General features: G+C 30.9%; 1 protein-coding gene across 1 annotated transcript; it reads left to right on the top strand.

The window, feature by feature from the left end:
* The first annotated feature begins 29,056 nt into the window (after positions 1 to 29,056).
* Positions 29,057 to 258,379, top strand: LOC142318296 (uncharacterized). The gene is made up of 5 exons (XM_075354867.1): positions 29,057 to 29,196; positions 166,276 to 166,423; positions 177,833 to 177,975; positions 199,252 to 199,390; positions 257,953 to 258,379. The coding sequence occupies exons 1-5, from the start codon at positions 29,163 to 29,165 to the stop codon at positions 258,200 to 258,202; spliced, it is 714 nt and encodes a 237-aa protein (XP_075210982.1). The 5' UTR covers positions 29,057 to 29,162; the 3' UTR covers positions 258,203 to 258,379.
* The last annotated feature ends 10,096 nt before the right edge of the window (positions 258,380 to 268,475 follow it).

Below are 268,475 nucleotides of genomic sequence, written 5' to 3'. Positions count from 1 at the left end.
CATTCTGTTCAATGCATAGTTCTGCTTGGGCGAATACATGCTAGCCGCGCACGTCTAATAGCATCTTTATTATTCCTAATAGTAGCTATAGCGTCTGTTACACGATGTCTCAATTCTTTCTTTGTGCCACCAATACGTGCGGACTAACGACTTCATCCAATCCCAAAGGAAAACGTCTGCTGGCGTGAAATCGGGAGATCGAGGTGGCGATTTTACTGATTCATTTCGACCAATCCATTGCTTACTAATGTGTTATTTAAATGATTCATCACATCGCGATAGTAGTGAGCAGGTGCGCCATCCTTAGAAAATCACATCTGCACTCTATCTGCAAGTTGAGTATCTTCCAAGAGTTCCATCAGATTTGTTTGTAAGAAATGCAAGAACCACTCTGCATTGAGTCTTGGCGGTAAGAAAAAAGGAATTATAGGATTATAACCAAGAAGACGAAACCACATATTAAATGCAGAGGTACGATGGAAATGACTTTTAGCAGTTTCATCGGGATTTTCTTCTGCCCAAGTGTGAGTGTTTCGATAATTTACAACGCCATTTTTTGTAAAACAGAATTCATCAGTAATTAGAACATTACTTAGGAAATCGGGATGATGTTCACATTTTCTAATTTACCATCGACAGAATCTCATCCGTTTATCAAAATCAGGTGGTAATAAATCCTGTACACGAGTTGTATGGAATGGGTATAATTGTTGCTCCTGTACGTTCGCCACAAAGTTAACTGTGATACATGAATATGATGTGATAATCTTCCGGTGCTTAAGGTACAAATTGTATCGCAATTGAGGAGATAATTATAGTAATACTAGGAGACATTTATATTGTTCAGAGTTGGCATTTTTCACAAAACGTTCACGACCAGAATCGAATCGTTGGTGGTTTAAGCATACCTGTTTCTCGAATGTCTCTCAAATGTTTTACGATTACGTACTCTTCGATCTGAATATATTTCCCGGTATTCACGCAGTAGCCAATACATTTTATCTACTTTAACGTAAGTAACATGTCCGTCAACTATCCAAATGAAAGCAAATTTTGGTATTACCTATTGTGAATGATTGACTGAACAATAACAGCACAAACAACGCTCAAATGAATATTCAATTGCTAGACACTAAACTTAATCGTTGATCAGCTCATATTGCCAACCTATGAAAAAAAAAATTAGTTTGTTTTAGAAGAATGTCCAATTTTTAGCATTTGTATGTTTTGTTTAAAATCTCATCACTTTTCTGATCCAGTTTGTGTTTTGTTTCTAATTAAAATTGAACTTCCCAAATTTGTATTTAATTTCAATAAACATTTACATCAATTTTCTCAAAATTGAAATCTCTACAAAGCTAACTGTAAGTTTTTATATGTTTATTGGTAAATTAACAAAGTTATTATATTCCAAGCCTAAAAAAGTGTAATTTCCGACAAAACTTTTTCGTATTTTATCCCATTTCTGTTAAAACCTAAATGAAATAGAGATCTGGGACCAATTTATTCAATTTCTTAGACCAAACGACATAGGGAAACAACAAATTTACCCTCCAATTTGTAACCCAAGAATTTTGTTTCGGTTTAATTTCAGAGAGGGAGCAGTAAGGAGGGATAAACGTTTCGCGAGCCGAAACTCGATAGTGTGTTTTCTTATTTTTGTCTATAAAATCATCTCCCGAAAGAATGCCGTGCAATTTGGAATCACTCGGTATATTCTTGTGTGTAAGTGGTTAATTATTGTGATGGTTGGTGGTGAAAATTGCGAATTATCTTTTAAAACAAGCGAATCAAATTTAAAGTGTAATGGTATTAGCTATTTGTTACATTTTTGAAAAATTTTAATTTATTTTATAACTAGACAATGTGTTTTCTTTTTATCTATTTTTTATTATTCCTAGAGTTTTGTTGTTTTAATTTTAAAATGATTTTCAACTATTTTAGTGTTTTTTTTTATTTCTTAATTTCATTTTTTCTTTATTGTTATCAAATTTTATTGATTGTTTCCAGTATAAAGTTTAAAACACTGTTGATGGTCCACAGACATCTCCTCTTGGAGAACTTAACAGCAAAATATGAAGGTTGGCTAACGTTTGATGGTAACATTATGCCTGAGTGTTCCTACATCCCCTATCTTGGCTGATATGTTATGATATCAGTATTGTTTAGCTCCGTACTTCCTCGTGTTTTTTTGTATCATTATTCTTGCGTAGAATTTTACCTAAGTGGCTGTGTTTTTTCATGTGTTTGTTTTTATAATTTTCTAATTAGCCATATTTCTTATATTACGTATTTTATAATATATTTTATTGCTTACTAAGCTTTAATAACTTATTAATCATTAATGTAAGCTATTAATAAGCTTTAATATAAGTTACTATTACTATGTTTTTTTTTTTATATTACCTGTTTAAAATTTTGCAATCCACTATTGCAATTAATAATTAACCAAATTAGTAAATGAGCACATCAAATTAACAATTTATATAAAATTTCTGAGTTCAGTTATTAGATGTTATCATGAATTGCATTAACATTGTTAAATTAACAAATTTAATACGATCGACGCATTAATTACGACAACTTCAAATTTTTGCATGTACTGATGATAATGTAATCGGAAAATTTTTTTTTATAACTGATAATGAATCCATGGATTCAAAAAAAGAACATTCTTATTAATTTATAAGGTATGTTAAATTTGCTGTTTTGGTGTGTTCATAGATCATTTTTGTAAATAATTATATGGTTTAGTATGCATATTAACTGATTTACAGTAGAATTGTGCACAAAGTATTCTCATAACACTGCTAGCGCAGTCTATTACTTTTTTAAGGATCTCGATAAAAATGTAGGAACCAAATGCAAGTGGAAACAAATATTGTCAGTCAAAACATCTGAATTTATGCATTCACTATGGCAGAGAAAAAGCTTATGAAGAAAAAAATCCCTTTCGGCACGCCGGAAGACGGAGGTAGATTTCACCGGTGCTAAGTAGGGGATAAAAAAGATTCCCAACTTAAAGTTAAGAAAAACTTCAAATTTTCTGAATACGACAATGGTTGCATGCGAAAATAGTTTCACATGTTTAGCATATGACAAGCTCCATCTTACAGCAACATTTTGGTCAACCCTTGTCGTAACGATTGGTCATATCAAAAATAGTTTCAGACAAAGGTTTAAGGTAATGTTTAGAGGACTAACGAACACTTCAAACCGATTCGATACTGTGCCTAGTAAGGGAAATATGATTTTTTTTTGTCTTCAAAACCCCATTTTTCCACCCCCTGGGCCAATGGTTGGTGATATAAAAAAACTTTACTTATATTAGTTTCAGGCCCTTATCCAAAAAATAGTAGAAAGTTTAAACGAATTCAATATTTACTTAATAAAAAAGTTATAATGATATTTTGTTTTTTCGAAAAAGCCCCCCTATTTCCACCCCCATGGTCCAATTTTGGCCATTAACGAACTCGACCAAAATTTTGGAACGAGTTAATTATAAGGAATAATTTGAAAGTGATTGACGAAAAATGACGGCTGTTATCGTATCCACAAAAAAGTGAAAAAAAAAAAAAAAAAAAAAAAAAAAATATATATATATATATATATATATATATAGTGCCAAAAGGGTTTTTTTTTAAAATAAATAGAATAGAAATAAGATAGACAACTGAGCAGTTTCCAGAAATACTTTTAAGTAACTCCAGGGTCAGAAAATCGTTAATTTCTTAAATCTGATAATGATTATGAATATACATCAGCTGGAGATTCAATGTGTTTTTTACTAAAAGTAAAAGCAAAGCTTGTTAAAATATTTAAAAAAAGTACACTGTTAAATTAAACTATTTTATATTAACTACTAAATTAAATATCCTGGAATACTAAATTAAATATTTAACTACAAAATTATTTATTTTTTTACTAAATTAAATATTTTGTAACAATAACATTATTAAATTATGTTTGTTTCTTTAAAATATTTTTCGAGAAATACTGAAAATGCATGCAGGAAAATTATCTGCCCACTACCGATTCAAAATGGAAGTACAAAGCAGACTAACATTGGCATAATATTCAATAGTGTATATAAGCGTTGAAAGTTTTTATTATTAATCAACAAATTGTCTAAAGCTTAAGCATAAAATGTTCCTTAAAAAACTCTCATAACCAAGCCATACATACTAGGGTCGTTTGGAAAGTTCTCGGCCTGACACAAAGATGGCTTAAGTATGAGTAACTGATTGTAATATTTGTCAGTTATGGTCATTTAGATGGCGTGCTGCGAAGCTTCGAACGCGTGCGTTTTGTTGCTTGTTTGTGACGATAGAGTAAATCAAACAAGTTTTAATATTTCCTGAAAAATAAATAATGTTTAAGTTCGAGTTACTAGAAAGTACTTAATATTGAAAGTTTCAATCCCGACGGACTTCAATCCCGACTAACAAAAAGTGTTAAATTCACATTTTAAAGGATTCTTTCCGTTATCAACAATAAAAAAGTAAGCTGCTGGATTTAAACGTGGTCGTACACCCATTCAAAGTGATGAATGCTCGGGATGTCCGAAAACCGCTATATCCGAAAAAATCAATTTTTTTGAGTTGCTCAAAAAGGTTTCAGCAAGACTTCGCCTGTAGAATGTCTTGTCGATTGTCTCTGTTGAAGGAGTTTGCCTTGAAGTAAAAGAACGTGTCAATGAACCAAAAATAAATTCAGTTGCTAAGCACAATACTATTTTTCAATATTAAATTTGAGGTGAAATAAAGTACTTACTACAAAAAAATTCCACGATCTCTTATATTTGGGGATTTAAAACACAAAACTTTCAGTCAAATCGAGAATCCCAGTTTTTTAGTGTACACCATTAATGCTGCTATTTAACTTTTTAATAAACTTATTTTTGGGATAATTTTGTAGTAATTGCAATTAATTCATACAATCAAGTTAAATTTTATAGTCCATTTATGATGAAAATATCCCTACGGTAGTTTTACGGTAGAAAACTCTGTTTCTCTCAAAGGAGAGGATTGAATTTCATGTAGTCTCACATCAGTTAAAGTCAAAAGGAATTTTCATAGCACGGGAGTTATATTCTGACCAGACTCGTCTTGAATCTTCTATTCAAGACCGATTACCAATACTTCTTTCTTTTTTCCTGTTTAGCCTCCGGGAATTACCGTTCAGGTATTACTTCAGAGGATGAATGAAGATGATATGTATGAGTGCAAATGAAGTGTAGTCTTGACATGTGTCGTTAATTGGAACCCAACCACGAAAGAACATCATTATCCATGATCTATGATTCAAATCCGTATAAAAGTAACTGCCTTTACTAGGACTTGAACGCTGGAATTCTCGACTTCAAATCAGGTGATTTGGGAAGACGCGTTCATCACTAGACCAATCCGGTGAGTTAGGTTACAAATACTAGATTTTTAAAAGTTTACTCTTTTCGGTTAGTCTTCGTGATATCTGTAGCACGAGAAGGGTTTTTTAATATTGTGAATACAGAAAATATTGACCGCTAGCTTTCTCAGGTAAAGAATATCCTATGCCTGTATTTAAAAAAAATAACGTAAGAAAAAATACGTTTTTATTCCGTCAGACAACTTGTGGCTGACCAAAATCAAAAATGGTCCTTAAAATAATTTCAATAACTTATATAAGTTATTTTTACAAACGGAGATTTTTAGTAAATAGAATATTAATTATTTTAAACATTATATAATATAATAATATTTTGAATTTGCTTTAAAGCACTTAATATCGTTTTAACAATACATCTATTTTTAAGAAGAAAAGAATTTAGGGGCGTGACTACCGAAAGCACGCGCCCACAACCAGGATTAATCTGGTCTCTTATAAGGGGAATTACCTACCATAGCGTGCTCTAATGCTGGATGAATTATATTTTTACACATTAAAACCTTTAAATGTAAACTTGTATTACTTGCACACAAGCTTATAGCGTAAATAAAGAATTAATTTATATTTTAAGTCAAGATTTTAAAAATATTTTTTACAAAAATTTAGCCGAACTACAGATAATTATTCTCATAAACAAACTGAAAAATCGAGAGAAAATTCAAATAAGTAATGGAACTGAGGATGAACAGCATATAATTCTAGGCAGTCGTCTATTAATCGTACAATTCTGGGATTATAATAGGGTCAAAAGGTTATTTTAATGAATTTTCAATAAAAATTGTAAACTTCTTTTGACTATGCTATATTCTCTTATATAATAATAATTACATATTTGAATACATTTATACTGAATTATATAGTTATCACATTTTTTTTTTTTTTAATGATCATGTTGCGAGATTATCCTACTGTGGACGGCTCAGCCATTTCATATCGAAAGTATAATTAGTTGAGTATCAAACAAGCTTTTTTCTGAATCATTCCATACAGTTTAAATTAAAAGTAATATATGCAAACTTTTATGAATAGCTGCTTTTAAAACTATACGTTTACCGCTTTACGCGGGTTCAACATTTTGTAATTTCGGCGGGTTGAAATGAAACACCGGAGAATCGAACAAGAAAAATATAAATGAATGTGATAGTTGTGATCAAACAGGAAGGAAAAACTACAAAATAGTAGTAGCCAGTGTTTACCGGTCGATAAGCAAAGTTTATATGAACCATTTAACCGGCAAAATAAACCAAAGTTTATATTTAACCAGCAAAGTTTTTTATAAGCATCATTTGTATTTAAAAGTTACTTTCTAATATAAATGGTGGTTTCTCGCTTATTACTTAATGAAAACCAAATAGTTTTGGTTTTAATTAAATTTCTATTATTGCTTATGTTAAAAAAAATTGTGTGTTAAATTCTAAAACGATCTCCGTACATTATAAACATTAACTCACAGATATTTCGGAGGGTTAAGGAGAAGAAATAGAAATGTGAAATACCTAAAAGCCACACTAATTAAACGAAACCGCCTTTACTTTTCCGACTAGTAAACCATGTTATGAATATGACGTATATGTTGTATTATGATGAGTTTATAATTGTTGATTGGTTTATACATATTAGTTTTGTTTGAATAATCAGTATTGATCCTAATGAGATTGGATGTTTTAATATTGGTGATCATAAACAAATATCTTGTATTTCTCTCCTGAAATACCTATGCTGGCCCTATTTATGAAAAATATATTTTAATGAATTGCTCTCGCCCATGGGGGATTTGAAGAAAAAAAAGGAATTTTGTTTATAGGCAAAGGGATTAACCGATATTTTCGCTTGAAATAAAACTTCAAAGGTAAATAAACTGTTCACTATTATCGGCTAAATGTTTCTTATGGCAAAATCAATTTAATCATTTGCTCTGTATATTTTTTTTTCAGTTTTTTTGTTTAAACTTAAAAACATTTTTCAAAGAAGAATTTTGATAACTTATTTTCAATGTAAACAGATGTATTCTAGGAAAAAAAGTGATTTTAGTTTCCAACTTTTATAACAGTAGCTTTGCTTTTTTTTCTAAATACTAATTAAAGACAACTCGACAGGCGAAATAAAAACACAAATGACAATTAACAGAGTACTGAATTTGAAAACCATACAAATAAAAATTAAAAAATACAATTTTGTAAACAAATAAATAATAAACATCAACCAATTTGTTAAAATTTCAACAAAAACCAACGATATTATTCTCTTCTGTTATTCACTGATAAAAAAGTAAGCATCACTGTAATGTGCTTACTTTTGCTAAGCAACTAAGTGCATGTTGTACTGTCAATAAAAATAATTCGTAGATTCGAATTTAATAATTATAGATTCTGTGATTCTGCAATTATTTATATTTATATTCTGCAATTATTTATTCTAAATAATTATACGTATAAGTATAGTAATTTATACGACTACTATAATTCAAATAATGTTTTAACGAAACAGTTACAAATAAAAATTAGAAAAAAAAATGTCTAAATTTATCAACTTGTAAGACTGTACATTTTAATTCTTTCGGTACCGAATGAGAAGTGTAACGAGACTAATAATGACCACTCAGTCGGGCTATGTTTGCACCAGGGATGCAATTTTTACACGTTCTAATTCCTACCTCACTTTATTCTTTATTTTGAATAAAAAGGAATCGAAATAGAAAAGAATAAATTAGTTATGCTGTATTATAAAAAAAAAAAAAAACATTTTTATAATAATGTGCAATGATATTTATACAATTGATGCTAATGTGAATTAGAAAATATTAAAATTACAATTATAGAACTCATTTTTTCCATTTAAAAAATTAATAAATCCTTAAAAGAAATTAATTAAAACTTAAAATATAAATAAATTTTCAAAGTTCACAGGAAAAGCTAACACCTTATTTTCTTAATAATATATTAGTTTTTTGTAGGGTTTTTTTTGTAGAGGAAATAAATTTAGGACGTTTTACAGTCTTCAATTTAAAAACCTGCTTACATTTTTTAAAAACTAAAAAAAGGGTCTTTCATACTTTTCTTTTGCATATGCTAGTGTGCACAGAAATCCCTACCACCACCACCAACTATCTACGTAAGAACTGCGCAAATTTAATTCAAAACTCTGTACCTGTAATTAGGAAAATCCTCATATTTTTATTTACTATCGCTACCATAATCTAATGCGACTCAGTAGTTTTCATTATTGAAAATTTACGAAAAAGAAGTTCCAGTAAATAAATTCTCTTAATAGCAGATGCAGTAGAGAATTTGTGTTTTTTATCATAATATCGCTCGGCCTTGCTATTAAATTTTTTATTGAGCAGATATATTTTAAATTCATGTCAGAATTCCTTACAATATTTTTTTCAAAATAGGCTGAAATCAATAACAGATAAAAGCAGTCATATTAAATTTATTTGACATAATGTTGTTTTCACAATATTATGTTTAGTTGTGGAACAAGTAGTGTATTAATGAAAATGGGATTTCCATAATGAAAACAAAATAAGAACGAAAGCAGTCAAAACGATGCAGTCAACTTTTTAATAAAATTCCGATTTTATCATCTGATATGAAAGGAGAAAAGCCGACTACTCGAGGGTAGCATTACAACTGGAACCCATTTGTCATAAAATAATCGTCTCCAGTTCTTTGAATTTGCTTGTGTGTATACTTAGCCGGTTATCCAGGGAAAGAAGTTAAGTTGTTATTGATAAGAAGTTTTCCTCGTATTTTATTCTCTATAACGAAAATAATTAGTATGAGCTAAAACTCACTATTGATAAATTAAATGATTGATCAATAAGTAGTTCCTAGATTTACCTTCTATATTCGTAGCTAAAACCGTGATCTGGTTTCGCATAGTTGATTCGGTTTATACCGAAGTAAATAAGCTGTCCATTATTCATTATTTTTGTGTTTTTAACTCATTAGAGTTTTAAAGACGTATTAAAATTTGACAAGTACTAACATCGGTAGTACCTTTAATTCAGTTTTTAATAAAGAGCCACTCGTGCTATTCTAAAAAATAAAAAAATCAATTTTCTGGGTTCTCTTGAAAACAGTAATATCTCTGGAGTACTTTATATCTTACAATATTAAAGGCTGTGTTTTGATATTGTAAGATATAAGATACAGATATAGAAATAATGTTTTCAAGAAAACCGAGAAAATTAATTGATTATTTTATCAATTATTTTTTAAAAAATAATTCACTATTTATGGATAGTGAATTTTAGTCCATATTTTCATTATAAGCAATAAAATGCGATGAAAACTTCAATAACAACGTAACTTCTTTCCCTGGATAACCGACTAAGTATACGCACAACCAAACTCCAAGAACTGGAAACAATTATTTTACAACAAATGGGTTCCAGTCTTAATGCCCCTTTCCACCTTCACTTCATTCTAGATCCGAGCTCGACGAAAAAAATATGAATTTTGAATTACTGCACATCATTAGGACTAACGTGGATAAATACTTCAGCTTCGTATGTCTAGTTTTATTGCTTTTTGTTCTTTAAGTAGTCTATAAAACTATTTATATGCACTATAAAAATACTTACAGAATTCTCTCAGTTGCGATCCGAAGGAGACAGGCAAGTATACAAATATGTTTGTACCTCGGTATACTAATGTGCCAGTGTTATTCATGTTAGAGAGGAACGATAAACTTATGAATCGTAATACAGCAACAGTGGTATTTCATTCCATTACATACTACTGCTTTCACAAATATTTGTTACATGATAAATTTTAACTGCCTTTTTGATCCTGTGTTTTGTGATTATGAAAAAATAATTATTTTCATCGAAATTTTATTATGTGTGCAATTTTGTTTAGGTGGGCGAGCGAGTGTTTTGTAATCGATTGTTTTAATTCAAAGGCAAATAAACCTTAAATAATTTATAACAGACCAAAAAGATAACTCAGAATAGACGGAAGAAAGGGTTTCTCGTTTAACTTTAATTGGAAAAGTATGCAATAATTGAGAAGTATGATGAGGAAGCTAAGAAAATTCATTGAATTTCTACATAAAACGGGTTACAAAAAGAGCTGTGGATTGCTGCGAAACGTCTGAAAACGATTTTTTTTTTTATGTAAGAAAAGAAGCTAAAAGAACTAATAAACAGATTCGGAACCGGTTCTGGCCCTTTCTTAACGGTCAATGTTTCGCTAACAGCAGACCACAATTCACACCACTCCATCCACTCGCTTAACCCAATTTTCGTTAACCCCTTAAGAAGGTTAACGAAAACCTTATTTATACGTCATCATCAAGTTCTTCTGAGTTTAGCGTATGTGATAAAATTATCAATTAAGAACCTAACATCGACATGTTTGATATCCTGTAGCCGGTAATTAAAACTAAAAAAAAAAACCAAAGGCACCTTAATTGTTCTAAATGGCACCCTTCGTTCAATATCGAACCACTATAATCGCTCTTGTGGTTGATTAAGAGACCATTGGAGTAAGTAAACATTACTAATCATTTTCTAATCATTATTAACTATTAATATATACGTTTAGAAAATAATCGTTTAATTCGTCATTAACTTTTATCCGCAGAATATAAAAATTAATAATAATTAGTATAATTAAATATAAAAGTAGTATTTATACTTTTAATATAGGCACATGTTCAATTTGAATCAAAATTTTGTAAGATAAATGGTGTGGTCCTTATATTATATAAAGTATAATTAATACGAGTATTATAATTTTTTCCATAGATTACAGTAACTTATTGCATAACAATGGTTTAATTCTATTTCAGTAGAAAATAAAACAAACGTTAAAATATAATAGTGTTTAAATCGCTTTTCCAAGCACGATGTATATATTTAAAACTTTATTTCTTTAAATAAACAAAAAAAAATATATAATAAAATAAAATAATGTAATTTGTTTATGTACAATTAAAATTTTGGTTTTATTTTGTTTGGTTATTAGTAAAAAGTAATTCTTTGAGCATAACGTACACCTTAAGAATTTTTTATGATCATTTGGCCAATGTTTTCGTAGAGGTAACTGAAACTAACTCATACGTAACTTATAAAATTATTCATTTTATCTAAAATGGATTTCAGTTACGAGACCGCATTTGCCAATTTTCATCATTCTATAATCTTTTTCCTTTTTATTAAAGATTTTAATATTAATTTTACTATACTATATATCTAGTATCGAGTTAAGTAAGCGCAAAGAAATACGAAATACAGATGAAAAACAATAATCCTATACACGTAACTGTAAAAAGTTGATTAAGAAATTTGATTTCACACGTTTTCTGAGAAGGATCATTTAAATTTCCTCTCAAACTACAAGCAGTAGTGCTTTGATATATTTGCAAAATTTAGCTTAACCGAAATGTAGTTTATTCATGACTTAAATGAAATTAAAAATATTTACGCCATTCTCTGGAAATCACAAAATTACAGTGGATAAAGAAAGAGGGAGCGAGGGATAGAGAGAGAAGCGCGCGCGCGTTTTCCAGAACGTCAGTTTAGTTTCGAATGTGAAGCTTGCATCTGGTGCCTTCATTTAAGTTTTTAAAAGTTTCATTGAAAATAGTAATAATCAATAGCATTGATTATTTTTATATTTTATATTTTTTTTTTTTATTATGTTAACTGAGATTTCAGTTTTGTAGTGTGTGATCATACAGTGTAAGTGTTTTTTTTCAATTAGATTCTTATGCATAATGGATAAATTTGTGAAAAACGAAGTGAGCTATCTACATCCAGTAAATCTAGGGGTAAAAATACAAAATTGTACCATGATAGTTATTTAAATTATGGTTTTACATCATTGGATGGAAAGCATCAGTGCGTTGTTTGCTTTCATTGGATGAGAGTAACAAGCTATCAAAATTAATTCGACCCTTGGAAATTAAACAACCGGATCTTAAAAGCAATTCTTTGAAAAATATAGAAAGAAAATTACATACTTTGAGAAATCTATTTGTAAATCAAGCCTTAATGATAAAAGTAAACTTGAAGCATGTCCAAACCCCTTATAATCGCAGAAAACCTCATATTGACTGTTATAATTGATATGATCAGCATTTTAATAGGGAGGAAGGAAACAAAAAAAATTTGTAGTTGCGCTTTCTAACGACACAGGAACAAGGCGAATCGATGACATGGCTGCCGATGTTAGCAGTCAGATAATTCAGCGAGTGAGTTTAAGTGGTTTTCTTTTTTTCAATTTGATGAATCAACACATGTGGCAAACATTTCTCAGTTCTTATGTTTTGTGAGATATGAATGCGATAGGGGAAGATCAATTAAAAAAAAAAACGATGTTGTTTTGAAATCAATACCTAAACCCTGATCATGCAGCAGGAAAATGTCTTTTTGATGTTTTTTATGAAGCTACTGTAAATCATAATATAGACTGAACAAATGTATAGCAGTATGTAGTGATGGGGCAAAGGCGATAACAGGAAGAACAGTGGATTTCTGAAAAAATAAAATACCATCTTATACCAAGGGCGGAATGGACACACTGTTTCCTTCACAGACGTGATCTTGCCACAAAATTTGCCGGAATATCTCAAACAAATTCTTTGTAAAGTTGTAAAATTGGTTAATTTTATTAAAATTCGCCATTAAAGAATAGGCTGTTTGCTAAATCCGATGAAATGGAGGGAGAAAAAAAAATCTATTTTTTTCCATACAGAAGTCAGATGGTTATCGGGGGAAAAGTGTTAACTCGGTTATTGAAATTGTGAGATGAATTAATATTATTTTTCCAGGATAAACAAATGCCATTCTCAATATTTTTTTTTTCAGAATAATGAATATATGTTGCTATTGGCTTACTTAGCTGACGTATTTAGGATTTAAACGACTTTAATGTGAATTTACAAGGACGTAATAAACAAATTTTGTTAATGACAGAAAAAGTTCATGCTTTCATTAAGAAGCTATATATCTGGATTATTCGGCTATAAAGCCAAAAAATTGATATTTTTCCACTCGTTTCCGATTATATTGGGAAAAATTTTGATAAAGAAGACACGATTATTTCCCACAGTTTGGAAAGCTTGAAGATAAATTTGCGCGAATTAAAAATTCAGTTGGCGGAGTATTTCTCGGAAGATAAAAATAATTTCTCGAAGAAATGGGTACTGAATCCATTTAGTGAAAATCTTCTTGCAGCTACTAAGTTATCAGTTGAGATTCACGACCCGCTCATCGAAATATCGGCCAATAAAACGTTACGACTACAATTCACCATCTGAAGATATAGATACGTTTTGGCTTGCTCATCAAAGTAAATATGGAAATTTATCTCTTACTGTCTTGCCTCTGTGAAAACGGTTTTTCGTTTATCGTTGCGTCAAAAACTCAATATAGGAATCTTCTTTTATTACTTGAAAACAATTTGCTTTTGTGCGTTTCTAACATAGATCCACGTACAGAGAAACTTTTATATGAGAAATCCCCCTTCATATCACGTAACCTCTGTTGAAAAACGCTGCTCTAGAGATTAACGGAGAAAAAACTAAAAATCTGTGACAGAAAAATAAATGAGTGTTTTCGTAAGCTCGAAAAAATTTAAATAACCTATTTGGAAAAATAGGCTAGAGTAAATATCTATGAATGAAGAATAAATATCATCGTATCCTTATGAGAGTACGGCGAAAACGATAGTGATTCAAATGAAAGTGAAAAGACAATCACTGATTACAGCTGAGAAAACAATGATCTAGTCCAACAAGTGATAATTAATTTAACTATACTTTTAATAAAAAATTATTTTCGCTACCGGAGCACATTTGAAAATAATTGAAACACTGTCACGAATATATTAACGAAAGAATAAAGAAAATTTGAAAGACATTTAAGTGCACATAAGAAACAATACAAAACTGTGCAGAATACTGATAAAAATAATACAGTTCTGTAATTACTTCTGGTTAAAAAGAATGATGCACAAGAACTGTCCGCTGTACATCACAATGCGCTTATTTGTAGTCCAGTTAAACTACTATTTGCGCTCGTGTGTTTCAACAATAATTTATTTTTATTCTTTAATTAGTGCAGTACAGTTTATTATATTATATAATGTAATTATACAGTTGCATTATATTTAAATGCAACTGATGTGAGGAAGATCGTATTATAATCTTCGTAATCTTGTATGTATATACATCCAACAAAAAAGCATGGTGCGTTGGTTTGTTTGCTGCACGTGCTCACATGCAGCTGATGCCTTGGTTTAGTTGCAGTATGTGCTCACATTTTTATTTTGAATGAAATGCTACCATCTAGCCGAAAAAGTTTAACTAACAACTGTATAATAAATAAACAACGTACTATAAACAGTACGTTGTTTACATTAACATTTATTGTACTTATTATTTTTTTACATTTTGTTAAAAACAGAAAAATTATTGTAGACATAAGTTTTTTGAAATTTTATAAAAATAAATTAATATAGAAATACCATGCTTCTAGATACGAACGATGTATTATATAATTTGCAAATGTCCTGTTACTTCCTTTTATTTCTGTCACCATGGCAACAAAAATATAAATAAGTAAAATTACTAATCTTTTTTTTCTTTAATGAATATACCTGTAAAATATTTAATATTCTCACAAATATGTCGGAGCCCCCAGGCTAGACAATCGGGCCTGGCCGACTAGTAAATATATATAGTATTTATCACTTTTTTTTATGAAGAATGAAGTTTATTAATTGCTGACCTAAAGTGGATTCTAAAGTATCAATAAAAAAAAGCAAATTAAATTGAAATTTGTAATAATCAATCATGATTATGCTACAATCTCAGAGAAATTTTTAATTTATTTAAATAAAGAAAAGAAAATTAAGCAAATTGTGTTAGTTATGTTAATATATGTTGATTATGAATAATATGCGATAATGAAACGAAGCAATAACAATATCGATGCAAAATATAAAATGATTGAGATATAAACAACACGGTCATTAGGATTTTCAAATAAAACATCAATACTTAAATCAGCAATTTTAATACAACCCATTACATACAGTAAGTTATATTAAAAATAAATTTGTCGAAATTATCTTTGCAGCTATAAATATAACAATATATGACACACACAATATATACGAATATATGCAATGCATGTACATTGCATATATATATATATATAAGAATATATTACATTTATAAAATGTTATTTAATATAAATGATTACTAATATAATTACATAAAATATATTATGCAGTACATACAATATATATCCACGATATATGACCAAGCAGAAAATCACAAAAAAATATCTTATTTATAAGAATTCCAATAAATTGGTAACAGCAGTTAATCAAGCCATTAAAATTAGATCTATTACAAAATACCGTCTCATCCCGTTTTACCTCATATCGTTCTTTATTTTCTTCTCTATTAATATTTTTATAGGTAAAAAAGGTAAAAGTCTAACTTTGTCACTTAAAAAACTTCTAAGTCTCTGAAAACTAGTGACCTTGATAACAAAAAATGAAAAATAATTTGTAAAAGGAATGCTGCTAAATAGTACACATTTTTTTACTATTTCAATAAACAATCATTGGAGTTTTAGAAGAATAAGTAACATCCATTACGCCATTTGAGTAGAATAGCGGCTCGTTAAACTTTTTATAGTAGAGAATTATATCTTTATTCTTTCTGCAATAGTTTTAAATTAAATAATTTTAAATATATAACTAAAAATTGAGAAAGAGTAATAAACGCGTTTCGCCGTTTTCTTATTTGGAAAAAATTAAGGTAATAAATACACGTCCTGTGAAGTTGTTTTCTTCTCGAATCAAGTAACCATCCTGGAAAATTTAATTAAATACTGTATAGTATTTAAAAAATATTGTGTGGGAAGACAGCATACTCAAAATCAAACGGAAGACAAACAAATATACCCTGAACGCTGAAAAAAACGTATTATCTTTATTTCCAGTTTCATTTAGCTGTTGAAAGTGTTAACAAATTTATGAGTTAATTTTTTTCTTACCGAGGTCTGTAAGTAAATCTCGTGAAGCCAAATCCGTTTTAGTCTTTTAATGTTAAAACGATGTAGTTAGAGTATAGTATACTCATACACACACCTTTTCAATTACCGCTGCTAATGAAAGTTAAAATTACTTTCTTGTATTTAATAATATCGCTTTTAAAAAGAGGCGAGTTAACAATATACTTTTACTTAAAACGTCTCATCTCTTCTACATTAATTTTCCGTTTCAATCTTTTATATAAAACTCGTATTTCAATATCACGGAAGCTGAACCACGAGGAAGAAACACCTTCCTTTCGTCTAACAGCAAATTCCCTAGCTCCAGTTATAAAATAATCATTTAAAAATCCTCCTTCTATTTTTAAATATAAAAATAGCGTACCTGCACTGTCTCCTCATATACAAAGAGAAAATGTTGAGTTAATTACTGATATCTCAATGGAGGTATTATAATGAACTAATTTAATAATGTTCAATTTTATTATCGTTATTTTGGTTATATTTATAATTACATTTTTTTTCATCCATTTATTTAATATTTTATTATTAATTTAAAAGAAAATATCAAACATTTTTATGAGTTTTAAGTATAATATTCCGTAACGGTTAGATAACATAGATGATATATCAGGCTGTTTTAAAACACGATATTTTAGTATTTATTAATACGGAAATGATTTTTAATGATAAAAATAGTAATAAATAAATGTTATTTCTGTACTGATAGTAATAGCATTTACTATCAGTGTATATATAATATAACATTTTATTATATATTTAAGTATGTGTTGTTTACAGTCTAATAAAATGCATTCATTGTAAAACTGTTATATTATTTACATGCAATAAATAAGCTATTACTGATATAGTTGTCTTTAATCAATTATAAGAGTTTTTCAATTCACCCGGCTGTTTTTTTATTATATTTACTTTCTTGGCTCATAGCTCTACAGCTATGCTGCAGGAAGGAAAGTATGGTAATAAATAAAAAAATGGGGTATGGTTTTTTTTTTTGTATTTCTCTATGTTTCATGACCCAGAAAATCTAAAGAATCCTAAAAAGGGGAGTAATGTTCATACTTACGTAGGTATGAACGTGTATGTACGTGTGTTGGCGTGTTTGAAACCTAATAACTTTCGACTGGATAGACTGAATTTGATGAAACTTGATATAGAGAATCTGTAAACTACATGAGGTAATTTGTTGATAAAAGTTTGGGACCAATATCTACAGAGGCGCATGTTTTAATACCATTAAAAGTTTTGATAATAAACTTTTAGTAATAATATTACAGTACAATTTCATCAAATTCACCACCAACCCCGAAAAATCTTAGTTAACTTTTTATTGGTTGTACATTTTTAGAAATTTTTTTTTTTAGTTTCTTCCATTTAACATAGTAAACGTAAAAAAATCAAAAAAGAATTCTTGTTATGTGATTATGGAGGTGGCGAAGTAAAAAAAATAAAAAATAACGAGTTTTTGGCATTTAAAATTTTTTTTGTTTATTTAAACATATAATGGTAATTTTACCACAATACATTACCAGAAAATTACCCCCAACCCCAAAAAATAAATCTTAGGTATTTTTTTCATGTATTTTTTTATTATATATATATATATTTTTTTTTTCTATATTTTCCACTACGTAAGAATCAATAACCGACGCCAAGAAAGTATTACAACTGTGCTGTCAATTTTTTTAGATGAATTCAAATCTTTCTCAAATCATTAATCCTCCGGTTTCTATGGTTATTTTTTATTTTGTTGTGAAGTAAAAGAAAAAGAAAAGAAGAAAGGATGTTGAAGTTACAGTATTGTTGAAGGATATCGGAAATTAAATGGGCCGTTACACTTAAAAACGAAGAAGTCTTAAGTTTGTGACAGAACCTTATAAACATTAAAAATAAATTATTGAATTATCCTGGTTTAATAACTTTGGTAGTAGGAAGATGAAGAGGTAATAGAAGATAAAAGAAAATAGTGCTTAGAAAATACCAAACATAACTGAGGATGTAGCAAATATGATAGAAATTACAAGATTAGCACATAACAAAATTTAAAAAAAATTAGCAAAACCAGTCGAATCTATGAAAACTAGATCTTGAGGTACTGACGAAGTGTTTTCGAGTTTTTATCTAATAATTTGCCAAATTAATGAAAGATATTAAACGGTTCAATGACCGAGTACCTTATATACATCCATATATTTTTTTTTATATAAAAAAATCAAACCTTTATTAAATTTACCCTACAAAGTTCAAATACTATCTTATTTAATTATATGTTTTACTATAAATTATTTTTAATAAATCAATTTCTAACAGTAAAAATGAAAATAAAATAAAAATAAAAAGTAAAATAAAAGTCTATCTGGGATGTATAATATGGCGTTTCCTTACGTCGTTTGACGTGAGCAAAGTTTTATAATTATGATTCAGGAATATACTATATATTCCTGATATTTTTATATATATAAAAATTTTACTTTATAATGGTTCGAAAAATGGCATGAAAATTTAAGATAACATATTAAATGATATTAACGAAGCTTTACTTAATTAATTATATATATACGGGTTCTTTACTTTTATTATAAGAATATTTTATAAAGTTACAAAACACTTAAAAAACTAATAAATTTTGTAAGACGCATACGTTTAAGTGAAGTAAAAAGTGTCTTGAATATTTATTCTTAGTTTCTACTGATCAAAGTTAACAAAATATGATCCGTGAAATAATGATGTTTTCAATTTATTTCTGTCCGCCTTTTACAAATTCTAAATTGAAATTCATGTCAAAACTTAAGGGCTTAATTAATTTTTGCTATTTATATTTACAACAAAATTCATCAGTTTACTGAATAAACAAGTGATTTTACGTTTATAAATTATAGGAACTTACGTTTTCAAAAGAGGGCCTAGTTAATTTTTAAGTAATTCATACCGTAATAATTCTCAGCCCGTCTTATTTCTAGCTTAGTTAAACTAAATTTGTTAGCTAACGTGTTAAGAATCCTATAATGAACAAAATTAAATTTATTCTAATACGATATCTACCGAATCATATCGAAAAATTTGTCGAAGTCTTGACGATTACCAAAAAAATAGTATAAAGAAACGTTGCAACGAGTCTATTAAGTACTCTAGAGTGCCTGAATATATACTATTTTTTATTTAAGTTTTCCAACTAATTTGTAAGTAAAGTAGGTTGATATCAAAGGGAAATCCGACTTCATATCATTTCGCTATAAAAATGTAGTACAAAGTTATGAAAAAAGTAAACTACCTTCAAGTCGTCTGTGTAGATAATATAATTTTTCATTTAGAACATCTTTCGCTGAAAATATTTGGGAGAACTTACATAGGGACAACTAGAAGAATTTTCTCGACAAAATAAAAAAGATCATATAAATTTGACCGTTTGATGAAGAGTAAGGGATGAATATGCATACGAGTCCGCTTAAGAAACTTTACTTAAGTGGTTAAAATCCAATTTTAAATCTTCTAAAAAATCGTACTAGTGTCACTTTTACGTCATGTACATCGTAGGGACATTATTGGTCTAGTAATTTATTAAATAGCCCTTTATTAACTCTTTATGAGTCCTTTAAGCTAGAAAAAAACATTTACCTTTTCATACAAAACAAAGCCTATAAAAATCTAGAAAGTCTAGAAAAATATTTACCTTATGCTAAACACACTACATAAAAAGTTACTTAAAATAACTAAATTATTGTTTAATAAAATACTATTACTGTTTATCCAGTTCTTTGAGTTTGTCTACTCGTACAATATAGTATGAGGATAAAAGGAGATGCAAAAAAAAATGGTTAAGGCATTTGATTTTTATGTACAAGTCTTTTTAATATAAAAGTTTAACAATAAAAATTGTTATTTTAGTAATATTATATTTAGTTAAGACATTAATCCCGGAAGAAGAATCTTTTATTATAGATGAAAAAATTCGTATCTAGATTTATATTTTATAGAAATTGAAATGATAATTTCATTGACTGTTGATTTATTAAAAAATAATATAAAACTTTGATAGTTCAGAGATTTAAAAAAAAATAAAAAAAGATAACTTTACTTCTGTTACCTAATAGCTGACCGTTTCTCATATATTTCAGCTGCATTAGTATTTTTACGAAGACAGTTGTATTGAAAGAGAAAAAAGACTTTCTAGATATCAGAATAAGCGAAAACTTGAAAACATAAACAAAATTGCTTTATTCAGTTAGAAATGACTGTCCATGACAGACGAAATTATTAAAAGTTTCACAAACTGTTTGATGATATTTCCATATTGTTATACAAGATATTATAAATATATTTATTACACAATGTAAGATATTTATATTCATATTCTTTTTCAAACATTATAAGAAATTTTATGAATACAAAATTTTCCCAGAAAACAATTAATATTTAATAAAAACTTACTCGAACTATGAGCAATGATCGATGTTAAATACTAAGAAAATTCATATTTATGAGCACTTTAAAATATTTCTCTAATATTTTAATATAAATTCCCGATTTCACAATTTGATAATCTCTTATTGTCGAGATTCAGATAAAGGATAGCTACAACAAGTAGGCTGACAAAAATCAGAGTTACATTTCTATATTTAAAAATACTAGATTTAAAAAAATAACCCAAATTCCCTGTGTAATCAATTATATGTAAAACCAAGTTTTCTTAAAAATCTCTGTTTTACTGTTATATTTATAACCATTTTCTCAAATAACGAAACTATAAGTAAATCGTATAATGCAATAATGACAGAAAGAAAGCAATAATGACTAGAAAGAGAGGTACCCAGTGATACCTCCCAAGACAACGCAGTAAGATTCTGAACAAAGCATAATACAATTAATTAAAAGTACAACGAATAAAACATAACTAATAATGCACACAAAGTCCATAAAAAAATACACTTACAACAACAAGTAATGGATAAAGCAAAGAAAGGGTAAATGGTCAACACAACAGTTAAATTGTCATTAAAACAAACAAAAGGATAATATATTTACCGCACAACATCTCAAGATCCAATATATGCAATTCAGTCGTCTCACATCCTCACTGTTATTCAATAAGTTATCAGCCAAATGGTGTTCATGTATATTAAGCTTCAGTAAGTACTTTGAGCTTAATCGGTGAATTTCTTCACGAATAGATGGCATCCCAGGTAATCGTGGATTTCCTTGGTCTTCGCAAACCATGACGCCTCCGATATGTTCCTCAGCACTTTGTTCTCGAACTTTTGGATGATGTCGATATTGATTTTGATATTTCTTCGTACCCAAAATTTGTATCCCGTAGGCCCATATTGGCTTTAAAAAGCCTTATAAAACAACTGTTTGCTAGTTAACGACAATACGGACGTCCTTCCTAGTAACCAGTTCAACCCCTAAGCTTAATATTTAATTGCTTTTTCTTTTCTTTTCTCTCACGTGATTTTCCATGTCAGACGGTGGTCCAAATGAAGTCCTAGGTATCGTACCGTTGTAAGAATTTGTGATGTGAACTCCATCTAAGCAGACTCCCCTCTTCACTGCAAACGTCATATAGCTAGATTTTACAGTATTAACATTTACCTTCCATTTAGCAATCCATTCACTGGGAAGGTCTAATTCTGGTAGTAATTTCTCTGACGCTTCTCTTGAGTTAACGTCAACAACCATAATCACCGTCATCAGCAAAGAAGAAGAGTGATATAGTTCGTGTTAGGAAGATTAGTAATGTAAATTGATTACAAAAATGGATCCAAGGCTGAACATTATGGAACCCCCAATGGTATCAAAAGAGCCGGATAATTCTTGGCCATATTAAAGTTATGAGAATCATCCACCTTGGTAATTACGTAATATAAGATATTATGGTTGAGCAAGCTCATCTTAAGTATGTATAGCAGATCAGGCAATCATACCTTATCGAAAGCCTGTTGGATATCCAAAAAAACCACCGAGAAATATCCCTCCCTTTCCAAACAACTGCTGATGACATCAACAATTCTATGAGTTGGTTCAATGCTGGAGTGGCCACTACGGAAACCAAATTGGTGGTCAGGAATAATGTCCCCTTCTACTAAAGTAGGCCTAATTTGTCCGAGGAAGAACCTCTCAGAGATCTTAGAGATTCGGGAAAAGGACGAAGATATATCTTCTACAGATTTTTCCCGGTTTTGAGACCATTGTTATTTGTGTCACCTTCCATTCCGATGGGAAATGCGTAGTCCAAAGAATGCCAATGAAGAGATGTGTTATGAATTTAATGGCTCTAAATGGCAACATAAACAGAATTTTATGAATTATTAAGTCAGACCCCCGAGCCTTGAGACCTTGAGCCTTGAGTCCTGATCGCTTGAGACACTTCTGCACATGTAAAACGTACAGATAATCATAAAGGAATCGGGCTAGCCATGAAGTCATAAACCTCTCTACATCTACTCCACCCATTTCATTCGGTCGAAAGACCTTTTTTAGGTGTTCAGCAAACAGTTCTGCCTTATGACCGACGAAATCCTGGTGACCTTTCACAAATCTCTACTCAAAGGGAAAATGATTCCACCTCGTCCTTAAACGTCTCATTCTTGATAGTCTCTAATTAGCTGTTTTAACATACGAGTACAACTGTTGATAGCTGACCCACAGGAGGCCTATCTTCAGGCCTCCTGTATAGTTGCAATCTTCTCCGAAATCTACTTTTAGTGATAATAAGATTCGTTACTTCTCTTGGATATTCTGTGCCTTCTCGACCCCCATGCTTCCCCTCGGGAGTCGAACGCCAAGCTTCCTCTTGCAAAATCAAGGTCAGTCGCTGGATCGCATTATCGATGGGATATGGACATTTCAAAGAAACTGCTCTAGGCAGTTTGTCTTCCAACCGGCTTCGATATAATCCCAGTTATTATGCAGTACTGTGGACCCTTCTTCTTAGTAATCATAGTGCTAACGGTCAACAGAACTAGCTAATGACAGGCTAGGAATCATAATTATTCTAAACATTAGTGTTATAAAGAGAAACTCCTGAGACAACATAAAAAACTAGTAAATCATGCACATTCGTTACATCCGTAGGCCAGTATGTAGGCTGCAGTCCAAAAATTACATTCAGCCACAAGTTGTCAATACTTCAAGGCCCTCCCTGGAGTCATTATGAGCCGAGATACCCAGAGTACGTGCTTCGCGTTCCAGTCTTTCCCACAACAAAGCGGGGGCCCAGAGTGCCGAAGAATTCCGAAAACAAGTATATGCGACCGCATCACGAGGAGGACAATAAAGTGTAGATATTACTATTTGTCCAAGCCAGTCCAATATTTCAATCAAGGTCGCTTGAATATAGTCTATGCTAAAACCTGGAAGCAGGTGATGCCTTAAATAGAACTGCTGAATCTCCAAGTACTCCATTATCCAGCTGATTAGTGGCGGAGACCATGTAATCTCCAACCCAGAAATAGTTCAGTGAAGTGCGTTTCGGAAATAAGAATGATGTCTAAGAATTCCGTAACTATCATCGCCCCCAATTTCTCCTTTCGACTCACTTGGCCACTGACGTTCCAGGTAATAATTCTTAAAGACCTCGGCTTTAACAAATCTTGGGAATGACTTTCGTCAGTAGGCTTATCAGACTACCAAATTTGTTGCGTTGCACCAGTTTCCTTAAAAATATAAATTTTATATCGTCGTTAAAAAAATTTATTATAATGATATGGCCTCTACTGTTATGGATTTATCCTACATAAAACTCTTTCGAAAATTAATTCTTCCTTTAGACAAATTTAAGGTGGAAAAATACACGTTATCTTTTACTTCGATAAATTGAAAGGTCTTGAAAAATAAAATTCAAGTACCTAATTAAACAGCTTAAATCCCAGATTAAAGAAAATAAATAAAAAAATCTCTAATTATTTAATAATATTTTATGATCTGGAAAAAGTTAATGAGATTGCATTGTGAAATTTAAATAAAGCTGAAATAGAAATGTCCCATGACAAATAAAAACCAACTTCATTTTGTAACAAAATAACTAAAAATTCCTGTACTTTCCTTTAAAAAATAAGTAAATATATAAAGAAAAACTTAATAAAAAAAAAGTAGGTCGCCTACACAAAATTAATACTTCACCAAACTGCCAACCTGCTTAGTAACCATTGTATTATAATCGTCCTATTGTTCAAATTGATACACGTTAATATTTCTGTTTGAAACGAGGGTTGTATTATGTATGATAGCTTCTCCACCTGAAGTGCCGATTATACCAACTTTTCGGGCTGTTTTTGAAATTAACTCACTCTACTGTAACTCACTCTACCAGCACCTGGGTCCAAATCCCGGCCAATTATAATTTTTTTTAAACACTACAGAATTTGAATATCACATTTCTACACCCTAGTTGGGATCTTTTTCATTAATAAAAAAACAAAATTCTAAGCTATTGAAAAGCAGCTTTATTGTCTACCATGTTAGTTTCTTATTCTACATATTAAAAAAATAAAGCAAAAATTAATTAAGAAAAAATATTTAATTTGATTTATTAAAAATTTAATTTTGTAATTAAACTAATCTTTTTTTCAAAGAATTAATTTATGTTGTGTAAAATATTTATCAATCAGCATATTTAAAATTTATGGCTACCAAGTATTATTTAGACAAGAAATAATTTTATTTCAGTTATTTTTATTAAGTGCTTTAATAATTATTTCAGTTATTTTGTTTTTAAATTGAAAATTAACATATGATTACTCAAATCAAGTGATAGTAATAAATACGAGGTTAAACCTTGCTTCTACCGATTGTTCTTCTGAAACTGCACGAAGTATTTTTCGACAGAGTAACCTAGAGTGAGCGAAAAGGGAATACGATAAAATATCGAAAGCTGCAGATGTGATGAATAAAAAGCATTTCCGCAATCACGAAGAATAAATAGTCGGTTTAACATTCATTATGTTTACATTTCATAATGAATACAGAATACACGGTTAAAAACAAACTAATACAATTTAAATCATGCATTCTATATCTTACGTGCTTTATAGTTTCTTTGCTCTCCATTGATTTTTTAATTCTTTATTTCGATACGAGAAGCGTTTCCTACTATTACATATTGCGGATTTAGCACGTTTATGCCTTTTTATTAATGTTATAAAAATATAGGTAACAAAATATCGATCTCTACATTATCTATAATACTTGACACAAATCCAGTTATCGGGGACTGCGATTTTAATAATAATTTGGTATTCGTTTTACTCATTTCCATGTTAATTTAACACACTGTAAATAAGCTATTAAATATTTGAGTAAGTGTGTATTAGTTAAGTTAACTATCAGTTAATGAGAGGGAAGTGCGGAAGATAAAAGTCTGCAGGGAGCAACTAGATTAATAATAAATAGAGTAACTGAAGGTATATAATGCTACAAATGCGCTGAAATTAAAAAATTATTGCAGAATAGAAAGTTCATTACGGTTAAAATAAATATTTAATATAACAAACATTTCTAAATAAAATTTTAAATTTTTCTTCCAAAAACGTGATAGATTTATACAACGAATTTTATACCTATTTTCGTACTTATAAAATACATTTAAATATAAAGCGATATTTCATTATTTTTTATTAAATATGCTTGTAAATTAAATAAAATATAGCCTCAGAAGGCGTAACAATATTACCAGTTTTATTGTTAGTTTCTGTTGTAGTCAGCTTGCAGATCGTCTCTATGAATGCACCAACAGCAGTCTGCAATCTTCACATACCACCTTCCCCGATTTCTGTATTTCATTTATATCTTGGTGAAATCTTTCACCCTGTTCTTCAATTACAGCACCAAAATTTTTAGGAAGTAATCAATATGAGGATGCAAAACAAGGACCTTCAAGCTCATCGAATAACCCAAGTCTTGGAATTTCATTAGCGTGTTTTCCATTATACTCTTAAAATTTGGGTCCTTATTACTTTCAAGGAATGTTTTACGTTGTTTGGTTCTAGTAATACCCTACGTAGCCATTCTTTTCTTTCTTGTTCTTTCAATGTTCTTTCTTGTCCCGGCTGTCCCATTCACAAAAGAAGCAGGGATATTTGGTGTATCCCCCCTGCTGCCCAAGAAGTGAAGAAATTACTACATATCATATTATCCATTCATGATCGTAATATTTCAGTTTAGACAGATTAATTCTAAATTCTCGTAGCATTCTTTCAAATACGGAGTGTCCTACCGGCACTGAAGCATATTTTTTGCCATTATGTAGAACAACAGCTTTGGGGCTTCTTTTGTATGAGTCAATAAACAGCCTCCATTCATTCACATCATAATTTTTGTTCAACTGCTCCATTACACCAGGAACATTGTTACAATATTGTTAAATTAATCCTCCGTCTTCAGAAAAGTAGCACTATGTCAAAGAAGTGCCAGGGGCCAGTAAGTTTTTTCTTTTAATCTAGATCCTAAAAGTTCTGCTAAATTTTCCAACACAATGTTCTAATTACGACTGATTTATTTTTATTTCAGTAGTGTGAAGTGGAGTAGAAATGTGTAGGAACGAACGAACCTTAGCTTGACAAAAATTACTCATGAAGTTACTCTAATTAATCATATTACATCATCTTGTTAGTCACTCATCTTACTGTATCAAACCACAATTATGAACACTACTTGTATTCATTTCATATAACAAAACATTCATTTCATATAACCAATAAAGTATCAAACAAATTAACACAGGTTTAGTTTTTTATTCAACGTTTTATAGATAAACTATATTGATTATAAATTGATTTAGTGAAAAATTTTATGAAATCTTTTGACTATTTTTTCTGAAACCAGCACAGAAAAATTTATAAGAATCAGTTATTAATTTTCAAACAACTTTTCCATTGTTGACCCGTGTATTTATCATTAAATATTACAAGTTAACTTATTTTTTCAAATATTTTGAGTCGCGTTAGTGTAAATATATACTTAATCTTGTTCAGTTACGTTTGAAAGGTCTGAAAATCAGTTTGTCATATTTAATGAAAAGTAATTCTTACTAAAATAGATAGTCTTAGATGTGACCGAATGAATACATAAAGATGTAAGTACAAGTACAAATGAGTCGTGAGCGAAACAAATATATCTACAGAGACCGTTCCGTTTACTAAATCATATAATGGTCTCACCGGATAACATTCTCAGCTCGAATACAGTAGAATCCTGCCCCAAACTCACAGCCTACAGTGTGGAAGACGGCACAAGAAAAACAACCCGCTCAGTGAATAGCCTACAGGCATCAACCAAGCAGCAAGCGCTCATCGCGAACGAAACCTTTCCGGAAGTCGGGTATTTTCACTCAGGATGGAAGAAACGTGTTGTTGATCAATGGTTTTGCGTCGAGAAACTTAATTATGTAATACAAAAAAAATGTGTTTCCATTTTTCCGGCTGGGAGAAGTTAAAAAATATTATGGGTTCCTAAAGCGACCCCCTCGTTCATCGTCGGAATAATTTGGCGTGTGGAGTACTCAGCTAATACTTACACAGATAAATTACAAATCGTTCAGAAGAAGCCAGTTGTAAAGTAAATACTAGAAGACTATAGCCGAGATTTTTCTCTTTTTTTTTAGAGAATGAATGACTGCAATTTTTAATCCAAGGGGATTTTTAGAAAACAAATATTCTACATCAATATCTGTCGCAACAATAACACCTGCAACACAAAATAGTTGAGGAACTTGATGAGAATAAGGAAAATTACTTCACCGAGTTTCACACATGTTATCTACAGAAGAGGACGTTGGAGGCTGCCCTTCATTATCCTTCTCTTCCTTTTCTTCAAAAGGAAGGTAAAATAGGAAGAGGAAAATTTAGAATGGTACATATATTCAAGAAGAATCAATAAGAAAAATTATTTTCAGTATGCATTTAAAAAAATGTGTAGTTTTGTAAAATTTCATTTAATATTAACAGTAAACAAGTCTTGTTTAAGTAACCGTATTAAAGGAAATAAAATTATTATTCTAACACTGAGAAATTGTTAAATTTATATTATTTATTAAATAATTAATATGTAGAAATGCAGCGGCCTGTGCGGAAAACCTCCTAGTACCTTCTTAATTCCTAAGCCGAGAAAAACACAGAGTAATTGTTTGTAATTTATTGCCTGCTTTTTGTGTTTTCAAAATAATTTTACTATCTATAATATAGTGTAAATATATTTTTCTGAAAAAATAAAATATATATATTAAAAAGTAATTTATTAATTTAATGAAATGAGAGAGAATTTTACAGTAACCTCGCAAGCTTTAACCAACACTGATTTTGTACTAGATAAATTTTGTAATTAATTATTCTCTTGGTTTTAATGTTACATCACTTTTGTGTTTAGTTATACAACGGGATTAATTTTAAACAGTAGCTAAATCATATTAAAATTCATTCTAGGGTTTAGAATAAATTATTTAAATTTTTTAGTGCGTAGAATATTCTGATAAATTAAAACCTAATGACAATTAAGATGTGTAACGTGAAAATTGATGCGGCAAGTAAACAGCAAAATCGGTAAGCCACAGCCGTAAGCATGCGCCGGTTTCCTTCGTGGTGCCGAGGCGTAGTGAGCCGTGATCAACGCACGAGTTACCATCCGTAGAGAATTTCGTGTTCATCAGAGGACGGTGTACTCTTCTTCTATTAGATTTTCGATTCAACAAGTGTCATCATAAGATATGACATTCATCTTCATAATTGCAAGCCTGATAGGTCAGAAATCTAATATGTGTATAACATCCGTTAAAAAATATTCCATTGAACATTATTAATGGTATATACTATTATTTAATGGTATATAACTATTTAACTATTTACATTTAACTATTACATTTAACTATACATTTAACATTTGTATATAACTATTACATTTAACTATTATTAATGGTATATTAATGGTATATACATTATTAATGGTTATTGTTGTTTTAATTTGTACATCCGATTTTTGGACTCCATATATTTACACATGTATAGGTTTAAACGTTTAAGAAACTTTAAAAATATCAACAAAAAAAAACTAATGTTAATGTTAAAAAAATTTACTATATTAATGTTTTAGACAAACTGTAAACGTGAATTACTGTGTTGGCCAATAGCCTAATAACGATTAAGATAAAATATTAAATACCTTTTAACTACTCATAAAAATTATATTCCTTCTTTTTTTTTCGATAGCCTCTTTTATTCTTACAAGATATTCATTTACAAAGAGAAAATGTCAACTATATTTTAGTAGTAGTATATACACGCGTGCTTATAATAAAATTTATTTATTTTTTTCATTAAAAATGATCATTATGTAATAATTAAGATAACATCGGTATACTTATCAACTTAATATAATTCCACACTATACTTTATTAGCCCACCGGGCTGTTCTAGTGGTAAACTCGTTGTCGCAAATCAGTTTAACAAATGATTTTCGAAGTCGACGGTTTTCAGGTTCAAATCCTAGTAAAAGTTGGTTGTTTTTGTACGGATTTGAATAACAGACAGTGGATTCGGGAACTCTGGAGGTTGGAGTTTAACTAACCACACGTTTCAGGAATGGTCGGCCTTAGTCTGTACAAGACTACACCTCATTTCCATGTCATACATATCCTTATCTCACTGGACCGGATGGGGTTGTCTATTGTTCATAGCTGAAGAGTTTGCAACGTATACATGAGGAAATAAAATAAATATATTTTATAAAAAATAAAAAACGCGAAGTAAATTTCACCTCCTCTTTTATTTTATAATTATAAACCCTCTTTCTGCGATTATAGATTTCTTTTAAAAAATAATAAAAATACTTTTATTATTTTACTTTTATTGCTAACCCAGACGGTAGTTAACCTTTGCTAAATATTAAAAAAGATTTTTAGTCATACAGTATGGTTTATAATTTTACGACCGCGGATTTAATTCTATGCTAATATATATATATGTTATGTTTTTTTTTTTTTAGTTTATGGCAAATTTCTCCGTGTAAAAATTGGTATTTATTTGTGGTGGGTAGTTGAATGACATGCTAAAACGTTTGAACAAGATAGAAAGCCTAAAAACGTGCATAGAATAGTTGAATATCACTCTAAAATGTACTTTCCCAATAATACAACACCTAATGTTTAAATTTCAGCACGTTAAAATACAGATTATAAATAATATCACATCTTTTGGATGTAGATAAAACCTGAGATACTGGTGTTGAAATGAAGTTTGTTTTCCTTGATCTTTTATCTTGCAACATTTTTGACATTATTAATTAAGCTGCTTTCTTTTTTTTATAATTATCTTTGTTCTTAATCAGGCTTGGTCAACATACGGCTCGCGAAAAATTTTTCAATATTAGCTTTATATGTAAGCAATTGAATAATGGAAAATTCGGAAATTTAAAAAAACTTAACACGTCACATTAATTTTTTTTGTTAATTTGTTTTACTAAATTACTTACATTTATTCATAAACAAATTCCATAATAAAATTTTGCTTACTTAAATGAGTCCTTTTTGTATTTAAAATGTTTAAATTTTAATAGTTCGTTCGGCCCGTGATAAAAGTTTTGTTTCCAATTCGGACCGGAGGCAAAAACTGTTGACCTCGCCTGTTCTTAGCTGTGATTTTGAAATATGTATTTGATTTTTATAGTCGCATAAAAATTTCAAGATGTATGTAGAGCGTGTTCAATATTTATTTGTAAACAATTCTAAGAGGATTTTTCATGTTTTTTTTAACTGACAAGTTCATTATGTTGATGACATTTTAGTTCATTTTAAAATAGATGGAAACACTTATTTGTATTGCTTATTGTATAAGCATTCTAACCTTATTTCCATTAATTTATTATATTTTTAATTTAAATTTGTAAACCCTGAACATTTGATCCCTTAGCTAATTTGTTTTTATTCTTGGAAAGCGTTACATATTTTGGACAGGCTTATTTTTCGTCGTTAGCCGTTATGCGCAAAGTAATATTTTAATCACGGTCGGTTACGTACGACTGCAGCACATTTAAAACTGAAAGTTTTTCCAATCTGTATGGGCATCAATCCTGAGTAGCTTACCCCATTTTAATGAAACTGTAAGCTTGAGTTGGTCTTGGATATGATTAATCCGTGCACCGGCACAAATATTAATCCATCTATTAAAGTTTATATGAAATGCTTCTTATGAAATAAGAGGAAGAAGAATCCCATAAATTTCTGAAAGCGGAATCCTTAGACCGATAATAGTCGTAGAGGTTTCTCAAATAGTAAATACTATGAAAGCTCTTTCACAAGAAGAGTGATACCTAATTACTTGTTCTACAACCAGTATATTTACAATCCGCTCCTTAAGTGGAACCATAGGTAAATAGTTTGAGTAAGCACGTGATTTTTACTGTATGATTAGTTGTAAAAAGATTATCAAGGTAGGCCTGTTTAAACTTGTCAACGATAGGGGTTCTTGCAGGATTTGACTTTTTTTACCTATCATTATATAAATTTCACCTTTCTTATAAAAATCAGTGTGCAGTAAATCCTAGTCATTTATTCATTTTAAGAACTGAAATTTTTTGTAATAATAGTTTAGGTATACTTTTATATTTTATAATTTATTTTATATTATAATTTTGAACGAATATGTCTTTAGAGTATTTTTAACTTATGAACACTACAATTTTTTTCTGAACTTTTTAAAGGAAGATTAATCGGTATATATCGGTAAAAGTTTGCCAACTATGATTCTTTGATCATCTTGACTGTGAAGTTCTGAATTCATTCACTTTTGTAAAATAATGTAGAAAAGCTATCTGTTATAAGCCATTTAATATCAATTTAAATTGATTTTTATATCCATTTTACGATATTCTTATTCAATGGAAGTTTCCCAGAACTTGTCAGCATGAACAAAAAAAATGCAACGAACAGCTAACCTATGATAAAACAAGATCTTGACAACGATTTGACAAGAGTAGTAAATTCTGGAAAGAAAAGTAAAAAATTACCATAAATAGGATTTTAAATATAGACTAATTTAGTAACAATGGTGTAATGAAAAAAATAAATAAAGATCGCTATTTTAAACTGATATAATCGTACTTTTTTTTATTATATCAAATGATCTGTGTATTAAAAAATGCCACAATGTTTTTTTTCTCAATTGCTTAGTCGGTGAAAAGAGTCATAGCAATCTTTCAAGTAAATCAAAATTAGATCGCATATAATCGTTGTTTTTTCTGTTATATTTATGTTAACGTGTTTTGTAAATTTAATATATTATGGTTACCAAAAATATTCTACAGCGCAGTTTTCATTGAATTTACCTACCATTTTTATGTACTATGAAAAAATATCTTAACTTGTCACATGTATAACATCTTAACTTTTTATCTTTAAGATCTAGAGTAAAGATGTGTAAAATATATATCTTGCTCTAAAAAAATTCTTTAATTTAAAACTGCAAAGTTTTACTATTGTTTTTGGACTAGAACATTCGGTGAAAACTAAATTCAATACTTAGTCGGAATCCAGGTTTTAAGTTTACCATCTTAATTTGAGATTTGGTTTACGGTTGGTTTTAAATTAAAACAATGCGTTTAAATAATAATAGTTCATCATTAGATCATATACGATTTTAATATGACTATATAATTTTTTTATTACTATTCTTTTTAACTTACGGCCTATAACGTATATATAATTGCTTAAATTATTTACTTATTTAAAACTTTTTCTGTACAGTAAACACGTATAATTTCTAAAATAGAATTGTTTCATTATAAAATAGTATGTAAGTATAATGTGGGATACCTAATAATATCAATAATAGAGCATACTTAATAAGATCATTTAATAGAAATAAACCGTAAACCCAACTACCCACCTTTGTATAATTTTTCTGTTTAATTTACTGTTAAATCTAATAAACTACCAAATTTTGCTTAATATCAGAGGTATTTTTGTTTCCACAGTTTATTTTTGGATAAAACCTTTTCATTCATTAATGTAAAAGAAGAAGATTTTAGAAATCAACACCGTTTTTCTCACTGTCCTTTCAGAAACATTTTTAAGAAAATAAGCTTTCATTAATAACAAATTCTTCATAAATTAAAATTTTGAGAGATTAGTTGAAAAAATATCTAACTGAGATGAATACTAACATATATTTTTTTCAAAATATCTTATTTCTTAACAAAAAATGTAGATCAGAGTAATTTTACTCCATTTCTATGACCGTGTGCATGCTTACCAACCCCTTTGTACTTTGTATTTTAAAAGAAATTAGGGGAACTGGCTTCAATTGATAGGATATCCATTATGCTTATTGCTTTCCAACGGAAAGAAAAGAGAGTCTCCTATTACTTCATTCCAAAATAAACATTTCCACAAATATATCACACGGTAGAAGAACAGGATAATTCTGGCACGAACATAGACTTACCATTTGCAGAACTAAAGAATAGAAAAACGGGATCAAAGATACGAATAGAGGATGGATGTTGAAAAAGGGCAATATATTCAAGGAGGAATCACAGCTCGAGGCAAACTTCTCGTACCCAGAGGATACCTCAAGACCCAGTGTAGGGAACGGATCCTCCTGAGATCGAGGGACTTTATCCTCCGGGAGTAGCAAATTATTATATTAATGATTAACGATTATGGGTTGACACGTTTAAATATAAAATGAGATAACGGTTAATCTATAATGACTGTAAGAGGTTAGTTTCCTTCAGAAATTAAATACTTTTTCGAGAAAAAATAGTTTTTTTACAGGAACAACTCCTTCAATCTGGAATTGTATGGCATGAGAAAGTAGTATCTAACTAAACTATAAACTCTTCGACCAGACCCTACTTCCTATTACTACACTTATTGATATTCATGTATCAGATTTCCCAAGGGAAAAATTCACCTTCGATAAAAATTGAATTTCCGTTGCAGATTTTATTTAATTTTAAAATTTTAAAAAATCTTCTCTTAGAGAATTACGTTAAAACAGCTTTTGTAATTCAACTTTGTGTAAAAACAAAATAATTTTTTCTCCCTTTAAATAATTATTGTCTAGTTACAGCTAATAATTGTTTACATATAGAAAATAATTATATAGAAAGCAAATAATTTTCTAGTAGAGTTAAGGAAAAATATAATTAGACTGACGCTCGCTAATAGTGAGTATGTATATTAAATTTGAGCAAAAATAATTATTTTTCTGTTTTCTAAGTGAAAGATTAATTTTTTTTCTAATTGCTTCTGCAAATTTGGCTCATGGAAACACATTTTACAATGCTAAGGTAAAATAACTATGTGTGGGGCGCGGGGTAGTTACATACACACACACACGCACGTGCTCTTTATAAATATAATGTTTGTTTTTTTTTTTACATTCCGATTTAGTGAGATGGAAGTCACTTATAAAATGCTGTGAAAACAAAGCTACCAAGAAAAACAGCTTGGTGTTAAAAGTGGAAAAGATTAAGTTACCTGTACCATAAAAAACTCTTACAAAAAAAGGAAAAATAATAGGCAAGAAAAAGACAAACAAATGTCTTTTTTACATAGTGTTAAGGTTAATGTAATGAAATTTCTTTCCTGAATTCAGCAGAATACCACCAACACAAAAAAATCTTATTATAAATACATATCCATGTGTATGCACACACCTTAACACATTTCTGTATATATATTTATGCATAAATTAGCGTAAAAATATCAAACGATATACTAATTAAGTGAAATTTATCTCAACTAAAAATGTTTTATTCATTCGTATACAGAGTTACAATAAAGAATAAAATGAAACGGTTAATTATACTAAATAATAAAACTTGGAACCTTTTATTGTTAGCTTTTACCATTATAAAATTATTCTCTATGATAGTTTAGTTGCCACGAATTAGATCGCCGTATAGAAATAACTAACTAAAATAAAATTAAATTAATTACTGGCTAATAGAAAAAGTAAGGCAATCTTGAAATTCGTTTATGCTATTGATTTGAAAAAAGAAATTATTTACCACTTAACTTTCTTCAGATCCGATTTTTAGAAATGCGGTAGATAGGATGTTAGAATCTCATACTATAAATTATTTTTTTTACGCTGGTTAACTTTAATTTGTTAAACCCAAGTCCAACCGATAAAGGACAAATTTTTTGCAGCGAATGCTTTGCAACGATTATTCCCACAAGATATTTTATCGTTAATATGTCGCAGTTAGTTGTTGAAAAACGATCAACCATTCTGCCTGTCCACTGTTTACAACACTATCCTCAACCAAAGTTTCATAAAGCATTAAAGTATGCTAATTAGAAAAATCTCTGAGAAGTTCAGTTATAAGGAATGTAAGCTTCCTTAATGGCAACATCGTCTTAGTTTATTGCCTGGTATTCCTATGTGGCTAAACTAACTTAAATATTACGATTATTGAAAAAAATAAATAAACGCATTTATATTTGAATTACTGGATCTGTTATATTTATTACTACTTCAAGTGCCATCACTAAATGGCACACTCCTGAATATGACGATATCTTTCCGCAAATTTATATACGGTCATCGCGGGTAATGTATCTGAAGTTAAGGCCATACAGTTTAGCACATCATGGTCGGTGAGGTAGATGAAAGATTTAAATTCCCCGATCAAACACGAAGCTCGACAACCAAATTATTTAGAATGACTGATGTTAATTATTACACTAGAGTTATGTAGCAAAGAAGTGAGAGATCCTCTTACTGGAATAAAATTTGACTAGTATGATTTTTTATCTATTTTATGAATATAAGTGACAGAGGTTACAAAGGAGGAAAATTACGTTGATGAACGTTATAGAGTAACAGTAATTGGTGACCAAACGTAAAAAGTATGCATCCGGCTCGGACACTCATAAGTGCCGTAAAGCTGCCTGCTCAGTAAAATGTTCATAAAGTTATTTTTCTATAAACAAGATCATAAACAGAATAACGACTTTGTTTCTTTACAAGGCAACTTAAAGTCGTTATTGCCAGATCCCATCGTTTCTGAAAAGGCCTTCATTCTTCCGATAAGATTCTTAAATCAGAAATTGCTAAAAAAAAATTATAAAAAATCCAAGAAAGTTATAATGAACATTTCGCACCAGTAAAAAATAATAATAAACCGCTACAAAGCAGAAGTCAAACACCAAAATATTAAACAAAAAATTTATACGAAGCACGTTTTTTTTAAATAAAGGTTGTGGCCAAATATATAAACAAGAGGACTCCTATGGTGGTTTTATCACGCATATTTTCTATATCCTCTCGTGAGATTCAGGAAAATTTTCTGAGGAAACTTAGTTAAATAGCTATCCCATATTTGAACTAACAAAGTTATCAAAGTTTTGTTTCGGGTTGATTTGAGTTCTCTAATAAATCCTTACTTTTGAGGATCACCTCATGATTGTTCCTTCATGATTGTTCTTATATTTAAAAAGGATTTTTTTTCAAGGGAATTATTTCAATTAAATGGCTTGAATACGGGATATAATACTTGTGATACCCAATCTAATACCAAAGTACACATTATTGTTGGTAATAAACCTTACTACGTGGCAATTAAAACATTAAAACCCTGTCCAACAAAATTAAGTTTCTTAAATCGATTGTTAAATTTCGCAACAGTCAGAAAACGAAGATATTACCGTCTATTCCAGTTATCCTTAAAACAGATCATACAATATTTCTGCGTAGATCAATGTCTTGTTTGCATATTTTTTTGGCTTGGGAAGGTTATAAGTAACGAACATCTTTGCACAGTCTATTTACCATTTGTGAATGATTATTCAATATAATTAATCTGTCCTTACACTCTTTGAATACTACAAATTTCAAATAAATCAATTTAGCTTGTCAGAATAGTCATTGTTACGGAGCAATAAGAGAGTTTTTTCAAAGTACATCTTCCGTCTGTATGATTCAGCAGTCCATCAGCTTGGATAAAATTAGCGGATTGTATAGTTGACAACTATTTTATCTGCTTGAATAAAATGTTTGGAGATAGAGGATAGTAACTTATTTTAACTTTTCAGGAATCCCAACCCTCTTCAATCATTTTTAATATAAGTATATTAAAATGTAGTTACACAGGAAATGCGTACTATTTGTCTCAGGTATGTGTTCTAAGAAATAGAAACTGCCGATTTAACCGTGGATCATAACATATAATTTTGGGGGAATTATATGTCTTAATTTTTAGATTAAAAATCCAAAACCTCGAAATTCTCAGAGATGACTAAAATGTTCAAATAAAATAGTTGTAAGAAGTTCTCTTGTTTAATCTTCTTCTAAGAATATACTCCACCAAAGAATATGAGGATGCGAAAATCTCCCGAATGATATTGAGAAAGATCTAGACAGGTCATTTAATAGACAGGTTATTGAAGACAGATTATTTAATAGATTCTGATAATCTAGTTGTCTGTTTATTCGATCAAGTTATCTGAATCACCATCCTTGCCATCGCCTCCTGGCCTGAACTTTTATATTATATTTTAGTTTGCTTATCCATAAAGAGAAAGTTAAAAAGATAACATGTAGGTCAATCTATAAGCATGCCTTTAAGAATGTACGGAGATCTTTATGACTACCACTAAGGTCAGAGCGTAGGCCAAAAAAGATGTAGGTGGACAAAACAACTACAAAAAGAAACAATTTTTTTTTCAAACCCTACCAATAAACAAGAGTAACCTACAAAAAACGTTGTTAAGATATGCATCTAAATCTTATCTTACTTTCTCAACAGTACGTCCACGCACAAAAAAAGAATTTGAGCTCATAAGACGCGATAGTTATATCTTCTATTATTATTTATGCAGATCGAACTTGAAATAATAAATCATGCCGTGCTAATATAGAAATATCGTTATTTAGAGGAAATAAAAGGTATATTCGTATAACAAAAGAACAAAAATAGGTAAAGAATTGGAAGGAATATGAATAGATATTTGTAGTAACACAGCTGGAACAGGTGTCTTTGGATAGGGTGATGACACTCCTTCGATGAAGCACTACGTATAACATCGAAAATTTTGATAGAAATTTAAACAAACACAAACATCGTTATTATAATAGTGATTTTATTTATTTCTGCTGTTCCATTCTATTGTATTCATTCCTCCATAATAATACATTGTTTATCCTTCTTCTTGTCCAGACACTTTGAGAGAAGTTTTTCATAACTTTTCTTAATTCAAAAGTGGATAATTTAAGGGTGATTTGGAAAATATTTCCTGAATTGGGTCGTGTGTACCAAAAGCAGCTACCACTAATAGTTTTACTTAGAGTGGCTACTTCCTTGGTCAGTTTTCATAACGAGATTTCAAATCTGTGACCAAGAAGCAATCCGTTTCTGAGGTATCTCTTTTGACTGTACTTCAAAGTACACATCAGTTTAAAAGAGGTTAACTTTAAATCTTTCTCTGATGGGCAGTCAGAAATAACAGTTTCTGTTCCATTTGGATCATAAGTGTCACCTTTTCAGCGGATTTCCAAAGGATTTGGAATTTGGGCTAATTTTCCCGGCCATGTTTATATACATATGTATGTAAAAGATATTTTCGTTCCCTCTACCGGATGCAAATCTTAACCGATTTTTTAATGAAACTTGGTGGGTGGTGTAAATTTATTGGAAATAAAAACCTATTGATTTTTAAGAAAATCGATTCGCAGGAACCGGAATTAGAGCCAAAAAGGTCGTACTTTTCGTTATTTTATTTTGATTTTTCCCGCGGTATCTGTCATTATTGAATTAAATCATGCAGTTAAACTAATGCTTTCATCAAAACTGCAGCTTCATTAGTACACATCAAATATTAAGCTAATTATTTTAAAATGTATTGAATAATAAACATTATTTTTTTTAAATTATAACAATACAGAAAAAAGCTAAATAATTAGCTTAATATTTAAAAAAAACTCTTTTATTGTTTTTTTTTTTTTTAATGCTAAAAAAGAACTCGCAGTACCATTTAGGTACCTTAATAAACGCAGTAAGTCAGAAAGGCGGATTTCCGGTTTTAGTTAAGAAAGAAAAGATTTGCCCTCTTGTAATGGTTTTTGAAAATAATATTGCTTTCGGTGTTTTTTTATTTCATGTTATGTTAGTATCAGGTGTTCTTTTATAACGCTAGGATGTTCTGTGTATTGTTCCAATAAATACGTTATACACTTATGTAGGATCCGACTGATTTTTGAGTTAGAGGCAAAAATAAACTGGGTTTTTGTGTTATAACTTGAACGTTGATTTGTTAGAAAGCCAAAATTACATTTTTTCGAGCTCCATCAGATGCTAGCTGGTTTCCCAATGATCCTAAAACTTTAAGTTTATAGCTCAAGTCAGATTTTTGCGAGCACTGCCAGATGCGAAATGGATTTGCAAAGATTCAAATTCAAAATATCATGTTTGAAGCCAAAATCAAATCTTTGCAAGCACTGCCAGGTATGAGCTTGTTTCGTTATAGTACTTTAGTTTCGTATTAATCCAAAATGTGATCTGATATGAAGGAAAGGGCTGGTGGCCAAGAAAATCAATTTTTTTAAGTTTTTAGCGTTTTAAACAGATGATACTAACATAAAATGAAATACAAAAGAAACACCGAAAGCGATATTATTTTGAAAAATCATTACGGCAACATCCTTTCTTTCATAGCTAAAACCGGAAATCAGCCCTTCTGTCATATATGGGACTTCTACCAAATATCTTGGTAGAAGTCTCACGTATTCTTTGCCTGGAAAAAGAGAGCACAGTATTTTATAAAACCAAGTCCATAGAAACAAGCGTGGTATATAATTAATCGGAATCCTTTCCCAACCGGAATCTTAAGGCTGCCGCTGTTTGTTGAATTCTGCCAGATATATTTTTTTTATAAGATCATTCTTTTAAAGTTATCCACAGAAAAAATTGTTTTATTTGCCTACACTTGGGGCAATAATAAATCTCTGTTTATCTACTATCTTCAGCAGTTGGTTTAACGCACTTAAAGAATTATTACAGCTTTTGACATTCTGTTTTCATATGTTCTAAAGGGGTTTAGAATATAATATCCTTACTATAAATGAACATGGTTAAGTTAATACTTGACCTTTACTATTAAAGATTTAAGATTATCTTACGGGTGAGGGACACACGATCTTTCCCCTTCCACTGCCTAAGGTTTCTCCTCATTCTCTCTACACCACGGTAATAATACAATACTGAATTGTTTCTTTTCTCTTTACAGACCAAAGTTTCGTTATCTCATCTTACGTATTCATTAGCAAAATATTTATTGCATTACTCTAGTGCGCATAAGTTACTATCTCACATCTGAAACTTTTTATTTTACACAAAATATTTCCATAATTTTCCCACATGCTCAAAAATGTGGAATTGTTATCGCTACGTTTGAATACGAAGTTTAAAACTGAAAAATTCGTAAAATTTTACACAAAATCAAAATAAATTATGATCTGAAAGGCAATATCGCCTGAAATAAATTATAAGTCTTCATCACCTGATAAACTTGTCGTATTTTTGTCCTTGTCATCTTCTTGTAAGTTCACTAAAATGCGTTGTAAGCGGTCGTCCCACAATCCTTCTTTATGAAAATCTTCTACTTGATGGTTTTCTACATGTCTAACGTATTTTTTCCAGTCATTTATTGTTACGCGGTTTATGGCATCTTCCAATAATGTTTTTACGTCATTAATTTTAAATTTACTGTTTTTGGCTGCCAACTGACCTTTTATCTGCGCACAAATTAACTGGATTGGATTATTCTCGTAGTGATACGGTGGTAGTCGAACGACTTCACGCACCATTTCTGCTATATCTGTTGCAATGTCGTCAATCTCATACCATCTGTATTTTTCTCTGTGTTTATTAACAATATAAGTAATTTGGAGATTGTGTTTTTGTTTTATTTTCTAACCGTGAAATAATTTCCGTCTTTTTTGTGTTGTCACTGGCACTTTCTCTTTAACTGCAGAATGATACCTGGCGTTATCCATCACGATAACACAGCCTTCTTCCAATGATCCCAACAAATTTAAGAACCACTCTCGGAATGCATCACCGTTTATCTCTTGGTAGACTTCCCACATATGCTTCGACTGAAAAACGAGAGCACAGTATTTTATAAAACTAAGATCATATCAACAAGCGTGGCACATAATTAAATGGGATCCTTTCGCAACCGGAATCTTAAGGCTACCCCTGTTTATTGAATTCTGCCAGATGTATTTCCTGGAATGATTCTGGTTTATCTATTTATCCACATTTTATCTAGGTAAATAATTCGCCGAGAATTATTTTATCTAATCTCGTGCATTTTACTTTAATGTTTATCCGAGCAAGAACAATGTCAGACCTCTCCATCAAACGTTTTCTGCTGTCATTACACTTACAAAAGGGGGACCGTAATTGTCTTACAATTTTCCACGTGGAATAGCACTTACGGTAATTTATTTTAAATGTCTCTAATTTTACTGCACGTCGGATACTCTCCTCCATCGTAAAATTCTTGAATGGAACGACAAACTATATCTTTATTCAAATCGTCCGGATCCGTTATCCAGTTTGTATGAGGATATTTTTTTGAGGCTATTCAAAAGAATATTCGCATAATTCGACTTGAGCTGATGTATTTTCATTACCTTCGTGACAAAAATTCTATACAGTACGCACTGATACAGCACACTTGATGGCGGTCATTTCTAATATTGCATTAATATTGCATTTATAATATTGCACCTCCTTAATGGTAGCATTAGGTTTGCTACGCACAAATTTTTTTAAATAATTATATACCCTATAAATAATTTTTTAGATTGTTTCCAAGATGAGAACTACTTGCTGCCATTTTAACTTGCTACCTTACAAACGCTTACACAATTAAAATAACGTAACTTTCACAATTAAAGATCAGCCGAAGAAACTGCATGTACGATAAACATGAAATCGTAATCTGAACTGGTTGAAATTGTGTTACAAAATAAAAATTGGGTATGCGGTGACAAACATGATGTAAAACGTCTTGAAATATTAAACATAGACTATTTAGAGTAACTATTAAATGAATAATACAAATGATAATTTTTCCAGCTTTTTATTTTAAAAAAATTTGCCTCTGTACGTGACTGATACCCAATAGTAATAAAAAAAGGAATGACTCTTGTCACCAAACCTTCGTTGAAACAGGTTCTGTTAAATATACAAAATCACCAGGACGTCCACGCGTCCCTGAACCTTTATAACTAGTTAAATAAAATATGTTTTCTATTTTTACGAAAGTTGTGTTTTCCCATATATTTCGATCGCGAAATGTATGGGAAACACTTACAATTTTTTTAGAATGAAATAATCTTATTGCGTTTGTAAAATACCTTAAGCGGGGTTATTGAAAAATTTAATTTCAATTTTTGTGATTTAGTTATCTACTGAAAATACTATATTTTTGGGTGCGGGCTTGTTAAATTTCTGATAAATTGTTAATGATGGATGCGGTGATGTCCTGGCTGTACGCGCTTCGCGCTGCTGCAGAATACTGTTGGCGGTGGGGGTGCAAGATGAGGAAGTCGCGTGACCTTCATCCCCAAGATGTTTCAGATCATTATAGTTGTGGAGAGAATATAGTAGCAGAGCGCAGAATAAGTAATGGCGTTGGCTTTCCTACAACTGTAATCCGAGTCAGAGGGCTTCGCCCCCTGGATCCTCGTAGTGTTCGGTACCCTCACCGTTGTGAGAATAATACTGATAAATAACAATTAAAGTATTCGGGCTTTATAGAAATCTGAAAAAGGAACTAAATTGCAAAACACAGAATAGAAGTGACTACGGTAACTAAAATAACACACTTTTTCTCTCATGAGTAGTTATAATCTGTTCAACTAGCGAACAATAAGCAGTCCCCCGCGGCCCAGTGAGATGAGAATATATATGGAATGTAAATGAGATGTAGTCTTGGAGAGATTCAGGCCGACCATTCCTGAAATTTGTTTTAATTGAACCCCAACCACCACGTACACCGGTATGCACTGCCTCGTATTCAAATTCGTATAAAACCAACTAACCTTTACTAGGAATAAAACTTCAGAAATTTCGACTTTGAAAATCAGTTGTTAAACAACTGATAAGCACGTAAACCTTGAGTAAAAATCCCAAAGTACACAAACCTTTGACGATGAAAAATTCTTAACTTATTTCTGTTGCAATGGTGATAGAAATACAATAACGAAATGAAAGGAGTAATCTTTTTTTCTTTAATTAATATCTTCAATTCACAGCTTCACCTTCAAAGGGGGCTAGGGCTCGGTCAGTGGCTTAAAACCTTCCCTGGGATAATAAGAATATATCCTACAAATTTAAAATCAAATGGTAGGTTGATTTTTGCGTAATGCGAGAACAAACAAATAGACAGACAGAACAGGCAGGCAGACAGACTAACTAACAAATAGACAGAAAAATTTTCGGCTTTATATTCGTCTATGGTGACAGAATATATAAAAACCTAATTTGACGAAAACGAAAAATGTTAATAAATTCTATATAAAGAGGTTAACGGTAACACTATATACAACACTTATTGTAGCCAGATGTAAGCTACTATTGTAACGTCTAAGTACCAACAACAACTACCACATACGTCATCGATTTTCTGCTACACTGTAAACAGTATTATTAATACGATCACTGTATTAACTTGCCTGAATAATACATATTATTCAAACGAATATTAGCTCGAAGAAAGTAAGAGTAAAAATCATGGTGATGGATAAACGAGGTTTATAAAAACAATATTTGTAATCTAGTAGCTATGAAAAACTAGATAAATAAATTTGTATTCTGATCTGTACATAAAAATACTTTACAAGGATCATGTCGTGTGAGATTTGTAAATAAAAAATAAATTATGAGATAAACAATAGATTATATTCAAAGTCCAAATTATTTAAATGCAAACTCTTGAAATATTATTAGGTAAATACTCGTATATTAAATATAAAAAAATTACTAAAAAAAAACCTCACAATTCTGATGTCGCTATTGAAACTCATTTCGAGCAGATACGTATTGAGGTATCACGTTGAACGGGATACAGATGAATTATCTTTTTGTTTTTAATTAGTAATTATTTTAAAATTCATCAATAGAACAACTTAGTTTGGATAAAAGAAAATCGTTTAATTATATTTTAAATAAGTTGGTGGTATGTTTTTCAAATGATTCGGCAATTTATTAAAAATGGTAACGGTAGCAAAATAGCAAAATTAATAATAATCGTTTCTCATAAGCTGAAGTATTGTGTTCAGTTATACGAAAACAGTTTCATCTAGTTTGGTAAAGGTGGATATTGTTATTTTTTAAGAATAAGTGACCATTTTTTTTTTTTTAGCAAAGATTGCAGATTCATGAATGAAAGATATACAAAATAACTTATTGAAACTATAACATTTAAATAAACCATTAAAAAAATTAAGGAACTTTATTAAAAAAAAAAGCTGTACAAATACGTATGATTAATTAATTATACTATATACATGTGATTCAGCTATTATTTATATCTTAGTTTTCATTGTATGTGTTAGAATATGATTACATAATAAATTACTAAGTCAAGTGAAGGTAGTCATTGTTTTTAGTTTTCATTTGTTCTCGGGTGTTATTTCGACAATAATGAGTAACATGAATAGAGATAATAGTTACCTCCACTCTGGAATTGGCAATGTCGGCTTAGTCAGTAAAGAGGAACGAGCGTCATGCTTACCTCATTTTTGTATAAAAAAGATGCTTACACTGTTATGTGAATGGTTAAAAAACTATGAGATTCTCTTTGGTATTTATTCAAGACGATTTGGTTCGTAAAAATCAATTATTATTAATTTATAAAAATTAATTTTCTAGTAAAAAACTTTCTATAATGAAAGAAATTTTGAATCGGAGATTAAGAATATGAATTAGCCCCCAAAAAGACATGAATTCCCGTATGATTGTTGGGGTCATGTTTAGAACATGTGTTTAAGCAAATACACAGATTTTAAAAACAACGAGGAATAGCTGAGCAAAATGGTAGAACTTTTCTTCTTCTTTTTTAAGTTTTCATTTTGATGGCCAGCTGCAACTTTAGTTTGAGTGAGCACCGGATATTTGCACGATCCTTCAATATTCTATAGTTAATATGACAAATGTTTTTGAGTTCTGTGTTGTAAATTCTTGAAACTTATAAAATATGTTAGGCCAATCCTGATCCAATCCAAATGTTCTTTCTAATTCGTAGATCTACATTTCTTACTGCAAAATCTTTGAACATTAAGTTTCTCTTGGCTTTTGACAATAGGCTTTGATATTTTTCTAAAAAAAAAAAATTAATGTAGTTTTCAAAGAGAAACATTCCGAATGGCGTAAAATGTTAAAATGTGTATAAAATAATATTACAGTTTATTTAATTGATTTGAAGTACAAACTTTCTTTTACCACTATAAAATAGAAATTTTATCAACTGTTTAGCAATTTGCCGTTTTATTACATCCATAATCAGACATGAGTTATTACTGCAGAACGTAATATACTGTACAATGTTTAAATTTTTTTATTTACTTGTTGATATCGCTACATAACCTAGAAGAGATATGTGCACGGGATATGATTGTCCGTGGGTATTTTGTAGCGTATGAATAATGCCATTTCTGACGGCATTCGGAGGTGGAAACGCACATGAAAGGCGGAGACGCTCCCATTCCGCCATGTAATTTCAATGGTAATGTTATTTTAATAACACAAAGAAAATATTGTTAATTTAAATCACATAAGTAATTGAAATAACCACAATTGTTATTTCAATATCTTTTTTTAAAATTATTTCAAAACAAACTTTTGTAGAAGACCTGTATTATGTTTAAAGAATGCCTTGGTTTGTCAACGTGTCATTATGTTGACAAGAGTACTCCACATACTCTGTACTACATCTTAAGGCAATCTACTCACAATCGCATGATAATCATTTTCCTAGTTTTCTAAACTCTACAAAAGTTTTCAAACACAAACTTTAAACTTATGCCCAAAAAAACAGACACTATGAATTCAAAGAGAAATAATATTAAAAGATGGCCATTGCTGATTGAGTTTTCGATTTCTGTCCTACGATTAAAGTGATTTAAAATTGATTGATATAAACGTACCGTCAGAATGTTCAGAAGTAGAAAATATTTCTTAAACTGAATGATTAATTTATATATTTTGTAATTCTCACTATATAAATTTCACACTATCGAAAGTTTTATTGCAAAATATTTATATCAAAAATATCTTTTATTAATGTCAAAATAATATTTTATTTCATTGTCGTCTCCGTTTGTTATATAATTATTCTAAAGGTTTGATACAGTTTTTCAAGTGATACTTTGCCGGCCTCCGTGGCACGAGTGGTAGCGTCTTGGCCTTTCATCCGCAGGTCCCGGGTTCGAATCCCGGTCAGGTATGGCATTTTCACACACACTACAAATCGTTCATCATCCTCTGAAACAATATATAACTATAGTTCCGGAGGTTAAACAAGAAAAAAAAGTGATACTTCATTTGAAGTAAAGTGCGTCTAGTAGAATTAATGGTATAAAACTTATGTGTGTGTGCGTTTGTGTATGCCCGCGCGGCGACTGCGAATGAAATTATATACAGAGCAACTGAAGTACCAAGTAAGAGATAATATAAAAATAGATATAATGTGACGGTTTGTAATTTGATAATGAACATCTTTTTTAGAAGATGAAAGGGTGATTAGATTTCGACTGATTGATTAAACAGCTTGTAAATCCTTAAACTTATATCCTTTTTACACGACGTATAACAAAAACACAAGTTTTCTAGGTCATACGTTTTAATGAAACACAGGAAAGAAATTTATTTTCAAGTAAAAGTCTTTTTTTGGGAAAATTGTGAGGTTATCACATCAAAATTGTTTTAATATAGTATTAATAGTAAATATAGTTGCAATGAAATGATGAATAAAAATTTAACATCTGCTGATGATTTTCATTATTTTTTTGGATTAAACAGCTTTTCGTGAAATCACTGATATATACGTTCTTCTGACGGAATAAGGAAACTAAGTACATTCTTGACAAAGTAAAACTTTACGTTTTTTTTATAATCCTTCAACACGATATAAATTGTAAAGGTGTTGTAGGACACAATTTTTTCATGTAAAAGTGCATTCAAACTCGTCAAAATAAGGCACCAGTATATGTTAAAAAAAGTATGGTGCGTGTTAATAAAATTATATATTTTAAAGCTGTTTTTATTCTAGGCCAAAATGTTGTTAAATATATCTTCACACAAACTCGTCACAAAATAAGCCATCACTGTGTATTTAAAAACATAAGATTACAAATTATTGTGTATATATACATGTATTTTTTACAGTAACGAATCGTTTTTCATATTTACAAATTAACTAATGAAGTGTGAAATAATAAAAAAAATTCATAAAAAACTGAAAACCAATTTATTTTTCTTCAGACAAACAAACGGTGTCCGATGAGCATGAACACTTGAACAGACTATTTAAGTAACAAGCACAAATTTTTTTCTGTTTAATTTATAATTGCCTCTTTTAGGCAAGAAATTTAGCTCATAATTTAAGAGACTTAACACTATTGTTCTACTTATTCAGGTAGCAGTACAATTTTTTTTTTGTTTATTCTTCTCTCGTCCTGATAACTTCTTCAAACCTTCTAGACGTATACTAGAAACTTATAGTTTTTTCCTGTTTTCTGTAGTAGTATTCTTCAGGTTCCTATTTATCAAAATTGTCCTATATCTGATCTCAATAATTTAGAGGCCTTTTTTGAGTGTTGCATATACAATTATCAAAGGATTTAATAGTAAATTAGGGACTTTGGTTACAAAGGACGACTTTGTATACCTATCGACTGACATTCGAAGCGTAATTCAACAGAACAATACGCTGAATGTAGAAGTTCAGGAAGTAACACAGAGCATGTGGAAGACTCGTACCAGCGTTATGACAAGACTGACTAACCAAACTATTTTTAACCGTAATACAGGTTTTCTACAAAGGTTTTAAAAATAATTTTAACAAAAAATACTGAAATAACAATTATTGTTATTTGATACTGTGTGTACTTTATCGTTACTTGTGTGTGTTTTTTTTAATAATAATGTCCTCTTAAAATAACATTACTATTGAAATTCTACGGCAGAGCGCTAGCTTCTCCGTCTTTCATGCGGAGGTCCCCCGGGTTGGAATTCCTGTCAGACAAGGCATTATTCAACGCTACAAAATTCAATGTACTTATCCCAGGCACAGGCTTTAAAGCTTACACGGCGATATCACAAAGAAGGAAAAAAACTATTTTAAACATTTCATAATATATAATCACGTTTTGCAATAATATTCATGTCTGATTATGGATGAAATAAAACAGCAAATTGTTAAACAATAGTCGAAATCATTATTTTATAATGATAAAAGAAAATATGTTCTTATAACCATTTAAATTAAATAAATTCTAACATTTGATATAAATTTAAATATTTTACACCGTCTGGTGTATTTCTCTTTGAAAAACTATGCTGATTTAATTTTATTTCATTATTTATTGTTTTTTTTTTAGAAAGATATCAAAGCTTGCTGGTAAAGGCAACCAGTGTGAAATGTAGGCAGAAGAAAATACAGTATTCCAGTCCTGTTGCGTAACAGATTCATGAAGACTAGAAGTGTTACCTAGATTAAAATCAAAAGTAAGCCTCACAGACATTCCTGAAACTACTTCCTCAGCGGCTGTGTAAATACCAAGGAGATCATGTAATATATCAGGAAACAAAACATGGTCAGTCTTTGGAGTATTAACCTCAATTTAAGAAAACTAATCGATAACGTTTTTACCGCCTACGGGTATATGATGATTAGACTGTCTCATACCAAGGTCATCCATGAAAAATTAAGAGAAATTTCGTTTTCTTTTTCGCATAAAAATGAGCATTACGCTTAATAGAACAGTTCATTCAATAAATGTCGGATGCATTAAAATCACCAATGATCAGTATACCATAAAAACTTATACCGATACATTTAGTTATCTCAATTATATATTTCTCAAGTAAAATTGGGAGGGGGGTATCAGAGCTAAAATAATGGCTACCTTACCGCAATTACTTACATCTCTCATTTTCTCTTCAATCTAGACACAAACAAAAACTAATGCTAAACCACTTCTTCGATAGCTCTGAATTGAAGACTGAACTGCAAACAGAGAACCGCACCAAATTTCTTTCTTACCGACTTGATGATCAGCTCTGTACACCACAAAGTTATTCGAAATATGATCGGAAAACACAAAACCGTTGTTTAAGAAAAATTAAGTGACAGCAATGTTATCAAAAGGTATTCGCTATAAACACAAAAAATTCATCAGACTTAGTAATGCTCTTAGGTTTTGATATATCACTCTGGATTTGCAAGTAATTAATGAGGCTAGAAATGCCCATGTTCACAGGTCTTTTAGAGTTACTTTCAGAATAAAACACTTGATTAGGTTTTAATAAACCAAAGAATAGAATAAAATAAAATAGCTGACAACAAAATTGTAGGACTTTCTCATCACGCGGCTTATTTCTGATGCACGGCTTACACACACAACTTAATTAAAAATATTATCATTTTATTTAAATATAATATTTTTTGTTTGTATAATTCAATGATTCTAACTAAAGTGAGCGTGCATACCGTATTTCATTCGCGCGGGTGTGGCGGTACTAGCGGCCATTTTAAATAAATTTTTACACTTATAATATTATTCATTTATTTAATTCTATCGCTCACTCGTAACGTCACAACATAGCAGACGACTGCAGCAGTATTCGTGATGTGAGATGTTTAGATAATTGAGTTTTAAATATTTTTTTTTTTTATGTTGACTATGTACATCATTTAAATTATTAAGTCTGACTTAGAAAAAACAAAATAATGTTGTATATATGTAAACCACATTTAACATTTTATTCATGTAACTGATTGAGAAGTTTAGACAATTTAATATTTTTATTTTTATTTATACTTTGTTTTTTTTTTTTTTTTTAGTTGATTGTATGGATATTTTTTATTATATTATTTTTAGTGTATTATTTTATTAAATTACTTTTTTAAATATAAAGAACTTATGTTTTAGTTGTTAAATATATTTTTTAATCACTTAAAGCTACCGTAGTATTTTATTAATGTATTCATTAAGGTTTTTACTCGTTTAAATTTTATGCTTTTAAATTGTATTTCCATGCTTATAATATTATCCTTTTTAAGTTTTTTTTTTGATGACTTTTTTTATTAAAAAATAACCATTTCCTAATATATCATAAAAATACGAAATTTCGAAGCACGCATCATCGCTTATCAGTATGACCATTATTAAAAAAGTTTAATTAAAATAACTTTTAAAAAAAAATTATAAAATTAAATAAATATATTTAGAATATTAAAACATGAATTAATTACCCACATAAATGTTGAACTTTCAGTTGAATTTAAAAATAAACACAATCATACTCATTACTAACATTAATTAAAAGAACTGATAAAACAATAATGATAATAATATAAACATTATCAAAAAATAAATAAATTTGATTTTAAGTACTGTAAAACTAATTTTTTTTTTAATACGGACCAGATTGATTGTTTAGCCACGAATAATAATTTTTATCTTTCAAGAATATTAGCCGAAGTATCATCTAACAATGATTTTAATTACGAATTGCATAAAACCGTTCATAAAAAAATAAGGTTATTTTTAACCAAAAGTATTTCAATAATCTCTTACAATTATCGATATTATAAACGAATTATATCGATATAATAAACGAAGAAAACTTTTATATTGAGAATATAAAAATATTTCAATCTACATATTAGTGAAAATGACAAAGAACACGTAGTTGTCAATCTTGACTTAAAAGTGGTTAAAAGAAATAAAATAAAAGTTGGTATTGCAATAAAAATGCAATGATTATTGAGGATATAGATAATATTATTCTTTTACTTTTAATCTCGGTCAACCTAGGCATTTTTTCATTCGTTTCTTTATCTTTCATTTGAACTTAAGTACGGCAGTTATAATCTGGTGCTAGTCATTATGAGCGTAAATAAATAGTATTGCTCTATTTATTTATTTATTTACAAACTAACACAAATCGAGATAATCAGCACAGTTCAGGTTTCATGCAATAAAAGGAACAGCACTAAAACAGCCGACGGCGGAGTGGTAAAAGTAAGTGCCATTTACTCGGAAAATTTTGGGTTCTAATCCCGGTTAACTATTGGCAACGAAATTCAGATATCATCAAATAACTGTAATTAGATGTCAGCCTATTGTTATTGAAGAAATAAATAAATATATGATATGTAATGTAAATAATCAAAGTATTAATGCAACTAAAATCCTCGAAATACAATTTTATAAAATAAATAAAGCATCCATAAAGACAGGAAGAATCTAAACAGAGAATCAATGTACACAAAAATACTGTTACTTTTGCGTAATAGCCGTTATCTCTGTTGTCAGATCATCTTAATATTAGATATCCCGAGATAGGTCTCCCTTGCACCACTTCCGTCTCCATTTTCATCTATTTCCGTCTAAACTTCTAGGTACTTGATAGCTCCCATTTCCTTTTCCTTTTAGATCGGCTATCGGCTATAAATTTTTATCTTTTCCGGCCTCTCTTCTTTGTACTCTTTTCTTTGTACAGTTTTAATCAATTCTTCTCCTTTCATGTTATCCATCGGTCAATTAATTTTCTATTAAAATGTATGATTAATCTATTAATTTGTATGTTTAAGCTTCTATTCCGGTTCAATCTCCTCGTTACTTCTTCTGTCTATTCATTGAATCTTTTCCAATCCCTATGCCGACATTTACCTCAAATCTTTTTTCCTTTTTCATGGTGTAAATATTTCACATCAATACAGTCCAAATCTAATAGTTTGCAAGACACTTCCTAAGTCTAACTTCTTATTAGTACATAATGGCTATGTCTTTCTATTAAATGTTCCAAAAACCATAAAATAACCATCTCAACTGTAGTTTTATTCCATTTTCATTTTTATTATTTCAACTGTTAACTTTGCACTGTAACTACACTGTTTTATTAATTCTTTCTTGTTTTGGATTGTTATTCATTGACTTGTTTCTTGTACTCATTATTTTTGTTTTTATTCTGTATTGTTTCATAACGACTTCTAGTTTTGAAATTATTACTATCCTGTAATAACTCTTAAAATCCTATGTTATCTGTGAATCCATATTCCTTCAAACTATACCAAACCTTTCACCCTTTTTTTAGAGCATTTTTATCACACCATGTACATATTATATAAGCTTGGGAAAATAGCATTCTTGCTTTACTGCTCATCCTAGGTCAAACCACTCATTTTGTGCATCCCTCATTTTCATAAATGTATTCAAATGCAGGGAGAATTCTTTATTTTTTTACCTTCCTATCAATACTGCTAATACTTTATTCCATTTGATGAGATCGAATGTTTTTTCCGCATCCATAAAACATACTTTTACATATTCCTTTACTTCTTTCTATATATTTCTCACCAGTAGTACTTGTCAGCCTAATAACATCCTTTGCACCACTTTCCTTTTTGAATCCAAATTTTTTTCTCTATCTCCTGCATATTTTACTTAGTCTTTTGCTTAGAATTTTCAGAATAAGCTTTACTGAATTAAAAATTAAATTGACTGTCCTGTAATCTTTACACTACCATATCATGCTTTTTAGGATTTTTAATCATGATTTTTTTAAAGAGAATCATCTGGTCACATCTCTGTATTACAGGATATATTACACAAATTCCCTATCTCCTATAATCCTTCATTAAATCACTTTATCACCTGATTTTGAGAGCTTATCTATCCTCACTGCTTTTTTATTTTTCTTACATTTTATTGTTCATAAAACTTTTAATTTTATGTTGTTGTTCTTATTTCATTAATTTCATCACAATTTTCTAATAGAATCACCTTCTGCCTTTTTTTCCTTCTGCCTTTTAAGTTTCTCTTTAAACAGTATTATGTCTTCTCTTTTTGTAATTTATTCAATGGCCTGTACTCTTTTTCTATTACACTGTACTTTTCCTCCATTGTCAACATATGGCTTTAAAAACTCTTTATATCTTTAGAAAAAATGAACTGATATTTTATCAATTCCTTTACTTAATAACCTAATAGACCTACATGCATACGTATATATTCTGTTTTTTCTGTATAGTGTCTGGAAGCAACATAAGGTATTATTTCAGAGGATGAATGTGTACAATATGTATGAATGTAAATGAAGTGTAGTCTTGTACAGTCTCAGGTCAACCATTCCTGAGATGGACCCAATCACCAAAGAACACAGTTATCCATGATCTAGTATTCAAAAGTAACTTCCTTTACTAGGATTTGAACATCAGAGTTTTCGACTTTGAAATCAGCTGATTTGCGATGACAAGTTCACCACCAGGCCAACCCAGTGGAGTAAACTGGGTTCCACAGGCACCAATGATTTACATATGTCTTATACTAATTCTATAGTCAGATCAAACAGATTGATGGCTTTATGTTTTCAATTCAGCCAGCACGTGATGCTTGTTTTTCTCAGTTGACTTCCCAACCCAAAGCCTGCGATAAGAAGCATTGCTTCAAAAAAATGGATTGAAGATCTGTAAAAACCAATCAATTTGTCAACAAGTAAAAATTAACTATCAGATATATCAACAATTAACATAATATCGGTGATCATCATTTGGCTGTCCAAATAACAAGACAACAGTTTTTCAAATGATCAGTGTTGAATTCTATGCCCTTAGCAATTATTTCAGGTGTGAAAATAAGATGTGCTGAATAACTGCCTTCTTTTCTGTCTGTGAGTTCAATGTCAAATGATTAACTGCTTCAAGAAAATTGATTCAAAATGTTCTGCTACTTTATTTTTTGGTTAAACTCCAAGTCATTCAATATTTCTAAATAACCAATACAACTTTGAAGCAACTACTTGTAAATTGAGTAATCTTTGAAATAAAAAACCTTGTTATGGAAGAAGCACAGTTGCCTTGGGTTAAGCATGACTGCTGGGTTTCACAAGAATAAAAGGAAAAGTTTTATGAAACAAGGAAAATTTCCTTGCAGGATACTTTTCTAAGCTATTTTCCAGTTAAACATTCTCTGTTCTACCATTATCTCGATATTACATGATTCCATCAATTATTACCGTGAATGACATTCATTTTTACAACTATTCTGCGATATTTTAGTTTTTCTAAAAGCAATAATTATTTTTATTATTATTATTATTAAATATTTAGATACTGTTATTTGCGACAGCATTCACTGTGTGGGATTCATTAAAAAAATTGTAGACTGATGGGTTATGCAGATATATATAACATTAAGGGCAATAATCGGGATGGTTGCTGGTGAACAGAGATTAGTCACAGGATATTCCTGAAAATGATACACATTTTTGGTAATAATAAGCCTAGCTTTCCACGGCAGACTTAGTAATAAAAGTGAGAAGTGAAGTGGTTTTTACAACCAAACCTCTGCCTTTTACAAGCCAAATGTATAATTGCAGGTAATAAATAATCAGCAGGTCAAGCCCATCATAATACAAATGTTATTCATCCCTATAAGTGACTGATAATTATTAAAAACATGTGAGTATTATACATTTTATGAATAAGAAGTTGTTTTTTTTTTGAGATGTCTTAAGTTTCTTACCAAAATGGTGAATTAAAAGAAGGAAACATAAAATAATTTAGTTAAAATTTTAGAATGTTGGTTGTTCTGATAAAATGTAGGTACTCGATGGAATAAATAAATATGTAATAAAACAAAATTTAAACCATAAAATTCCAAATTTTTTTAGGTTAATTTTTTTTTAGAAATTTTTAACTATGACTTCATTTGTCATTTATACTAAAGTTTTTTCTAATCTAATTGAGGTTTATTTGGAGGAGAAATCAATAGTAAAAATTCTACCAAATAAGTTTTTTGAGATTCACTTTTTTTTAATTTTGACTATGGAGCACATTAATACAGATTACTATAGTAAGTAATAAGTGAATAAATTTTAAACGGATGAGGATTTTTTTGGTAATATATTAATTTTGTTTAAATCCAATAAATTTTCCTTTAAAAAGAATTATTTTGTAGTTTCTTTGACTATTCATTTTTTACCTAAAATATAGCTGAGCATTTTTGATTTTTAAAGAAGTATGATTGCAGGATAGGTATGCTAAGTTTTTCTGTTTATTTATTGTATATTTTATAATACATAAATGTACATACATATATTCTAAACATATACACTTGCGTGTACTTAATTATTTCGACAACTAGCTGTTAAAGATATTACAAAATTTATAATATACGTCAGAGTAATATGGTTTCTAACTAAAATTATTTTAATATAAATTAAAGTTGAAATGCTTGCATAAACTAAATTAATTATCTTAAAACTGCATATAAAATACTGTTTTATTACTTTCATGAAGATTTTGATAATCTAAAACATAAAACAAAATATAGCAACAAATAAAATGAGAGAACTTTTAATTAATGACATATCTGTTAATTTTTCTTAATAAAAAACATTTCAAAAACATTACATGTATAATCATGAGTATAAAATACACATGAATTCGTAAGCTGATGGTTTCTATATTGAGATTTCTGGTTACAACTAAATGCTATTTAAGCATCTAACATCTTAAAACATCTTTTGAAAGTTTAAGTAGCAAATAATTACTATAGGTAGCACCTTGACAGTGTGCAGTCCTATTCTAGCAGAACCCCTTTTATCACTAAATAATGAATTCCTCTAAGAACAATCCTCAATCTCCATCCATCTTTCCCCCTTCCGCTACAAAAATCTTTTGATCAAAATCATTTACTGCAACAATTTTTTAAACTATAATTTATTAATGTGATTATGTAATATAACTTCTTAATAAAATTATAGTTATGAATAAATTGCGTTAATCAAACGAGTTAACTTCATTCAAACTGTGGTTTTTGATGAATAATTATACTACATCGACATATAAATTGGGTTTAAATTATTGTAACAATTCTACTGATAAATATAGTACTTATTGTTTATTTGAGAGCTATGGCAATAGCAGCAGGAGCTCAACTCAACATTGTGAACATGACATTAAAGTGTGATTATTTTTAGCATCTATTTCCGCAACTGATACTACTATTATTAGGTTTTAATTTTATCCATTTAATAAACAATTTTATTGTAGCTAGTGAATGTAATTTTCTAAGAATAAGTTAGTTGCGTGAAGAGGATTTTTTGTTTAAAGTAAAAGTCATAAATTTGTAAAAAATTTAAACAGTAGTGAAGTTGAATCTAAGGTCAGTGTTAATAGAGAAAAGCTACTCTGTTAAAGTGTGAAAAATTGGTTCATAGTTGGCAGAAAAATGAAAATATTCTAATTTTATTTGTTTGTTTATTTAAGGTAACGAATATTAGGTACATTTAATAAAATAAACTGCCAGACTTTTTCAAATATTAACTGAAACAGAGAGCATCAGAAGATTAAAAGTTAATTGAAAAACAAGATATAAAATATTTATATTATGTTTTACATTAAAAAAGTAATTTTGTATAACTGACATTAAACAGTGTAATGTAAAACCTAGTTTTTACTTGTAATTTATTAGTTTTTATTTATATTTTTGTTTTTATTTGACGATAGTGTCATGAATACAAAATCAAATGACTTTGTTTCACAGTCTTGGAGTACACTTCTGAACTACACATGTGATGGTCTGATTAGTGTCCTATAATCAAGCCATAGTGATGGAAGCTTGCCCTATTTATGGAGGGAAGATCGACATCTGATTTCTTTAATTTTCATTCTATTGAGGATGATTCATGTTTTAAGCAGGAGGAACTTTGATGATCCAAGGAGGAAGCTGAAGGGGAGCTAATGAGGCAGAAAAAATACATTCCATTTGTTTGTCTAACCATTTATGATGTCAAAATCCTCTAATGTTCTTTTGGTAATTTTAATAGTCTTCTAAATTGTAGTCAATCCTGAATCGAATCACCAATATTGTTGTAATTTTTGAGGCATCCATTTTCTAAAATCTTCAGGTACTTTCTAACCAGAGCAAATTTATATTTTTATTATACCACTGGTTAAACTGCATTAAGACAAATTAAAATAACTGATTTAACTGCATTAACAGTCTTCGTCTGCAGAAATATTGACTGATTATAAATAGATTCATTTTTAACATTTCTTGGGTATTAATTTCTTAAACATGGTACCACTGATATGTTAAATGAATAAATTAACAATTGTTATAATCCACCTTACGTGCTGTGTACACTTTTATAGGAAGAGAATTCCTCATCAAAGTCCTGCGTTGACAATTGATGATAATCCAATACAATATAAAGACAATGTAACATATTTATGACTAGTATTGGATAAATCCTCTACATGGGGATTAAATATACAGGACTTGAGTGATAGATGCAAAAGAGCCCCAAACATTATAAAATATTTATCGAATTTAAATTGGAGCTCAAACAAAGAGACATTATTGAGATTGTATAAAGCATTGGTTCAATCTAAACTAGACTACGGATGTATCGTATATTCATCCGCTAGAAAGTAGCATTTAAAAAAGTTAGACGTAGTTCATAATAGCGGAATAAGATATGCAACAGGCGCTTTCCGCACAAGTCCGGCGGCTAGTCTGATGTCTGAAGCCGGAATAATGCCACTACATTATAGAAGAGAGATCCTTTTACTAAGATACGCAGCAAATATATGGGCTTATCCTGCCCATATAAATAATAAACTTTTCAACAACCATCCTATGGCTGCATTATACGGACGTCGTGCTACCTATTCCAGACTAGCCGGAATTAGGTACCACGAATTAAGAAGTAAATACGAAATTGCCATTCCAGATACATTGGAAATTTCTAATAGAGAAATACCGCCATGGCTTTTGCCAGCGGTAAATACAAGTTTGGATCTCTCTCAAGGAGAAATAAAAAAGAAACCAGCAGTGATCATCCAACGGGAATTTTTAGCAACCGTCAGTAGTTACGAAGAACATATTAGAATTTATACTGACGGTTCTAAAACCGAACATGGTGTTGGATGTTCAATATATGTAAATGGAGAAGCCCACTTTTGGAAACTGCCAGATGTGGCCAGTGTCTACACGGCAGAACTCACTGCAATTCAGCAAGCTCTTCGCTACACTGAACACTATTGCGAAGAGAGAGTGCTAATATGTTCCGATTCTTTAAGTGCACTTGTCGCAATTCGGAACAAGAACATTAAGGATGTCCTAATTGCAAACATCCTGTCCATTTTATACGTTCTACAACAACGAGGACAGCGATGCGTATTTGTATGGACTCCGGGGCATGCTGGTATTACAGGTAATGAAATCGCAGACGAAGCTGCCAGAAAGGCAACAGTCTGTAATGATTTGGATGCATTTCCTGTAAGAGTGGCAGATGTTAAAAACCGTCTAACAAACATAGTAAAAAACAAGTGGAATGCTGAATGGAGGAGTTTAAATACAAAATTAAACTCAGTAAAAACTTCTCCTTATAAATGGAAAAGCGACTTTAGGTTGACTCGCCGTGAACAAGTAGCGGTGACCAGACTTAGAATCGGTCACACGCGATTAACAAATTTATATTTGTTAACCGGCGAAGTGAGACCAATGTGCGGTGTTTGTAATAAAACACTGACAATCAAGCATCTAATAGAAGAGTGTACCATATATGAGGACCTCAGAAAGAGGTTCCGTCTTAGAAAGAAATAATATTAGTGCTGATCTGGATAATGGAAATGAAGAAAATATAGTTGCATTTTTACACGCCAGCGGACTTCTTAAAAGTATATAAAATGAAAGTTTAAAGCTGTGATAAAAGAATCTCTAAGCGGTAGTTTGTGGTATTGATAGGTTGAATTTTTTAATTTCATGGTCTTTTGAGAACCTTATCTCAAAATTTAATATCGGGGCCCTTTACACCACGTAAGTGTTGTGTGTTGTGTCTTTTGTGTCTTAATGTTTTGTGTAGTTTGTGTTTTTAAATAAAATGTAAGGGCCCTTTACACCCTTACATATGACGATCCAGATGGTGATAGTAATTTCTTTTAAAGAATGTGACGAGGGCTAATGACCTTAGAAGTCGATGCCCGTAAAAATTCAGATAAAAAATAAAAAATAAATAAATATATATTCATAGATATAATTGGAATAATCGAAGGGTTAAAAGCACACCAAAACTTCCTTAGGTGATAAATCGTGTGATTCATTTAGTAATATATAACTAATTAACTACTAATTTTGAAAAAATAATACTTTCACTAACAACAAACTTTTGGTTTCTGTAATAGTTTTTATTATTATTATTTTGATTACTTTGTGCCAAATAATTTGTACAATGTGAAAGAAAATTTAAAATTTTGTGTAGTTTTTTAATTATCATATTAACAATATAATAATAAAATAGTAATTTAGCATCGATTTGAACGGACCAAATTATTTTTCATCAAATAAATAAATGAATGTGTGTATTTGATTAAACATGCAAGAATTTATTGTTGTTTTTTATGTACAAAGATACACGATTTTCTTCTATGGTTTTCTATGGTTACGTGAGCTCGACAGCTTGTCACTAAATACTTTACAAGAGTATGAAAAATGGCTTTTTCGACAGCTGAAAATCTAAACAAAATTGCAGAACCATTTACGTTCCGGATAAAATACATCAAGTTTCATAAAGCTCTGTATTAAGATAACAAAAGTTACTGGAACAAACTTCTTTGGAAAATTTAATCTTTTTACATTACACAGATTCTGATGATTAAATCCGATCATTGAGACAAGATTAAATCTCGTATATTGTTCAACCTGTTATACTAAATGATACAAATAATAACTCAGCCCTTAATAAAACGAAAATCATTAATAGAAATGTAACAAACACTACACTGATAATTCCTCTAAGTCATTGTGCTTCAGTTTCCCTGGATTAGAAATGGGCCTCTATACATTTTCTATTTTCTCATATAGAGCGACTAGGAAAATATGACAAGAAGAAAAGCAGTACACCTTTTATAATAATAGGATAACGAAATAAAAAATAGATTCTGAGTTAACGTGGAACACTAATTAGATAGCAGTTACCGCAACTATTTTTTAGAATGCGAGTGTTAAAGTATAGATTTTATTAAAATGGCGAGTAATTATAAATTTGTAAACAAGAAGTGTTTTGTTTTTGAAAGAATATTTAGTTTCAAAATTTTATTCTCTTTCGGTAATTTCTATTATTTATACATAAATAAAAAGTTATTTTTGACTTTTTGTGTTCAAGAGAATTTTTTTACTGCTTCAAAGAATAATGAAGACATTTAAGCGCTGAAGAATTGCTTGTAACGTAACTACGAGTATCTTTATGGATGCTTTAATACTATATATTTGTATATTTTAATACGGCAAATGTGATCAGTAATAAACTGTCAAATTGAAGTAAATACTTCATGAAAGCAAGTATACGAATACAATCTTTTAATAAATCTTTATTTGCATCTATAGACCACTATATTAAAATAAATTTAAAACCTCTATAGCTATTCCTACCATTTCTTTTCAAACAATCCGCCACTTATTCCAAAAATCCAACTTTTTTCCTTCCTAAAACTTCTAACCTACTTTGCCTCACTAAATCCACTCAAATAAACCCACAATAATACAAAAAATTTTACAGCTGTAATTTTACAACATCTCGGTCTTTCATCCGGAGATCCCGGGTCAGACATGGCATTTTCCCACACGCTACAAATCATTCATCTCATCCTCTGAAGCAATACCTAACGGTGGTCTCGGAGGTTAAACAAAAAGATAAAAAATAATAAAATTGTATGTGAATTATTTATATATTACGTTGGTAACAAATTATTAAAATAAATAAAAATTGCACTAGAGATACCGAGAGAAGAAAATATCGCTGTAGTTTCTTTGTAACTAAATCCTCGTTCATTTAGTTTATTTAAATGTATATAAATTCAGGGGAAAAACAGTTAGAGAAGTTAAAACTCTTTTTTTAATTTGAATAGACAGCGATTAAAGGACTTAAGTCAGAGTTAATTTTCTTTTTGCTTTAGTCCATTAGACTATACACTACCACCATGAGCACACATACAATTACGCGCACACGAGATTAACCGTGACGTTCATCTTATAAATATTTATTAAAGTATGTATATTACCTGAACCAGTATGATATTATTTTACTAAAATTCAACAAGTTTAATTTTAAGATTCTCCTTAATAAGTAAGCCGTTCTCCCATTCCATAATATAAATTATTTATTAAAAACAACTCATAAAACGAACACTAAATTACAAAAATTGACATACAATTTAAAAGTCGTACCTTTAATGAAAAAAATATGCAAAAATTTAAAAAAAAATTGAAATATACTGTTTTTGTAATAAATTATAACGGTTTTTCATTACTGTTATTTCTAAAGAGATGGGTTTCTTTCAACTAATCTAACCTACTGGCAACCGAGTAAGGAAAACTCGACGGAGGATTAATCTAAGAAAATGGAGTTATCGAATCCCTCAAGACATGAAGGTGAGTTGGTTCGAGATGATGAGATTGTATCCGTATGAACTTTCATACTTTCTAAAACAGTACGTTCAGCACTAAAATATTATTACAAATAACAATTATTTATTTTTAATCATCAGTGTTTACAAAGAAATAACAAAAAAATCAGGTTTTCAGTGATAACAATATGATCATTTCTCTATTTGTAATGTAACTTAATTTATTAAATTACGAAAATTGAAAACTTTTATAAAATAATTTTATTTGTCATAAATGTTAAACAAAATTTACTGTCACATTTTTTTCTTGCTCTCAATTAATTCAGTTATTTTCTTTCATGCAAGTAAAAACCGGTTCCCTTTGTTTTCTTTTAATAACTTGTTAGATCAAACAAAAAATATAAAAAAAATCTGCTAAATTTAAAGTTAATTGTCAACGAAAATTAACACTTTGGAAAAATCACGATTTTAATCATTATTAATTCCCGACTTGTGTTATGTAGTTTTATTTTTTAAGAACACTTCCCGTCAGCCTTCTATCATGGCAGTCATATGCTTCTTTAATTTATTATTTTTACTATATTTTATTTTTTCATAAAAATATGTGTTTGATATAATATATGCTACATGCGGTTACATATATAAACCTATTTTATATCATAAAGTTTACACTTTATTTTATATTTTTATATCTCAAGAGACGAAATAAATAACTTAAATAATTACAATAACTGGCATACTAAATAGAGTTTACATAATACATGCTGTAAAATGCTATCCTAAAGATGCATTTCAAAATTTTGTTTCTGAAATAATTTTTTTGTAATTTTCTTTAGATCTTGTAATTTATTATTCATGAAATAAGCCAACGATAAACACAGCTGTAATTTAAAAAAAAAATACCGGTTTAATTTTGTAAACAGATCCTTTATGCTAATTTTAAGGAGATCTAATAAGATAATTGTCGGTAACTTAATGTTAGTGGTGATCAACTAACACTAAAATTGCATAAATGATCTCAGATTTTTCAATTATTTTATAACTTCTTTCTTCCGTTACGCACCTCCCGGTTAAACTTTTATTATTCGTACGTTAATTTATTGTTTTACACTAATAATCCGAGTTTTTTTTAATGACTTTCATTGTAGAAGAAAGCCAAAGGTATTTAGAGACAACAATCAAAACTGACTATTTTATGATGATATTCTTTCAACAGTCTGTTATGAACAAACCACGAGTGTCACTTATGAGGCTGAACGTTGACCCCGTTTTTCTTTATCTAAAATCTGATGTACAACGATATATTCGGTTCAGCATCGAAAGAATCTGAAACTACTTCATTCCTCCCTTAAGAATGCTTAAAATATGCATGAAAAGTGTCAAAATATGCAACTTTAAATAATAAAAAAATAATAATTTTTAGTTTTTTTATTTCAAAATCAGCATACAATTAGTACTTACTAATTGAAGTTGAATAACATATCGATAAAGTCGATAATTAACAATTATTTAACATTTTGTTACATTTGTAAACATAAAAAATCACGTACTGTTCCAAATGTTCGGTAGTAAGATTGTGTCTTGGATCACTCAAAATATTTTTGTAAGTGGAAAAGGATCGTTCCACATCCACTGAGGTAACTGGGCCCTGAGTTTCAAGTTTTTTAATACTCGCAGGTATGTGAGAAAAATGAGTGCTAACCACAGCTACGTTTTCTTTTTATATTAAAATCATTAAATGCTTCCTTGGACTGATAACTGTCTTAGCCTCTGCACTATCGAAGTCGTTTACTACACCTTTGATGACCTCGAATTGTTCACTGTAAAACAATACAGCTTCAATGCAGGTTCCCCATCGAGTTACCACTGGTTCGGGAGGTAAAGGCACGTTTGGCAGTTTTTCTTTATAGGCATTTATTGCGAGCAGCTACCTTAAAAACACTTTCTCTGTTGATGAAATCAGTTTATTTACATTCCCAAACGTGGATCGTACTTCTTCAGCGAATCGATGTACTCCGTGAGCAAAGCAGGTCACATGAATCTAATTGGGTTAAAATACTTGGAGGGCTTTGCCTGCCTTGATCATGTAGGGAGTAGCATCTAAGAGAAATATAAACATTCTTTCATCTGCAGAAAATTCAGGAAATATTTTTTTAATACGCTCAATCACAAATCTGACGATCGTAGAATGATTTGTCTTTTCAAGGTCTTTTTAGGGCACCAGATAGGAAGAAGAAGGTTTTAATGCACAGACAATTAAATTCTCAATGTAACGGCCACAACTGTCGGTAGTTTCGTCAGCTGAAATCCAAATAATGCTATCCTTGAGTTCATTGCGTATTTTTTCCAGAACATGTTGGTAAATTGTTGGTATGTAATCTTTACGAATTGTTGATTCATCTGGTATATTTCGATTCAAGCAATATTTTCGCAGAAAATCTTTGAAGGTAGGATTTTTAAGTTAGTGAAGAGGAATATTACTTGTAAGCAATGCTTCACATAAATCCATGCTAAAGTAGTTTTTTGTTTACCTTTGGAAGTGAAGTCACAGGATGAATAAATGAGGAGTTTAGATGTACATTATCATTTTAATTTACATAAAGATACATATTTTTTATGATGTAAAAGTATTATTAAATAACCTCAGCGTTGTGACACTGTATTATCTTTATTTTGTGCAAATTTTTTATGACAATTCAACGTGTGTGATTTTTTCCTAATGAATTAAATATTCAGAAAATATGACTTTAAATTGTATACAGCTGTAAAAATAAACATTCATCTACTATATTTTATCTCAAAGGGCTATATTTATACGTAATTAACTTTACATCATTGCATTAATGTAATTGGGGTAGTATGTGGTAGGACAAATATGAATTGTGAAATGAATAACGAAATTAAATAGCTTCATATGATATAAAATGAAATAATACAAGTAATTAAATTTTTTTTATTTCTTTTTAAAACATAAATTACACTACTGACAAAACATTAATTAAAAATAAAGAGTGCATCGCAAAGTTCTCCGGGGACTTTTTTACACTGATATGGTATTTATTTTGGGTGTGTGTAATGGTAATACTACAGCTGCTGCTATAGAATATGAAATATGTTTTCCCGAATCGCAGGATTTTCAGATCACAAAACAATTAGATCGACTTTTCGCTATCTTCGGGAAGAAAGTTCTCTATCTAATATTCTACCAGCTACAAACGATCTCTCCAACACGACGCTGTTGATGAAATTGTTATCGATGCAGTTCAGCGCAGCCCAGGCATCAGTATACGACGTGTATGTCCATTTACTTAAATCATCATTTCCCTGAGAAATGGATCGTTAGTGAAGGTCCAAATTCCTGGCCACCAACATCGCCTAATGTAATACCTTTAGATTTTTGGATGGATAAAAATTCTTTACTTTATTCAACATATCTTCCACCATTTTGTTCAGAATTAAATTCTCTACAAGTTTTCTTTAAAATTTTTACGTATTTATTACTCATTTAACAAGGTTATTTATTGTTCATCAAACATAAAATCAGGGGGTTTTACCCTAATTTATTGGTTTTTGCCCCAGATTTTTCAAAATCCACAAGAAATCAGTAATTTTGCCCTCAATTAACATCCTAAAAATTTCAGTGCGACCTTATTTCAACGGAGTATCTGAGATCCGAGTGTAATCTTTCACTAGCTTTAACTCGCAAACAAAGCATTTTAGGACATATGTTTATTTGAATTTTTTCCATTATTTTCACGAGTAGAATAGGTTATGAGAGTCCCGTGAGAACTTTGTGATACACTATGTATAAACTATAAAAAAAAATTTATTGTCTAGAATTTATAGATGAAATTTTGAAAATAGATAAGAAAGAAAAATTAATGGGGAAAACAAATCGATAAGAATATTTATCAAGGTGATATTGATAACTCGACTAAAATTGTTAAAATCCGAATGAAACCTGGAAGAAATCATTACTAACCGAACGAAATAATCCAGATAATTTAAAAACTTGCAGATGGTATTGAAAAAGACCAAAAGCAGTAAAATTATCATAGAAAAGTTTCATTTTCAACTAAGACAACTTAGGAAAATATTAATATAATATACGCTTTAAAAAAATGAGTCTGATTTCAGTTGTTCGTTTATTGATTACTTATTTCCTCATTAATAAAGCTAAAAAAGCTCAATAATACTTCCAAAAAATAAAGCTAAGTGAAATTTCTTATTTTAAAATAATAATCTTACATCAGAATTTTTTGGGTATTTAGTTATTATCGGTCAGGTATTTGAAATTTGTAGTTTGATCTGAGAAAATTCATTGGTTATTTCGTGAGAGAACCTATAACATTATGTTGGTTATTTCCTGCTTTTAATTCTACTCGCTGAAGAGTCAAAAAATAAACCTAATAAATGCATAACAATTTTTATTAAATTCAGAACGTTAAAGAGAAAACGAAAGGAAAGGAAATAAATGTTAAAATAAGTTTAGAATATAACAATTGTAAACCGTAACTGTGCAAACGTCAGTTATTTTACACATAATCCGATTTAGAGATTACGAAAAACCCAGAAATTATATTTCTAACTAATTCTCTTGGTTTTTTTTTAAAATCAGTAGTACAGTTTAGAAGATAAATATGCAAAATCATTGTGCGGAAAATCCAGAATTTTAAATAACTTGTTTTGGATTTTAATATTTAATATGTTAATAGCGTGTTTTTAATGAATAATTTTTTAATTAACATTCCTTTAAAGAAAAACTACATTTTCTAGATATGTTTCCATAAAAGTAAATCTGCTGTGTTTACTAAATTAAAAAAAATATATTTGGAGATACCTTTGTCAAACAAAAAACTTGAAACTATCAACCAATTTGAAAGCGCCTATTTCATAGGAAAAAATAAAAAATGTGTATTTATTTTCATCAAAAGTTAGGAATTTGTTTGAAAAAAATTAGTCTAATAGGTCAGCTTGTTCAAAAATTACAACTATAATTTTCACAAAATATGATAAAAAAAAATAAAAATATACAACATAGGCCTTTAATCTATTTTTTATTGTCATTACTGTACTGCTAAAAACAAAATAGACATCAATTTTTGAACCATAAGATAAACGAATCAGAGATAAATTAAATATTCAAATAAATGATAAACAATTTATTACTTATTTAAAACGGTATTACTTGTTCTAAGATGAATGAATAAATGAAAAAGGGGTTGGTGTTTAAGTACTGAATAGCAATCGATCATCTGGGTTCAAGTCAAGAAAATATTTTACCTAGTTGTGGGAAATGGAATATGTTAAAAAAATATTATGATTGTTACCTATGTTATTAACAGTTCATTAAATTTCATCTTTGACTTCACCTAATATATTGATTAGAACAAACTAGTAAAAACTTTTACCAAAATCGGACCTACCTTCAGGAACTGTCGTGTAAATAACCACAGACGAATACACATGTTTGATAATGTTAAGTATTATAAAAAGCAGAACTGAGTATAAACAGTAAGCAAAAATCAACACAAGAACGAGCTTTGTTTACAGTAAACCTAGCTGATTCTTTGAATTTAAAATTACTTTTGGATTTTGAAGATCCCTTACTTTTTCAGTTACAGATTTTCACTCATTCTTATAATACAACTCATTAGGAAATAGAAATATTTTTTATAATTCCTTCAGATGCGTTTTATAATTTTTATTTAGTGTAAAAGATGAAAAAATAATTTTTTTAAGTTAATGCAATACTTCTCGTTAACACTCTGAATAACAAATGGGTGAACATAATTACTTTAGCCTTTGTACCAGAATATTCTTATTTACTGCCTGACAGGAGGGGTTTCATATCAGATTATTACGCGCGCGCGCGTGTGTATTTTAAAACTATTGCATTTAAATAGTTTTTTATTTTTACGTGAATGCTTCTACAGTTTTGTGTTAAATAAGACATGCAATGTTATTTTTACTTCCTTGTACGAAGTAAAGGAAGTATTGTGATACAATGCAAAAAATGTCGGTTTTCAGATTTCAACGGAAATATCCATTTTGACAATCCCTGAATCCATTTTGACTGGTTTCAGCGTGACGTCTTTACTTACGTATGTATCTCGCTCAAAACGTATGTATGTAACTCAAAAACGATTAGCCGTAGGATGTTGAAATTTTGGATTTAGGACTGTAGTAATATCTAGTTGTGCACCTCCCTTTTTGATTGCAATCGACTGGACCAAAAGTATCCAAAAAAGCCCAAAATCTAAACAAATTTGGATTTTGGACTTTTTATTAACTGCAGCAATAATTCCTCATTGAGAGCTTTTCAGCAATTTATCATAAGTGGTAGTTATTTTCATTGGTTTCAGAGTTACAGCCAAATAAAATTTTTATTGATGAATCATTTGGATCTTGGGGAAGACACATCGTTTCGAATCAGACATCTCTTTTTTATTTTTTTATTTAATTATATTGATTTATTAATAATTATTAACCTCTAATTTAAAAAAATGTTTTACAATATATAATAATTCAATAATAACAATGTGAAGTCTTTACTAAACAGGAAGGAAAGCATAGAAAGACTGTTGTGGTTTTTCTCTGATAGTGGGATGAAGAACGTAATTATCAGTTTTGCTTAGTTTGTGTTTTATTGTTTCTTCTTTTTTTTGTTTATTGTTTATTATTTATGATCATGTAGTTACATTTAAGTCTCTAATGACTATAATTGTTGATCTGACAATAAAGAAAATTATAAAAAAGATAATAAAAAAAATATATGAAAAAATATCAGAAATTATTAATGAAATAATGTTTTATGTACTTTTCATTAAAAAAAAAAATATGTGTATATGTAATTTAATAGGCGTACAAGAAAGTTATGTAATGTCCACATCAGATTTTTTTTAAAAATAACTTTTCACAAACGGACATCATTAGGACCTTACTCATGTAGTCTTAATCGAAAATTTTTCATCGTTTGTTGTAATATGGCTGACTTAATGCGTGCTACTTGTTGAATTTTTAATTTTCGTTCCGCTAACCCCTGGCTCGACATACACCTTGCTGTTGCGCAAACCCCCAAAGTTAAAAGTAGCATGTGAACAAATCAGAAGATCAAGCCGACCAAAAAATGTTCACATTTTTTGATATGATATAGTTTGGAAACGGTTCTTAAAGCAGTGTAGACACATGAGCAGTATTATTAGTTTCTTGCTGAAACCACAAGATTAGTGGAAATGGAACTAATTCTTGCCTGAAAAATATATACATTTTTGGGTTAAAAGTGCACAGCTCACTGTGATTTCACATGTAACTGCGCCACGCTTTTATTTAACTAAATATTTTCATTACTTTTAATTTTAAAATTTAATAATTTTTACATTTACTTATTGGTTATTTATTAGATATTTATATAATTTATTTTTTACTTTTCAGTGCATTTTTATATTTGTTAATATATTATACTTTTTTATTATATCTTATTTCTTACTTTTCTAAGAGGGGTTTTCTAATTTGTTTCCTTTTTTTATTTAATGTTAATATTAATTAAATAAATATCAAATTTCGTCGAAATCGGTCACGAAATCATATCAAATTTCGTCACCGTAGTGCTGTATTGTCATCGAAGGTACATACGTGTACGAAATTTCATTGATTTTCATACAATAGATTAAAAAATATAGCAGTTGTAAGATTTTATTATTCCTAAAGTAAGTTAGATAAAAGCTTTTAATAAAATATTTTTATTGATTTATGATTAATTTTCTGTATCATTTTATGTATTAAGTTTCTGTATTATTCTCGAGAAGAAAAAACGTAATTCACTGTCTGCGAATTGCGCCCACCTGGCTGGGAAAAAGTTATCTTCCTCTTACATAAAATAAATTTCTAGCCACTAAAATTCTACGGTAAAATTTTATCAATCATTTCTACTTTATAAACATTTTAATAAAGCTGAAAAGGATCTCAGAGTTGTGGATACTAGACTAGTCCACCTCCCTGCACCAGATGGTTAAGGCGAGGAAAGTAATTTTAATAGTTTGACTAGCATCGTATAATTTTAAAGGATCTGTTGGATTTTCCGAAGTGGTGAATTAACGTGAACCTGTGTAATGATCTAAGTAATTATTTTCTCAAACCTTTACTTAGCTCATTTATTCGCAGTATTGCAATTACAAGCTGCATTTATTTTATTAAATTCAATCTAAATAATTTTAGTTAAAGACTTCTTTAATATTAATTAATTTAATATTTTTTCAGATTAAAACTACTGCTAAATGTTGGGTAATGATTAAGAGTTTTCACGTAATCGCTAAAAAAATTTTGTGAAATGTTTTCTCGCGTATTTTAACAAAAACTGCCTCACTTATCGAAAGCCGGCCTAAACACTTTCTTTGTCATCATTAATATCTTCTGAAATCAATCACCGTTTACTTCTGGCCAAAGTGTTTTTATTTTTATTTCATTTTTGTTCATTTTTTTATTATTATTTTTGTACATTTTCACATTTAAAAAAATTTAATTTCTTATATTTTTTATATTTCTTGAATTTTTTGCTGTATTTAAGACGTACAAATGACATCACATCTTGATGTCTTACATCGCTTTGCTATTTCACATACTGTTATCTTGCCATTTATATCTTGCTGTGTTTACATAATAAAACAATCTTTTTCAAGAGTGGGAAATAATGAATGGCACGCCAAAATTTTAAAGTATCCTTCCGAAAAGAATATATGTTTTATCTAGATATACAAAATTAGACAAGAAATTTATACTTAAATATCTAAACTAGTTTTGTTTTACAAAGTTGTAGTCCATCACATATCGGTAATTCCTTGTTAATGTTTTCTAAAATTAAACGACACATTGTATTCACGTTTATCCAGCACTTCAAAAAATCTTTTTTTATTTCACCCACGAAGTTTTCACCAGTTTTATTCCATATTTACTTGCACTTCGTTTTCACCTGTTGTATTTTCTTCTCCTGAATACCCTCTTATCGATTTCAACCGTTGTACAACTCAGTCAATTTTCATATTATTTTTCACAACTTAATTGTAAGAATATCTTCTCTGTACGAATTCATTGATTAATTTTCGTGTTGTCTTTCTATTCATAGTTATTTATTTCGTTATATGAAGAATGAGATATTTCAAATTTCATTCTACCAGTACGCGTAATATAGTTTTGGAAGGAATACGAGCTGTATAAAAAAAAAAAATATTGTTTCGGATATTGGTTCTGGATCCGCTCTTTCTTGCTTCGCATCTAAAATTCAAATTTATCTCTTACATTAACTGACCTTTTGCCACCGTATTTTGCACACGGTATCGATTTTGGAAAGAGGAACCACTCATCGATGCACTTCCCCAGCCCTTTCTTTAATAAAACACTGAAAATTATTAATGCTTTTAAATTTCATGAAATTCAAACTTCGATATTAGAAAATGAATATTACAGTAAGTTCAACACAACTTGTTTAAGAAAGGTCGTCTTTCTTTTTTTTCTTTGTCAAATAAACACTAAATATCACGCAGACCACTAGTAGAGCTTAGCGTAACCAAGTTATCCTATAAAAAACAGAAAATATCAAAAAACTGTATTAAAGTGACCTTTCTTACCTTAAAGATGATGGTGAAGATAGGTGGGCCCGTCTAGTAGCCACAAAACTCCAATTAAAACGGTTGCCGCTTTATTAAGCGCCAAGTACAATATGAAGCGGATATCCTGATTTAAAATTTTACCTTTTTGGGAGGTTGCTATAGAAATACTGTGCATTGTGAAATAAGAAAATAAACAGTATCGTGTGAATATTGATAACAAAGTCATGCGGATGATGAGCGTTTGTAGGTTAAAGGATATTCGAGGAATGAGATCGAATTCAGGACAGCCCAGGCTTGCAAGATACTCCAGTTGTGGAGTTTGCAACTTAAAATGGTGTTTGGCTCAGAGAAAAGAATAATGATGTTGCTCAAGGGCAGACAGGCTATGACATGATGACCTACCGATGCCAGGTCATTGAATTAGGTATGTTCCGCTGCAGAAATATATAGATTTTATCGTTAATAAGAATCTTCGATTCAAGGAGCACCTTCAATATACTGGCAAAAAGGCTTGTAATGCCTTCTTCGATGTTCGGATAGTAGTTCATTCATATTGCGGGCTTAATTTTAAAACCTAAGTATTCTACTTAAGGGTGTATGCGAAGTTATAATGTTGAATGCTGCACCTCTCTGGGCTCATTGAATGAGGTACAAATATTATAGGAGTATTTTGTTGAGAGCCCAGCCTCTCCTATTGTTATCTGTGATTGTGCCTATAGGACTGTTTCTCGAGAGGCGGTCCTTGTTATTTCTGGTATTAAACTAATGGTATCTTCGCGACTGAGTGCCAATTACGTTATGATGCCAAGAAGGTCCTTTGGCATACTTGCTAGACTTACCTCTGCTCGCATAAAAGAAACAGACGACCAAGATTTCGGTTTGTGGCAGGTCAGATGGACTGAATCGTCCGATTGACTTTACATGCATGGTATTTTTCCCGGTGTGAGAAATATGTTGATTGTTAGATGGATTTCCTCCAAGCGGCATATTACACAGTTTCTTTCTAGACAAGGTGCATTTCGAGGTATGTGGCCAGATTTAGTTTGACTAATTCAGAATTGTACCCGGAGTTTACCCTCCGGAGAGGGCCAATGATGAAGTGTACCATGTCTTATATGTCTACGCCAGGTACGAAGCTGAATGTACCAAAGTTGTTAGAGAGCTTGATTGAGTTAATTGGAAAACCGAAAGGGAATGGAACGTAGTTGCTGGCATTCTAAGATTCTTAGCCCTGCGGAGGATGACTGAGGGGGTCTTATGCTGTTATGGATGTATAGACAGAATAACAACACGAATGGCTAGGTATTCGCCTGGTGCTTAGTTCGTCAAAATAGTCGTTCTGGCTTTGAGTCCCGGTTAACTGAGATATTTGCTGTTAGGTTGAGAAATGTGTGATGCGGTGTGGGCGGGTATAGCATTGACCTCGTTCCTGAAAGCGAACGATTACAGAGATAGGTGGGGTACGTTTTCATTAGAAGATTATTAAATTTGTAAATTTGTTACTTGATTTTTTTAGTAAATCAGAAGAATTTGAGTAAGTTGAATCGTAGGACAAAATTGTTGTTGTTGCGATCAACTCTTATTTCGTTGGTACGAGAATATTAATTTTGATGTTTAAAAGACTCAGTAAAATAGTAATCCGAATGCATAGTCTAATTGAAGTTAGATAAGGGATAATTTTTTGTGTAGGAAGAAGGCGCGGGGATCGCGATTCCATGAATCGGTTAATTTGTTAGTTAAGTGTTGTAAGTTAAGGTAGGTGGTCGTAATTGGAGGAAGTCATACGAAGGCGATAGTAAGTTATGTAAATACATTGATGGAAGTGTTTGCCGAGATATTTGATCAGCGGTATCCTGACAGAGGCTAAACTGATGACGGTGATTTGTTATCAGGTTTAGAATCTGAAAAAAGACCTCCGGTAAAGCTCATCAGAGCTACGAAAGAAGGGGGGTTCTGTGGCTACCGGGATCGTCACAAGGCGGGTGTCTTCCCCTACAGGGTTCAGGATGATAACTTAGTCCCTAGGCCGTAAAAGACTGCAAGGATTTGATTAATAGTAAATGTTTTAATTTTTTTTCGGATTTAAGATGACGTTTTACGGGAATTAAGCCAACCTTATTCACGGTAATGCTTGAAGTTATTTTGGCGTTGCAATACCTCATACATAGCCTCCGTTATCGATATTCCACTTTATTTACTAAGTGTTTTGGTATTTACAGCGATCAAGTTGTTTAATCTATTTAATAAACAACATATATTTTTATAAGGCTCTTTAATCTTTCAAAACTGTGATTTATTCATATTTTTCTGATCTTACAAAAACAAAAATAATTTATTTAAATGTTTAGTAATATTGATTACTTATTGCACGTTTTTTTCCAAAAAAGGAACTTGTTCTGTTATGTAAATATATACAAAAAGAGCAAGTTTAGGGTTGGATTTATAAAGCACCCTTAAGTAACTCATATTTCCATCTGTATCTGTAAATTCGCAGATCTATTCTGTATTTATAATGTAGATGTAAATATTAGATACTGCTTATTTTTGCTTATAGTATGTAATTTTTCAAGCTTAGTAGAAGAGATAAAATATAATCCATGAATCATGGAAAGTAGTATACATTAATCACAGTTTATCAATTATCAAGAAAATTGTGTGTACCCCTTAAGCAGTCTACAGTATATTCCATGTGAAGATATTTATCGTAGAAATCTTAATAATTTTAATTTTATTTAGAATTGTTTTATAAAATTACTAGCTCTAATTAAGTAATTTCTATGTCAGGAAAATTATGTATTTAATTAGTCCCAGATTATACTTTAAAATATTTTCAGAAAGCTGTATCTAGATATTTAATACCTTAATCGAGAAAATATTTGTTAATTGCGTCGTTTGAGATTCGTTTGGAATTAACAAAATTTCAAAGAGCTAAACTGCATACGGAAAAGAAATCAATGTTGGTCGTTGTGAGGGTTTATATAATCAGTGCGATATTTTGATTCAAAAACCCAAACATTCTGTTTGTTCTGTCTAAAATTAATACGGGTTGTAACTTAAAATTACTTCAAGCTTTTTATCACGTTCCAATTCGTCACTCAATAAGAAAGAAAAAGTTTGATTAAACATACATTCATCCCAACCCCGTAGGGGAAGACACCCACCTTGTGACGTTACCGATCGCTACATCATCCCCTCCGTTCCAATATACACATTCACCAAAATTCTCAAAATAAATCTTCCGTATTTAAACCTGTATGATATCGAGGTTTGTTTAGATACCGCAGTGGCACATTCAATTTAACCTCAAGAAATATTCCCCTGCTTTTGGCCGTATCCGTTAAAATTTGTTTTTATAATTTCATGAACTACTGACATCATTTCATACACATTATGGACTTTATCTGTAAGAAGTAAATTAAAAAATAAGCTAAAAAAGTAACTGAAATTGTCCTTATTCATATTAATTGCTTTTTATTTTATCTTATGGATAATAACTCTTTGTTTGATTTATTTTTATGAAAAAGAAAATATTAAAATAATGGCTACACAACCTACTTAGGAAAGGAGTATATTGTAGAACCACGTAATAATATAAATTACAAAACTACTTTGAGTTAAACACAAAATAATAGTGTTTTTTTTTCATAGCTATTGTATTAATCGGTTTATCTAACCGCAGGGTACCAGGTTTATTTATTTTTGATTAAGGTTCTCCTGATCATGAAGAGAAGCATCTTCCTCAAACAACTAGGGCCCACAAGAAGCGCAATTCTACTAGGTTGGAAGGCGCTAGCATCGTCGAGCCTTCAGCGGTTGAACTAAAGGGGAATCACGTCGGGAGAACGAATCACATACGCGGCTATTCTCTCAAGATCAACCCGAGTAAAGCGTACAGTATGTTCTAAAGGATCGGAACGCAATCCACAACTACGTCCATATATAAACTAACGCATAACCGCCAAATAAACAAATACCCGCCCGATAAGAAGAATAACACAGCAGCAAGGGACTTTTTCCAGATTCTGCAATTAGTAGGGAGACGTATAAATCTCCCTCTCTTCTTGCGTTCCGTTCCAGAAGTATCAACTTCAATAAATAAAACATTCATACAAGAAGAATTAAGTAATCAACCAGATTTCATCACACAAACAGAACTCGGTGATTTAGTTCTTGACTGTTATTTGTCTATACAAGCGGAACTTCTAGGTTCACCTTGAAGAGTGAGATTTATTAGATTAATAGGCTAAAATAACATTATATAGAAATGTAAACCAAATATAATGAAATATACTTCTTTGGCTTATTTAATGACAGGCCAAATGAGATAATTTCACTAGAGGGTAGAAAATTGTTAAGAATAGTTCATTTGTTGAACTTCTCAAAGTTATTTTACCATATCTACATATAAAATTAAATGATTAATTAAGGTTACTGGAAATTTTGTTGAAAGCATTAAATAAAGATGAGGATGGTTTTAAATATTTAAGTCGAGTTTGCAAGGATTAAATGACGCTAAATTACAAAAAGATTATATTCATTGAACTTGAAATCAGAAAATAAATATATGACCATATGTTTGTTACGAAATTGATCCTACGGAACTAGCAGTACGGAAATCCTTTGTAGAGGACGTTCGAGGTTTTCTTTGAAACGGAAAAGGAGAAAATACCTACCTCTTAATAGAGATACTTTTTGTCAGCTACAAAAATTTAGGTGAAGAATGTCATTGAAAACTCATTTTTTACCCTCTCATCCTGAGTTCTTTTGATGTCTCTGTGAACGTTGAAAAAGGAACACAGTTCCCTCAAGAAAACGTTTTTCTATAGAAAAGCGTTTTCTATATTAAAGCAGATTGGATAAATCTATGATGAGTTATTACTGTTGATTTTTGCAGAGAAAAGACTTAAAAAGATAAAAAATCAATATTTCAGTTAGACTAAAGCCGTAATAAGTTTTCAGGAATTCATTCATGTTATATTCAAAGTACTTTTATCACTTCCGCGGTAATAATTATTAAAAAGAAATACCTAAAAGCGATTAAAATGTTCCTAATTATATAACATTGAGATTATAAAGTTATATTTTTCTGTTATTTTTTAAGAGTAGTAGCTAAAAATTTGAGAATGACAGAGAAAAACTGATTTGTTTTTACAATTCAGCATAAAAAAAAAATGTACGTTTATCTACCTGTGTATCAGTAATGAATTTTTATTTGTAATCTGTAGGTCAGTTTAAATTATTGTTTAAACACAGCATTTTTGCTTGTGTATAAATAAAATTTCATTTATATTTACAATAAATTATATATATATATATATGTCTATGTATCTGTATTCTAGAAATAGACTTCACATACACTTAAGGCAAAAGTGAAAAATTGTGCTGTAATTTTTTTTTTTCAGCTACAAAGATGAAACTTTCTCATGATTTTTTCGGCATTTAGATTTCAAACAAATAATCATGTTAAAACTGTGCCGTTTTTGCCCTTCCCTAAGAAAGATACAGTCTCTAAAGGACTCTGTCTCTAAATCTAAAGGATACTGTCTCTAATTTATCAGTTTTTTCTCAAGGAAAAAACTGATAAATTTCATAAAAGAAGAAATTCTGTTAACTAAAAAATGTACCGTATAAACTTCAAATTCTAATAACGACTACAGATTTCTTGATTATGTTTAAGTCAAGAAGCAATTTTTTTTATCAATTTTGAAATACATTTAATTGCAGCTTTGTATATTTATTATGTTTCACCTCTGTTTTAATTGAACAATCTTCTTCGTTTTTCTAATTATCAGTGAAATTGTAAGGTAATATACATTTTGAGAGTAGTATTTCAATAGAAATTTAGTATAAGGAGCTACACGATTAACAAATCTAATATCATATTCATCTATGTAATCAATATACAAAGTACAAAAATAATTAGTTGTTATACTTTTAGTATTAAAACATTAATATTGTATATTTGTAATAAAATGTTCGTTAACTGAAAAAAGTAGCCAATATTAACAAGCAAACAAAATTATTATTTCGAAACCACAAAAGCGGCATCATTTTTTTATTTTTACGCGCTAATTATATAAGAATGTCAAATATTTTAACACACTGAAAAAATAAATTGGAAAACAGAAATTATTATAATAAAAATTTATTTCACTGTTATTTCATATGTGAAAAACAGTAGTATTAATGTCACTTCAACCTACAAAAATAATAAATAATTAATAAAAAAAAGGAAGAGAAAATGGCATTAAATCACAGTGGTATTACTTTAAAAGATCCGCAATAATTTAAAAAAAAAATGTTAGTTAAAGTAAAATTAACAAGAAGTAGAAAAAATATCGTTGGTCATTACAAAATTAATATTTGCAAAAAAACAACAGTAAAAGGTGGTTGTATAAAACTGACTAATTAATAAAAAATTAATTCAAAGTATAGTAAATGAACCGTAAAGAATGGTAACATGCAATTATTGAGCGATTTATTCTTCTATTAACTCTGCGATTTCTTTCCCAGGAAGAGATTCATAAAAATAGTGACAATTACAGGGAAAAATTTAATATATTATTGTCAGTTTTTTCAATTGCCTAGGTGGCTTAATGAGTGTTATAACCGGCTGCAAAACTGATGGTCTTAGATTTTGTATGCGACAAGAGGGTCTAGATTTTCAATGCATGATTAAAACGTTTTAGTTATCCGATTTTTTGAGCAACAGCCGTAATAAGCATTTCAGCCAATTCTTTTTCATACTAGGTCAATCGGTTGTTTATTTTGATTGGAATATTTATTGCTAGCATTACATTTACTACGATATAATATATTTATCTATAATATACTTATCTGTGTTAGAAAAGTACAGGTTAGTTGAGAAAAAAAAGGATCTTTACTTCCTTGTACGAAGTAAAGGAAGTATTGTAATGGCAAAAAATGTCGGTTTTCAGATTTCAACAGAAATATCCATTTTGACCATCCCTGAATCCATTTTAATTAGTTTCAGCGTGACGTCTGTACACATGTACGTATGTATCTCGCATAACTCAAAAACGACTAGCCGTAGAATGTTGAAATTTCGGATTTAGGACAGTTGTAACATCTAATTGTTCACCCCCTCATTGAGAGGGGTGCACAACTCTATTAATAAGCCCTCACTGAGAGCTTTTCAACGATTTATCATACATGGTACTTATTTTCATTGGTTCCAGGATTATAGCCAAATAAAATCTTAATTAATGAAATAGTTGGATCTTAAAAGGGGAAGGCACATCGGTTCGAATCCGACTTCATTTTCTTTTTTAAATTTTATTTTTAAAATTAAATATAATGATTTATTAATAATTATTAACCTGATTGAAAAAAAAATATCAGACGTTATTAGTTTTTATTTCATTTTAATTCAAAATTTTTTATAGAGGTTAATAATTATAAATAAATCATTATATTTAAAAAAAAAAAAAATAATAAATGAAAAAATTGTAAGCATATGATGTCGGATTCGAGCCGATGTGTGCATGGTTACGGATCCGATACGTCCTCACTTACACAACATAACTATTTATGGTAACTATTACGTGGTGTTCACCACAATGCAATTGTATAACTGTCCACATTACTAAAGAATTGGAGAATCGTATCTCACTTTCAAACGAAATAAGTTTAAATGAAGTGCAGCAAAAAATGTGTATATGTAATTTAATAAGCGTACAAGGAAGTTATGTGATGTCCATTTCAGATTTTTTCAGATATCTGGGGACTAAAGATTTTCTTGTTTTTCCTCTTCTGGATAATGACTTTCATAGGTAGGGATGAAGAAATAGGTCTCTTAGTGGTAAAAATTGCTACTTTTTTTTATTAAGTTTTATTTCCCATACTCTCCGGCCATTATCAGTTGAATAATATTTAAACAAAATTACAATTCTATAGCAATATCGAATGAGATCCTTATTATTGTTACACAAATGGTTTTACTCTTAATAACTTTAAAAATTAACCTTCCTGTAGTCCAATCATCCATCACAAAAAATAATACCACCTTTCAAAGAATATTAAAAAAAAGATTAAATTTCTCTAGTTTACAATAGTGTATACTGAAGAGTACAAATGAGTAAAACATTAATTTTTCATATATCGTCTTTATTTTATTTATCATATAGATCTTTACCATATGACCTTCATATTTTAGAAGTTTATGATAATTTAATCTTGGTTAAGCTTTTATTTCATTTCTATTTGAGGTATTCAAATGATTTGATATACCTAACAAATAAATTTTTGTTAGATAAATATTCTTAATAAAACACAAATATTTTTTATATAATTAATTTTATCTCAGATATAACTGTAACGAAGTCAACATTAAAGGTTGAGCTTATTTATCGACCTCTCTCTTGACTGCAAAACACGAGGCAAAAACAAACTTAATTTAAAAAAACATCTGGCGTAATTAGTTTGTTAGCATTTGCAGAAAGAACAGAAAACACTTCTAATAACTACAGAAATTTACTGTAGCAAAAAGCTTCGTAGGAAGTATTTTTCGTAGGTAAATCATGATAATACTCAAAATACATATAATTGAATTTATCTAACTTAGTTCTCAACATTATAATGCTTATATTATTCCCAAAGGCATATACGATCTTAGTATTTCTGTAGAGTACAAAAAACAAAAATCATTATTTCAACCGACAGCTGGGATTATGTTTATAATAATAGTTAGGAAGATTATGCAGTCAGTATTTGACTCGCTTCCTCACTGAAATATCGTAGAAATCTAATAGAAATTTTATAGTTTACAGTCTCTCGATAAATATGACTTTATCTTTACGCTCAGAAAAACTGTTTTTTTTTTATTGTTTACAATTAACTGTTGGTAAAAATATTATTCTGATATTATTGCTAGAAATGAAAATAACTTTTTTTACAGTTATAGTCACCGACATGATTACGAAACGATCTGAAATTTAATAATGGTAAAGAGGAATAGACCGTATTTTTACATCTGTTAATTACGTGCTTAGCAGAAATATTTTGTCGAAATACAGAACTCGAAATTTGTATGTATCAAAAAATGAGTGAAACATTCTGTTTTTCAGGAGTTACCTGCAACGTAAATTAAGTTTTTTTGTTGTTTGAATGTGCTCTTAAAAAAAAAATTAATTTAAAACAGAATGAACTTTAATTTGATTTACATCATAATTTTTTTTCCTAACTTTAGTTACAAAATTATATAACAGCTCAAACTCATGTTACATTTTTCGTTGTATGAGCTATATTGACATTAAAATATTGTCAACAAGATTAGTTTTCTTTATTGAAAATGAATAATATGTAATTGCATAATGTTACTTGAATCTATCTATATAAATAAAAATGTAAATGTTCGTTTGTTCATGATGTTGGAATCTTAAGTTTCCGAAAGTTCTTCGCCGATTGCTTTGAAATTTTGACATAACGTTGCATTCGAATACGCGCTTATTTTTATATACCTACTATTTATGTACTAAGATGTCACACCTGTGACAGGTAAAAACATGCTTTTTTTTAAAAACAGCGCTATCTGTTGAACGTAAAAGCAACACACGCTATACTAAATAATTTACCATTCCTTTTCAGTGTTTCCGATATGTGTGTCCGCTATAGACTAAAAAATTACTGGGTCGATTTACGCACGGAGTAAAAGGGAAAAAGGGAAAAATCGGAAAAGGGAAGAAGGAGAAATGGTAAAAAGAAAAAAAGGGAAAAACGGGAAAGGAAACGGAAAGGTGAAAAGGGGAAAGGGAAGGAGAGAAGAAAAAAAAGGAATAATGAAAAGGGAATAGGAAACGAGGGAATGAGAAATGATGAAGGAGAGAGATGAGGGGATGAAATGGCGGAAAAGGGGAAGGGAAATGGGGAAAGGGAATATGGTAAAAATTAAAATGGGAAAAAGGAAAAGGAAAAGGGAAAAAAAGGTAAATGTTACATTTTGAGAAGTTCCGTAATGTTAATTTTTTAAATATTTTATCAGACTTTCAATTGTGTTCATTTAAAGGGTGTCCCATATAAAACGCAACCCAACCTTATATTGGTAGGTATTGAAATAATAAAAAGGCATGTGTAAATGTAAATGTAATTTTTATTATTACCATCCATTACCTTACATTTAGAGTAAATGTTGGAAGTGGGCGCCATCTTCTTGAATACAAGCTTCAATTCTTTTTACAGCGTTTCTTGCAACTTTTTTCAAAGTTTGTGGCTGGATATTTAATACAGCTTGTTCAATATTGACTTTCAATTGTTCAAGTGTTCGTGGTTTGTTGCTGTAGGCTTTTTCTTTGAGGTAACCCCATTGAAAAAAATCCGCCGCAGTCAAATCTGGAGATCTTGGTGGCCACAAGCCTCGACCGATAACACGATTACCAAAGAATTCCTCAACGACATCAGAAGTTGAACCTGCGTAGTGCGATGTCGCACCGTCATGTTGTAGCCAGCAGTGTCTGTCTTCCTCTTCCTAGAGTGCAATGAACTGAGATAAAATATCCTGATATCGTTCTGCATTAATGGTGTACTCAAAAAAAATAGGACCGATTATTTTCTTCCGTGATATCGCGCACTTCTGCGGGTGAAATTGCTTTTCGTGATAAACGTGGGGATTTTCAACACTCCAAATTCTACTGTTTTGGCTGTTTACGTAGCCATCCAAATGAAACCGTGCTTCATCTGTGAAAAATAACGAATCCATAACATTAATTCCCTCACGCAGAAATCGACGAAACCATCGACAATATTGTAGCCGCTTTTCTTTGTCGGGCTCAAGAAGTTGATGAACCGTTTGAATGCGATAAGGTCGTAATTGTAATTGTTTGGTCGCCCGATGAACAGTTGATTTAGACAAATTAATTTCAGCAGACAAACGTCTGATAGATTTATTTGGCGAGACGAGTAATCGGTCTTTGATTTCAGTCACTGTATCTGTATTCAACACTGACGCAGATCTTTTGTGTTCCTTATTATTAACAGAACCAGCCTCTCTAAATTTTGCAACTAACCTTAATACTGATGTTTGATTAGGAGCTGGTTTATCTGGGTACTTATGGCGAAACAAATCTTGCACTGCAACCACTGATTTCGTACTGAAGTACGACTCAACAATGAAAACACGTTCATCTAGCGAAAACACCATCTTGTCTCTAGCAATCATTGAACGTTATGATTGCATTGTTGTTACTATGGTAGTGTTCTACTGCGTCGCCGCGATGTTCAGATGTTGGACGAGTTCATTTCAGTAACGAGTAGGGAGTAAGCTTGACTTTTGAAATTTCATGGATGAGTGATTGATGGGTTGCGTTTTATATGGGACACTCTATATATACTCAAATATAGCAATAGCCAGGCATTGCCGGGTCTACTAGTATTACTATAAATTTAAAATAATAATAATAATAATAAAGATATAGAAATATATCTTTCAATAAAAATAATTTAGCCTTTTTTAATTTTTAGCTTTTAAATATATTATAATTCAACAACACAGAGGAACAAAATTAAAATTTTGGTTCGCACGAAAAAAATTCCTTAAACAATTTAAATAAAGTAAATAGATTTTCCCTATAACTCACTATTTTTTTTTTTTTTTTTTTTTTTTTTTATAAAAGGTAAACTTTGAAAGAAATGAATAGGTTCCGCAATGAATCTTGAAGCTTGGACTACGACCGCTAGCACCTTGCCTTTTATCCAAATTAAAACATTCAGTTTAGTTTTCACCCTCCGAAGTAAATTGCTTTCATGAAAATTCAATTTATTATCTTACGGATTAATTTAATAATTATTTTTATGAATTTATTTATTTTTTTAAATTTTATAGATGCTATTAAGGATTATTTTAAAATATTTTCTAATTCTGCTATTTATACTTTATAAATGATTAAGTATTTTGCCATAAAAAGAAACGTTATGGTATATTTTTAGATTTTATATAAATGTAGGCTTATTCTCAACAATTATTATAATTACGTCGCAGACAAACGCTGAACGATAAATTAACTAACATAATAATAGTCTGACATATATAAACGTAGTTATAATCTATTGTGATTTTATTTATCGTAAAAATAAACACGGACAAGGCAAGTATTATAACTTAGGAAATAAGTCATCTTTCTTAGAATCATATCAAAAAACAATATTCCTACATTTTTTGCTATTGCTCATAGTTTTCAAGTACTGCCAGACCAATGTGAAAATAAATAATTACCCATAAGCTTACGTTATTGAATGCTTGAGTAAAATCCAATTGAATTGATTTCTTGTATTTGTTGATCCTGTAAGAGCATTTGTGTAAAATTTCTTTTTATTCGAGTTTTGATTGAGTGTCACGTTTTATAATCGGTTGTGTATTTTTAGTGTATCATAATTATTAGTGAACATAAGTCTATCGTAAAAAACAAAAAAAAAAAAAAAAAAAAAAAACAAAACTAAAACGGCAGGCCCGAAAAATAATAAATATTGTGTAAGAGTGTATGAAACAAGAAGGTGATCGATTTACGAAGTCTGAAAAGGAAGATAAACACCTAATTCACATTAAAAGATGTGAAGAAAGAACAGCAGATACGTGTGAGGTGTCGCGGTCACAAGTCTAAAGCGTAAGAAAAAAGAAAAAGATGTGCTAAATAAATTAGCCGAAAATCCGACGGAGACTTTTTTCTCTACTCCAATTAAATAAAAACTCCGTGAAAAAACAGCAGTTTATAAATACGAAATAAAAAAAAAAAATACTGATCATTTAACGCTATCGTTTAGGTCAGAGTGAGGTAGGTTTTTTATTTATCTAAAAAGTTTTTAAGTTGGTAAAAAACCTCATAATTTTAAAAATACTGAATAGTCAAAATTGATTACGGTGCTTGAATGTAAAAAAAAAAAATAATTTTTTTGGGGAAATAACAGTGAATGCAGCGGATTAGTCTGTCTTTGTTAACTTATTAATTTTTATGAACTGTGGAACAAATATAATTATTTATCCTGCGACTTTTAAACGCCCAAAAATTGTGTCCATTCAAGTAACATTTTATAAACGTTTACCGTATCTTTTTTAAGATGTTTATAAACGATTACCTGATAATATGTTTCACGTCAATGTTTGAAACGATTGCGTGAAATGAAAAATGCAAAAACATAGGAATATTCAGGTTGATCGAAACTATCCGATGATAAAATCATTCACACCTGTGAGTACATTAATAATATATACACAGTGAAGATATTCGTGATTTAATGCACTTATAGCAAAAAATTGCTGTCATATTACAATAATTACATATGATATTACTGAGAGGACGTTGCAGTAAATTAAATTAAATTTTAACATTTGAATAATTACAAAACGGTATTTGTATCTAAACAAGTAAAACCTTTCAAACCTTCTGTTTGTACTTTTCATCCTTTGAACCATTTCTGGATATACAAATTATGAAATCTTGCAATTCTTTTTTGACGATTTTTATTACACAATGTAGTAAATCTGTATTAATATTTAACGAATACGGAAATATTTTATTCGGTAAAGAAAAAAATTGTTCTTTTTATTAGTTGAGTGCTAAAACAAAATCTAACAAAAGCGTGCTCTTTAAATAGTTAGATTTGAAGTATATATATTCTCTGAAATTATCGTTTTTAGCCTTCTAAAAGTAGCCTTCGTTTAGCCTTCTAAGTATTGGCTAATAAAAGGCTAGGAAAGAAATTAAAAATGATAACTAATTCCTAATTCCCCTTTCCGCGTAAAGCATTCTCTTTTATAAGAACGAAAGAGATTTACATGAAAAAGGAAAAACCTTTAACAGAATCGCATCGGATAATTTCTAATGTGGTTCGATGAAATTTAGTTATTGTATTACTAAGACAATATAGTATTTTACAGTGAGACTAACGCTGACCACTCCTATCGTTTCATCCCCTTCTGCAGAATTAACTAGAAATAAAATTATTTCATTTGAAAAAAATGAGAAGTCAAAATTAATAATTTTAAAACAGGTCTTATTTATTAAATATAATTCTGAAAGAGTAAAATAGAAAGTTAACAGAAATTTCAGAAACCCTAGTATATATGTTTTTGATTCGTAACTCATAATAATATTAAAATTCCTTTCCTGATTTGAATTCGAAACCGCCACCTTCTGAATGTAATGCAGAAACGCTACCGCTTCAATAGAACTATTAAAGATCCTCTCCGTGAACTGTGTTTTTTATTAGAATTCATGCTAGATATTTAAATACAATTATCAAAATTTTCTAAGTACAGAAATTTAATCGTTTATTATATCCAGTTCGCATTTCGGGTTCTAAATTTCACTATCGTTTCTTAAGTGAAGTTGTTTTCTTTGTAAGTCTATGAATGATATAAAAGCTGACATTAATTATTTTCATATTTCCTCTTTTATTTTTATGAGTATTAAGCAAGATACATATACTATGTGATATCTGTATGAATACCTAAAGGTAGTAATGTGATTCATCTGTATTACACATACATTAAGATATTAATATTTTTATTTTTATTTTAAGGCTACAGTAACTTCACTGAAGTCATTGACACAAAAATGAAGCTAATGACTACTTTATTTATTGTACTTATGATTGCTGCATTAAATAATACAGTAAACAAATCGACAACGGCTTGAGACCGAATAATTTGATTTTGGTACATCAAAAACCATAATAAAATAAGTATTGTTACTAAATTTAAAAAGCAGTAATAAAGCCTTTCGCCTAGCAGAAATTGATTTTAATTGAAATTAAAAATATTATTGTATCAACAACTAATTTGATTTTTATCCAATTTTTGAATTAAAACAAAATAAAATAAAATTTTTATTATTTATTTATAATCCTAACTACATAATTTCAATTATAAATGACTGAGAAACGACTCTTTAAGTTTAAAAGGAATTAAAAAGAGTATTTTCCCTCTACATTAATCAAGAGCACAAAAAGTTTTTATGTTGATTTATCGGCCAGCAACGAATGGTTTGAAGGCTTATCCTGCTTTCGAGATCGTTCATCCTTGATTGTTTTCAATACGTCCACAATGATTTATTTCGTCTATTAGTACAAGACTTTTGTAGTTTGTGCTTGTTCGACTCGAAAACACATCCATGAAGATAAAGATGATACTGATCGTTTATGTTCGTTCGTGTTTGATAATTTAGCAACACAAGTTAAGCAAATTCATCTGTATGAACGTTAAAGTTTGATAGATCATCATTTACTAATCAGGATTGCTTATTAATTCTAACATTTGAAATGCAATTGTTTAGGATGGATAGATAATCATAATGTTGCTAAAACATAAAGCGTTAACGTTCAAAACGGTTATTGGAGCCTTTTTTTCAATTTGGTAATAGAGGGCGACTTAAATGTACATGGGCGACTTGCTGAGTTTTACTCGACGTTGTTGTGGGATGCAAGTCTTATACCAGGATTTTTCAACCAGAGAGTGACCTACCTGATTCCAAAGACTGTTCCAGTTGCGGCAGACCCTGCAAAATACCAACTATTACTTGCCTCTCAACAATTTATACGATTTTTACATCTATCTTGTGTGCCAAAATATCCGACCATCTAGACCGGCACCAGATTATTGCGAAAGACAGCAGAGGTTGCAAGGAGCAGTTAGTGGTGGCCAGTGTTCTCTCTGCCTTGGCTAAAAAGAGTCGGTGTGATCTACATACAGCTTATATAGACTATTAATGCCATGAGAAAAGGCGTTTGGTCCCTTAATGGATGATTGTAGTGTGCCGTTCATGCATCCCCCTTCGGTGATGACAGCTACGCAGCGTGGGGAAATCTACCGGTATCTTGGCTTCATTCAGGATGTGGGAATCTGCCACGGCCAAGCAAAGGAGGCTCTTACATCTTCTCTCAAGGCTCGTGTGCGTGCTGTCATGAAGTTTCAATTGAGCGGGGACAATAAAGTGAAGAGCATCAATACCTACACTGTACCGCTGGTTGCCTAAAGTTTTGGAGTACTAAGATGGATGAGAACAGAGCTTGAGGAGCTTAATCGGCTTCTTTGAAGTGAGTTCAGCGGGCACCGAGCGCATCACCCGCGCAGTTCTACAGCTCGCTCCCATCTGTCCAGAAGCAGGGGTGGAAGAGGTTTCGCAGATTTCCTTGAGGTTCATGCGAAACAACTGCAGAACCTCAGAAACTATTTTCAAGGGCAAAGCGAATCCAGTGTGTTTTATCGGCAGATGGTGAAAAGAGATGAAAATCTGATCCCATTCCGTCTTATCGACAATGACTATGCCCTCCTGAATGAGGTTCCTGATGAGAGACAGAAAATGGATGCATGGCGTGCGGGTAAGCTTCATGGGAGATTTGCCGCCTCCGTGCTGGATGAGGGGATTGACTTTGCTGCCTCCTTTGCGTGGCTGAAGAGCGCCAAATTGTTTGCTGAGACTGAGGGATTTGCGATTGCAATTCAGGATTCTGTAGTCATCACGCTCAATTATCGGAAGCACATAGTCAAGGACACTGCGGTGGTCGTGGATAATTGCCGTTTGTGTGGGACTATAAGCGAGTCTGCGGAGCACATGATTAGTGGCTGCCAGATTCTGGCCCCAAAAGAATACACGTCTCGACACAATATCGTGGCTCGTATTCTTCATCAGAGGCTAGCCCTGGACCTGGGACTTCTTGATGTGTCCGTTTCTTACTACAAGTATGCTACTCTGTCTGTGCTGGAAAATGAATGTTGTAGGATTTATTACGATCACGCGGTCCTCACGGATAAGCCAGTGGCCCACAATCGTCCAGATATTGTTGTGATTAAAAACAGGAAAACATCGAACTGGATCATCGATATGACGATACCACTGACCGCTAGCATCCAGAAGAAATATCCCGAGAAGCTGTCGAAGTACAGGGATTTGGCGGATCGGGTCAGGGAGGTCTGGACCCAGTGAGAGGTTATAATAGTGCCCATCGTCATCGGCGCACTTGGAGAAATTCCGCACTCGCTTCACAAGTCACTCAGGGCCATTGGCGTTCAACCTCGCCTCTTCCTGCCGATGCAGAAAGCAGTCATTCTAGACACGTGCGGATTGATGAGGAAGTATATAACCTCCGGACTTGGTGGATGATGAACCTGAAGCTCTGACGTATGTCAAGATGTGGTTGCCACAGAACATGTATGATATGGTTTTACATAGTTTTAACCCCTTGCCTTGCCTGCTTGAGGCCGGTGGGTCTATTAACCGGTAACTATTACCGTGATGAATAATAATAATAATTGTTGTATCACAGCATAAAAATATGATTTATATATTTTTTATGATACATTAGAATATTATTTATCAAAGTGTGTAGTTGAAACTAGACAACTACATTACAAAATTAAAATAATATAAAATTAAACGAACATATTTATATGCTATGCAAAATTTATATCTTCGACGATTTTCGATAGAGCAAGTCTTTCATGATATGAAAAAGTTTCGACTTAAGGAAAACAACGATTTTATGTCCACCATCCCGCCTTGGAAACTGAATTGATGCAGAATACGCTTAACGAATTAGACTATCTCACAACGGTCGCGTAAGTTTTAAAATTCCTCATACTATTTAAATATTAATATTGCTGAATATACACGCGTATTAATATAGCCAAATCACAATATGCATTCAGAAATGTCTTATCACTTATTTTTATGTTACAACAGTTTGTATATTTATTATGTTATACGCTTTAAACATCAGAAATATTTGACATACATCAGAAGACATGTGTACTCTCTATTTTTTATTTAATCTTTTGCTGCAAGCCATTTGACATTATATGCACAATATTTAGGAGGCATAAATTAAAATAACAAATGAAAGAATAACATCACCATTTTTACTCATAGAACTACTTTATATAGTATTATTAACAAACCAGTTGAAAAGTGAAAGAAATTGAATTAATGTTAACAATCTTAACAATAAATTAGACATTCGTATTAAAATTATTGTTTTAAGTACTGCAGGACAATACGACGTATTGTTCTTCAATAATACAAGTTGCATTATTCATTATCACACAATTAAATCATGATGAATTATTTAACAACAATCAGTCAGCAATGTTAATTTTTAAAAAACTTTTCTCCATTATAGAAAAGCTATTGATTGAATTTCTACACTTAAGTTTTTGGGATTGTGTTTTTTAAATAAATTACTTATTCGTAGATATTTTCAATAAGTACTTATTTAATGAAATATTTTCTAAATTTCAAGTAATTTCTGGTTAATAAAATTTTTTTATGGAGAAGCAAACTTGTACATGTTCAAACTCTCCATATCTATTATGTTATGATTGTAAAGAATGTACTTCTAAAAGCCAACGAAACTTGTAAAAACTTCAAAATCCATGAAAATTTCTTACAGTTTAACTCGGTTGTTCACGTGGTAACCGAGATAAAAAAAAGGTTCCGCATATTATTCCTGGATTTGCTCTTAAAAGAATGGAATTTATTGATGACAATAATAATAATAATAGGGAAAAATTTGTTACTATTGTGATATACATGGATTGGTGAGTGCCCTGGGTGTTGGCTTATAATGCCGATGACTACTTGTTATTCATAAATTTGTCAAAAGAAACTTACCTAAGAGAATATTATTTCACATAAATAAACATTTTTCTATATCAGTATTTTAATCTTTGTGGTTATGAAATTAACTTGTGAGGGTATATTGTTTACTTTAAAAGGCATCAGTTATGAAAAATCTTATTGGGGCATCTGGGGCGACCCTTAAATTACTGACCATCTGCTTGGTGTACGAGATGGCTTTACTAAATTTACGGCTTCTTGCGTATGAGGGTAGTCTATCTGCAGTCATCATTGTTTCGGCTTGACGACCGAAACCGTCACATGGAGGGTATCTTCCCCTTTGGGGTCAGGATATAGTCATCATTGATTAATTACTTTTCAGTTGGTGAGTGAGTTACGAGATGCTTATAGATGCATTGTTCCTGTTCAGCAGGGGCGCTTCCTGCACAGGAAGGCGGACTGGCCTAAGCTTGTTAATATTCTTTTTGCTAGACTCCGTTTATTAGACCAAAGTCTAAATGATATTCAACTGGAAGACCTAACAGAAAGAGTTTCTGAGCTTTTCATCGACGCCGCTGAGAATTCAATTCCCGTAGTTCGGGTCGAGAGAGAATTGGACCTTGTTAGACTTGAGAGTTATCTGTGCTGTAACAGTCCGTAAACCGTCTCGGTTGCTCAGCGAGAGAGTTTTCGTGAACGGCGAGCGTTTTTTCGTAGACGAATATCGAAGGCAGAGATCTGAATATTTTTATTTAGTCGAAATAGCTAAAAGAGATTCTTAACGTTCTTTTGTTAAAGAGCAAGGAAATAAGGACTCTTGGAATGTTTTGGGTAAATTACTAACCAAAGCGTAAGAAAAATGTTCTTTTGTTGGCTCTTCAATCCAATAGGGTATTATTTGTTTTAAAGTTGAGATTTTAAATTAAATATTTAATGATTCATTGCCGAATGATGTGACTAACAAAAACCTCTATCTCTTTGAGTCCGAGAGAAAGTTGCTGCTTTTCGCTCTGATGTTTTATCTACGCAAATTACAGAGGCAAAAATACCTCAGGTAATTTGCAGTTCTTGTAGGAATAAAGCCTCTAGTTTCAATGGAATCACGGTGAAGCTCCTTGTTCGTTCTGTCGGAATTTGTGTTGGTATTTTGATTATAATTTTTAATAGTATGCTCTTTGCTGGCTACTTCCCTTTTTGTTCGAAAAAAATTGTTGTTTAAAGGTGGTGATAACGAACCCTCCGTGAGCTAATCTTATAGGTCTTTAACGCTTCTGCCAGTTGTTGGAAAGATTTTGAATATTCGTATTAATGATAGGCTGAATTGTAGAAAGTTGTTGACGGATGATTAGTATGTTTTTTGCCCAGGCAGGAACACGTAAGATTCTATTCTTAAGATTATGAATGTTATTTCTTGTAGCGTGTCTGAGTATATCTTAGGTATTTTTTTGGATATATCAGGAGATTTTAATAATTTGCAGTGACCCGCTGCCTTTTTTCAGCTGCAGAAGTGTGATTATACGCAGAATGAGCTGAATGTGTTGTACAGTTATTTCAGAAATTCAGATGTCGTTCTTAGAGACAGTTTCTCAGAACTAGAAAAGACAAAAAAATAATAAAAAGAAACCTGCGATTAATAGTGGTTTAGGACTCTTGTTCTTGGTTGTTGAACACGATTCTTTGATGCGGTTGAGGTTACTAGTGGATGCCGCATCGTCGCATAAAGTATCTAGGTGTTATCAATGATGAAAATCTTTGATTCAAGGAGCACTTTCAATATGCTCCCAAAAGACCTGGACGCTTTCTTTGCAGTTTGAAGAGCAGTTCACCCAGGTTGGGACTTAATTTTATAACCATATGTGTTCAATATTAGGGTATTTGCGAAGCCATAACGCTGTATACTGCACTTTTCTGGGCTCAGAGAATGAGGTACAAATGTTATAGGAACATTTTGTAGAGAGCCCACGTTATGATACCAAGAAGTTGTGTAAATACACTGATGGAAATGTCTAACGAGGCATTTGCATAGGTGGCATCCTGACAGAGGCCAAACTAGTGACTGTGATGTACAGGTTTAGAGAGTTTAAATGAAGACCTCTGGTAAAGCCCATCAGGGCTATGAATGGAGGATGCGGGTGGCGACCGGGACAGTCTCAAGGCGAGTGTCTTGTGACTGTCGGTGTGGCGAGTGTCTTGTGACGGTGTGGCGAGTGTCTCCCTATCAAGATGTCTATTTATAATTAATTTTATAAGTATGCAAATGAGATAATTTCCCTCCAGGATTGACAATTTTAAGTATATTCTACTACTTAATTCCCAAATATAAAATTAATTCTCATATATAAAATTATGCTTATGACGAATTTTTATAAACTTTAGATCAAGAAGGAGAAAATTTTAAATATTTAACATATATTTTCGAGGAAGAATATCCATCCTATGATCATATAGCTATTAAGAGCTTGGCATATTAATTTAACTCAAATGCATTAGTTGAATTGCGAGGAGCTTCTAACACAGAAATTGATTAAATGTGATTTTTTTTAAAGAAAACTCTTTAAAAATCCCACGAAACTCTACGCAATCGAATTCCATTAAATATTAATTTTTATACTTCCTTCAAAACGTTTTCCACTAAATTTTGGAGCTGTGAGTGATAAGCAAAAAGAAAAGTTTCAATATTAATTATATTATCATAAGTGGAAAAATTGTATCAAAGTAGTTAGGACGAAACTGTGATGAGAGACTATTCATGATTTTTACTAAGAGACACTTTAGGGGTCGAAAAAATTAAAAAGTAATATTAAAGATATGATGGACTCCATTTTATAAAAAAGATAAAGGTGTATTTTTAAATGTCAGTCTCGATTACTATTTCATTCTTATTTTTTTAATTATTGTAAATTCCTGTAAGCTTAGTGTAGGGAGTTTGTGAATTACAAACTTCATTTTTTTTACTGACTCACCAAAAATGTATTTTGCAATTAATTTTTTTTTTTATAGAATTATTACAAGAAATCTGAGAGTGATGGAGGAAATTGATTAATTTTGAAATTCAGTTAACAAAAGCCACGATAATCCATTTATTTCTGTTTCTTTCCCATTATTAGTATTATTATTATTATAAGGTTAATAAATCGATATCAATTAAAAGGAATAATTTAACTAAAATGAAGAATTTAATTAAACAATATTAATTAAACCAAATTATATAGAGTTATATAATTAAACTAACTGAATAATTCTAAAATTGCTACGCGACAAAGTATAATGTTCAATTTGTTTGATTTTATTGCAATAATATTAAATTACTTTGAAAAATAGTCCTCTTCATTAAATAACAATTTATCTACAACGCAGTGAGAGGAGACGCCCACTGAAGGGCGATTTAATCCGACCACCCTAATGGTATCTAGCTTACGGGTCGCAATAACTGTATTATTTCATCTTGCGAATTCTGGTTTCATTGCGTTGTATGTCATACAGTCTGGTTATAGAAACAACTTTTTGTCTGTAACCAGATACACTAATAAATCCTTCGCCATGAGGTAGGAAGAACAGAAGTGGATCAACATCGACGGAATTTCCAATCGGAAACAATTATCTGCAACAATAGAAAGTAGTTAAAACACTTGGATCATACATACATACGTGCGTACATACACACACACACACACACACACACACATATATATATATATATATATATATATATATATATATATATATATATATACATACATACATACATAATTCCTCAATTTCAACATCCTACGGCTAATCGTTTTTGAGTTATGCGAGATACGTACGTACATACATACATACTTACGTGCGTATAGACGTCACGCCGAACTAGTCAAAATGGATTCAGGAATGGTCAAATTGGATATTTCCATTAAAATCTGGAAACCGAAATATTTCGCAATCACAATACTTCCTTTACTTCGTACAAGCGTACAAGGAAGTAGAAATACACATAAACATACTCTAAACGAAATATTAAATTTTACAGGAGTAAATTATTTTAAAAATGAATCCTATTCTGTTTAAATAATTTTTAAAAGTGAAAAAATTTCTTTCAAGTTGAGATGATTTGCTAATATCTGTTTGTACTGTTAGATAACTACTTAACGTAATTTATTCTTAAATTATTATTTTTTGACAACTTATTTTATGATAATGATACTTTATTATTTTATGTGTCAGTATATTAAATTAATCCTTTGGTTTTCGTACAAAAAAAAGTAATGAAAAAACGAAGAATAAACTATTCTTAAAAATATGTAAACAATAATTTTTATCAAAATTGAAGAACCGTGATATTTTAATACTGAGAAAACAGGAAAAAGAGATCTATTTTAAACATAATTTGCCTTAATTCTTGCAGGTTTTCTCAATTAGATTACAATGGGCAATAGTATCGTGGAAAAAATATATTTTAATACTCAGTAAAACTCAGTTTTTTCCATATACGATAAATTTTCAAAGAAAAGTTTTGTCTTTCGCGGCGAAATTTATATTTATTTATTATAGTGGAATAATAAAAAGTTATTTTAATTGTAAAATAGTGTAAAATAACATTTTTTTGTAAGAACTATTATAAAGCGTCTACGAAATAATTTGCGATGATGCGCATCACTTTTCTGACAAATATGGTCATTTATAAATAATGATCGCTTTTTTCCTTTTTTCTGCTTACTGTAAAAAAATGATCTGTAAGTTAAGAGAAAAATAATTTGAAAAATATTCTACACAAATTTTCAAGTAAGAACAAATTGGACTAATGAACATAGTGAAAAACCACATGTATATATTTTTAAAAAACATGCTTCAGAGACAAACATTTGATCTTTTTCTAACGATGGTTAAGTATCTCACCAAAGAGGTATAATTGTTTTAAATTATACCACGCCGATCTCCGTGGAGGAGTGGTAGCGTCTCGGCCTTTCATCCGGAGGTCCCGGCTTCGAATTCTAGTCAGCATAGAATTTTTCATACGCTACAAAATTCTATTTCATTATCCCACTTACAAGCTTCAAGCTTATGAGGTGATATCATCAAGTCAAAAAAAATTATTTAAAACAATACGCAAAGTTAACAAAAGGAAAAAATATATATATAAGATTTCAATGGATAAAAAGTTATTTTTGTTTAATATCGCATCGGGAAATGGAATCCGTTTTTCAAATAAATCCACTAATTATTTAAAATAATCTTCTTGAATGATAAATAATTTAAAGTACACTTGATTTGTTTGCAAACTTTTATTAAGATATTTCTGGTAACTTTACTTGAATGAGTTCTGCAGAATTTAAAGAAGAGTGGAGTTAACTAATTACTAATAACCGATTAAAATAACCTTGCTGTTATAAAATAAATTAAATAGTTTATTATTTAAAAAAAAAAAAAATGTGATGTGGATACTACATGACTTCCTTGTACACCTTTTAAATTACATATACACATTTTTAAAAGTACATAAAACGTTTATTTCACTAATAACTTCTGAATTTGTTCATTTTTTTCTATTGTAATTATTGAATTATTATTTATTGTAATTTTTAATTTATTGTCAAAATCATAGGTTTCTGCATTATATATAACGGTTTCTTCTTCAACAGTTTATTTAATGAATTTTCCAAATGGCACGATAAATTTATATATTTTATTTAAATAGCTAATATTATATGCCAGAATTTTGCGTTTTTCAAATTGACTTAAGTTAAATTGTATGTGAATCGATATAATAGAACCCTTTTTTGTTCAATTTTCTGTGGAAAGATTTTGCAAATTAAATAAAATGTCCAACGTTTGTTAAGGGTGAGTGGCTTTTTTCTCGCATGGTAAAGTGGACAAAGAAAGACCAGAGCTTATTACTAACTTTGAGATATAAATATAATCAAAATTACGTAGCGAATCCGTTTTAAATGTTTTAAACCTTCTGCAGTTATTCCTTTAATTTATTTCCAATATCACTGAGAATATTATATACATTATATTTTATTTTTTAATACTATCACTTTTTAATATAATAGAAATTAATTTGATTTTAATTACTAATATAAAATTAAAATATTTAAAACTGGATTAAAGATCTAAAAGAACTGAATAATTGATTATCATAATGTAACTTACTTTTTTTTGAATCTCAGGTATGCGGTTATCTCACATGAGTTACTCCTTATATTCCGTTCTCTATAGAACCTGGAAAGGATGGTCCTATTTAGAAATATTCTAACTCAAGAGATCAAATGTGGGGAGTTACATATTGATCTGGACAATAGCTTCACTAGGATAATACCACTTCTTGATGTTTTCCCGCTTCTCTGTTTAGAGTTAAAAAATAAAAATTGTAAATTCAAGTAAAAAACCGTCTTCATGTGGAATTGAGATTAGTGTAATAAGTAATAGGATATAAGGTATACACGCACATGAAGCCATAGCCCACGGTTTGCGAAAATAAACCAAAATTTTCATTTATTTTCTAATGTTTTAATTTTTTATTTCCACTAAATTACCTCATAAATTACTAATTCTTCATATATTTTTGTCTAGTATGACTTCTGTTTAACCGGTTTGTTTAACAGAAAATGATGCAAAATGTGCGGCAAAGTTTTTTACAAAAAGTAAAAAAACTACACTTGCTTAATTAGTTTGGTTAAACGAATATCTCACTTGCAATTTTTTTCAAAAATATTTGAAAAATTTGCAGTATTTTTATAAAGAGATGATAATAGTCTGTCAAAAAATCTGGCAACCATTTGACATTTTAAGCAACTGAAATACGTTGACCAAAATACAGGACGAATTTTTTTTGTCAAATATTACGTACGTGTCAGCATGTCCAACAAAGTAAATTTTTCCTTATAATCTGCTTTTAAGTTTAATTAATAATTGTCCAGATAAAAGATTTCATTCATAGAACAAAAAAATAAAATTCTTATACAAATTGGCTGTTATAAGAAAACGAATTAAGAAAATGGTTAATAACTGCTCAATTAAATTTATCTTAGAAAGCTTATATATTTGGAATTGCATCGCATAAACAGTATTTTATTTTTAGAAGATACAAATTCACATATAAGAACTAAAACAAATTTTTTCCTTATATTATTAAACTTGTTTCTATCTTGGGCGTAAAAAAGCAATTATTTCATGTTAATTTTGTTTTTTTTTTATTAACAATTACAGTAAGAAACAATTCTTTGAAGTTTTAATTATTCTAAATAAACAAACAAGAAAACCTTCCTTACCTGGATTCTTTATGAATTTTATTTTAGAAAAATATCTGTATTAATTTACAATAACTTAATTTAAAAAAATGTGTAGTTAAAAACACGGCAAAAAGAAAAAATCCGTATTATATCTCAGTTGCACATAAACAAACCTGGATCAGAATATTTTTAAATTAAATAAACAAGCTAAAAAACAAAATCTATTAATGGCTTTCAAGAAAAAAGAAACACATTTTGTTAATCTAAACCACGTTTGTCTAAAAGAAAGTTCATTTAAAATGTTGTTACAAGAAACTTCTTCTTAGTGTTTGAGTCAAGTTAGACATTTCTATAGGATAGGTTATGAGGGTTAAAGAATAATAATAATAATAATAATAATGTACTTCAAGAATTGTACTAACTACCGTTCAGATAATACTTCAAAGGATGAATGTCGATGATATGTATGAGTGTAAATGAAGTGTAGTCTTGTACATTCTCAGTTCGACCATTCCTGAGATGTGTGGTTAATTGAACCCCAACCACCAAAGAACATCGGTATCTACGATCTAGTAATCAAATCCGTGTAAAAATAACTGGCTTTACTAGGACTTGAACTTCTTTGGTGGTTGGGTTTCAATTAACCACACATCTCAGGAACGGTCAACCTGAGAGTGTACAAGACTACACTTCATTCACATTCATTTGTATCATCCTGTAAAGTAATAGTTTACGGTGGTTCCGGAGGCTAAACAGAAAAAGAGAGTATAGATGAAATTGTACATACCTAAAAGAAGTTTTTTGAACTTCTGATACGGCATAAGAGTGGAAGTATTGAAAGATCGATGCACATAACCATTACTGTCTTCTTTGATATCGATAGAAAAAGAAATATACGTCAGTATATTTTTATTTAATGGCTGCCGGTTGATAAGTAGCATTAAATTCACTTTTTCCCCGTGTAATTAAATACCTTAAACGTCTCTCATCCGGTAAAGATGTTAGTAAATTTTTTCCTTCATTCATTACCGAGTAGTTACAATGTTTAAATATTGGATTTCGAATCTGTAATTAAAAACTGAGTTTTTAATGATTTATTGATACCAACTGCAGTTTAATTTTCAAAACAAGTGGCTACTGCGTTTGCTCATTTGAAAACGAAAATTTCCACTTCATTTGAAGTGAACGATAGGTGGATTGCTAAAACTATAGCTTATATACTTTATAACTAATATACTTTAAAAAATTGTCAAGGCGAATCACTGAAAATGAGGTGTTGAAGTGTAAACGATCAACTGTTAACAAGTATCTACAGTTAATTCTCTCACTAATTTTTGAAAAAAAATTAGAATTATATTATCTGATGAACCGTTTAAATGAAGGAAATTGTATTTAAAATAAGGCAGTTTTGCAAATATGCGTGGAAATATCGAACTAAATTGTGTGAAGACTTTAATTATAATTGAAGAAGACTATATTTCGGTTTTGTAAAAAAGATTGTTATGTTGTTTTCAAAGCAGTGATCTATTTTAAAAAAAAATACTGTAATTATATTTTTGCTATTTTATTTTTATTTTCTGGTTTAATTACATTTTTGAATCAAGATGAATCCCTCAAAGGCACATGTGCCATGAGTATTATACACAATATATTTATTTATGTAATTTTGTTCGGTATGATTAGTTTTTAATAAAAGCTTATTAATATCTAATGTTAAACTATCTTTATACCGCACGTTCAGTACACGATTTAAATTTTATTTTAAATAAAATTTTAAAATTGTTCTATAAAATTTGTAATTAAATAGAACACTTATTATTTATTCTACGATTGCAATTCAATATAAAACACATTTAGAAACACAAAACATTGAAATTGATGAAATATAATTCGATACAGAGCAATAGAATCGATGAAATATAATTTAATACGATCGAGTAAATAAAGTTAAACAATTTCTTTCATTTTTATTGCCGAGTAGTAAATAGGCAAATAAAATAAAATAAATTGTTTAACTTTATTTATCTACTGTAATTATCCAGTTTGTTGATTTACCTGTTGATGCTGTACGTGTTTACGTAAGAGAATGGTGGTCAATAAGAAAGCAGAGTAGCTGCGAAAATGCTCGTTGAAACTTAGTAAACTCCCTCCATCATAGGCTCCGCTAACCATTTGCAGAACCACTCTTCTACTAAACAAAAAGCTCTCGACCAATAAGTTAACACAATTACTCAGAATAGAAGAGTCTGATCGATTGATATTGCTGAGCAGAGATTATATGATACAGTAGGTTTTTTTTTTTTATTATTTCTCGACTAAATATTGTTCATGATTTAACGAGTAAATAAATTGAAAAAGTAAGTAAATATTACGAATAAAACTTATAATTAAAATTTAATATATAATGTATGAATATATATATTTAATTTATATCAACTGAAATTTAATTTATGAAGTTTTACGTTGAAATATATAAAATTTCTGGGAAACAAAAAAGTTTCTATTTTATAGGGGAAAAAGTTATATTATTGTTACCATATGCGAAAGAGAACTGAAAAAGAGTTAAAAAAATATTGTGGTTGAATGTTTTATAACCCTTGGAAGAGACAAAAAATAATCTGCGCAAAAAAATATTGTTCACAAAATATTCGGTTGAATTATTATAATCAAACTGAAAACAATAAAAAACAACATACTTCGATATTAAAAATTATCTCTTTACCTAAATTACATAATAAAGATTTCTACTTAACTTAGAACAAATTTATTGATAGACAGTTTGATGACACGGAAACTCTCAAAAGACGGTAAAACGAGTTTTTGTATCGACTAAAACATGAAATTTACAGATTCTATCCATTACAATGCGATTCACGTCAAATAATAGAATAAGGGCAACCTCAACTAATATCGGTATTTAACAAACAGATAACGATTAATAATGTTAATAATGAAAACTACAATGTCACTGTAGCAGGAAACGGTTACCAAAATAACTGAGGTTCAAGTATGAGAGTAGTAGACATAATATCTCTCTATTTTAAATAAATTTATTTTTGTTTATTTTTAGAAGTAATTTTATTATCTTAGTGTACTTACCATAATTATTTTCTAGACGGATAATCGAGTATGTGATTTAGTAGTATGTTACCATGTATTACAGTACCTATGGACCTAGCAGGAAAATTAAACAGACTTGTGCATCAGAGAAGAAATTTCATCTTAAAAATACTAATATTGCGTTAATTCATATTCCATAGTAAGATAGTAGTAGGCTGCATTAGTTCAATAATAAATCTAAAATAATGTAGTATATTAGATTAGATATATAATAATAATAGCAATATATGTGGATTATCCGGATTGTCCTTTACAAGGCCGAATCCGGATAATCAGAAATCCGAGTAATTGGAAAATTATAAAATGTTTATTTTTCCCTATTGGACGTATCATTCTAATTTTTAATGGGTAACACACTTAATAAAAAGACGAAAATACAAAAAATATAGTTTAAAAAAATTAAAAAGATTGTCAAAACATAGTACAATAAAAAATATACAGTATTGTTACAAAAAATCCAATGAATATAAATTTGGTAATAAAAGAATTTCAATTTACCAAAATACCGTTAAGATATTAGAATACTATTATTGTTTTATAAAAAATGTCATTTAAAAACCTTGTAAGAAAAACTTAAAAAATTATTGAAGAGAACTTGAGTTAAGATACTGTGTTACGTGAAATATCAGTTTTTTTAAAAATTACAAAAAAAATCGAAAAATTGCAGTACGAAAAACTTGTGAAAAAATTGTCAAAACTTAGTGACAATCAATAACCAAAACATACGTGAAAAACACTATTCTAAGAAAAATTTATTATTTATACTTGCTTTAATATTGATCTTCGTTCATGAGCTGCAAAATCAGGTAATCTTATAAACATCTTGTGGAATCACATTTTTTTTGTTGCTCCAATTTTTCCATAGCGACGAAAAACATTCATGAGCTTTTCTTGTGACGGCCCTGGATGAAGGTCGGTCGCTTTCTGCTTCAGATGTTAACTCATCATCTCGTACGGCCTAAAAGTTTCGTTCTCGATTAAAATTTGGACACTGAATCTTCGTCATCGCTAATGATCCATTCATCGATACTCTCTAAGTCGCAGTCTGTAAAACCTCCTGTCTCTTCTGCGAGCTTGCTTATATTTTTGACATCATCGCGTTGCGTTTCACCTGTCTATCTGGGTATTGTTTTATTTAAAATGTTATTCCACGCTCTTACAAATGTCATGCTTTTGGTAAAAAGGACGGAAAGGAAACAACCTCTCCGTCAAAAGTAACGCAACCCTCCCCTCCATGAAAAGGTCAAGGTCACCCCTGACCTCACCCAACACATCATGAACCAATAGGATTAAAGTATTTTGGTCACGTGATGCTGGCCTCGCCCCTCAACCATCTTGTCCCAACCACTCGATCAATAATAAATGCCAAAAATTCAAAACACATTATCTCAGTAACAGTTGGCGGTCGCGACGGGGCAAAGTCGGTTATGATCAAGATAACGAACTCTATCTTCTTTAAGGGAGAGAGGTACGAGATCTGTTGTATCGATCATGGTGCGTTGAGATTTTTTATTAACGAGTGAAATCTCTATCCCTGGAGGCCTACTATAAAATAGCATTGTTTATTTATTTTTTATTATTTTTGTTCTTTTTTAACACTTTATAAATAGTTACAGTCTCAAATAAATATTGTGCGTCTTTCCATCATTTTTCAATCCGAAATAAACTAGTTTCATCGAATAAAGTTTCTCATGTCTTAAATTGATAAACCGATTTACATAATTGTAAGGTAATTAAAATTAAAACACCCCTTTATTTTTTTGTGTCATTTAAAAAATACCAACAAAGCTCAATATCTGGTAAACACCCTTTTCATATTCTTACAGAGTACTCATGGGTTTCGGATAAATGATTGTAGACGAGGCATCGTTAAAGACATTGATGAACGTGACTGGTACATGTTAATTGCTTAATGCTACTCAACAGAATTCTAAAATTTATTAGATTTGTAGTAGTTGAAAATTATTCCCTCCACTATCCACATCAGTATGCGATAAGCTCTTGGAATTAGTCTTGCATTTGCGCAACTTGAAACAAGCTTTTCAAGTTGTCAGCGTCAATGACTAAATAATTTTATGGTCCCACAGCAGTTCAACAATTCCGTTTTGTCGTACACACACATACAACACATACACACACACACATATATACATATATATATATATATATATATATATATATAAACACACAAACTTGTTAAATAATTAATTAAGATTCCATTCTGTCTTAATATCTTCAGATTACTTCTAATTAATTCGCACAAAGAGTTGTATACGTGAATGTTATTAATGCCCTCATCAAACGGACGACATTATGAAACGTGAGAGGTGAATTCCTAATACAGCAATCGTAACTGAGATGCGAAGCCACACCTTTTATGCTGACCACGATATTAGTGATATTCTGCTTCATGCTTAGTAATTGAATAATTCTTATATTCTGTATACTGACGGTATACAAAATTTAAGTACAACTTCACTTTTATGATGTAATTACCAAAATTCGAACTCGCTTTATTCGCTTGGTTTTTTCTGTTTGTTTGTAATTCTACTACGGCATAACGCGGCTTTTCCGCAGATTTTACTGTCCACTCATTTTTCTGTGTTCTAGGAACAGACGGGTACTCGTATATATTCCACCTTCGGAAAGCCATCGTTTTCGGTTATGGATCAGATAAATTCAATCATTTTATTTTTAAAAAAATAATCTGTTTTAACGAATGATAAAACGGTTCTTATTACTCTACTTAATGTTGAAGTTATGAACACTCTACTTAGATATTGATTTATTAACCTTTCTAATATCCAGCGCAATAGGTATTTTAACTCTATTATAATGGCTCCGGTCTCAGTTTTCTGAGACCTAGTAAAGACTTTTATACGAATTTGATATTAAATAGCGGATACCGATGTTCTTTGGTGGGGACGTTTTAATTAACCACACATCTCAGGAACGGTCGACGTGAAACTGAACAAGACTACACTTTAATTACATTCATACATAGCATCCTCATTCATTCTCTGAAGTAATCCCTTACTGTGGTTCCGGAGGCTAAACAGAAAAGGAGAGAAAAGTCTCAGTTTCAACCGTCACCATTTAGTTTCAGATCCTAAAAGCTCTTATCATATATTTTTATACGAGTAGTGTATAAAATTAAATCGATATAACTATTTAAATGCTTTGTCAACGTAAAGCGGAAATTTATAATATTAAAGTAGGCAAGCTTAATAAAACTTTAAATTTTACCTGACAATGTAATATTTAAAACAATATACACACACACACACACACACACACACTCGACACGCGCAAAAACACACACACATATATATATATATATATATATATATATATATATTCTCTTATACTCGTATATAAATGGAAAAGCTTGATTGTTTGTTTGCAACAGCATCACGCGAGAAGCAACCGATCGATTGCTTTAAAATTTTTAGGATACATCTATGTTATACTACGGAGGGTTTTAAGCCATATATGGAGATCCTAGCCCCCTTTGTTGATGAAGATATTAAAAGTATTCAATAAAGAAACAAAAATTAATCTTTTTACACAATTATAAGCAGAGCCCTGATTGGATATTTTGTATGTATTGATTTTTCATCTGACTAAGCAAAATTGAATTGTTTAATTCCAATAAGATATTTTATTTTGATCAAAGGAGACACGTATACTAATAAAACAGTAAGATATTTTTACTTTAATAACTAGATGCAGTAGTTTTACAACACCACTACCAAGCCACTACTTAAGCTGTAATTCTGAAATATAAAAAAATTATAAATCTGCATGCACCAATTTAATTGAATCTAATCTTCTGTAGTAATCCAACTACTTTAGATTTTAAATTATTAAGCTGGATTATAGACAACAATAATTTTCTAATTGGCCCGTTTACGACGTCTTTGTCTGTGAGGAAAATCCCATCATAAACTAGTTTTCCCATGCGCTTGACAACATCGTATTTCGTAGACTTTTATCACCTCTATCTTTCTTCCTAAGTATAGAACCAAAAATTGTAACTTCTAAGTAATACAATCTTTCAAATATCTTTGAAGCAAAAATGATATTAGAATATTTAACCGATAATAGGGTGACAAATAGCCTCCATATAGAAAATATATGAATACAGACAAATCTGTTTCATGTATTCGTTGCAAAATGACCAGAGACTAGTGCCTCTTCATTTATGTCCATATAAAAACATCAAGTAATAAATGAAGAATCAATGTTACATTATTACTTACATGTCTGCCTAATTTTTGAGACTGTATTTCAACGCCAAGTGGTTTTTTTATAACAGGATAAGCTCTGAATTGAGTATACTACGTTATACGTAAAGTACGGGTATACGTTTGAGTACATAAAAGAAACCGAATTAAATTCCATTTTATTCAATCGTGCCGGGTATTTTTAAATATAACTATTCTTGGGATGAGTTGAACGGTAGAAAATCCATTTATTAATTAATTAATCATTAGCATTAACTACATAAAATATGTGAAATGTAATCGTTTACGTTATTTTACGCGAAATTTTGAAAATTATTATCGCTTTATGAGTTAAAATAAGCAGAGTTAACGTTTTAATTGTAACAAAGTTTTTTTTTTATTGTAAATTTCTAATTAATGTAGTCAATAGTCCTTACTTATGAAACCGAATGGTTAATTTATTTTACAACTTAAAAATAGACATTCACTCCGATCTCCTCTTTTGTATAAATCACTTTCCCCCCCCCCCCAAAAAAAAAACTAATCAAGCTTTTTCTTGATTATCATTCTCTAATTTGCGTGGTGAAGCGGTCTCAATCATTTAACAGGAAGGTGCACGGTTCGAATTCCAGTCAGGCTAGGTATTTTTCATACGCTACAAATTTCATATCTCACAATCTTACACACAAGACTTAAGACTTCCAGATCAAAGAAAAAACTAATAAAGATATTTTCATAAAGTTGAAAAAGTTATTAAAAATTTTATTAAAAGCTTCTTGCAAATTTTTCATTATCGCTCATTTCTTAACTTCTATAGGTAAAGTATGAAAACATTTAATCAGTTCACCTTTAACTTTTTGAATCATTCATATTGAGTTTAGTTTTCACACCTGAAAGAAGTTTTTTTTTGATAAAATCTTTATTAATAATATAAAAGACAAATTCCTATTTCAGACGAATTTTCTGGCTTTTTTCAATAGATTAATCCCTGTTTCTCTTATTTCACAAAGAATGTAATTATGTCAAATAGAATACTTAAGCGTATTCAATAAATAAATGAAAATAAAGAATTGAAATATAAATAAATAACTTCTCTCTTTCAATATATATAGAAATCCCAAGTCTCTTTCAAAAAAAAAAAACAAAGTCTGAATTTAACCTATATTATTTGTACTTTAAACTATTTTTAAAACTAATTAAGTAGTATCTAAAATCTGAGAGTATATAAGTAAGGCACATCTTTTGCAGTTATTGGTCCTGTATATGTTGCCCACATTTTTTTTATTGTCCCTTAGTCAAATTTTGTTCTTATATTATTTGTATGTACAATGAGGGCGAATAATTGAACCGATAATTATCAGTTATACTAATAATATTATTAATGAGGCTTCTATTTATCCCCTTTTATAAAATTCAAACACAGAACATTCTATCAGTACATGTTTCTTTAGGCTTCAAATAGCAAACCGGTAATTCTTTTTTGGTTCTATTAGGGGACACCCTCAACAGAGTAAGGAAAGAAGCTGTCTCACATAGACTTTCAATTAAACTAATAAATTTTTCACTTGCTCCTATAGTTTCACCTTTCCAATAGTTTATTATGCGGGACTTATTATGCAAGTCAACAAACTTGCATCTATAACTGGTATTTTGAATATGAATAATTCAATAACGCAAAAATATTATCAACACAATTTATCCTTTCCGAAAGATTACCTGATTTACTGATAAAAGATTATGTTTCTTTAAATGTTCTAAGAGGGCTATTCGTTAAAACACTGGAATAATTTTAGTGATATAATTAATTAAAGCAATATATAAATTTTCGATACGAATCATGTTAATCGCTTTTATCACTGACTTGTGATACATTTAGTATTAGCTCAAACCAAATCTGTCGTGCTATGTTATAAAGAAGAAATCGACCTTGAAGTCACATATGTATCTTAAGAAAGATGTCTATACATACAAGTATAATAGAAAAATAACTAGGGGCGCATCGTACAAAAACTACCGGAGAGATTTTAATAAAACTTTTCAGATATATATCGAAGAGGATTGGTCATTCTCTCCAGTTCAAGATTATCCAGAATTATCAAGATATTCCTAATGGGGGGTATGATATTAAACATATTCATTAAAAAAAAATAAATTCTTTTACTTCATTACATTTTTGTTACTATGGTAAGAGAAAAAGATTTCTGAATTGAGATCTATACACTAATCGTTTTACTTTATCTATAAAATATTTAATATTTCAATAGCGTATTATTAATTATGACTATTATTTTTATGATTATTACTGTAATTAGCTTAAATTAGCACATATAGCAAACTTTTATAGGTTTTGATTGTTTACTTTTGCTGTTGATATTGGATTGTCAAAATTTAAAAAAAATGTGTTATTCAAAGTCTGTTGAAAGAATGAGAGAGTATCTCGGTCTTATGAACAGCTGAAGTGCATGATTCTCGATTAGCTGTTAACTGAAAGTGCAACACCCAGACTCGAGCTGTACCTTCATCGGCAGCAGAGGCGTATCAGAGCTTCTACGTCAAGAACGAGAGAAACGTTGGAGGAGAGATTTTCAGAATTTAATTGTTATTTATCAGTACTATTCTCACAACTATGAGAATAATGAAAACAGCTTGAATCGGGTGGCGGAGCCTCTTGCCTAGGCGGCTGGCCGGTTAATGTTTCAAAAAAAAATTATCGTCGATTAATTCTCCAGTTCTTGAACTCCACGGACTCCAGTCCTTAACCATTGCGATAATAATGCGCAACCTCCCTTTTTGGAATCAGTCAACTAAATCGACTAAGGTCCCCTATCTTTTTATTGAAAACACTCCGTATTTTTACAGCACTATTACTAAATATATCCTGAAATGTTTGTTATACAAATCTCAACTCCCTTATACATTTAGTCTTCTATTCAACGTAAAATATGTACTACTAGAATGAATCTGAAAAAATATTGTTAACGTTAATAAAATCATTATTAGCTATATAAATATTACATAAAAAGCTTTGTTTAACGTAACAACATATGCCACTATTGCCTCTACCGTATATTTTATTCTTTATTTCCAGAACATAAAACGATTTTCATTCGCTTTAAAATGACCCCTTAAAAACTGATTTAAAACTTCATGTTTATATTAATTAGATAATTGAAACAATTATCAATGTATTGATTGTTATTAGTTATGTATGTTATATAAAATAATTTTGCCGTGACAGTCCAAAAAAGAAATTAATCTAATGAAGGGTCCGCGTCGGTACTTCTTTCATTGCTGCAGTCGTTCCATAGAAATTTCCCATCGACTATTTTACACCACACTTCTCGTTCACTATTGAGTGAGAGTTCATTTCCCAAATTCCACATTTTCTTTCGTCTTAATTCTAGCGACCTTATCTCGCTGAAGTCAATTTATAACACCACTATCTCTCTTCCCTTTTTTTATCTTATTAAAATTTTCCCAGTTTTTTGATACATCAACCCTTCAACAACGCGATCAAGTCGGTTAGCAATGTTAGCAAGTCGGTTTTCTTCTTCCATTCGTTCGTTGTTTTTTCATGTTCGTAGGTTTCCTTGTCGAAATTACCAAATCTGTAAATGCTCTGTCATGTTCCTCCTGATAATTCTGTATTCCATCCTCCGAATTTTCTGTACTTGTTTTTGTCTTTCTTCTTTGCTCTATTCGTTTACGGTAAAATACTTGTGGCCAATCACTTATATTAAAAAAAAAGTTATGAAGTTGCCTATTTGTTATTCGTTGCCTTGAAACTGCACACCGTACGCCTGTTTTTTTGCTGGTGTAGAAGAAAATGTGCGACACAGACTACCAATACTCAAATGTGCAGGAAATAAACAGTCCTCCTCACTGCAGCTTCAGTTGAACCGACATCTTCCACGTTATTTTACCCATATCACACCAATATATGCATTTTAACAAAAAATATGTATTTAGTATAAACTACTGAGTGATGGGGCCTCTTTTAATCTGAACAATCTGTACTTGCACTTCAACTTTCTGACAGCTCATTACAAATACTGTAAAATGTTTTCCTACTGCTGAGAGTTCGTCAGTAACATTTTTTTGACCGCTAACATTTACTTTATTAAATTTCAAGTTGTACATAAGAAATAAAAACCGTTCCGTTGTCATGTAAAGTGAAAAATATCATTATTGTATTAAATCAAACAATTATACTTCTCCACGGAAAGGAATAGACCAAAATAAGAACAATAGCTGCCTGAATTAAACTACATCAATATCTTTATCGAGTTTTGTTTAAATATTCATCCTGAATTTTCAAAATGTAGATGTTCGTATGTTCGGTAGTTAATTTGATCGACTAATAATTAAGGAATAATTAAAAACATTATAAGGCGTTTTTCTTTTCTTAGTATAAAATGCAGGCCGAGTAAATTCGTCACAGTATTTTGATTTCTTGTTCAAACATTTTTAAGTCAGGAATTTTCCGCTATTTTTTCTATCTTAAAAATTGTAAAATTTTTGTTTGATTCACGGTCTTCATCTACGGAACTGTCAGACTATCAATCGTCAGGAACACTTTTCTTATCTTTATCTGATCATTCATCTATTTTTTGGTGTCACCTAATTTTACCTTTTCCTTAAGTTTCAAAAACAACCTCCGTAATCTTTCTCGTTGAACTTTAAACGCCATTTTGATTATAGAATTTCAATAAAATGAAACGATGTTGTATCTAATTTAAAATGATGTATCTAAGTCTTTTTGACATAATCACTATTTGGACTGTCAATAGCAACTCAACTTAAAAATTATAAAATCAGTTGACAGTCAGAATACAGATTCATTCTACTTGCCAAAAAACAACTGTAGAAGAATGGACAGGAAGGCTGCAGGTTAGCTGTACAGCCAACCGAAAGTACCGAATTTCTTATCTTGATATGAAACATTCACGTCAACATCCAACTTATTCAATCAAAGTTACTTTTCACAAAATTTAGAACAAGTTTTGTCTTAAATACCATTCTATAAATTTGACACTTCTTATTTTGTTTATTTGTATTTTGTTTACGGCATAATACACAAACCTCCCGTATGGCAGATGTATTTATGTCAACAAAATTAGAGAGAGCAAAAAGTAAATGCATTTTTATGAATTAAAAGGAAACATAAAACCGTATATATATGGTGATGCGGTATCAAGAATACTAATTAAAAGTTTTCGTTTCCTTCGAATTCAGATGAACACAACCTCGCTTACAGGACTATAAAAAAATATTTATATATAATTGATGAAAATCTAAAACAAAATTTCGATTTTGTAAAATTAGTATTTACTCAAATCATTTTTTTTTAGGCACTTATTTGAATTTGGATACCTGAGCAAAGCTATTCAGTTAGTTAAAAATAATACAAGGAACAAAATAAAAACAAAATTAACTAATTGTACAAAAATTTCATCTGAAAAAGAAAGATGGTGCGGATCTTGAACAGGTGAAAAACCTCGTGGCTTTTCACGTACTTTCTTGATAACGCACAAAATTCTAGGTCAAGATCGTAAATAAATTTTTCATAAAAGCGACAATTTTTACTGGTTGAGTAAAAATCGGTTTAACAAATTGTTAAAAGCATTACTTTCGGATAAGAAGAATAAACGACCATAGACTATCTTAGACAAACACGCGCGCGCGCGAGTTTAAACATACACGTACACATAAAAATTAGCCAAAAATAAAATAAAACTGCAACATATAATTACGATCTAAATGTATCGTAATTGACTAAATTTTAGTCAATTTGTATAATTTAAAATGTGAGACTATGTTGAACATGTCTGTTTACACTTTCGAAAAAATATACAAAATAATTTTTTTTTCACCTTCAATTACCCCGCCCAAGCATCTAAGCATAACTCAGCTACGGGGGATGCCTTCGCCTCAAACTACCTCGACAGAACACAAGGTCCCGGCCAGGTAGCCGGGACTCGGTCTTGCAGTACATGCCACGCCTCTAACGAGAAGACCCTGAAGGAGATCCCCCACAGGGACTACGGTCTTACATTCCCTCCCACAAAGGTGCTGCGAAGAAGTCCCCATCCAATCATTGATGGTGTGATGCCGGAGCCTCCCACCCCTCCTGGATGGGGTGTCCTCCACAGAAACCCATCAGCACTGAGCAGGCGCCACATCTTCATGTCACAGGTGAAGCCTTGCATCCCCTACCCCCGGGTGCATGTCCGTGCAACCGACAGAAAGGACACCGAGACTCTCGCTGGCAGTCCTTCCGTAGATGACCGGCCTCATCACAGGTGAAACAGTGGCCGCTACGATCTGGTCCGGTACACGAATTGGCCCTGTGGCCTGGCTTCCAGCAGCGAAAACAAAGGTCGTCAAATTAACATCTCATAATTTTACATGCCACCCATACGTCCATCAGCCAGTAATTTATCCGCAAGGTTGGGTGACCACCTGCATCGCACTATAGACCGATCGCATGGACATAACTTCGATGGACACTGACTCCCCCGTGACTTTCTGAAACTCCGTAATGAACTCATTCACAGCTGAGATTCCGTAGCGTACGGTTTTCTCCTCTTCCTCCGAATTGTACTGCCGTGTTTGTTGCTTTTCTTTACTTGTTTTGTTTTGTTAGTGTTTGTTTGTTGTTATTTTATTTGTTGTGATTCGTTTCGTTTTATTTAGTTTGGTTTGCATTTTTTACCTACAGTTGCTACGGGATGTTTACCTGTTGCTAAGGTCTTGTTTACGTTTAATCAGTTCGTTTACATCGTTTGTTAGTTTTATTTCATTTCAGATAACTTTTATTTAATCTATTTTTTGTTGTTGTTGGACTATGACCGAGCCAGATCGGTCCGGTGGCGCGTCCTCACTAGTTGGAGGAGATTTTGGTGTTTCTCGGATTTTGGTCAGCGAGGTCCCCTCGGACAGCAGCGGAACCTATATTGCGGCAGAAATGGATATTAAGGAATTTTGACGTGAGGAACTACTGATAGAAAGACGCAAAGAAACCGAGAAGAAATGCACGTCGGCTCGGCGGCGGGGACAGGCTGTCACTTCGCCGGTTTTAGTCGCTGCGGGTTTCGCGGGCGGTAGCGGCCTTGAGTAGGACTTCCCGCCTCTTCCAGTACTGTTTGACGATGATGTGGAAATGGATCAAGGGATTCGGAAGACATCTGGGAAACGGAGATTGCGCTTTACTCCACCGGTTGCAGAGGAAACAGAAGTCAACGGCTGGTGGTAGGGGTTCTTTGTACTCCTCAGGAGAAGCCTTTGGATTGGAGAAGTGTGGGTCATTCCAGGATGTCTCCTGCATGGCGGAAGAAGAGCCGGAGGGGAAGAGGAGTGCAGGTGATGCAAAGAACCTCAATCTCCGGAAGAGATTTTTATTAAAATAAAAATCTGGTGCAATTTTTAATAACTGTTGTTGTGTTTACAACATTTTATTCATAATTAAACAAGGTACATCATCGTTTAGTTTAACAACTAGGTATACCAACAGACTTGATGTAAACAATTTTGGATATTCTGAAGTAAATAAATTTTATTCAAGATTCATAATAGTTTTTTCTGCCAATAGTTATTTACTACTATTAATATAATAATTTTTGCTATCCCTTCTAGTGAAATAATTTTTTTTATCTCAAGTAGACTTACGTAAATCCATCATTATATAATTTTATACTGAACGGAAAAACAATTAATTAACGATTACAAAATTAAATTTTACGATCGCTGTACGAAATAGTGGAACCAAAAATATATTATGAAGTTACATTTATTTTTATTACACAGATTTAAGGACGATCAGTTTTTTAACGACTGCTGAGAATAAATATGTGATCGCAGGAAAAAAGAAAAAAAATATTACTGGAAAACGGAAGGGAATTCGTTGTTTACCAGTAACCGAGTTTCGAAAAGAGATTAAAGAAGTTTCTCGTACGAGAAACACGCCATAAAATCACAACAGAAATATCATCTAAGATATTGTTCAAAATTTAATTTCTTCTTTACAGTTTCATTCGTATTTATTATAGCCTACTAAGGAATTTTGTTTTTATCATGGATACTAAAAAAAGAAATAAATTCAGTATAGGCCGGATAAAATACGAGAATCTATATCGTAACAAAATTTCATAAAAGAAATGAAATATTAAAATTAATTTTCAAATGTAGAAGAGGAAAGTAAATATCTTCTAAAGAAATATGAATAAAACATAACCTTCAAAATGAAATTTCATTTCTTAGCAATCTCCAGTTCTAAAATTTGGTTGTCAAATGTTTCTACATTTTCCTGCAGTCTATCATAATTATTGAGTTTATGTATAAACACTATTGAATGAGTTCTTTTCCTACAATGAAATAAAATTAATTATTAAAAACCCTTTGATCTATTGAGAATCATGCGATTTTTTAACTTGCCTTCTTGTAACATTTAAATGTTCTTAGAAAGGTTTTGATAAAAATAAACCAAATTTCTGCAATATTTTTCTGGCTAGTCATACTTTTTTCTTGGTTTTTGTAAATATTACATTATAATTAAAATTATATTGTAATTTTAATTATATTTTTCTATTTTATTAAATATACTATTATTTTAGATAGAAAAATTTGGTCAATATTTATATTTCTCTTAGCTGCAGAAATCACTGTTAAATTTAGTTTTCATCAATTTATTTATTTTCCTATTATTTTTGCTTATTATTCTTTTAATAGTCTCAATACAGATTCTCCAATTCGTCGAGTACACTATTCACAGTCCGGGGAGAAAAGCAATAATTATAATTATTACAAAGTAATCCAAGCTAAATTACTCCCCAGGCTAAATGCATCAATGCTTAATTAAATACACAGCGTCCGGACTTATTGTCTGGCCAATATGAACAGCAGTCCTTTATCACATAGATGATCTCCACCTTTGATTTTCATAATATTTTGGCTGTGATTTAGAGGTTACACTATCTTCAAACGCCAGCGCTAGTGCATACAAAGTATCAGTAGGATTTCAGATAGATGTATGAATTACTAATCCTTTATAAGTATATTCAAACTACGGTTCTAAATAATTAAATTCTAATTTTATAGTTTTGTTAAAATATGAATTTATTTCTTATAATCATATGATTTTATTCACTTTATTACGGTTATTATGCTTTTGCAAGTAAAAGGATATTTCTAACTGTAATCGTTTTTTCTGTTTTTAAATACTTTATTGGTGACGATACGTAGAGTAGAAGCAAGGAGTAAGAAATTAAACGAACATTTTTTTCAAATAATAAATAATTTTGATGATTTGAATGAAACAATGGAAAAATTTTATGATAACCTTTAGATAAACCGTACGGAATGCACCTTGTTTCTTTTGGTACCAGAAAGTGCTAAGTCACTGGGAGCGGATGAAGCTCGACAGAACCGCTTAGTGGAACCAGCTAATCTGAAAAAATTATGCAATTTTTTGTTGCCTAAGATATTGTTCTACTTCTTGGAATGAGATAATTTATTTAAAATCGATCTGAAAACCTAAGAGAATAATCTACTGACGGTTTCTCAACCGAAAGGAAAAGAGTTTCTCAGTCTTTTTAGTAGAATTGGCTTCTCTTTTATTAATAGGTTAATCAAATTCAGAGAAAGGTATAGAATACGTTAGCCGGATAAATAAATTTTTCACGACTTTAGATGATAATCAGACAATCTAATCGTAAAGGAACGAATCATACGGATTGGGCTAATGTAGTACTGAAACAGTTATACTCAGCTGAATCTATAGAAGACATATACTAGAGGGTAGGATGAGGAATGGACAAATGTATATAACAAGCCGAAGGAATGGTGTAGAAAAAACAAGAACAATAATCTGAAATAAAAATTCGGTTTCGTGTGTAGTCTTGGCCATTCATTACACCATGTGTTTCTGATAATGTTAACTAGACGATTTTTAACGACTGCCCTTCGAATAGAAATCATGTCTATGTATTCACAAGAAGTTGCCGTTTTGGCAGTTTCGTCTGTGCTTTCATTTCCTGTAATATCACCATACTCTGGATTTCATGCAAATCACATCGCTGTCCCAATCGGTTTAGTATATATAGGATGGACAGGATGTTTGCGATAAGAACTTTCTCATTGTTCTTGTTCCGATTAGCAGTAAGTGAGCTTAAAGAGTCGCAACATATAAGAACGCAAAATTTTTCTGTGTTGCGAAGAGCTTCCTGTATAGTAATGAGTTCAGCCGTGTATAGACTTGCCATACCTGGCAGCTTCCTTGAAAGAGGTTCTCCATTTATGAACATAGAGCATCCAACACTACGTCCAGATTTAGAACCGTCAGTGTAAATTTTCATACACCTTTCGTAATTACTGAAGAAAATTCCGGTTGGATGATCACTGCTGGTTTCTCTTTTATTTCTTCATGAGAGATATCTAATCTTGTACTTGTATATAGCAAAACCCATGGTAGTATTTCTCTCGCAGAAATTATAAATGTATTCAGGAAAGGAATTTCACGTTTTGTTGTTAATTCACAATAGCGTATTCCCGCTTGTCTAGAATAGGTAGCGCGGTGTTCATATAAAGCAGCCAAACGTTTATTTTTAAATATTTTATAGTTTATATAGGAAAAGTCAATATATTTGCAGCATATCTTAATAGTAAGATCTCTCTTTTGTAATGAATTGGCATTATACCGGCTTCAGACATTAAACTAGTCACCGGTCTTGTACAGAAAGCGCCTGTGTCATATCTGATTCCGTTTTTATCTATTTCGTCTAACTTTCTTAGATACGAGTTTCTAGCAGATGAATTTGTTATACATCCGTAATAGAACTTCGATTGAACCAGTGGTTTATATTCCGGCAGTAATGTCTCTTTATGTGAACCCCAACTGATTTTTGATGTACATTTAATAATGTTGAGAGCTTTCTTGCATTTAAGACTAAAAATTCAGTATATGTAGTCGCCAAATAAGGAATTTATTTAATAGTAAAGCTAAAAACCGTAAATCATCTAGTGAACAGGATGGCAATGTATGGTCAAAACAAGACTACGATTAGGAATTATCTTCCTACAGAAGTGTATGTAACAGCACGTTTTCTCTCGTGAAAATTTGAATGAGTTATACTATGCAACTTCACTGAGATCGTTTTCGCTCGTTACAATTTATACTTCCCTATAATCTCCCACATCCTTCTCCGTTGCTCAACCACCAGGTCGATAGGAAGAAGTCGCGCTAGAACCTCTGCAGCCGCTCCTGAGAAAGTCTGGTATCCGGATATGACCCGCAGACAGCACCGACTGTGATATGTCGTCAGTATTTCCCTGTATTTGGCGTATACCATGGCTCCCGCCCACACTTCTGCACCGTACAGTAGTGTGGAGTGAGCCAAACTTACCAGGATTTTTCTTCGGTGTTGCTTTGGTCCGTTGCAGTTAGGCAGCAGGGCGGCAACTAGCCCCATGACCCTGTCCGCATGACCCTGTTTTTGCTTGCCTCTACCGCATGCGTCCCAAATCGCAGCCTGGTATCAATCCAGTTGCCTAAATATTTTACGGCCAGCCTGGATGTGATGCGCTGTTCTTCGATGGTGATTGTCAGCCTGGGTCGCCTTTTAGCTGTTGATATCATAACCGCCTCTGTTTTCTCGGGTGCCATTTGCAATCCGACTCTTTACATCCATAGCTTTGATGCTTTCATAACCGCTGTGTATCTTCCCCATCGCCTCTCTTTTGGTAACTGCATCGACCACCGTGACGAGCTCATCCGCATATCCCGTTAGTGCAACTCCTGGGGGCAGCTGCAGGCAGAAGACCCCGTCATACGCAAGGTTCCAGAGAGTTGGTCCCAGGACCGACCCGTGCGGTACTCCCCTATCCAGTGCACGTTTCACTACGCCATCCTCCACTTCGCAGATTAATTTACGCCCAGTCAAATATGAAATTATTATCCTGGTAATGTATCCAGGTATCCCACAGGATATTAAGGAATGCCTAATATCTGCATGAGTGATGCTATTAAAAGCATTCCGGACATCTACGGTGACCAGTACACACATCCTGCCGGTGGGCCGGCCTCCGTCATCGCGTGTAATTCTGCGAGCCATCTCGCATACTGTAGTTACCGCGTCTAGAGCGGACCTACCTCTCCGGAAACCATATTGTTTCGAAGAGAGTCCGCCTATCCATTCAACAGCCTCAACAAGCCTGTGCTGTAGCATTCGCTCCAAGAGTTTGTCAACTGCATCTATCATTGCGAGTGGCCTGTACGAAGTGGAGACTCTGGATCTTTTCCTGGTTTGTGAAGTAGTACGATCCTTTGTCTCTTCTATACTTCTGGGAACACTTCTTCTGTGAAGGGTGGTGGGGGATCATCGTCGCCTTGTTCTTCCGTAGCGATCATATCCCCACGAGGAAGTAGACCATCGATGATACGTGTGATCTCGTTACGTTCCCTTGTATGGGTACCCTGGGTCTCAGAGCACATTTTACTATTAGTTTATAAGGTCTCCTCCATGGGTCTGTGTCTATTATCGCCAATAGTCGCCGCCAGCAGGATTTCTTGGAATCCCTAATCATCGCTCGGAGTTGCCTCCTGTGTTCTTTAAGTTGGGCCTTGTATAACTCTCTCAGCGAATCCAGGTGCGCACGTGTTATCAGCCTCTAAACTCTACCGTTACCACTGCGCCACAACGACGCATTTTCTGAGTTCCTTAGGTGTCAAAACGTCAAGATCCAGTGAAAACCGCATTTACCCAAATTGGACCGATTACAATACTTTCTCTTCTAGAAGTATAGCGCTGTCTAGGCGGGAAAGTAAAAAATAATACTTGTAATTATAATATTAAAAATTAAAAAAATATTACTTTACTTAATAATTTCCTTTAATATTATTAATTCGATTTTAAAATACTCGCTTAATGTTAGTATCTGAGCTCGAGGATTGTAAGTTACAACAAGCACACGCACGCCGCACGTATGCTTGGTTACGTAAGTGCGTCTCACTGTCGCTAAACCAGATTCCAGTAGCCTATTGCCGACTTCTTCTTTTATCAAGGATCTGATTTTACCTGAAAAAACCTTTTACCGTGAAGATATATTTTTTTTCAAGTGTTCAGAACGAACTTATTAGATTTTTGTGAGTTTGGGCGGAAACATGAAACAAACAAGCGGTCAGAGTGTACACAAACCGTCGGCCGGCCACTTCTGGTTTCTCAGTTTTGTACTTTTGTTTTCGTTAAACGTTTCTTTTTTTTATCTGTGGTCTTCATAAACAAAGTTAATGTGTTTAAGTACTAATTTTGTTTTAATATAGACAGCATTTTCTCATATTCGATAGATTCTTTTGATTTTTAATATATATCCTTTTTATGCGTCTAAGTTTAGTTTGCGTATAAGATAGAAACAATAAAAAAGATGTTGTTTGCAACGGTTTGTATTTCATATTTGACCGTTTGTGTATTATACTGTGCATTTTATTGAAAGTGAATGTAAAAAAGTGACGATAAAATAGCAAAACATCCTATCCCAGCATTTTGATATACATCGTTTAGAAAAAACTAAACTTAAGTTCTGAATATATAAGCTGATTTAGAGGCCAACGCCGAACACACGCGCTCGCGCACGAACATTAACATCCGGAAAATTTCCATCCGGCATTTTGGTTTTTTGAGTTTCTTAGGTGTCAAAATGTCAAGATCCGGTGAAAACTGCATACGCCCAAATTACAGTACTTTCCCTTCTGGAACTATAGCTCTGATACAGCGCTATCTAAATAGGAAAGCGAAAATTAATTGAAATTTAATGGGAATTGGAAGCGAATGGATGTTACAAACCTTAAAACTGTATACAATTCGATTTATAATCTATTTATTAAGTATTTTTTAAAAGCTCTGGAGTAATATAATCACTCAATCACTTTCTTGATGGGATTTTACTGATACGTGAATTTCCTAATTGGAACCTCATATGCATTCAGATATTTATTTGTTTTATGGCCTGCAATATTTTGCGTTTTCTTCCTTGCACACTTTACTTTTTTCTTTTAAGTAATTTATTTGGTCACAATTATGTACGCAATGTAATTATTAATTTAAAAACCATAAGTAAATAAGTCAGAAACTAATGGTTTAAAGAAAAGTTTTCCAGTCACATTTTAAAATCTTTTCATCGGTACCACTTTGATTTCACGCACTTAAATTTTTTTTTCGATAACGGCGTATTCAATAAATTTCATTGTTTTATTCAATGAATCTGCGTTTTATGTGTTTCCGTTATTTTAAAATAATCTCAAAAGAAACTCATTTAAAATATTCTTATATATCTTATCTCTAATCTCTTTTTTGTTGTTAGATTTATTTTTTGTAGCGCAGCTCTACTTAGAAGTTCTTATTATATTTTCTTTGCTTTGTCCATTTTCTGAGAATCTAGTGAAGGTGGCCAATAATCTCTCTTATCGTCTGTTATTTGTTGCAACTGGACCACCATTTAATATTGTCAATCACATCTATTCCCCGTTTATTTCCTTCTGTTTATTCCAGTTTTTAAGTTGAATTTCTACATCATTTCATTCTTCAGTATTATTTTTTTTACTACATTGTTTCCATCTATTCAATTATAGCAATATTATTATTTTTCAATTCCATTGTAATTATTTTCTTTTGTGAATATTTACTCGGCTTCTAATAGCGCAACTAAAGGTTTTTAAAAGTATGATGTAGTTTCTGTAGTCTTCCTTCCAAACCTTTTTAGATGTACTTCATTAAATTTAAATCAATAGTTTAATAGACTGAATCAAATTTACTACTTAAGGGCGACATTTTAAGACATGCACGTATCAATTTTAAGGTACTTGATTTAAATTTTATTTAGTACGAGATTTATAAATTGTTTTATCACGTTAGATTCCAGTTTAAATATAAATTAAATTGTATTTTGAACTTTTTCATTCTATTTCTTGTGGAAATTTTAATTTGTTTATGGTAATGTAATTTTTATTTTATAAATGTAATAATCATTTCTACAATTGATGCCGTTTATGTGGGTTGGCAATTTGCATAACATCACCACAAATATTTTCAAGTTGTTTATAACGAAAAGGTACTGTTCATCGTATATATATATATATATATATATATATATATATATTTCTTGAATGATGTTTTCCAATTTAAATTTTTTTATTGAAAATATTATTAGTAAAACAAATCTTTTAACAAACAATTTCATTTCATTAAGCTGGGAGAAACGAATAGCTAAACAGAGAAAAACGTCTACACAGCAGTAATATAAACATGGAAGTATTTATTAATTTTGCCTATGTAACGTATTTTGAAACTTCTCATTTATTAATTTTTCTTACAGAAAATAAAAGACAATCAGAGCTTGGTCTAACAATATAAAAATGAAAGATCCTTCATTCCACATATAGTTGACATTCTGTTAGATTTTAAATAAGTAATTTAATTTAAATAAATAATTTTTAGTGGATGGGCGGGCAGGGAAGGGATGGTGGCAACTCGCTGAGGTGGACCGCACCCGATGAGTGATTGGGTACCCCGGGGTCTCGGGAGTGGAGCCTGTAGCTTAGGCTGGCTGTCTAGAGGATGGAGTTAAGACCGTGTCCCGGTGGTGGGTCCTTTTGGGGATTCACCATTTGGGCAAGGCGTAAAGATCATAGTCCCGATGAGGATCTCCTGGAGGTCCCCGTTAGAGGTACGGCAATGGCAGACCATAATCCCGATGAGGAGGCCTCTTTTGGGGTTCCCTCACTTGAGGCGAAGCGTAGAAGACCAAGTCTTGCTGCTTCGGGTTGCTCTGTTGTGGACGGCATAGCCGGGCGCGCCGAGGGGTCGAAAGTGATTAGTGGTGAGGCACCTTCCAGGACCGCGTGATGATTGTTTGTGGGTCCAGTCCTGGGAGGCTGGAAAAAAAAATTTAATGTTATAAAACATTTTTTTATTTTCTACTCCTAACATGTACGTTCAGCTTTCAAACAATAAACAATCCATGATCCAATGAGATGAGGATGATATATCACGAGAAAATGAGACTGACTAGTCTTGTACAGACTCAGGCCGGCCATTCCTAATATGTGTGATTAATTAAACCCCCACTCACCAAAGTAGGCAGATATCCGCTGGATAGTATTCAAATCCGTATACTTAGCTTTATTAGGATTTGAAACCTCCTACTTCAAAAATCAGCTGTTTAACATCTAACTTGCTCGATGATTTTACCATTAGAACAATCCGATGGGTCCAAATAAAATTTAAATATCTATATTTTGTTGTGTTTTCTGTAATTAAATTATATAACAAAACACGAATGCCTAATTAGCATATCTTGTATCGCTATTTACAAACAAATAAAATACTTTTATATTTAAACATACAACCGTCACTTTATTTTTTCTGGAGGTTATTTTTACTTATCGATTTTTCCCGTTTTACGTGGAGTTGTTTCAATAACTTTTATTAGAATAGATTTAATTGTATTCAGTATGTCACGAACAATATTTAATTTTTAATTATTGTATTTTTCTTGCAACTGACATGAAGTTTAATAATTTAGTCAGTCTACTAACTGACAGTGATGTATGTATGTTAATGAAATCATTAATTTATTTTTAATAATAAGAATAATTATTATGTCGAATATTAACTGAAACGGCACCTTCTAAATCAGAAAATAAGTTATTATGGTGATAATATTTCTATTAAATGATTTCAATATATTTCATTTCTGTGATTAATACTTAATTAAGCTATTCACTTTGCTACTCTACTGAAAAAAAAAAATTAATGAATTAATTTTAATTTCATGGGACTTTCAACACCTATTCCACTCGTGAAAATAACGAAAAACGTTCCCATAAAAATACTCCTACGACCTAAACTGCTTCGTTTGCGAGTTACAGCTAGTGAAAAATTTCGCTCGGATTTCAGCTACACCGGTGAAATGAGGTCGTACAGACCTCATTAACGTTTTTAAAACGTTAATTAAGAAGTAAAATTAGTGGTTTGTTATGGTTTTTGACCTGAAAAATCTAAAAAAATAGGTCCTAGAACCGTACCTGCAGTACTTTTTGAGAAATATGGATGAAAATCTATAAACTGGAGTAAAAAACCCTGTTCTTTTATGTTTGACGTACAATAACTTAGTTAAGTGGGTAATAAACACTTGAAACTATTAAATAAAATTGTACAGAACTTAATTCTGAACAGAACGGTTACAGTAAGAGGAACCTAAAACATAGAAATGTTTACAAAATTTGAATTCTATTCAGAAACAGTGCACTAAATCAATGTGAATTATACGTAAAAATATACAATAAATGGTCAAAATGAGTCCGCCATTTTCAAAATATTTCTTTGCACGCTTCTGTACTGTTTTACTGTTTTAAGTAGATTTCATAAAAAACTACCTATTGTAATGAGTACCATGGTTCAACTTCCAGAAAATTTCGATATATGGTCGCTTTTCATATCCCCCAAACGCCAAAACCACCGTCAGCTCAAACGTGTATATATATATATATATATATATATATTTCAAACTTTCTTGTGGACACGATAACTAATTTTACGCCAATCACTTCCAAATTGTTTCCTAAAAATAACTCGATCTAAAATCTCGGTCGAATGTGTTAACGGCCAAAATCGGACCATGATAGTGGAAATCGGGTGCTTTTCCAAAAAACCAAAATATCGCTATAACCTTCTTATTAAGTAAAATATCGAATTCGTTTAAAGTTACTACTATTCTTTGAATAAGGGCCTAAAACTTATATGAGTAAAGGGTTTTGATATCACCAACCATTGACCTAGGGGGTGAAAAAAAGTAGGATTTTGAAGACAAAAAAAATTTTACCTCCCTTAATAGATACAGTACCGAATCGGTTTAAAATGGTCGTTAGGCCTCTAAACATTACGTAAAACGTTTGTCTGAAACAATTTTTGATACTACCAACCCTTACGGCAAGGGATGACCAAAAGTTTGCTGGAGCTTGTCGTATGCTAAACATGTGAAACTTTTTTCACATGCAACCATTGTCGTATTGAATAAATTTGAAGTTTTTCTTAACTTTAAAGTGGAAATTTTGTTTATTCCCTACTTTGCTCCAAGTTAATTTCCTCCAAACCATCGAATGGAAACTCTGATCCGCTTAGAAAGACGTCGTTTACTGACGCCTGGACTGTACTGAACTGCATCGATAATAATTTCATCAATAACCATGTCTTGTTGGATAGATAGTTCGCAGCTGGTTCAAACTGCTAATATTGATTGAACAGGTAGAGAACCTTATTCCTGAAGATTTCCAAAAGTCGCGCTAATTGTTTTGGGATCTGAAATCCTGCCATTCGGAAATGCAGTTCATATTCTATTGCAGCAGCTATAGCATTACCACGTACTCAAAATGAATACCATATCAGCGTATTCCTCTGTTGTAAATAAGTACGGCATTACTTCAATGGCAAACCGATCACGTTCAAACTGAAATTCAGTGAAAACCTTCGCTAACGACAGCACTTTTCTTAGTACACGATATACTACATATACCTTACAGAATTATTTAAACACTAACACAGTATTGCGCATTGTTGATCAGCTGTTGTTATTTTATTGTCAACATTAAAATAATAATTTTTAAAATAATTTATTGTATTTCTATCATTAATAAAAAAATTATTATCTATGTAAATTTTATACATTTATTTTAATTGTATAATTGTTGCGTAATTTCCAGTTGTTTATAAATCTTTTAACAGTAATTTTTGTTTTTACAGATTTCAATATCACCAAAAAGGAATTTGGTTTTCGTTTACATTAAATAAGTACTTTTCTTTCTGGCAAATATAGCAATGTACTGTTTCTAAATAAAATTCAATTTTTTCTAACTTTTCTTTGTTTTCTTTTACTTATTTTACTCCATTTGTTCTGAAATAAATTCTGTACAATTTTATTTAAAGGTTTTATATTTTTATTACCATCTAACAAATTACTGTACCTCAAACATTAAAGAACAGAGTTGTTTACTCCTGTTTATTGGTTTTCATCCAGATTCCTCAAAAACTACTGCAGATACGGTTGTGGAACCTTTTTGTTTTCAGGTCAACCATAAAAAATCACTAATTTTGCATCTTAATTAACGCTTTAAAAATTTCAAATCCGAGAGAAATCTTTCACTAGCCTTAACTCGCAAACGAACCAGTTTAGCTTCGTTTGGTGTGATTCCATTCTTATGTGTTTATATGATTCCATTATTTTCACAAGTAGAATAGATTATGAAAGTCCCGGGAGAACTTCGTGATACATTCTGTATATTTTAATGTATTTCTTAAAGATGTTTCTAATCATGTTTTATTGAAATTAATTTTTGTAATTTGTTTATATTAACTTTTGAATACCTGGTTAAAACAATTATCTGATGGATGAAGTTTAATTACGGTTTTTGTTCCTCTTTTGTTTGGAAAATCTTTATTTTTATTAATACCATTATTTTATTTATGAAATGAAGGAAACAATATTTTTTTCTAGTTTCAACATCTGTTTTATTATATTTTTAATTGTATTTAATTGTTTTTGTTATTATTTTTCATGTAGGTTTTCAAACAGCTAACTATTCTAGTAGTTGAAAAAATAAAATGACAATAATAAAATTACCACCTAATATATTGAATAATATATTGTAATTAAAATTCCAACTGGTAAATAAAATAAACTAATTGTTTTCTTATTATTATTATTATTATTATTATTATTACCGTTTTAGCAAATATATAATATGATTAGTCCACCTTTTACGGGTAAGAGGACCTTCCTTTCATATAATCTAAAGCTTAGATATATTATGTAATGCTGACCAATTGGTAAGTTGGATTTAATTACATGTAGTTATATAAAAATTCACTTAAATTATATCAGACTGTAAAAGACTCACAGCTACCTATTATATCCTCAACAAAATTTTACGTGTTTCTAGAAACATTTTTTCTGCATTCGGATGCACAAGCTAGAAGATAAGCTTAGAGTTATTTCAAATTCATCCAGAGAATACGGTATTTTCCTTGTAGCGCTCACGACTTTCGACATCCCTAAAACTATCCTCAAGTTCTCTTTTATCATTTAGATGTAAGTAAGTTAATTTTTAGCAACATTATTCCTGTATTTCAAAATAGTAGAATGGATTTAATAGAGGACTCTAATTGTTATTACGCGTAAATGTACCGCACAGACGACAAGAATGTGAGCTTGTATGAGTACAGGAGGTGCTGACGTAAAAGGACACTTCCTCGGGCTGCGTATACTTAATTGGATAACCGGCCCGAGGGAGTAGGGGAAAAAAAGGAGGTGCTGACGACCTAGTCTTCGACAGAAAATATCTTCCCCTCAGCCTCATTAAACAACCTGGTATATTGCATCTTGTCAAAGAAAGCATCACGGTCAACAACATAGTTCAAGAGAAATCTATAACCTGTCAAGAAGCACCTTTGCGCCCACTAACCAGTCCATCGCTCTCAGAAAAGATCTCGTTGTGAGTCATCACAAACTAGCATTACCAATAGTATGTACAGCCGGGATTAATTCTTATCAATTTATTGACCGAGGTTGGGTTACTCCGCTCGGTAAACTATTTTCTGAGATACTCCGACTGTTTAATCTAAACCTTAGGAAAATCTACAACCTCTCGCTTCTAGACTTCTTTCGGTATAGAAAGAAATTTTTAACACTACTCTTCAGATAGTAAGCGTGGTGACGGTAAACATCTATTTAGCTCTTCCGGATTCAACGTTATCCACTTTACGATCATAATCGTAGCTCATCAGCTCACAAGTGGCACAGCACATGCGTTAAAACTTCGAATATTCAAAAGACCGCAGTAATAATTAAAGCGATTTTCCTTACAAGAACCTACAGATAGAATTGTGGAGCTGCTTTGCAGGTAGTACCTACAGCCGCTTGGAAAACTCATTCTAATTGATACTAGAGAAGAAACTTTGTTCACATTCCAACCTGCAGCATAGTACCGGCGGTTGTTGCTTCAAGTTCAGGCCTACAGTACATACGGTGTTAGTTGAGTTTTATAGACACGAATTATATATTCCAATCCAGCTCTGATATTCGGACTAGGGTTAAAAAAATTCGGACGTAGTTAAAAAACCACTCTCCTTTCTCAGTTTTTTTCAATTTTCTCTTCATTACCATCTCAAGATAGGTATTAGTATTTTCTTCTGAACGCAGATCGAACTGATACTCTGAATATTTTTATCGTATCCATTCCATGATCATCCCAACATAGATCAGGTCATGCATTTCTTAAATTCAGATAAAGTTATTTGTCCTTATACATGGTACTTAATTCACAAGCTTCACGATGGATCTGTCCATCGTGAAGCTTGTGAACTATCATACTACTATGGTTTGATAGGTGACTATGATACTACTGTTTGTATTATGATAGTCATCGTCTTTGTAATTCCAGGATTTGGAATATGGAAATCAATCCAACTTCCCTAGCCGAATACAGTTCTTATTTCCGGTATAAAATTACCTAGAACCCTATGAAATGTAAACCTGCAATAATCCAGGATGTCTTTGATCCTTATTTTCGGAAAGCTTTATTCAAGGCAATCATGCATTTGGACAGAATACGGCAATATTATGTGTTTTTCTTTTTCTATTATGAGAAGGATAGGAAAAATAAACTAAATGATAGTTTTTTGAATTCCATTATTTCTTGCCTCGTTTCGCAGTGATTTCCAAGGCTACTTTTATCATAGGTGTGGAAGTCCGGGCTGTTGCTCTCCAATTGGTTACGGTTATCTACATCTACCTGGTGACATCTTTTCACTAGCTCCGTGGAAAAGGAAACAGCTACCCGTTCCATCCCCAAAAGTAGTCTGAAATCATATTACATCGGTTGCAGACTACTTAACTGATGAGACTTCGGTATTTTCTCTAGAGCAATGGATTAGACAGCAAGAAAGCTATTAACTCGCCTGCTTTAGCTTACTAGCTCTGATAAGGATTTACTGCACAATCTGGATAAGAAACGTTCATGCATGGAAAGAAAGATAATCCTATTAACTACAAACATTTCAACCCAGGCTCTAGAACCTATTTGCTCGGGAAATCCCGGATTGATCACACCCCGAATGATCGACTAACAAACCCATCCATGGGGAAAGCTGTTCATAATTTTTTTTTTAATAAGTCCAATTTCTATACTGTTTTGTTTCTAATCAGTATTTCTGTAAAAATATTCCTGATGCAATTTAACGAAACCTAGTATTATTTTGCTAATAAGTTAAATAAATCATATAATCTCATAATAGTAATTTGTTAGTTAGATTTAAAAACCTTAAAACCTAATATTTTATGAATGTTAAAACGATTTATGAAGAACCCACGGTTGAAAATTGTGTTTCCAATTCCAGGAATGTCTATTTGAAATTCATTTATACAGTTTAAACCCTTTTTATTGGATGGGATTTGTAGATGCAGTACCTCTTTGCAGCCTGATTTTCACTTATTCTTATTCCGAAGTAACTTTCATGTAATTACGCAGATTTTTACCACGATGCATTTTTTGTTATTTTTTATCATTGTTTTATCGTATAAAGTCAATAATATTCAAATCATTGCTGAGTAATGAAATGATGCAAGTATAAAAAGTTGCTCTCATAGAAGGTTATTTTTATTCTCAAATGTAAATACGTAAAGTACAGTAAGCTTATATAAGTTATGTAAAACACGTGTATGGCAGTTGAAAGTCTACTTTATGACAACGTAGGGTGGCGTAATATAAGTAGTTCGCTTGGTAGATAATTTTTGAGGTTGATTTATGCGTATTTGCGATCATACTCGGAGAAGTTGCCATGGAGTATCGGTTCACTGGAGCATGTTGTAAATAAAAAAAGAAAGTTACATATAACGTATACGAATCCCAAGAGGCAAATTCGAATATTCTTTCTTATGTTTTAAACATTCTGTTTACTTTATAATTTTAAATGATCTTATTTATATTCAACGGTTTCTAAACCCTATCTGTGAACTCTCTTCTCTGATAATAATGGATGAAAAGTTACTTACTTAACTACTTAATAATAAAGTAAAATAGTAATAGACGAAGAAATAAAGAATTAATTGTCAAGAATGACACGACAGCAATAGAATAATATTGACTATAATTGATGAATATCTTACAGAAACTTTTTTATTTATCTGATTTACACACAAAAAAATAACGGGTTAAGGTGTCACTCCAAAACGAGTAATTGCGGTTTTTAATGAGACTTACAATACATATTTCAAAATTATTCCGACACCCCTCCAATCAGAAACTGTGAATGTTCTTTGGATTTTTTCATACAAATAAATTTATTAAAAATTAATAAGAACAAAATTTAATTATCAAAGAATTTTTTTTTTTTCAGTACCTTGATTTATTCCAGTCATTATTATTTGCTTACGATAGAGAAGTACTTGACTCACTTTCTTTATCATAACACCTGTCATTCCATTAAGTTTTCCGTAGTAAATTTTAGTGGAGGCATAACCGGTGCAAGCTGACGTAGGAGTACCTTCAATGTAAAAAATATTTAATTCTATTTAAAATTTATTCATCTTTAATAGTTTTTATCCTACACGTGAAGGTGTTTATTTATAGATATGAATATGTTTTGGAAGTCGAGAGTTCCAGCCCTAGTAAAGTCAGTTATTTTTACACGGATTTGAGTACTAGTTCGTGGATACAGGTGTTCTTTGGTGTTGGGTTTCCATTAACCACACATCTCAGGAATGGTCGAACTGAGACTGTACAAGACTACTCTTCATTTACACTCATACATATCATCCTCATTCATCCTCTGAAGTATTATCTGAACGGTAATTACCGGAGGCTAAATAGGAAAAAGAAAGAAAAATATGAATATGTTAACCCACCGTGTTGGTCTAGTGGTGAACGCGACTTCGCAAATCATTTGATTTCGAAGTCGAGAATACCAACCTTCAAATCCTAGTAAAGGCAGTTATTTTTATACGGATTTGAATACTAGATCGTGGACACCGGTGTTCTTTGGTGGTTTTTTTTTTATTATTTATTATCGGTGTTGCGGAAAAATACCATTTACGTACCCCCCGCTAGTGGGGGAGGGTCACACTCGCACGAGTCGACTAGATGTTATTAAGAGCCTATATGTGCCCGCCGAATAAAACACCTACTTCACCGTTCCTCTTCACCCGGGACGGGGTTTGTAATTAAGTATAGCACACCCGGGGGTGCCAAAGCAGGGAGGCCCAGGAGTCCAACAGCTTCACCACCCGCGCAACACGGACTGACGACGGCTCAACTGAGGGCTGCCCTCCCGCCAAACAGACTATTGATTACACTTCTGACTACTGCATTACAATCTAGAACTACTACTGTACATACCTTGAAATTGACACTCGCATACTTCTATATCACTCTACACCTCAGTTGCTCAGGAGTTACCGGAATGCCCCCGCTTCAACACTACCGCCCATCTGTGTAAACACAGACAAACGACAGCTCCACGAAAGACTGTCTTTCACCCCCTTGTAACCTGCACTTTCCTGTACAGCACACTGTATACAAAGCTGGAAACAGGGGAGAATTTATCATTGTCTCTTAGTATTACTCCAATGACATTGCCTACGTCTATCTGACCAGTAATCACTATACATCTTCTTCTTTTTCTTTCCCATCTAACGCACTGGAATTAGACATGTTCAGCTGTGTCCCTCTGACTACAATATTGGCATTCCAGATTATCTACCCTGTGTCTTCTGAACAGGTAGGCTCGGAATGGGCCGTGGCCGTCAGCAATTGGGTGAGCCAAAAATTCAGCTCACGAAATCCCATCCAATCCACGGCTAGATCTCACCTATTAAACGCCGGGTCCATTCGTCTTTTTGTGAGGTGACCCACCTTGTCTGCCACTCTTCCATTAACTCACGTTGCGCGTCTTCCTTATTCATCCCTTCAACAAATTTTACCCGAGCTCGAGCAATCTGCCATAGATAACACGCCAGTAATTGCAAACAATGCTTCAATCACACCGACGAATAGACACAAGCTATTCGTAACGCTATTTTTCGTTATACACCCTCTAAGTACCTGTCACTTCTTAAAGCCCTGTGCCACACTATCACGCCGTATAACAATGTAGAGTTCACCACATGTGAGTACAATTTCCTAATTGAGGCCCGCAGTCCAGTAGTTGTTCTTAATAGTCTATTTAGACTTTGTACCACTTGTTTAATTTTAGTATGAACCTCCTGTACATGAAAAGTAAAGGACCTTCTATGGTCTAGCCACATTCCCAAATATTTTTTATTTCTGACGAACTGTACTAGGCCTTCCTCAGTCACCATCGGAATATACATTATGATTCGTCTCCCCGTCATAGAGATCGCGACCGTTTTATCGTGCGAGAGCCGAAGTCCTTTAGCTCTCACCCATCTATTCCCCATAATTAGTGCCTCATTTGCTATTTTTGCTACGTCTTCCTCCTTCTTTGCAGTGACCACCAGCTCAAGGTCATCAGCAAAAGCTATTTCTTGTACTCCTTCTGGGTATTCTAAGCGCTAAATACCATCGAACATAAGATTCCATAAAATTGGTCCCAAAACTGAGCCCTGAGGCACCTCACTTGACACTTTAAATTCAATCTCACTACTGCCTATTTGGCATACCAAAAATCTTTCTTGTAAGAATCTCTGTATCATTCGTCTGAGATATGGCGGTATATTGATCTTCTTCATCACTTCAAATATTGCTTCCCATCTCAGGAAATTAAAAGAATTGTATACATCCACAAAGATGAGTACAGGAATTCGGCGCGTACGCCACGTGCCCTTTAGCGCGTTATCAACCAATTTCATCACCTCCTTCACAGCATCCGTCGCTGATTTTCCTTAGCATAATCGAAATTGCCACAAATTGCTAATACTACCCCTTTCTCCAATATAGGCTCGCAACCTTGCCTCTAACATACTTTCTAATAATTTACAAAAATTATTTGTAACACAAATTGGTCTATATGGAATTGTAGCTCCCGACCTACCTGGGTTGTTTATTAAAACCTGGAAAAAGATCCAGACTGGTTTTAATGGCCGGATGAAATCCGTATAAAATCGCCTTTCAGCATATTGTTCGTTACTTCCAATATTGTAACAGGCGCTTCTTTCACCAGTATCCGGACGACTTCTACCGGAATGCCGTCTGGACCCGGACTCTTATGCAGCTTCATTTTCCTGCCTGCCGTCTTTAATTCCTGCATAGTGAACACCGGTATTTCATCAGCCACTATTTCCTCTCTACATGGATCTACTTGCTTCGGAAAAAGTACATCTACGTATTCACGCACCTTGTCTTCTTGTATCCCTGGCAATCGTCTATCTAGTCTTCCGTAAAACAACTGGTACCCTCTTCCCCAAGGGATAGATATCTTCGTAAAGGTCCTTCCAACACTTGCTTTTGGCTTTTTTCATAGCTGCTGTATATTTTGATCTAGCTTCCACGTATTCCTATTTGGCCTTATCCTTGCGAAGTTGACACCCACGTCTATTAAATCTTTGTAATTTCCTTCTAGCTGCCCAAGATCTATTACGTAAGACCTCTAGCTCAGGTCTCCACCAATACGTATATTTCTTTTCGGGCACTTGTACTCCCTAAGTACTTTCCTAATGAGGTTCTCAAGTCTGTCTCCTGGTAGCATAAAAGTCGCTTCTTTAGTGGTTTCTAATATTTTCTTCGTGGATTTTAATATTATCATTAGTGCGTTTTCCTCTCCTTTAATTGTTTCATAATAAATTTTGTATCTACTGGCTGGATTTATCGCTTGCTCACGTCTTATGATAACTGTATCATTTTTGGCAATGTCTCCAGAGACCACTCCCGCAACACCACAAACAGGGTAATCTCTTCGCCCGGATTGGCCCGTTAGGTCATAAAAACTAATTATGTCTCCCTCATCGGGTATTTCCTCGACTTGAAAAACTCTTGAAACTATTTCCGCCGGCCATCGTCTAACGGATAACGCTACCAAGTCCTCATTAGATAAGTCTGCGTTCAACTGTTCCCTTATCCCGAGTTCGCGAGACCCTCAAATTGTGTCACCTGCGTAATCGTTGTCAGGGGTGGTGACAACTCCATCAGTCCTTTAAACCCTTTGTATATTCTACAAAGCCCCTTTTCATGTGTTGTTATGTAGTTTGACGGGCCTGCTCCTGAATTTTGTTTCAAATTAAACACTAGAAGTCCTAACTGAGTAATCAGTTCTTTGGTGGTTGGGATTAAATTAACCACATATCTCAGAAATGGTCGACCTGAGACTGTACAGGACAACACTTCACTTACACTCATACATATCATCCTCATTCATCCTCTGAAGTAATACCTAACAGTAATTACCAGAGACTAAACAAGGAAAAAAAGATATGAATATGTTATCTTACTTACACGGAGCAGAACAAGCTAAGTAATTAATTTCAAAACGTGTCCCGCGGTGGATTGAGTCTGTACAGTTCTAGCGGCAGAAATTATCTCCATTGGAACAAAAACAACATAATGTTAATTATTCAGTAACTCAAAGGGTTTATTTATTGAATTGTGGTAGCCAGTGGTATAACATATATATATATATATTTTACTTCATCTGATTACTCCTACTTTTGTATTCAAAATAAGTACTTTCATTTACTTAATATTATTTTGACGTATTAATTTGTTTCCAATTCTGCAAAGTTTTGTAATGTACTCTTTATTTTTTAAATAACAATATGTAGTTACTAGTATTTACCTTTTTTTTTATAATAATAATTTATTATTCCGCTAGTATGGTACATAATATTGATGTCAACAGTATATATTTTGATATAATAAACTGTTAAAATGAAAAAAAAAAATAATAAGCTCAATAAAGGTTTAGATAAGGATAAAAAGTTATTTTTGAGAAAGCTACAAAGGGCAACAAAAGCGGAGATCGTTTTTAGTCCGACTAAAATCAACATTTTCACTGAGAAACATAACATCTCAATGAGCTGTTTAGAAAGATTCTATGAAAGAAGCTCTTCGGAGGTTTGATAGAGGATCATTATCTAAAACGTGATGACCAAAGAAATACTGAAAGGGAAGGTCAACTTCAACCAGACCAGACTTCATCGCGATCCTGCTTTTTCAGGATCGCGATGTCGAGAGTGAAATTCTGAGTTAGCTTATTCGAGATCGCCATCCTTGGTAACATGCTGACCAAAGCTTACCTGCGATTAAAGCGTTCCTTTCTAGTAAGAAATCTTCTAAGGGAAGAATCTTGTAAGGTTTCTATGGAAAGCCATGTGACCAGTCCCCACCTAAATACGTAAAGACTTAATATAGTATTGAATATTCGTCCCACTTGTCTGCTCTTATATTACCTCGAATTCACTTTTTATATGTACAACTGTACAACCACCTATTATTAAGGAACTTGTTAAAAGAGGTTAATGATTAATTGTAAGATAATTAGAATAATTAGTGGAATCTTCTGCTATGAAGGACGAGAATACTCCGATAATACCGGAGTTATGGCAGGTAATACAGAAATTTTAACCGCCATTTAAATATACATTGCAGTATTTCCCTAAATCTTAGTACTAGGAAGCTGAAATTAGTAAATTTCACTATTGTTCTCGGCACCCACTAAATACCCAAAAACGAGTTTCTTGGAAGCTTAAACTTCCAAAGGGCAAAAATATAAGAGTTTCAATACAAGATAATGAAAATCATTTTCATTTTAAAACTTTTAAAGCAGTCAGAATGTAGAAATTGGATTATCTAAAGTTATATGTTTTAAGCATTACAAAATTATCTTAACATAATAAATCCTGGAAGGCTTAAAAGATCTTCGATTCGACAAAAAAATTCTCACACATTAAATTTTGAAAACTTTATATGTTAGACTGTGAAAACTGAATGATAAAAATTTGGCATAATTTTAATAAAAACAAGGCCAGAACTTGTGAAAAGGATCCCTATTATTTTAAGAAAGATTCAATTAAGTATACATAGGGTTTATTATTGCCTATGTAATCCATAATCTAAATAATGTATGAGTCATCCTGTACCCTACATAACAATTACTGGATCAATCATCTGAGTATATTCAAAAAGTTCTTGGTGAAGAAAATTATAATCAGTTGATTGGTTCTAGGAACATGTCAAGAAATAGTTTATTTATGAATCAACTTTAAAGAGGAAGAGCTATCGTGATTGTAGCTTTTTTACAGATAAGACTTACACTCTTGAATTTAAATTAGTAAAATAATCAGTCACTTTTATTTCACTGCCCCTAATTTATTAATATACATTAATAGAATAACAATTTTGTAAACATTTTGCAAATTCTCTTCCACCTAACACCAGAAGAAAAAGAAAAGAAGGGTGTAAAAAATTCTTATCAATAAGAATAAAGTTTAAAAACTATTACATTGTGATGAACGTAAAGTATGTTAATTTTAATTTATAAAAAATATTAAATAAATATACGTTGATTATAATTTTAATTCCAAATGTTAGAACAATCAAAATAAAAACTTTTTTTTATGCTTTTATTTACAATTGCACCACAGTTATAGTCATTAGCGACTAAAGTAACACCATCATGTAGTATTACATAAAACAATAAAAATCACAAACATCAAAAATAAACAATAAAGAATAAACATAGACAATTAGCAACAATAAATACAAAATAAAATACATAAATTACACAAAAATCAATATACATTTATATCTTATATGTTTTACTATAGCAACAGAAATGTAACGAAATAAATTGGATTTATTTTTTCTCTTTAATAAATATCTGTAAAATATTTAATATTCTCACAACAGTGAGGATAATGAACGCGTCGGAGAGTCCAACGGATGAAGCTCCCTGGCTAAACGGTTGGGTGAGCGAAGCGAGCGCGTTCTCTCTCTCTGCGCGCGCGCGCGCGAGCGCGTGTGTGTGTAGGGAGAAGGATTTTACATAATGTTAAACTTTGCAAATAAACTGTTAACTATAAACACAACCAGAAAAGAAATTATAAACCGGTATTGCACGTACTGAAAGAAGGAAATCCTTGAGAGTTGATAATAAAATTAACTCAGAAAAGTTCACTTAAGTAAGTGAACTTAAATAAAACAAAAATATGATAAAAAAAGAATGATACTGATTAAATCTAATCTGAAGTCGTTCTTAACAGTACAGTAAGTGGGGAAAAGGATGTGTAATGTATAAATAAAATCATCCATGCACAAAAATTTTTTTGACATATCCGGATTAAAAACATATTGGGGTCACAAGATAAATATTAAATTATTTAATTCCAAGCGTACCTAATGCTGTAAAAAGTTTACACATTTCAGAACATCTGCTGATCCCAGATGCTACAAACTATCTAATGTAACCTAGTACAAAAGAAATAAGCGTGACATAAAATTAAATAATTATACCTGAAATTAAGATTAACGAAACTTTTTTCAGATGTGTAGCCTAATTTGTAGAGTTACAAAATCTACATCTACGTAACAAATTGTTGAAATAAAAATTTACATTTTTCCTCATACTGCAAAAATGTCTTCGTTCATTCGTTTTTATGTTCCAACAAATTAATCCTTGAAGAAGAAAAAATAGCAGGTAACTGGTTATCTCATCGGTTCCTTTAGTTATTAAAATGTTCTTAAGCATTTTGAAGAATATTGAGACATAATTCAACAGTTTTTCAAGAAAACTTAATCAGTGATTTTATAGTTAAACTGTATGAGATAAACGAATACAGGTAATCTGCAGTGAGCAACTAGTCTGTTCAAAGGACTCTGTACCGTTATTTACATTGTTCAAGGGATTAAGGATCCTTTAATTTTATTTCTTTGCTCGTTACCGAAGTACTTGAATATATTTGTTTAATGACCTAATTATTATTTATCTAGCTTTATTAACCAAAATGTACACACACACACACACACTCTCTCTTTCTCTCTCTCTCTCTCTCTCTCTCTCTCTCTCTCTCTCTCTCTCTCTCTCTCTCTGTGTGTGTGTGTGCGTGTGAGTGTGTGTGTGTGTAAGTGTGTGTGTAAGAGGAACGGTACGCTCGAGAAACATCACATTTAGACGATCACGCATAATTGTATTTTTACAAACCGATGTCTTAAAAGGAAATACTGTACCTGGCTACTGTAGATAGAGACATGTGGAAGCTAGTATTTCAGTCTGCGTTTTACAAACACTAATCTGCGACCGGCTACCTGAAAACGCAGCTCCACCTGAAACTGCATCCTCCCGAAATCTTTGAATATCTTTTGCTGTTTGGAATATGACATTGTCTTAAGTCTGTGTTTTTAAAACGATCGAGAGGGACAGATTATTACTGGTCTACTCCCATCGAAGGTTAACTGAACTTTAGCACGTATCGTTTGAGAATCACTATTATTTAGTAATTCGGCACTTTCTTAAAATACATTTATCGAGTATTTTAAGATGTAATTTTTTTTCCAAGCAAAAATGATATTTTTTTAATAAATCAATCGTTTTCCATACAACTTTTCTGATCAGAGTAGTGTTTTGTACATAAATTTTATTGTTATAGTTAAGTTATAGTTAAAAAGCATAAGAATAAATTTTTATCGAATAGCATCCTGGTTGCCGAAAGAAAGAAACAAGTCTTAAATTAAATGCTAACAATATGAGGATATTACTCGTAGAAAACTCATTTAGATGTAATTTTTTCGGATATTCGCTTGTTAACAGATAACAAGTTTAGTAAAAGTAAAAACATCTTACTTAAAAAAATACCTGAATAATAATAATTTCTTTAGGATAATTTGATGAATTTTTTTTTCATAGAAACATAAACCGACCGCAGTATGTTAAAAACTTAATGTTTCTTCCATTAAATTAATGAAAAACATCTATCTCCTGGAGAGAGAGAGAATAAATATACGATCGGTTCAGCGTCGAACATAAATCGATGGAGGCATATAATGTGTTCCGACAAATGGGTGTCGAGGCGTAATCGACGGCGGTAGTGAGAGATAGTGATGTCTACTTTACTCGTAAATTGATTTATATTCCTCCAAACGACGAATGTATAATAAAGGTACTTCACCAATCCGGCTACTGATTTTCATCATCTCCCTTTTCATAAACCTAGCCTTGTTTTAATCATAGAGAAAGTACTAAATCAAAGCTGCGATGTGGTTAAGTTTACGATATTACAAAAATAATGTAACTAAGGCTCAGTTCTCTCATTAAAAACAAATTTTTATTTTCATTTCGCTGAAATAGTTTTATGCCGGCTTGTTTTATATCATTATAATATCGTATACCAAATAACAATAAAGTTAATAAGATGAGATAATTAAAGTTAATAAAGTCAACCGCTTAGATATTGGTTACCACCTAATACTTTTAATAAGTTAAAAAAAAATGTTATCATTAAATTAAAATTTTTTCTATATTAGATTTCATTTATTATTCGTATTGCAGCAATCTTTCTCATTTTAATATAATATGGATAATAAAATACATGAAATTATGTTAAAATATCTGCACAATTGAGCCTTCATGCAGCAGTTAGGTACTGAAAAATTGTAGCAGGTCAATAAATTTGTACCAGCTTGTGCGTCTCTCCTATAGGAATATCCGTGTCAAGATAAATTTTGCAAATAAAAAATGAAAAGAAATTATAAAAACCAGAGATGCCTAATTCTAGGTCATATTAGTTTGTTTTTTTTTAAATTATTTCTTTGCATGGATAATTTTAGTTGCCTTTTTATGTCCTGCAGTGATAAATTAGTTTACTATATTGTGTAAATTACTAGATGGATATAAATATATTCATAATATTAAATACGAAAAACAAACCACACCTAAAAGCATTTTACTGACCCATAAATAATTCTTTTTCATTACTCATTATTATAATAAATACAATGCACACTAAAATCAACTCAAAATTTGACCTCAGGTTTTTAATAATCCACAACATATAGATCAAAAAGTGTTATTTCAAACATTTTATTATTATATCAGCTGCCAATTTTTCGGTAGATTATAATTTAAAAAATGAATCTTCTCAACATTAAATTTGGACCAACCTAGCAAGATTCAGCATAGAAACAGTGTTTTATAAGGATTTTGCAACCAGATTAGTGTGTAATGATGACTAATACTTTATTACATGCGGGGAAAAATCTTTACCCTACAAAGATTTAACCCTACTTATCCATTTCCCTTTTAGATGAAATCATCTTCAACAAAGGTTTGTGTTTATCTTTCACTGATATTAAACAAAATTTCAGTTCAGTTGTTTTTGATTGATTTTAAAATCAGGGGTTATTCTTTAGTTGAATAAACAGAAGTGTATGTATGAATATAAATTTTAACTGTATTAAATTAAACTGTCAACTCGATATAATTTACTCTTGTGATCAACCGGTGCAGTCTTACAAAATATTCTTTCGTTATAACAGGGGTAAACGGTGTTTCTAAGAATTCTTCGTTAAAAAAGAACTCTTATGATGATGTAGAATTTAATCAACATAAAAAAGAGTTCAGTACTTCTATATATACAAGTCGACAAGGGAAGTATGAACTTCCCACGAATATGAATTCGTGGAGGATCGAAGCACCGTTGTTTTGTTTGACTATAGACAGAGATGTATCAGGTATTAGAGATGTATAACACAACAGTAGCGTCTGGACTTAGTCCTACTGAACTAAGTGACATGCTTGTCAATCTGTTCTAAACAAGAAATGATATCCATTTAAAATTTTACTGTATTTTTTTGGAACCTGTAACATCTTTCTAATTACAGTAATAACAAAATTAAAAAATATTAATTTACATTACTGTATTCATAAATCAAATAAATTTAACCTGGAATTAATTTCAATAATTTAATTTAATTAAGTAAACATTTTCTCTAAAACGGTGTCACAGTTTACAGCATTATATTCAAAGCTGATAGTAATAATTTGGGCAAACGACACTACGGAATCGCAAGAAGCTGGATACAGCTGCGGAATAAAAAATAAAATAAAATTTTTATATTAATTTACTAAATAACTGAACGATCAATATTACCTTAATACAGTTCTTAACCGGTTTCGTCTGCAGTTTCCATAGAACTATCTTCTGTATTAGACCACCAACTCTCGATTTCTAAGTTTGATTCAGTTTCACTTCCTCCGGAATTAAATTCCAATTTGTCTTTACCTGATATCTCATCATCGTCCAACCTTATATTTATAATTATGCTTTCAATGACATCTTCAATTAACGCATCTGTTTTTAGTAAGAATCCATTATCTCCTGAACTTTAGACACTGATCTTTTCTACTATTCTACAATAATAAACAAAATTGCGTTTAATGTAACGGCTCGCAGATCTGTCATTGACATATGGAACATATTTCGAATTTTTTTCTTACTAGATTACAAATAAATTCAATTGAATTAAAATCTGGGTGGTATGGTGGCAATATAAGCACTTTAATTTCTTTGTTATTTAGTGTTTCGTCTACTTCATATTGTGGTTCTCAGTGGTGTAGTTTGACAAATTCTAAAAGTTATTTTTTTGTTTGATCTGGGTCGTAGTTAATTTTATTTTTTGGAGCCATTGAATATCTTTTTTCAATAAACTGGATCAAGGAGGTTTATTTTTTTATTTATTATGGTAAGATGCGTCTATGACTAAATATACAATTTCCTGGGTAGTCCTGGGATAACTTGCTTTTCATTATAATTTAAAAAAACGTTCATTGTTCATATCTTTATGATATCTTCTGTTTTACTCTTGAAATCGTACATCAAAAAAGCACCATTTATGAATCTCACGTCCCCACCAGCATGAACCACAATTAAACGGTCACTGGAACTACTGTTAACAAAATCACCTGATACATCGTCATTTTTCCCGCATTATTTTATCGTATAATGTGTATGCAACCAAGTTTCATCTAAGTAAACAACCGGTCTCTTTTGCTCAGAAGTTGCATTTTTCTCAGATACCTAAGAAAATATGCAGTTTCGCGATTGTATCATCTCATTCACACAAAATCAGTCTGTTGCTTTTACACTTCCTGAATTAAAAAACCATAGTTTTTATCATTTTCCTAATGTTTCCCTACTTGCGATAAAATTCAGTTCCTCGCGACAAAAATTGTTTAATTTTCGTGAAGTAGAATTCTCCATATAGAATTCGAAATATTTAAGAAATTCTTTTCTAATAACACACCTGTCGAAATCATCTATTTCATATCTATAATGAGTATATTTATTTTTTTCTTTGGTGTTTGAATGTGAGAACCACTAACCTCTGCTTCATATTCGATTTTCCTGATATCAATTACTGTAGATCAGCTTAAGTTCAGTATTCTACGAGCACAAGCCGTCCCTTTCACAATAGGCACCAATAATCCATTTTTTCTTTATCTATGAACTTAAAAGTGAGACGAAGCGCTTGACTGCGAAGAGGTTTTCCTCGTTCACTTGACATCTTAATACGACTACTTTTAAGTAACAACTGTTGCAGTTTCCAATGCAAATAAAAAATAATATTTGTTTTTATTAGTAATAACGTCTACAAGTTACGTAATGCTTATAACTACAGGCCAATTTTAAACATTTAACCTATAATTTTATGACTTAAGCGTTTCTGTTCTTCATATTTTCATTACTTAAACCAAAACAATTGGTGTAAGAAATTTATACTTTATTTACTTGTATAATCTTTTTTTAGCATGATATATTGTCATCATCCTTGTGTTTTAAAGTACATTGACTAAGAAAACCATTGTTCTTGTTACAAAATAACAGGGCAATATTAGCAATAACAGGATAATGTACAGACAATAATGTTTAAAACAGGAATCTAATCTCACGGCAGAAGTCGTAATTACTATACTAGTACCACTAGAACGTGACTGTACAAAGCAGTAGTTCATAAACTATTCGTATATCCACCTCACCTTGTTGACTTGTACGATGCAGTCGAGCTGCTTTTCTCAACATGGCTATAGTAGACACATTGGTGATGTGTGTATAATTAATAAACAAAACACTGCGGAGCGAAATAACCTTTGTATAAAACTTAAAATGTTTTATTTAATGTCATACATATTCTCATATTTGATTCTTTTCTGTTCTCTGATAAGGCAAAATACATGCATGCTTGGTGTGAATTTATTAATGGATTTTACAATATCAAAGTTTATGAACTCTGTGTAAGCGATGTCTTTCGGGTCCTCTATTCAAGATTTCAGAAATTAAATAACTTGTCTTTTTTTAACATATTAGAACTACATTTACATTCTTTACGTCAAGAAATCGGATTATTATTCATATTTATAACCTGCGTATGAATTGTAATTTATTTCTTTAAATGTGAATAGACAAATAGTTGAATAGATTGTCTGTTTTATTTATTTCTCAATAATTCTTTACATATCGTTGTAATGTATGCAGCAAGTTGCATTTCCTGTAATACTAACCTTTAAATGTTAAACATTTTGAAAAAAAAACAAAATTTTAAAATAATGTGAGAATAATAACCGAAAATAAAACTCTTAAAAACTATAAATGAAATGAAATTCAAAACTAAAAGTAAAATTCTTAACTTATTATCTACTTACCTTAGATTAAAAAAAAAATTGTAGTTGTTAATAGGTAAGTAATATCAATAAAAGAGAAGTGTTGTTGTTATTTCTGTAATTTTTTATAACGTATTGTTAAGGCGAAAAACATAAAAACCAAAGACTAATTGAAATAAAAACTCTTGTGAATTATGAAGTGTTGTTTAGAGTTCTTGTCACAACTACGTACATGAATTTGATTGAGTAAAATAATTTTTTTCAATTATACCACAAACTAACCTTACAGCAAACTAATCATCATATTATATTTTGATTTCCAGGAGTGAAACAACACTGCACAGTAATAATTCATTTCTGTCTCATGGCTACAAAATAATTGGTGCTTCGTTATATAATCAATTACAATCTTTAGATAATTGTCCCTGAGTTTTTTCTTTAGGATAATTTCCTACTTTTTTATATGTTGATGAGTGCATTAATTTGTCACTGCTAAAACAGTTTTCACTTTTTTTTTTGTTTAGTAGTCATCGTTTTGGCCCTACTAATACTATTTAACAAAAAACAAAACAAAAATTTCATGATGCTCGTAATTCGTTTTTTAGAGGATATTTTAAGTATGATATACCATACGGTGGAAAATTGGGGTTAATAACAGAACTATTAACAATGTACGGACATATAACAATATTAATAATATTTATTTTTTATTTTTTATTGAAACATCAGTACACATGATAATTTTTTTGTTTTATTTAAAAATGCACCTTAAATAAAGAAAATTCAAACTATTAACATTTTCTTTTCAAAACTGTTAATATAATTTTTTTTATTTTTATAAAAAGAATATGTGTTAATTAAAATTTTATTTAATTACATATTTTGTAATTTTAAGCAACTTTTAAGAGTTTTCAGATGAATTTCATTATCGCGTTTGATTGTTTAAATTTTGCATACTTACCACTGACATTCCATCAGTTCCACATCTAGTAAGTGGTTTATCTCATTATATCTCTCTTCCTTCAGTATACGAAATTTTTTTTTTCTTCATATTTTTTAGAAAGTTGTTTTCTGGTGCAGCTGATAGAGTCAATAATGATTTGTTAAGTTGATACTTGAAGCGGCGAAGAAGGCAATCTAGTTAGAATTATATCTTGGGATAAGCTAAATATTGAGGTAACAACAACAAAATATGTAAATATTAAAATAAATTAATTGGAAACAACGGATAGTGACGGAAATCTGATCGCGGCATTTTAAGGATGCTCTAACTGGAATGATCCATACCTACAAAACTTCTAGACTAGCTGATAAAATGAAAACATGAGTTAAAAGCGTGGGAAAAGTAAAATTTTCGGGAGAAAGCTAAAAATACATTTTCTGAAGACGAGGTACCATCTGCTTACAACTATAAATGATAACAGTAAAACTTAAGCACTAGTTGATATTTTTCAGCTAATTTTTGATGATTCTATCATAAATAACATTCGTAAAAACTCGTTTATATGTTTTGCATAAAGGTAAGGAAATAAAAATTTATCTTTCAGACATTTATTAAAATGTACCAATTCTATTGTTGTCTGAATATAATCCGAACACAAAAGAATGTATTGGGAACAAGGCTAGACAATCAAAATAAACTACTTTATTTTTAATTTAAAGGAATAAATTTGAGTACATAGATAGAATCTTTTTGAATAAAGAAATTTCAGACAGTATACAAAGTTGTATCAATTTCCACTGCTAAAATAACTTGCAAGTAAAAATATAAAGCTTATTGGTACAATTAGGGAAGATAAATTTAAAACGTCTCCCAAAAATTAAAAAATAAAGAGCTTCTTTTCATGTTGACAAGATGTATAAAATCATCTTTCTTATTCTTTCGGTTTAATAACCAGCAATTTCTTAGTGGAGCAAACATTGAAAATGACAAGCCCTTGTTCAAACCTGATTCCGTCAATCGGATAAGAAATCCAACAAATACAAATTTCTTCTTTAACCTACAATTGTGGATGAATATGACCGGCGTAAGGGAAGAAAAAAGTAGTTATAAAATTGTGAAATATAATTTTAAGCATGTAAATGTTCTGACTCTAACTGCAACTATTGAAGAACAACTTATAATATGTTTACAGTTTACACAATAGTTAAATTTTTATTTATAATCAAAAATTGCCAAGTTTTATCGTTTGTTAACGGGTTTTTATATTAAGGGATTAATTAGTATATTATTTATACAAAGAAGGATCCATAGGTAAGTTGTCATGTGATGGTGATATATTCATATAAGTCCTTTCTGTATCAAAAAAAATAATTAAAAATGCGTATAAAAAAAAGATAAAAATCGAATGTGTAGAATTTTTACAAGTGATTTAATAAGTATTACATTTTATTTGTTTAATAAGTAATAAATATGCTTTATAATTACTGTAACAGCTAATTAAATTGTAAGACTTTTCGTTCAGTTCATAGTAGAACGTTTTGGGAAGAACATTTAATAAACATATCGAAAATATATCACCTTTTTTTTTGGTAATACTAAAATAAATAAATAATATTAAAATTTAATAACTTAATTATCTAACAGGAATATAATTACTTATTGAAAATAATTACACTGTTTAAATGTGTAAAAAATCAGCATATATGAACCTGTTATTTATCTCACATAATGAACAAGCGTAAAAAGATATGTATGAAACTATGAAAAATTTGATTTTCTTTTTTGATGTAATGAAATAATAATTAATTCATCAGGCTTCGTAAGTTAACAACCGTTGTGATTAGCACTGACATCCGTGAAGCATATGCACTGATCAGACATTGGATTATGCTCATAATTTTTATCAAAAGTCTCCGCCTAAAAGTTGATACAATATCGTTCCAATTACGGCATAAAACTCGAAGTTGTTATATTTATTATTTTTTTTATTTTGTTTATTCACAACTTGGAAACAAACGTTTTAATAACAGCTTCCTTAAACTAAACAATTTTCTAAATAAGTTACAAGGTAATTTAAAACAAAATAAACAATACCTTTATTAATTAAAAGATATCAAGCTGTGCTTGATATGGATGTGTGTGTGTGTGTGTGTGTGTGTGTGTGTGTGTGTGTGTGTGTGTGTGTGTGTGTGTTGGTGTGTTGGGTGGGTGGGTGTGTAAGTGAGCAGTAAAAAAACGTGTTATGAGGCAGCTGGAGGCGCTAAACTAATAGTGGAAAAGTTTTTTTTTGTTTATCTTTTCTCTAAGAAGAAATACCGACTAACAGCTTCAAACTTTCTCCCTAAAATCCTGTTCTCCTGACATCTGACTACAGAACAGTTTTCCCATTCTATTCTCTGCCATCCCTGTTTTCCTCTTCTCTCCGACGATACTATCCTCATACTAAGTATTGAGGATAACTGTTGTTGCTCCTGCGTTGAATTGCACTCCTGTGATAGCGAAGTAAATCGATAATAACATTATCGTTGTTAAAAGTATGATGAAACCCACTGCATTACGAAGTTACGTTGTCATATCAGGTAAAATATCCCCTCTAATTATAAACATTTATATTGTGTTTAAAGATAATCTACAATATATAATGACGATCTATATTTTAGAATAAGGTTTATTCTCGTAACACGATTACAATTTTTATCTTGTAATATAAAAATAATAATTTTAATCGCTATTATAAACATACAAATAAAAATTATCACATATAAAAATATAAAAAAAGAAAGAAAACAATTTATTTATTGCCAAGTCAGACAAAACTAATACCCTTGTAATGATTAGCAGTAATTTATATATTGAAAAAACTATTAAATTTATGCAAGATATTAAGTTTAAGGAAATTAAGGATGCTACTAACAAAATTAAAAAATATATCAGTTTCAACATTAAAAGATGTAAACATATTTTCAGGGATGAATACATTAAACGAGAATTTAAATTAACTAATTCAAAAGCTCCTATATTAAAAGTATAACCTAAAATAGATACAAAAACCTGATAGGCCTATGAGACCGTTAATAAATTGTATTAATTCACCTACATACACATTAAGAAAATTTCTCTCTAATACCTTAAAAACATATATTAAAATTGACAATAAATATAATCTAAAAAAATGGATACTAATTGTTAGACATAATTAATAAAATTAATATAAATAACACGACAAAGCTTATCACATTAGACATAAAAGACATGTATACTAATATTAATACGAACGAAACCGTTAATATAATTAATAATATTTTAAATGTATTAAAAATAGACAATAAAATTATACACGAAATAATAAACCTATTAAAATTATGTTGTAAGTACAACTATTTCGAATTTAACAATAATTATTACCAGCAAGAGGTCTCATTATGGGATCTCCACTTTCAGCTGTTTTGGCTAGCATTTTCATGAATGAACTGGAGAACAATAATCTACAACATATATTTAATAAACGTAAAATTTTATTATATGAAAGATATGTGGATGATATATATATCATATACGATCAACAATTTAAAGATGAAGAAAACACAATAATTGAAGAAATGAACTCCTTAAATAATGACATTAAATTCACTTTAGATCGAAAAATAATAATGGCATACATTTTTTAGATATAAAAATTAATAAAAACTATAATACTAATTAACTGGATATCAATATATATATATATATATATATATATAGGAAACCCACTAAACAGGACACCATAATTCATTATAATTCGTTTCATCCTTGGAATAAAAAAATATCGATGTTTAACTCGTTGATATACAGAGCTATAAGATATTTAAGACATAACAATATAAAATTAAACATCGAACTGAATAATATCAAACATATAGCTGCTATAACAAACGGATACGATGAAAATTTAATAAGTAAATTTTATATTAAAATAAAAAATAAAATTTACATAAAAAATAATATAAAACTAACAAATAATAATAACGGATACAAATATGCAAAAACTGAATACAATATAAATTACAAAAAAAAAAATAAAATACTTAAATATTTTGAATTAAAAATTGCATATACAATGAATAATTAAATAATTAACTATATAAATAACAGAGATCTTACTAGAATAATAAAATATAGCAATAAATTTAATTTAGATAAACAGAGAGTATGTACTTTAAAATGCGCAAATTATGATTTGAAATATATCGGGATGACAAACCGATCTTTTTCGATCAGAATTAATGAACACATTAATTGTATAAATAAGAAAAATAAAGAATGTTCCAATTTTGCTAGACATATCTTAGAAAATAATCATAATTACAACCCAGATAATTTTATTAATATTCTTCAATATTTCAATAACTCTCGTAAAACAAATATTATTAAAAAATATTACATATAATTAAATTTAAAAAAAATTGATAAATGAACAAACAAAATTTTATAATAATGTATTTAAATAATACATCAAATACATATTTAAACAATAAAATTGATTTTTAGTTTGGTTATACTGATTCATACTAATAATCATAACTAAGAACTTCAAATTGACATGATGGACAACGTCGACATTATTTTTTTTTACCTTTTGACGATCAATTGTATTTATAATATAGGTTTTTAAAATTCAAAATTCATTTTATATATTATCTTATGAAGGAAATAATTATGATCCATAACACATAAATGTTAAAGATGATGTATTAATATCCGAAAGCGCTCGGACAATAAAAATAGCTGGTAAGTGGAAATTATTATATAAGTAATTAATATCAATACCAACGGACTATGATTAATAATAAAATTAATTCTCATCTTTCACATTACCACTTTATTTCCTCCGTCTTTACCGATTACTTTTGTCAAAGGTCAGTATGTCTGAGATGACAAATGACAAAGTTTTTTTCACATATTTGATCACAGTTACACATTTAAACTAGGTCCATTTGGACAAGACAACATTTAATTTTAGAGGAACATTTTAATGATCCCTGTAAATGTAATGGGTAAACTAAAACTAACTCATGTAGCGCCCTGACTACTTAACCCGTAAACTAAAAATTCAGACTTACAGGTAGGCGGGATAAGAAAAATCACATTCAGAAAAGGAAAAATTGTTAAAGCGAGAAAAATAATTATATATTTTTTGTAAAAATAATAATGACAATAAGGATATTAATAACTATAACTCGCATGCATAATGAGATGTAATAGATAATGAGATAAATATATTTGATATGACCAGGAATAAGTCAGAATTATAGTATTTAAAATTCTTTCTCGGAAAAATAATTAAAGTAGGATTACAATTCAATGTTAACTACAATTAATGTTATAATTTATGGGAAATAAATCCAAGATTTAAATATCTTTCATTAGTTTATATGTTCATAAAAACCGGTACGATTAAACTAACAGACTTAGTTATTTGCTGTACAATGATACCGAAAAATTCATATTTGCCTAAACAATACAGAAACACATAATTTGCAATTAATAGGTATTTAACAAGTTATTTTATTATAGGGTTTTTTCATAAATTGTTGGTAGATTTTCCTGTAAATTACCCTAAGAAAAATTATCGATCTACAACTTGCATTTAAATAAATAAAATTACTTCCACCAATGTACCATTCGAACAAATTTGTTTTTTTAATAAAGCCCCTACATGGTTCAGGTTGGTCCGAAATATTTGGTCTACCGAGTACTACGGATTTTTTAATGGTGACGTTTTCTCATCTTGTGATCTGTATCCAGGTAGACAAATTTTTATTCCTTTCATATACCTTATCTGTCATTTTATTGCATTTCATACCTAGTATTTATATAGGAGTTCTTTGGTCTTACAAATTTCTATTGCAGCGCAACGTTTTATCCGACTGAGTAAAAATATCAGGAAAGAAATGCGTTTATTATTTCAAATACGTAAACATCATCAAATTATATTATCATCTAAATTTTGTTTAAAATGTTATTCTTCGTGAAATATAAGAAATTCGCACAAAAAATTGCATCAACTTGTAATGACTGGTTCACTAGTTTAATCATGATAAAAAAAATCCGACATTTAATAGATTTCTAAACCTCTGGTTTTTAGATAACTTTAAAGATAAAGCCATGCTATAAATTAAAATAATAGAAGCCTGATTTTGTCCTCCATCTAGAATTTCCTTTTTTTCTACGACACATAGTTTTAGTATGGCGCTTTTAAAAAATTATTCCACGACCGTCTACGAAAACGATTAAAAATATAAAACGCCGAGGATTTAATTAATATTTCAGTTAATTTCATATAAATGGAAATTGTCATCGTGTGATGTTTGAATATCCTTTCACAATTAACAAGTTAACAGTTTATTATTTTTTTCTCAACTTCCTTTAACCATAAAAACATTTTTTTATTAATCAAATTATCTTTTTTTAATAATTAGTCGGATAATGAAACTTTTTTAATATTATTGTAAAATAATTTTAACTGATCATATAAAGATTATTTATAATCATTAATTGAAATAAAATAATTATGAAGAACCTTGATTAAATTTTTTTTAACTAGAAGGAAAATTTCTGCATTGAAGTTAATGCGGGCAGAATTCCAGCTAGATTTGTTCCTTAATCGAGACAAGAATCGTTACTGCGTATGCGACTTTGTGTCACCAGAATTCGTTACGGGAGAGGAGCACATTAAGGAGCTGAATACAGGAAAATATTAGTTTATATGTAATTATAATGTCAAATTAGTATCATAAACTTTAGTTATGAAGTAAACAGCAACGTTTTGTTTATAAACACCAATATATATATATTTAACAACAGTAAATGATTCAATTTCGTAAAAACAATTTAATCGCGTAATCTGCTTGATTCCTTATTCGTAAATTTTTAATTAATAATTTATAGTGTAAGATGAATGAATTATAATAGTTCATCTAGTTAAAATATCACCAAATACTAATTAAATTTTTATTAATTTTTAAAGTAAATAACAATAAGTAAACGCGTAGTACCGCTGAATCAATATTCTATGAACGGTCGAAACAGATAACTTAAATAAGTTTAATAATGATAAAATATATTTAGATAATTTAAATACGTTTAACAGGATATGCAAAATTGTATTAAAATTAATAAATAAATTAAAAAGAATTACTTGACAAGTGTTGATTTAGAACGCGAGAACGCTTTACTTTAAAAAAGCCATTTGTTGTTAGTAATAAGAGGAATCCTGTTGCCCAAAAGTTTGGTTTATTTGTTCCAAACGCTTTTATCGTTAATAATTTTCGTGATTCAGTTTTCTTCGCATTAATAATTTCTTTTCAAGTAATATTACAATAGCTTCTTCAATAAGAAAAATTTTAGGCCACTTATTGTATTATTATATCATTGTTATCAGAAATTTTATCGACAACACAATTATTATTTAATACATATGGATTTTCCATTTTTCTTTTGTATCTTTAAACTTCCTTCAATTTATTCTTTAAATTAATATTAAATTCAGTTCTCTTTTTTTTTTCATTATATCTTTGCTTTTAATAAGACATTTTGGCCTTCCCAGCATTCAAAAATTAAACCTCGCATTAGTGTAATGGTACGAAACTGCTACTCAAAAATATTCTTATTCCCTGAAACGGATCTATAAAAATTCTTACAACACTGTAAAACAAAGCTGACAAACAATTATTTTTTATTGACGTGTCCCTCGCTCTATTTCTACAATTGCTGAAATTCTTTGTCACACATTTTCAAAATATATGCAATGAAACACAGAATAGATCTATTGGAAAAGAAGGCTAGATTAGGCGGGTTAAAATTGAGATTTAAAAATTTTCATCATGAAGTTACAATTTTCAAAACAACTAATAGGTTATTTGATAGAAACCAGTTTTCGATGAATATTTACGGATTAATTAGATAACTGTAAAATAAATTTTAAACACGTATACCAGTTAAAGCTATTTAACTATTTTCCTGTAATTATGTAACATAAATATGCTGGCACATAAGGTTAGGCTAGTAAACATACATGCACAAGTGGTCGGTTGCCAGATAATATTGCTTTATTTAAAAGGGTGCAAAGGTAACCTCTGAGCAGCCGACGCTAGCCACAATTGCAAATTCGCTTCTGCAACATTAAATTAGTTTATAAGTTGCTGTTAAGCATATATTTTGTTTTAAATCAGAAAACGTTTAGTATAACTAAACGTTTCATCTCGTAAACTTGTATTGTATATTTTTAGGTATGTTTCACTTAAACGTAACTTTTTAGTTTATCCAATTCTGATAGGTAATTTCAATTACAAATAAATTTTAATGAATATCCTAAGCGGAAAACTTTGACTTCATTTCACACGGTCAATTTACAGTTATAAATTAATTTAGTAATAATAAAATTATGTAGCAGAAATGTATAGAAAATTTAATCGCTTATAAAAGTTAAACTCATGACACTCATGACGTTACGTTCAATTTTTCTAATTATTTAGATAAATCTTCTAGAACACCTAGTTAACTGATATTTACGATTTAACAGTAACGTAAGTATCACTTCTATAAATATTCAACGAAATTTTTTATAAAAACTTTGTTTGCCTCTTGACACTAGAATAAAAGATGAACGGGCAGATGTTGAAGTTAGCAACTGAACCGTATAAAACTTTCATACGTGTCCTAATTACTATTTACTCAGTATCTGAGGATTAAAAGGGCTTTCTTGATGTAAATTATTCCCATTGTACACAATAAACAGAAATCTGAAACATCCAGTTAATTTTATTTAATCGCTATCGCGCTTAATTTAAAATAAACAGTGCCGGTTGTGCATTACTGTAATTGAATAAAAATAATTTATTGTATCTATTAAAAAAAATTGTCCGAGATGAACTCATCTATTTCATACGAAATCGAAATTTGATCATCATATAAAATTATAAAATACTTTCAATACGTTTATTGTAAGTTTTTTTTTAACATTATAGTGTAAAGAAATTATTATAGTAAGAATGTAATTGTTTTCCATAAGATTCAGATCAAGTAAAGAAACTTCTATCGAACGAGAGCTAAGGTTCCTGTAATGTAGTATATATATATATATATATATATATATATATATATATATATATATATATATATATATACAAAAATATGAATATATATATAAAAATAGTGTGTATATATATACACTATTTTACCACAAATGTTTTAAGTAGTGCTCTTAAATTTTTGAGAGTAAATATTTGAATATCAGAATAATTTAATAATCTTTACGTTATAATAATCAATTTATACCTTAAAATGACAAAAAAGTAAATAAAAATATCTTCAATGTTAATTTATAATCTACGAAATTTTAAGTTTAAAAATCTTCCACTTAAGTTATTTGAAAAAAAAATTTACCTAAAGCCTCAATAAAATATTTTCTATAAAATAATAATAATAATCAACGAAGTCTAAACGCATTTGATGTAAATTATGCTTGAACAGACATAAGAAGTTACGTACGAGAAAAATTGAGAAATTCCATCTCTTTCTGCGGGTAATTCGCTTTAAAAACTTCATCAAAAATTTGACTCAGTTAAACTTTTTTTCTTAACTAAGTTAAAAAAAAAGATTTTGCGTCTGCGATATTCTATGAACAATTTAATGACTACTACCTGTTCAAATAACAAAATTAATATTTTCTTTTAGTGCGATCTTATTTTCCTAGTTACTGTCGGTTTTAACCGTAATTACGTTCAGGCAGATGGTTATAATATCCATTTTTTTTTACAACGAGAAACCAATTTTCAGTCTGGTAATAAATATAAATAAAAGAATTTGAAGGCGCTAATAAGTAAGATGTTTTGAGAGACTTTCATCTAAAGACCTCGTAAGGTATTGGCCAGTCCATAACAACATAACAAAAAACGTCCAGTCGCTTGACTTTTGAATTGTGAAGAATTTATTCTTTTTTACATTGCTTTATTTAAAGTAGCGACATATGAAAATCTGAATCCTTAGAGGTTTGTTTTAATTTTAACAAAAAACAAGTTCTTTGCGATGTAAAGTATATTTTCTATTGAGCGAAAAATTTGTTTCTTGGGTTTGTTGAATAAAATATTAAAAAAGTTTGTCGCAAAGCGCGTTTCTTTTCTCTGAGGATTAATGATTTTTATCAACAGTTAAATCGATACATAATACATTATTACATTATTTGAAGCTGAGTTAATTATTCTATAATCACCTGATATGTATTTATTTAATAAATGTTTTCATATATTAAGCCGATAGCTTAAATCCCTTTATATTTTTTGTTACTTTGCAAATAGAAGAACTCACATTCAACGTTGAAGCTTTGCTTCTGTACTTCTGTGAGCATTAAATTACATTTCTGTTGGTTTAGATCCTATGAAAAATTTATTGAACATAAAAATACCGCATAAAACATACGATATTGATCTACTAGAATGAGATGTGTGTAATGTCCATTATAACTCCTATAAACCACTTCAAAAACATTCTTCTTTCGGATTTATCAAATCTGTACAACTATTGTTTATCGAAATATGTAGCCATAAATCGTTTAACAAATTACAATTTTGTAAATGAACGTTTTATTTTAAAGAAAAAAATTATGTAGATTATATGCTGTATCAATTTCAGTGAATGTTTTCATCCCACCTTTATATTTTTTATTACACTTTTTTTTTGAAAGGGAGTTTTTGAAGTTTTACATACCTCAAATTCATTATTCCTTCCCATTTAGTTTAGAGTATTACTTATCATTAGGTTTTAATAACTTTCCTTTCCAGATTTTACTTCTAGTACCAACTTTTCTTTTTGATGGTTAATTAATTAAATAACATTATTGTCAAAAAAGTCACTGTTTGCCACCAAAATAATGGTAGTCTCTAGGTAACAGTAACAGTTCCTCTGTAAAAATAGGCTGTATCTGCTGGAGTAACCAATCCAAAAACTCATATATAGTACGTTACTTTGAAATAATAAACATGAGGTAATGCTTTATCTAACCAAAGTGGCCTAAATAAATAACAACTTCTTATAAAGACAGGAACTAAAAAATAAATCTAACGTTTACTCTTCTTATTTTCATGCTTCAATCAATCAATTCTAAGTAAAGTTTATTTGCTATGTTATTGACTAAAAAGTGTGACTATAATTTAAATTTCTATCCGATTTTTTTTTACTTACTTCTTTGAGCGAACATCAAGCAACAGGTAACACCGACGGTCCATGGCAAACCACAACAGCGCGTGCCCACAATTGTCTATTTTTCAAAATTGTTAATGTCTCCTCTCCTATGATATGATCTCCAAGACGTTTTCACGCACTGTTTGCTGCAGAGGCCTAATTAGAATATACTCTGGTGATTCATCCTCGCCGCAAAATCGGCAGACAGAGAAATCCCCTAAGTGGAATCGGCGGATATACTGTTCCGTAACGACTGTGCGATGCGAATTCTAGTCGGAAATATGGCAGTTACCTTCGGTATAGTTCTAGATCAGTAGTTCTCCTTGATTTGCATACAGATGTTGTCGCCTTTGTGTCCTGTTACCCATCTTTCCATCCAAGTCGCTCTGAGAACATTGCTGGCTGACCTCCTGCAACTCATCAAGAAGTGAGTGAAGTTGGACCGTGAACATGTTTGTCGCAACTGCAATTTTTAGAGTATTCCAGCGATGCGTCCACTTCCACTACCTCCCAAGGTAGCTCTGGGTATAAAATAGGTATTTTCTCAAGGATCACTGTAGGTATTGTCAGCCCTGTTATTTTCACACTGTTGGTAAAGGACTGCTTTACTCCCACAGTCATCAACGCTGCCAGCGGGTGGATCTTCGGCAAGGTTTGGATACACAGTACTTTGTTCCAAATCTGTCTACTAATGAACCGGCTCTACCCTTAGTAGCTCAATTTCAATGGCCGCGATGAGTTGTGATTTTAGGGCATCCAAACAGAACCTCAATGCTGCAGATTGCACTAGCTAAGCATACATGTATACGTGGCAGCTTTAGACCCAATTTATTTTCCTTTATTTCACTTAATAAGTGATAGTGTCCTTAATGTAAATAATAAAATCATTTTTTTATATTAAAATTCCGGTTCTCCATTGTTTGCTAGTAAAGCTTTCGGCGCATTGAGACGCTTAGCACGTTAATCCATTAAATTTTCTGTGTAGCTTTTGTACCGAAGCTTCAAGTACAGCTTGATTCCCAAGAGTTTTAGGTTACGTTTTAAACTAACTTCAGCGTTGTATATCATCAAGGTTGGGGTAGAGGTCGTGTATCTATTTTTTTTCGTAAAGAAAGAACAATCGGTTTTCATCTCTGAGATTTTTAGAGACCATTTTTCGGTCCACTCTGCAATTCTGTTTAGAGCAAACTGCATGTGACTGTTTGCCTTTTCTGGGGCTTTGTCTTGATTCAAACTGTTAACGGTCTGTAAAAATTATGCAATATACGTTTTGTAGGAGATCTCTGCTTATATCGTGGACTGCTAACTTGTATAATGTGGGGACCATTGCTGAGTCCTGCAGTTTTCCAGTCTAGATTTTCAAATTGATTCGTGCTCATTAACCAAAATCTTTATCAGCCTCTCTTTTAGGAAGTTTGCCTGAGATATCATACCATTTTGCTCTTAATGCCCAATTTTATGCACTGCAAAAAATCGTTGAATGAAGCAGTTTGTCAAACGCTACCTCAAAGTCATTCATAACAGTAATTGTTGACTGCTGTTTTTCAAAGCCTTCATATATCATGTTTGCTACGTACAATATTACATCGTTTGTACTTTTACGGCGCCCGAAGCCGAATTGGAAATTGCTCGCCAAATATTCAGTTTCCAACTTTCACGTCAATCTTGTGTTCACGATTCTTTGCAAACGTTTACCCATACATGACGTAAAAGTAACTGAACGAGAGCTGATTTCTTTAGGGTTATTGCCTTGTTTTGGGAGTGGAATATAATGGTAAGTTCTTTTCAATTTTGTGGAATGCCACCCTTAACCCTTCAAATAATTCTGTCATCGTGTGTTCATACTTATGTATCACTTCCTCCTCATTATTTATAAACATAGAAATCTTCTTCTTAATCAATAAGTTGTTACAATTCAGTTGACCAGTTAATAGCGGATATTTTATATAAATAATATAACAATGTATTTAATTCTAACAAATTCATTTATAATTATGTTATTACTATAACATTTCATTACAATATCAAAAAATCATTTTATGATTTTTTGGCAAGCAGTATGTTCAGACTTATGTATCATTTCCTCCTCATTAATTATAAACACAGAAATTAACTCTGCCTTCTTCTTAATCATCGAGAACGGGTTGTTTGTGAATGGTCTTGTTTGCAGCATCTATTATTGTATTCTCCGTAGTAACAGCGGTGATGATTTGTTAGGTAAAACGCTCCCCAATCAGTCGTTTTGATACGTTTGCTGTAGGCTATGTTTGAATTTTGCACCTGTATTTTTGAGAATGTTAGAACGCAGTAAGCTGGGAAGTTATCACTCCCCAAGTCTTTACTAGAGACCCAGTCCTCAACCGTGCCTCACATTTTAGGTGATGCCAAGGTGAGGTCCAAGGTGCTCAATGCGCCCTTTGAGGGAGACTGATACGTCGCTAATTTGTTTCGAAAATCCACCGGTCATTTCTATATTCCGATCCTCACTCCAACTATGGTGTTCAGCGTTAAAAATCACCGAATTCTTTTTTTTTACGTCGGAAGTGGGAAAATTTACCTCACCCAAACGCCCAGTAGCCCGTACAAACTGGGTGCGTGGGGTTCACCGCCTACTGCAGTGGGACCCACTAAAAAACCACTCCCTCACGTAACATGATGCTGGAATTGCCGTCGAGGCATAACCTCAGTACCACGTGCGTCATGGGCACACGACACATACATACCAATATTTACTCCTGTCATTCACACTCTATTTACAAAAAAAATATATATACATATATACTATACACATAACAGTAATGCCGACCCCAGCTGGCAAGGCTGTGTCCCCCGGGAGCCATCGATGACGACAATGCAAAGGCACCCCCTTATCCGCTCCAGAAAGCTGGCACCCCATCAGCCGACATCTTCACTGTCCTCCATGTGTTCTTCTTCAAATAAGTTTTGCCGAATTACTCCTCGAAACCATTGAACCATTGTTCCAGCCCTCCCCGGAAGATAGCATCAACTGCATGACATCCTCCCGTGAGTCTAAATCTTCCTGAGGTTTCGCCTCCAGCCACCTTAGGCAAAAAAAAAATGTATGCCTTTCGGAATTCACCGCATCGCAGTATTGCCAGCTAGCCGTCTGTCTTCTTCCAATTTTACGGATGTAGACCCCAAAAGACCTGTGATCCGTCATCCACTGAGCCGCCCAGAATTCCTCCTCCCCATGCGTTCCGGTAACCCATGCTGTAACATCAGGTATCAATATATAATTCCAGCTGTCCTCTTTTGTTCTACGCCATCTCTCTTCAGACTAAGCATTCATGTCCTCGCCTCATCCCTTCCTCTTGAGGTCTTGTCCAACCTCTCCCTGGCCATGAGGTCCAACGGCGGCAATCCTGCCACCACCAGTGTCGCATCAAGGGAGACCATTCGGTACAGTTGTGCCACCCTCAATGCCAATTTCCTGTACACCCTATTTAATCTCTGAGTGCTTCTTCGGATGCTAAAAGCCTTCACCTATACTGGCACTGCATATATCATGACCGACACCACTGTCGACGCTATCAATCGACGCGTGAAGGTTCTGGATATCTACTGTCCGATGGAGATCTAACAGTTTTTTAGCCTTCTTGTTTAATTTTTTATAATTTTTTTTAAAGTTTAATTTAGTTAAAGCTCTTTTAATTCTCTTTAAAAGTTTCGCTGCTAAAGTCCGCGAAGAGCACCATATTCCTTTGTCAATGCCTTTTCCACGTTATCTTATGATAAGGCTTTTGTCAATATTATATGATTGTCATGTAAATATTTTACTTCGTCCTGATTTTTTTTTTATGAATTAGCTTTTAATCTATTAGAATGTTCTAGTTTCACCCTTCAACAAACACGAGTAGAATTCTAAAAAGATTGTTAATAGTACACAACTGCATTGGAATATTTGTACGGGACTTTCAGAGAAAGTTACGCTGGCTCTCGATTAACTATTTTTACATGGCCTTTCCAAAGGCAGGAGCAAGGACCAACCAGCTAATTTGCAATCCGATCATATCGGATAATAAAATTTAGATTTTTTTTTTTAATTTTGCATAACGTCTCTTACACTAATATAACATGACAGGACAGAAATGCCAAAAATTAATATCTAATAAATTAATTAGGTGTTAATTATTGTTATTTTTTAATTGTAATTAGATGTTAATAAGCTAATTAATTAATTAAAGTGATTAGGTTATGCTCTCTGTTTTAAAAATCTCTTGGACATCTTCACAAAAAACGTTTAGTTAGTCCAGATGACACAGACTTTTACATAAAAGTTAGCTTTATATTATTGAATTCTGATAAATAGTATGAAAAAATAGTGTTCTATATATAGCACTAAATTAATTAATTTATACGGCTGCAGAATGGAATTTTTTTGGACAAATGACATTCATTTATAAGAATAATGATAGCCTTTCTTATTTCATGTTCTGAATCTGATTTTGAATCTTTTCCTAAACTACCAAAAGATTCTTGTTCTGAATAAACCGTCAGAAAGTAGCATTTCTTCTTACAAAATGTAATACGTATATATTGAGCTACAGAAAGAATGTAGAGCTCAATCCTCTCTCCCAGAAAAAAAGATTAATACAATTTTTGCGTCTTCAATTATGAATTATTTATTTCCAGTAGTGAGTCTAATTTGTATGATGTCTCTATTCAGTAATTGAGTTTATCATTAAGAAACTGAAGTTATGTGCTTAAATTACGTATTTAGAGTACCTAGTGATAATAAAATTTCATGTCCGAACCATATTTGTATCCAAAATGAAATACACATGTGAATTCTGCAAAGAGGTAATTGATGTAACATTTTAATTCAATACAAATTAGAAGGAAAAGTATTTTGGATCTTAAATTTTTCGTTAAATAAGAATAAATTCAAATTAAATAGGAATTTTTTTTGTAAAATGTCATTAAAAAATCATAAAATTTCCTCTCTCCTCTTTTTACTTGAGGGTGCATCGGCCAGGCCATTGCACTTCTCGTAGTACTCGGCTCTTGTAATAACATTGCGATTCATTCAACTCCTGAATGAGTTTATTACAGATGGCATACTCAGGAGCTAGATCTATGTAATTAGCAATAATCAATATTCTCAGTAAGTAATGTTTCCGATTCTTATATCTTGGTGCGTCAATAAGAATTAAATTCCAACTACTTTAGTCGAAATACTGCAACTACTTCCAGAAATTTTGTAACTGATATTCCTTTTAAACGTATGTTTCTTCTAGATCCCCTCCCCAAAAAGACAGTAATATGACAAAAAAAATTGTTAACAGAAATTTTTTTTTAAATATAAGCAGAATTAAATTGCTACCACGTTTGTAATTAATTAATAATTAAAGGAGTTGTGTTTATTTGCTTTATAGCCGGCAAGGTTATTTTTCACCTTTTTTCTAGAAATGTAGTGGTAGAGTTTTAACTATTTTATTATTCATTAATATGACTAAAATTTAAAAAAAAGTTTGTTTTTTGCAAGCTTATTCTATTGTAAAACTAGTTGAAAATCTACTGTAAGTTGATTGTTTATTCGGTTGTGATTTATTTATTGAAATGATTAACGTAGTTCTAATTTACTTCCGACTCTTTACTTCCTACTCTGCTCTACAATTTACTTACTTTTTCCTTGTCATCTCTAGCTTCTGGTAGCCCATCTTGTTCCCCAACTGGGAGTAGCGCCCACTGATAATTACCGTGTTAGAAAAAGCTTGTCGAATCTCTTATCTTTAAAAAAATTTATCCCCAATAGGCTACATGAGAGTAAACAACTATTATTTAGATAAAATTCTCATCAGTAAATAATCTAACGTCGTAACGGTAAATTAGTTAGTTAGAGGCGAAAGTATGAGAGTACATAAATATACATTTGATACTACTCTTTAAATTATAACAACCACCAAACGCCTACTACCTTCTAATGCCCCATTTCTAATAACTGTATGTTTAAAAAGTCAATGCTACGCATGCGGGATTAAGTACTTCTGAGAATCACAGCAAATAATTGTTAGGAAATGTATATTTAATTGTTATTATTATTTAAATTAATTAGTCGATTATTTTATTGAACAAAGTTTTAACATATATTTAAATCCTATTAGCTGAATCAGAAACTTCTTCGATGAAAGCATTTAAGAACAATAATATTTAATTTTGCCTATTACTGGAGTAAATTAATTATCAAAAAGCTTTAATGTATTTTTAGATAATGCAACAAGTGACAGAATTTTGAAGTTGTATGAGAACGTCACGATAAATTAACTTTAATCCGATTATCACGTTAAGTTACCTTCTTAATCCGTATAGCGTGGATCCTAATAATGAATTACGTACATTAAAATAACTATACTCTTTGATAAGTGTAAAATTACTTTATGCTTGACTAAAAATAAAAGTAGTTCATTAAATAAAGTAAATGTCAAACGTAGATGAAATAATATCTTGGTCAAACTTTTAATTTTTAGATATCTTTTTCTGGTTTACAAAAACTGAAAAACTGTTTCTCTAAAAGAAAATATTTATTCCTTCTTAAAAAAAAAAAAAAACAAAAAAAAATTTTCTTTTTCTTTTAATGTTTATAAATAAAAACTTAAACAATGTATGTTATTCATATATTGTGGAACTTAATTATTCCAGGGTTAGATATCGTATCTAAAAATGTAGGAAAACAAAAAAGGAAGTTTTCTGTACTGTTTGGACTATTAGCTCCAGATAATAGTGTAAAAGAACTATTAATCAAGGTAAATTCAAAGCCCAACCGCCGATGATGGTGAATAATAAATATGCCGATCTGTTCAGTAGAAGAGGAAATATTAAGTGCAAATGGGAAAAGGTACAATCAAGTCGGCGTGAAAGAAACGGGATTATTTAAAGACTGGAATGCCTTAAAAAGAGATGGAAGCGAAGGGAAATTTGGGCACGATCAAAGAAACGAATCAAGTGCTACACTTTCAGAATTTTGCACTTAGTTTAAAATATTAATTGCTAATACCCTTTTCAAAAATCATAAAAGAGGATATGAAGGAAACTGCTAGATGCGGGAATTTGTCAGATTAACAGTTAGACAGAGTCAAAACAAAATTACTGATCCTAACTGTTAATCTGAAAAATTCCCGCATGTAATAATAGTTTCCTTCATATCCCACTTTTTCATATCCACTTTTGAGATTTTTGAAAAGGGTATAAGCAATTACTATTTTAAACTAATTAATATTTTAAAAATGTTATTTGACAAAGAATACTAAAAACAAAATATTGAAGTACAAACCGGTTAAAAGAGAACGATTTGAAAATGAAATTAAAAATTTTAAGTATAATTTTTAAAGACTTTTTAATCTTTGATCGGACCCATTTAAATTTGATTGTGTCGTATGAGTTTTTCATTGACTGATCCCAGAGCTCGAACTTTCAAATGCACAGTAGTATGTTATTCAGGGCTTATTAACTCTGCGATAGAGAATTTACCGTCCAGTCTGTCTAATTTATCCAACAGTTAAAGAGAGATTCTAAAAAAAATCGGTTTGAAAAGTTCTTTGAATTATTATCATCATTTTGTTTCACTTTAGACAGATGTTTCACAGGTATGTAAGAGTAGGTAATAATTCAGGTTATAACCGAAGTTAATTACAATGTATTGTTACTTGCAAATGTACTCATTCATTTAAATATAGATTTTATTAACTTTCCATTAAATATCCTTTAAAAAGGTTCAGTAATAATTTTGGCGCACTGTCATTTGGTATTATTGTTCATCGTAGAATCAATCTAACAAAGAAATATGACTTTTTATATACTATTTCGTCTTATAATAAACTCTGGCTTTGAAAATTGATAAAATCATTTAGAAGTAAGAGCCAAATTTTAGAATCATATTTGGTCGCCAAAAAGCTTAATAATGTTTACTCTTAGCATCGTCAATCTAACCATAAAGAACATATAACTATATAGTACCAAATAAAAAATAATTTATGGATAAAAAACACTCAAATTAAATGCTATAAAAACTATCACCACTGAACCAAGGAAAATTGGTGGATAAAATAAAAAAAAAAATTAAAAGAAGAATAATATGAGAAGGAGATTTTAAGGAACAGAATTATGAATAGATTTATAAACTGATAAAACAATTGTGTCTATCATGATGAAGAAATAGGTAATCAAGAAAAACGGGAGGCTTAGTTTTAACATCAGTAGAATCTTGAAAATGAAGTAATACTCGTTTACAGAAGTATCTCAGCAAACCTTTTTTGTGTGAAATTAATCGACTGTAACGTAGAATATTTATTTATTTTTGTTCTTTTTTTTAGAATTATTTTTTTTTAGACTATCTTAATTTAATACTAAGCTTTTGAATAAAATACAATTGAATTCAAAATCTTTATTAAAGCAGGGATTAGTTTTATAATTAACAACCTTATCTAAATATAGGCAATAAATTCATTAAAATGATTATAGCTCTAGAAAAACTAAACGACCGCAGAATAATGTAAAAAAATGTCACTCACGGTATTAACTTATGAAATTCATGTACGAGTATATCGAAATAATGGCAGAAAAGAGCTCTAACTGGAAAATAAGTTAGAAAAAGTACCCACAAGAAAATTTTCCTTGTTTCAGAAAATGTTTCCTTTTATTCTTGTGAAATCGAGCAGTCACACTTAACCCAGGGCAATTGTGCTTCTTCCATAACAAGGTTTTTTTCTTTCAGAGCTATCTAGACTCAGAAGTTGTTTGAAAATGGTATTGATTATTTAGAATTATCGAATAACTTTGAGTTTGTCCAAAAAATAACGTAGCAGGACGTTTTGAATCAATTTTCTTGAAGCAGTTAATCGTGTGATATTGAACTCACACAGAGATAAGAAGGTATTCAGCACATCTTATTGTCTGACCTGAAATAATTGCTGAGGGCGTAGAATATAACACTGATTATTTGAAGAAAACTGTTTTCGTGTTATTTGGACAGCCAAATGATGATGACGCATATTACGTTAATATTGATATATTGATAGTTAATTTTTAATTGTTGACAAATTGAATGGTTTTTACAGATTTTCAATCCATCTTTTCAAAGCGAAACTTCTTAACGCAGGCTTCGGGATCGGGAGTCAACTGAGAAAAACAAGCGTCACGCGTTAGCTGAATTGAAAAGTGTGGTTATCGATCGTTTGATTTGACTATCGAATTAGCAATAGTAGATCAGATGCCTGTAGAAGCGGATTTTAATGTGACTAGTTAAATTTGCCGTCTAGAATATGTACGTTAATCATCTGATTTAGTTATAAATAAACTGTATAATTTATAGTAATGAAAAGTAATTATCCACGTTATATTATAGAATAAAACTGCTATAAGTATTTTTTTTTTTTTACTTCTTGAAGAATTAAAAGTAAAACTTACTTTTCAGTTTAAATACTTACAATTTAAAAAACAAAATTTAGTGAAAAAAATTAACATTTTACGAAAATATTTTATAACATTGAAGAATTTAATTTTTTTAAATACGTTTTCGGCCAACTCAATTCAGTGAAGGAAATAAAAAATTGAATAATATAATTCCTCAGAAATTAGTTTTGTATATTCCTCATTTGTGTATATTGCGTATACTTTATTTTGCTCCATCAATAATTCATAAAATACTGAGTAAGAATCTTCGCTTCCGTCGAGTGTTCACGCACCGACGCGTTGTTTTTATTTTTCTCAACTACTGGAAATCGTCAGCGGGTTGACTAGTTTTATGTTTTACCAGATCCTAGCCGGGGATCAAACAATTTTTCCCTATAGAAAATCCGTTAAACGGTTACCGAAGACAATATAAATATTTTCAACTAAGAAAACAAAATGTTTATATAACTTTTAATTACTTAATGATTTTACACTAATATCTTTTGAATTTTTTCCATTTATAAATTTAGCTGTGTATTAATGGCAATTAAAATAATTTTATTTGCTTTGAAATAAAAGTTGCTGTCATAAGAATATAATAAAAAAATTAAAAGCAATTTTTTATATAAAACGAGATAATACCACTTTCATGTAATTACAGCAATGTTAATAATAAAAATGGTAATAATAATAACACTTGGGGTGTACAGGATTAAAAAGATCATAACTGGTATTTGAAGGATTTAAATACAACTTCATTAGTTGGGTAGACCAGCAGGTTTTGCTACAAAATACATTTATTTATAAAAGGAATAAAAAGACCGCCTCGTTGTTCTATCGAGCTAGTAACTGAATGTTCATTAATGGATAATATTACTACACTGAACTATTCTGTAGTATTTTCTGCTAGTAAAAAAAAAAATCCTTTCTCTCCAAAATGATTAAAAGTAGGATTCGTAAAATGGAACAGCTTATGATGGAACAGCGTAAAATGGAACAGCTTACCATGGATGCTTACAATAAGAAATTCTTACGTTATAAAGCTAAACTGACACTAGAAGAAGCTAAATATGCATATACTAATGAAGTTTTCAACGGGTTTACTAGTTACATGTTTTTCAGATACTAGCCGGGGATCAAACCCAGGACCTACAGTTTAAAAACAAGCATCCTACAGTCGGCTCCACAAAGGCGATCATCTGCACTTAATTATTATTATTTTTAATTTTACCATCCAAATACGACAAAACATGTTTGTTTTCTGATGTATAAGTTATAAATAATTCGTTTGTTTCGACAAAATGTATTTTCATTAACATTCAAAACTTTTAATTTCAGTAACGAGAGCTTTTCCCTTATCACAACTTGTTACTGTAAACTACAATAATTTTTTTACCAAAATATATTATTAAAGAAATATTACCGATATTTATATTTTTTTATAAAAAGAACAAAAGACTTAAATGAAAATTAGATAGTTGACTTCAAAATAACTGAGTATCCAATCAACTACCTTTTCACGAAAAGTGGCTTTCAGTTCTTATGTATTATGCTCGTAGTCAGTATTAACGTATAATCGGATATTAATTACGAAGCTATGAGTATCAATCACATGATAGGGACGATTTATATTAATCTGCAAATAAAACTAAACATTTAGGACAAAAGAATCTTCAGAGACCATGTAAATATAAAATGAAAAAGAAATGGAAGAGAGAAAAATGCTGTATGTTGATTCATTTTCAGTTTGTCGATAATCGTCTCAACTATTTTTATATTCGAATTTATCTGTACAATTTAAAATGTTTAATCTGTTATATAGAAATATACTTCTTAATTGTTGTTGCAATAAATAATTAAAACATTTGCTATGTCGGTAATCTTGTTTCTTTCAAATAAAATTCATATCTTTCAATTAGTGTAATTAAACCAGTTATTTGTAAGATTAGTTACGAATTCAAAAACTGTATTATGACATTATGAAATCAAATATTGATTGATAATGGCGAATTTCGGAATTTTTTTTCTGATTATAATGAATTTTTATATTTTTTTTAACCTAATTTAAAAAAAAAAAATGTAAATTATTTTTTTATTAAATTTAGAATGTAAAATTGAAATATAACCGCTGTTAAAAAAAGTATAACTACTGCTAAAATTTAACTAAAACAATCTTAAAATCTAATTTATTTAAGCTGAAAGAATTGATTATTTTACTTTTTAAACATTTTATTTTAATATAATATTTTTCTTAATGTTTAAGTTTAAGAACCGGTGACTAAAAATCTTTATAATCTTATGACCATTTAATTGGTTTATATCATGTTTGGAAAACAAACTGCCAAAAATTGCACTTTCAGTGATACAGTTCATCATCAGATGATTATGATATTATCTTCGTTCACTTTCTTTGGAGTCGATCTGGTTTCCTAGAAATTAAATTCTCAAAATATTTTGTTCTTTGCTGAAAACAAATTTCTTTTTCAATTAACGAAGATTAATTGATGCTCCTTCCTGGTTGCTGATTTTTTTTTTCAATAATTAAGTCACATATCAAAAATGATTGTAAAAATTATCACGTTGCAAGAATTGAACCGTACAAAACTGTAAAAAGAGGCTGTTATCCTGACTATTTTTTTTTTTATTGTATTTGAAATTACTTTTTTGTTTTTGGTATTTTACACGTTCATTTATTAATGTGTTTTCATAATTTAGAAATCTGATCGCTTGGAGGACAAGGGATCAGTTTTTATTATATATCATTTTTATTTTAAGATATTATTTTTCAGTTGATTACGACTTACTTTTCAACCCACTTCAACAATTTCTATAAGGAAGCAAACTAAGAACTGATTCCTTCTTTAGGAATGAAGACGATAAAAACTGCTTCATTAAGTATTAATATCTCTGTAGATCTATTTTTTTTTATTATTTATTTTTAATTGTATTATTAGATTTTAGATAGCACATAATCTTTTGAAGACTGTTTTTACACAAATAATGAAGTTGAAAAATATATTGTTAATGAGTAATTTTTTTACGTTATTTTAATCTTACATATTTTCTAACTTAAAAATATAAAAAAAAAACATGAAAAAATGTTTTAAGAAATGTTTATAAGGTGTTATATTTCTCTTTTTTCGTGAAAAAATATTTTAAACAACTTTTTGAAATTATTCTCGTTTATAAGCTGCATAATTTTTCTTTATACTTTTTATTTTAATTTACAGCTGGAGCAGGTGGTCAGAACGACACGGGTTTCACGTGCCAGGATCGCTCATCTCTGTACACGTGCCTGCAGCAGTTGCCCCCGATTTTAGAACAAAGCGAATTAAAAGGAATACCGAGCTCCAAGAAAGACGTAGACGCTTCTTGCAGGTTAAAACTTTTGTCTCTTTATGCGGATTTCTTCTGCATGAATCAGTATTTAATTAACCGGATGGTTATGTAGAAAAATGTTCATTAACTGTGTGTGTATGCAGAAATTTCATTAGCTGTGTGCAGAGTAATATTTTTTTACAAGTTGTATTTCAATTAGTGTACAAAGGTTTGCAGTAGTCAGGGCAGATTGCATCTTATTAAAAGATTACATCTTGCGTTAGTGTTTTAAACACGAGATAAATCTCAATGAAAATGTCTTAAGTATAATTAGCTTACAAAAGTGTCTAACTTCAAGTAAAATGTTCGTAGGTTTTCTTACATATTGAATTATTCAAATTTAACCTCACTGTGACTTATTTCTTTTTTAATAGATAATTTATTACTTAATTTTATTGGTTTTTATCCCCTAAATCCCATCCACCTTACCACCAAAAAAGTATAAAATAAAAAATACTTTTTTTAAATTTACAACACTAAAATTAAAAAAGAGAAATAATAATTTTTAATTACCTTCTAAAACAAAAGGAGTGTTTGTTGTAAAAATAATATATTACAATTTTTTTCTCATGTAACAGTTTGAAAATCCTTCAACCGATTTACAAATAAATTTTATGTGTTGTTGAGGGTTAATCAGATGAAACTACGGGTGTAAAAGTGAACCAGTTGTGCTTAAAAACAATAAAACTTGTAATACATTTTTTTTCTGAAGTGCGATAGCTTTTACTCTTTACAAATTTGAACCCTACATCCCTATTATTTCCTTGTACTTAATGCCAGAAGTTTTAAAATAGTATTGATAAAAATCAAGAAATTTTACTTTTTTATAAAATTAGTCAAACTAATGTAGGTACTAAAAATTTGAACTAAAAAATGTTCATTTAAATCTGTTGTATTATGGAAATAACTGAAAATTCTATAATAATATAAGTTAGCACTTTACGTAGAAAATTATAGATAAAATGAAATTTCTCTACTTTGAACTTGGTGAAAAATAGAGTAAATAATTTTCAATATATTCGATAAGTTAAAACACAAGAAAAATAAACTAGAAATGCGATTATGTTTTATTCAATACTTTTTTTGGTTTTATGAAGTAGTCGTCCTTTCTTGACTAGAGATTAGCCTTGTTATATATAAAGTAACTTTTTTAAGACAAAAAGTACTCAAATAGTATTATTAGATAACATGCTGGAAAAAGTATCGCTCGTGTTTATTTATTGCATTCGAAATTCCGTGAACTTTTAGTACTGTTGAAAATGTTTATTCAAGATATTACAGGTTCAAATATTTTTCAAACTGTTATGTAAATTTAAATTTTAATAAGAATTATTCTTATTTTGTTCTGGTAAACTTCTTTAAACACGAGTAAAAAATAGTTTATTATAAACAAATGGATATTTAACCAACTAGTTATATGTGGCGTATCGATGAAAATTTTATTTCTCAATATATTCATAAATAATACAGTCTATTCTCAGCAATAATTCCTGTAAATAAATGAAATTACAACCTATAATCTAGGCCGTAAACGTCATAAAAAAATTAATAACACATAAATTATAAATAAAATTATTATAATTCTGTAAAATCGAACAACTGTAGATTTTCTTTAAAATTTCTTGAAGAGGAACTGTCTTTTTAACTTGTTAACTGCCTATATTTCGGCATAGGGTTAATAACTTAATAACTTTCTTAATAATACGTAGTATTACGTAGATAGATATTATGACGTTGTCTTAATATATTAAAAAAAACGGTAGATATTAACTTTCAAAACAATTCAAATAAATGTCAGAATAGTCTGCTTATCGTGCAATTTTAAGAAGACATATTACAGAAAAAATATAACAATGGTTATTCCCCATTGTGACATATACACTATCTTGATAACTTGTTCTGATACGTTTTGTAGTGTAATATTACTTTCAAAATGCATATGTATCGGACTGAATAACATGGCCTGTACGATCACAAATTCACCTGACTGCGGTTTAACAAGATAAATCCGAAGTAAACAAGATTTCTTTTCCCTCTTATCAATTTTCCCCTTTTTCAAAGAAACCACAAATTTTATATTTTATTTTTCATAGTATTTAAAACTTTAATTTTCTTTAAAAAAAAGTAAAATTGTCTGAAATTACGTCCAATTTTTTCTTCCATAAATCTCATCATCACATTTTCTGGCTTTAACTAATCCTATCAGTCCTTCTCAACCGCACCGTCTCTACGTGTACGCTTGTATTACTTCCCCTCTTTATCCGAATGTTAGTCTTGCTTACCTACTATCCAGTGTTATTTTATTTCGTGTAATTTTTATTTTTTCCCCTTTAGCACATCTAGTTATACTGTTATAAAATATCAGTTTTAATAACCTCTGTAAACCCACGTTTTGTACACATCTATATTTTTGTTGTAAATAGTATAATGTCGACATCGTAAAAGTAATCGAGATTTATTTCTCTTTCTAAAACCGATCTCTATTTTTTATCACCTTTAATTTTTTTAGAAATTTATATTTTAACTCCTTAACTATTACTAAAAGTTCTCAATACTGGATAAATGCTTTATACTTTATAAATAGCTTCGCTACTTATTCTACTCGTCTGTTTATTTTACATTTCATACTAACAGAAGTAGTTTCTCATCTTTAAGAAATTCTACATTTATTTTTATGTTAATCTCACCTCAGGTGTTTTGTTTATGACCTTTTAGAGCCCCAAATAGGTGTTTCTATGTTCCTATTGATATTTAATGCAACCAATTATTTTGTAAGTTAAAGACTCTTTTTTTTAATTTCCCCGTTTTTCATTAGTTTTCTTGAATTTAACTTCCAAGTTATCTTTTCTTTCTCCTTTCTTATTGTTAAGTTTCAATGTCTTGCAAAAAATTAAAAAAATAGTTATATATTCAGTTCCAACAACAATTTATTTACTACACAACGATATTTGCCACGTTTGTCTGTGGAACACAGTTAATACACTTTTGGTAATTCATGCCTTTTTTGTTGTTTTTTATTTAGATTTTTTAACCCTACATGTATTTATCCTTTATGATCGGAAATTCTAGATACTTTCCGTTTAATTTCTATAGTAACACATTAATCTTATTTTATGATCAACCAAACTTTGTATTAAGAAATTATTAATTTACTTTTTTGTACTTTGTCCTCTTGTAAACATGTGAGGTTTAGAACCGCGTTTTACTCATACATTTCGTTATCATTACGTATTTTCATAAAAATAATGGAAATAACCATTTCCTATTCTTTTTACCCTGTTCATTATTATACTCAACATGATTTATTTTCTAGTGATTTAATTTTAATGATTCTTGTTGTGTTCGTGAATATTTCGTTTTACTACTTCATTGTTGTTTTTTTTTTATTATTTGTTTTTTTACTTCCTGGTCGAAGGAAAGAAGTATTGTGACCGCGAAAAATTTCGGTTTTCAAATTTCAACGGAAATATTCATTTTGATCATCCCTGAATCCATTTTGACCAGTTCCGACGTGACGTCTGTACGTACGTATGTACCTCGCATACTCAAAAACGATTAGTCGTAGGATATTGAAATTTTGGATTTAGGACTGTTATAACATCTTGTTGTACACCTCCCCTTTTGATTGCAATCGACTCGACCAAAAGAGCCCAAAATCAAAAATATTTGGATTTTGGACTTTTTCTTAACTGCACTAATAAGCCCTCGTTGAGAGTTTTGCAACGATATATCATAAGTGGTACTTATTTTCATTGGTTTCAGAGTTATAGTCATATAAAATTTTAATTAATGAAATATTTGGATCTAAGGGGAAGGTACATCGGTTCGAATCAGACATCTCTTCTTTTTTAACTTTTTTTTTTTTAATTTAAATATATTGATTTATTAATAATTATTAACCTCTCGTTGTAAACAAATTTTTACGATGAATAATAATGCAACAATAAAAAAAAAAAATGAAATATATCAAAAGTTTTAAATGAAATAAAATTTTATGTACCTTTCATTTAAAAAAAAAAAAAAAATATTAAGCGTTATGTGTAAAACGTTATGTGTTATCCACATCAGATTTTTTTACATTCATATTACCATTAAACCACTTTCCTTATGACGACAAGAAAACAAAAACTTAGTACCAATGTTAATCGCGATCCAAACTGAAAACTTCCCAATTTCATTAGAATATTTTAGTTCTTGGTCCATCAAAATAAATTCATAATAAAAATTACTGTTCAGATAGCTCCAACTTATTTTCTGGAGTCTAAGTTAATAAACTCATTTTTTCCCTTTTACATAGTATTGATTTAAGTTACTAAGTAAGACTTCAGTTACTAAATATAGATTCCTCCCTGTTTAAAGTCCAATGGTTTTTTTCTATTTTTACTTATCTCGTGGTGGTTAATTAACTTCTTTAAGTTCCAAAACAGAAAAATTGTTTTTTGATTTATTCTAATTATTGATACTTACTATCACATATAATACTTTCTATTCTACAGGTTTATACATGTATTTAATATTATTCTATATATTATACTTTTTCCCTAGTAAGAAAAATGTTTATTGTTTAATTTGTAAGTTTGAGTAACGTCGATTTTAGTAGATAAAAGAGTAAACAGTAAATAACACTTCCATTTTATCTACAGCAGAAGAGTTTCCCATTTCAATTGTAGACCAATTTTTAATTTGTAGACCATTTTTCTTAAATAATGGCGGCTCATAAAATAATTTTTAATCATTATTTTTTAAAAATTCAAAGTGAGTTTGAATTAAAAACTTCATCTTACCATGAATTCATAACCAGTACATAGTTTTTTATGTTATGTTATTCTATAAACACTGATTCAGTTATAATATTAGAAAATTGTTATACAATAAATACATAAAGGGAAAATAATTATAAAATAAATGGTTTTATATTATTAAAAGTGGTGAAATGAAAAAAAAATCTGGTTAATTTAAAAAGCTTGATTATTTTTACTTACAGCATCAGAATATTTGCACATGAGCTGATTTTTCAGTTATTAAAAATTTTATGCATCTTCAAAGAAAACACCATTTTTGGTATAACAATTATTATACCCACAATTTATTCCACATTTTCATTTACTTTTTTCTAGGTTAGGTGTCATCGTAAAAAAAACATAAACAAAATCCATCCTAAAATTCCTCCAAACCTTTAAAATAATTTTAAAAATAGTTTTACTATGTAAAATAACGACAGTATAAAAGATTTACTCATTTAATCGTAATGAAATAATTGTGTAAGATCTTAGGGGATGACTGATTTCAGTTTATTTTTTCTAATTTAAAACTGACATTTCAATAACCTATATTATTTCTAAGTTTATAGTGGTAATCCCAAAATTTTTTAATAACTGTGTTTCATTTCAGCCGTTTTCTTGTCTATAATCCCACTACCGTAATCCCACTGGCCGTAATATAAATCTAACACTCGAATCCAAATGTGAGAGTAAACAAGTAGCCTATTTTATTTTATATTTGCACATAAATGTGTCAAATTAAAAATTTTATTAATGTGTTCCGTCTGACTTTACCGAATAGCAAAATTAACATCATCCAGAAAAAACAACCACTAAAATAAATATTTTTTAAAACCATAATAATTTATACTTCAATCTTCCATAATTTGTCGTAATAAAAATTATATTACAATAATTTTAAAAGTATATTGTTCTCGATAAATAATTATTACAAAATTACTTTTTGTATATTTTTCGATGTAATTCTGTAATTTTTTGATCTTATACGATCAGACAACTGAATTCAAGTGAAAACTTGACCTAGGATCGACTGTTCAAGTCCTGATTGACACTATGACACCGTAATTGTAACTCTAAATTGATTACAAATGAGATTTGAGGTCTTTGAGCAAGGCTACCTTACACCTCAAAATGAAAGTAAAGTAAAAACTTTTCAAAACCAGAAGAATATAAAAAAATTATTTTATTGGAAATAGTTTAATTTAAAAATCGAAAAACTATCGAAATGTACAAAACCTGCTAATAAATTTAGAAAAATTTGTATAGAACCAATAATTATCTGATTACTTCTGTGAATATTTTTAAACCCGATAAATTAGGTAGTGAATTCAGTCACTAACTAATAATTAATTATACATTCCTAAACAAATAAAATAATTTTCATTAATGAATAAGTGGTAATAAGACACGTTCACAATTAATATTAAATAAATAATGGTGATTTTTTTATAGTACTGGGGAAACGTAACTGAGGTTTTAACTGTATGACTTCATGATATGAATTTTATAAATGAATGGGTGTGCTACTTTGAGATGACAATTCAATTTCTTCATACACTGAAATACGGCGAACTTCCTTTTAAATGAATAATCGATTGAAGTGATTTGAAGCACTGATAAAATTTAAAAGAGATTCTTCCGTTAATAAAGGAATGTAGAGTTTAAGCAAAAGTCTGTCATCTTTCACCTACAATTGCATCCATCTAAATTTCGTTAAAGCACATTAAAATATATTTATAACAACACTAACATGGTATGTACTTATAAAAAATAAATAAAAATATGCAATTTAGTAAGAAAAATATTTTCAAAATATTAATTTTAATTCAGTTTCTCTATACGTAAGTATTTCATAAATGTAATGAAATTATTACGCACTTTAAACCAAACGATGATATGAGAAAAGGTATGTCAGAAATACGGCTTAGTTATGACTGTAGCCATTATAGAAAATTTAATATAATTTAATCTTGCGGTTTTAAAATTACCAATCTAGAATAAGGTAAATTTTAACCCTCCAACTTCTAGAATTTTTTTGTTGTTGTATGAAAGTATACTTCGTTCGGAGTAAGAGCTATATATCATGCGCTTTATTGTAGGAACGAGAAGTATTGCAGTGTCATACCACAATGAAATTCTCATTGTGGCTTAAAACTACAGAATAAATCAAGTGTTAGTACGAGTAATTTTCTTTTTTTTATATTACCCTGTAGTCTGGTTGTCTAGTATAAGAGTGCATGTAATCAAACGCCATGTTTTCAAAATTTCTTATATTTATTACTCATCATAATCATGTTCGTATTCAGATAGCAAGTATTTTAATAAAATTATGTTTATTCCTTCAAAAGAGAAATGCGTTTTTCGTTCATTTTTTCCGTTGAAAATTTGCCGAAGTTTAAAACAAGGTCATAGTAATCCTTTCCAGAAAATTTAATGTTACTCTTCGTGCAAAATTATCAGTTTATTAAACGTAGTCTAATAATGATCGAGTACGCTTAAGAACAAACAAATCACGGTAGACCACGGGCAACCTCCATGGTAGCAGCTAGTGTAACTACAAGACTGTACGCTACTCTTCTGTCGTAATTAAAACAAAAATATTTGAAAAAATAGTTTTTTGTCAAATTAATTGTTTTAACCAATAATTGAAATTTGATTTTATAATTGATTAAATTTTTTAATTAATTGTTAAAATTTAATTGCGATGAATATTAATAATTGTTTAATTTTTTTTTCTAGCTGAAAGTCATGAAAGAATGTGAATTATAGTTTATTAATTTATAATTCTTCTTTGATAAAATTCATTTTCTCAAAACTTCAACGAAACAGATCTGGTTTCTCCTAAAAATGATGAATGCAAAAATCTTAGTGAAAAAATGATGTCATCAGGAGAGAAACTTTTCCAAAATCATGAGTTATTTTTCCCCTAATATTTTAAAAATAAATAATAAGTAGGCTAATCATTTTCTATCGACCACCTGATAAAATAGCGGGAATTTCTTTACCTGGTTCTCAATTCATACATATTGTAATGCGAAGTTTTTTAATAAAATTTCCTCTTTTTTTTAGAATTAGCAGAATGCACTCAAAGTCGTTTATTTGGGATTGTTTCTCTTAACTTTCAACCATGACTTCTCCTCTTTCACCTTTCACGACACTAAGATCAAAGAACTAAATTCTCAAGTTTTATAAGAAGCAGTTTGTAACACTTTGTTAGTAAACGTTTTATTGGAAGCAGAGACAAAAAACAATTTTTTCCTTTTACAGAAAAGTTTTTTTACATGGAGTACAATTTCTTCGCATTAGCTAAAACTTTACTTGATAGACAAATGGGCTCCCACTGTGTAAAGTTAATTTCTACTTATACTACTATCTCTGAACATTTTCTTTCAGTAGACCTTTTACTACAGACAAACTCGATTAGGAAAGTGACCGAGTTAAAAGTAAAACCCAACCCCCCTTTTCCGTTATTAGTTTTGATATAAATGCAACTACAAACAAATATATTTACAATAAGGAATATATTAATAGATTTTGCAAAGCTAAACTAAAAAAAAGCGAAAGCACGCTGTTGAGACAAGAAAAAGAAAAAATAAAACTACAAAAATATTTTTCTTTCAGCATTAAAATATTATGTAAGTGGAATTAAAATTAATTATATGAAAATAATTATAATGGAAAACGTTAATGTATTATTAAAGTTGTGTGGAGTTGATTAATTATAATTATTTATTTTTTGAAGATCGAAAATACTAAATATATTTAAATGAATGCAAAAAGAGTAGTGAAAAGAGTACTAGAATACAAAGTGTAATACCTTATGTATTTTTCATTACAGTCTACATCTTGTTGTCCGATGAAATTTATTTTCCATCGGATAACGTGATGGATGTTGTGGGCAGATAATTTGAAGAAGTGAAAAGATTACATGAAGACAATAACGGAAGGAAAGATATAGTAGATTGTTAATTGATCTCTGACGCAAAAATTGGAATAAAGATTGTTAGCTGAAGAAAAAACAATTCTTATTTTGATGAATATTCTTCTTTATTCTGTTGGAAACGGCAATAAAAATAGAAAAAAGACGATATGGTAGTAATTAACAACTTTAATTTTACCTAGTAAAGTAATGGTGTTAATAAGCTTAGTAACTTAGGGATAAACTTATTAAACTACTAAGTATATCCCTACTTAGTAGAATTAGCATGTAAAATCACATTTGCTGACAACGAAAGGATTCACTAATCAGTCAGAAGAACGAGTATCTTCGTTACATAACGCTATCTTTTTCAATCTTCATTACAACTATAACGTATTTTAAGCACCTGAAGTATACGAAGGTTAGTCAGGATTTTTTACCCTGAAAGTAGTAGTTTTTCTCACATAACGATTCTTTGTGTGAACAGATTGGAGATGTCACATGTAGGGTTAAATGTCACTTGCATTTCGGTCTTCTCAATATGATGAGTGCAACCCTAGGCTTAGTGAAAAACGTAAGGGAAATTACTTTTTCTAATAATTCTGGCATTGGATGTTTGTTATTCATGAAAATTGATTTTGTCATGTTTTGACGTGATTTGTCACTCGTATCAGATCATCTATAACGGTTCGGTTGTGGGACCTAAAAAACAGAACAATAATGATTTATTACGGCAATTGTATGTTAGAACTGAGAGGATTAGAGAATTTTTTTAAGGTTTATTGATTAATTTTAGTTTATGTAAATTGTAAACACGTTTAAAGATAGCAAGTTAAGTTTAACTGTAATTAACACTAATCACCTTTTTACCGCACTAATTTTTAAATTAATGTTTTACACAAAAAACCTTTCATTTTATCCACGAATAGACATTTATTTTGGATTGTTCTTTTAGCAAAGAAAATATCTCTTTTTTCATTACTGTCCTTATATTATTATAACTCACTCCGATAGTCTGTAAGACAGAGCACTGCTGTATCAAACACACTTCTCATTACTGAAGAGTTTTTTCAACTGACTGATTTTTTATTTTATACTATTTTACTAGCATGAATATGTTTTTTAATTACGGCATTTTAATTTCTCTTACACCAAGGTTAAAAACGTAATAAATACCATAATCCATATGAAATGAAAAATATACTAAGTTTTGAGTTGATAGTTTAAATTAAAATTATGAGAGCTAGTCAAACATAATATTGTTAAATAACTCATGTGCAAATAAATTCTTTATGTTGTCACAAATAATATATATGCATGTGTGTGTGTGTGTGTGTGTGTGTGTGTGTGTGTGTTACCGTAGCCCCTAAAGTTACAACTGAAATGTTTTAATGAATTATAAATGAAAAATGCGATTTAAATAAATAGATGAATAATAATGAAATATTTTATTTATTCACTTGATACATAATATTAATTTTAATGGTCCAGTGGGTCTGTGAGTCGCCCTCATGTTGCACGCACAATTCTATACGTCGCCACGTCCTTTGTGACATGCGATGGAGAATTTATGTTGTTACGTTACGGAAACCGTCTCTCACAGTGCCACGCAATTCTTCATTTGTGGTGTAGCCAGGTGCAAATACGTGTGCCTCGATAATTCCCCATAATGAATTGTCTAATGTGGTGTGATCAGGACTTCGTGGTGGCCAAAATAACGGAGCTGGTGACACTGGAGTACCCTGGAAAGTTTTCATTCAGGAACGCGCCAACTGACAGAGAAAAATGTGCAGGTGCTCCATCTTTCTGCAACCACACCTTTCCGTAAGATCCTTCTCTTGAAGCTACGGTATTAATCATGCTTCCAACATCTCTAAATAAGTTTGTGCATTCACTGGGCCGTCAAAAAGAGGACCAAACAAATGACAAGCCGTCATTCTAGCCTAAATCATGACGTGCGGTAGATTTCTTTTTAATTCTGTCGCGTAATAAGGATTTTCTTTTGTCCAAAATAACATATTTCTGGCACGAGAACTGCAATAGATTGCACATTCATCAGTAAAAAGCACCTTTCCACGGTGCACTGCAACGAGGAATTTTTCGAATAAAGCCCGGCAGAATGCAGCGCGACATTCCATGTTTGCATTAGACAATTTATTGATGAACATCGGACGAAATGGCCTAACTTTCAAGTCCTTTTTCATATGGTCTTGCATTGTCACCCGCGGCATACGAAGTTCAACTGACCGTTTACAAGTTAATTTCATAGGGAATTGTTCAATGGAAACTGCAACAGCAACACATGTTTCTAATCGCGCTAACTTTTGTCCGCTTCGCGGCCTATCTTTAACCGTCTAATGCAAATGCACGTTATCCCCAAGCCAACATTGTTGCTTTTTGTGGTGGCGGCTTATCAAAGCGTAGCCGAAACATTTCACTGATTAGGTTCATTTTTTTATTAGTATGTTGTCGTTCATGAACCCATACACTTATCACTAACTGCTCCTCGACGCTGTAACTACTCGTCTCAGCCATTTTACACAACTGTCTTTCACTAGAGTGTGTGACGTTGTAAAGAACTGTTGCCAACCGACCCCAACGAAAATACCGTATGTTCTACACATATCTTAACTCATATGTTAACTTTAGGGGTACGGTGAATTCCCGGCCACGTTTTATATTTAATGTAAAACTTTATTTTGTTTTTAGAGCATTTAAGGAAGGTATGAAATGTATAGATGACTACGCTGATGCGTGCCTGAACCGTAGAAATCGTCGCATTTTAGAAGATCATGTGGCTGGGGCAAGACATACCTTCAGGTTCTTATGTGATGATCCCAGCTTTCAGTCAGGTGAATATTACTCAAATTAGATTTGTCTTTCACGTTTTCTTTTATAAGTTATTAAAGTTGAACAACAGAAAAGAGCTCACATGTTTAACATCACTTAATTAAATACGGTGTTTTCATATATAAACGCTGTACAGCTCACTCGTATACAAATCAATTATCTTGATTTTCACTCGATCAATCAATCAAATTTAAATGATAAATGTAATTAGAGTATGTATTTTCATTATATCCATATTTGTAACTTAAGGCAGTGAAATTTCAATTAGCTTCCACAACTCCGTCCGTTTACTTCACTAGTCGGTCATTTCGAAGAGAAAACTGTCTAGGTCATAACATCTCATTCTCATATTTTATTATTATTTCCTACTCTATTGTACCAACAGTTAATGATAAAAAGCGTTTAATGAATTTGCAGTGACAATACATGAATACTGGTAAATAGAGAGTTGATGTAAAGGCAGCCCAGAGAGACTCTGCATTGTGGTCAGTGGAGATATAATTTAAGGGAAAATAAATAGGACTCTCGTTTGCCCTTTAACATGACTTGTTGGTAGATTAACTTCTGTTAATTTAATGAGTGTTATGTCAAAGTTATCCTTTAACATATACTAGTTCATATTAATCTTCAATTGCTTTTCAGAAACAGGGTTGATCTTTCGTTTAATACGAGTTTGTTTGTAAATTTCGTGGTTCGAAAATAACGTAATATTTCAGCCAACTGCTATCAACACCAATTAAAATATTGAATTGTTCATATTATACCGCTGATGTATATTATCGAAACTCAAATGTTTCAAAATGATTTTAAGAAACACTTCCGTCTTTTTTTTCAAGTTTCTTTGTGATAGCATTAATTCATTTTCCATCATATTTAATTCAAATAGATACCACTTCATATTGGTCTTGAATTTTTAACCTACAGGAAAATTCTTATATGATTAATCAAAATTACGCTGCATTATGAATACAAATCATGCTTATATTACATTGGACGGAACAAGAACTCGTTTATTATCTAGATGACAACAAATGATGGGTTTTATTTCGTATATTCTCTGTTTGAAGCTTTACAGAAAAAAAGTAAAATAAATAATACGTGAAAATGTTTACCATGAAAAAATTCATTTTAAGAATTATAGCGCATCTAGTGAAAACAAAGCTGTAATTGACGTTTTATTAAAAATACCCTATCGTTCAATCTGTAATGATAATGATGTCTCTTACAAAATAAGATATCCTTTTTTTCTGTTAAAGTGCATTCTTTTAAAAGAAAAGGCTGCTTGAAAAATCTTGTCCAAATTGTTCTGAACGTTTTATCTACGCAACATACATTGCTAACCTGTTAATATAATATTCAAATATTTTCTTAAATATTGCCACAATACGATGAAAAAAAAATGTTTTTGTCATTTTATTCATACTTTTCTTTGTAAATTTTAAATTAACCGGCGTTATTAAATAACTACGGTTATATTTTTTGTACTTATCTAAGCGTTTTATTTTTATTATTCCAGACTCAAAGAATCTACAAACCACAAAAGCAAAATTTCTGTCAGGCAAAATTTTTAAACAGCCTACGTAGTTCAAAAATAAATTAAAATCCATTTTTCTGAAACTAAGGAAATTAATCATTCTTAACCGTCTTAATAACTGATTCGATAAGAATATATTAATAATTTATAACCATCGACTTCAATTATGAAAATATACTGGAAGTCCGAAATCGATCATTCTCTATCTAATTATAAAAGCTCACATAAGGTTAATATTTCCGTCTTTACACATCTACAGTATTTTCTTGAAAAAATAGTTTCAATTACTCTAATGATATAATCATATTTAAAAACAACAAAAAAAGTCGTTAATTATTGAGTTAGTGTACTTTTTAGAACAATAAATTTCTCACAAAGAAGTATATTAGTAATGTTATTTATAAATAGGTTTAAAAATTCCGTTGATTGAAACTGAGATTTAGTAGAAATTCCTCGAATTTTTAATTATTATAATAATGGATACGATTTAAAACGAATTTTTTACATTTATTAAAGACATCAATAGAAAATTGTATTGCACGTTAAGAAATATTCTTCATGAACATCAACTAATTTGGTTCAGCTCCTATTTTTTGTACGACTGACTTCTCTCTGTCCACATCTCAAGTGACAAATAAAATTTCATGCAAATCATGTTTCTCTCTTCAGTGACCCTACTTTTATATAATTAGGTTTATTATCAGGAATAATTAAGTATTTTAATAAAAAAAAAAAAAAAATAGTCACGATGTTTTACATTCGTAAAATGGTTATTGTTTAAGACTCCTGATATTTCATTTTAATGATATGAAAAGAAAATAAGTTAAAAATAAAGAATTAATGGGAAAACTTAGTAAATCAAAAGTCAATTTTTTTTTAACGTTTAACCGTAAGGTACATACCTTAAAATGAAGAAAAAAGGTAAGGTTAGGAAAATAAAGGAAAAAAAGATAACTGGAAATTCTGTATTCTGGGCTTAGAAACGATTGGAGGATAAAAAAATTCATCTTGAGTTTTAAAAATTAAGTATGTAAAGTTAATCTTTGATGAAATTGGTAACTTCAGAGAAATTAACAATAGAGATCCGAGGGAAAAATTCCAATCCTAAATCAAAACACCGAAAACATTCATCTACAGCACAAGGACATTCTTGTTACATGGTATATATTTAAAAAATTGATGAAAAAATATTTTATCATGAACTAAGGAAACCCATAATTATTTTAAACAAAAGAAAACATTTTCACCAAACAATTACACTTGACATCACCCCCAGTCACTCTTTTAGCTTAACTCTTTTATTTTTTATTTAATTTTTATATTTAAAATTTGTCTCTGAAACCATTCACCTGCTAATGTACAGAAACGTGCACTTATCAATACATTAAATAATCTTACTTTCACTACGATTTTTAACTTACACTGGTAAATTATTCTTTCACATTATTATTTTTTAACCGTTTTAAATTTTTAAGTTTTATTTGCAAAACAAACTGAACAAAACATACAAAAACAAAAGTACAAAATTAAATTTTAAAAAGTCACGTGGATATGCTTTTTCGACAGTATTCAGTCAACATCTGCCGCTTTAGAGAAAATTACTTACAATATTACTATAGAAAAAGACTATTTTGCCATTCATTTTAATTTTCACTGTTATTAGTTCAATTTCTTTGAAGAGTTCCGTTTGTTTAGTTGAAAACAAAATGAATGAGTTCTACTATTCACTACTAATTGGTTTTTTAACAAAATAATCGTCTTAGTGAAAATCATTAAAAGGAATTGTTACTTTTATATAATTTTAATGCCCGTGTAGCTCGTCGGATCGTTAAAATTCTATCACGGTATTAGCCTATTTCTGAACAAGACTGCAGAACCTAGGTTAGCTCTTAATAAGACAGTGCATTGTACAGATTAAATTATAAAATAAAGTAGGCGTTTTCAATAGCTTATATCGTAAATATTTGACTTTAACATTGAACAACGATTAAAAATTGTTAGATGGAATACTTACTATATCGTGAATCGATAAATTACAAAATGTAAGCGACGTTAATCTATTGATGGTCGTCAATTTTTACAAATAAAGAATTAATTAGAACAATTTGACAAACATTTAGTTAAATCGGTTGATTATTTAGGTGGAAAGTTATGCAGCAAAGACAAAAAAAAAATCAATAATAAATAAAGGCAGAATTTGTATGGTGTTTAAGCACATGATTCTGTTATTTTTGTTTACTGACAACGAATTTCATTTATTATAGCTGAGATTTTCTTTACAATCTCTGCATACTAACACAGATGAACCGAGGATACCAATAAAGCTAAAATATAAAATCACATCCAGCTTTTACCCTTTTTCCGATCGATGTGAAGCATGCAAATACCACCCTTACGTTAAATTTTAAATAGTTTATCCTTATTTTAGGTGTATATTTTTGTACTGTCAGTTAGTTTTACGTGATTTGTACCGTGTTTGTAGAGTAAAGCATGAAAAGAATATTGTTTTAATAAACAAATTTCAAATATAAGGTAAAATACCTAATTTATCATCCTCTCAAATTTGCTTTTAAGGCAGTTTCCTAACGTATTGTTAGAACTAAGCCTGATAGTAATACGGAGAGTATTAAACTAACATCAACCGATAAGCCTGATGTAATTTAACGTTCTCAGTCAGTGAAAAGCCTAAGAAAAACAACATTCATTTTCTCTTGCTAATTGCAATTACCCAAAAATAAATAAAATTGAACATACGTGTACTGAAATAATTGTCTACTTAATTTTTTTCCACTCCGTTAAATAAAAATTTTTAATAGAAGTCTAATTATTCATTATAATTAACGAAACAATCGAAACCCTCATCTAATTTGTATAATTAAAATGTTTCCATTAACTCATTATAATAACAATTTCATGGAGCCCGTGGAAATGTTGTAATTAAAATTATAAAAATTTACTTTTATTTCTTCATTACTCACAGCCTAAGTGATGTACAATAATACTTACAATTACTTTTCTGTTTTGCTTCTGACGATAATCATAATAATCTTAAATAATTTTGCAATAATAAGAAGTAATGATATGAAGCTTAACTGTTTTTGGATATCTAAACGGAAATCAGAACTCAATGAAAGAATGGTAACATGTTTTCATTCTTTAACTTTGAGTTATACAAGAAAATAATTACTTAAAATGAAAAATTATTCAGTGACGTCAAAATTCTAATGTCGTCAATCTCGTCTTGATGGATTACATTGAAGGCGGAAAGAAACCAAAAACATGTCACTTAATTTTTTTTTACAACAAAACTTTCTTTCCTTCTGTCGGTCCAATTGTATTTTTAATGCCACACAGTATTAAACGCTCCCTTTTAATAAAGATTATTTAATAAATTAAATGGTTTACTTCCTAAAATTTTGTGGATTTATGAAACCTAATAGTAATTGCAAGTTTATATAATTCATGTTAAATTAAGAAATAAGTGTCTCGTTTAACTAAAATTACGAGTTTTAAATGCATGCAATAAGCACTATTCCCTTTTTTCTTTTGTTTTCCTGAATTATAGTTACTTTTTAATCACAGGCTACCATCAATCAATTGAATTTTATCCCTTTTTTTTTATATAATTTAATCTGTTCGTAAAACTTTTTAAGTCACTTAATATAATTAGGCAAGAAATTAAATTCTAAATATTAATTTTTATAGAACGACTTTTTATAGCTATCTAAACGCACCTTAAGCAAAACTTTCCAATTTATACCCATTTCGTGGATTAAATTTAAAATTAAGTTAAATTTTAATTCAGCTCTTGACATTAACTAAAAGGATTTATTTCATTAATCAGTTCCATCACCCTCTTAGTAAGTTTTGTCCTATTTGACGTACTTTCAACTCGCACTGTAAGTGCGAGTTGAGAGTTTTAATCCTTAACGTAACTTTAGTACCGCTTTTAATCGAAGTTCACTTTTAGTAGTGTTATTTGCACGAAAGTAGAAGCAGATTGTAGTTCATTCTTTCCATTTATAAAAATAATCAGTAATTTTAAAAACTGCGGGGATAAATAGGATTAGCAATTATTAGAATTTACAACTGGATATAATAACTACTTATTTCTGTCTTTGGTCTTAATGACGATGTTATTTATTATGTGTTAAGTTCTAGATCCAAACGGTTGTAAACTACATCACTTGAGGCACAAATGACTCAATAAATTCCATTACTAATAATCACCGCATGCCACGTTTATTAAAGAGAATGAGTATGAATTGGTTTTCCGTTCTTTCTTTAACAAGCCGATTGCAATATTGCATATCATTATCCCACAATCTCTCCAATATTAGATGATATTCAGTCTAACAGGCAATACTTTCACTCTTTTACCACATTTACTACCGAAATAAATTATTTCTCACACAGAAACAGGTCCGATTTCGTCAGTAGTGTCTCAGGCGCTTTACAAATCTCGCAAGCTTAAAAAAACCAAAAGTGCAAGTTAATAAAAGTTTTTATGACTTGCATTAGTAGATTGTTACATTATATTTTACTGCTTTCTCCCTCTCAAATATTTACTCTTAGTAACATACATAGATTGTTTTTAATAGTTTATTGCCTAAGACTTTATAAAATTGTTTTTTCCCTTATTTCTATTTGTTTTGTAATAGACGATGTTTAAATTTTGATAATTTTCTCAAAACTAAAATACTATTATTACTTTTTAAGTTTCTATATGTATCGATTCCCCGGTTTAATACATAAATTTTCCATAAATAGAAAATATTGGATGGATTTTTCTCCATTCCATATGGCAATCACAGTCCTTTCCAACTTTATTTTAAGACCAGCAACATCTATGAAAACCGGAAAATTTTCAGTTTTAGTAAGTATTATCAGTTACTTTTAGCCCAAAATTCATTTTTGGCACTTCCTGAAACAGAGTCTTCTAGAAAGTTTTCCAATGTAAAATACATGTTTATGAAAGTTCTTTCATAAAAAACATAGACTTTTAAAAGACGTCCTGACATCGCGAACACACATGGATTTCCATAAAGACGGCAACTTATTATTATCACCTCGTAACTCAGCATCAGAGATATATTTTCAAAGAAGTGGATTTTTATACATTTTATTCGGCTGTTTTATTTTAGTTACATCATTTTTCATCAGAATTAAATTCTATTCAAATTCTATCCTGAAAATTTATTTGGTTATTGGCAATGTAACAAAATAAAAAACCATTGTTTACGACTCAAGTTTTTGTACTTTTTGCAATTCTCTAGGAAATTACTGGAAAACAGTTTGGGTTTATTTTAAATTTTGTATCAATAGTTTTATTACATTATCTCATTTTTACAGTAGAAATATGGGCGAAATCTTTCACTAACTTTAACTTGAAAATAAAACATTCCAGACCTAAGTTTTTATGAACGTTTTTCCATTATTTTGGCGAAAGGAATACTCGTATGTCTTTAAAGTAGGAAAGAAGCTTCCTGAAATTCTAAGTACATACACATACACACACACACACACATACACACACACACACACACACACACACACACACACACACACACACACACACACACACATTTATTTATATATATATATATAAGAAAGGAAAGTAAGAAATATGGGTGGGTATGTGTGAGTTTGTAACACTTTTTAAGAAATGTAGAGCACGAGGAAGTATAAGGAATCTTATTTTTCATTGGAGTGAGGTTTTTAGTATAGAAAGAATGTATTCTAGAAGAAATGGAAACCGGAACATGCTCACTGATATGTCAAAATAAATAAAAATGGTATATAACATAAATTTATGTAAATATTATCGTGTAAATCACTTTTTTTTTTAATTTTAAATGAAGATTTATTTTATTGCAACGTTTTAAGTTGTTTATTAAGAAAATAATTAAAATAATTTATTAAGCGGAAAATCCATGAATAATAATTGAAATATCTAAAACAATAATTGATTTATAGGTTATGCTAAAAAAATAATAAATTACAATTACTAATATATCTAAAAGATATATACTCAGATAAAATAGTTTATAGTACTATTATAAAGCATAACATAAAAAATACAAATGTTTAACTTCGTCAATTAACATCAGCTATTAATACTAACGTTTATATTCCTAATAAATGGAATTAAATTTACTTTCGTCGAGTAATATTCATTAGTGATACTAATATATATTTTGGATATTTAGTTCGATTAAAACATTCGTAGTAATTAATTATATTTAGTTTATTTTTTTGTTTTTTACAACAACACTTTTAGATCGTTTATCTTGGGCTCAAGCCAATACAATTAATATTAGTTATTAAACATTTAATATCTTCCAGTATGCTAATTTTAAGGTTCATGACAACTGGGCGGTGCTAGTATCTATCACTTTTATTTAACTCTCTTTTAGTATCTATATCGAGATTTTTTTTCTGCATCAGTGCAATAAATAGAAAAAATACAGTTGAAACAGCAACGCGAATTTAATTTTATATAATTTTTTGGGGAAATTGAAATCAGTAAGAGAAAAGAAATTAGTAGCGAGTACAGTAAGTTCAATCGAGGTTAAAGACCTATGAAGAGAAGTTTCTATATATTTTTAATGCCAAAAGTTTTAACAAGTAAAAGTTTATCTAAAGAAAAACCTTGCGTTCTTGATTTTATTTAAACCGAAAAAATAACAGTTAAAAATTAGAAAATGAGTTTACTCAGCAAATATTATTAAGAGACATGATTAACAATATAAATTCATGAAGTTATAAACAGTACTATAGCAAGTAATTAATTAAAAAAAAAAATTATAATGGAGATGCACCGTGTAGATATCATTTCATCCAGTTTCTATTTTAAAGGAAGACTGCAGTCATCTTAGGCTTTGGATTATATTCCTTGTACTCTCGAATAACATTAACTGAAAAAAAGGACGATTTTAGAAATCATGTCCATCACACACTATATGGGTTACTGTGCGGTGAAAGCCTGTTTGACGAAGTTCTGCCACTCATCGTGATCTCCAGTTTTCGTTTCTATGGGTATTCCGATGGGTATTTAAACTTTCTCTATTTCAGCAATCTATCTCAGTTTGATCGACTGGGTTTCTATATCTCTAAAAATGAGGTAAAACCCTTTCCGTAACGTCTGCCCTTGGTATAAAACATCTCTAGTCATGTCCAGTCGATTTTATTGTAGTCTGTTTAATTCTCAATCATATCTTATGAGAGTAATATATGATTCTTTAAGCATTTCATGTATTTTGTAGCGTTGTGGTATACAATATTTTCTTTTACAAAGGGTGATAATTTGCCTCAATTTATTTCCTTTAATGAATGACAAAATTCTTTGCAGTCGCGAATCACAACCACGCATAATAACCACACACACACATAATAGTCTCTATTTTTCGACTACCACGCAAATGCGAGTATGTGTGTTTCCATAAGAAAAAAATATATGTTAAAAAATATGTATGTACTTACAAAAAAAAAAAAATAATAATAATTTGAACTGAGATAAAAGTAGGTAAATTACAATTTATTTTTTATGATAAATCTTGAAATGAAATCAGTTTTTTTCATGACTTCAGTTTCAGTTATGACCCTTTAAAATATTGAGAAACTTCTTAAATAATAGAATAGAAAAATAATAATAATTAAAATTAAAATTCCTTCCTTTATTTTGCAGACATTTACATTCATCTTAATGTTTTTTTTTCTTGTTTCCCTTTTGTGTTCTGTGAAGTCTTCTCTTTATATCATCCAGTAGCAATGCATCATACATTCATCCCATCTGTCTTGGTAACGTTGTTCCATCTGCTATATATCTTGGTGGAATCTTTCTCCTTGTTCGTCCCTGATGTCACCCAAATTTAAAGGTAAAAAGTCCAAATGAGAATGTAAAAAATGAGTTTTCAATAACAATCTGCTTCCTAAATTTTTGTAGTTCACTAAGAGTTCATTTATAAGCTTATTATATATGGTTTCACCTTTTTTGTTTCCAAGAAAACCAGAAACGACATCTTTGAATGACTTCCATGCTGCTAGTTCTTTAGGATTCAGTTTGGTGTCAAATATATTTTCACGAATTAATTTTCTTATTTATGGCCCGATGAATATTCCATCTTTTAATTTAGTTTCGCCTAATTGTGAAAAAACCTCAGTTAAATATTTAAAACCGCCTCCATCTTTATCTAATTTTTCATAAGGCCAAGGTTTATGTGTAGACATGGTAAAATAATACGATCTGCTACGACAAGGGAAATATTAACAACATTTTTCTTTCCTGAGATAAACTGATTTCTTTTTGGGCATTTCATTAACTGCGTAGCGTTTATCTGTAGCCCGACTATCCCACAACCACAAGAAACACAAATATTTTGTAACGCCACTCTGGAGACGGAGAAGAAGCCCTATCACTTTCAAATCAGCAATGATTTGCAATGAGTACCAAGAGCTGAACTCATATCGAAGAAAATCTCAACTCGTTGAATTACTCATTTCTTGACTCACTGATATGTAAAGAACATGTTTGGCTTGACATGAAATGACATCATTCGACTGTTACGTATCAAATATAGGTCTGCAGCATGCATCACAATATGAATCAGATGTGAATAAGCAAACATACAGACGGACTAATTTATTTGTATTGTTTGTTCCACGAATGATAGAATAATTAAATTTAAGAGGTTGTAACTTAAGAACGTTACGTGATGAGTTGTTTCGAAATAAATAATCAGATTTAACATATAGAATATTACATAGAACACCTACTCTCTTTTCAGTTACAAATTTTATTTTGACGAGTGTAATTATTATTTTTATTATTATACGACTAATTCATTATAAGGAGACGTAACACATGATAAGGCTGAACCAGGTGAAAGTGGTAAACATACATAGACATTCTTGTAATCGATACTCAATCGTCAACTTCAATTTAATTATGTGAGATTACTTCAGTATCCAAGTCCATTAAAAATAACGACAATATTATTCAAGTAGAGGGAGGTGAGTATACTTTTGAAGTACTATGGAGGGTGCAAACCAGAATAAATTTTGTAATAGGTTCCTAGAGAGAAAGTAGAACTCGAATATCAGTCCAGGGTTTGAATTTGGGTTGGAACTAGTTTCCATTTAGGTGGGATTGGGGATTATAATTAGAACAACAGTAATAGAATTAAAAATGTATTACGTCCGGCCCATTACAATAACATCTAATACCCCTTTCTAATTAGATATTAACCACAGTTTAGAAGAAATCTACCACCAACAACCAAGACCTAGGATAGTTCTCACGGTAGGAAGTTATACGCTCTGAGACCTGGGAGCCCGATCGGCCTTGAACTTCTACGACCCGACTTAAGCTCCTCAGTTATTACGGAAATATATATTTTAACTACTCCTCTGACTCTTCGTACAACACGCAGACTACATATACATCTGACACCACATTTATTTTTCTATTTCAATCACCGTTTTTTTCCGTTTTTTATCCTGTGATAACCTGTGTGTAACCTGAACGCCCCCAGTAAAAAAGAGAAGAAACGAGGCCAGCAAAAGACTATCCGTAGCGTGGATGAAATTAGGAATATAAAGAGGTTGTTAGATTTTATTTTAATAATTTATTTTTATGATAAAAAGTTAAAAACCTCTTTTACGAATTTTTTAATTCCAATCCTGAGCAAAAATGATAAATGTTATTCGAGTCCATAAAAATATTATTTTAACTCCCAAAAATTTATGTTCTAAATTTTTCAAATTCAACTACCTACTTCTTAATTGTAATCGATAAAGTAGATTTGATAATTCAAGTTTTACAATAACTAAAAAATGTATATTAGTTCTAATATGCCCTCGATTATTGAAACGATAAAATAAGTAATAACAGAAACAAATATAAAAGCACAAAAAATCGTAAATAATATTATTACCTTAGCAGATCAAAAATAAAAGTACCTTGAGAGATTATGTAAGAGCTATTTGATCTGAAATGTTTTTTATTTTGCTTTATGAAAAAATGATATTTTGATAGAAATAATTTAAAATCGGTTGTCTATAAGACAAAATATTCTTATTTATCAAAAATCGATTTAATGTAAATGAATAAAATTATGATGACACCCCTATCTCAAAAATTAAGACAGCTGGAAATTAAATTTATTTTTTAATCAGTTGCTGCGTAAGAAAAGGCTGCTGTTCTACAAAAAGAAGAATTATTATAAGTTCCTTTAGAAGAATCTGAAATTTTCCTCATTTCTCTGAATTTTAGTTACGTTATTATACCTTCCTGCTATTTTATTTTAATTATAATTTTTCTTATCTGAAATACATTACTTTATTAATGTGACACAAAACAACATACAAAAATTTATTGTCCCTTCTGACTTACTTTGGAATTCAATAAGCTTTTTCTTTGATACCTAACAATTATTTGATTTTGATAAAATTATAATTATTAAACGTGTTTTAAGAAATGGAGTATACTAACACAAATGTTTATGTATTTAGCCTATTATTTTTAAGTTATCTGCACACTGTAAATTTAAAGGAAATATTAATTATGAAGTTGCAGAATTCAACAATTTTTATAGCCTGTAAGTAAATGAATAAAAAAGTAATTATTTCATTTGTGAATTAGAGTTATTCATAATTCAAACCGAATGACCAAAACGTAATATGCTGCAATACGAATAAAGAAAATATTCAAAAAGAAATTTATGAGGAGTAATAGTAAGAATATATTTTAGTTTTATTTTGCTACAATTCTTCTTCTCTATTTTTATTATCTTCTAGGGACTCCACTGTGTCATTTTATAACATAATAGATCGAGAAATAATAATTTTAAAGTTAAAATTTTTTTTTACAAAAAAAGCTTGCATTGTCGCAAAATATTCCAGCAAATTTAACTAGTTCCAACCCAAATTCAAACCCTGGACTGATATTCGAGTTCTACTTTCTCTCTAGGAACCTATTACAAAATTTATTCTGGTTTGCACCCTCCATAGTTAATTTTTTCAAGGGTTAATTTACAATCTCTCTTTTAAGAAAGAATTATTTACAGTACACACTAATGACAATATATCTTTATTCTCATTTACTTTTCTTTATTAAGTTCATGAAGTACTATTTACAAGGTCTGCTCTTTCCTATTAAAGTTATTTTAAGCCTAATGTATTACAACTTATTATGTAAAAGATTGAAAAATGACTTAGACGATTTAATCGATAGTGGTGTCATGTCTTTTTTGAATCCTTCACTTATATTTTTTTTAATGAAGAGACACAGGAATGGTCGGCATGAGTCTGCACAAGACTACATCTCATTTACATGTCATACATATCATTTTCATTTCATTGGTCTGTGAGGGGTTGCATTGGTCACTTATTGAACAGATTGCATCGTACAAATTAGGAAAATATGATAAAATAAAATAAAAAAATAAATGCCTTCCGTTTAACTGATCGATTATTAATATGCTATTTCATTGTTCTGTAATTTTTCTAAAAGATCTCATGGTATAGCGAAAGGTAAAGGCCAGTATATTTTTTTTGCATTTATCTCTCGTTTTATTTTCTTTATTAGGAAATATATTGTCATTCTAATAATAATTCAGTTGACAAAAAAAATACAGGTTTTGGAGGAAATAATTCATTCCTATGATGCCTTTACAAAGCTAATATAAATTGTAGGATATTTATTTCTTAATTTATTTCTTCCACGGAATTATTTAAAAAAATATTTTTAACGTTTAGATTTCATAGAGGTGCTGATATTAAATTTTATTTTAACAATAAGCAAATAAAAAGGTAATGTAAGAATAAATAACGAAAAATATTAATTTATTCTGCATATAGAGGATAAAAATAATAAATGGAAAAAGAATAAACCCACAAAATGCAAACAATATTATTTAAATACAGAATGATTAAAATAACTACTACGTAAACGAATAAAAAATGATTCATAAATATTCAACGTAAGATGACAGTTTAATATGTATAAAACTGAAAAAGTATTCTTTTGTATTTATTCTTTTCTATAAGAGTAAAAAAATGTGCAAACACACGCTGACAAACCCACAAACCTGTCACTGTTGAGATGCTAAAGTTAGAAAAATGTAAACGTCTCTTTGATAAGAAAAAGAAAATGTTATTCCTTTAGTCGAGCGTAAAACAAGTTTAGAAGCGTTGATTTAACAAACAAACAAAAACACAGAGAAAGGTTAAGGCGTTTTTAAATTTAATACTTAACAAACTCATGGCATATTTCAAAACTTGCCCACTTATACGTTTTAAATTATTAAATAAGCTCAGAAATAAACATGCTAGCAGCACAAATACTAACACATATGTTCACACCACCGGTAACTGATTTTCTTAAAATAAATATAGGCCTTAGCGACCATAAATAAAATATTTACGAAACAAGTTACATAAATAAAAAAATTTCAAAATTTATTTTACAATTAGCATACAATGAAAATATTTATGTTATGTTGTATACAAATGAAATCAATTCTAAAAGAAAATAAATAAAATTCTAAAGGGATTTGTTTTATAAGTAAAAACACATTTTTCCTCAAAATATAAAATTTCTGTTTGATTTATGAAAATAACACAATAAAAGAAAACAAAAAATAAAGACCGAAGAAATAAAGGTAGTCATTTCAGACCAAGCAGTAAACTTTGCACTATAGTAGTTGTTCAAGAAAAGATTATTCATGAGTTTAATGGTAAGCTGCAGTCTTCAATTTCAATAGTATGGTATTGCCTATTGTAACAATTAAAAAATTTAATTTTTTCCCATTATGTAGTAAATATTTCTGATTTTTTCTACTTAGCTTATTAACACTCTACCTCTCTTTAAATGAATAATAATAATAATAATAATAATAATAATAATAATAATAATAATAATAATAATAATAATAAATAATAATAATGCCCTGAGGTAGGTAATCCCCATGTCCGGAACACAACATCTATGTTCCGCGTCCAGGGCGGCAACTGCTGTACTAACGTACATTACATATAGCTGGCTAACGGGGTTCCGAGTATTGTTCTCGGTAGTGTTCATTTTTGGCCAAATTACATCTAAACGCCGAATTTCAGGACTGGATTTCGCGGCCACCTGCAGGTACGAAACTTTTAACGATTACGGACATTGATTGATACCACCTTTAGAACTGGTGATGTGGCGGCCACGGTCGAAGTTATTTGTAGGTATAACGGAGGCCTTTCGTTGTCCACATGCCCCCCGCGATGGCAAGCATGTAGTTAAGGTGCCCATGTTTTTCGGGGCGTGAAAGCCTCGGTGTGTAAGGGCCTGGAGTCCGTGCAGAGACTGCGCATCCGCTCTCTGTCAAGACATATGCCGGTTCCACCGGAGTACCGGAACGGACCTCCAGGGTTGGTAGCCCTGGAGTGGGGGTGTATCCCGGTGGCTAGCCTTACTACAGAAGGGATCAACCGTTCATGCAAGCTGAACAATCAAACGTGGCAGAGGGTTCACGTAAACACCCTCTTTTGGAACCAGCCGTTTCGCCTGAGGGGAAACGGAGGAAGAGTGCAGAATCAAGAAGGACTGAGGCTAGAAAAAGCTTACAAAAAGCTAGCTTTTTTTAAGAGTAGTAATGTACCGAAACCCATATATTTGTACATTACAAAGGAGGATGGAAATTTCTCGAGGGTGAGTCCTTTTCTCATTGCTCGGGAAGTAAACAAATGCGCTGGAGGCCCTGTTAAAGAAATAAGTAAGACCTTCACGGGACTTCATGTTGAGACTGCAAATGATGCAGTCTCAAAAACTCAGTCTCAAAAGATCATAGGGCTTAAAAAGATTGGAGAACTGGCTGTACGTGTCGATCCCCACGGTACGCTGAACACCTCAATGGGTGTGGTCGTCTGTCGGGATCTTCTAAATTGCTCGGAGCAAGAAATTGTTGAGGAGTTGTCATCACAAGGAGTAATAGAGTGTCGCCGATTGAACATGAGGAGGAATGGCGAAGTCCTACCTTCAGCCTCCCATGTTCTCACATTTAACCGGCCTACCTTGCCGGAGAAGATAAGAGCGGGGATACACCGATTGGATGTGCGGGCATTTATCCCGCAGCCTATGCGATGCTTCAAGTGCCAACGCTTTGGCCACACCGCTATCAAATGTGAGAGAATGCAAATATGCGTGTGCGGCGAAGAGGTGCATGAGGGAGAGCCGTGTAAAGAGCCCCTTACATGCATCAATTGCAAGGGACAGCATTCATGTAGATCCAGGAATTGTCCTGTCTACAAAGACGAGGTAGCTGTGCAGGAAGTTAAACCCCTCCAGAAAGTCAGCTACACCGAAGCAAGGAAAATTGTTAAAGCCCGCAAGCCTAGAGCAACAACAACTTATGCTCAGGCTGTGGCTTCTGTTCCTGCTTCTGCTCCAATTGCTGTAGATGATATTTAAATTATAAGCAAACTTGCGCCTACTTTGGCTGGCATGATTCAAAGGATCGAAAACAAGATGAAACCTTTCAGCAGTAAAGAATTTGGTTAAGCCAAAGATAGTGGTACAGCCTGCTGAAGATAAATCTTTAAAAGTTGCTCCTGTAGAAAAGAAAACGGACGCCAAACCAGAAAGTCAAGTCCGTCTCAGCGAGATCCTTCATGATAAGAAGAAAGAGTGCGTTATAGAAACTGCCAAGCCTCCCGCAACTGAGATGTCCTATAAACCACAGAGGCCACAAAAAATCACACGGGGGGGGGGGGGGGCGAGTGTCCCCCCTTCCACAGGCGGTGACCGGTGCTACCCTCGTGTGGGGGCCAGGTTGCCGCCTCTCAATCGGCGCCTGAAACCGGCGCCGATCCATGCCCGTCGTCGTCGGCGGCTTCTGTTGTCTCCGATTCGGAGACGGGAAGCTATATGGGCGACGACGTTATCTGCGAGCACGAAGCTGTTTGCAGTATGAAAAAAAGAGAAAAAAAGGTTGGCTGAAAGGAAAACCTAGGCTCTAATGTGTTTTAATTTAATTTAAAATCAGCGAGTCGTTAGTACAACGGAACATGAATGGATGTCTTTCAAACATCCATGAGCTCCAACGCTTGGTACATGATGTTGACCCGATTTGTATATATCTGCAAGAAACGCATTTCAGCAAAAATGAAAATTTTAAATTGAAAGGATACTATATATTTCGGCGAGATCAACCACCAAATGTAAGAGTTAGAGGTGGAGTAGCCATATTAACATCGACCAGAGCTACTACCGAAGCTGTTGATCTAAATACATACCTACAAGCTGTCGCCGTTAGAATGAAGCGTCCGCTTCAGGTCACTGTCTGCAGCATATATTTACCGAATTTTGATTGGAAGGAGGATGACATAGCGCGATTAATATCTGAGCTTCCCCCACCTGTCTTATTGGTGGGTGATTTTAATGCTCATAATTCTCTTTGGGGATCGGATCGAGTAGATCCCCGTGGAAGAGAACTGGAAAGGTTCCTGATGAATTCTGAACTTATTATTTTAAACGACGGGTCAGGAACCTTTTTCAATGCAAGAGATGGATCGACGTCCTGTATAGATCTTGCACTTATAAGCGGATCGATAGCACCGAGGTACAGCTTCCATGTCTTAGACGATTTGCATGGAAGCGATCACTTCCCGGTGAAAATTGTAACTGATGTTACAAGAAAAACATATCCCATCTCTAAAAGATGGTTGTTTGATAAGGCAGATTGGACGAGCTTCATGGCTAGAACAATACTCCCTGAAACAACTGGAGTTATCGGGGACTATGTCGACGCTACAACAAATATGTTATATTTGAGTCGGCATCGAGGTACATTCCCAAAACATCTGGGAAACTTACTAAGAAACCCGTTCCATGGTGGAACGATGAAATTAGTGAAGCTATTAAAAGAAAGAAAAGTGCGTATAACTCCTTTAAAAAACGTCCAACCAAAGAGAATCTTATTGCCTTTAAAAAATACAGGGCGTATGCAAAACGTCTTATGATAGATTCAAAGAAACGATCCTGGCATCAATACGTGTCATCCATTGACAGAACTACTACTGCAGCAGACGTTTGGAGGAAAGAGAAGGCGATTTGGGGGCGTAAAAACTTTGCTCCTATTACTAGCCTTCAAGATGAAGATGAAATTAAAGACACTCCAAACGAAATCGCAGAGCTATTGTCCAATCACTTCGAGAAGGCCAGCAAAACGGCCAACTACGAAGAAGGCTTTCGGGCCAAAAAAGAACAACTTGAAGGTCTACTAAATTTTAGAACTGAGTATAATTACTCATATAATGTACCATTTATAATGGAAGAATTCGTGAAAGCGTTGGAAAAAACAGGCAACACAGCTGCTGGTCCGGATGAAATCCATTATAATATGATCAGGCAGCTGAATACCACTGCAAAACGCAGATTATTAGAATTGTATAATCAAATATGGCGGGACCCGCAGCAGTGGAAAAAAGCTCATGTTGTTCCAGTACCAAAGAAAAATAAAAATTTAACAGATCCCAATGGCTATCGTCCTATCTCCTTGACGTGCGCTATGGGAAAAATATTCGAAAAAATTATTAATAATCAACTCGTTTGGGTTTTGGAAAAAGAAAACCTGATATCACCATATCAAACAGATTTTCGTCAATACCATTCTACCACTGATCAAATTATAAACTTAGACAACGTTATATATAACAGCTTTATTACAAGGAAACATTGTGTCGGAGTCTTCTTTGATCTTCAGAAGGCTTTCGATATGACCTGGCGTCATGGTATAATGCTCCAGATTCACGAATGGGGCATTCGTGGCAAACTGCCAATCTTGTTGAGCAACTATATGAATGACCGTACTTTCCAAGTACGTGTCAACAACGAATATTCATCTATAAAAATCTTGGAAAATGGCATACCACAAGGTTCGCCGTTGAGCGGTACCTTGTTTATGATCGCCATTAATAAATTGATATTAGCCATTCCAGTAGAAATCAGCAAAAGCGTCTATGTTGATGATTTGGAAATTGTATATACTAGCAACAAGACTGCTATGGTGTAATACAAATTGCAACGAGCTATCAACGCTCTAAATGAAGTTGCGAGGAATAATGGATTCCAATTTTCACCAGAAAAAACGTGCTGTGTACACTTTTGTAGGAAGAGAATTCCTCATCAATGTCCTACGTTGACAATCGGCAATGATCCAATACAATATAAAGACAACGTGAGATTTTTAGGACTAGTATTGGATAAATCCCTTACATGGGGATTACACATACAGGACTTGAGTGTTAGATGCAAAAAATCCCTAAACATTATCAAATGTTTATCGAATATCAATTGGGGCTCAGATAAAGAGATATTATTGAGACTGTATAAGGCATTGGTTCAATCGAAACTAGACTACGGATGTATTGTATATTCATCCGCTAGGAAGTCACATTTAAGAAAGTTAGACGTAATTCATAATAGCGGAATTAGATATGCGACAGGCGCTTTCCGCACAAGTCCGGCGACAAGTCTAATGTCCGAAGCCGGAATAATGCCACTACATTATAGAAGAGAGCTCCTTTTGTTAAGATATGCAGCAAACGTATGGGCTTTTCCTGCCCATATAAATAATAAACTTTTCATGAATCATCTAATGGCTGCAGTATATGAACATGTGCTACCTATTCCAGACCAGCCGGAATTAGGTACTACGAATTAAGAAGAAAATACGAAATTGCTATTCCAGATATAATAGCAATTTCCACAAGAGAAATACCACCATGGCTTTTACCAGCGGTAAATAAAAGTTTGGATCTCTCTCAGGGAGAAATAAAAAAGAAGCCAGCAGTGATCATCCAACAGGAATTTTTGACAACCGTCAGTAGTTACGAAGAACATATTAGAATTTATACTGACGGTTCTAAAACCGAACATGGTGTTGGATGCTCCATATATGTAAATGGAGAAGCCCATAGTTGGAAACTGCCAGATATGGCCAGTGTTTATACGGCAGAACTTATTGCCATTCAGCAAGCTCTTCGCTTCACAGAACATTATTGCTTATTCATAAGAGAGAGTGCTAATTTGTTCCGATTCTCTAAATGCACTTGTTGCAATTCGGAACAAAAACATTAAGGATGTCCTAATTTCAAACATCCTGCCTATTTTATTCGTTTTAAATCAATGACGACGACAGCGATGCGTATTTGTATGGATTCCAGGGCATGCTGGTATTACAGGTAATGAGAGCGCAGACAAAGCTGCCAGAAAGGCAACAGTCTGTGATGATTTGGATGCATTTCCTGTAAGAGTGGCAGGTGTTAAAAACTGTCTAACTAACGTAGTTAAAAACAAGTGGAATACTGAATGGAGGAGTTTAAATACAAAATTGAACTCAGTTAAAACTTCTCCATATAAATGGAAAAGAGACGTGAAGTTGACTCGCCGAGTACAAGTAGCTGTGACCAGGCTTAGAATCGGTCACACGCGATTAACAAATTCATATTTGTTAACCGGCGAAGAGAGACCAATGTGCGGTGTTTGTAATAAAACACTGGCAGTCAAGCATCTAATAGAAGAGTGTACCATATATGAGGACCTCAGAAAGAGGTTCCGTCTTAGAAATGATATTACTCCTGATCTTGATAATGGAAATGAAGAAAAGATAGTTGCATTTTTACACGCCAATGGTCTTCTTAGAAGTCTGTAAAAGTGAAAAATTTAAAGCTGTGATGAAGAGTCGCTAAGAGGTAGTTTCATTTATTTATATATGGGAGTCTCGAAGCGTGGCACGTATAGTGACGGGAGGTAGCCCTCTTGCCTAGGCCACCCTGACTCGTCTGCATTCAAGAGCAGTCAGTCGGGGTGTGTCCGATGATGGCATGGAGGACCCTCAAGGGTGGACTGAGGGCGCGAGGCTATGGGTGAGCGCAATGGATGCCTGTAGCCTGTTTATAAGGAGTCAAATGCCACTGCTTCACGGCGGTTCTTGTCACCCCGAGGGTGCTAAAATTAACAACTAAACGAGACGGGTATAAGAAAATAAATGGAATGGTATGGTATTATAGTTTTACTTTTATCTTCTTTGAGAAGTTTATCTCAAATTTTAATTTTGGGGCCCTTTACACTCCATAAGTGTTGTTTTGTTTTTGTTTTTTTTGTAGTGTTTTAATGTTTCTGTGTAGTTTGTGTTTTAAAATAAAATGTAAGGGCCCTTTACACCCTTACATATAACGATCCTCATGATGATACTAATTTCCTTTAAGAATGTGACGAGGGCTAATTACCTTAGTAGTCGATGCCCGTAAAAATACACAAAAAAAAATAAATAATAATAATAATGAACTGAACAATGACGCATAAGATCAAAATAAATAAACCTACTTCATATAATAGTCTTAATTATTAGCTTTATTAATCTGTTTTTCATGATAGATTAAAAATGAAATAGAAAGCGATTTTCACTGCCTTTTTGTTTTAATTTGTAATCAACCATAAAGTGTATCGGTAGGTATCTAAGTATATCTATTTTCATAGGTCGATAATGAATAACTAAAATATTGTAACGATAAAAAAAGATGTTTGATAATGATCTAAGTCGGTGGAAAGTACAAGTGTATAACTACGGTTATATATGTAATGAAGCATGTTTTTCGATAAGTATGTTGTTATAGTTGTAGTTAATAAATTCTTATTAATTATGATAATATATTCACAAATTATTTCAATAATATGTAAAATTAAATATAATCGTTCCAGAATATCTGAGGTACACTTCTTGCTACCGTGGCATAAGTGCAAACTGGGATTTTTGTGCGAATCGATTTCTCTCCTTAGTCGGTGAGGAACTGGCTAGAAAAAATGCATCGAAGGAATCTCGTTTGGTTGAGCTTTGCTGGTAAGTTTAAATATTTTCAATTATTACTAAAAATAAGCAACATCACCAAGCAACAATTAAAATTTCAAGTTTTCAAATATTATTTACTTAGAAAGTTTGTGAGAATATAATTACAAATCGTTAATGAGAATATGTGTGCCAAAATTCGTCAATGTAAATTTATTAAATCGTGCCAATTATCACTAAATAATTTTAATTTCAAAACCAGGCATTGTGGAGTAGATGAATAATACGCTTTACCGATTGAGGTTTCGCATCAGGAAAACGTCTCTGGAGTATTGAGGGGATGATTAAATGAAAATTGGAATGATAAAAATATAATTTAATAATAAAATTAAAAAATAAAGTTATAAATAAAAAAAGGAAAAAATAAGTAGATTGAATAAGTCCTTTTGCTAAGCATAATTAAGTTCATTGGGGATATCCCATGAAGAAATATTTAAGGACTTATCCCAGTGCTTAAAAATTTAATAGAATTAATAAAATAAATGACAAAATTAAGATGAAAAATTTAACGCGGAATTTTATGCTTAGTTGATGCATTAAGTAGGTATAAATAACGTTTTGTAATATTTGTAGTTATAAAAAGAATGTACTAGGTCTGCTACTTATTACTTAGGTTTATTAATCAGTAAAATTTATTGATTAGATTAAATGGATGGGTAGGCTAATTAGCTGGCATAAATTGATTTATGTTCGTTTTTATTCGTTGAAATTATTTTTTAAATGGTAAAGGTTTAATAAATCCTTTTTACTTCCTTGTACGAAGTAAAGGAAGATTGTGATCCCGAAAAATTTCTGTTTCCAAATTTCAACGGAAATATCGATTTTGACCATCCCTGAATCCAATTTGATTATTTTTGGCGTGACGTCTGTACGTACGTACATTTACGTGAATGCACGTAAGTATACATACGATTAGTCGTAGGATATTGAAATCTTAGATTTAGGACTGGTGTAAGATCTAGTTGAGCACCTCCCCTTTTGATTGCAATCGACTGGACCAAAATGTCCAAATAAGCCCAAAATCCAAAAAATTGGAATTTTGGACTTCTTCTTAACTGCAATAATAATCCCTCATTGAGAGCTTTTCAAGGATACATCACAAGTGCTACTTCTTTCTTTGCTTCCGGTGTTATAGCCAAATAAAATTCTAATTAATGAAATATTTGGATCTTACAAGGGGAAGGCACATCGGGACGAATCAAGACTTTATCTTCATTCTTTTTTTTATCTAAATATATTGATTTGTTAACAATTATTAACCTCTCGTTGTAAATGAATTTTTACGATGAATAATAATTCAATAACAAAAAAAATGAACAAAATCGCAAGTTTTTAATGAAATAAAATGTTATGTGCTTTTCATTTTAAAAAAATTGTGTACATATAATTTAATAGGCGTACAAGGAAGTCACATGTTGTCCACATCAGATTTTTTAAGATGCCTTTCTCATTTAAGACATCATATTTAATACATTTACTTAGGTATCGTCTCTGCTTTTTATTTAATTATATTATTTATAATTAATTTAATTTTTATTTAATTATATTTTTTATTTCATTATACCGATAGATTTTCTTTTCTTTCTTTTATTAAAAAGAATAAAATAATTATAAAAACATTTATTTCAAAATATTTAATATAAAAATGTATAGGCATAAGTGGAAAACCAGCTTAATAAGATAAGATCTTTATACATTTATCTGATGAATTAAATAATAATATTATAATAGGTTTCACTGCGCTTATACAGAGTCATTCACGGGAACCGGATGTTTTTGAAGTGGGTTGTACTCGGGCGTTCGTGGTGAGAGGGGCACGTGGCTGGTGTCTGACGTTTCCTTTGTTCATAGCATTTCATTTTAGTCGTTGAGATGGAGCCGTGGACGCTAGACTAACGCCTGTACGCGTATGACAGTTTTGTGCGAAATGACGAATCCGTAACTGCTGTTCAGCGAGATTTCCGCCGTCAGTTTAATATCCATCGTAATGCGAGTGTCCCTTCTCGGAAAACAATATTGCGATGGGTAAACAACCTTCGAACAAGTGGTTCAATATTGAAGAAAAAACCACCGGGTCCCCGACGAACTGCTAGCATTCCGGAGAACATCGAACGAGTAAGGGAAGCCATTGTCAGAAGCCCACGCCGCTCTATTCAGAGGCATTCAGCACCTGCATTTCCATCCTTACAAGATAGCCGTCGTGCAGCAATTAAACGAGCAAGATTTCACGCAGCGATTACAATTTTGTCGACAAATGCTTACCATTTTTGAAGAAAATGAAAATTTGTTATTGTTAATGAGTGACGAAGCCCATTTTCATCTGAATGCCCTTCGTCAACAAACAGAATCGCCGGTATTGGGCAGAAAGAAACCCACATCAGCTTCACGAGAGACCACTTCATAGCCCAAAGGTGACCGTCTGGTGTGCAATAGGAAAGGTCGGTGTTATTGGACCATATTGTTTTGAAGAAAATGACGCTGCCGTAACTGTAACAGCTGATCGTTACATTGCGATGTTGAATACGTTTTTCATCCCTGAGTTACGAAACCGGGGAATCGATTTTCAAAATGTGTTATTCCAGCAGGATGCAGCTACAGCGCACACAGTGAGGGCAACGATGGCTGTTCTCTGTAACTAGTTTCCGGGACGGATCGTTTCAGCGACATTCCTTGGCCCCCTCGGTCCCCCGACTTAAGCAGTTGTGATTTTTTTTCTGTGGGGGGTTTCTGAAATCGCATGTGTACGGCAATAAACCGCGTACATTGAAGTACCTAAAGATCGCAATTCGTCATCACATCACCCAGATTGATGTAGACATGCTGCAAAGAATTGAGGTCAGGTACTGTGAAAGGCTACAACAATATATTCCCAAAATGGACATCACTTGCCGGACATAATTTTTCGTTAATGTGTAAGTAACAAATGCTTTGATTTAACAAGTGTTTCAGTACCAATAAAACTTTTTTAAAGTAAATATTCAATTTTTTATGATTATTTTAAAAACATCCGGTTCCCGTGAATGACCTTGTATTAGTGAACAGAATAAAAAATTAATTAAACAAAAAATATGTAATAATATTACAAATAAAACAAGGAAGAAATTTAAAAAAAAATATTAATAAAAAATAAAAGTAGAATTAGTTGGATTCTCAGCGGGAGTCAAAATCCTATTATAATATATGTATATTTATATTAATGTTTACAGTATATACTCGTATTTCTCTCTGTACGAAGTAAATGAAATGACGCTAACACGTTAGTAATATTTTGTAAAAGCTTGCACAGCTGAGGTAATTCTTTCAAATAAAACGATTTATATTACTAGTATAAACCTAAATTTAATTTCAGTATGTTTAAGAGAATATATCGTTGAATAATTCTAAATTATTAAACATTTAAATTGAAATATTTAAATAAAGGCTAACATATTGCAAGCAGTTAGTAAGCTTCTTTACTCTCCGAAAATATCGAAAAAGTTTCTTCTTAACAAAGCGTTTTCATTTAGTACTCGTATGTGTGAAAAAAATTTGTTAAATTTATTATTATTTTAGTACATGATAGCTAAGTTTAACACAGGATCAGATGGATTTTCTGCATTTCATAAACTATAAATAGAATGATCAGCCGTACTAATAAAATTGATATTTAATTACAATTTTATGGACACTAGCTCGATAAATAGTATTTATTATCTTACAGATTAATTTCGGTTAACGAAAATACGCGGGTTCATGGACTGACGCTCAGTTTTAAGAAATGCATACATAAAATATGTATAACCAAGATTGGAATGGGTAATCTGACATGAATAAAGGATATTTCCTTTTAATTTGTAGGTAGTTTAAACTGAAGTGAACTCGAAATTTGACAATCATAAGTATATGTATTAATTTTTAAACGATAATAGACTACAAGACGGCTTAGAAATAGTATAGGTAAATAGTATTCAGGCTTCCTGAAAAATTCTACACTGGCTTCAAACAAACTAGATAATTTTTAAATTATTAACAGAATATAGTATTGCAGAGTGTATTCTATTAAAAAGCGTGACAGATTGTTTTTTTTTTTAATTCTAGCAGAAATCACCCTAAACTTGTTACGGACGTTTATAGCCTTAAGAACCCTTAAGGCTATAAACATAACATAACATAAACATAACATTTGGTAAGCTCTCAACTTACCAAAAACTCCGAAAGGGATGAGCAGGAGAGAGAGTTTTGAAAAGGAGTTCAGAACCAAGTGCAAGGAATTGTTTCATTTTATAATATCGTCTGGTTTAAATGATACCAGGTTCAAATAAAACCGGAATAAAATTTGGACTCTTCTCTTAATTTCATTTGCATACACTATGTACCCACGACTAAACCTGATTTGGCCTCCTGCAAAAATTGTTACCTTCAGTGTAATACCGATAAGTTGTTCACTTTAAAATTGCAACGTTAAAAAGGTGTGAGTAAATTTTAAGTTAACCATCATGAATGCAAGTAATGTAGTTTAAAACAGAACAAAATTTGTTCAACTTCCGATTATTTACATGTACGTTTTTCGTTTAATACTTGGCTAGTCTCGGCTTCTCCATGTTTAAGGGGCAAGAAAATTTTAACAGCTGTTTCACTTGATTATTTGTCTCTGCAACTGCAACTATTCTTAAATTTCATGGAGAAACAGTACTATAAAACTGAAAATTAGTCACTATAAGAGCAACTCATGTATTGATATGGTATTTACAAGATCGATAATAAACGTTATTAAATTTCATGGAGAAACAGTACTATAAAACTGAAAATTAGTCACTATAAGAGCAACTCATGTATTGATATGGTATTTACAAGATCGATAATAAACGTTATTCTAGTTACAATAAGCCTATTATTAGTATAATGGAAAATAGTTAAATAAATAAGTTGTGTAAATTTTCAGACTTTGCAATAACATTCTGTGTTTAAGGTTATTCTTGGCAGAGAAATTTAATCTGACAATTTTTTTCAGATTAGCTCAAATTTGATAAGACTTACAGAATATAAACATTTTGTACCATGACACTTATTTAAGTTGTTTTAGCGTTAAAATAATTTTAGTTTTATAGTGTAAAATTAATCGAAAGATGTATAATAATTATATCAATATAATATATATGATTTTTCTTTCTTCTATTATTTTTGTAGAAATTCTGAGAAAATTTTCTGAATAATCTGCAGAGATTTTTTTTGTTCAATAAAATTTATAATTACAATCGGCTCTCCTGCGGAGCCATAAGTAAGTTTCTTGACAAAAGCACGTAATAAGAAGGTCCTTAAGGAACCCCCAAAATAAATAATACACAATAAACAGTTGCAAGCAAACTTAAAGTCAAATATGAAATTTCAAGCTCAGTCATAAATCACAAACGATTAATTTCAGCACCACATAGTCCACAAAACAAACATTAATAGCAAATAAATAAGAAAAAGAAAGAGAAGTAACAAGAAATTAGATACGACACCACTAAACTTGACGGTGTTACATTCCAAACTGTTACGCAGACCCTAAGTCGAGTACATGGGCTCGTTTCAACCGTCGGACGTCCCTACTGTTATCGAGTAGATTAATTGCAAAGTGGTTTACATGATTCTTAAGCCTCTGCAGGTATTTGACATTGCGCTGTCGTGCAATCTCACGAACCGATGGGAGCTGCAGATAATCCTGAATCTCATCATTCCGCGTGAACCACGGAACTTCGGCAATTACCCTCGCTACTTTGTTCTGAAATCGTTGTATAATTTCCATGTAACTGGTACTAGCCGTTCCCCACAATTCTACACCTTACATAGAGATTGGGCGCAGGATAGCCTTGTACATTAAGATCTTGTTGGATAACGTGAGGCCTGAGTTCTTCCGTAGCAGCCAATAAAGTTACCTGTACCTTGTGTTTAGCTGTTTCCTCTTCATTCTCACGTGAACGTCGATTCAGCTGAAGTCCCAGATACCGCACGGTCTCCGTTTGCAGGATAAAACACCATTGAAGTACACACCGGGACAGTCACCTCTCTGCATGGCAAATGTGTCGTGCCTCGACTTACCTTGATTAACCTTAATCCTCCACTTTTTCTGCCACACGCACACACGATCCAGCGCCATTTGTAGGTTCTGCGAGGCTAGGCCAGGATTTTCGTTAACGGCCAGGACAGCAGTGTCATCAGCGAACGTGGCGACGATGCAATCATCCAGGACCGGAATGTCCGCAGCGAATATGGAATACAACCCAGAGTCCTGAGAGACACCCGATCCAATCCCAAAGAACCTTGAAAACTCCTCATTACATTTCACCTGAGCAAAACGCCCCTCAAGATAATTCCGCAAGACTAGGAAATAGGGTTGAGGAAGTTGTAGCTTCAACTTGTACAGTAAGCCAGGTATACATACAATGTCAAAGGCCTGTTGGATGTCTAAGAACGCCGCCGAACAGAATTTCTGCTCCTCCAGACGCCCACTGATTACCCTGATGACTCTATGGGATTGTTCGATTGTGGAATGGCCACACCTGAACCCAAACTTATGGTCCGGAATTATTCCCTTACTCTCCAACACTGGGCTAAGCTTGAGCAGTAGTAGCTTCTCAAACAATTTAGATAAGACCGGAAACAGGCTAATTGGTCTGTAAGAAGAAACTTCCTGTGCAGGCTTCCCTGGCTGCACAGGTGGCAAATCATCGCCACCTGCGACACCTTCCATTCCGCTGGGAAGTAAGACGTCCGCAGAACAGCGTTAAAAAAATTCCTGATGTACTCGATGCCTTTAAGGGGTAACATGACAAGCATTTTGTGCATCACTAAGTCAAAGCCTGGAGCCTTTTTAATCGACTTCCTTGGTTGACTAATTTCAGTATCTTCCTTGCAGAGATCGGTTTTAATAGGGAAGCTGATTGGCATCGGGCTCTCAAGGAAGTCGTTAACATCCACATCACTGGGGCTCTCTGCTTTGTGGGGTCGGAACGTTACCTCTAGGTGTGAAGCAAACAGATCGGCCTCTTCTTTGTCAGTCCTTGCCCACAATCCAGTAGGCCTCCGTAGGGCGGGAAGCGTTCCTGATGATCGTTGCAGTCCCTTTGTAGCCTTCCATAAGGAGCATCCGTCCCCATTCAGGTGAGAAATATTTCCTATGTACTCCTTGAATGTCTCGTCCCTGATAGTCCTCAACAACCTCCTCAGCCTCCGCGCCGTCCTACAAAGAAGATCTTCTGGCCTTCTGAAACGCTGCCAATTCCGCCAAAAACGCCGCTTCGAGACAATTAGTTCTGTCACTTCCCTCGGATATGTATTGTCTCTGGCTGAGTGCGAATCATCAGGTGTAGACCGATTAAATCTCTGCAGAGATTTAATCTAAATTTGTTTTAAATTATATCATTACATAAATTTTCAAGTTTATTCATTTATTAATTGATAATATTTTCGTAATTATTTCCACCTTTATAATTTTTTAGATATTTTTCACAATTATACAGTTCCGTGTAACATAAGCGTATAAATCTCTGAAATTGTTTTTTAACGTTTTTTTAACCTCTTTTAATGAACTGCAGATAATTTTTGATTTTCTTTAAAAAAAAACTGGAATTTATCATCTGACAAAGATGATTTATTGTTTTAAATACAAACCTGCATATGTACGAAATCTCACTCGTGTATTTAAAAAGAATATGCTGGTAGTTAATTTTTTAATATTATACAGATAACAGGAATAAAAGGGCACTCTTTACCAGTGTTGGAATTAAATTAAAATCGAGTACTTTGAACTAATTATTTTATTTTATTTTTTTTAGCTTTTTGAGTTATTTTACAAAAATCTAGATTCTATATTACTATAAAAAAAAAAATAGATAATAAATAAATAAATTTAGTAACTATCGAAGTTTTTTTTTTACTTGCGAAATAGCTATGCTCGATGTCGATTACGAACAAAATGGATCACGAACTTTATAAGGTAGGTTCATTGTCCAATATAGCAAATTTTATTTCCTACAAAAAAAAAATCTCTGTAGACCTGGCTTTTTATTTTTAAAATTGTTTTCACTATTGATAAAAGCAGCCATAGCAACATTTATATGATGCGTCAGCCCTTCTGTGAAGGGAAATTTAATTTTAGAGTTCGATGTAGGAAATAGTAGTTCTAACAGCACTTTCTGTCTATCTTTCTGCAGCTTTTTTTCAGATTTTTCCTTTCCTTCTCCAATCTATTTTCATCTGAAACATCTATACCGTTAATAAAGTTTTTTTTTTTGTTTTCGAGTTACAAGATACCCATTTTTCCTGACTATGAATGATGTTATTTATAAATGTGCAGTTTAATTAAAAATGTTTTTGTTATTATTGAGATAATCATTTAATACTATCTCTTAAAATAATATTATCCACAAATAAACTTATAAATCATTTTCTCTATAATTCCCTCAGAATTTTGAACATTATTTTTCAACAATTAAAATTTATATATATATTTATATAAATTGCATTACATTTTAATTAACTAGCTGATATATTCAGTGTAAAGAGAAAAAATACATACAAAACAATAAACTTACTTCTGACCTAATAAAAAATGAGATTAGGATCATCGTTCGCCGAAAAAGAAAATTGTACTTAGAAATGTCATTAAAATCATTTGAATAATTTTTTACCTTTAAATTATTTATTTAAAAATCCTATTTTTATTTTAAAATTGTCCATTTAGTTTAGTATCTGCAACTAAGAGTTATTTCAAAAAGAATGAAAAAAAGGATGAAAAATTGTATTTTTCTCAGTTTTAGTTTTAGTTTTCAGTTTTCAGTTTTCAGTTTTCAGTTTTAGTTTTAATACAGAATAAACTTGTATTAAAACTACAATTTGGTCCTTTTTATTATTCTTAGTGGTAGAAAATAACAGGAGATATTTTGTTAATCGTTGCGAAAGTCATATAATTCAGTAAATATACCGGTATGAAGTACTATTTGAATAATAATTATTAAAAGCTTCTTCACTTAATCAATTTAGTTATTTAATTTACTTCTGGTCTACCAAATCGAACGTTATTTTATTATTATTTATTTATTATTTTAGAACGATGTAAAATATTATGAGTTTCCCTAAATCTAATGTAATTATCTGAACATTAAGTAAATGTAATTTTCAGTCTAGCCGTTATTAAAAGTTTGCTATTTAATTTTTATTAACACTACAATAAGTATTTAACAACAGTACATAATATTTTATAACTTTTTTTATATTTATGTAATTTAATTATTACACTGTAAATATATATGTAACTTTTTGTTATTTACAAAAAATATTTGATGCTGCTACAAAGTAAAGTAATTTAGTTGTCTGTCAATTAGCAAAGTGCGCCGAACCTCTTAATCAAATTGAGTTACTCGTAACATAAGTGATCCTTTCGTAACATCTTGAGTAAATGTACTTATTAATACTACGACTAAATTCTTTTATTGAATTGACTTCTTGGTCCTTGGAATTTCATCTTAATTACATTTATTTAATTATAGAGCGATTTTTCTTGTAATACTGCTTGACTAAAATCCCAGAGAGGATGAAAGAGATTTAAAAAAATTTTTAAATATAGCTGTTGGTGACTTACCCTGTAAATAAAAGTTATTTTTTATGATAATTCCAGTTTTAAATAAGAATAAACTTGAAAAATGACATTCCTCTTATTATTTTGAAAACATTTCTGTTATTACTAATTATTACCTTTATAACTTATTACCCTTGTGTAGGTTCATATATTTATTATCAAGAGGAAATAAACAACTTTTCAAATTAATTTCGTGCCTGTCACCACCATTACTAATCCTACGCAGCTATCTGATGGTCACTTCCCGAATCAAGAGATGTTTATGTTTTTCGACAACTCAAGAGTTCCACAGGTCTCAGTTCTGGAACCGGTTCTATTCCTGGTCTATACTGCTGACCTACCTAATTCAGACTGTGTTACAGTTGCGTCTTATGCAGATGTCACGGCAATCTTGACAGTTACGGTAGCATGAATATATCCTCGGAGAAATTACAATCTTAACTGGATGTAATCAAACGCAACCAGCGTTTGACTACATAATTATAAAATAAAGGGAAATCCTACAAAATCCAGCTGCGCAACGTTTACAATGTGAAGAGAAAGCTGTCCTGAAGTTCATTTCAACGGGGTCAGAGTACCTCATGCCAGTAAGGTAAGGTATCAGTCAAGGTATCTAGACTTATACCTTGATCTCCGTTTAACTTTAAGATATCATTTAAGAGAAAAAAGAAGACTGCTTGACAATAGGTTAAAAAAGATATACTGGATAGTGGGTAAGGGATAAACGAATTCAGAAAAAAATTAAGACAAGATTTTCATAGTTCGAAAAAATAATTTTCAGTACAGTCCTTTCTGTAGTTTTCAATGTGATAACAACGAAATCAGCTTATCCGGATCATAGAAAGATATGATCCAAAATCTTGTGTATGATTGTTTTAAGGGACTTTCTGATCTGTCCTCACTAGTATTATTGGTGTCTGAAAATAATATATCTGTTAGTTTGTACAACAACTGATAAATTTACGCTAGCATCTCTGATAGTTTCTTTAAATTAACAATACTACCATTAACATAATAGAATAACCATGGTAATTCGGCAAGCATAAAATTATTCGGGATTAATATGATATTTCTTATATATAACAATATTTATTTATTAATAAATAACATAATATTATGTATCGGGAAAACATAAAGCAAAATTAAGTAACCATATTTTGAAAGATAATTGTCTGATTTTTGGCAAGATCTGTTTGACAGGGCTGTAGTAAACTTAAACTGAATTCATACACTCTTGATCCCTACTACATCTTTTTTCTTTTTATTTACTTTCATAAATGTAGAAATTGTACTACTGAAAATACAAAACGCTGTGGTAAATTCAGCCATTAATTACAATTGATGAATATTTCCACCAGTGTTTTTGTCAATCTTCAAGATAAATGAGAAATTTAAAATTTAAAATGAATGTCAAAAATATACTTTATATACTCCTATTTTCATTTTATTCTACTTTTTCATTCTGTAAAATTATTTATTTTTCTGCTTACATCATCCTTTTTCTATCACTCCATTATTTACAGTGCATCTCAAGAAATAGTTAATTGAAATAAATTGATAAGGACGTCTTATTACCATTTATTTACTTTAATCCTAACTTACTTTATCTCCTGAATTACGTTCTCGGAATAATATATTTCATTCGCGACAATTTTTTATATCATCTTTTTCTATTTCGATGCCTCAAAATCCTTTACTATTTCCATGGCACAGACTGACTTTCTTTAACAAAACAGACATCAATTTTCCAGTAAGAATTTTCCACTCTTTAACCAAGCAATTTTTGGCAATCTACGACTTAGATACCGGTTCATGATGGATCAGGAAGAGTGTGTCCATTCCTCCTCGCCAAGAAAATTATTTACTTCTTAATAGAAAATAACTTTCTTGGATTTCTTCGTAAGAAAATATAATAATCGAATGCAGAATGTCTTTAACCGTTCATAAATTTTCCACCACAAACCGGTATCATATTTGTAAAAGCCCTGTTTCACTCTTGCAGAACTACTGTTTACTCTACTCTTAGCGGACTAAACATTTTTAAAAGAAAACCGATATGTTTTTTAAATTATGGCAGTTTCCCACTTTTTCTTCGAGCCGGTATAAAAGCAAAGCAAAGTAAAAAAAGCTATTTATTTATTTATTTCTAATGGTTTACAACATAAGGTTAACATCTGGAAACAAACAATTTGTCACAAAGATACAATAGATTGGTACTAAAATACAAAGGCTAAATAATCGCTCAAATAAAATTATGTACACTACAACTTTACGATATTTACAACCATGGTGCATATGATTACTAGCACTAACATAACAAAAAATATTGATATTATATTTTAAAAAATAATTACAATAACATAAAAAAAATTCGCACCTATAGGTAAAGAAATTACAGCCACAACTGTGCACAATTAATTAGACTCTGGGTCAATCTAATCTTTTGTGTAGGTTAATCTTTTAAGTCTAATCTTCAGTGCAGGTTATATTTAGAATTTTTTTTAGAAAATTGCTATTCGCCTTTTCTCAGACACATTATCTATTGTTAATCGGTGACTACAATGATATTCTACATTAATTATTTTAATTACTAAATATTTAAAAATACATTAATGTATTAAAAAGGGATATTCTTAAATTTTCATTTTAGAAACTTATTACTGAATCAGGAGTACGTTTGATAGATGAAGTTTAAATTATACAAGAGAGTTACTATTTTCTTTGGGGCTCTACTACTTCATTAACGATTTTAACACCATTGATTTCTTGTTTTTAAAATCTCCACGTTATTTATGCACTTCACTGTAATATTACTACCCTTAAATGTCTTTCTGTGGCTTCCGATGAATATTCAGCCTTTGCAATGCTATGTAATCGTTCCACAAAGTTATCAACCGGCATAGTTGGATATACGTATTTTTCTAACGTCTAATTAATATTGAAAGGAAGTAAACATCGTAAGAAAAGAAAACATATACTACACCAGATCCGTCTGTAAATACACACGTATATTATATACATTACTTGATAAGGAATTTCTAAATATTACTAATCAATGATCAATTTTGATAATAAACCGTGAATTATGATAAACTGTTGTGACAGAGACTAAAACTATCACTGTACACATATAACATATTCTATAAACCAGGAAAGCAATCGCTACGGCCGATGCTTTTTTCTAGTACTGGTTGTATACAGAATCAGAAAACTCCAGACAGTTAGCATGATAAATTATAAAAATAAATTATTTATAGATATTTAATTTAAACCAAAGAATTTTCAGCGACGTTTTAATTGTATATCAATGTTACAATCATTACTAAATTAATTATTTTTGAATATTCTGTATTCAGTCCATAGTCATGAAATGTTGAAGAGAAAATGAAATTAATAGTTTCATTAAAGTAATGAAAACTTTAGATTTTATTTAATTTTAGGTTTGTAAATCTATTTATGGAAAAAAGAAAACTTAATAAATAACGACACATAATACGAGTTTTTCTTTTTTAAAAAAAGCTTTCTTTCGTAACGTAAGACTCATTCATATTCTTTGCATTCATATTCATTTTTGAGTTACTAACAGAAAAATCACAATGATAATGACCAAATATAAACATCTTGAACATAAAAAGCACTGAATTTAAAGACTCATTCATAATAATGGAGTTGTTTGAACAGTTATTATTTTGGATCTTAATACTGGTGATTATTACGCAGTAAAATGTAGATAAACGATGGTACTTCGCTAAAAACTATTCATTTAGTATTCTTTTTTACTTTCTTGTATCAAGTAAAGAACGTATTGTAATCGCGAAAAATTTCGGTTTTCAGATTTCAACGGAATATTCAATTTTACAAATTCCTGTATCCATTTTGACTAATTGTCTGTACGTACGTACGTATGTATCTCGAGTAACTAAAAACGATTAGCCGTAGGATGTTGAAATCTTGGCTTTAGGACTGATGTAACATCAAGTTGTGCACCTCCCCTTTTGATTACAATCGACTAGGCCAAAAGTGTCGAAAAAAGCGCAAAATTCAAATAAAATTTAGATTTTTTACTTTTTCTTAACTGCAATAATAAGCCATCATTTAGTGTTGCAACGATATAAGTGATACTTACTTTCATTGGTTCCAGAGTTACAGCCAATTAAACCTTTAATTAATGAAATATTTGGATCTTAAAAAGTCTGATGAGGACACAACATGACTTCCTTGTACGCCTACGAAATTATACGTACAATTTTTTTTTTTTAAATTAAAAGTACATAAAATTTTATTTCATTAATAACTTCTGATATTTTTTCTTTTTTTTTATTGTTGTTATTGAATTATTATTTATCATATATATATATATATATATTTTTTTAGAGGTTAATAATTATTAATAAATCAATATATTTAAATTTAAAAAAAGAAAGGAGATGAACTCTGATTCAAAACGATGTGCCTTCTTCTCCTTGTAAGATCCAAATATTTCAATAATTAACATTTTATTTGGCTATAACTCTGGAACCAATGAAAATAATTACCACTTACGATATATTGTTGAAAAGTTCTCAATGAGGGCTTATTACTGCAGTTAAGAAGAAATCCAAAATTCCAATTTTTGGGGGATTTTGGGCTTTTTGGACACGTTTGGTCCAGTCGATTGCAATCAAAAGTGGAAGTTCCAAATAGATGTTAGAACAGTCCTAAAGCCAAGATTTCAACATCCTACTGCTAATCGGTTTTTAGTTATGCGAGATACATACGTACGTATTGTACCATACATACACACATACGTGTGTGCAGACGTCACGCCGAAACTAGTCAAACTGGATTCAGGAATGTTCAAAATGGATATTTCCTTTGAAATTTGAAAACCGGAATTTTTCACGATCACAATACTTCCTTTACTTCGTACAAGGAAGTAAAAAACTAGGGGAATGCACATCGGTATTAATGTGACTTTATTTCCTTTTTTTAAATTTTTTTTAAAATTTTTATATATATATATATATATATATATATATATATATATATATATATATAGATTTATTAATTATCAGTGATTGTAAAAAGTTTTTACGATGAATAATAATTCAATAATAACAAAAAAGTTTATACATATGAAAAAAAATCAGACGTTATTAGTGAAATAAAATTTTATGTACTTTAGAAATGTGTACATGTAATTTAATAGGCGTACAAGGAAGCCATGTGATGTCTACACCAGATTTTGTGAAACATCTCATTATTTATTATTAATTGGAAATTATAATTTAGAATTGATTTTATTTTTGGATCTTCTTAGAAAATTGAAACGTCACTTTGCAAGAAATACGATATCCAGATTTATGATAATTATTTACAGCAGTTTCAGAGTAAGTACATTGAAAAAGTTAATTTCATTGTAGATAATTCTGATGTTAATGACGACATAGCAGTATGTAATAGTCAAAATCACTTAAGTTTTTTGCATGATGTAGATTTTGAATTAGTGGCAGAATTAGATGAAGTTATGTTGATGGTAATGAAGAGATGCTTAATAATCTTAGAATTATAGCTCTAGAACAAGGAAAATTTCCTGTTTCTTGCCGTGTAGTAGAAGATATAGATGAATTATGTTTTCCTAAGATACTTGGTGGTTACAAATTGAATATTACTGGTTTTATTTCGTATAATGATCGTACAAAATCAGAGTCTAGGCGGTGGGATCGAAGATCATGTATACCTACTAGGATTCTGTTTATGGCTGAAAAGAAATTAGAAAATCCATGCGGAGTAGTTTAAATATATGTTTGAGGAAAACAAAGCGAACCGAAGATGTATGAGTTAAAAATGTTTTAGATGCGGCGTTTTTAGACAGGATAATTAAGTTAGATCAGTGTCATAAAATTCTAAAACAAATTAGATCTTCGCCTTCTTATTATGAATTAAGGAAATGTAACCTAAGGTAATGATCAGGCAACTGGGCAAACCTACAATTTTCTTAACGCTATCGGCAGGTGAAAATATCTGGCCAGAATTATTACAGTGTTAAAAGTAAATTATATTTGAATTAAACAACTTCGATTGAACAGGCGTTACATTTAGACGACGAGTTACATTTAGATGACGCAGTCTTACACTTATATATAAGACTTACATTTATTTAAAGAGTAATAAAGGGACTTTTACTCTATCCTAATATTTTGTTGAATTAATAATTGTACAAATATTTGATGTTAATAAAAACTAATACTTCTGAAGTTGTGTAACTGTCCACTTTATTAAAGAATTGGAGAATCGTATCTCACTTTCAAATGAAATTAGTTTAAATGAAGTGCAGCAAAAAATGTGTATAAATAATTTAATAGATGTAGAAGGAAGTCATGGTTTGATGTGGTGTCCGCATCAAATTTTTTGAATAAGTTAGTAGAATATATACATATGCTACCACAAGCAAGAAAAATGTTAAAACTTAGCTTATGATAATTATTTAAAAATTATTCAAATATTAATAATATTAAAATATAATTATAAAACAATACACGATTGTTTTATATATTTAGTAGAAATAAGTCAATATTGACTGCGAGAATCCATTTTCAGATTGTATAACTTAATATTTGTCTTATAAATTGGATTACAATGCTTCCATGAATAAAACTTTACACAAAGGACAATTTCAGTAACCGTTTGTTTACATTTGTAGTTAGAGGCAGACTCATATATCTGAAATCACTAACCGTTAATGGAAAATATACAATGTGAGAACCAGAAGTAAATTCTATTTCATCTAACTCTTCTACGCTTTAACGATAAAATGAATTCTATAAAAAAGATGATGTATTGGTGAATTTGTACGTGTGTGTTCGGTATTATTCCATTATTTCGGCTTCAGTGCAATATTATCAGAAGTTTCTCTGAAAGACAATGGAGTACACGAAAATTATCATTATGCAAAACCCATTACAACATCATATAAAATGGAATGTGTTTATTTGTGGAAGCGCAATATTGTATTTCCTATTCCAGTTGTTATCGTACCACGTTCATTTGCATTCAGTACAAATTTAATTTATATACAATAAAATAAAGTTCGTTTGTTTTTTTAACAAAAATTTATTCCTTCTATTTAAAATTGCATTTTTAATACGTACTTTTACAATCTAACATTAATATATCTGTGCACAAGTGTATAGTGTTTTTTATCAACTTTTATAAAAGTTGACAGTTTGTCCTTACTAGCGAATGTTTCTAATGATTGCTCTCTCAATCACTCTCTCTCTCTCTCTCTCACTCTCTCTCTCTCTCTCTCTCTCTCTCTCTCTCACTGCTGAAAAATTTATAACCTGACTGTTTAAAATAGATATAAATTAAACAGTCATTCATAGGAATCACGTTAAATGCCGTTAACCCAATAACGGGGATTTGAAAGGCTATTCTTTTGTCGCCTGTAAAATATGAACCGATCGTTCTATTCATAAGCTGTTATTATCGCTGGAAAGAACAGATTTCAATCTTTAACGTTATGTAGTTTGTATCTGTACATTGTGAAGGAAAATTTTGTTATAGAAATTTGAAGTTGCATTACTGCGGCCAGCGGAGGAAGCCGGTCGTGTGTATATGCTATGAAAAACATCTCCCACTGCAACCTCATACGTTAGCTTTGTATTCACTTTGAATCGTTCGTCTTCGTAGAGCGTAGCTACATCGGGATCATTCGGTTAGTGCTATTTCTAACAGATTTGGTCGAGTTACAAGTGGGAGGGGGATTTTTTGTCAACGTTTACGCAAACTCTTGTGTAGGCTTAGCCTTTTGTCCAAGAAGCTTGTACCGTTACTCAATGTATAGAACAAAGATAGGAGAATGAGAATAAATTGTCACTTTATATCACTCCAGCAGGGTGGGGCTGAATTCCATCATTTTCGCATTGTTGCCAAGCAACCCCACGCGTCCCGGTCTCGCCATTCACGTTAGTTTTCATTTTATCTTACTCAAATATGGCCCGATTTGGACCAAATTAATTTTTTTTGAATCTACGAAATGTGCTTTATAAAACTGTGTATAAAAAGTTTTTTCCGATAAAAAGATTTTTACTCTGAAAAGGATTAAACGAAGAAAGTCACGTATCGTTTCCGAATTTTTTTATGCTTGTCGGATTTTCAGCTGTAACATACGTAAAAAACATCGCACAGACATACGGTTCAGTTTTTTCGAATCTATGAATCTTTTTCTATAAACTTTATTTTTTTCTATTTTTTCCGACTAAAAATGAATGAGTAGTGACAAATTACAATTTTTCGCGCACGTAATTAGTAACTTGCAAGAGAAGACTTGCGACCCATGCGGATTTAGAAAGGAACATTCACTAAAAAAGCAACGTTTTAGAAAACTCTTCGGATAATCACTGTCAGATTTGTTTTAGATGATTTTTTTCTTAACCTCCGCGACCACGTTAGGTATTGCTTCAGAGGATGAAAGGAACGACAAATGTAGCGTGTGAAAATACCATGCCTTACCGGGTTTCAAACCCGGGACCTTCGGATTAAAGGCCGAGACCGCTACCACTCGAGCCATGTTGGCCGGCTGCTTTAGATGATTTAAATGAATACTTTAGTGCGAGTAGATTCCCTGATAGGGAGGTTTTGACCATTCGTTGAAAAGAAAAAACAAACTACATTATGAATATCTGAGAGAGAAATAGTAAAAAGGAGGATAAAAAAAAGGTTATAATTAAAAGTGTATTCTCGAGTCTATCACCATCAATCAACTCGTTATCTACTTTTGTAGCCTCAGTTTTGACGCGCTCTTATTTACTTTTAATATGTAAGAGTAGTACCTCTTAGTAGAAAAACTTCACCGATTAACCATATTGACATAAATTTTATGTACCTTAATACAAAACATAAATTAATTTCAAGGCCTTTTTTTTTAATCGTCAGTCGTTTGATTGGTTTGATGTTATCCTCTATTTCTTTCTGCTCTACTAATTTTTAACAACATAATTATTACATACTACTTTAGTTATATGTATCATAAATTAAAATCTTTGTCTTCCTTTACAGTTTTATCCTTTTTACAAGATCCTACTAGATACTTCTCTCTTACACTTGGCTTAAGACCTTTTCTTTTCGTATACCATCAACCGACTTAAAAATTCTCTAATATTAATAATTCAAAGGCCTCTATTGTTTTCTTTATTACTTTTCCACAAGTGTACGTTTTGCTAATTACTCACAAATATTTTTAAAAAACATCCTTCTAATTCTTAAACATACTCGTATATTAAATATAAGAAAAATTCTGAACTGCATAAAAAGTTACCTTGCATGCGTCATTACTTTGCTCTTGATCTCAACATTACTTCATCCATCATTGATAATTTTACTATCAAATAGCAAAATTCTGTATCTTGTTCCCTGTCTTAGTAAGCAATTCTTCATTATTCTACTTTCTTACTTTTTTCTTTATCTTTATTTTATTCTTTTTTCTATGTCTCCTAGTAATATATTCAGTATTTCTTCTGATATAGTTCTGCTTTCTGTTAAAAGAAAACTGTCGATACTGAACCTTAATATCTTTATTCATTCTTCTGGGATAAGTTAGCCAGTTCTAAATTCCCCTTTAAATGTCTTAATCCTTAATCGTTCTTTTAAATGCATGCTGAAAAATAATGGAGCAGGCTACATTCTTATCTCTCTCTATTTTCTGAATAAGAGCTTATCTTTCTGCATCTTGAGGTACTCAAACCTTGCTATCTTATTCTTATACAGATTATATATGTCTTTTTCTCTACATTTCAATCCTAATTTTCTTAGAATGTTAAATTTTTTTTCATTTTATTATACCAAAAGCTTTCTCTAAATCTACAAAAGTCATGTAGAAGGCTATTTATTTGTAGAAGGCTTTCAGGAGACTTAATAAAGCTATTTGCAGAAGGCTTTTCTACAATTAATGTAAGGGTCAAAATGGCCTTATACCCATGCTCTATCTCTATGTACTGGTCTTCATATCATACATCTTACATCATCAATCCTATTTATTTCATATATCATATTATTACATTATCCTAGAGAATATTTTTGTTTCATAAGATAACTTATACTGCAGTAGTGATGAAAATTGTCTTTTCCTACTTTATTTGTTATGGTAACTTTTTATTTATATAGATAAATAGTCTATTCATTCCTATTTCTCTGAAATACATAAGACAAAAACTCTAATGATATATAATCTAATTCTTCTGCCTTATTTCTACTTGTCTTTTAAATTTTTATCAGACTTTGATCTCAAAATAGTCTCCTCTAATATCTTCATCAATTTCTTTTTCCTCTTATTAAAAAATTTCTGATAATTTTTCACTGCGAATGATGTACAGCATACTCTTATCTTTTAGTTCTTTCTTACATCCCTAACATTGGTTTCTTTCAGCACTAATGATATTAACATGGTTTTCATTCATTACACGAAGCCTGTACTTATCTAGTCATACTTTTCACCATCTCTTCTTGATCTTTCCCTATTATAGAATTCTAGTCCCCCATTACTATCAATTTTTCATCTCGTTTTACACTTGTAATGAAATAATACTTTCTATTTCTTCATCCTCTGCTGAAAATATTGGCATTTTAATCTACAATATTATTGTAGATTTGATTCTTGATCCTATCCTAAGTAAAATAATTATTTCACTGTGTTGTTTGTTATACAAATTTTTTTTACGATTTTCTTATTCATTATTATTCCTCCTCTCACATTTCCAAATAATTTTATTTTGTATTAACTCCCTATAATTACCTGACCAAAATTCTTGATCATCTGTCCACCTTACTTCATTAATCTAGCTCTATACTGTCCATTTCATCTTTTAAATTATCTGGCCAAATGTTTTTGTTTAAGTTTCAAACATTCTATGTTTTCAATCAAAGAATGCCTTGATTCTTATAAATTTTCATTTTGAGTTGCCTTTTATCAAGATAGACTATAAAAACGTGGATGACTATTTTACTTGTGTATATTTTATCCAAGACAACACTTCCATATTCTACAAATAAAATAAGGAAAAGCATTTTCTTGAAAAATGTAGCTGTACTTAGCGACGAAGAGAATATCTGTGTATTCTCTTCATCGCTAGATGCCCATATAGAATGGGGCGCCAATTGATTGTATACTTCTAATGTTGTGTTCACATTAGGATCAAAAGCCGGTGATACTCCACCAGAAACAACCTAAAACAATTTAACTTCAATTTTGTTGTTCAGCTGTCTCAGTGATTAATTAATTGACTCTCCAACAACTACTGAATAGACTGCCACTCCCTTGCAGAAAATATTCCTTCATCTTGACTCTCCACAAACACCCACCCATTATGATAGCACCTGCAATATTACCTGCTTTACAAATGCAGTTATGCAGGCTCTGCATGAGGATAATAACAGCATATTTACAGGAAACCTAACACTTTCCTGTGACATACATTTTTATCAGCTGTGGGACAATTTTACATCCCTTCTTTAAACCACACTCCACTACAAACACTGATGTCACCTGACTGTGGCTGCTTATTACTCATTTCTGATTACTCATTATTTGGTGCTAAGCATTTACTAATGGTCTTTCCTCTATCCACAACCTGGAAACATATCCCGATCTCAGCATCTAAGTTCCTAATCCATTAGGATATTTTGAATAGCCATGTTAATATAATATTTTATAGGCATTATTTCACATAAAATCATTCATGAACTTTTTTTTATTTTTCTATTCATTGCAATTACTGTATTGTTGAAATATAAATTAATTATAGTTTTATAGTAATTTGTAAATAAATAAAAAACTTACATTTAATCATTACAACGTAAAAACTATATTAGGTTAAAATTCTATTAGAAATACCACTAAAACATCTACATAATGATATACATTAGTCAGATGATAAATTCTTTACTATTTTCTTGTATTCTTGTATTTTCTCTATCTTCACGTCATATGTGTATATAATATATAGCCAAATAATTTCAATAAGGCCTTTCAAAATTATTTATTACAATAAATAAATAAATAATTTAAATACTTATTGTCTTTGCACATGCATTCATCATTATTATTTTATATAAAAATTATTTTAAATGATGATGTGACAATTCACTATTTTTAAAATATTATTTTGTGTTGGTACTGTAATAAAATTTTTCCTACCATTTGTTTGATCCTTCCAGGCACCTACTGGGGCAGTCAGTATTTTTAGTGCATAGAATAGCACATAATATTTTTAAAATGACTTATACAAAGTATAATTTTACGATATGATTTGAATAAAATTTGGATTTATATTTACTATTTATAAAAACAATCCTTAGTATCATGAAGAAAGAAGTTTGCATTATAGATTGATATTTCTTATGCATTTCTTTCATCTTACCTTCATAAAACCTATTACAATTTTTGAAAAAAATTGAGCTTTTACAAATATTTCCCTCTGTTAGTATGTCTCTACCTCTAATAGAAAAAAAAACATTCTGATAGAGTGTCTTTTAGATCTTAAGACATAAAATTTAGAAAGAATCTATTATCTGATTGATTCTTGAGTTATAAGTTTGTGTTTTTAAAATAGGCATACTCAGTTATTCTTTAATTAAATACACAAACACATAGTAAATCTTTATTTTTTCAAAATCATAAGGCATCCCTTTAATCAGCTAAAAATATTGACTGACAATGATTTTAATTTTCAAGGCTACACTGAATAATTCATTAATGGCAAGTGCCCTAGGAATATGAACTGTTGAAGAACAACATTCATTAAGAAGATTTCTGGCTTTAGATAGTGCAAACTATTTGAAGTTTACTACCTGAATATTCCACCAATATTGGAAAATGTGTATGAGTATTTTAATTTCTATAAAAAAAGTGACAGAAAAAGTAAAAAAAACAAAAAAAAAGTCAAAAAAGTGACAGAATAAATAATAACTAACATGAAGGATGACTAATTGGGATTTCAGTTGAAGAACTTCTTTCTTTCTTTTTCTGTTTAGCCTGTGGAACCACCATAAGGTATTACTTCAGAGAGTGAATGAGGATGATATGTATGAACATAAATGAAGGGTAGTCTTTTACAGTCTCAAGTCGACCATTCCTGAGATTTGGGATTAATTGAAACCCAGCCACCAAGAAGACCGATTTCCATGATCTAGTATTCAAATCCGTAGTACTCAATCGAAGTACTAAAATCTTCAAACTGTGATGAACTTATTAAATATGTCAGATAAGTTGAGCAGAAGAATTTTTGAAAGTGGTGGAGTAAACTTGCAAAAGTTCACTGAACTTCTCATGATAAACTGTAAAGAAGATGCAAGATGGATTACAAGACACCTACCTTACTTAAGGTGATAAAAAAAATCAGAATTCTTGTGTGCAAATAATTCAAAGGGACTTAATTTGAAGAAGATGAGGTTTAGAAAAGAATAATTTTATAATGTAAGAATTATTATCCTTATATGTAAGAATTCTAACTAATAATGCATGGAGTAGAAACACCTCAGTTCACCATTCAGTAAAATGTTCAAAATAACGAGCTAGTAAAGTGATGCTATTGACGGTATTTTGGGATACTAATTTGAAACCACGTTTCATAAACAAAAGGAGTTTTTTTTTACAATCAATAATTCATTTAAATTACTGAAAAATTAGACTGGTAGTTTTTTAGGGAGATCTTTCTTTCTTTTTCCTGTTTAGCCTCTGGTAATTACCGTTCAGATAATACTTCAGAGGATGAATGAGGATGATATGTATGATGAGTGTAAACGAAGTGTAGTCTTGTACAGTCTCAGTTCGAGACATTCCTGAGATGTGTGGTTAATTGAAACCCAACCACCAAAGAACACCAGTATCCACGATTTAGTATTCAAATCTGTGTAAAAATAACTGGCTTTACTAGGACTTGAACGCTGGAACTCTCGACTTCCAAATCAGCTGATTTGGGAAAATGCGTTCACCACTAGACCAAACCGGTGGGTTTTATTTAGGGAGATCTAGACCTCGCATTGTTATACTTTGTATTTTTTCAGGTGAACAAAGAGTGGAATCAAATTTTACACCAACGAAAAGGTAAAAATAAACATTCAGAACTGACTTGAACTTAAAAACAAATAAATTTTTGCTACTAATAAAAGAAAATAGCAGAGCAATGGCTGTAATGAATAAGTAATTGGAGATTATTTAATAAAGTAGGTTAACAGTAAAATTTATTAATAAATAAAATTAAGAAAAATATGAAATCATTTGATCCTTTACTTATTAAAACACACACTCTGCTTATAAAATATCAAGCGTAAAAATACGTATGATGAATGGACCAACTTGTACTTGTACCAGCATGTAGATATAATATTAGTAAACCTACATTTTTCTGGAGGAGGTAAAAATGTTAGACCTTCCTTGATTTTTAACTGAAGCTATTTAAATGAATAAAAGGGAAAATAAATATATTTAAAACAATTATTTTGAAAAAATAGTTTGTAAATTTGGCAAAATACAAGAAAGAAAAAGAGTAGTTGTGGGGAATTGCTTGATGGTAGAGACAGAATATCACAATAAAAACTCACACTGTAATTTAAAAACATTACAACTGCATGTAATAAAGTTTTTTTCAATTTATTATTCAATTCAGGATATCCGATATACTGCAGAACTGATGTATACTTCATAATTACATTCACCATGAAATGTTTTTTATAAATGAGTAGTTCCTGAAACCGGATATTTTTTTTTACTTCAAAACCAATTCCGAAATTTTTTTAATAATTTTCACTTATCTTCTATTAAAATCTATAATTTAGTGAAGGAGATGAGATGTATGAAAGGGTTGATGAAAAAGTGCCAAAATATCTTCATGACCACATCTATTAAATGAAATAAATATTGTTTTAACTTTTATATTGTTTTCAGGTAAATTTTTCACTGAACTTGTGTTATACATGTTTTGGAAATCCTCTTCCATCAGTTTTATTTCATGATCCATTTGATAGGTTCCAACAACTTTAAACTTTACACTTTAGAATGCAGCCATTCTAGAATTAAAGGGTCACTAAATTAAATACATACGAAAAATTTATCAAACACATTTACCTACATCCTAGTAGGTAATGAAAATTTCTTAATGAAATAAAATTTTCTGTAATTATGATTTAATAAAAATTTTTCTTTATTTTACAGACATATATCAAATACTTTTTATTACAAGAATTTATTATATAAACTCATAGATTATTGTAGTTATTATTTATTAATTTAGGTCTCGTGAACAAAAAAATACTTTTAACTTTTCATAAGTGAAATGCCATTATATCTCTCTTAATAATCTGGTTTAAACAATCTATATTACATTAATTATAGATGACTAGACTCAAATTGTAACCAAAAAATCTGAAATACACATTTAGTACAAATTTGCAATTCAAATAAAGCAAAAGAGATATTAGACAGAAAATTATGTTTTTGTAGCTCATTTATAGTGTAACCTTTTGTGAGAAACAGTTAAAAAGTTGGAGATGAAATAGCCAAAATACTCAATGGCTTCATAATTGTTTTCTTGCGACCACTTCACCTATTTCATTATTAGATGTTTTAATATTCTATAATTATTTTAGATTTCACATTTATTTTTTTTTATATTTTTGAGTCTTTTTTGTTATTAAATTCAGATTCTTATTTTTTCATGATTTTTAGCATATAGAGAAAAGTAAATATTTTATTCCTTATGAATACAGTTCCACTGCATCATTGTCAGAAGATAAGTTGAAAAAATTTAGATTACCAATAGAAATAATTAATGAGACCAGTATGGAGTAAAATACTTTCATGTACTTTCTGGAAGGAAGTTTCAAGGGAGAAAATTATTAATTATAAATGACTTATAATTATTAAAAATTATTAATTATATTCATAAATATAATGACAACATGAATCCTTGTTTGTATAATCAGTGTCATAACCATAATGGTTGAAGGTAACCTGACGTAAATCATTAGTCACTTGTGAAAATAACAGCTATTTTCAAGTTATTTAATGAAATAAATAAAAATAAAATTATTGTGAATGATGTAAGCCGACTTATATGTTAGAGCGCAACCAAGAAATTATTTGATTCCAGTAAAGTAGAATAAAACAAGTAATTTAAATACTACTTAGTGATGACAAAGACTTCCTTAAAAAATAAAAGTTATGTCTATAGTTCAAAAGTTAATTCTCACTCACTCATCTTAGCACATTATATTCAACTTATTATTGAATCAAACACGCTAGTACATGGTCTAATAAGCCTCATTCTATACAACACAATTTGCATAAAACTACAGTTCCAAGAGTTATTAGAAGCTTTAAAGTTCGTAAAGGTTTAATAATAAGTAAGCTGCTTAATTATTAAGTTAATATTACTTAAGATTATTTTCAGAAATATTCTTATTTACAATATTCTGTGAAGTTATTCAACAAGTGATAAGAGAAGAAAGCAAACATTTAAGTAACAGTAATTCAATTAATAAAATCTAAGAGAATATAAATTATTATTTTTCAGAAATTTGAGCAGTAGGCCTCAATGGGACTAGAATTTATAGATTTGCAGAAAAGAAGCAGGTTTTATGAAAACAAATGTTAGTTTTTTATTAACTTAAGTGTATAAAAAAAACAAGTTATTAATCTGGTATTATGTTTATCAACATAGTCGGTAACAAATTCTAAGAGGTGTTAATGCATGCATATATTTTAATGTGATTTAGTTTCTTATAGCATCTTAATTAGTTTTTTATGAATATTTCATACAGTTCTATTTACATTAGGTTTAAAATGTCTTCTAAGTTAGTAAGTTAATAAGACAGCTAATACTTCAATACTTATTAATAAAATCATACTTTCCATGTAGATTCCTTCTTAGAACATACCAGTTAATTGATTTGGGCATTAATTTCTGTCCTTCCTAGCACTGTCACTCTAACTCCTGGTAGTTGATGCGTTTTGGAGTACCTCCATTCTCAAAATTAATTTTAACACTGAGTCTTCGTGTGTTGGAATCCTTGAATAGATAGCAATTTTAAGTTTCTCCCACTCCCCTTCCCAACTGTCATGGTCTTTCTGCGTTGTTCTTCTCACTTTAATGATTATACAATTTCTTTAAACTAATCCTTCTGATTCTTTATTTTAATAATTTAAAATATTTAAATATTACATCGGATTGGGTTTTTATTTGTTCATTAATTATCTTGGCTTCTTTTAAGTTTAGTTTGAATATTTCCATGTTTTCTAGATAACATGAAAATATTCAAGTTAAAGTTAAAAGGAGAGGAGATAATTAATGAACAAACATTCAATCCGATGTAATATTTTTCTCTTTCTTGTTACATGTACTTGTAGCATGCATCTTGTGGAAGAGTATCAGGTGTTTTAATAATAAACTTAAGTAATCTATGTCATCCAAATAGCACTCGGAGACCTTGTAAAATAAGTGTCTTCAACAATGTACTATAGCATAACTCAATGCACTACTAAATATTAAGTCTGGTACGCCATGTTTTATATCATCTAAAACTCTAAAAAGAAGATTCCCACAGTAGGAGACAGAGCCACCTGTATTCCAACCACTCACTCCTATGCTATCTAGTCTGACTGAAATTTTAGTAATGTTTCTTCCGGAACATCTTTTCCCTTTATATTGAGATGCTACATAGGCTGGTTATAAGTAGACCCATCGAACCATAACCAGTGTCACTAGTGAAATTCATACCCACAAATCAATGGAATGAATCCAGCAACTTGGTGGATTTCCAGTCAGTATGCTATGAAAAACCCAGCAATTCCATTTTTTGTTTTGGCAATCAGATTACATCTGGTGTTCCTTTCTGATTAGATTCTCTGCATAACCGTGTACCTGAAGAATAAAAAAAACCATCAATTTTTAGTTAAACTGATTAAATTATGTTCTCGTGGTTAATGTTAGCCATTTCAGTACTTATGTTGAAATCTCGACAAATTTTAAATGTTTCTCTATTATTGAATATTATTTCTGTACACATGAGTTCTCCTACAGATAAATTATAAGGCAATCTATTACATAAATTCTTAATTTTGGTAAATCAAAATAGCATTGTGGAGATCATTCTCCATATTGCCATATTGCCTTTATGAAGTGTCACAAATAATTCTCATTTTCCCCACCAATGATTGAAATTCTCATGCCTGTTACATCACTATCAACAAATGGTTCGTGATCACACATCATTTAGGTAGAGAAATGAATGGGTTGAGAATACACTTAAACTTTATTAAAAAGGGTGGCAATCACATCCTAAACCACCTTTCCTGTCATGCTTCCACCATTCCCTATTAACTTCTATATTGTAGCTAACCATTCTACTTTCATATCTTAGCTTACTTTCTTAACTTAAGTGAGAAACTCTTCAGATCAATGTCACCTTGGTAATGTACAATATTATGTAAAAATGTAAAAATTACTGTTAATATTTGCATGTAAAGTTAAATCCTACTACAACTAGCAAAATGTTGTAATTTGAAAGTTGTCGTAATTTGAAATTTCTAAACAAGCTGTAAATAAATTACATGAATCAAAATTGACACGAATAAAAATAATTTGCACGATTATAAACTTTCCACTACTCTTGTTCTAACTGACAACGTAATAAGAACTTTCAAATTTGTATTTCAGGGAAGTATAAATACTAAAGATATATATATTTTTTAAATTTGTTGTGAAAAGCTACCGTACGAAATCATCGCTTTTAATTTTGACAAAATCCGCGTGTATAGGTCACGAATTTAAGGACCGCATGTTAAAGAACAGCGGGTTATACGTCTCGTGTTATACGAAACTTGTTAAATACTAGTGTTTAGCTCGTTCCTTAAATATACGCTCTTTTTATTGCATCGTGTAAAATTTCCCCGAATTAAAAGCCATGTGTTATACGCCGCGTGTACACTTAGTGGGGTAACTCCACCGGTTGCAAACGCCGCGTAATTAACGCCTGCGTGAAAACCTCCTCGAGATATGCGTGGCATGGTAAATCCGCTTCTTAAAAACAAAAGTTATCATGAGCTCGTTTGAAAGCACAGGTTTTCGAACGCTTCGTGTATCATACGGCTTGTTATATCTGCATGCAAAACGAGTGCGTTAAACAAGCGCTCTTTTTTACGACCCCGTCTTAAACTCACGCGTTTAAAACATCGCATTTTAAATGCACACGTGTTATTTTCCTGAGGATATCCGACAAGTAAACACGCATTCGTTTCGTGTAAAATACTGCTAGTATACGTCGCGCTTTGAACTGTTTCTCGTGTTATCCGCGGCGAGGTAAATCCGAGTGTAAGATACGGGCGTTTATAATATGCAGGTTTTTAAAGCACCCGTGCTATCGCAGTGCTGATAACCTCACTCGTTTTAAACACTTGCTAACATGACATGAAAATCGCCACGTATTAAACGCTCGCGTGATTAAAGCCTCATTTTAGAGGGAAAGCATTTAAGGACCGTGTATTAACTTGTCGAGATTTATAAGCATAGAGTTTTACGAGGAGTATTAAATCTGAGTGCATCTCGCGTTCGTTTAGCATACGCTCGTTTTAGTATACCCGTGTAAATCTTCGGCGAGTTAAACGTCTTGTGTTACACGCAGAGTATAAACGTTGCGTGTTAATCGCCCTCGTGAAAATTCCTAGAGGTACACGCGGCATGGTAAATCCACATGTTATACGGGAATGTTTACATGCACTCGTTTTAAATCGCCGGTAATAAATTTCCGGTTGTTAAACGTGTAAAACGCGGCTTGTTAAATCTGCGTGCAAAACGAGTTCGTTAAACAAGCGCTCAATTTAACAATCCCATCTTATAATCACGCGTTTAAAACGTCGCGTGTTAAAGGTTCACGTATTATTATCGTGATGTTATCTGACAAATTAAAGTTGCGCGCAGTCGTCTCGTGTTAAACATCCGTCGTATACGTTGCGTGTTAAACGGCCGCGTGAAAAAACGGTTTCTCGTCTTATCGACGACGTGTTAAATCTAAGTGGTAGACGCGTGCGTTTAAAATGCCCAGGTTTTTATGTGACCCGTGGTATACTCACAGGTGTTAATTTCATTCGTTAAAACCCCATGTATTATCATGACGTTGAAATGCTACTGTTAAACGCCGTAGTGTTTAAAGCAGCGTCTTATAGGGTAAGTATTTTGGGGCCTGGCGCTACAATGCAAATATATAAGAGCTGCATATTATAGGGCAATTTGTTATACGCATCGTAATATATGAGGCAAATTAAAACCGAGTGTGTTGCACGTGCATTTAAAGTTTAGCCATTCTAACGTAGTTAAACGTACACATGTTGAAACGGGTGTAATATCGCGTGTAATTCCCTTCGGGTATTAATCTACGTTTAATTCTACTGGATGATTTCTGTGGTAAACATGCTCTAATTTTAGCGTACCCCTGTAAAATGCACCCGTTTAAAAATCCACGTGATAAATGCGGCATTTTAGAAACCATGTGTCAACCTTTTACCACCAATGTAACCGTTTCATCACATATGTCAACCTCTGCGAGAAGAAAGCCTCGAGTAATTTTCGTGTCGTAAATCACCCTGTTTAACGCGTCTATTTTGCGTGCGCTCGTTTTAGTGTACCCGTGTAAATCTTCCGTACAGAAAATTCCCGAATCGTACAAAATTATTATATCTCCTGTATAGTACAAAATTTCCTAATTATATAAAGCTTTCTTTGATCCACAAGAAAAGATAAATTGAATTTACAGTTGATATTTTTTTGACAGCAGTTAAAATTCAAGTCATAAAGTAACTCTAACAGTGACTAAAACAGAAAGGCAGTAAAGAAGATTTTTCTTTAAACGAGAATTTCTAGTTATATTGATCCTTGTCCAAAATAACAGATATTTATTAAATGATTGTATCGATTTTTTTTTAAATTCTGATTTTGGAGGTCCGCTCCTCAACCGGCTAACGTAATAAGTCTCTGAACATAATTAAATTACAGCTTCGAAATTATTTACTATCAGAAAGGAAATGGGATTATTCAAGAATTCGGAAGTTTATTGGAAATCAAGAGAATGGATTAGGATCATGTGATTAGACTTTGGTTCCATATCATATGATGATGAATATCAGATACACTTCGTTCATGAATTTAATTTCAACTTGATTTCACTCAACAGCATATTGTATTTGAAATATAAAGGATTTTTTTTTGGAAAAAATAAACTTTAGTAATGTTAATATTAATCGATATTAATATACAAATATTCATGTGCAGTTCACAAGAAGAGATTTATTTGATCCCTTTTGATGACATCAGTATGGCCGTCATGGGGAGTCGCAGCGACACAAGCAAAAGTATCACGCTAATCATGATGAAAGTAACAAGGTGTCGCACAACCCACCGGGTTGGTCTAGTGGTTAACGCGTCTTCCCAAATCAGCTGATTTGGAAGTCGAGAGTAGTTACAGCGTTCAAGTCCTAGTAAAGCCAGATATTTTTACATGGATTTGAATACTAGATCGTGGATACCGGTGTTCTTTGGTGGTTGGGTTTCAATTAACCACACATCTCAGGAATGGTCGAACTGAGAATGTACAAGACTACACTTCATTTACACTCATACATATCATCCTCATTCATCCTCTGAAGAAATATCTAAACGGTAGTTACCGGAGGCTAAACAGGAAAAAGAAAGAACAAGGTGTCGCACACCCAGCGTTGCGCAGTGGCTCGTCCCAAAATCCTTTTCCCGCCATGATGTTTAAATTCGTTTATGCAGTTGGCACACAAACAGAAGCAAGACATCAATGTGATTAAAGGCAGAATTATCAAAAATAAACAAACTTTTGAAACATAAAAGAATAAAATTTATTAACGTTTATGAAAATTGCCGTCGAAATGTGGATTTTTACTCTAATATTTATAAATAGGAAGTGCCGTACTCACGTGTGCGTATACACGCACTTCCAAATAAATATGGAGTGTAGGTTTTTTTTGTTTATTTTATATAAAATTTAATTGACTGTATGTGGAGTCGAGAATTATGATCTGAATGATTAATTTCGTTTATTTCTTAACAATATAATAATTTCTAATAATTTTTCTTAATAAACAATTTACCTTGAATTAATTATTAATGTACTATTAGATACAGAGCGGTTCAGAAAATAATTAACTTTAATTATTTTAATTCAAAATGAAATTATAATGGAAACATTTTATATGAAATAGAAAATAAAATAGTTTTCATTAACATAAAAACCAAAACCGACCCTTTTGCAAATATAAATAAAAATAAAAAATGTTAACAAAGAGGATAAAACCGACTAGAGTTTGAAAGAATTCGAAAGTATCCAAAATAATACAACTACATGTCTTATTGCCAATTTTTTTTTGCATTTAAATATCAATATTTTTTCCTTGTCATAAAATTATTCATGAGGTATTATAAGAACATTAAATAGAAGTTGAAGTACGTTATTTAAAAAATTAGTCAATTAAATGAAATTCTATGATAATTCTTCGTATATTTTCATATGTTGTAATACACAACAGATAAAGTAAAAACTGTTAAACTGTCAAACTTAAATAAATTAATACTTCAACTAAAACCTATATTAAAAATGAAACATCAAAATACGACAGACTACGAATTAAATGATAAAAATAAACTTTCATCGTGTTCTTTAACAACTTCTCACTTATTAACTATCATATAACTTGTGTTTTTTCACGTTGGTAGTTTTCGAGAGTTTCTTCTCTCGTTTTTTTGCGGTGTTATTCTCCTGAATTTGTTTATTTGCATTTTTCAATCTAATGTAAGGTTCGCGTTCTTACTAAGCAATGAATTACTTCTTCAGGAAATTCATTTTTTGTCTTATTCATGACGGTCTTTGTCAATTTATTGAAAACAAACTCTTCTTAATTAACAATCAGTTTCAATACTCTTAAGAATCAATAGACTTGTATAAAATATTTATTTTTATTAAAGATTATTAAAAAAAAGTTTTTATTATTTTTAATAAATATTACAACTTTATCAGTACCAAATAATACTAATTCATATTGAAAGTGAATAATCATTCATAAATATTCGATTGTTAGCTCGTTTAATCGTTATCATGTATTTAACATTTTGCAAAATTTTTGAACAACTAAAAACTTTTGTACCAAAATCCCTTACTTATATGATCAAATAACCCGGTAGAAAATGAGATTTTGGGACGAACGTATACGCATGCACGCCGAATACTGTGCGCATTGTTACTTTCATCATGACGCTAATTACCCATCTGCTGTAGTTGAGAAATATCACATATACTCGTAATTATAATCGAAAGATTCATGAACAGATCAACGGTTTAAAAGTTACTGAAGATAATCAAATAATAAAAAAATGGGAATTGAAAGAAATGAATAAGAATAAATTGATTTAAATTGAGCTCTAGAAATTATTTAATGATATATGAAATATTTACAGACAAAAGCAAACTAAAAATATCATATGCTATTAAATTAAATTTATTTATATATATATTATTTCAAATTATTTTAATCTTTTAAAAGGTTATTTAATTGTTTTATTTTATTTTTTTAATTGTCAAAATTTGTATAATTCTACTTGACATTGAGACTGTCATAAAAAAACCAATTGAAGAAAAAACTTAAATTATCATGAAATTACTCGTAAATATCTTGTATTAAGTATTAAAAATAACTAGAGTATTAAATATTAAGTAATTAATGTAGTAAGTATTAGGTATTTTTGAATTAACTTATTTCTGATTAACGGTATCTATTCATTTCAAACAGCTGTTTCCAAGCTAGAGGGTTCTGTTACTAAAACGATATGGGGTATTCCATCCTATTTTTTAAAATTAAAAATAGATTATAAAATCTTTCAGTAAATGGACAGTTAAGTAATGACTCTCCTTTGTGATTTTTCTTGGAATGTGCTTTTTTTGTTGATTTTTAAAATCTTATTCCTAATTTCATTTTTAATTTGTTATTTGGTATAAGTTTACGGAGCCAAATTATGCATATGTATACTGATATATGGCATACTCCGTTGACATTTAGTTAGAAAATGTCGTACAAGCGTTATTTGTTCGTTGACAGGTATCTTACTGAATTTTTTAAGAAAATTAGAATCCTCTTCTGGAATTGCAGAGGCAAAAACTAACTGACACTTCCGATTTATTACGAGGAGTACCCAGATTAACAGAATGGAAATAATCAAATCACTGTTATTATGTGCATTAAAATATACTCATCAGTGCTAATGAATAATAACAATACATTTCATTATATTATTCCAAAATATGTATTTTATAATGAACTGAAATTTAACCTAATTTAAATATTAACAAAGTAATGCTATTTTACTTTTACCACTGTATACGAGTAAAGCTATAAATCTACATTACTGCTTTATTGTTATTCTAATTACACAATGTATTACTTTCGTATAACAAGTAATTATTTACATTGTAATGTAAATTCGCTGATGAATTCAGTCGAACAAAGGTAATTTTCCATATGTCTCACTGCTGAATTCGAATTGAATATATTATTCGTGGTGTAAATGAATTCCAATAGAAATTTAAAAATAAAGCAAAGCATTATTTAATTGTAGAAAGCGATTGATGTGTTGAATAAAAACATTAAAAAAAAAAAAAAGGTTAAAATTTAGAGGATCTGAACAGGCCAACAAAATTTAATTGAAAAAGATGGCCAATTTCATTGAACAAGGCAGCAAAATTTGATAATATATTTTTAAGTTAATCTTTCAATATTGTTTGTTGTTTTAATACTGAACTGTACGAATTTATTGTTTATTTAATTCACTGTAAAAATTAAATATTTCTTCTCTCTAATATTTTGAAACAGATCCTCAAACATATTTTTAATTAAAATCTAATACATGTTTAATGATACAGTAATTTAAAAAATCCTTAACTTCTACTATGTAGCTTCCAATTTACTTTCATTTTCATTTTGTCTCGTTCTTTGATGTGTGTGTGTGTGTTTCTAATAATATACAAAAGTATAGTGTTTTTTTCTTAAATTGATGGATGATTTTAGGGAAATATTTATTATTCTTTAATTGTAGGTGAAACATTTTCACCCATACATCAAAATATTAAGCGAAAGCGCGTTCCAAAAATAAAAAAATTCTAGTTAAAAAAAAATATATATATACATATAACATTATATGATAATTGTATAATCTTATTTAAATATGATAAAAAATAATTTATCCCTAAAGAACTAACATTTCTTTCAAAAATACTCGTATGTAGAGAAATTCATTAATATTTCTAAACAGTTGTAAAAAATGCATTATTTTATAAAATCACTGCTTAGTGCAATATAAAGATATTACTTTAAAACATACATTACGATTAATATAGATATGAAACGGTTGCAAATAAAAAAATAAAATAAAATGAATATTATGCCAGTTCCAGCTGTTGTATTACTTGATTATGTAATTGTAAATAGTAAGGAATTAAAATATGAAGTTTTAAAGCTGCAAATTTTAATTGTAGTGTGTGGTATTATTTCAAAAGATACGATATTCTTTTTTCTTAATTTCTACTTTTAACTTGCAAAAAGAGTTTTATCAATGTTGTTTATTGTAAAACCAAAAATAATTTAAAAAATTATCTTCCATTAAAAATTAACTCCGTTAAAATTATAAATTTTTGCATTAATACACATTTGAAAAAATAAATCTGAAATCAGCAAAAGTTTAAACTTACATTTGTGTATACTGTACAAAACTCTACGATGGTGTGAGCTGTATACTTCTTATTTTGTATGAACTGTATATCTCTTATTCGTATTACATCTAATGAATCATCTTGAATGACTTATTTGGCACACGAAATGTAAAACTGGAAGTTCAAAAACAGCCTTAAGAACTAAAATTCAAATTCAACGACGTATTATTCAAAAAGTACCATATGGAGTAATTGATATTTGATTAGAAATTGGATTCTTATAATATCAGTGCGTATTTATTTTAATCAATCTCCTTTATACAAAATCAAAATTATAGTTTATTGTTCATAGTGTAACAAGAAGAAATAGGTAGGATATTATATTTGCCTGACGATGTAGATCAGTTACGTGAGCTCACTCAGCAAGACGCTGAAAAGATAAATTTAAACTGCCTGCAGTTCCAAACAATATGCTAACTCGTTTAAGTTGTTCACCTTTTTTATGACTAAATACAAACTCAATTCACTGACAAGCAGTAATTAATAGAGCTAGTCTCGCCACTCCATTAATTTTAGACTGAATAATTCTTGTTTGCTCAAATAAATATTATTAATTTATACCGAAATGTATCTTACATTTTTTCATCGTTCTTCCAACGCGTACTTCTACGAGTATTACAATAAAATAAGAATGGAATTTCATCTACTAACTGAATACGTGTATAATTAGTGACATTTAAGAAAGATAACGATGATTAAGTTGGCGAAAAGAACAAATAAAGAATAAGGAAATATTTATTTCATCTAAATGAATATATATTTATATATATAAGATGTAAAATATATACACTTACATTTATAAATATTTATTTCATAGAAATAAGTTTATTTCGATTAAATAAGCAGACTATATACGAAGAGTGGCTGAAATTTAATATACAGTTTCTCCTAACTTGCAAATGAAAAATAGATAGAATAAATACAGCATAAAAGTACATTTTATTTCCTACAAAAACATATATTTATATGATCCGATAGTCATATCGAATCAATTCATCCATCCATCTTCTTTTGGTGCTTCTCATCTTTTTTATAAAACAGTGGACCAAGGTTTATCCTCGATATTTGTTTTACCAGTTTCTGAGTATGAAATTATATTACCTGCCTACTCGCAGTATTTCGATCACAGTTTTATCACCGTAAATGCCTTTTAGACGACGAAGAATGTCAATAGCATTAACTTTTTCCACTGTTAAAATTTCGATTGCTGCACCTTTTTTAGACACGTAGACCATAGTAGGCGTACTCTACTCCATAACAATTTACTACTAACAGAAAAGGAAGAGCGTGGGTCAACAAGTTTTGGAATGTTAGTAGTAGGGGAATGAAATGTCCCACAATGCGACAGATCTGTCGCTTTGTGAGACATTTTGTTACCCCGTTATGTTCCAGCGTGCATTACCCCCTTCAGCAACCTCTCGTAGCCACTGAACATGAAACGAGTAATAATGTAATGTTTTATCGTGAAAATAAAATAATACTTCCCGATAACGAAATGATTCAGAATACTTGAAGGACTACGCATCTGTTGCGATTATATGAAATAATAATTTATTATTGCGTATTTGATGCTGACTTATCTTAACAGCTTAAAATGTCAAATTCTATGTATTAAATATATGTATCAATAAAATGGAAGAATAAATAAAGATAAATAGAACTACAAAACTTTATAACGTGATTAATTTGAAAAATGTTTGACGCTGATTAATATCCATCACTGAACTCGTCAGCACTCAGTATCAGTTCTAGGATAAATCAGATATAAAATCCATTAATCGAAGAAGTTTTTTATGCGGCTTAAGTTTATATAATAACTGAAATAATGAAACGCATGATATTAATTAAATGGCGTAAATTATAATTAGAAATTGATTTTAGATATTACTAATTAAATATATGAAATACATACGTATTACGTATGAATTACATATATGAAATACAGTATTAGGGTAGTCTAAAAATAATCCTCGTTAATTGATATTCCATTAACACGTCACAAATCTTCCTCGAAATAATAAATCAAAAGACTGTATGACAAAATCACAAGGATTAATGTTACGGACACATAGGAATATATTTTCGAAATCTGATTTTAAGATTAAGTATGGTGAATTTCAAGGTTACTTCACTTATATTAGGCATGATTTATTAATAGATTCTTTATATTGGAATTATCTTTTTGTTTATATGAATGTTCTAAATAACCTTCCTATAAACTATTCAGAAATTTTGAATCAACTACATATATATATATATATATATATACTAACCGGTCAGAGCTCGCTTTGCACGCCCAACCGTCTAGCCTGACCCCCGACGCGACCTTATGGTTGTGAGAATACTGAATATTTTAGAGATATTAATTAAAGAAGAAAAAATTAGTCATTTTTTAATTCGTTATATTTTAATTGTCATAGCAATAGAAATATAGTAAAAGGATTATTTTTTTTATAACTATAAGTTAATTACTAAGTAATAGTTGTTATAAGTTATTTTAACAAATATTTCAAGTGCTATTGAAAGAAAAATATCGATTGTATCAAGCAGTTGTGACAGTAGTAGTGTTGGTTGCGAAGTGTATTTGTAGTAACAAAGTATATTTAAATAAATAATTAAATCTGTTGGTACTTCTGTAAATCTGTGACAACTACAGGTTTACTATGTTACTATCGTTTTACTAACGTTATAACGTTATATATCACAAGTGCAAACTTTTACCGGTTTTTGAAAAACGTGAATTAAGGATCGTTCAACGTTGATTTATGGTTCTTAGACGTTTGATTCCGTTTCATACAGGTGTTTGTATGAGAGTTCGTTTGCATGTTACGGCATAAAGTCGAGTGTGCGTTTTGTAAATGACCGTTTGCCATTTCTATAATATAGTTAACTTAATTAAAATTACTTAATTAATTAAAAAATAAATTAAGTTTGTTGTTATTTAAAGTATTCGATAAGATTTTTAACGTTGTAAAGTATTTAAATTGTTTAATTTCTTAAGCACAAGTCGTTTATGATGTGTACGTAAATGTGTTGTAGATAAAGAAATGCGATTATTATTATTAAAGAAAAATTAAATCGTTTTGCTGTAGTTTAATATAGATTTCCAATAATTTTTTTCTTATCTTCCTTCATCTTATGATGTATGGGCATCGACTTCTGTGATCATTTAGCTCGAATCGAAATTTGTAGCATATGAAAAATGCCTCCGGGTGAGAGGCTGAAATACTACCACTCGTGTCACGCCGGCCAGTAAAATCCTACTTGTTTAACTTTTAATTTTTTAAGTTTTTTGGATTTACATAAAATTTCGTTTTAAAAGAAGCCAAATAAAAAAGTAGCCGAAATTTATTTTATAAAGTATTATATGGAAAATGTTGGTAGTGCCAGTATAGCAAAGAATTTTTGTGTAGTATTTGTTATCTCGATTTTTGGCGTTTAACGAATTTAAGCCTTCAACTTGGTTTTTTTTTAATGGTCGAATAAAAGGCTGCCGGTATCTATTATATCAGAAAGTTGAACGGCAAAATGTTTGTAGCCGAAGCATAACGAAGAAAGTTTGTTGGCACGCTGAATCTGTGGCGGTAACTTATAATCAAATAACAAGAAATGTAAATACTAAATATCTTGAAAATAAAAAGATCACAAAGAAGTTTCAGTTTGATTGTGATAAAAAATGATACTATAAGAGAAATGTGGAGTAATTGATTCCTTACCTTAAACTGGGATACTAAAATTCAAGAAGTAATACACTGATGAGGTAAAGGATCCTAATGGACTGTGGTTCATTGAAATTATTTTAAGAGAATTCCAAAGAAAAAGAAATAAACACTAAAATCAAAATTATTTTAAGTGAATTCAGAGTGGTAAAAATCGATGTAAACGCTAAATTCAAAATTATTTTAAAAGAATTCAAAGTGGAAATTATTTCAAGAGAAAGTTTAGGTAGTTGCACAAAATCGTTAACCTTACCCTACTATTCATGTGCGTTTGTTTGTATTATTATTATTATTGTTATTATTATTATTATAACTATTATTTTTTATTCATTTTCTCTTTATTTTGAAGTACGGGTATTTACCCGTAACTTGAGATGTATACAGTATATCTTAAAAAACGGATGTAATCTATGAGGCAATGGGATACTTTTACAATAATTAAGCTAATGTACATCTAAATTATCATCATCATTATTATTATCAGCGAAAAAGCTGTGTTTACGTTAATTACAGAAATAAACGCCCTGTGTTTTTTTTTTATTTTTCTTTAGATGTGAACAGTTCTAAAAATATTGTTTCGTTATCCAGTATTGGTTTAAGAAAATAAATGCTGGTATGTTACTTACTTTTTTTTTCAGCTAATCCAATTTATTTTCGATATTTAAATTTATTTCAAGTATTCAATAATGGTAGAGTCTTTAGAATGTTAGCAAAAAATTTACAGGATGTGAGTAAGTACGAGTTATCGATCCAGCCCCATTATCACTGAGAACCTAAGCTGCAGATTAAGTTGCTTATGTCAATGTATCTTAATCCTAAGCCGTTTCAAAGCTGATCCCCACACTAGATCAGAACAATTGTTTATGCTGGTTAATGTTCCATTTTATAGCAGTAGCAAAAGCCGCTCTAAGATACCCTTCGTTTACATTCGTTGGTCTAGGCTTCAGCCAAAATAACAGTCGCAAAATCTGATTATTTTCTAATGAATAAAAATGTATTACAAAATAGATTTTAATATACAATTAGTATGTTAAATGATAAAACATTATTACAATTAATAATGATTATTAATATGTTTAACATTTGTACAAATGTTTATTTTCATACTTATCAAAATAAATCATATGTTAACTAAAACATGTTCAAAATGTATTTAATAAAGATTTAAAGGCTGTTTAGTTTTTATTCAAAAATTTATAGGTTGTGTAAGTCTAAAATGGAGTTAAAAATTACATCTTCAGCTCCTGGCATAAATCTCTAAAGAATTTTGAAATATACCAACCACTTTTCACCGCAAACTCCAAACTTACAATAATTTCATCACTCGGAATGCAAATAATGCGTTTGACGTAAGAGCAATTAAATAACAACGAAAGAATTTATATGATCTTTATTATCGTTTTACATAATTAGGTTACAAATACAAGTTAACTGATTTAATATTTGCGAATATGCAAATAATGTTTATTTAGAATGATTAAATAAAATGGATGATAAAAAGCCGAGCAATAAACTAAAATGGCGTATAACCTGAAGAGCGATTAATTGAAGCCATTTTTCTGCAGAATTACCAATAATTTCAGGAAAGTAGTGGCCTTCATAGTTGTTCAATATATTAGTTTTTTTTAAAATATTGCATTAAACAAAATTTTGTAAAATTTGACAACTTGTGATTACTCTCGATATATTAATTATTACGAAAGATCAACTGGAATATAAAATGAAATATAATAATGTTTATATTGTAACGGGCCAGTGTAACGGTTTCTTCCAATTAAGAAGAAAGAGAGAGAAAATACAGAAAGAAGAAACTAAAAGGGGATTCTTTATTTATCATAACGGGTCCGTTTAACAATTTGTTCTTTATAATACATATGGCACATATGGTTCTTTATACATGGCACCTCTCAAAGCTCCTGTTCGACCAAAAGAATTACCGGATCCGAAAAAGAACTTATAGAAAACCTGTTTCCTAAGGAAAAACCTTAGAAAACAGACATCCCAACCCCGTAGGGGAAGACATCCTAGCCCTGATGGGTTTTAACGGGAGTCGTCTTTCGCCCTCCAACTTTTTACATCTCATAGTAATAAGCCAGGCCTCGTTGGGATGCCACCGATGTAAATGCCTCGGTAGACATTTACACCGGTGATTTTCAAACTCAGCTTTTGCCTTCGCTGTAGGCCTCGTTCGAATATCTTGAATGTCCTACATCGTTGACCTCTAAACTAGCTAACCGAGTTCGTGGAAGCCTGAACCCCGCGCCTAGTTCTACTTTTACTGAACCACTTTCTTGTAAATGTCTCATAGATTCGAGACAAATTGAAAAACAACATACCACCAAAAATGTTGTTCCCAACAACGAAAATTTATTCCTAATTCCCTTAGTGAACTCAACTTCAGTTCATATCCCAGACTTAGTTAATTTACGGACTCCAGTCTGATTTACAAGGGAGAGGCGAACAGACCTCCTACTCCCATTCAGCTCCATCGCTTGGACGCGGACCATGAAAATTACTATGCTTCGACAATCAGACGGACGGTCGGATACTGGTTCTTCGGGCTAGGATGTATAAATACGGCCGGGGATCAGCGGATAGGGGCAGTAGTTTTGCAAGGCCGAGTTCGACGCAGCGTGTGATAACAACGATAACAAAAACGTCTGGTAACAGCGATTGAAGAATGGGCTCATTTCGGACTTTGTTTTGAAAACAATAAGCTTTTCGGTGAGTTATTTGTAACTGATAGTAAACGTGACAGTATTCTATTCATTCATAAAATGTAGGATAAGTCTTTTGTAAACAGTTAAAGTGTATTGTATGAATTTTAAATGTTTCTATTGTTATCTTATTGTTAATGCAATATTAGGTTCTATCAGTCACAACATTTCTAGTAAATTGGACTGTAATTTGGTATTTGTAATTTAATTTTCGTTAAATCGATGTTGTCATTTTATCTGAATTATACAACTTTGTATGGTATATATTTATAATTTTTTATTTCATTTCATATATTTTTAGAGTAACAGATTGCATTTCTAAGAAATTTATACGTTTGTTAGGCTCTCAATGTCCTCGTCAAACCGTGAACATGAGACAAAATATATAGAAATGAGAATATGAAATTTTATCAGCATACAGTCTGTAACTGTGTTGCTGTGATGTGGCGCTTGAACACAGGATTGAGAAAAGATTCCTAAAAAGGACTGTTCACGCAACCAGAAAGAAAAATCTGCACTAAAATTTTGTCATTTCTATTCTACTATAAAATATTGAGTTTCTCTCCATAGTCTGACGACTAAGAAAGGAATTCCACCCCACTCTTATCAAAGTTGCTTTCAATATTACCATTCTTCTGTTTACTTCACAATTCACTGACTCTTGCAGTCATTGGAAGTGATTTGTATTCTCTCTGTCACTTTGTTGAACTCCATTGAGAATTTTTATCCTCTGAACTGCTTCATATGTCAAAAAAAGTTTATGTTCATACTCTCAAAGTTATCATTAAACAGTTTACTAGATAAATTGAAGCCTGTGCGTGGAAATGCTGTATAAAAACCTTTTTTACCGTGTGCCATTAAAAGCAGTTTTTTCTTTCATTTATTATTTTCCTTTGTAATAACCTACTTACCTGATGAAATAATTTCAGTAAAATTTAAATAAAAATGCAAGAATCATAAATTATTATTCCTGCTTGTGTCTAAGGCAATTATTGGGATTAATTTAGTTTCAATGTATAAAATATATTTGACGAATTTCAAGATGGCATTTTGAAACATCATATCTCCTGGGTGTAAACCATTTTAGTCTAAGAATCGCATTTGCCAAAAACTTGCATGTAAATCTAGTTCATAATTTTAATTAAAACTGTAGATCAGTAATGCGCAATAATGGTTTAGGAAAATATTTAAAACATGTAAAATTTTAAATGAATAATAAAACCACTTACTGATATTTAAAACCAAAATTAAAAGAAAAAATATTAAATTAGAGAATTTTAGATGGTTTCCAAGAAAAAAGACCGGAATAGAAAATCGTAAAATGAAAGGTAGGAAGAACGGAATGAACAATATACGGAAAGAACGAAGAGGTACTGGGAAGAAAGAAAATATCATTTATGAAAGAAGTGAAGGAAGTTAGAACGTTGTCTTAAATTGGTCAAAATCGGAAACAACAAAAACCACTTATTGTTCCAGTACTTTGCTCTTAGTGAAGAAATACAGTGATGTTCAATGTCCTACCGTTTAATTCTGATGCTAAATATCTTAGCATCAAAGTATTAATTAAAGTGGAACTGCACAAAATTGAACATTCGCAGTTAATAATTACTAAAATATTATTTAAAATTTTATAGTGCATACAGTAAATGTTTGTAGTGTACAGTAAATTATGAAGAAAGCTCAGTATTCGTGTAATTAAACGCATTTCTTAATTAAGAATAACTTAATATTACAATAGTATGTGTTTTTACACATTTGAACTTTTAAATTAGTTTTCGGCTCGGTTAACACAATTTGAACCAATCTCTTTTCTTTCAACAAATTTTTTATTCGTTAATAATTCATACATGTGCTTAAAGTTTGATTGTAAGTTATGAAATATTTGTGCTTTGTGAAAAGTTTCATTTCCCTAACAAACTTCTTACAAATAGTCTACATTAAAACCACCAGTTTTTTTTTTTAATTTTATTTCAGAAGGAACTTTGTCTTCGGAATTCATTTTTTTGTTGAGCGAAATATTCTGGAATACTACTAGCTTATTAGACGTCTGGGCATGTTAATATATAGATACTGGGCAAGCAACTGAATACATTTACCTCAGTGAGTAAGATAACGAGAATCTATTTTTCTCCTTATTTCCCTAGCAATTCTTTACTGTCTTAATATGTAGGAAAACTGTTATTTCTGAGAATAACTGTTGTTTTCTGGAGTGCATTGTAACTTAGTCGCCTGCAATTACTAACAAAACAACGTATATGGGGAAAACTAAAATCCACCAACATAAAAAATATTGTAACAGAACCAGTATAACGGACCACGTTATCGGATTTCTTTTTCTTCTTAAAAAGAAAGAAATAGAAAATAATAATGAAAAAACGAATTCAAAAGGAAATAAAAAGGATCCTTTTCTCAGAATAACGAGTCCGTTCAGCAATCTGTTCTTTGTAATTCAGACAGTGGCACCTCAAAAAGCTATTTTTATACCAGAAGGGTTACCGGACCGTAATAAGAATTTATAGAAAACCCTAAGGGTGCGGACAACAAAAGTTATTACGCTTCAAAAATTAAAAGGACGAGTCGGGTATTGGTTCTGCAGGCCGGGAGGTATAAATACTGTCGGTAACCAGCGGAGACGATCAGTAGTTTTGCGAGGCCGTATCCGCGTAGTCGTGATAACAGTGAGAAGTTTTGCAAGCTCGAGTTCGACGCGGTTGCGGTCGAACTCGAGCTTGCAACCGGCCTCATCTTTAGCCAAAGCAGGAGCCAAAGCGCTCTGTTGCTACATCCAACCGTAGATTTCCACACCGACGGCGAGGTTTCACTCAAGCGCCAGGATCTCCCTTTCTAGTGACACAGATCACCGCGTACGGCAAACACGCAGGGGAGTTCAGTCTCGAGATGTAAAGACGATGATTTATACTCCCATAACCATATTATCCCAGAATGGACTTTTGACCATAACTCCATTAGATGGCTTTGAGTTTTGTACAAGTATCAGAGAAGTACAAAGCCGTTGTCCCCTCTGGACTTGGATTGTAGATGTTACTGATCCGGAGGTGGAGATGGATTTACTTCTGGGAATTATTATTATTATTTTAATGTTGGTATTATAAGACGACTTGTTTATGTGTAAAGTCTACATTCTTAAAAAAGGTATCCTACAGGATATTGAAAGAATTTAATTGAACTATTGACAATTTGATTTCTTTTCTTATTGACTTATAAATCGAAATATCTTGATTTATTTTTTGTATTTATATTTATAAATTGTGTTTATTAATATCGTTGTATTTATTTGTATATTTCTGTGAAGTATCTACTCAAAATCTTAAACCATCATCCTCGAATGATTTTTTTTATATGAATCATTAACTTTTGTTTTCTACATGTTTACTGTACATACAAAGTGTAAAATAACGGTAACAAATATTTTTGTAGGGTGTCTAACATCAGAACAATAAAAAAATTAAATAAACGTATTATGTCCATAGTCATTTTTCAGTAATCAATCCTCAGTAATCTGGCAAAGTGAAGGAAATATCGACACCGGTTAAATAGCATTTGAGCAAAATATCAACTATTTCAGAGATACTGATAATATTATTACCATTAATGAAAGGGATTAGACTAGCGTGAAATTACATTGTAATTTTGAGTGTTAACCACCTCTAACATTTTCCATTATAACTCAGATATTTGAAATCTTATTTCAAAAACCAAAGGGTTACTTTGTTAAAAAAAAATACTTAAAGGATTTTCTAATAATTCCAAAATTAAAAATGAAGGTTGCCGCCATTTTGAAATTAACAGAAAAGATTTTCATTTTTTTTCTTTTGTAGATAATAATAATAATTTATTAAAAATATACGCTAAGTTTCATTTAAATAGCTCATTGGTGATATGTTTATACAAATCTTTTTCTTATTCTTATATCATGCTATATAATTGTTTAACTTATATACACTCTTTATACACCTTTTACACGCCAACATAATAAACTAACATCCATTCTTGATCAGATTTGTAAAAGAACTTAGAACAAAAAATTGTTCGATCTACTTGAATTGTAAAATTAGTTTTAACCGTTTAAAGTGTTAAACAACAACAAAAAAAGAAATTATTTAAATTCCATTGAATAATTCATTGCTGTACAGGGTTAATTTGTATGCATTTGAGTATATATGAGTGAGTTACAGGGATGTAAGAATTATTGTCCATTACCCTAAGCTTAAATTCAATAGTGACGGCTCTTAGAGCAATAGCGAAACGAAACAGAAAAAGTTTTAAGAAATATATTCATATAATTTAAAATTTTTAACATTTTTCATAAGAACGAGTATCTAATAATTTAAGCTATTAAAAACCTATTTTAAAAAGCTATTTTGATTTGTAACTACAGCACTTGTTTTTTTTTATATTAGGTAGAATTCATAAGAAAGCTACCTATTGTAATACTCAGACCCCAAAACCACCGTCAGTCTAAAATATATATTTCACTTTCTTGTGGACAAGATAACTGCCGTAATTTTGCACCAATCCACTCTCAGATTGACACATAAAATATAACGAACAAAAATCTCGGTCGAGTTCGTTAATGGGCAAAATCGGACCATGGGGTTGGAAATGGAGGGCATTCTCGAAAAAACAAAATATCGCTATAACTTTCGTATTAAGTAAAATAACGAATTCGTTTAAAGTTCCTACTATTCTTTGGATAAGGGCCAACGGTTGGAAAAAAATGGGGTTTCAAGGACAAAAAACTCATAGCTTCCTTAATAGGCACAGGTTCGAATCCGCTTAAAGTGGTCGTTAGTCCTCTAAATATTACCTAAACATTTTGTCTGAAACGATTTTTGACATGACCAACCCTTACGGCAAGAGATGACCAAAATATTGTTGGAATTGTAAGTAGCGGCTTCTCATATGCTAAACATGTGAAACTTGTTAATGTATGAAACCACTGAGTGTCGCATTGAATGAATTAGAAGTGAACGTATTTAAACTGCCGTGTATATTTTAAACTACTGTGTATATTTTAATTTTTGCAAGTGACAATATTTTATTGCCAAGAAGTGTGACTTTTCTGTGTGTTATCCTCGCTTAACGTGAAAGTATGTAAATATTCCGAGAAGAAAAGTTACCAACAGCGAAACAACACCAAACGTGTGAGTCAATATTTGGCGTGGGAGCGTGAGGACGTAGATAAAGACAATTCCAGCCCCAATCGTCAGAAGGAGGCTCGTCTTCAGCAGGTCAAGCAAAACCAGCAGAAATACCTTACTATACGGGCAAAACGCGCTATTCAATGTGAGCGTGAAAAGTCATCCCAACAGAAGCGTCTTCTTTCTCGTACGAAACGCGTTATTCAACGTGAGCATGAAAAGTCTTCCCAACAGAAACGGCTCCAGTGACCTCACAGACGAGCTCGTCATATTAACCAGTTAAAATAAATCATTAAAAGAAATTACCAAATCAAAGAAATACGGAATCTCCCGGAAATGGACGACATTTTACATATGACTGACGAGGATAAAAGTCCTCAGAATTTGTGGTGTTGCTGAACCAGACAAAGACAAGGTGGCACCAGTGGATGAGCAAGTACGTAAGAACATTCATTTTGATATTTCCTTAGTTTAGGGAAATCTTATTTGTGATTCGATTGAATTCTATTTTCAAGAAATACAGCGGCAGCCGCACCTAGCGAGAAAAAGGTAAGGTAAAGGCTCGCAAGGAAAGGTTCTTCCACAAATCTGCAGCGATGTCATGTTACACAGAGAGACATTCAAGACTTGTACCAGTCAATATTGTACAAACATCATTTTACATCATGTGATTTTTGGGCCTAAATTGATAGGAAGATAAGGTAATAGGTTTTTCTTTTCGGTATATTCAAACAAGGTAGGGTACCTAACGTAAGTTGTAATACTAAAAACGGGTAATGTAGACCTATTATACTTACAAATCACCTTCTCAACATCACTCTTGTTACATTTATACTGTTTTAAATAAAAGTTTCTGAAAAACATTGTCTTTTATGGTTTCAAAAACCGTCAGTCCAAACCTTTATATATATATATATATATTACTTTTTTGTGGACAAGATAACTGCGTTAATTTTGCAGCAATCACTTTCAAATTTATACATAAAACATAACGACCAAAAATCTCGGTTGAGATCGTTAATGGGCAAAATCGGCCCAGCGGGGTGAAATTGAGGGCTTTTTCAAAAACAAGATATCGCTATAAGTTTCTTATTAAATAAAATACCGAATTCGTTTAAGTTCCTATTATTGTTTGGATAAGGGCCTAAAACTTATATAAATGAAGTTTTTGAAAAGGTTTTGAAGTTTAATCACCAACCATTTGACCAGGGGGTGGAAAAAACCAAATATTGCTATGACTTTCTTATTAAGTAAAATATCGAATTCATTTAAAGTTCCTACATTGGCCCAGGGGGTGGAAAGAATAAGTTTTCGAAGAAAAAGCATCATACCTTCCTTAATGGGCACAGTATCAAATCGGTTTAAAGCGGTCGTTAGTCCTCTAAACATTACCTAATAAGTTTGTCTGAAACAATTTTTTATATGACCTACCCTTGCGGCAAGGGGAGACCAAACAAAAAAAAAAAACCGTAATAACAAAATATCGCTATAACTTTCTTATGTAAAATATTGAATCCATTTAAAGTTCTTACTATTCTTTGGATAAGGGCCAAGGGATGGAAAAAATGGGGTATCAAGGACAAAAAAAATCATAGCTCTTTAGGCACAGGATCGAATCCGTTTAAAGTGGTCCTCTAAATATTACCTAAAAATTTTGTTTGAAACAATTTTGAGCAAAATATGAAAGAAAAAAATCCCTTTCGAAATGTGAACTTTCGAAAAAAAATTAAATAAATTTAAAAATCATAAGGAAGTCTTGATAAATTTATCAATAGCTTGTAGTCTACTGAGAAAACGTAGTGTCCGTAAAACATGGAAAGTAATGTTTGACACGAGTTCGGGCAATCCGAGTTCGCCTACCCCTATTTATTTATATGTATATTTTTTAATATCAATCTGTAACATTAACATGCTAATCTCATATTAGTTGTAGATAATGCTTTTTTACACTTAAATTTTCAATTTAAAATTTTGAAGTTGAATAGTTTTAAAATATTAACACACTTATTTTCTTACTTGAAGTAATATTTCATTATTTATGTTTTCATCACATTAATAACATTTATTTAGCCTTCTATAAATGAAAGAAGAAATATAAATTTTGTTTCTTTGTGATGTTATTGAGTATTTATTTTTGGTGTTTACTTGCTTAGGTTATAAAATTAAATTAGTGGGTAGTAGAAATTAAAATTACCAGTTTAATTTAGTAGCATATTTTTATTTTGAATAAAGATTTTAAACTTAAAAATTATTGAAATGTATGTGTATTTTTTATAAACTTTGAAAAAATTTGTTTAATATTACAACCCTATTTTAATTTATTTTGATAATGAGGATTAAACAGAGATATTAGCTGATTGTGGCAGAAGTAAAAATAACACCTGAATTATTTCTCTGATTTATCTTGAAAATCAGGGTGTAGAACGTATAATAGTTCAATTTCTCTATAATATACCATCTAACCTTATAGACTCTTGCTCGGATTTTCTACATACCTTTGTTCCTGCTATCCCATTTTCTCTTTGGGCTGACATCATAACATTCTTTCATGTCCATTTTCACTTTTTTGAACTGTGGAAATTTTTTAATTCATATGTTATCGATAGATAAAATTTCTCTTTACTATAGATTTCCCTCTAGAATGTTTATAATGAATGCCGATGTGTAAGTAAATAGTATCAAATTTAATCTGACTTTATTAATTGTATAAGTAAACTCAATAAAAAATGGATCAATTTCCTTTCTTAAAACATCAACTTTATCTTTGTTTATGGTGAATTGACTTTAAAAATTGATAAAAATTATGACCAAATCATAAAATATATATAATACAAAAGAATATCTTTTATATATAGAAAAAATACATAATTGTTTTAATTTATTGCTTTGATATGTATTTTTTCTTAAATTTCTGACTAAAAGCCTACACTTTATTAGGGTTATATTTATTTTAGACAAGAAGCCACAAACAATTCATATCTATACTCTTGTTTTTCTTATCTAAGAGTACTAAAGAAGCTAGGAAAAGCTTTTGAGGTCTGATACTCGATTAACAGAAAATCCAGATATTTACTTCCCCAAGGTAGAGAGGGGGCAATGATTATGTATACTAACAACTTCGATTACATTCAAGCAGCTAACAAATGAAGAAACTGAGTTATTCCTAGTATAAGAAGTTCCTCTCATTATAATTGCAAATGGCCTTCTCAGGGGGTGGATGAGCAGTGGAGGGTACAAGGCAAACTAATCCCCTGTGGATAGGAAACTGTCACCAAAAGCGGAGTAAACTTTGTTAGGAAGAAAATGTATTAGTATATACATGTCAACAGAAAACCACTGTATTAAATATCCTACTAGTAATTCCTTGTGTTACACTATGATGTAATGCATTTAACTTCTTTTAAATGTTCCAGAGTCAAAATAGCTTCTCATTCAGATCTGTAAGAAAAAAAAAAGAAAAAACGAATGGTATGATTCCATATAGGAACTTGAAATGACAAGATTTTGTTAAAAAGTGCAAATTTAGAGAATCTCAAGAGGGAAGTAAAAGTAAGTAAAATGGATATATTAGTACTGAGTGAAATAAGGTGGAATGGGCAGAGTGAAATGAGGTGTGGTGAAGTTACCACATTGAATTCTGGAAGAAAGAAAAGAACAATGGAGTGTTTGGTTTAGGAGTAAGAAATGAAAGAGAGAATAAATTAATAGAATTTTACAAAGAAAAAAATTATTTATAACCTAAACTTGGTTTATAAGCCATGAATGAAGTAAATGTGGTAAATGGCTTTACCTTGGAGACAAAGCTTGCTATCAGATAAATCATAACTTAGTTGATGAAAGGTTTAGGAATCCTGTTAAAGAAAGCCATTGGATTGAGGACTGGAAATTAGAAAAGTTGAAGATATTGGATGAGGGGAATAATGGGAGAAAAGTGAGCTAAGGCTATTAAAGAAAGCAAAAAAAATAATGAGAAAAGTGAGAATACCTGGATGAAAATAAAGCATGTCATAGTAAAAACAGCAGAAAAATAAGGTGGTTATTATGAGGGGAAATAGAACAAATGTACTAAAGAAATTGAAGAAAGAAGGTGCTATTGAAATAAGACAGAAGAAAATGAAAGAGTGATATAAATTAAACAATCAGTTAAGAAGGTAAATATAGAATGCTAGGGAAATGAGTTTGAAGAAAGAAACCAATGATACTCAGGATCTAAAAATAAAAGGGCAGTATAATATTAAGTATAGAAAAATGAAGACCATTACACAAGTAAATGGAAAGAGAATGGTAAAGCGAGAGAAATTAAGGACAGGGATGGTAAAATGCTGCATGAGAAAAAAGAAATAAGAGAAAGATGGAAAATACATGGAAGATCTGTATATGACAAGGAAGAGCTAAATTTAGAAAAGGAATATGATGTGACTGAAGAGGATAAAGGGTTATATATATCAAAATGTGAAGTTAAAAAAGCAATTAAAGAAATGAAATTTTAAATAATAAATCAACTGGAGTAGATGAACTTCCCATTGAATTTTATAAATTCTTAAACGAGAAAGGAGTGGAAGAAATAGTTGAACTGCGGAACAGGGTATACATTACTGAAGAATAACTTGAAGATTTTATGAAAACAATAATGATACCTATTCTGAAGAAAACTGATACCAAAAAATGTAAAAACACAGAACAATATGTTTAAAAGCCTATAAAATAAATCAAACTGGAAGCTAAACCAAGTCTGTTTTAGCTTCCAATATTCTTACCAGTCGGTAAGAATATTGGAAGAAAATGCAAGAGAGGAACAGTTTGACTTCAGGAAAAGGAAGGGAATCAAAGATGACATTAGGCTACTGAAAATGTTTGGGAAAAGATATTTAGAGAAAGGAAGAGAAATGAGTACGTGTTTTATAGATTTTGAGAAATCTTTTGATAGAGTTAAGTAGGAAAAAATGATAGAGATTCTTAAAGTTGAAAAGTTAGAATGGAAAGACAGAAGGTTAATTAAACAATTATATATTTATATATATAACAAACTGCAGCAATCAAAGCAAATAAGAACATGATTAACTATATGGATCTAGGTTGAGATGTTAGGTTAGGATTTGCCTCCTCTCACAGACACTGTTCAACATTTACATTACTGATATGATAAGGAATAAAGTAGGAGAAAGAGAAACAGAAATAAGTTTAGGAGGGCAAAAAATAACTATGTAAGTTTTACTGATGATAAAATAATTCTGCTGATGCCAGACAGGTGCTTTAAAGTTTATTAAAAATCCTGAAGGAAGGAATGAAAATAAATGTAAGAAAAACTAAAGTAATAGGAGTAAACAATGAAGAGAATTTAGTGGCCAGGACAAGTGAAGGAAGAATAGAAAGGTAAAAAATTAAAGATATTTGGGTACTATGATGGTAGAGGATAAGAAGATAAATAGAAGGAAGGATAGCAATGGCAAAAGAAGAGTTCAGTCAGAAGATGGAATTATTATTTAATAATTTTTGGGCTTAGGAAGAGGTTATCCAAGTGCCATATATGGAGTGACTTGTATCAGAGTGAGGCATTGATAATAAGAAAGAGGGACAGTGACTGAATTGAGGCTTTTGAGATGTGGATATGGAGAAGGATAAAAAATGTAGAAGGGAATAGTGTCTAAACAGGCACACTACCCCAATAGTATCCCCTTGCAACGCTAGAAGCGCTAGTGTTGCAGTCGCCATCTTAGATCCGCCAAATTGATGACATCATCCCCCAAAAAACCCCACACACACACACGCCACCGCTACTTTACCAGCCTACAACCATAATCTAACCTAACGGTACCTTACCTTTTTTCTTACTTTAAGACACCTGAGACAACCGGCTCTCGCCAAAAAGCATAATTTGACTGTCTGAGGCATGTCATAGCAGCAGTCTCTGCCCATCTAGCTGGTCTCACAACCTTAACAAAGTACGCTGACCTTCCTTACAGACAGCCAGCGCAACCCTCTGCTAAAAGGCTGCCCTTCCCGTCCCTATCCTATCAATTCGCGACCACACACACCACGAGAGTCCCCCGGGAATCGAGAGCACCGATCCACCCACTCTTGAATATGAGCGAACCAGCACACCCTAGGCATGGAGACTGCTTCCTATACCCTAAAGGTCGCCGTGTTTCGATCCTCTCTCTTTTTTTGTTTCACTTCTCTTTCTCTTCTTCCTGTTTTTTTTCTACAGCTTTTCTCACCAGCGTAATCACATCAGCAACAACTCAAGCATCCGGCGACACCAACGGAAATAAAAAAACCCTCACAGGACGATACACAAGTAACAACAGAAGCAAAAAACACAAACAAACATATACATAGAATATATTAAAAATATATACAAAAACATAAACAGAAACATGAAGAAACACGCTAACATGGGGCAACTGAGGTGTACCCTACACCTCAGTCCGCACTCAAGTCCAAGTAGTCGGTCTCCTTTCATAACAACAGTTCTCTTGCCAACCCTGCAACGACCTTCCATTCTCCCATCCCTCCTAGGAATTCCGCAGTCGTCTCCGGCATCAGCGACTCCAGGCAGAACCTCATTCTCAGCTCATCCCATCTCGGACACTCATAAAAGGTATGCTGGGAGGAGTCCATTAGCCCGCATTAAATGCAGTTTGGGAACCCCGGTCTTCTAAATCTATGTAGGTAGATCCCAAACTCACCATAGCCGGTGACAAGTTGACAAAAATGGTAGTCCACCTCCCCGTGCTTCCGTCTAACTCTTCCAGTTGCGAGATCAGCCTGCGGATCCAGACCCCCGTACGTGCCGCCTCCCACCTCACCTGCCACTCCTACAGAAGGAGGTGCGCAGCATCAGCCCGCTGCATCCCATCATACACCCGTTTTAACTGTAGGGCCCGTAACTTGATCGGCGGGACACCTGCCAGGACTTCAACCACCACCTCCACACGGTTCTGTAGATGGACACGATCTTCAGTGCCGCCCTTCTCTGCAATGCAGGTAACTGACATTCATTGCATTTCACATCTAATGTCTCACACCACGCCGGCGCCGCATACAATACTACCGAGACTTCAGCTGACATGAAAAGCTTCCTCTTGGCCACCTCAGCCCCTCTCTTAGTCCCATAAGACGACTGAAGGTTATCACACGGTTAGCCTTGGCTGTGATTTTCTCCACATGCTTGTTATACAGCCCTGACTTGGCTATCCAGAGTCCTAAATAATTCGCATGGGGTACAGTCATAACCCGGACGTTGTCCACCTTGATACTTACACCCCGGATGTGTCGTCGACCCACCACTGCCATCAACTGGGTTTTCAGCCGCTATCGCCAAACTCCTTAGCTTAAGCCAGACACTCAATCCGCCTACCGCTGAAGTCGCCAGATCCTACACTTCAGTTTCACTTCTTCCGCTCACCAGCAACGACTGATCGTTCGCGAATTGCACGACGGAAGCACAACTTCTGAACCCCAGTCGCTGAACAACACCGAACGCCAAGTTCTACAAAAGGGGTTCCAATACTGATCCCTGCGGCACACCTCCGTATATCTGTAAGTTTACGACGTAGTCTTCAGTCGATATCAGCAAATGGCGATCGCTCAGAAAATGATTTAGGGCCGCACAGAGGTAGTCATTTATACGCCTATTCCGTATCTCCTGTACAATCATCACCCAGGGCACACTAATAAAGGCGTTGCGAATATCTAAGAGGATGAGCAATGGGATCTGCCTCATCCAATAAGTCCTAGCAGCGTACGACTTAATCCAGGTCGTCTCCTTCCGGAAAGCATCTACTGTCGACAAACCTACTCAATATTACATCATTCGTTATCTAGCTTTCACATTGTAAACTGTGTCTGACGTTAAAGTTTAATTAATATTATTGTGCTTGTGTTTCAAAATATAGTTAAAAATAATATTCTTTGAAAGAACACCATCAGAACTATTTAAAAGTGGATCAAGATATTAAATACAAAGGTAAATGTAATAAATATTTACATATAAAAATTAATATAGAAATTAGGTAAAGTGGGACTGAAAGTTTGGGAAAATTTAGTACTTTCTGTCTTGTTCTTTCAAAGAATATTATTTTTAACTGTACTTTGAAACACAAGCACAATAATATTAATTAAACTTTAACGACAGACACAGTTTACACTGTGAAAGCTAGATGACGAATGACGTAATATTGAGTAGGCTTCCAATAAAATAACGGAATGAAAGTGTTTGTTTTAACTGGTAAGAGTATTAGTTGGAGGGGGTGGTTGTTTTAACCGGAAAGTGGAATCAGTGAAGAAGAATTGGTGTGGGGATGTATTGTGGGGGAGGGTGGTAGGTTGGATCCATTAACCAAACACCTATATTGAGTTTGGTACTTGGGTGTGTATGGTTGTAACAGACGGTTGCTGCTGCATGTGTGTATAGGTTTGGAAATTATTTGCACACAGACCTAGGAAAATACTTATTCTACAGCGTGGCAATGTAGGCGTGTACTAGTGTAACAATAAATAAATATGTGGCAAACAAATTGACATGAAAAAATTGGCGGGATTTTCGGGGCGGGCTAAGACCAGTAATGGTTTTTTCAGTCCTGTGACACAACTCGCAAAGTGAATATCATTTTGTTCTGCTGATGCAAGCACGCGAACACGCCACCTCCTGGTTTACGTGTCTTGATGCGAGGGAAGACCTCGACGGTCTGTCGCCACCTGGTGCAATAACCATAGTGCACGTTCCTACTTTATTTTACATATATATATATGAAGGCGTTTCTCTTACAACGTTAACCAAACCCACCGTTATTTAGTCTGGTACTGGGGCCTGTATAACTGTAACAGATGGCTGCTGCTGCGCGTGTATGGTTTTAATTATTTACTAACAGACTTAAGAGTGTAATTATTTTAGGGCGTGTCTCTTTTTGCGCATACGACTTTGAGGGCGGTTCAACCTTAGCCCGTGTTAATCAGTTTCAGTTACGCGCCAAACCTCGCACAGTGAACACCCGCCGCTCCGCTGATGCACGCACGTGTACGTCTGCAAATGCTTCGCTTCTCAGTGCTCGAGATAGTTTCTAATTTATTATTTACATGTATCTTATGAAGTTATTACATAATTAATATTTAATTTTTCAAAGAATTGTTGGCATGGCGATTATTTTATTTTAATTGCAAAATATCTTTCTGAATAAAATATCGTATTTTAGAAAGAAAATCATATATAATATTTAAAAAAATATATTTTAACATTAAGTTCTATTTTAATAGTATATAATTATTTATTTTTAATTAACAAAGGAATTTTTTTTGTTTACAAATAATTGCTGAAATGATCTATCTACTGCGAGAGAGAAAAGAAACTATCCTCCGTCTTTGTTTAAATGATGAAGGAAAAAACATAATTCTTTCTCTATTTAAATAACATATATATATTATAAAGCTTATCGCGCAGGCTCGGTCTAATCTGTACCATTAGCAGGGAGCGTAAACCCACTCACTCTCTCTCTCTCTAAGTTGTTGCTAGGCAACACATACTCTCACACCAACACACACTCTCTAGAGCGCTAATTAAATAAAGCATTACTAAAAGCATGGATTAATGTAAATCTTTAAAATTCTATTCAAATCTGCATATTCGTCCTACCTAAATCCGTTACACCAAAAGTTTCAAAAAAATTTACTTTGTACGTTGGCTTCAATTTTTTTTTGTTCCAGTGACTATTTATTTATCTTATTATGAGACTTAATTAAATAAACTTTACGATTTATTTAAATTTCAGAAAAAGATTATTTATATATTAATATATAACAATAGATAAATTTTGTGTAAATTACTACACACTAATGAATTACACACACTAATGGATTACTTACGCACTAATGAAAAGAAAATTAGAATGGATTAAAATGGATAGGAATGAGGAAGTGATGAATATAATTATAGAAGAAAGAACACTTATGCAGGAAAAAGGCAAAAGAAAAGGAAACTACAGTACAATAATTTTATTTCGCACATCATTTTTCTTGAGCACACTAACATTGAGTAACCATATTTTAGCAATCTTTGAAAGTTACATTACATTAAGCGGTTACATCAACAGTCAGAACAAAATATGCTGGTCAACACAAAATCCCCACATCTTACCTAAATTGCCGCTGCACTCACAGAAGGTAGAAGTTTGGTGTGTGATTTCTCGATGATGAATAATAGGCCCAAATTTTTTTACAAAACCAATGACAGGATAAATGACAAAACCTGGTAAACCAGGATATAATTATACAGTTTGTAACTCTTCTCCATCCTGATTAACGCTATTGTTACCTGTAAAAAGACGGGGCAACATGCCATACATCCAAAAACACCAAGAAATCTTTGGAAGAAATGATTTCAAAAGGTCCTGCGGCCTCCTTATTCCCCTCACTTATCGTCAGCAGACCTCTTTCTCTGGGGCTTTTTGAAAGGATGTGTATATCAAGCAAACCCATCTATTTTACAATAACTTGAGTGATCCATTACTGCAGAGATGAATTCCATTAGCCCTGATGTCCTATGAAGGGTGTCAAAAAATATGGTGCAAAGAGTTTGGACCAGTCTTTAGGAAAATGGTGGATATTTTCCACACTTGCTGTAAGATATTACCAGTTGTACATAAATACATTCCATGAATCAGACCAAGTGTGAGTATCTCTTTATTAAAGTACAAGTGGAATTTTAGTGTATAATATCTTGATGTGCACAACAAAATGATCGCACTGTATTTAGGACATGTAGTTAGAGAAAGTTGAATATTGATAATTGCATTGGAAGAGTTAGTAGAAGAAGAAAGGAAGTGAGTAGAAAGAAGGATGTATTATAGATGAAGTGAATACTGGCAATGACAAGGGAACGAAAGGGAAGGCTGAGATAGAAATGGCTGGAGAAAGAGGTGCAGTAAGGAACCTGCCACCAGGCATAATATCTGATGATGACACTCGTTTCTGACATTGATAAATTTTTTCTTTGAAATTTCTAATCAAAATGTCATTTAAAAATTATACTTTCATCAATTTTTTTTTTGTATGAAAGAAATTACTTTGTAGTAGAAAGATTCTTTTACTTGATAAGACATTTAATCTCATGTTAGTCCATTAACTCTATTTTAATTTCACTTGATTGTCTTATCATATCATCAATATTGGAAAATTGGTACGTTTATTCTATGAAGTTAATGAATATTCTTCTGCTGGTTCTTTTTATATTCATCTAGCTGCTCAAAAGTTATTCCAATTTAATAGTTTATTGTGAAATAAATATTATTATTAATGTTTACCTAGTTGCAGTTTGGTTGAAAGTAATTTACAGAAATAACTTTTTTAAATAAATAATCAAGATATTCTGATTTTAATAAGGTTTTTTTTTTATAATACAAAATGATAATTGAAAACTTAAAAATTATGATGACAGAAAATCCTGTTGAATTTAAAAAGTTAGGTAGTATATATACCCATTTACAAATAATAATATATGTACGAATAAGTTTATTTTCTGATATTTTGGAAAAATAACAATATTTCTTTTCTTTTTTAGTGCTAAACACGGATTTGAACGTTGTGTGTTCGTAGCAGCTAGACTAAAGTGTCTTAAAGAAGAAGCTTTGTTCATAAAGAAGATAGCTGAAACTTTGTCCAGCATGAGAGTATATTCTCCTTACTGTAAGAGTGTAGATATTGCAGTGTGCAGTGGAGCAGCAGTTTTGTACAGTACTTCCTGTGATAGTAACTGGTTTATCTATCTATTCTTTGTAATTTCTTTCCTATTGTCATTAGACTTGCAATGATTTAATACATTATATTTACACTTTTGTGAGTAAAATTAATTAAAGACTTCTGAGTGCATTTATTGTCTGAAGTAAAGTTTAAAAATTACACAACAAAATCTACGGATGCACTTTTGTAATATTTTAAACTTTTAGGAAATTTGAACGTGAAAATATTACAAATAATATCACAGATAGTACCCATTCAAATTGTTGATTAAGCTGTAATAGTCTTAGTTTATTTATTTCTACTGATTTCACAATTTACAATGGAGTGTAAGTGTTGCAAAAACTGGAAAAATACAAGAGTTCAAAATTGTAATATTCGTATTAATAACACAATATTTCAAGAAAAAAAAATCAAATATCAAATGACTGAATTTTGATTACTCCTTAAGCTGATATATTATGAAAATTGAATTGCTAAATTTACTGTAAAAATTCAAATACTGATGCTAAGCATCAGTATATTTGAATTATTCTATTCATGATGTACAAGTAAGTGAATATGTTAGAAATTACATGTTACAGAAAATAACATTTTTGTATAATTTCAAACTACATTTTTCCTGCTTAACTTATTTCATTGATTTAAAATAAAATTAAGAAATTTAAATCGTCACATTTTTATTCTAATTGAAATAGTTTTTATTACAAATACAGATTCTTGTCCCATGATATTCTGGTTTTCATTTCTTTTAAATAAAAAATGATCTCCCAAATGAATTTAAAAGATAGTATCTAAAATGTTACATAAATGCAACCTGTGCAACAGATAAAGTTAAAAATATTAAATAATAAATGTAAGTAATATCAAAATATCATTTCACGTATGGTAGAATTCTTTGTCTCTTTTTATTCTGTTCTAAATTGTTAATGTCAAAAAACGTTTGACATCTGTATCCTACATTTTACCATCATACGTTTTATTATTTTTTTTTCCTTATAGTTTAATAATATTATTTATTTAACCATTCTACAGAAATATTCACTGTTAACTTCAAACCTAAATTAGGCAATGTAGATTCATTCAAACTAGGGTTAAGCTTGTACATATTATGCCTTAATATTTAATATTCATCTGGTTTCTCCTTAACATTATTAACAGGATGTTTCTAGTTGTAATTCTATCAATCATATTGTTTACTTTAACAAACAATATTATGCTACTATATTAAAAATTAATATCAAATGAAAAATCTTCTTTCAGTGAATGTTACTAATAAAAAGAGTGATAAAGTAATAAATTAAATTATTTTAATTAAATTATTTAAATTATTTAAAGTAATAAATTAAATGTATAAAAACTTTATTTTAAAATAATAGATTTAAATTTAATCAATTATTTTCAATAAAAATGTTTTCCATAAAAAATAAAGATAAAGTTCAGTAAACATGCATAATTTTATAAAATTAACTATGCCTTTTAATGCATAATTAATTGGTACTATTTTTTAAACACATAATTCGTATTTATGTCAAAATAAAAATAAACAAAGGAAAATGTTACCTTCTCATTTTAATATATTGGACGAAAGGCTACTTTCTTATGAATCAACTCCTTTAGCAAGAACTGTTACTTCATAATGTCACTTTACGATAATAAATAACCATATATCAATTTTAGGTAATTTTTTTTTGTTTTATGTTTGTTTGCCTATGAGTGGAAAAGTTTTCGCTGTTGCATTAACACAGTGTTAAAAGATTTAGTACTGTTCACAATGTGTAATGTTTACATCAGGTCCTATTTTCAAATATTACTGGAATATAAAATAGTAGTGCAAATTCAAAAAAAGAAAAATATTTTTGCTGGTAGTACAACTGCGGTACATAAAATTGTAATAAATTAGCCTCAACAGGTTATTAATCTATCTTACTTTCAGTTTTCTTCTATATTTTTTTGTTTGCCTTTCTAGTTCACATGTATATTTCACCTCCGAAAGCGGTTGTTTAACCTCCTAAATTCGCTAAACTTAAATAATTCGTGAGTGAAAAATTTGGATTTTTTTTTAAAGATTCAGCTATTTTTATGCCATTTAAAAAATAAAAAATTAAGAGCAGAAAAAATATATTTACTTTATCGAATTTGTACTTCAGTTTCCTGAAAATTTATGAACATGGACAGAATGGAGTTTCTAGTAAAAATGTGTCCTTTCATTAGATATATCCTTTCAACATCTATTTCATTAATATAATAAAGTTTTTTTGATTATCCTGGCTTACGGTATGCTGAGATTCATAATTGTGATAAAATTTGGTAGGTGTACTCGTCCACACTTACAAATGCCACTGCTGTGACATTAAACCTAATTAATTCAAGCTAAAAGCCAAATAAAACTGAAACCACGAGCACTTAAATCAATTAAAAGTAACTATTACTTTAATTAAACTTAAACCATAATCCTGATCACCAAACAACAGGTAGTTGCGTTCAGCGATGACACAAATCAGGGTGGGTTGGTGAAAATACCTCACCAACTCATTAATACAAGTAAACGGTTAAAAATGTTTTATTGAAAGTTTCTCGCTATTATAAGTGTTAATATATAATGAAATACATCACGATTTATTAATAGCAAAACGTGTTTGCTAAATCGTAATTGTAACTATTAGGGTAATTAAAATAGTATAATAATTTGCTTTGTAAACCAATTTAAACAAAGGATTAAAAATTATTATGAAGAATCTACACGATAGTTTTATTGCATACTCCATGTAAACTAATTCTGAAAAACCTTTAGTAAAACTTGTTAAATTTAAGTCTTATGCCATCAAATAACAAAAATAACAAAAAATAAAAAAAGCTAATATCGCACAAAGGGATGAACGATTATTCCTAGACTGCAAATTGAACGCGAAATACGTAAATCACCTTGGCCTGTATTCAAGAACTCAAGTTTTTATTTTTTATTTTTGTTTGTTCTCTTTTGGGAATGGAAATTTAGAATAATATTCATCCATGCGATTAATATAAAGTACACACAACAGTTGTGCAGTCATGTAGAATTTAATAAAATAAAGGCTACTTTCCACTGTTTTGACATTGACCCGATCTAAATTCTGATGTAAGATTATAGTGGTTTTCTTTTTTTTCTTCTTTTTTTTGTGGAAATATTTCTTTTACGATATTATCATTAATTTTATTCGTACCTTTGCTTAAGTTAAGAACTTAATATATCAAGTTAATAAATAAACGCTGAAACCTTACTTCTTTGATTAATAATGTACTCGAATTTATTATAACGATTGGATAACAAAATATGAAAGTTGTGATTGATATATTACACTTACTAAATTCATAAAAATCACTTTTCATAATTCAAACAATCGGTTACGAATAACTTGGCAGTCGGTTATGAATAATTTTAGTTATTCTTCTGACTGTCTTTAGAGTTAAATTTAAGAAATAAAAAATTGTGCTATTTATAAATAATAGTTTTAATTTACAATAATTTTTTTCAAAAATCAAATAAAAATAAACAAAAGTAATTTTAAGGTTTAAATAAGTTTTTTTATATTAAATTCGATTTTTATCTGTAAATTTAGTCGGAATTTTATTATTATATTGGTACTAAGACCAAAACTGTACTTAAGTTTATGATGGGATCAGTCGACTACATAGATGTGTTAAAAGTATTTTTTTTAACATAAAACCCTTTGAGGGATGCACTTAATGATTATTAATTATTTTAATAATTAATTAAAAATGAGAAATATAATTAGGGATAATTAGGGGGATTACTAATTTTACTATCCATAGAATTAACGAATAACAAACACTTTAGAAACTTAAATTGATAAAAATTGTTATAACTTAAGAATACTTAATCATTAGTCTACACCACTGATTCTCAATCCTTTTAGCCTACCACCCACATTGAGAATCAAACATTTTTCTAGGGCCCCAAAATTTTAAAAACTTCCCATCTGTTAAAAACTATAATTACAGTTGCTGTGCTCTTAAAAACAGCAATTGCAATTATTGTTTTTAAACGTGGTTTATCCTATTTCTGAATTGAAACTTACATTTTAGTTTGAAATATCAAGAAAACATAATTTTTGCCCTTTTTTTTTTTTTAATCAGTCATCGCACTACCTAGACCGCTTAAACGCCCCCAATTTTCTGTGGACCTTCTACCGTCTCTGCTAAAGACCTCCAGCGCCCACAAGGGAGAGTCATCGCCGACTTTGAGAACGAATGGTCTACGCTACAAACATTTAATAATATATTCATCAGTCTGTAACTGAAAAACGAAAAAATTTAAGAAATGTTCTGCAACTCTTTTTCTAAAAGTTACTGCGACCAAAGCGAAAATTAATAACTATAAATCTGATTTAAGATGACCGTGATTTATTTTTCTTGAAGTTTAATTACAGATCCCTGCTAATTAACATAGAAAAAGGAAATGAATTGGTATTTACCTTTACTCACAAGTGCATAGCCGATAACCTGAACCAACAAACATGTTTTTTAAATCCTCACTTGTTAACATTTTGTAATAAAAATTATGTTTTTAATTAGAATAAAGTAAAACATGAAAGTATCTTTCTTAGCAGTTAATACTTTATAGGAATATTAAAAAATAATAATTTAAATAAAATAGATAAAATTCTACAGTCAAACTGGTAGAAAATTCTGATGACAATATTTAAATAAATGATGAAAGAAATTTTTTTTCTTGTACCTAATAGATTCTAACGTAAACGGGAAAAATGTGTAAACCATAACTGTAAAAATAAGCATTTTCATTGCCGTATATACTTTCTATCCTAGAACTTATGGAACTGTATTTTATTGTGGGCAGAAAAAGTAACCGAAGGTTAAGCATCAGTAACCAAAGATACCTAACCAACATCTCCATTCAAGTTCAGAATTGAGCCAAAATAAGTCCAGTGCTCCGAAAGTCGCTTGACTAACTTTATAGATGACCCAATTGCTTCTGCATTCCATCTCATTAACTGATAAACACACCAAATGATAATGTAAATTTCAGCGTTAAACAGTGCGGTATATTACCAAGAGTTAACAATTAAGAATTCCTCGGGTAACGGCCACATATCCCAGCTTAAATGCCATTAATCCTAAAATTGTCTGCTATAAGCAGGTTACACTTTCTGATCCTGGTTTGGGAAACTGATTTCTGGCTCTAAAGATACGTAAACATGTCAAACTAGAACGTTCGAAGATCTTCACAACCTATTTGTTAACTTTTCAAGAAATCTCACTCTCAATCTAATCACCACAGGTTCATTAAGCCACCAGCACAAAAGAGGTGATAATCCCCAATTTGACCTAGCAGGCGTCTACAAACCAACTGTTTTTTTATTGATTTTATATATATGGATGCTGCAACTGATCTTCCCTCCCAGAGTAGTTCCTAAACGTTTAATCTCACCCAATATCTCCAAAATTGTCTCATCCGTCCTAGGATCTAATAGTGTCGTCAGATTTTTTTTTAATAAAATGAATACAGTTATACTTTTCGGGGGTTAATTCTTAGGCCTTTTTAACCCAAGAATTATTGATTGATTATATTCTGCAAAAATATTCATCATCAACGAAATAATCATAGGAAGATTTCCCTAATAAAAGAGAATGTTTTCTTTGACAAAAGCTAGTTTTAAAACCCGCAAATTACTGCAAGTTGTTAATAGACCCCTTTTCAAAACTAGTTTGAAAAGAGTCATCAACAGTTGTAGATTTAAATATATATCGTTCATCTAACTTTAAAAAAATTTACACAAGCCAAACGCCAGCTTACCTGAAAAGCGCCAGACCAGTATCTACCACCACTCAAGCCCACAGTGCCTCCCACTTTGTCAAGAAATATTGAATCAGCTAAAATCAGAAGAATCTCCAGAATCTTCGATTTAGTCTCTTTCTGTAACCCTCTTACAAGGGAAGCAATTATGTAATAAGTATTGCATACAAGGAACCTCTGGAGATGCTGCATGGAGAGAAACTAAATTTCTTCATTTGGATGAAGTTCGGTAGTTACTGTAGTGGTTTGAAGGGTATTTAATTTTTGATCGGTTATCTCCCACAATCTGGAAAGATGTGATTATTTAACTGGAAAAGTTCTTTCTGGATTGAAAGAATTAACGTTGCTTTTTATTTCTCAAGATTCTTCTTTTCCAAGATTTTACTAACAGCATTGAGATCACCTACTCTACTAGGAGAACACTACTTGAAGTGGTTAGCTTGACACGAAACGTGGAATGAACTCAACACATCAAACTCACACCAGCCTCGCTCCATCACCAACCTTATACTTGAAGAATCAGTATTCCAAGGCCACTTCCTTCTTTCACCACCAAAAATAAGTGAAAAGAAAATGAATGCAGAAACGAAATATTGTATGAGAATAACGTTTTTTAAGTTAGCTATAATAATAGCTCGCTAATATACTGAAGTATAAAAATATGCCGGTTCACTTTGTCCTATTCTGAACTGTCAATGAAAGAAATAGTGATACAAGGAGTATCTACATGACAGAGGGAATGGGCACAAAACAATGCAGAAGAGTAAAAAAGAGCGGTATCCTTTGTGAGGTAATGACTGTGCACATATATGGCGTGTAAAAACATCCACATATACTGAAGTACATATTTTATACATAAAGACTGCACATGATACTTAAATATATCCTTACCTTCTATTTGAAATACTGCAGTGGGAGTTCACTGATGTAGTTCTAATGAATAGCTACAATGTGAATAAATTATAGTCTGCTTGAGAAATTATCATTATTTTGTTTACTATTTTATGGTATTTTTTTTTTAACTTGAATTCTGGTTTCCGCTCAAATATGAATAACACATCATATTTTTAAGAAAATTTCTCAAACAGATTACTGTGGCGTTTCATGAAATTTAATAAACGTAAGGCATACGTAATAATGTATTCCTTTTCACTACGTAATGTAGAATTCTAGTTCAGTTTCCTTTAAATAACAAAGGATTCGAACGTTAAGTCTATAGCATACCTTATATAAATCTGTTTAAAACATTGTCTTTTTTTATTTTTTAAATTTCACTTTAAAGTAAATTATTCTGTTGTCGTTTTTAAATACTTTTCTATTGATTATAATTAAAATTTTAATGTTATCTGTAGAACACTTTTTAGAAATTCTATTGATATTTACTCGAAGGGTTTTTGCGTCAAAAAGAAGGACTACCTAAGTATTACGATGTTTATTGCCCGTTTATTTACAAGTATTTGAAATGAATTCAACTATTCTGTTTCATTAAATATTAATTAATATTTAACCAGACGGCAACGAGTACAAAGGATTTAAAATATTATACCTCAGTTTTCTGGGCGGACGTGCATTTAATCAATGAGATACAACCACAGTTTCAATAAAACAGACCACTTGAATCTTGGGTTTTAACATAAAAGGAAGTTGAAATCAATTTCTCAAAGCAGCTTTATTTACCAACTAGATTGCAATACGTTTCATTTAATAAGTATTTCAGCTAACAAGGTTTTTTGCAAGCGTTTAATATAATAGCAGGCTATCAGCGAAAATAAAATCAATAAACTTTTATTTATTCTTTTTTTCTAATGAAAATATAGTGACACAAAAACAAAAGAAAATGTATAATAGTTTAATATATTCTTGTAATTTAAAACGAACTGCCGGTTTAGTAATTTTGTCACAGCTTAGGAATTAAGGACATATACTTTTGAATAAAATATTAAAACTTTTGGTATAATATCGGTCGAATTTATAAATACAACAATTTTACACCAATATTTTACCTTATTCAAAATTAATTAATTCATTACTCATGCTAGCTGCCACAAGAATTCCAAACTTGACATAAGCGTCTGAATGCAATGATGCCACACCACTAGTCACATTTGGCATAATGCAGATGTTTAGCAATTCTCTCACTCTTGCCGATATGATGCTTCCGTATTATTACTTTCTTGAACGAAGTAAAGGAAGTATTATGATCGCGAAAAATATCGGTTTTCAGATTTCAACGGAAATATCGATTTTGACCATTCCTGAATCCATTTTGACTAGTTTCGGCGTGACGTTAGTACGTACGTAGGTACGTATGTATCTCGCATAACTCAAAAACGATTAGCCGTAGGATGTTCAATTTTTTTTTTAGGATTGTTGTAACCTCTAGTTGTGCACCTCCACTTTTAATTGCAATTGGCTGAACCAAAAGTGTCCAAAAAAAGCCCAAAAGCGTTTGGAATTTTGACTTTATCTTAACGACAGTTATAAGCCCTCATTGAGAGCTTTTCAACGATATATATAAGTGGTATTTATTTTCGTTGGTCCCAGAGTTATAGCCAAAGAAAATATTAATTAAATATTTTGAACTTATAAAGGAAAGGTACATCGGTTCGAATCTGACTTCATCTCCTTTTTTAAACTTTTTTTTTAATTTAAATATATTGACTTATTAATAATTATTAACCTCTGGTTGTAAAAAACGTTTTACAATAAGTAATAATTCAATAATAACAATAAAAAAAATTATGAAAAAATAATGGAGGTTACTAATAAAATAAAATTCGATATATTTTTATTTTTAAAAAATGTGTATAAATAATTTACTAGGTGTACAAGGAAGTCATGCGGTGTCCACATCAGATTTTTTTATGTTTTGAGAAGTGTGCGTATTCACCACTAACACTAAACATAACTTCCATGCGATACAAATACTTTATCACCATCTGATGTAGATAAGAAACTGGAAAACAAACATTTTGGGATAAATTTTAATTTTGCCTGAAAATTTAACATTTTCACAACACATTCACCAGTTTGTTTTTACCCACGACAGAACGGAGGCGGTATATTCGTTTGTGGTAAGGAGTTGTGTGTGTGTGTGTGTGTGTGTGTGTGTGTGTGTGTGTGTGTGTGTGCGTGTGTGTGTGTGTGTGCGTGCGTGTGTGTATGTGTGAACGTCTGTTACCATTTTCTCCAAAAACTAATGGACCAATTTCGATGCGGTTTTTGTATTATACAGATATCCCTTCAGAGCAGGTTCTTTGATTAGTTTTACGGTTATAAGCCGCTAGGAGTTATAACCGCTGTAGAAGATATGATTCTTCAATACGGCTTTTGAATGTTTCTAAGTGGATTATAAAAATTATTTGCGCTGTTCAAACATACTAAACTTTTATCATCATCAGCATACAAACGTTCCACTGTTGGGCACAGGTATACTAATCTTTAAAAAGTAATAAATAGAAAATAAAATTAAAAATTTTAAAAACGCACAACGAAAAGCTGATCCTCTAAAAAGAGTGAAATAATTAAATAACTGTATTTTTACCATATTATCTATCCTCTGTGACATTGTGATATTGTTTTTAAGACGATAAAATTTAAGATGTTGATTGACCGTCGTGCGTGACCCATAGAATGGGTAGACAAGTTTTAGTTAACATCATAGTCACGTCGTGCGTGACTTTTTTTTTTGTAGAGGTATGGAATCCATATTACAGACGCCGAAGCAGTGTCGGGGTCGCTATCAGGTCCCGCTAGGTTTTAGAAAGAGCGTATGTATACCTGCGCACTACCGACTAAACCTCCACCCCTGGCTATCCACCCTCCCAGGCATAGCTAATAACGCATTCCATCGCCCACACACACAGTCATACGTCATATCACACTTCAAGTACAGATTTTAAGTTAAAAACACAATATAGATTCTTACACGTGATCATTAAGTAGTCAGTACAAAACACAATGCAAATTATACATAATACATGTACAAATACAGCTAAACATATACAACAATATAATACCTAAAACTAAACATTATGTAGAAGATAAAAACAAAAATGCAGAGTATGTCACACGAGAACTGCACCCACAGAAGCTGCACACAGCTATTACTCATTTCACAGATACAGTACCTACCTAAAATACCAAGCCACCCAGGCTGCCATCCAACATCTGTACGAAGTCCCCGCAGCTTCATAGCGCCAAAGCGACCCCCACGCACCCGGGGGCCCCCTAGGCGCTCAGCTGAGGGGCTGTCCGCCCACGTGTCCTCTGACGCCTAGCTCTTATGCGGGTCTCTCCCAGGTAATTAGGTCCCGCAGGACTCTCCTGGTACAGTCAGCGACAGTTTTTCAGTTCGTCTCCGAGTGCAATAATATATCTTGCGCTTCTACTGGTATGAACATATCCTCTTTATGTAAAACATCTAATAGATCTTTTCTCTCACGATCGTGGCCCTTCAGGAACTGCATTAAGTAATAATCTAGGAAGCCGTGGCGTCTTCCTCTCCATCGCTTGACATCACTAAGCATCCG

The sequence above is a fragment of the Lycorma delicatula genome, chromosome 1, assembly GCF_047948215.1.
Source record: "Lycorma delicatula isolate Av1 chromosome 1, ASM4794821v1, whole genome shotgun sequence".
Taxonomy (NCBI): Eukaryota; Metazoa; Arthropoda; class Insecta; order Hemiptera; family Fulgoridae; genus Lycorma; species Lycorma delicatula.
Note: the sequence above shows the minus strand (reverse complement) of the source record. Positions and strands in the feature narration are given on the sequence as shown.

What these genes read in the sequence shown, in the direction of transcription:
- LOC142318296 (XM_075354867.1), top strand. Translation starts at nt 29,163, where the DNA reads ATGACATTCATCTTCATAATTGCAAGCCTGATAG. An exon ending in CATAATTGCAAGCCTGATAG is followed by an intron (nt 29,197 to 166,275) that starts GTCAGAAATCTA and finishes TTTAATTTACAG; the next exon opens with CTGGAGCAGGTGGTCAGAAC. An exon ending in TGATCCCAGCTTTCAGTCAG is followed by an intron (nt 177,976 to 199,251) that starts GTGAATATTACT and finishes TAATCGTTCCAG; the next exon opens with AATATCTGAGGTACACTTCT.